This window comes from Haemorhous mexicanus, chromosome 19, assembly GCF_027477595.1.
Source record: "Haemorhous mexicanus isolate bHaeMex1 chromosome 19, bHaeMex1.pri, whole genome shotgun sequence".
NCBI classification, from domain to species: domain Eukaryota; kingdom Metazoa; phylum Chordata; class Aves; order Passeriformes; family Fringillidae; genus Haemorhous; species Haemorhous mexicanus.
Window position 1 is genome coordinate 2,039,936 of NC_082359.1, and position 269,867 is coordinate 2,309,802.

Genomic DNA, 269,867 nt, shown 5'->3' on the forward strand with positions numbered 1-269,867 from the left:
GACAGTAGGAGACAAGGAGCACAGAGCAAAGGTTATTATGGCCAGGTGCATCTTGGCACTCAGCTGAGAGCACCCTGTTATCCTCGGGGTACCCCTTACATACCTTTAATTACATCAGCCTGTTGCATATTCATAAACAATAATGCATAGTAAACTTTTCCCAAACTAGTTTATATATTCCAAGAACTGTTGAGCCTGGCTCCTCCTTGGATCCACCTTTTTGGAGCATGCACATTCCTTGGTTGTGGTTTTAAACTTTTTATCACCACCAGTTTTTGGGGTTTGCTCCTCACTGCCTTCAGAGGGTGAGTGCTAATGGCTGGAATATCAATAGCAGGGCCTTCATCCTGTGTTCACTGGGTGTTATCCCATCCCAGCAGGCATTTTAACACAAGCACGCTGATATCAGCTATTGCACTGAGCTTAATGAACACCAGGAATAAAAACTAAACCTTTATAACAAAGTTACTTTAGCACCACACATTTTAAAATTTGTGAAAAGCCAATATTATAATATGAATCCATAACACACAGATTCTGTCAATTTACCCTGTGTCCTTGGGGGAAATGCCACAGGGCTGGCTGTGTGCAATCCAGGGTGAATTCTGGAGCCTTGGCAACACAGCAAAGCAGTCCAGGCAGGAGCTGGGGGGCCTGGAAATGAGGAAGAAATTAGGAAGAAATGAGAAAGCAGCCAGGGCAATGAGGCAGAAACATGGACATGGCTTTTCCCATGGGAAAATGATCTTCCCATGTAAGGGAAAAGGGGCTTATTAAAAAAGAGATTTTTTACGTGGGCAGGGAGTGGCTCTGGCAGAGAGCTGGGTTAGGTGGGACAGGGGGCAGGAATTGTTCCCTGGGAGGGTGGGCAGGCCCTGGCACAGGGTGTTGGTACTCACTGATCCCCTTCAGGTATTCCTACCTATTGATGAGGTCCCCTCTGTGCACCCTTTTTAGGTACTGATATGTTAGAACCTTAACTGCTGAGAATTTGAGTTTTTCTCTGCTGACAGGCACTGACCCTCAGGAGAACACTGCATTTGACCTGAGGCCGTGGAGAAGGCTTCCAAAATGGAATGACAAAACTGAGATGATGGGTGTGGAGTTTAAATAGAAGTGTGTGGAAAACTTGAGAGTTTAAAGCTTTAGAATATAGTAATATATAAAAAATGTATGTATGTATGTGTATATATATATATATATGTATATATATAAAAAACAAGATAGAGGTTTTAGGGTGGAAGCTAGTCCTTCTTCTTTATCTTCTTTAAAACTTTAAGTAGTATTGCACAATTAGATTTAAAAGTCCACATTACACAGCACAGGTAATTAGTTCTTAAGTTAAAAATAAAAATAATTTAAGTGTCATTTCTTAATTAGACAGTTTATCCTTAAGAGACCTTATACACATTGGTAAGTCTCCTTCTGGTATAGTTTGAGATATTTTTACACATTGATAAGTTCCTTCTGTGCACCTTTTTTAGGTATTGATACACATTGATAAGGTCCCCTTTGGGCTCCCCCTTTCAGATATTGATACCCACTGATAAGGCCCTCCTTTTGGCACCCCCTTTTCCATATTGATGCATTTTGTAAGTCCCCTTTGGGCACCCCATTTTCACTATTGATACACAGTGAAGAGGCCCCTTTTTGGCACCCTTTTTTTGCTATTGATACACATTGATAGGGCTCCTTTTTGGAATCTCCTTTCTGATATTGATACACCTTGATAGATCCCCCCTGTGCACCCTCTTTTCAATATTGATACACATTGATGAGACCCCCCTTTCTGCCCCCCCCTTTCCAATATTGATACATTTTGGTAAGTCCCCTTTGGACACCCCCCTTCCGATATTGATACACCTTGATAGATCCCCCTGTGCACCCCATTTTTGATACTGACACACATAGAGGAGATCTCTTTTTGGCACTCCCCTTTCCAATACTGATCACACTGATGCAGTCCCTTTTTGGCACTCCATTTCCAATATTGATCACATTGATCCCTTTTGGCCCCCGTTCCCGATATTGATACACATTGATGAGGTCCCTTTTTGGCACTCCCTTTCTGATATTGATACACATTGATGAGGTCCCTTTTTGGCACTCCCTTTCTGATATTGATACACATTGATGAGGTCCCTTTTTGGCACTCCCTTTCTGATATTGATACACATTGATGAGGTCCCTTTTTGGCCCCCGTTTCTGATATCGATCACACTCATACAGTCCCTTTTTGGCACTCTGTTTCCAATATTGATACACATTGATGAGATCCCTTTTTGGTACCCTGTTTCTGATATTGATCATACTGATGTGGTCCCTTTTTGGCACTCCATTTCCAGTATTGACCACATTGATGAGGTCCGTTTTTGGCACCCCCTTTCCAATATTGATACAAATTATGAAATCCCTTTTTGACACCCCCTTTTCAATATTGATCCCGTTGATCCAGTCCCTTTTTGTCCCCCGTTTCCGATATTGATCACATCAACCTGGTCCCTTTTTGGCACTCCATCTCCAATATTGATCACATTGATTCCTTTCTGGCACTCCCTTTCCAATACTGATTACCCCAATGAGATCCCTTTTTTGCCACTCTTTTCCCAATACTGATCACACTGATTCGCTCCCTTTCTAGCCCCCGTTTCCAATACTGATCACACGGAGGAGATCCCTTTTTGGCACTCCGTTTCCAATACTGACCACCCCGATGCGATCCCTCTGTGCCCGCCGTTCCTTTCCCGCCCCCCGTGCCCGTCACTTGTCAGACGCTCCCTTGCCCGCTCTGCGCTCGGCGCCGCGGCCGCACTTGGCGGACGCTCCCCGGGCCGCCCCTCCCCGGAAGCGCCGGCGGCCCCGGAGCGCAGGTAAACAGCCAAGATGGCGGCGGAGGCCGCGGGCCCGGTGGGGCCCGGCGGCGGCGGCGGCGGCGGGACGGGCCTGACGGACCTGCCGGGCGAGCTGTTGGAGCTCATCCTCTGCTGTGACGTGCTGGGCGCCGCCGACATCGGCCGCGTGTCCTGCACCTGCCGCCGGCTGCGCGAGGCGTGCCAGCCCCGCGGCAAGGTGTGGCGGGAGCGCTTCCGCCTCAGGTGGGCAGCGCCGCTCGGCCCGGCCCGCCCGGGCTCGGACGGGAGGGAACGGGCACCGCCGGCGTCCCGCGGCACCGGGGATGGTCGGGCCGGCCTGGGAGGGTCGCGTGGGGCGGTGGAAGCGCCGCCGTCACCGCCCGGTCCCTTCGCGGCGAGCTCCGCCCGGGCCGGGTGAGCCTGCGGCGCTCCGGTGGCACCGTGCGGGCACCGGGCGCTGCGGGCGGGCGGGAGGGAGGCAGCTGTGAAGCCATCGTTCCACCCCGTGCCACGGGCAGAGGCTCCGAGCGCTGTGTCAGGCTGGTCCAGGTTTATCCAGCCTGGCCTGGAGCACCCGCGGGCATGGGGCAGCCACGGCCTCTCCGGGCGGGTGTGCTGCGCTGCTCCGAGGGTCGCGCAGGGCTGCTGCCCTCCCAGATCCCCTGGGCAGGGAGCCCGCCGAGCTCCCCCTTGGCCAGGCATCACTTTTGTGGCCCTTTCCACACCGGGGCCTGTGGATCCCCTGCACTGCCAGGGCCAGCCCAGGCTCTGGCAGTGGAATCGTGCACTGGGGTTGTGGATTGGCCTCCCTAAGCCCTCCAAAACTCCCAAAGCAGCAGCCAAGAGGCATCTCAGGACCCATGCTGGACAGCAGAGAGGTGTTTCTGCCTGAAGGTTTGGGGAGAGCTGTTCTCACAGATAGCCAGGTCCCTGGGGTGGGGTTTTGCTGCTGCCCTGTTTCCCCCAGGGGGCTGTGCTCGGTGGCACTGTGCATAGTTTGGCTGGGATGGAGGGTGGATGTGACACTGGTGGTCCTGTGCTGGTCTCAGCAGTCCTGAGGGCAGCTCCCCTCATTCCTGAGGCTGTCCAGGCTCATCTCTTACCTGCCTTTGTCTGTGCTGGCACAGGAAAAGTAGCAGAATTGCTTTCTCTCTCTGCCAGTTGGCTCCTGAAATTCAGCTCAGCCCAAAAGTGGGGATTGTTCCCTTTTCCCGCCTTTTCACAGGCGTAAAAAAGCTGCTGAGAAATTGCAGCTTCCCCACTGCACCAAGCCATGGCTCTGGAGCTGACTTTCAGCAGTTCAGTGGCTGCAATTCCTGCAAGTGTCAGCCTGGTTGGGATCCAGCAGCTGGAATGGGATGTGGTGGGTGATTGGCACACGTTTCTCTCCTCCTCTCTCCTTGATAATGGAATTTTTGGCAGGAGGCTTCACCCTGACCTTGCCATTCTGGCAGGATTCCATCACGGGCAATGGCACTTCCATCTTCCCAAAATTCCCACTGTCCTTCCAAGCCATGCAATTCTCCTTTTTCATCCCAAAATAAAGGACTGTGGTGGTTATTGTGAGGTGGCTGCACTTCAGCAGTAGCTGAAAGGCCAGGGTTTCATCAGGAGAGAGGTTGTTATGTAATGTGAGGTTATTTGACTTTATTTTGTGGAGACAAGTGCAGGGGAGTTTTATTATTAACCAGCAGTGAAATACCTCCCAGGTGTTGTTTGGACACTGGGAATAATTGTTATATAGGAGGAGTGATTTCAATATTTGGCAAATTAAGTATATATTTATATATATATATATAACCTAAAAAGAGGCTATGGCAAAGGAAAATTTTTGTATAAACAAGTAATAATGAACAGTATTTCAAAATGTGGAATAAATCCCCCAGCAAACTAAAGGAAACCCCTTTCTCTCAGTTTCGTTTCCAAAATATTTCCATCTGTGCTGATTCTTGTTCATGTTTCTCCCACAAGTGATCCTGGTGTCTTCACAGCAGCAGGAATTGCAGTGCTGGCACCTGTTTTATGGCACAAAGCTGTGTTGTGGCAGCACACACCCACTTTATTCAAAAAGGTGCTGCTAACAGCCCCCAAAGCATGCCCTGAAGTTGGATTTTCAGCTGAACCTTGAAATTCAGAATAAGCTGTGAAATGTGGGGTCTTTGAGTCTCAGTAAAGGAGGGGGTTTTTACAAGAAGGCTGTGAGGTGTTTTGTTGGTTTTTTTTTCCAAACAGTTATTTCTTGTCTCTTGTCAAACTGCAGAAGCATTTAGCTGTCACAATTTGACTTCAGGTTGTGTTTTCCTCCCGTAGATGTTGCCACCAGCAAGGGCAGTGGAGGGAGCTGTGTTTTTAATGAGCTCCCCGAGGTGGTAGGAAGAACACAGGACAGAGAATTCCCCTTCTGTTCAGTGCCAAGTTGGCTTCCTTCTTTGTGGTAAACTCTTTTAATTATAAAACTGAAGCATTCAGGATGTTTAGGTATTGAAATCCTGGCGTGGGAGCCTCTGAAGGCTTCAGGAGAGCTTGCTTTTAAATAATCATTAATGCACAGCTGCAGCTGGGGAGTTGTGCTTTGATGTCTGAGGTAATTTAATACAATTTAAAGCTGGGCAGGGTCTGGGCTCTGTCTCAGCTCCTCAAGTCATCCTGGAGGTTCTCAGGGAGGTGAAATATTAACGATGCTGTTGGTTTGTGTGTGTGTGCAGGTGGCCATCCCTGCTGAAGTACTACAGCCACAGTGACAGTGTCAGCTGGCTGGAGGAGTACAAGGCACGGCACAAGGCGGGGCTGGAGGCACAGAGGATTGTGGCCTCCTTCTCCAAAAGGTTCTTCTCAGAACATGTAAGTCCTGCTCTCCTTGTGGGTGTGTGCAGCAGCCCAGCCACTTATCCAATAGAATCATTAATAAAATCATTCATTGAATCATTAAGGTTGGAAAAGACCTCCAGGATCAAGTCCTGAACCCTGTCCCTAAGCACCACATCTTCACATTTTCTGAACCCCTCAAAGGACCTTTGGAAAGCCAGAGCTGACATTCCTGAATTCCCTCAGGAAAACAAATCTGGTCCCTCTGCAAGGAGAATCTGAGAGCAGCACAGTCCAGGTGTCTGTAGGGCTGCTTGTGTTGGTCTCACAGCTTTATCTGCAGGGCAGAAACCAGAGCTCAGAGACGCTGAGGTTTCTCACAGCACCCTGGGGTGCCATCTCAAGGACACAAAGAACATCATCATTATTGTTATTCCTTCAGAAATGTTGGGGCTTGCAAATGATGCAGCCACAAGAGCCCATGTTCTACCCTTGGTCTGCTGCCAGAAGGGTTTGGGCTGAGCCCAGCACTGCTCCTTGCACCAACCCAGCAGCAGCTGCTGCCAGGAGATTTTCCTTCCAAGGGTCCAGAAAACTGAACTCCTTCAAAGGACAGCAGTTGCACCACTTCCCTAAGCAGCTTGTTCCAATGCTTGACAACCCTTTCAATTAATCAGTTTTTCCTAATATCCACCCTAGACCTCCCCTGGAGCAGCTTGAGGCTGTTTTCTCAACACTGCCTGAGCATTCACATCACCAGGGTGTAGTCTTCTTTAAAAATCCTTAAACCACTCAAAAGTTGTTTATTCCTTAGAGGAGTTTTGCCTTTTTAAAAATGTATTTATTTAGTCTTTATTATTATTTTTATTAGGAAAAGGTTCTTCTTCCCCCAGAGGGTGCTGGCACTGCCCAGGCTCCCCAGGGAATGGGCACAGCCCTGAGGCTGCCAGAGCTCCAGGAGCCTTTGGACAGCATTCCCATGGATGTGGTGGGATTTTGGGATGTCTGTGCAGAGTCAGGAGTTGGACTGAATGATCCTTGTGGTAGCTTGGGGTATTCCATGATTCCATAATAATTCAGAGATTCACCTTCCTTGATTGTGATCAATTCTTTTTATTAGTTTCTTTTGCCCCTCTCTCCGCATCACCTCAACTGTGCACCCAGAGATTTTGTATTTCCTGACTTTGTGTAAAATGCTGAACCACAGCCAGAAGGGGAGAGAGTTCCAAATCCAGAGGTGTGTGGAGTGCAGCCCACCCTGGGATTGCAGTCAGCCCTGAAAGCTCTTTGCTTTGTGCTGGGAGTTCAGCCCTGGCTCTGGGAGTTCTGAAGGCCACGGGGTTTGTTGACACAAAGCACAGCTGCTGTTTCTCACTGCAGACCTTGTGCAAGGACGAGTTCAGAGAGCTGTCACAAGCCCTTTGAGTTCAGGAGCAAAGCACAACAGGGCCACTCAGTTGCAAAGTGTGTTTTGAAGTTCTCCAGCCAGCCATGGCCCTGAAATGCTTCTGTGTTCATTGGGGAAAATGTGGTGTCTCACACTGAGCTGCACCTGAGGCAGGAGTTACTTGGCTGTTTGCTTGGTAGCTGTGGATTTTGGCAAGCTGTACAGCTGGGTCAGCCTGGAATTCTGTGAAATCAATATAAATACTGCCTGGAACTCTGGCTGAATTCAAAATCCCACACAAGAGCCACCAAACAGCCCCCCTTTTATGGCTCCTGTGCAGAAGGAAGGCAGCAGGGCCAGGTGGGTGTTTGGTGTCTCCTGGCTGCTCTGTTCTGCAGCAGCCAGACATTTGTCCGTGGAGAACTGGCAGAGCATTAACTGGGAGAAGCAGCTCCTGGATTGCTCCTGTTTTGATCACATATGCAAAGACCATGGAGAGACCATTAAGCAATGCCCAAAGGCCTCATGATGAGAACCATCTCCTGTGGGGCCAGAAATTGCAGCTTGATTCCCTGCTCAGAGCTGAGAGGAGAAGGCTTTCAACCCATACATGAGCACGTATCCTGTAGTGAAAAGCTTGAAAGCCTATTTTGTTTTTGCCTGTTTTTTTAATACAGTTCAGCCAAAGTTTAAAAAGTAATTCTGAATTCTGGAAGAAAATAGCAGTTCTGAATATAGTTGCAGAAGTGGTTGTTGCAAAAAATAAAGGCTCCTGCCTCTTCATTCCTTCACCCAGGATGAATCTCCTGCACAGGGGGTTGTATGGAGGGGTTCAGTCAACCCCGAGCAGAACCTGATTCCACCTTAAAATCACTTGCAGCTTGTGCCCTCCCTGCATAAATGTGATTCTGCTGGTCCTGAACTCAGCATCACAGCCCTAAATGCTGCAGAATTGGGCTGAAATTGCTATAGAATGTTCCTGGGGTTCTCAATGGATTCATAAATCCATGAGTACGGACTGGGAGTATTTGGGGAGCGTGAGGTTTTTAAGATCTTCAATAAATTGGAAAAAAAGAGGACTAATTTGGTTTTGAGACTTTTTCTGAAGTTGTGGGAGAGCCTGTTGTGCTGTGCATGACTCCTTGTCTGCTTTGGCAGGTGCCCTGTGATGGATTCAGTGACATTGAGACTCTGGGGTGCCCCAGCCATTTCTTTGAGGATGAGCTGATGTGTATCCTCAACATGGAAGGAAGGTAAGAGAGGGTGAGAAATGGCAGGGATTTCCCTCTTTCATCAATTCAAGGAGAAAAACACCCTGGTTAATGCCTGACCTCAGCTTCTGCCCTTGGTCACTCATTAAACAACATCCCCAGGCTTGCTGAGGCCTGATTTCACAGCAGGCTGAGTATTTCCAGAGGAAACCATGGAAACCTTGTCCCACAAGAGGAGATCCTCTGGCTTTGTGGTGCTTTTTGTTGTTTATTTCCTTGCCAGCTCGTGGCATTTCTTGGGACATATCCCATGCACTCTCAGCTCTGCCTAAGCAGTTCCCATCCTCTTGTTCCTTTTGATTTAGGCCTGGATCAGTTTGCTGAACTGATTTGCAGGATTAGGCCAGAGCACCAGAGGGAAGCAGGAATCCTTCAGGAATGCCACCGTGAATCCCTGTGCCATGAAATTCCAGCTTTTTCTTTCCTATTCTGAGCTGGAGTAGGTTGGTCCAATTTTTGTCCCCAGAGAAGCAACTGAGTTGAATTCAGCCACTGCAAAATTTGCAGTTCTGTCAATTATTCAGGCAGGTGGTAAATAAAACTCCTGGGTTTTATCTGCCTGGGTAATCTAATCACCTTGATTAACATTGGCTAAGATGAGTATGTTTACTTGAAGGTTTTATTTGCTTTATTTGAAGGTTTTTCTGCTGGTACCACCTACCCAGGCTGGGTTTGGTGTGACACAAAGCTGTGATAAATGTCCTTAATGGGACCTAATAGCCTTGATTAGAGGGACTGTTAATAGGGCTTGAAAAAACCAACTGGAATGGCAATCATCTCATTTTTGCCTTTTCCCATCCGTTTTATTGCCTGCTCTATTTGAGCTGGTCCTGAGCATCTCTCATTTGACAACTGGTTAAAAAGCTTTTGAGGCTTTGCACTGGCCAAATGCCTCCCCATAAAGCAGAATTGATGCTAATTACACCCTGATTAAGCTGTAGTCAATGCCATTCAGGAGCATTAGGCTAAATCATCTCCCTGGAAGATATCCCAATAAAGCAGTTGTCCCTATTGAGGATCCCAGTTTATTGGAAGAAGATAAAATATTATGAGTTTTGGTTGTCCTGCTGTCCAGGAGGATGGAGAGGCTTTAGAAAGTGATGGGGCTTTGCTGTAAAAAGTTTTGGATTTGTGTCATCTACAGAGCAACTGTTGATCCCCTCCTGCCTTTTCAGAGCTACAGAGTTGGTTTTCCTCTGGGGAATTTTGTTTTTCTTCTGAATACTATTGGACTGACATTCATGTCCCTCATCAATCTATTTTTAATGCTGAGAGGATGCTTTAGGAGTGGCTCTGGAGAGATGCAGTCAGACAGAGGGTAATGTTTTATGAATAAAGTACAGGATTTTAATCAGATATTCCTGAGCTCCTTTAATTAGGATCTGTGTTGTTTCCCATGATAATGTATCTTCTCAAAAGGATGGATCGATGATGGGATGAAAATTGGAGATGATAGGAGCAATGTTTTGCAAGTTGTGTGGCTTCTTGTGATAAATTCATCTCAACATTCCTCTTTTGGCTTGACTTTCAGTGACAGTGCTTGTTGAGAGGAACAATAACCCAAACTGTAAACTTGTATTAAAATTTAAACCAAACCCCTCAAATACCTGTTAAGGAAAATGCTTCCTCTTGTGTTTAACTGTGCAGGAAAGGTCTCACCTGGAAGTACTATGCAAAGAAAATTCTCTATTTCCTACGGCAGCAGAACATCCTAAAGAACCTGAAGGAGTATCTGCAGCGCCCCACGGAGCGACAGTCCTTCCTGGAGGGTGAGTCCTTGGCAGAGAGCCCAGCCAGAGCCCCTGATGACAGCTCTCCATCCTGCTTTCACTTGCAGGGAGCCTGCCTTGCTTAGATTCCAACAAGCCCTTGGCTAATGACTCAGAGTTCAGGTTGGATTTTGGATGTGTCTGGAATCCTTCCCATCCCACAGCAGCATTGCATCAAAATGTCAGGGTGGCACCAGGTGCTGTCAGTGCTGTATGCTTGAAAAATCACCCCTGGAGAGCTGGGCTGAAGGCAGAAAATGGTAAAGCACTGCAATCTTGAGCAAGGTGCTGAGAAAATGAGCTGTAGCTCAGCATCCTCATTACTGACATTGCTGCTGTGGCCCCTGAGCTGATTCCCAGTCAGCTCCCTGCTCTCCCCCTTCCCAGGAGCTCCTCAGATAAGGGCAGGGAGCAAGCAGAGGGAATTGTTGTAGCCTGAGCACTGGGAGTGTCTCAAGAACTGAGTGCTGGACTTTGGTGGGGTACAAATCCAAGTCCAGTCACGTGGTGGGAGGGCACTTACACCTGCTGAGAAAGAAAAAGCTCTTTCTTCTGCTTCTTCTGCTCTTCATGGCCTCAGTCTGGTGCATTATTCTTCTTCTGTCTTCTGAATGGCTCAGAAGTTGCCAGGGGCTGTAGAAGTCCCTTCCTCTTGGAACACACTCCAAAATGTCCCTGAAAGAGGAAAAAAGAGGCTGTAACACCAAAGCTGGTTCTTGTTAATGCAGTAGACTTTGAAGAAGGGGCTGTTAGGGAAAGAAAGGAAAGCAAATTTGGCATTTTCTAGAAAAAACCAAATTAATCATGAGACTTAGTCACGTGGGTCACAAATATGTGTGGTTGGTCTGCTGTGAACATGCCTTTGAAGCACCAGCAGGAAGTGTTTTCAGAATTTCAGCACAGGGAACACTTTGGGAGGACAAGAAGGAGACACAGGGCTCTGCTGAATTCCTTGATTTACAGACCAGTCATGGACATGCTGACAAAGCCATGTGGGAGGCTGGAAGAGGTATGGTCCATGCAAAAGCCTTACAGCAGATTCCAGAGTTTGAACAAGAGGAGGCTTTGGAAAGAGCAGTGGTACCAGGGAGAAGGCTCTGTGAAAAGGAAATGTTTTCCTGCAGAGGCTGGGGCAGGAGGAACACGAAAGCTTGTTCTGTTCTGTGTTGTGTTAGGAAGATGGAGAGCAGGTGTGGAAGGGAAAGATGAATGTAGCAGATAAGGAAATGATGAACAAGGATGATATGGAGGATGTGACAGGGAGCAATCAGAACTGAGGCAGTTTGAGTGAAGCTGGGATTGTTTCAGGCTCTGAATAAAAATCTCTGTACGTTGGGAAGGTGTCAGGGGCTGCAGTGTGAGCACAGAGCTGATCAGGCCTGACCCAGCAGCATTCCTGCTCAAGGTCCAGATACCTTTCAGCATGGTGGAGAGGGCAATACTGAGTTCAGCTGGTAATTTCTCATGTCAGCTCAGTCTCTGCATTTTGTGTATCCAGGAGATGTCTGCAGGTTCAGACACAGAGCTCTGCTGTTCTGCTGCAACCGCTCGCTGCATGCCTGGAATGTAGAGCAGGCAAAACCAAGCAAAGAAAAAACTCAAGTCCTGTTTCTTATGCAGTTTGTTTTTTCCAGGTGCTGTTTTGATTGATCAGTACTGTAACCCCCTGTCAGACATCTGCCTGAAGAGTGTCCAGGCTCAGGTGGACGATATCACGGACAAAGTGCGCAAAGTGCTGCGGACCAAGAACCCCAGGCACCCCAGCTTGGCTTCCAAGGCAGGTACTGTACAGAAATGTGCCTTCCTGCAGAGCCTCCCTGCCCTTCTGCACAGCTGAAACTGCTGGGGAGTTGTGGCAGCTTAAAGAGCTGTTGTTTTCATCCCCTGGCAAACAAAATTGTGACATTTACTAAAGCCATCATTCAAGAAGCAGCTGTTCAATAGCCCAGGGTTCAGTCCATCTGATGCTGAAAGAATTGGGAGGGGAATTCTATTTTTTCCCATTTGTCTCTGGAATCTTACTAGTCCTGTTATCTACAGCTGTGAGCTGTGGGACTGGGAACCAACCTCTGTCCTGCCGATCTCAGAAAATCATCAGTAGAAAGGTGCATGTTTGTAATCTTCAGAGGTCAGGCAGCATCTTGTTCCTTGCTTTTATAAACACTGAGTAATTTCTTGCATCCAAGGAGAGACTGAGCCTGCCCATGTGAAGATTTCATTGCATAAAAGTTGAGTGCTCTTGTTTTCTCAGTCTTTATTTCACTGCATGTGTTTGCAGGAGAGGTTCTCATTCCAGAAGTGGAACTTCAGAGGCAGGTGCTTGATGCCATGAACTGTGTCCTGTATGAGCAGCTGAAGTACAAAGGAAATGAGCTGGATTACTACAATTCCCTGAATTCCTACATTCACCAGGTGTGTGTGTGTGTCAGGCAAAAACTGGGAGGCTGCAAGGCTTGAGACACTATTTATTTGAATGTAGCCAGACAAATAATTCTCTGTGAAAAACAACTCTTAAATAAATGTTATCCTTCAGTGCATATTCTGTCAAGTTGCATTTTCAGTTGTGAAATCAACCCTTGATATTTGTGTTTTTCTTAAATCCTGCCTGTGTTTTTGTCATGCTTTTCTCCCCCAGGTTTTGATCCGCAGGACAGGAATTCCCATCAGTTTGTCTGTGCTTTATTTAACAATTGCCAGGCAGCTGGGAGTCAAACTGGAGCCTGTCAACTTTCCCAGCCATTTCCTACTGCGATGGTGTCAGGGGAAAGAAGGGTGAGTGACCTGCTGAACTCTGAAATTGTGCCCACAGTGACAAAAACCAGAACATATTTACAGCTCCACACCTATGTGAGAGTGTTTAATTGTGTTCCATCTGCCTGTACAGAGGGAAAGATCAGATCTTTAGCAGGGTTTTCCTAGAACTCAGTTCTGCTGCTGCTGAATGGTAACAGATTTCCTGCTCTAGACCTAGAGGAGAATGTTTAATTATTTTCCCTCTAGAATTATAACCTATACAGAGGGAAAAGCCAGATGTTTAGGAAAGTTCTCTTAGAACTCAGCTGCTGCTGCTGAGTGATAATGAATTTCTTGCTCTAGACAATTCTCCTAGAGGAGAATGTTTAATTATTTTCCACATGGAATTAAAACCTATACAGAGGGAGAAACCAGATGTTTAGGAAAGTTTTCCTAGATTTCAGTTCTGCTGCTGCTGAATAATAACAGATTTCCTGAAGTAATAATACCCATGAGGTGATGTGAGAAACATGGAAAAGAGAGAAGGTACCAGGTAGTCTCTGTTTAGGAGGGAGCTAAGAAATGAAGATGTTTAGGAAAGATTTCCTAGAGCTCAGTTCTGCTGCTGCTGAATGGTAACAGATTTCCTGCTCTAGACTAGAGGAGAATGTTTAATTATTTTCCATCGGGAATTATAACCTATACAGAGGGGAAAAACAGATCTTTAGGAAAGATTTCCTAGAACTCTGCTGCTGCTGCTGAATAATAACAGATTTCCTGAAGTAATAATACCCATGAGGTGATGGAAAGGAGAGAAGGTACCAGGTAGTCTCTGTTTAGGAGGGAGCTGAGGAATGAAGGACACGGGCTGGAAGGGCTGAGGGAAGAACAGAAACAGCAAACCCTGCTTTACCACGAGACCCTGATCACAGTTTGGGCTCTCTGTTGCCTCCTCAGGAGCACAGATATTTTTGACTACACCTACATTGATGCCTTTGGGAAGGGGAAGCAGCTGACAGTGAAGGAGTGCGAGTACCTGATCGGGCACCACGTGACAGAGGAGTTCTATGGGGTGGTGACCTCCAAGGAGGTCCTGCAGCGCATGGTGGGGAACCTTCTGAACCTTGGCAAGAGGTGAGCTGAGGATCCATTCCCTGGGGACATTATCTGCATGTCCAATATTGCTGCTTCCAAAAGGTGTCACTCACCTCATGAGGTCCTGAAAATGTCACAAGGCATTTTAATCACCTGCATCTGAGGGGAAACAGAAATATTTAGTGAAACTAGTTCCTCTCAAGAAAATAGACAAGATGTTTTATTTTCTCTGTGAAAGGCTGATAGGAACTGTCCACCTTGAGAGCAGAGCCTTTTCCTGTCATGTGGTAGGCACAGCCCCCAAGTTCAAATGAGCATTTCCAGAGATCCTGTTGGTGTGTTGAACATCAAGTTTTGTTTCCAAATCCTCCTGATAATCCCTTTCCTGAGACAGATTTGCAGGAGTGGAAGGATTGTTGTAGGTGACAGGGGAACAAAAGGAAGTGGCTTGGAGAGGGAATTCTCCATGTGGGATTATCTGACCCAGGAGAAGAGCAGTGGGTGGGAGGGCAGAGTTCAGTGATCAGGTGTGGAGTGCTTTTCCTTGTAGCAGGCTGATGTGGTGGGTGACAATCCGTGCTGGAGTCACTGCTGTGAGCATGCTGTACCCGCAGCTCCATTCTGGGGACTCCCCCTGTCCCTGGGAGCTCTGGGGACAGGGTTGCAGAGCCTCACAGGTGAGTTTCCTTTCTGCTGGCAGAGAGAGCACTGACCAGTCCTACCAGCTCCTGAGAGACTCCTTGGACCTGTACCTGGCCATGTATCCAGACAATGTGCAGCACCTCATGCTCCAGGCCAGGTTATACTTCCACCTGGGAATCTGGCCAGAAAAGGTACCTGGGCACTCAGGGGAATGCTTTGGGGAAGGCTGAGCACTATTCACACTTGGGTTATTGATTTTTGGGCTGTGTCAGCCTGCATTACAGTCTGCCACGAGTTGTTTCTGTAATAAATGCAGTTGGAGGAGTTCTCACATTGCAGGGAATCAATTTTTGAAGCAGGGAGAGTGGATGATTCTTGGCTGCTTGTCCTGGGGAGACCTGGGAGCAGCTTTGAGTCATAATTTATGATTTACAGCTTGTCTTGCAACCAACACCGTGGACTGTGAGTTCTAAGAGCATCCTGTTTGCTCTGTGCCTAAATTGTGATAAAACTCCTGCTGGGCTCCTGGAAAGGGAGCAATTACCTTATCAGAAAACTTTAGGATATCTTTTCTAAACAAAACCAAAGCTGTGCTCCCAACTTTGGCCACACAGTCTGTGGCTCTTGTAAAAAAGCAGCTTGATATTCCAGTCCTTGGAATTCCTTTTCCTTCAGGGTAACAACTCCAGTCCTGTTATCTTGGGAGTGTGGGAAGGAAGGTGCTGAGATTTACAGGTTGTCTGGATCATCCAAGGCTTTCACTGAATCAGGGAAGCCTGATTCAGGGCCTGTAGCTCAAAAAAACCTGATTTTTTTAGTGTGTCACTGCAGCACAGAGGTTTTTCCTACTCAAAATTCCCTGTGCTGGTTCAGTGGAGCCTGTGCCAGTTCCATCTGTGAGGAATGGGAAGGAGACAGGAATATTGGCTGGACAGCTGAGCAGAAGCAAAGCTCTTCCCACCAAATCAACTGGAACAGGATGCTGGAGAAGCTCCCTCCTTCCCTTTGGAGAGCAAACTGTGCTAAGCTTGGCCTTCCTTTCTTATGGCAGCAAATTTTAGGGGCAGCACAGAAAAACCAGCACCAAAAAATTGTGTATGGGAGGGATTCAGTGAGCTGGATATAAATAGGGAGCACTGAAAGGTCTTCCTGCCCCTTCCTGGCACTCAGGGATGTGTTTGGAGAGCACCAGACTTGGATTTGCAGCCCCCCTGAGCACATAACCCAACCCCAGGGCTGAGTTTTACTGAGCTCTCTGCACCAGCTGCAGTGGAAATGAGCAAATTTGGATTTTTCAGGATTGTATCCAGTCGTTCCAGGCTGTCAGGCAGGATTGCAGCTAACCAGAGAGAATGCTGTGTCTGACAGGACACAATGTACCAGCTTTGACAGGGGCTGCCAGATTTATGGATGGGGAGGAAATCTAAAAAGTCCTGCCGAGCTACACTTAATGTTGCCCTAAATATTTGTAAATAACAGTAAATAAAACTCCCTAGAATCTCTGGCAGCTGTGGTTACTTCCATCCTTTAGGATTTTTTCAGGATTTTCACATCCTTCTTAATAGAATTAAAGTGGCCAAGAAGCCTGAGCTGTGCTTCTTCTCATGAATTACTCACCTGTCCTTTATTTAAATTGATTTTCCTCGATTTTTGGCTGCTGTTCATGCTGAACAGCCTGAGATTTCCATTCCTCTTCTGCTGCTGCTCTGAACTTAATGACCAAACCTATGATGAAGGAGACAATCCTTTTGCCAGGTGCCAAAGTGTGGCAGCTTTTGGGACGTGAGGTATTTGATGTTGAGACAGACACCTGTCTTTTCCCAACATGTTTACACAACAGGCTGGGGTTTTTTTCCTTGCTTTTTCCAAAAAATTTAAATTTCCTTTGCCTGCCTCTAACAAACTCAGCAACAGGTGCTCTGATGTTGTGCCAGAGGGTGTTGGGAGGCTGGAATTGTGGATGTGCAGACCTTGCTGCTCTGTGTTCTTCAGTCATCCTGAGACAAGCAGCTTTTCTGTCTTGTTCCTTGGGAAGGCATCATGGAGGTTATTTCCATTTCCTCCTGTGCTGCCCTTTTTGTTCCTCACAGACACGCTGAGAAACTCTTTTAAGTTAACATATTAGTTCTCAAGAGCACCAGCAGTCACCTGGAATCACTTCCCAGCAGCATTTTTGGGACATTGGGAACTGCATTCTCATGACCAGAAACTTTGAGAGGTGCTCTGTGGGCACTCAACAGGACGTGATGAACTCGTGGGGCTGAGTTTTGAGGAGCTGCTGAGCTCTCCAGTGCCTTTCCTGAAGCTGGGAGCTTTACAAAGAGAAAAGGAATAAGAACAGGCTGTGTGCAAGGCTGAACATGAAGCTGTGGCAGAGATCAGTGTGGAAGATGTTGTGGCAGATCTCAGGGCACTCACATGCAGCTGACTCCAGCAATACATCTGTACGTGTTAATGTCTGGGTCTGAAAAGACAGGTGTCTGCTAAGGTAGGCAGGAGCCTCCCCTAAAATGGAAAATGCAAACCCCCTCCCTCCAAATTGTTATAATTTTGAGATTTAGGGGGTCTCAGGTAAAGGTATGGGAGTAGGGATAATAGTTCTTTACTAGGAAAATTAAAAATACAAATGCAATAGTACAAAAAAACGAAAACAAACCACTGCCAGAGTGAGAACAGGCCCTGACCACCTGTGGGTCAGGGTGGTGGCACAGTCCCATCCCAGGGTGGCTCAGGGTGGTGGCACAGTCCCATCCCAGGGGGGCTCAGGGTGGTGGCACAGTCCCATCCCAGGGGGGCTCAGGGTGGTGGCACAGTCCCATCCCAGGGGGGCTCAGCCCTCCTGCAGTGCCAGCTGTGGTTCTGCTGGAGCAGGGATCCTGCACAAGGCAGGAGTTTTCCTCTGGAGCTCCAGGGCTGCTGGAGATGAGCCTGCTCTCCCTCTGGGAATGCAGGGCAGGAGAAAGCTGCTCCTCTGGGAATGCAGTGGGCAAAGGCTGCTGTGCTGTTCCCAGGGCAGATTGGATCCAGGTAGGAATGCTTGGCTCCTGCCCTGGGCAGAGCATCTCCCCATGGGATGATGGAATTTGATCAGCCCTGCAGGGACACTCAGTGGCCATGGAGAGCAGAGATCTCCTGGAGGGAGGATTGGCTGTGGGAGAGATAAAGCAAACTGCCCCATGGACAGCAGAGAACTGCCCCAGCTCTGACAGATGGGGATAGAGCACACAGCCCCAGCTACACCTTTCAACCTGAGACAGTTTATAAGTTGTGCTGCTGCAGTGACGTGTCCTGACCCTGTTTTTGCTGTGCTTTGGAAGGTCCTGGACATCCTGCAGCACATCCAGGCCCTGGACCCATCCCAGCATGGAGCTGTGGGGTACCTGGTGCAGCACACCCTGGAGCACATCGAGCGGCGCAAGGAGGAGCTGGGCCCCGAGGTCAAGCACCGCTCGGATGAGAAGCACAAGGAGGTTTGCTTCTCCATTGGGCTCATCATGAAACACAAGAGGTGAGCTTGGAGCCTTCCCCTGAGTCAGCTCTGTAGCAGCAGAGCAGAAGGGTTTGAGCTGACAGCAGTGAAATGTGGTTTAGTGCCAAGGAGGAGTGGGAAATGCCAGGCACGTGTGTCTGTCCCGTGCAGGAAAATGGGGGAGGCTCTGGGAGTGCCTGGAGAGAGCAAATGTTTGCACTGCAGAGAGCCTGACTTGTCTGAGTCATCCTCTGTCACACAGGTAACGTCCCCACAGCACAGAGCTCTCCAGGAAACAGCAGCAATCACTTAATGAGGGATGTGCCACAGAGTCAACTTCAGAATCAATTCTGATATTCCCAGGACAGTTTGTGGATGTTTCCCTGCGCTCTCATTCCCTGTTCCTGCCTGCACTGTGTTGCTTTGGCCACTCCTCTGCCTCCCCAAGACATCCAGATCATATCTGAGGGGCATCAGCAGTGACAGTTAAAACCTCTCAGAGTTAACCCCATGAATATTCTGTAAATAGTGATGGCTTTGTTCTCAGTGTTGGGGTTGCCACGTCTGTGTGATGAGCACAGAAGAAGTTGCACAGCCCAGCAGGGTGGTTGATCCTTCCTTATTTCTTCCTTCCTCTTCTGGCTGCTGACTTCCAGGCTCTTTGCCATTCTATTTTCTTGCTCACATTTGGTTTTGCTTTGTCTTCAGCTGTTTATTCCTGTCTGTTTATCCAGTTATTCAAAGTCACTTCCCTCCACCTCAAAATACAAACACAAAGTCTTTCTGAATTGTTTTTTTCTCCCTCTTGCTCCTCTCCTCCTTGTGCCAGCTCTCAGGAGGTTCCTATCCTGTTTGTGCTCTGTTAATCTTGAGGAAAAAGAGCTGGCTCTGGAGTTTCCACAGCCTTTGTGTGCAATTTCTTGACTCAGGTATGGCTACAACTGTGTGATTTATGGCTGGGATCCTGCCTGCATGATGGGCCACGAGTGGATCCGGAACATGAACGTGCACAGCCTCCCCCACGGCCCCCACCAGCCCTTCTACAACGTCCTGGTGGAGGATGGCTCCTGCAGATATGCTGCCCAAGGTGAGCAGGGACTCCTGTGGGGGCTCTGCCCACATCAGGACAGAGGGGTGCTTCATTGGTGAATTAGGTGTGGTTAACGAGGGTTGTAAAGGTGGAGATGGGAAGGAAATGATCCTGAGTCATGGCCTGCTCTGTTTGCTCTCCATGAAGTCAGCACTGCTGGGATGGCCATGAAGGCTCACTCTGGTGTGATCTCCTCTTGCCCCTGGAGTGTTTTGGACACTCTGATGGTGAGAACCTTGATTGCTGCTTTGAGAGAAATAATTCAGCTGCAGGCTGAAGGTCAGTCAGCAGCTCCTGACAGCTGTGCCTTGCACAGGACCTGGAAATGGGATTTAGTGAGGGCTTGCTGGTCAGGACACGGTTGTGGCCACTGTCACATGCCAGGATCCCAGGGGACACAGGTAACGTGGCTGTTAGTGCCACCTTTAACCAGAACAAAAATGAATGTCTCTTCACAAGTGCAGGGAGGTGTAGAAATCTCTTATGTCACATGTGCTTTATGCAACAAACCATAAGAGGAAACTCTTGTCTGGTGGTCAGAGTGTGTGGTTGGGATGCAGGAAGAACTGTTGAACTGAGCTTCTGAAGAAAATTACAAAAGAGAAGCACATCTGTGACTGTACATTGTAAAAATGTTGATTTGCCTCGTGTTTGTGTTCCCCTGTGACAGGGAGGTCCCATCCAGGCAGGGCAGCTGCACAGCCAGAGTGTGTTTGGCTAAGGGAAGATGTGGAAGCTGCTGGAGGGAAAATGCTGACCAAAATGCCCTTTCCCTTGGTGCTCCTCATGTTCTGTCCCCTGAATGTGACAAGAGGTGTGACAAGAGGTGGTTTTACAGGCAGGGACACTCCTCCCTCTGTAGATCTAAAGTGCAGGTGTTTCCCACTGTCCTGAGATTGGCTTTTTTATATTCAGAAGCCCAAAAAGATGAAGGGGCAAATCCTGATGGCTCAGATCAGGCAGGGCTTGGCCTCAGAGAGTCTTAAACCCAGAAAAGCTCATGTGCCATGGGTTGATATTAAAATGTGCATCTTGGTAATTACCTAATCAGGTAGTTGTCCCTAGTGCTGCTGGGGCTGAGTCATCACTTATCTTGTGTCTAATGATGTTTAAACAAACAGAAGCCTGTCTGGTCCCACAGTTCTTGCAGGGTAGGCTGGCACTGTTATCTCTGTGTAGGAGACACTGCTATCACTGCATCTCTGTGGCCTGCAAGAGTTCTGATACTGCTGGGGAAAAGTGAAGGGTTTGTTCTTGCTGCTATTGATATCCCTTCTAAAACATCCTCAGATCATTTGGGAAGGATTATTTCATATCCTCCTGACCTGACTCTCGGGAGGGAGGGAGAGATTTTACTGAAAGAATCCTAAACAAATCCTCATGTGGAGTTTAATTTAACCATCTCAGAAATAACCCCAAGCTTATTATAGATAAATGTACCTCAGTTTAAGGCCTTCCTGTAAATCTGTGGGTTGAGTGCAGCTAATTCCAGAACTCCTGTGTTGTTCAGGGAGTTTGGTACCTGTCCACTCTTGTCTGTGTTTTGTTTGCTTTGTGACAGCACAGGAGAGAGATCTGTGGCTGAAAACTGCTTGTCAGCACCTTTGGGAGGCTCCCACCTTGTGCTGAACTCGCCTGTGTCAGCCTGTTCCCATGCCAGCTGCTGTTCCATCCCTGCAGCTCTCCATCCCTGCAGCTCCATCCCTGCTGTTCCATCCCTGCAGCTCTCCATCCCTGCAGCTCCATCCCTGCAGCTTTCCATCCCTGCAGCTCCATCCCTGCAGCTCCTGAGCACAGCTCCCAGCTCAGCCATGCTGCTGCAGAGCACTCAGCAGTGCAAACTGTTTTTCCGCAGTGGTGCAGTATCCAGAAAGGTCCTTTGCAAGCCTCTAGGACTGCACCAGGCTGCTGAGGCATGGAAAGCTCTGGTGCTGCTGGCTGCACACCCTGGCATGCAGCAGCTTCAAAGAGCCTGCCTGGATTAATAGGAATTCTCTGTTCCCACTAATGAACTGGTTTCAGAGACAGATTATTCCTGAATGACGTTCTCTGCACCCCAGCTCGTTCCTGCCCAAAGTCAGTCTTTGATCCTGATGCAGCTTTTTTTTCCCTAGCTAATACTACCTGTTTTATCTGGCACTGTGCTGGAAAAAAATGACATCATTTGGGGAGTGCTGCAGGGCTCCAGCCTGTGGGATTTACTCCCAGTCCCTGCTCTGCACCAGCACTGCAGAGCAGAACAGCCCTTGGCTGGGGTCACCTTTGGGGTTCAGTGTTCAGGGGTCACCTTTGGGTTCAGTGTTGTTTAACTCTTGTGCCTAATCAGGTTATCTGGAGGAAAGGAGCTCCTGTGGGAAATATTAAAAGTGTCCTTAGGGATTTTCACTGGACTAGGGGAAGTTTGGATTTTGGGAGGTTTGTTTTGCTGTAGGCACATGCTGGGCTTTGGCATGATGGAAACAAAAGCTGCGGGAGGAAGCTCTTGGCTCCTCTGCCAGGATAGCCTTGTGCAGGTGGGCTCACCTTGGAGCATTTGAGGGGGATCTCTCCTAAAACAGATCCCCCCCAGGGCTGTGAGGGATTAGGGGAGCAGAGCTCAGTGCAGCAGCTTACAGCTGAGTCCTGTGACCAGCAGAGTGGGAGCAGCATCCTGCTCCTCCAGCCTCGTGCCAGGCAATCCAGGCATAAACCAGTTGCCGTATCCCTGGTCAGTGGGGCCATCAGGAGGTGAGGCTCTGTGGGCAGTCACACTGACCTGCTCTGCCCATTTTCCTGCACTAGGATATTTTTTTTCCTTTCAGGCGCCAGATTTGGTGTTTCTAGAAACACAAACAAGGCCTGAGAGAGGCGCAGGGTTCACTGCCCTGCAGCTGGCTGTTCTGTGCTGGTAACTGCTGCTTCCCTTCCCTGGCAGAGAACCTGGAGTACAACTCTGAGCCTCGGGAGATCCCTCACCCCGACATCGGCCGCTACTTCTCCGAGTTCACCGGCCTTCACTACCTGGCCAACACCGAGCTGGAGATTCGCTACCCCGAGGATCTGGAGCTCACCCGAGCCACGGTGCAGAAGATTTACAGCTCAGGCAAGGAGTGAGTGCCAAAGGCAGCCTGGGGACAGAAGCAGCTGGAGTGTAGCTTTACCCTCTCTGCAGAACTTGCGTGGGAAGCAAGTTTGGTGACAATCCTTTGGCTTAATGCATTGAAAACTGCACTGAACTTGGAAACTGGTGCTACAGCATCTTCCCATTGTCTGCCTGCTCATCCTGGCCCAAAGGCACACGGACACTTTGGGACTTGAGGCCCAGCAGGAGGATCTTGCAGGGACAGCTGTGCCAGGAGCGTTGTCCTTGGGAAGGATCTGCACATTCTGCTCCTTCTGTGGTGGCCTCAGAAGGTCAGCACAGCAAGATCCTGGTGTGGAACATGGAGGAATCCCCTCTTCCAGAGAAGGAAGTGGCTTGTCCTTGTTTGGCTGTGTCTGTCTGGTTTGGTTTGAGTGTGTATCCCATGCAGGCAATAGTTTTTAAAGTCTCTCACGTTTCGCTGTTGTCTTCTCCAGTCTGAATCTCTGGGTCAGGTATTGCTTCACCTCTGTAGTCTGATTGTTCCTAGAGCTACTGTTCCAATCCTGAATATCCTTCTGGGCCTGGCAATATCCTCAGGGGCCTGGGAAAGAGTTCCAGCCATGAAACCAGCAGCAGTGAGGCTGGTGAGCAGTGCTGACCCGGGGGCCAGGTGGCCACCTCGCCGACGGCAGAGACTCCGAAAGCAGAGGAGGAGCTCCTGGCCCTTTTCCATGCCTGCTGAACACACCCAGCCCGTGTCCTGACCTTGTTCTTCAGTCTGTCCATCATGTGTGTCAAAGGTGGGCACAGCCATGAGTGTTCCCAGAGGATTTGGAGCCTCGTGGTGATGTTTGGTGGGACCTTGAGTGACTTCGATGGACGCGGAGCTGCCGCTCGCTGCCATCTCCAATTTTTTTTTCCAATAGGTATTTATGCAATACATTGGAATGATGACTGGAACCTGGCCATCCCTGGAGTCAGCCAAAGCATTATGGAAGCAAGATGTTAATTCCTGCAGCTTGAGGCCTTCTTCCTTCTTGCCAAAAGAAAACTGATTCTAGGGGGGCACAGGCTTGGCTGCCTGCAAGGGAAGAGCTTTAGCAGCTCGAGGCACATGACTTTGAACCTTGACTGAAAGCCCAGACAGAACCACTGCAGAAGAGGTTTTCCTCTGGGCTCAGGGGCTGTGGGGTGCAGAGTGACACAGTGTTTGTGCATATCTTTGTGGTTTCTGAAGCAATGTGTGTAGAGTAGCTGCAGCTCGTGTCTCCTGTCACTGTCCACTTGCAACACAGTAATTCTCTCTGAGCTGACAATTAGGGCCCTGTAGAGGTAGGTGGATGCTCTTTAGTCTCTCATGCACTACAGGTATCTCCACATGGAATCACAGCCCTCCTCTCCAGCAATGCCTGCCCTGCATGTCACCTCCTGCAACCCTGAGCACTGGTTTGCTGTGGAAATAAATGCTGAGAGCCCAGCACTTTGGTGGTGGTGGTGGTCTGCAGGGGTCTGGGGCTCCAGGAGGAGCAGCTCCAGGAGAGAGTGAGGAATGCTGAGGGGGCTCTGCTCCTAGCAGAACTCTGTCTTTAAAGAGTCAGAATCCAGAATGGTTTGGGCTGGAAAGGACCTTAAAACTCCTCCTGTTCCATGGGCAGGGATACCTTCACTATCCCAGGTCTGTCCTGACAGGAACCTGGAGGGAGGGAGGAGTTCCCATGGTGAAGCAGGGTAGGGAATCCTCAGGCAAAAAAATCTGGAATTCCATCTCTTGTTCTTGAGGGTTGGAGTAGACCCCAAACCTCCAACCCACTGTGAAGGCAGATCCCAAAAGATTCCTGGCAGGGATGCAAGGTTGGGAGTGGGGCTGGTGAGTCCCAAGGTGGCTGAGAAGGGGCACAGCAGGGCTTGGGCTCCCCATTCCCAGCTGCCAGCAAGATCCCTGGGGTTTTGTGCTCCCTTCTGTTGCCACTGGGCCTCTCTCCAGTGCCCCCAGGGGATGACAGAGCTCCCAGGAGCCCTCAGCACGAGGAGCTGCCTGAGCTGCAGCTGTGCCATGAAGAGCACAGCAGCCAGCAGAAAGCACCCAGAGCTTCCCTGGGAACTGGCCAGTGCTTGCCAGCCCACCTGGACAGCTGCTGGGTGCTTCAGGGTCCCAGAGCAGCCAGCAGGGCCCTTTCTGTCCCTCCTGGGGCCACCCTGTGCTCACAGCCTGAGAGGAGCCTGGCCCAGGAGGAAGTGTGGGAGCTGCTGCTCACCACAGACTGGTGTGGCCTGCGGTGCAGAAGGGTTGGCTACTCAGGGCAGCCCTGGAACTAAATCCTCATCCCTCTGGCAGGAGTTTTTGGAGGAACTGTGACCTCAGGCAGCCCTGCCTGCTCTGGGGTCTGCCCACATCCACACCTGGGCTGTGGGTGTTGGGTCACCCAGAGCACCAACACAGCCTTGGAGGTGCCAAATTTGGAAAGATTGGGCTGAAAACTTGGAAAGATTGATTCAATGTGTTTTCCACACAACCTCAGCCCAGGGGCCAAGTCAGGTTTTGGGATTTGAGACAAACCCAAAGGGAATGGTGAGTTCCCCTGGTCTCCCATTAGGGATGGGTGTCCCCACTGCCTCCAGTGCTGCTTGCCCTGGGTGGAGTCTGGTCTTGGGGAGGAGAAACTCCCCTGTGAGCACCTCCTGCTGTGGGAGGCCTCAGCCCAGCATCCAGGGTGGTCAGGAGAGCTGGAACCCCCCAGGATACCTCTGTGTCCGTCCTGGAACAGCCTCTTGGAATGCACCTGGGTTCCCACAGGCTGCACATCCACAGCCCAGCAATGTGGGAACACCTCTGTGGGATGGTGGGGTGACATTTGGGGTTTGCCTGTGCCCCTCCCCTCCTGGCAGGGCAGGCACTGTCACCTTTTCCCCAAGGGGACAGCAGTGGATCCCAAAAGCTCCTTGTGTCTGTGGTGATGTCTGGGTCCATGTGTCCATGTTAAAGGTGGTGCTGATGCTGTCCATGGGGATTTGTCCTGTCCTGTCTTTGTGGAGCTCTCCCAGGAAGGTTTCTGTGGCTTTCTGGAGAAGGTGGAATTGCCTCCCCTCTCTCCCAGCAGGGGCAAAGCCAGGCCAGGTCTCTCCTGTGCAGTGCCACAGTCCTTGGGGGCAGGGGCTGAATTCCCTGAGTTCATGCCCTGCTCTCCCTTCCCTTCCCATGTCACAGCCACCCGTCCTGGGGACAGAACAGCCCTGGTGCTGCCATGTGAAAATCCAGGGGATGAAGGGAAAAATCCGGAATGGGGCAAGAGGAGCCTGGGAAGGGGCGGAAGGAAGGAGTGCTCTGTCTGAATGGTGAGGAAAGCCAGGGCTGGTTCCAGGCTTTGCCACTGGGTGCTGGCACTCAGGGGTGTTCAGGCAGTGCCACTCCTGGGCAGTGCCACTCCCGGGCAATGCCACTCCCGGGCAGTGCCATTCCCGGGCAGTGCCATTCCCGGGCAGTGCCACTCCCGGGCAGTGCCATCCCTGGCCAGTGCCATTCCCAGACACTCCTGGGGGCAGCAGCATCCCCGGGAAGTTTCTCCACCCTTGCAGGCCAAGCTCTGGGTGTGCTGCTGCTCCGGGCCAGGCTGAGGAGCTGCTGGTGCCCTCCAGCCGCCAAGGGACAGGGAGGGACAGCTCCTGGATCCTCTGGGGAAGCCCTTCCCACCCCTTTGGAGCCATCCTGGCACACAGAGACACTGAGAGCAGCCTGGCACAGCCGAGGGCAGGCACTGAGGCCTCTGGCAAACCACGGGGGCTTGTCTCCAGTCTTTGCAGGAAAACCAAGCCCCAGGAACGTCCAGACCAGCCAGCCCTGCCTGGGGCCAGGGAGAGCTGTGGGGGCAGGAGGATGAGGAGGAAAGGGCTGCTCTGGGCTGGAGAAGGGTCCCTGGGATCTCCTGGTCCCTTCCAGGCCACCTCCACCTGCACACCAGCTGGCTCCAGGTGCTCTCCTGACCCATTCTGGGCATCTCCAGGGATATCCCAGCTCTGAGGGCCCTGCCTGCCTCCCTGCTGGCTCTTCCCCCACGGGGGACACGGGGACTGTTGGCAGGGACAGAGTGCTGCATTTATTTCCCACCTCCTGCTCTCCTCCTCCCGCCTGGAAGTGCCTGGGCTGGGCAAAATTCCACATTGGATGGGAAACTGCTGGCCCAGGAATGGAGGGTGAGGAGCCCTGAGCGCCAGGGCCCCTGACACTGACAGCTGAGGTTGCAAGATGGGGACATCTCTCCTTTCTCCGTTTTTATTTATAAACAGGTATTTTCCTGGACAGCTGGAGGCTGGAAATGATTTCATTCCTTTCCTGTTTATATTTGGCTTTAAACAAATAAACAACACTGACTTGCTACCTACCGCCGGTGTGCTGTGCTGTTTGAGCTGCTCCCAAACCTCTGCCTGCACTCCTGGCACGGCTCTGCTCTTCCCTGTGCCCGTGCGAGGGTGACGTGTCCCTGCCAGTGCCAGTCTGGCAGCGGGAGATGGGCACAGAACCCCCGAGCTGCCGAAGCTGCCTCCTGGGAAGCGCCCCCGTCATGGGGCGGGGGTCACGTCTGGGTGTCCCCCTTTGTCCCTGCCCGCCCAGGGGGCACAGCCCGGGCAGTGCCAAGGCTGGGGCAGCTGGGGGTTCAGGTGGGAGCTGCCGCGGGGCGTCCGTGGGGAGACCCCGGCCCCGTTCCCGCACGGGGATACCCGGGGCAGCTCAGTGCCCTTCTCGGGGGGCGCAGCCGGGGGCTCCCGGTGCCAGCAGCCGCTGCCGGGGCTGTCCCCGCTCCCCGAGGGTCCCACCCCCGCGGCCCGGCGCTGCCTCTGGGCGGGGGCGCGCAGGGACCCGGGGCCGCCGCGCCGCCGCCGCCTCCCCGCCGCGCCCGCCCTTAAAAGCGGCGGCGGCTCCGGTGCAGCGCCCGCGGCGGCGCTCCCGGCACGGCCCGGGATGGGCTCCGCGCACTCCGTGCCCGCCGAGATGCGGGAGCTGGCGGACAGGACGGGCTGTGAGTACCGGGGACCCGCGGGCACGGCCCCAGCTCATCCCACCCCGCCCCGAGCCCCCGGCCCCGCCGCCGGAGGGGACACCGGGGTCCGGCCCCGCAGGGGACACATCACCCGCGGGGTGCGCGGGACGTGTCACCCGGGGAGGGGGGACTGTGCGGGCCGTGTCACCCGCGGGGGGTGCGGGAGGTGCCACCCGGCAAGGGAGGGAGGGCGCACGGGAAATGTCACCTGGGTGGCCGGGGGGCTGCGGGAGGTGACGCTCGAGCAGGGCAGGGGATGCAGGACGTGTCGTGTGACCCGCGGGGAGCATGCAGGGAATGTCACTCGGGAGGGCGCGGAGGTGTCACCTGGGCCGGGGGAGAGCAGGATGTGACACCGGGGGATGGGGCGGGGGAGGGGACAGGCGATAAGAGGGGAGGGTGTAGGACTGTCACCAGAGGGTGCCAGCATGTCACCCTGGCCGTGCAGCCGTGTCCCCGCTGCCACCAGCCCGCGAGCCAGGGCGTCGAGCGGCCACACGTGCGAGCCCCAGCCGGGCTGTGCCCAGCGCGCCACCGGGCAGGGCATTGTCCCCGCAGGGCTGCTCTGCCCCGGAGCCACCGGGCCGTGACACCCCGGGGCTGTTCCGGGGCTGCTTTGGGATCGAGGGACCAGCAGGGAAAGGGGCAGGGACACGGCCCAGGGGCAGGGAGGGACGGGGTGGCCGTGTCCGTCCTGGGAAGTGTCACCGCTCCAGGACGCGGCAGCTCCGGACGCGGGGATCGGGGAGCTCCCACCTGGATCCTCCAGCTCCGGCCCTGCTGAGCCGCTGCGGTGGAGGGAGGGCTGAGGAGGGGCTCTGCCCACGGCCAAAGGGTCTGTGGGGGCCGAGAGGGCCCGGTGACTGTCCCCAGTGCTGCTGCTGCTCCTGGGATCACATCTCCCTTCATCCTCTCCTCTCCTCTCCAGGGAGGGCTCAGCCCCCCACACCCCACTGAGCCCCCCGGGGCGGACTCGGGAGCTTGGGGAGCCCGAGGGGTGCCAGCCTGGCAGCCCAGGGTGGGAGGAGGATTTTGGGGAGCCCCCTGGCCCGGGGACCCTGCAGCAGCATCTCGGGAGCAGGCAGCACCTGCCGTGGGAGGCTCCTCCCCGGTGCCCCGCGGATCAGCGCCAGGGCAGGGTTTGCGAGGGCAACACCCAAAAATCTCATGAAAATCTCAGAGGAGGGAGGGCAGGGGGAGCCCACAACTCCAGGCCATGTCTGGGGTGCCCGTCCTGTGCTCCCCGCGGTATTCTCAGAGCTCCCCCTGGGCTGTGCTGCTGCCAAAAAGGGCATTTACAGCCTTGCTGCTGCACTCCGACCTCGCACAGGGCGCTGCAGCCGCCCTCGGAGGAGCAGGGACAGGGCAGAGCCACCCGGAGGTGCCCCAGGCTCATTCCTCTGCCTTCTCCCCCGTGGAGGGACACCCTGAGGGGCTGCTCGGGGCGCTTCCCCTCCCTCCCTCCCTCCCTCCGTGTGCTCCATCCCGGAGCTGCAGCAGCGTCTCCCCGGGGTGAAGTGGCTCTTCCCTGGACGCTGTGACCATCCCTGCAGCCAGGCTGGTCCCACAGGAGGCCTGAGCCCTCCCTGAGCCCCCCTAGAGCCCCTGAGCCCCCCCAGAGCCCCTTTCCCTTTGCTCAAGCAGCACAAACCACACAAGGCTGGGAGCAGCAAGGCTGGCTGGCTCCCTTTGGTTGAAATCCCATTTTTCCCCCATTAGCGGAGGCTGCCGTGCTTGGACACGGGCCTGCAGCATCAGGATGCTTCTCAGGGACACGAGCAGCCTCTGCTGCCCTTGAGCCAGCCCTTCCTCCAGCAAAGCTCTTGCCTTTTCTGCAGATTTTCCCTTTTTTTTCTGGAAAGCAGCCGAGCCCTGCCACCTTTAGAGGCCAGAGCGATGCTGGGAGAGCTGCCTGCCCTGAGAGGAGCACCTGGGATGGGGAAAGAGGCAGGAAAAGGCTCCCCCAGCCTCCCAGGGCCAGCCCAGCCATGAGCACCCAGCCACGGAGCCCAGTTCTTTGTGCTCTGGGTGCCTGGGACGTTTTTCTGAGAGATCAAAGCTGTTGGGTGTGCACCCAGCCCCAGAGGCTGAGGGCTCGGTGGCCCAGCTGCTCCCATGGTGACAGCGGTGGCGTCACAGCACGGGTCACAGGTCACTTCTGCAGGGCCAAAATTGGAAAGCAAAGTGCAGGGAAAGTTTCCATGGGACAGCAGCAGCCAGGAGGGACTGGGGGAGGAAACATCCAGTGGATGGATCTGTGGGGCCTGGGCATCACCTGTGAGCCAGGGGGCCAAGGGGGGGTAGAGGGGCTTTGAAGGGATCCTGCAGAGACCCAGGCAGGCTCAGGGCCCCCCTGGCCCAGCCCAGAGGGGCTCCCAGGCTGGCACAGAGGGCTCTGGAGGCCCAGCCCCGCTGATCAATGCAGCTGCTCTTTCCAGGCTGTGAAGCAGCAGTGGGGAAAGCAAAGGACATTATTTAAACATCATAAAAGGCAGCGAGGGAGGCAGCTCAGCCCAGCTCTGACCCTGCTGGCTTGCTGCAATTAACCCTTTGCAACCCCTTAAGGTGGTTTTATGTCTCTCCATGATGCCAGGAGTGGCTGATTTCCAGCTGCTGGGGCAGCCCTGCCCCGTGCCCAGCCCCAGCCAGGGCTGCAGGAGCCTGTGGGCCCAGCTGGTGCCCAGACAGACCCCCCAGCCCACAGAGACACAGCTCCAGAGCTTCCCTGGCTCCTGGGAATGGCTCCTGTCAATGTTTGCACAAGAGTCAGGCTCTAGGGGGTTAGAGCTTGGTTACAGCCCCTGCAGAACAGTGGGGGAGGATGAACTCACCTGTGCTGGGGGGTCAGGGCACTGGGGAGGTGCTGCTGAGCCCCAGCACTCGGGGGGCTCAAAGGGAGCTGCTGGTGCCCCCTTCCAGCCCTACCCTGGATCAGGGATGGGTTTGGGGCATCCCTGGGCAGTGCCCACCCCCGTGGTTTGTGGCTCACCCTGAGCAGTGGCAGCAGTTTCAAAGCCAGGAGTGGATTTTGGGGTCTGCTGTGCCCCCTCTGTGTCCTTTCCTCTTCCCTGGCTGCTGTCAGGATTTCTGATCCCAGAGTTATTTCCTGCAGCAGCCATGGCTGTGGACATGGAGGAACCTCCTGGCTCCAGGCAGAGCTGGGGCAGGGGGAGAGGAACAGCCTGGGCACAGCTCTGCCCACGGTGCCAACCCCAAAAACTGCCAATCCTGTTCCAGTGGGCTGGCACCAAGGATCCCGAGCTGGGGTGGGATCCCACTGTGCCATTCCCTGCCATGCTGGGCCAGGGAAGTCCCTGCAGACCGGGACAGGGAACAACCCAGCCCTTGGCACCGTGCTGGCAGCCAGCACCGGGCACAGGGACACAGAGGGACCCTGCAGGGTGGCACGGAGCCACCACGGGGAAATGGGGGTGGCACAGCCGTGCCCAGGACCCTGCCCCACTGCTGGGGGCGTGGGGGCAGGCACAGAGGGGTGTCCCAGGGGTCCCCCGGGGCTCAGCCCCTGTCACCTCTCTCCTTTCCCTGGCAGTCACATCTGAGCAGATCGAGCACCTGCACCGGCGCTTCAAGCAGCTGAGCCAGGACCAGCTGACCATCCGGTAGGGAATGCCAGCCCCGGGGCAATGCCAGCCCGGGAGGGGGCAATGCCAGCCTGGGGGGGGGCAATGCCAGCCTGGGGGGGGGCAATGCCAGCCTGGGGGGGGGCAATGCCAGCCCCGGGGCAATGCCAGCCTGGGAGGGGGCAATGCCAGCCCCGGGGCAATGCCAGCCTGGGGGGGGGCAATGCCAGCCTGGGTGGGGGGGGCAATGCTAGCCCGGGGCAATGCCAGCCCCGGGGCAATGCCAGCCTGGGGGGGGGCAATGCCAGCCTGGGGGGGGGCAATGCCAGCCCCGGGGCAATGCCAGCCCCAGGGCAATGCCAGCCTGGGGGGGGGGGCAATGCCAGCCCCGGGGCAATGCCAGCCTGGGGGGGGGCAATGCCAGCCTGGGGGGGGGGCAATGCCAGCCCCGGGGCAATGCCAGCCTGGGGGGGGGCAATGCCAGCCTGCGAGGGGGGCAATGCCAGCCTGGGGGGGGGCAATGCAAGCCTGGGGGGGGGGCAATGCCAGCCCCGGGGCAATGCCAGCCTGGGAGGGGGGGGCAATGCCAGCCCCGGGGCAATGCTAGCCCCACTGAAATCCCAGCCCCATTACAATTTCCATTCCATTGCAATCCCAGCCCTTCTGCAATTCCCATCTCATGGCAATTCCAGACCCTCTTAAATCCCAGCCCCATTGCAATCCCAGCCCCAGGGCAATCCCAGCCCCACTGCCATCCCAGCCCCACTTCAATCCCAGTCTCACTGCCAGGGCCACCCCAGCATCTCCCCCTTCCCTGGGCTGTCCCAAGGTGCTGGTCCAGGGCTGGGATTCTGAGTCCTTCCCTGAGCATCCCTGAGCCAGCTCCTGCAGCATGGCCCTGCAAATATCCCAAGGAAAAGCACACAATAACCCACTGGCCTGGGAGCAGGGGCACTCCTGACAAACATCTCACTATCCCCCAGCTTTAAAATCAGTTCTGGGGAGGGAAGGGGGGTTGCAGGTGCTCCTGTTCCTCTCCTCAGTGGCTGCACAGGGAATTGGGAGAGCTCCCAGCTCCCTCTGCTCCCCAGGATTATTTCTTGGCTCTTGGTTTGCTTTATAAACCCCAGAGATCAAAGCCCAGCACGGGCTCAGCATGAAGACGAGGGGAGGGAGGACAGCAGGATCTCCTTGGTGAGCCCTGCTTGAGGCCTTTTTCCTGGGAAAACTCCAAAATCCTCGGCAGGTGGAGCCATGCAAAGAGCCCCGGGGTCATGCCAAGAGCTTCCCCAAGACCCATCCTGGTGGGACAAAATCCCAGAGCACGGACCTGGGCTCAGTCTGATTGGAAGAAAAAAGGGTTTTTATCCAAAATCTCTTTATTTTTCCATGACTCTTTGGAAGGAAGGGTTGGGTCTCTCGGGGGCTCTCAGGTTTCCCCCTCCTCCCCACCTCCCTGACGCTCCGGGCTCTCTCTGTGCCCTTTGCAGCAAGGAGAACTTTGACAGCATTCCCGACCTGGAGTTCAACCCCATCCGGGGCAAAATCGTCCACGCCTTTTTTGACAAGCGGTGAGAGCCCCCGGCACGCAGGGAGGGAGGATTTATCCTCTGGAAATGGGCTGGGGCAGGGCAAGCACCTTCTCCCTAAAGGCCGGGGTGGAGCCGGGTGGGAAATGAGATGTTTAAGGTGAACGGCAGGGAAAAGCCAGTCCCAGGGCTTTGCTGGGGGGGTGGTGCTGGGGGCGGGGGCCGGGGGTTCCCCATTGTCGCTGTCCCTCTGGGAGCCCCTCGGGAGCCCCGGCCAGCCCCGGGTCGGCAGAGAGCAGGGGACACTCTCTGGTGCCCCCAGGGTGCTGAGGGCAGCCGGGCCGGTCGCCTTTGCAGCAGCAGAGACACCAGAGACATCGGCAGAGGATAAAAGGGCCGACTCTTAGCAGGGGTTAATCCAAGATTTATTTCAGGAGCTCCGGGGAGCCCTCACAACCTCAGGGGGCTCCTGCCGAGAGCCCCAGGAGAGGTGCCAAGGTTACATTTAAAGGGAGGTGGAAAGCCAAAGGAGATGGCATTTACTGACCAATGAGTGACCCTGAGGGATGGCTACTGGGGAATGGACATTTAGGACAGCGTATGGGGTGGCACTTGGGGGGCTGACCCCTGACCTCTGGCTAATCACTCGACATCCTGGACCGAAAGTTCTAGGGGGAGGGGATGGGATGCTGAGTGATTGACAGAGAGCCAGGGTGGGGATTTGGGGGTGATCTCAGCGAAGGAAAGGGATTACACAGGTGAAGGGAAGGGATACAATCTGCGATAAACCACTTGGGAAAGATACGGGGATACAAACCCAGAACTATTACAAAGTATTACAAAGTATAAAACCACACTGCAACACCCAATGACCGAGGGCTCGGCACCCCCAGGAACCTGCGGCAGGAGTCGGACGGGCTGGCAGAGGAGATCAACTTCGAGGACTTCCTGACCATCATGTCCTACTTCAGACCCATCGAGATGAACATGGACGAGGAGCAGCTCGACCGCTTCCGCAAGGAGAAGCTGAAATGTGAGACTGCCCCAGGGCCAGCCTGGGCTTGGGGCTGCTGGGAGGGGCTGCCCTGACCCTGCTGTCCCCTCCTGCTGGGAGGGGCTGCCCTGACCCTGCTGTCCCCTCCTGTCCCCTGCTGTCCCCCCAGTCCTGTTCCACATGTACGACTCGGACCACGATGGGAAGATCACGCTGCAGGAGTACAGAAATGTAAAGTTGGGTCCCCCCTGTCCCATCCCCCCCTGGCCAGGCCTGGCCTGAGCCTCTGCCTTGCAGGTGGTGGAGGAGCTGCTGTCAGGGAACCCCCACCTGGAGAAGGAGTCGGCTCGATCCATCGCCGACGGGGCCATGATGGAGGCAGCCAGCATCTGTGTGGGACAAATGGTGGGAGCCTCTGCTGGGAGCCTCTTCCTGCTCTGAGGGGCTCTGCTGGTGTCAAAACGGGGCTGGAAGGTGTCCCTGCTTCCCAGGACACTCCCCTGTGCCACAGCTGCTTTGGCTGGAGGTGTTTTTTGCAGGCAGCAGCTCCCAGGGTGATGTTTTCTCATGAGAGAGGGATCAGCAAACAGCATCCCACAGACCCCCGTCCCCACTGCCTATGGAAAGGGCTGCCCCTCGCAGCCGTGGGGGTTTGGGAACCACTTTGGGGCTGGCCATGGGATACAGGGCAGGAACCCCTGGGAGATGTGTCCCTCAGCCCCAGGGGACATCCCTGGGCCACCCCTCCCCTTCACCCCGGGGCAGCTGCGATGTTTCCTCTCACTGCGGCAGGGCCCGGACCAGGTGTACGAGGGCATCACCTTCGAGGACTTCCTTAAGGTCGGTGACACCCCCGTGTCCCCGGGAGGAGGGGCTGGGGCGGGACCAGGGACCGGGATGGGCGCAGCGGGGAGCGGGGTGTGCCCTGGCCCCTCAGCCCTGGCCCCTGGCAGATGTGGCAGGGCATCGACATCGAGACCAAGATGCACGTCCGCTTCCTCAACGTGGACACCATCGCCCACTGCTACTGAGAGGGCAGGAGGAGGAGGAGGAGGAGGAGGAGGAGGAGGAGGAAGAGCAGCCAGCAGCAGCTCCGTGTCCTGGCCCCCGGCTTCCGGCTCCGTGGCTCTGCCCCGCCCGGTTGCCCTCTAGAAACAGAGTCTAGAATCAGAATCTAGAATCTAAAATCAGAGGCTTTTATCTGTAATAAAAGATCTTTCTCTTTTTAGTCCTCGCTGGGAAACACTCTGTCTGTCCATCCATCCCTCCTGGAGCGTTTCCCTGAGCAGAAACCCTCCAGGAATCCTGGCTGCCCCATAAATCTGGGATTTCTCCTCTGCCAGGTGCTGCTGTGGGGAAGGAGCTGCCCAGCTTGGGCCGATCCCAGGCCGGGGGAGAGGCAGGGATGGGGATGCTGGGGGGCAGGAGGTGACAGCAGCACCCTCAGCACCTGCAGGGACAGCCGCGTGCCACCCTGCATCCTGCAGGGAGGGTGGAGGCAGTGACACAAGGAATATTCCCAGTTTAATCCCAAACCAGCACCCCCAGCAGGCAGCAGGGACACGGGGACGTGGGCTCCTGGCAACCAGGTGGCTTCTGCCCCCTCATGTTCCCGCTAGAGCACGGCTCGGGAGCCGGGGGGTGTTTACTGCCACTAATGACTGCAGGGCTCCAGGCGCGTTCCTGTCGCTAAGGCAGCCTGAGCTGGGCGGGGAGGGAGGCAGGGAAAAAAGGGCAAGGGCTGTTTTTAGAAAAGCGGGGGAAATTTATTTGTTTTATCAAATAAAACAGCTTCCCCTGGTGACAGGGGCCGGCGCTGGCAGCAGCACAGCATCAGGTGAGGGGCTGGGCAGCGATGGGTGCGGAGCCACCCGGCCCTGTGTCACCTCTCTGTCCCTCCCTGTGTCACTCCTGTGTCACCTCTCTGTCCCTGTGTCACCCCTCTGTCCCTCCCTATGTCACTCCTGTGTCACCCCTCTGTCCCTCCCTGTATCACTCCTGTGTCACCCCTCTGTCCCTGTGTCACCTCTCTGTCCCTCCCTGTGTCACCCCTGTGTCACCCCTCTGTCCCTGTGTCACTCCTGTGTCACCCCTCTGTCCCTGTGTCACCCCTCTGTCACTCCCTGTGTCACCCCTGTATCACCCATCCGTCCCTCCCTGTGTCACTCCTGTGTCACCCCTCTGTCCCTCCCTGTGTCACCCCTGTGTCACCCCTCTGTCCCTGTGTCACTCCTGTGTCACCCCTCTGTCCCTGTGTCACCCCTCTGTCCCTCCCTGTGTCACCCCTGTATCACCCATCCGTCCCTCCCTGTGTCACTCCTGTGTCACCCCTCTGTCCCTCCCTGTGTCACTCCTGTGTCCTGTGTCACCCCTCTGTCCCTCCCTGTGTCACCCCTGTATCACCTCTCTGTCCCTCCCTGTGTCACCCCTCTGTCCCTCCCTGTGTCACCCCTCTGTCCCTCCCTGTGTCACCCCTCTGTCCCTGTGTCACCTCTCTGTCCCTCCCTGTGTCACTCCTGTGTCACCCCTCTGTCCCTGTGTCACCCCTGTATCACCTCTCTGTCCCTCCCTGTGTCACTCCTGTGTCACCCCTCTGTCCCTGTGTCACCCCTCTGTCCCTCCCTGTGTCACCCCCCTGGCTCAGGGCAACACTTCCTCCTTTTCCTCATTATTGGGGTCTCTGCTCAGCACCCCCACACTGAGGGCTCATTTAGGGCTTCTGTCCCCTCCCAAGCCCCCGTGTCCATCCGGAGCCGCTGGAGCCGAGCCGGGAGCAGCTCCCGGAGCCGCCGGGGGAGGACAAGGACGGCGGTGCCCGGCAGTGCGGCAGGGGCTGCCCCGGGGATGGAGCCGATCCTGGGTCCCCCTGGGAATGTCCCCCCGGGAGTGTCCCCCTGGGAGTGTCCTGGGAGGGAGGGCAGGGTGGGGATGCAGCCCCCGGCTCTCCCGCAGGAGCCATTCGGGCCCTGCTGGGCTCCTGGTGCTGTCCCCCAGCCTGGGCTGCGTTTGCCGGGCACCGGGATTCCTCCTTGGGCCCCTCTGGGCACCCCCATGACCAACCACCACCTCCTCTTCTTCCTCCTCCTCTTCCTCCTCCCCCCACCCCCACCCCTCCCCCCCGTGCCGCACCCCCAGCGCTCCCTCCCCACCCCCAGCTCCTCCCCAAATCCCCAGGTTCCCGCAGCCAGCCCAGGCTCCTTTCCCTGTTTCCCACTGAAATTCCCGCCCCAGTCCCTGATCCAGCTGCAAGCCCCGCGCTCCCACCACGGCCCGGTGCCTGCAGGAGCCTTTTCTGCCCCAAATCCCCAGCCGGGACTGCAGGGGTTAAACCCGAGCTCAGGGTCCCCCTCCACCTCCACAGCCCGATTTCCTCGGAGGAATCATCCCCGAGGATCCCAGCAAGGCAGGGAGGTGGAGGCCAGGAGGAGTGAAGGGGATGGATGAGAGGATGACTATGATCCCTTGGGTTAATTAGCTGTAACTCCCCTGGGTTAATTAGCTGCCCCCGATATTCGAAGTGGCAAGGAAAGCGAGGGAGGCTGGGAATCAGAGGCAGGACCAACACAAAGAACTGCAGCGTTTTCCATTTGTGAAACACGCCAGTCACTTGTCTCTAAAATTTTAAAAGTTTAATAGCAATAAAATATTTAGAAAAATAGTAATATAATTAGAGTAATAAAAATTTGGACAATTAGGATTTAGGACAATAGGAGACAATAAAAGCAAAGAGTTACAGACAGTTTGGGTACCTCTTTCTGGGCAAAATAAGCCTGAAAAAGAACCCACATTAACAGAGGATTAACCCTTAAAAGCATCAGCCTGTTGCATATTCATACACCTCATCCATGATGCAGAAATTCCATTCAAACCCAGGATTCTGCCTGGGCAGTGTCAGCTTCTTCCTCTGAATCCTGACGGCTCTTCAGGGCTGAGCGAGGTGGGAACAATTTCGTTTCATCTGATAAAGGAGCAATAAATTCTCTTTCTCGGAAATATTCAGGTGTCCTGTGGCTGCCATCTCGCTGTCAGTCCTTTCTTTAAACAAATATCTCACATATATAGTTTCTACTTTAATATTTTTTTATAACTAAAACTATATTTAACACACTACTTAAGAAAATTAACACAGCATCACTTTCTAACATAGCACATATAATATTCATTTGAATATTTGCTAAAAGCCAATCATAAAATAAGCATTTTTCACACCTTTGCTTGTGTTGGGAATTCCCCGTGGGAAATGGGAGAGGGGAGAGCAGGAGGGAGGCAGGGCAGGGCAGGGAGAGGGAGGAGCAGGGATGGAGCTGCAGAGCCCCGGGCATGGGCAGGAGCATCGTGTTCCACCCAGCAGAGCCCAGCGAAACCGGGATAATCCTCCTGAAAATCACAGGGAAAGCCCCGGGAGAACCGGCAAGGGCAAAGTTACAGCCACAGCAAATCCTGCAAAGCCCAGAGCATCCACAAAGGAAAGTGGGTCTGTGGTGGGACCAGGAGGGGGCTCACACAGAGCTCTGTGCAGGCCCAGGGGGGACTGGGAATGTGGAACTGCCTTAAAACACTGGGAAACTCCAGGGAGCTGGGAAAGGCTGGGCAGCGTCAGAGAGCAGCAGCTCCTGGGGCTGGAGAGGGGAACTGAGAGACCCCAGAGCTGGAAATGGGGACTGAGAGACCCCAGAGCTGGAAATGGGGACTGAGTGACCCCAGAGCCAGAGAGGGAACTGAGTGACCCCAGAGCTGGAAATGGGGACTGAGTGACCCCAGAGCTGGAAATGGGGACTGAGTGACCCCAGAGCTGAGAGACCCCAGAGCTGAGTGACCCCAGAGCTGAGTGACCCCAGAGCTGAGTGACCCCTGGGCTGAGTGACCCCAGGATTGGAGAGGGGAGCCAAGTGGCCCCCAAACCAGAGATGGGCACTGAGTGACCCCAGCACTGCAGGGCAGGGACCCCGGGCAGGTGGGTGTTGGCACAGAGGGGACAGAGCCTGACCCATGTCCCCACCATGTCCCCCCATCCCTCAGCCACTCTGGAGCTTGGGAGGGGCAGCAGAGACCAACAAGGGGACACCTGGCCGGGAGGGGAGGGAAGAGCAGGAGCAGCTCAGAGCCCACAGCCACAGAGCCAGGGCAGGCACCTCCAGCTGATATTTCTGGGCTGAATTTTGAGGAGTTCCTCGTTCCTTTGAGTGGCTCTGGCTGAGGCAGGGCTGACAGAGGAAGCCCCCACCTGCAGCTCTGCCATGAACAGGAATTTGGCCCAGAGGCTGGAGGTCCACGTTCCTGGATGAAAATCTGCCACTGGCATAAATCCTGGCCTGGAACAGGCCCTTCCCCCCAGGTTTCTGCACAATCCACCAGGACCTCCTCTGCTCTGAGGCCTCCAACCCCTGCTGCCCCCCCTCCCCCCTGGCAGCAGGGGGGACCCAGCTCCAGGTACCCGGAGTTTCAGGGCATCCACAGAGGGTGGAAATGAGCAGGCAAATGTCACTGGAGGAGAAGAGGGGGCAGAGAGGATGTGAAACACACCAATCACTTGTCTCTAAAATTTTAAAAGTTTAATAGTAATAAAATGGTTAGAAAAATAGTAATATGATTAGAGTAATAAAAATTTGGACAATTAGGATTTAGGACAATAGGAGACAATAAAAACAAAGAGTTACAGACAGTTCGGGTACCTCTTTCTGGGCAAAATAAGCCTGAAAAAGAACCCACATTAACAGAGGATTAACCCTTAAAAGCATCAGCCTGTTGCATATTCATACACCTCATCCATGATGCAGAAATTCCATTCAAACCCAGGATTCTGTCTGGGCAGTGTCAGCTTCTTCCTCTGAATCCTGACGGCTCTTCAGGGCTGAGTGAGGTGGGAAGAACTCGATAAGAGAGCAATAAATTCTCTTTCTCTGAAAGAGTGAGGTGTCCTGTGGCTGCTGTCTCAGTGTGAGTCCTCTCTTTAAAAAAGCATCTTACATAGCATAGTTTCTATTTTAACATTATGTTATAACCTAAACTATATTTAACACACTTCTTAAGAAAACTAACACAGCATAACTTTCTAACATAGCACATATAATATTCATTTTAATATTTCCTAACAGCCAATCATAAAATACCCATTTTTCACAGAGGACATGAACAACTCCTGCACCAGGTCAGAGCACCCACACTCACCCCTCAGTGACAGCAGCTGGGACAGGGAGTGACAGGGGTGGGCAGGGCAGGAGAGCAGAGCTGGGTGCCAAAGGCCACAGCGTGGGGGACAAAGGGGGCTCAGACACCCCCAGAGCACCTCACAAAGCACCCCCTGCTCCTCCTGCCACCACTCCTCAGATCAGGAGAGGGATGGCAGCCCCTGAACCCCGGAGTGGCTCCTCCCTCACTGCCTGGGGACACCGGCAGAGGCAAAAAGCACTGTGGGGGGCTGGGCTGGTGGCTGGAGCAGGAGCAGAGCAGGGCAGTGGGGACTGTCCAGCAGGGCTCTGCAGCCCTGTCCTGCAGGATGGCGTGCCAGGCTCCCCTGGAGCTGCTCCCTGTGGCACACCCAGATCCCTGTGAGACACATACCCAGACCCTTGTGGCACACCCAGATCCCTGTGGCACACACACCAATCCCTGTGGCACACCCAGACCCCTGTGGCACACACACCAATCCCTGTGGCACACCCAGCTCCCTGTGGCACACCCAGATCTCTGTGAGACACATACCCAGACCCTTGTGGCACACACACAGATCCCTGTGGCACACACCAATCCCTGTGGCACACACACCAATCCCTGTGGCACACACACCAATCCCTGTGGCACACCCAGACCCCTGTGGCACACCCAGATCCCTGTGGCACACACACCAATCCCTGTGGCACACACACCAATCCCTGTGGCACACACCAATCCCTGTGGCACACCAATCCCTGTGGCACACCCAGATCCCTGTGGCACACCCAGGTCCCTGTGGCACACCCAGGTCCCTGTGGCACACACACCAATCCCTGTGGCACACACCAATCCCTGTGGCACACCCAGATCCCTGTGGCACACACACCAATCCCTGTGGCACACACACCAATCCCTGTGGCACACACCCAGATCCCTGTGGCACACACACCAATCCCTGTGGCACACATACCCAGACCCCTGTGGCACACCAATCCCTGTGGCACACACCCAGGTCCCTGTGGCACACTCAGATCCCTGTGGCACACCCAGGTCCCTGTGGCACACACACAGGTCCCTGTGGCACACCAATCCCTGTGGCACACCAATCCCTGTGGCACACACACCAATCCCTGTGGCACACCAATCCCTGTGGCACACACACCAATCCCTGTGGCACACCCAGACCCCTGTGGCACACCCCCAGGTCCCTGTGGCACACCAATCCCTGTGGCACACCCCCAGGTCCCTGTGGCACACCAATCCCTGTGGCACACCAATCCCTGTGGCACACACCCAGATCCCTGTGGCACACCAATCCCTGTGGCAAACCCAGATCCCTGTGGCACACCCCCAGGTCCCTGTGGCACACCCAGCTCCCTGTGATCCCACACTCCCTCTCAGCAGGGATCCCTCTCCAGGACACACTCTCCCCTTTCTAGCTGAGGATTGTTGCCCCCAGCAAGGGACACCAGGGCTCTCAAGGCTTTTCATGCCAAACCATTTCCTGCTGTGCCACCTTTGGGCTCTGCAGCTGTCCCTGAGCCCTGTCTGAGGGCCACCAGCCTGGCAGGTGGCACCAGTGTGAGCCTGGCTCCAGCCTGGCCTCTGCCAGCTCAGCCCACGCTGCTCCGTGTCCTGAGTGCAGCTCCTCCAGCCCTGAGCCCAGCCAGGGCAGATCTGCCCCTTCCCAGTGCCCACCCCTGAGCTGTGGGACGAGGCTGTGGCCCTTCCCTGCCACTCACTGCTGCCAGTGGGCTGGGAAGCTCCAGGGTGGCTTCTGTCCCCAGTGCAGCTGGAATGGTGACTCCATTCCTGCTCTTGAGATGAAGGCAGAGGCTCCATTTCAATGCCCCCCTTGATGCCTCAGGTCTTAGCCTTTATATTTTATATAAATATTTTATATTTATAGAAAATATTTTCTATTTTTCAAGTTCTGTGCTGCTTTAGTGTGTGGGTCTGGGTTTCATGTTAGGAGATGGTGAGCTCTGTGCACAGAGCAGGGAGACAAAACAATTCCTGCTCCAGCTGGGCACCAAGGACAAATGATCCAAATCTCAGCCCAGGAGCACAAACCCCGTGGGCTGGAGAGAGAAAAACAAGGGTGGGACTGGATGGGCTGGAGCTGGGCTGGGACAATGAACTGCAAGGTGCAAACGGAGCAGAGCTGATCCCAGGGAGAGACCCCGTGCCCGGCCGGGCATTTTGGGGCCATTTTGGTTCATCTTGGGGGCAGCCCTGGCTGGGCTCTGGTGCTGCCCCAGGTGCATCCATGGAGGAGATCCTTGGAATCAATCCCTGCTTTATCCTTCAGCTCTGTCCAGCCTCTGCTCCTGCTCAGCCTGACCCCAAAGCTCAGCAGCCTCCAGCCCTAAGGAGCCCCAGGGCAGCAGGACAGCAGCCCTTCCCAGAAAGTGCTGGGGACCTCTCCTACAGCCTGAGCCCCTCATCCAGCCAGCAGTGCGAGTCAAACACACCCCCTGTGCTGTGGGGCAACCCTCCTCGATTAACTGCGTTAATTAACAGCGAAAAGCCCAAAGGAGCACCCCCGGGGGAGCTGTGACTGTGCCCCTGGGGCTGCGGGGACACAGGGACACTGGAGCTGCTCAGCAAGGGAACAGCTGCCCGGGCAGCGCTGCAGTGCCCATCCCGGGACAGCCTGGCACGGGACAGCCTGGCACGGGCGGGGCAGGAGGAGAGGGAGCAGCAGGAACACGGGGCAGCACTCCGGGAAAAAGGCACGGCACAAACTTATCGGCTCCTTGCAGCAGCGGGAGGGAGGAGAACAAAGCTGCTCCCAGATAAGGAGGAGAGATAAGGGGAAGGGAGAACAATGAGCTGGGAGCTCTCCCTGCTCAGCACATCGCAGGGCTGGGGCAACCCCCAAAAGTCATCCTGCTACAGAAACCATGACTGATTTGTCAGGTTTCAGCTGAACTCTTGTCCAAAGTGTGCATCCATGACACCTCCTGCTCTTCCAGGAATGGAGGGAGGGAGCTGGCTTCCCAGAAGGGTAAAGAAATAAAAAGTAAAAGAAGACCAAAGCTTTAGGAAAGATTAAATTTATTGGTCAGACAGAATGGCTTTGCCCCTTGCACTTTTTGTGTATCTATCACATGGAAAAAGGTAACTCAAAACCTAAACGGTGATATTTTGGCCAAGGGGTCAAGGGAAAGCACCCCAAGCCCAAGGAGGAAAAGCAGTGAATTCCAGCTGTCCACAGGGCTCAGAGCCTGCCCAGGGGGAAGTGCCAGCCCAGCCCCTCTCCTGCAGGTCTGGGCACATTCCTCCACCCCTCCCTCACCTCACACTGATTCCATCAACCCAGGAAAAAAGGTGCAAGTTACAACTTAACCTCAATTTAAACAGAACTGACACAGCTCTGGTTTGCATCAGTAAGTTTACAAGGGCAAATCACAATAAAATCATTTCAAATCAGTAAAAAGATCCACGCAGGACTGGAGCTCTTGTTCCCCAAACTGGTTTTACCTGTCTGTCAGTGCTACCTGGGCTCAAGGTAAAGCCTCACTCCTCATTTCCACCTGAACAGCACCTCCTGCCCCCCACCTGCTGCTCCCCCACAGCTTTGGGGCTCAGCACCCAGGGAGGGCACTGGAGCCACTGATCCCCTCTGTTCCATGATCAATTCCCAGCTAGGAAGCAAGGACAGCCCTGAAAATGCTCCAGGTGCTGTGGAAGGACGTGATCCAGCCAAGAGCACACCTGCCAAGCTGAGCCAGCCCTTTGTCCAAGTGAACAGGGGTCAGCTCACCCTAAAAGGCTCAGGAACAAAATTCCACAGACAGCTGTACACATACAATTAGAAAACATCTGATCCAGGAGTTTAAAGAATTAAAAAAATAATTTCTTCTAAAATAACTTTGATGTGTGTGTGCCCTGCTGAGTTCCCAAGCATCCAGCCTGGCCCAGGGAACCTTTCCCTCCCTCTCTCCATCCCAATCCCTCCCCCAGCCACTGGAACCTTTGGTGCCTGGTGTTCCCAGGCACATCCCAATGCACTCCAAGGAAAACAAGAAGCAGCAGCTCAATACCAGGACAGACATTTCAAACATGTGGCTCAGCACATGCTTTTTCCAAGTCCTTGGTGATTTTTTTCCTTCTTGGGGTAGGAAAGAACTCCTCAGAGAGCTGCCACCCCTTCAGTGTCCCACTCTGGCTTCCTGAGCAGGATGGGCCCTGCATCTTTCCCACAAGCAGCAGGAATATTTCTGCTCACCCTGCAGTGCTCCTTTCCCTCCTGAGCCTCTCCACTCCCCCAGGCTGGACCTCAGCACATGTCCAGAGTGACACATTGCAGCAGGGTGCTCAGGGCAGCCCTGCCCTGCTTGGGTTCACATCCCAGGGCTTTCTGCAGCCCACACCAGCTCTAGGGTGCTCGTCCCACAGGGATTTTGCCTTGCCCTGGCTGGCCCAGAGCCGAGGAGGGCTCTAGATGCTGTCGTAGGGCACTGCCAGGCCGATGTTGTAGCTGTAACCTGACACCTCATCGTAGGAGGAGCGGCAGATGGGGAGGACGCTGTCCACGGCCAGCTGGTCCACGGAGAAATCGTAGGAATAAATCACCCCTCGGTACCTGTATGCAAAACAACCAGGACACGGCATCTCACCCCAGTGGGAAAGCAAAGAGAGGCAGGAACCACTTTACAAACCACGGGAATGGAAAGAGGAGATGCTGCAGGAGCTGGATAAAACCCCCATCCCCTGTGCTGAGCCCTTTGAACAAGGAAAGCTCCCTCCTGCCTCCTCCCAGGAACCCTCCCAGGCTGGTGAATCATTCCCCCAGCCCCGCAGAGACGTGACTGTCATCTGCTGAAACATCTCCGGGCTCTCCAGCACGGGGGAAGATAAACACATTGGTATTTGATAGTTCAATTAGCACTAACAGCCATTTGAGATGCAAATACCAAAACCCGCAGCTCAAATGCCAGTAGTTTTCCTTTAGGAGGAGACAGCATTACTAACACTTCGAGCATGGAGAGGGCAGCATTCCCTGCCTGGCTTCTATGGACTTTATGTTCCCCTGCTGAGGAAAAAAAAGCTTTTTTTTTGTGCTCAAGCAAATCAAGAGCCAATTCATTGCTTGTTTTATAAACGTTACCCTTAAACTTTTTTTAGTTTTATTCTTTTGCTGCTATACCCTCTCTGCAAGCGCTCTGGGTGATGACTCAGGTGCTCAGGGTGCTATTTAAGAACAAAGCACATTGCTGAGGGCTGGCTTCTCACTTTCGGTGCAAGCTGGGGTCGTCCTCGGTGATGCTGGAGCCTCGGGGGTTCTTCTCCTCGGGGATGTTGGCAGTGATCAGGCGCTGGGAATCGAACCACACGTGGCGCACTGGATGTCTGCAACACAACCCAGAGCTCGGCGTGAGCGGCACCTGCGCTGGGCTCCCAAACCCGAGCGCTGGGCAAGGACCGGCGCTGGAATAAACCCGGAGCGACGGAAATCAGCGCCCTCCCCGCGGCCAGGGGCGGGGAACCTGCACTCCCGGCTCCGCCAGCCTGGAGCACATCCCGCATCTTCTATCCCCATCTAGTGGGCTCTTCCCAGAACACACGAGGAGGCCAGGAATGCAGAGCAGCGCCTGGGAGGGAGGGATGGATGGATGGATGGATGGATGGATGGATGGATGGATGGATGGATGGATGGATGGATGGATGGATGGATGGATGGATGGATGGATGGATGGATGGATGGATGGATGGATGGATGGATGGATGGATGGATGGAGGCTGGGCTGGCTGCCCTAAGGACTGCAGCATTCCTGGGAAGGGCAGGAAACTTCCCAAAAAAAGGGGAAGGACACCCCCACACCCTGCACTGAGTTGGTTTAGAAATGCACGGTAAGGCACAATCTGAGAGCCATGGAGCGGGGAGGGACCCCCAGGGATCACTGATCCAGCCCCTGTCCCTGCCCAGACCCCCCAACAACCCCACCCTGGGCATCCCTGCAGTGCTGGCCAAAGGCTCCTGGAGCTCTGGCAGCCTCGGGGCCGTGCCCATTCCCTGGGGAGCCTGGGCAGTGCCAGCACCCTCTGGGGGAAGAACCTTTCCCTGATCCCAGCCTGACCTGCCCTGGCCCTGCTCCAGCCATGCCCTGGCTCCTGTCCCTGTCCCAGAGCAGAGATGGGAGCTGTCCCTGTTCCAGTCCCTGTCAGAGATGGGAGCTGTCCCTGTTCCTGTCCCAGAGCAGAGATGGGAGCTGTCCCTGTTCCTGTCCCAGTGCAGAGATGGGAGCTGTCCCTGTTCCAGTCCCTGTCAGAGATGGGAGCTGTCCCTGTCCCTGTCCCAGAGCAGAGATGGGAGCTGTCCCTGTTCCTGTCCCTGTCAGAGATGGGAGCTGTCCCTGTCCCTGTCCCAGAGCAGAGATGGGAGCTGTCCCTGTTCCCTGTCCCTGTAAGAGATGGGAGCTGTCCCTGTTCCAGTCCCTGTCAGAGATGGGAGCTGTCCCTGTCCCAGAGCAGAGATGGGAGCTGTCCCTGTCCCTGTCCCTGTCAGAGATGGGAGCTGTCCCTGTTCCTGTCCCTGTCAGAGATGGGAGCTGTCCCTGTCCCTGTCCCTGTCCCAGAGCAGAGATGGGAGCTGTCCCTGTTCCCTGTCCCTGTAAGAGATGGGAGCTGTCCCTGTTCCAGTCCCTGTCAGAGATGGGAGCTGTCCCTGTTCCTGTCCCAGAATAGAGATGGGAGCTGTCCCTGTCCCTGTCCCTGTCAGAGATGGGAGCTGTCCCTGTTCCTGTCCCTGTCAGAGATGGGAGCTGTCCCTGTTCCTGTCCCAGAGCAGAGATGGGAGCTGTCCCTGTTCCTGTCCCTGTCAGAGATGGGAGCTGTCCCTGTCCCTGTCCCAGAGCAGAGATGGGAGCTGTCCCTGTTCCTTTCCCTGTAAGAGATGGGAGCTGTCCCTGTTCCTGTCCCAGAGCAGAGATGGGAGCTGTCCCTGTCCCTGTCCCTGTCAGAGATGGGAGCTGTCCCTGTTCCTGTCCCTGTCAGAGATGGGAGCTGTCCCTGTTCCTGTCCCAGAGCAGAGATGGGAGCTGTCCCTGTTCCCTGTCCCTGTAAGAGATGGGAGCTGTCCCTGTTCCAGTCCCTGTCAGAGATGGGAGCTGTCCCTGTCCCTGTCCCAGAGCAGAGATGGGAGCTGTCCCTGTCCCTGTCCCTGTCAGAGATGGGAGCTGTCCCTGTTCCTGTCCCTGTCAGAGATGGGAGCTGTCCCTGTTCCTGTCCCAGAGCAGAGATGGGAGCTGTCCCTGTTCCTGTCCCTGTCAGAGATGGGAGCTGTCCCTGTCCCTGTCCCAGAGCAGAGATGGGAGCTGTCCCTGTTCCTGTCCCTGTCAGAGATGGGAGCTGTCCCTGTCCCTGTCCCAGAGCAGAGATGGGAGCTGTCCCTGTCCCTGTCCCTGTCAGAGATGGGAGCTGTCCCTGTTCCTGTTCCTGTAAGAGATGGGAGCTGTCCCTGTTCCTGTCCCTGTCAGAGATGGGAGCTGTCCCTGTTCCAGTCCCTGTCAGAGATGGGAGCTGTCCCTGTTCCTGTCCCAGAGCAGAGATGGGAGCTGTCCCTGTCCCTGTCCCTGTCAGAGATGGGAGCTGTCCCTGTTCCTGTAAGAGATGGGAGCTGTCCCTGTCCCTGTAAGAGATGGGAGCTGTCCCTGTTCCAGTCCCTGTCAGAGATGGGAGCTGTCCCTGTTCCTGTCCCAGAGCAGAGATGGGAGCTGTCCCTGTCCCAGAGCAGAGATGGGAGCTGTCCCTGTTCCTGTCCCTGTCAGAGATGGGAGCTGTCCCTGTCCCTGTCCCAGAGCAGAGATGGGAGCTGTCCCTGTCCCTGTCCCAGAGCAGAGATGGGAGCTGTCCCTGTTCCTGTCCCAGAGCAGAGATGGGAGCTGTCCCTGTTCCTGTCCCTGTCAGAGATGGGAGCTGTCCCTGTCCCTGTCCCTGTCAGAGATGGGAGCTGTCCCTGTTCCAGTCCCTGTAAGAGATGGGAGCTGTGCCTCAGGAGGAGCTGCAGCCCCTGGTGAGCTCTGAGCTCAGGCTCCTCTGCTCCAGCTGAACAATCCCAGTGCCCTCAGCTGCTCCTCCAGACCCTTCCCCATTCCCATGTCCCTCCTCTGGACACTCAAGTCAGGTCCTCACTCCTTCCCTCCCACTGGTGAATAAATGAGCCCAAACCCAGGACCAGCACTTTGTGTTCAAGCAGGAGTCACTGCTCTCCTCAGCTGAGCATGGCTCATCTCCACACCCCAAATGTGTCTCCTGTCACCTCCCTCAGCTCCTGCTCCTGTGTTCCATTCCTGGCAAGGATAACAGCACTCTCCTTACCTAGGAAAGCCTTTTGATTGAAGTGATCCCTTCTGATTGCTCTATAGATTAAACACTGTTTTCTACCTGCTTAATCTAATGGTTTCCCTTGGAGCACATCCCTGAGCTCAGCCCTGCCCTGCCCTGCTCCTGGGGCAGCACTAATGAACCTGCCAAGGAGACAATCAATGGAATATTGTCCTTAATGCATCAGCCACATCACAACAGGCTTTATCATCCCCAGGGTCAACACACAAAGTGATACCTGCTATTAATCAATGCCATCTCCAGCTTGAACTTCCCTGGCTGTAAATACCTCATCTAGCTCCTCTTTGGGCAAGATGCATTAAAACTAATAAAGAAAAAAACGAAATCAGGATTTATCCGTTCGTTTTATGGATATCACTCAGCTAAACCCTCAAGTCTTTATCCAGACAAAGCCTGGGAACTGTGCTTTGATCAGGAAATTTCACTTAGCTGTACAAAGTGTCAGCTCCAGGATGCTGATCTCTGCTTGTACTTTCAGTACTGTGCTCCCTGTGCTCAGTACAAACTGATATTTCAATATTTAAATGAGTTTAAATGCTTTGATCCTCACCATTACGGGAATGTGTGGATGAGGTGAACAGAAGGGATTGTGATGGATGCACTGGATGGGGACAGCCAGAACCAGCTCCTCTCCAAACAGCCAGTCCAGCATGTCACACTCAAGGTTCCACACCTAGAGCTTGGGGATGGGGCAGGGAGAAGCCACTGACTGAACTTCATGGAAAATCCAGGGGGAACAACTTCCCTGCTCCCCAACAGCAACTGGAACACTCAGCTAATGAGTAATAAGGCCATGACAGTGATGCCTCAGGTTTTAGCTTTTATATTTTTCAGACTCTGTGCTGATTTGGTGTGTAGTTCTGAGTTTTCACATTATGGGATGGTGAGCTCTGTGCACAGAGCAGGGAGACAAAACAATTCCTGCTCCAGCTGGGCACCAAGGACAAATGATCCAAATCTCAGCCCAGGAGCACAAACCCCGTGGGCTGGAGAGAGAAAAACAAGCAGGGTGGGACTGACTGGGCCAAAGCTGGGCTGGGACAATGAACTGCAAGGTGCAAATGGAGCAGAGCTGATCCCAGGGAGAGACCCTGTGAGAGGTCAGGGATTTTGTGACCATTTTGGTTCATCTTGGGTGCAGCCCTGGTTGGGCTCTGGTGCCGCCCAAGGTGGATCCATGGAGGAGATCCTTGGAATAAATCCCTGCTTTAGCTCTGTCTGGTCTCTGTTCTAGGCCAGGCACCAACAGCTCAAGAGCCCCTCAGAAACACACAGGGAGGAGACAACCCACGCCCAAACCACAGAGAACTCCCCCAGAACTCTCTCAGTGCCACATGCTCCTCCCAGCCCCGGCTCACCTGGCGTGCATCTCCCAGAGCTTGGTGGCCATGCGCTGGTCCCAGAGGCAGAGCAGCCCCTCCTCCCCTCCGCTGACCACCCTGCACTCGTCCATCCGCACGGCGCACACGCCCAGCTGGTGCCCCTGCAGGCAGCACACGGCCTCGCCCCGCCGCAGGTCGAACACCCTCACCCTGCAACGGGCACAAAGCGGGCACACGCCACGGCATTAATTCCAAACCCTCCACGTGGAACCGATCAAACATCCACCTGGTGTTGGGGACGATGAAACAGGAAAGCCTTACAAATATGATTGCCTGGCAAAAGATTTTGAGAATATGGAAACTGTAAGCGAGATTGAAATGAAAGCAAGCTTTGACATCCCTTAGTTACTGAACAACAGGAAAACAATGGTGTGGCCGGCTGAAGGTAATCCCCTTTTGATGAAACAATTCCCTCTGCAAGCAGGCAGGTCCAAGGGTCAGAGCAGACCCTGCCAGCTTGGCAGAATGGGTCTGAAGAGTAGTTTTTAGAGTTTAAAATGTAGCACAATATGGTAATGTAGTGATTCTTATAGGCTGTATGTAAATGCTATAGGATTTGTATGCTGTACTAGATTGGTTAGTGAGAATCAGATTATTCAACACAGAAGATGATATATTGTATTGCAACAGGAACTTTGTACTCATACTCTTGCTTTTGATCTTGCTCTCATACTCTTGCTTTTACTCTTGCTCTCTTGCTCTTACTTACTTTTCTATGCTCTTAGCTCTTGCCTTTTTACGTTATTACCCTCTCATCCTCTCTCTTCTCTCGGGCCTGCTCCAAGCTGCAGCTGGCAGCTCCCAGCAGGGCCCTGTACCCATACAGGGTACCTGTACCCCTGCACCCACACCCTTTGCAATAAACCCCAAGTTCCACGACCTGGCTTCAGAGATCTCTCGTCTCCGTCCGTCCCGACCGTGCTACCCCCAGTCTCGCCTACAGCCTGTTGGTAAGCAATGTGTAAGTCACACTCCAAAGCAGCAAACACAGGAGCAGCAATCAGATAATTATTATTTTCATTCCTCTCTGAGGCTTCTCAGCTTCCCAGGAGAAAATCCTGGGCAAAGAGGATTTTTCAGACAATAAAATATCATGGTGACAGTGGTGTCCCTCAAGGCTCTGTGCTGGGACCAATTCTGTTCAATATTTTTATTGACCACATGGATGAGGGGATCAAGTCTTTCATTAGTAATCTGCAGATGACACTGAGCTGGGAGTGTGTGTCCATCTGTTGGAAGGTAGGAGGGCTCTGCAGGGAGACCTGGAATGGTTGGAGGGATGGGCAGAGCCCAGTAAGATGAAGTTTAACAAGTCCAAGTGCCCAGTCCTGCATTTTGGCCACAATAACCCCCTGCAATGCTGTGGGCTGGGGACAGTGCCCAGGCACAAAGGGACCTGGGAGTGCTGGTGACAGCCAGCTGGACATGAGCCAGCAGTGTGCCCTGGTGGCCAAGAGGGCCAATGGCTCCTGGCCTGGATCAGGAATGGTGTGGCCAGCAGGACTAGGGAGGAGGTCATTCTTCCCCTGTACTCAGCACTGGTGAGGGCACACCTGGAGTGCTGTGCCCAGTTCTGGCCCCTCAGTTTGGAAGACTCCAGTGTGTCCAGAGGAGGCAACGAGGCTGGAGAGGGGCTGGGAACACAAACCCTGTGAGGAACCCCTGAGGGAGCTGGGGGTGCTCAGCCTGGAGAAAAGGACGCTCAGGGCTGCCCTCATCACTCTCTCTAACCCCCTGACAGGTGCCTGTGCTCAGCTGGGGCTGGGCTCTTTCTCCAGGCAGCACTGACAGAACCAGAGGACACAGCCTCAAGCTGCACCAAGGGAAATTCAGGCTGGATATTCAGAAAAAGTTTTTTATGGAAAGAGTGATAAAGTTCTGGCATGGCTGCCCAGGGAGGTGGTGGAGTCCCCATCCCTGGGTGTGTTTGACAAAGCCTGGGTGTGGCACTGGGTGCCAAGGTTTAGTTGGGGTGTTATGGCTGGGTTGGACTTGATGATCTTGAAGGTCTCTTCCAACCTGGTCATTCTGGGAATTCTGGGAATATTTATTACAGTGCTGGACACATGGGGAGTAACCTCCCAAAGCCATGTGCAAAGAGTCACAAACTCCTGCTCTCTATTTATCCAAGAGGTTTCACATATTCAGATGGTTTCCAGGACAGTTTCTACGATGTTTTTTACATAAACATTAGCTCCTGCCTGTCACCACTGAGTCAGAGATGACAGCAGTAGGATCAGATGGCAAAGTGGCAAAAAGCCTTGTTTATTTCATCCTCTCTTCTTTTATAACTTAGTTTGCTACAGGTGGATCTGACTGGTCATTTAATCAATACATTTCACATCACTGGCTAATTAACAAGACACCCACTTGTAAACAATCTTATGAGGAAAACAGAAAAATTGATTATTAGAAAAACACCACCTGCAGGTTGTTTTAATATCTGGCTATCATTGTTTATCTCCAGCTCCCTAAAGCTTCCCAGGCTGATCCTGGGAAAACTTATCTAGCTTCTCTGTCACCAGGCTGTCACATCCACACTCACCTCTTACTATAATTAGCTGAATGTCCATTATGGCTGTGCAATTGTCCTCTTTCATTTGGTCAGTGGGCTCCTGAAGAGGAAGTAAAACCTCTTCCTCATGCTAAACTCTTCACCTGTGTCAAGCTGGCAGGGCTCCTTGGCCTGCTGGTCACAATCCAAACCTCCTCCCATTCTCAGAAGCCAGTGGTATTTATGGTTTCTGCACTCTTACAATACTCCATATATCACCTGTTACTCCCAACCTCGTTTCAGTTATTCAATTAATCTCCTTGTTAAGCTCTATATGATCTTTTCTATCTACATTTCTAACTTAGAAATTCATTTAAGCTCTTAATTAAAATAAATCTGTTTTTCACTATCTTAGTTGCATTCCTAGCTCAACCCCTTGACTCATAAAGGCAGCTCTGGACATGCAGCCCTGGGCTCTCCTGGAAGGGGCTGATGGCTGCTGGGAGAGCCAGGCAGAGTCACTTGGAGAAGAGGTGCTAAGAGGCCCTTAAAGGAATTCTATCAAGGCTGTTGACATGGAAACTGAAAAGAAGAAAAGATAAACCAGGGGATCCTGCAGTTGGACATGGCTGGAAACAGCAGTGGAGAGCACTCAGTGCCAGTGAGCACTGTGTGGATTTGTTGTGGCCAATGAATAAATAAAACTTTCTGAGAAGGTCTAACAGACAGCATGCTGTTAGAATGAGCAGAGAGAAGCCTTCTGAAATGCATGGTGCTCTTCTCTGGGTTGTGACTGTCTCAACAGTGACAGGTTCTGACAGCACAAGGATTTGGGGTTATGGAAACACATCTGGGACAGCAGCAGTGCCACTGCTGCTCCACAGCTGGAAAACCAGTGAGGCACATCCTCCTCAGCACTGAATTTTCACCCTGACTTCTGTGATCAAAGATCTTCTTCAGGCAGATTTCTCCCACCACACAGGACCCCTCTGAGCCTCTGCAGGTTTTAGGACCTAAAGAGGGCTCTGGGGTCTCAGCACAGGAGGGACCTGGAGCTGCTGGAGTGAGACCAGAGGAGGCACTGGAGATGCTCCAGGGACTGGAGCCAGGCTGGGAGAGCTGGGGGTGCTCACCTGGAGAGGAGAAGGCTCCAGGGAGAGCTCAGAGCCCCTTGCAGGGCCTGAAGGGGCTCCAGGAGAGCTGGAGAGGGACTGGGGACAAGGGATGGAGGGACAGGACCCAGGGAATGGCTCCCACTGGCAGAGGGCAGGGATGGATGGGATATTGGGAATTAGGAATTGTTCCCTGGCAGGGTGGGCAGGCCCTGGCCCAGGGTGCCCAGAGCAGCTGTGGCTGCCCCTGGATCCCTGGCAGTGCCCAAGGCCAGGCTGGACACTGGGGCTGGGAGCAGCCAAGTGGGAGGTGGGACAGTGGGAGGTGTCCCTGCCCATGGCAGGGGTGGCACTGGATGGACTTTAAGGTCCCTCCCCAACCATTCCATGATTCTATGAGTTATGATATAAAATAAAAGTGAAATTTGGAGAAAGCTCCTCTCTCTGTGCCTCCCAAAATCATCAGCAATGCCATGAGGCACGACACACCCATTTTGGACACCCTGCCAACCCATCCCAGCCCTGGGACATGCCCACATCCACCGTGGACCAGGGGTGATATCATTACCAGGATCAAGGACAGGATTACTCCTGCAAAGATTCCAGAGGAGATTTTATGTGTGGCAATTCAAAAAAGACAGGGAATTACAGGTTCATACCTTGACTTAATCAGCAACATTCAAAGCAAGCACCTACCAACCAGGATCTGCTTTACTTCAAAAATGCAACTGACTGTGGCCAGTTTTTAGGTACATTTGATTTTTGGACATTACTGACCACCCAGACAAAGCTTTTTGAAGAGAAATAAACTGAAGACTCAGCCAGAAGCAGAACTACAGACAAAGACCTTAGGATTGCCACAAGGCCACAATACCAGTCAGAGCTGATGGTGTGAAGTTTTAAACCCAGCTCATATCACAAAGGAGTGAGGGGTTTGATCCTTATTTGTCAAGATTAAGAGATAAAGCAAAGTATATAAATAAACAAAAAAGCAGAAAACAGAAGGAAAGCAGAAACACTGATCTCAGGTTTGAGAAGAAGCCAGAGCAAGATCCTCCCAGCTGATGGCCATCAGGAACAAACCCATCAGGTACACATTAATCCCAAAAAAAGCCAAAACACACTTGTTCCAACACATTAACTGCACTTCATTCCATACCCCTGCTACGATCCTAATGGTGCTGCAAGTCCTTCCTCTCCCCTTCTCCAGCAGAGATTGCATCATCTGATTTTACAAATAACACATTTCAGGGACTGAGAGACAAGGCAGCAGAGCAGGCCAGAGCTCCAGCAGAGCAGCATCCATCTGACAGGGAGGAGAACACGCTGGAGAACGCTCTGTGTGCAACAGCCACAGCATGAGGGGCAAGGATTCCTCCAGCAGAGAGGAGCTCTGGCTCCAGCCTGGGACAGGATGAGGTGTTTGGAAGGGCTCACTCCTGGAGCTCTCCCCACTCTCCTGTGTGTGTTCTCCCAGCAAGCAAAGCTGCTCCTGGAAGCCGGGATCCGAGCGAGCCCTGCTTACCCCATGAGGAAGCACCCAGCTTCCAGGCAGGTGAAAATGCCTCTCCCATGCTGGCCCACCCCTGGGAGAAGCAGAGGCACACTCAGCTGCTCAGGTGTGCCTTAAGGAAGAAAAGGAACAATGTTTTGCCAATGCCACGTGCTGCTGTAGCACAGAGCTGGCCCAGCCCGTCCTGCCCGGACAGCTGGGCTCAGTGGGAGCGCTTCGGACTCATCCCAGCTCCAGGGGGGTGTTCTGGAGGCCAGGCCTGGCCCCTCCTGTCCCACTGCCTTGGGAGAGAGCTCCTGGCCTTCAGGAGAGCCTGGGACACGTTTGGATCCACACCTTTCTGGGTTTGCCATATGTTTGCTTTCCCAAGGCTCCTCTCCAGCCCAGCTCCCAGCAAGGCAAAGCAGGATCAGCACACGCTCCCTGCTGGGAGAGGAGGCCTCTTGCCAGAGCAAAGCACAGCTCAGGAATCAAATCAATCAGCAGTGCTTCAGCAGGAATTTCAGATGGAAAGGGAGATTGTACAGGTCCACCAAAACCATTTCGTGAGTGTTACTTTTCAAAATCGTGGTTTTGAGTAAAAGAAAGGCAGATCCAGGTGAAATTGGGAAATGGCTGTATTTAATTCAAGCAGTAACTGTTCCCTCTGGCCAGCAGCAGCCTGAGCTCCCATGGCAAGGTCCCTGCTTCACAAACTCACTCCATAATGTGGCCAAGGAGGTTCCAGCCTCGTTCCACCTGTGGATGCCCAGCACCTTCCTGCAGCACCACAGGAGGATGTGACCTCTGAGATGCTCTGCTCCTGCCCCTGGATGCCAACCTTATCTTCCCAACTGTTCATCCCTAACTCCTTGCTGTTCTAGTGACATCCAACCCCCTGAACTCAGCCAGGGCTAAAGCTGGAAACCCCTAAAGCTTTCTGGAGGGGAAGGGCACAGACACCCACTCTGCTATAAAGGGGAGGGATACCAGCTTCAGCTCCTCTCCTGCCATCGTGCAGGAGATCAAAACTGGAAGCAACTTTACCAGGGTGCTTTGGAAAATCAATTATCTGCTCTTAGAGGGAAAAAACCTCCCAGGGATTCAATTCCACTTGTCAAACTTCAGCTATTTCCTTTATCCTCCTTGCTGAGAAAGTGTGAGGCTTACTCACACTCCCTATTCTCCAGGAAGGGAAAAAAAAAAAAAAGCTGTTTGACAAAATAATCATTTTTGCAAGCTGCTGCACTGGCGGGACAGAGGTCTGGGATTTGGCAGAGGGAAGTGCCCGCCTTCCAATCTGATCCCAGCACCAGAGCAGAGCACCACCTGCAGCCTGGTGCCCAGTGTGGAAAGGAGGAGGGAAGGAAGCAGGAGCCATTAGAGACTGGCTCCTGGCCATCCCACATCTCCTTTGGTGCACTGGATCAGACCCCACAAACGACTCGCCAAAAAAAGGAAATCTAAAAATTGGACTCAAAGGGTCTTTTTAAGCACTTTAATCCTTTTGCACTGCCTGTTCCCAGAGCGGCCATTCCTGGCAGCAGACACTGAGCTGGGAAAATCCTACTCCCCAAGCCAAGGAGTTAAAGAGAAAGCTGCTAATCAGCTAAATAGAAGCTGGAATCTGTTCATATGAAAGTCTCTTTTTTCCCTCTGTCACCTGAGGGACATCACAGTGTTCCCAAAGACACTTTTGACATCATTTGGCAGCAGGGCCCATCTCATCCTCCGTGATTCATCCCTTAGGTTATTTTTTTAATATCAGAAAGTGAGCTCTTAAATGCCAAACTCATTTTGTGGGTGGCGGTGGGGAAGTGGAAGGGATTCCAAGTGGTCTCGCTGGGCTGTGCACCAACTGCCTCCACCAAATGGCTCAGAAAGCTCCTCTTCCCATGGAGCTTCCCAGACAAAGCACACTGACAGCCACTTCCAACTATTACCTAATAGTTTGTTCCTCAACTTCATGGAAACACGAGAGGAGAAAGCAATTCCAGCAGGGCCAGATGTAGGACAGGGAGCTGGAGATGGGCATCACTTACCTTCTGTCCTTGTTGCCTGCCACCAGCATGTTGGGGGGGCTGCTGTGGAGGTTGACACATGAGAAGTCACCCATGGAGTTGCCCACCTTGGTCACACACTGGTTTGTTTCCAGGTTGTAAAGGAGGATCTGGCAGAGAGGGAAAAAAACACCACATCAATTCAGCAGGAGCACCACGACAAAGTTTTGCTGCCCCACAAAGCAGAGCTGGGACCACCTGAGGGGCTCTGCAGGACTTGTTTCTTGATGTGTAAAACAGAACCAAGAGACAGATCTAGCCCTGTGAAGAAAGGCAATGCCCCCCTCAGAAATCAGGAATTCGGGTTTCCCAGTGGGATCCAGCAACAAGCAGGGATGCACCCCCAGAATGGCCAGGCACAGCTCTCAGGAAAACCACACAGGTGACATCTTTGGGGTCACAGGAAAAGCAAAGGGTTTCCTCATCAATTTTCGTGTTTGAGAGAGCAGTAAAAGCAAACAGCACCAGCCCTGAGCAGGTTTGGACAGATGGACAGTGAGAGGCAGATCCAGTCAAGTGCAGCAGGAACTGCAGGGCAGAGCTGAGCACAGCCCTGCTGAGAGCCTGGGTGGCCTCACACACACACACACACACACAGAGAAATGTCACATCTGAAGTGGCAGCTCAGATGGGAAAGGCAGAAAAACAACTCTGATTTGAGGCAGCATCTGAGATGATTCAAGCAGAGCCTGGATGAGAAGCACGAGTTGTTCCCCGTCCATTCCCACTCCTCTCCTCCATCAGTTTAATCACGTTTGCTGTCCTTCCTGTGGGGCCAGATCTGATCTGTCTGCTTGGGCCTCTCAATTTAGGAGAACAAATATTTTTAGAAACAGAAAAACGCACTGGTCAAAGCCCAGTGGAGCTCAGTGGTGCACCTGGCCTTATATAACTTCATAAACATGATTAAATTTCATGGTATTGCTTGTTGAAATGAAAAGAAACCTTGTGACCATGAGAAGAGCTAACGGTATTTAAAACACCAGAAAAACCCCACAGCTTCCATGGCAACATCAGCATGGCCATGTCAACATCACATCAATACTCTTTACTTCTAATTTGCTGATTATAGCCACGTGCAGCTCAATAAATATTGCACTATCTGGATGGATTATTTCAACATTTGCCAGAACAGCAGCACTGATGCTGCCTGGCCTTTTATTTCCTATCTGTGCCATTTCAGAGATCTGAAAGGTGAATTAAGAGAGCAGGAGAGGATCATTCTGTGATGGAGGCCTCTGGGCAACCAAAGTGAAGCTCTGAAGATCTCAAGGAACAAAGAGAGACAGAGGATTTGCAGGTTTCCTCCACCTGATATTCTCCCAGGCAAATTCAGCTCCCTACTAGGATCAACACATCCAACTTCCTTAGGTGTTCCTAAGATTTATAATCTCCCAATTAATTCTTTGTGAAGCTTTCTCAAAAAACATGGCATTTTTCATCCTTAAGACCCAAAAAACCAAAGCAAGGATGACCTTTGTTGGAAAACCTAGGACAAAAAAATTAAATTTAAGTAACAATTAATTTAAACTTCCACCCCAAGGAAAAAAGCTGCTACAAACTGCATGGCAAAGTTAGTGTTTGAGGAAAAAACCAGTTTACAGCCTGTTCTCACTTCAGCCCAGCTCCCAACTGCTCAGTAACCAAACCCACAGATAATGATGTTCTGGCAAAGGCACCTCGAAGGGTTCTCAGTGCAAAGGAAATTAATATCTGTGCCTGGCAACCCAAACTTCTCCTTGGAAAGTTTGGAACAAAAGACAAAGACAATAAACTGCTGAATTCAGCTTAAGAAAGAACTGACAGGGTCAGGAGCAATGCATTCCAGCTCCCAGTTGGGCCCTTCCCAGCTGGATGTTAAAACTCCAGAGGGGAGAGGGCCAAAAGCTGCTTTCTTAAAAGTCCCCTGGGGCTGATCCTTGCAGTGAACATCCATAAACTATTAATTTATCTAAATGACCAGAGCTCCCATCTCTGCTATAAACATAGGATACATACTTGAACATCCAGCCATGGCCATGGAAGGCTGGAATGAAAAATTGCACTGAAAGATTCCCATGTTACATTTGCTCTGCCTGCAGGCTCATGGCAAAGCTCACAGGTAACAGCAGCTGGAAAAAAAACTTATTTCTCCTCACATAACTTGAGGGTGGCCAGCAATTTAAAGTGGTTGCATCTAAGAATCTGTAAAAAAAAAAAGGGGTTCACACCCACAAAAATGGAAGAAAAGGTTATATCATCTTCTCCCACCCCCTTCAATTCCTTCTCATGCCCATCTCTATTCTTTCAAAAATTGTTTATTTAAACCACCAAGCTTGTTATTGATTTAAAATTTTATCATGCACAAATGTCTTTCTAACCAATCAGTCCCATCACTGGAAGAGTCTCTGATTTTCAGCATCCAGGTTCTGCTCATCTCAAAATTCAACCTGTCTGGAGCAGTTTCATGACCTGCAAATGAATTTCAAACCCTTATCCTGACCAATTGATAAGTAAAGAAGCTAAAAGCATTCAGAATGCTTAAGTCTGAATAATAATTTCCTGGAGACAGGGATTTAAGAGCACACTGATGACAATTCTGAAGTTGCTGGAACACCTCTGATGAGCTCTCCTGTAATATCCCAAGGCAAGAAGGATTTTCCTTACAAAGGCCAAGGAGAGAGAATGGAAATACCTGGTCAATGGGGATTGAAATAAGGGCCCTGTGTTAAAGGGCAGATAAAGCCTAAGATCTCTGGGAGGTTTATAATCCCATAATGCACACTGCAAAGGGATTACCCTTTTAAAGGTATTTATAATCCTATAATGGACACCCAAGCCCAGTGACCTAATAGGTACCGAACTGAGGGAAGTGAACCAAGAGCATTTGGGTGTGAAATGAAGAACCCTGGGATAACACACTAACGAGCAGCCCTGGCCCCTCTGGGACCTCAGGGAGGAAAAGCATTAAAGAGCCCGTGCAGGCAGCACTGGGATCCAACGCCCCAAATAAAACGTGTCACCTATTAACATTGGCCAAATGAAAAGTCCAAGCTGTTGGCCAAGAGCCAGGCAATCTCCCTGAATGCTTAATAATTCAACAAGCCAGGAATAGCCAGAGCACCTCCAGCATTCTGTTTAGTTAAAGACCACAGAGATTAGCAAACACATTATCCATCTCCGAGGCCATCCCTTCCCTGTTACAAGTCCCTTAACGACCTTTACCATCCCTCCCTCTCTCTCTCTCTCTTTAATAAGGCTGAGCAAATGGGACTTCATTTCAGCCCACTGCCACAGACTGGGAGTATTAATTATTCATGCTCATAGTCTCCCCTTTGTTAAGGCAGTGCATTAGACTAATTCCCCTCTTTGCTGGGTGACTTGGGCACAGCTCAGCCTGTGGCTGCTCCTCCGGGAACCCGGCAAACGCACCAGCCGGGCACAGGAAAAAAGGCAAAGTTACTGTTCTGCACAGAACTGCAGAGTGCTGGGGACAGGGAACTCTCTTTAAATGCTGTCCAAGAACTCATGAAAGATGCCTGAAATGAATTCCCAAAGAATTAAAGGCTCTGGAGCCAGAAGAGCTGAGCTGTGAGCTTTGTTACATCTCGCTGCTAAGTGAGGTCAAGCGTGGTCGATGCACTCTGCTTGAGACACTTCCAAGAAAAACCAAGGAACTGTAGGAAATGCTGCTGATGGAACTCTTCCATGCGTGGCCAAAACCCCAGCAGGTGTTTTGGGATGCTGTGTTGTTGGAGATGTCTTTTTTGGACAGAACATTAAAACAACAAATCCCTGAGCACTTGTTATCAAAGAGCCTGTGGTACTTTCAACAAGAGCTGGGGTGTCCATCCCACCGTCCTGGATGGCAGCCAGCACACGCCTGCTCTGGGAAGAGCTGCTTTCCCTTTCCCCTTCCCTTTCCCTTTCCCTTTCCCTTTCCCTTTCCCTTTCCCTTTCCCTTTCCCTTTCCCTTTCCCTTTCCCTTTCCCTTTCCCTTTCCCTTTCCCTTTCCCTTTCCCTTCCCCTTCCCCTTCCCCTTCCCCTTTTTTCCTTTCCCTTTCCCTTCCCAGCCCACAGGAACAGCGTGGGGCAGCTGGAGACCGAGCTGTGTCTCAGAACTGGGTGAATCCCTCTGTGTGTTGGTCCTTATTATTCTTATTCTCTGAATTTGGTTCTTATTTAGATGCAGTGTTGGAGGGAGGATCATAAATATCAGCAAAAAGCACATTGTAAAACCACACTCAAACCCTACATCCTTCTCCTCACTGAACAACACACAGGATCCATTACAGAAGCACTTTTTCAGAAAAACCATCAGGATTGAGGTTTCTGTCATTTCAAGTAAAATAAAACCATCCTGAGTTGCTCAGAGTGGCAGAGGATCAAGCAGCAAGCCTGAGAACAGAATTTACATTTATTTTCAGATTATATTTCTCCCCTTTGCTTCTGTCCAGCCCTCTGCCAATTGGAAAAAACACTGCCTGAATACACACAAATATTGCCAACGAAAAAGGGGCTGTGAAATTCCAAGTCCACCATAAACAAAAAGGGGTCTGGTTTCTGCTCAGGTCAAACCCATCCAATCCAGAGGGTACCTACAAAAGCAGGAATATGCATTTGTGGGGGAACCCATCAAATTAAACACAACATATGGCACGCACTGCTGCAAGTTTGGATTTTATATCTAAAGTGATGTAGAAAACAAGAATATTTTTAAAGTTTACAAGCCCCAGGGGTACAGTTTCCCTGTGCAAATGTATTGGATTGCCTACTGTAAATATGGCACATAACACTGCAACAACAACAAAAACAATCTGACTGTTAACAAATGCAAGGTCAGCACGCTGATACTTGTGCACACAGATAAGTGTTCTGGCTCCATAAATTTCAAGATGAGCTAAGATTTAAAAGGAGCAGCTGAAGGAGACAGACAGACAATCAGAGAAGAAGAAAAAGAGTAAATCAAACACAAAACAGCCAGTTAAAAAAATAAATAAATAAAAAAGCAGTTAATATCCATGAATAATGGATGTTTGATTTAAAAGCAGTTTACTCCAATATGATGTAATTTTTGACAATCAGCCAGAGAGACTATTTTTCAAGTTCTTGCCAGATATAAGTCATTGTGGGGAGCTGGGAACACAAGTGCTTCTCTGAGCATGTGGAAAATTGACTTTCATGCCATCCTAAAGGTGACTCTTCCTGGCAGACGCATGCGCTGGGCAATGCCTGAAAACCCAAGAGCAGCACAGCTCCCAGCAAATCCAGCAGGAACAGCAGCTCCCTGCTCCTCCCCATCCAACACCTGCTGCACAAGTCACACACAGAGCTAAAGACAAGTGCAGTTTGCTTTTCCCTTTGAAGTTTCCCCGTGCCTGGAGCTGCAGAGTGAGGCTTCAGGCTGGTGGCAAGGAGGGGAGCCAAGCTCTGCGCTGGCGCTGCCAACGCACCTGCAGCCCTGGGCACTGCCAGCCCCCGGGGCTCTGCCAGCCTGGGATGGGCTGGGATGTGGGCAGATGTCTGCTAGGACTGCAATGGGGTCACCAGGCTCCTTTGACTCGTGGCTGGAGCCTGGGCTAAGAGCTCCAGGGCCCGTGGGGAAGATGCTGTGTTTACCCACTGAACCACCCAGACACTCAAAAACCCCTCTAGGCCAGGGACAGGAGTTCCCTAACCTGAGGGAAACCTTCTCCCATGGAGAAGGGAGGCAAGGTGAACATTAGAAACTGAATTAAATCCCTTGGTTTCATCACCTGGATAGAATATTCCTGGCACATCCTAGCAGCTGTATTTTCCAAACCTGAGGCACCCACCTCAGCCACCGTGCCAATTTTGAGGCATTCACACTATAGCACAAACAGGGGGGGAAAAGCAGAATGTCCTTAATGTCAGCCAACAGAAAATGATTGATTTATTTATTATTTATTTAGTCTTTTATTTATTTCAACTTGCAAAATCATTCCTGGTCACTTAAGAGTGTTTGATCAAGAAATCATGCAAAATTTAGACAAGGAAAAGTTCTGGACTCTCTGCTGGTCTCTTTTTCTTGTAAGAGTTCAGTTCCTCACAGAGTTCTGCCTCTCTGACTGGTACCAAAGAGCTTATAAAGAAAAAGGTATTTAAAACACCTTTCAACACCTCCAAAGATCTGCTAACACCCTGCAGTCCTGCAGCTCCTCAGAGAGACACATTTGGGCAAGTTCCATCTGTTCAGACAGCAGCAAGCCCTGCCCTTCTACTGGTATGAAAACAGGAGTTCAGAAAGATGAATTTGTTGAAAATTGGGCTCTTTACAAGGGTCACAGAGGCCAACAGAAGTGAAAAACCCCACTTCTTTTAAACAAGAAACACTAAGATTAAACAAATGGAAGTCTTTGGAACTCCATGAGAACTGGAGAACACTCAACACCAGGAAAGAAAATGCAGCTTCTCAGTTAGGAGGATTTTAGTTAAAATAAGGTGTAAAAGCTCACATAAAGCAGCCATGAACTAAATATATCATCCAAAAATGACTGTAAAGTATAAACTCAATTTCAAGAAGCATTTACTGTCATCCAGAGCAGCTGTGGCTGCCCCTGCATCCCTGGAAATATCCAAGGGCAGGCTGGGAAGGGCTTGGAGCAGCCTGGGACAGTGGGAGGTGTCCCTGGCCATGGCAGGGGTGGCTCTGGGTGGGCTTTAAGGTCTCTTCCCACCCAACCCACTCAGGGATTCTATGATTTCAAATTTGTTTTCACTCACTATCACTGGTTAATTCCACTGGACACACATTTCCAAGCAGCTGAAGAATTCCATGGAAACACAAAATCCAGGAGCAAACCCAGGCAGTGTTTCACTGGCTGCTGAGAGGAGTCAGGTGAGCTTGAACACCTTTGCTCAAGCACAAGCCAATCAGCAGCTCCAGAGAGCTGCAAAAGCAGCAGCATGAACAAGCATCACCCAAGAGAGCTGATCTCAGCACATCCAGCTTCTGCCTCAGAGCTGGAAGCTGTAAAACCATCCCTTCCCTCCTCTCCTCCCCATCCACCAGCCCTGGAATCGAGTTCATGTTTGTACACAAAGCAACCAAACCCACACCTGAACTGTGCCTGACAACATCTGTAACAAAAATCCTCACCTGACCTGTGCCTGACAACATCTGTAACAAAAATCCTCACCTGACCTGTGCCTGACAACATCTGTAACAAAAATCCTCACCTGACCTGTGCCTGACAACATCTGTAACAAAAATCCTCACCTGACCTGTGCCTGACAACATCTGTAACAAAAATCCTCATACATGCTGTATGAAGTTTCTTTGGTAGAAAAACCCCCAAATGCTCCTTTGTTCATTATATCATATCCTCAAGAACTGCTGAAAATGTTAAAAATTTTGAACAGAATTTGGAATACAGGAGAAAGTTGTGGTTTAGGATTTTTCCTCTCATCTCAGGAGAACAAACACCTCTAAATTCACAGAAATAATCCACAAAGCTCACCTGAGCCATACCAGGAGACCAGACTTACCTGACAGCAGATTCAGGGAAGGTTATAAAGGCACCAGCTATGAGAAAAGCTCCAGAGTGCATCAGAAACCAGATGAACTCAAGCCTAACATTTATCCTGCTGCCTCCTTCTGAGGTTTAGATCCTGACTTGAAGAGGACCAAAGCCAATCTGTGGATTTGATCTCCCCCATGGTAAACCCAAAATCCCCACAGGTGAATGCCCAGCCTTGTTGTGCTGCAGCAGCTCTGTGACCATGGGGCTCCAGCTGCCTGACACAGGGGATGTGTCACTGGCCTGACATCACCCCTCAAGGAATGTCCCCTGGATGCCCTGGGAATAAGGATTTCCCCCATGGGTCATTATCTGGGCTATTTAATTAGCCCTAGACAAGCCTAGATGGGAACACAGATGCCAGAATTTGGACTTGAAGGGATTTCATGTTGAGTTAACAGAGCTCAAACAACAAAACCTTTCATAGCTTCACTTCAAAAAAGAGTTCCAGGAGCACTAAAGCAGAAGAACTCTCAAGAAAGAGCAGCATATTTGGGTTGTCTGGTGCTACTAAAGTGCAAGCTGAATTTCTCAGGGATGAAGCATTTCTGTTCTCCCCTCCCTCCTGCACGGGTGTCTCTCATCTGACAGGAGCCAAGTCTAGGCCACGGATTTGATGTTTTCCTCCTCTCCAACATAAAAGTTCCCACAAAATTTATGCCTCAGATCTCAGCTCTGCTGTCAAATGTGGCTAAAATTAGAAAATGATTAAAAAAAAAAAGAGAGAGGGAGGAAAAAGATGGTTTCCCTAAGTGTTTTGATCAGGAAGCAGGTTACTAGGCAGGGATTGCCAGAAGGAAAATAATAACCAGGAGGAAAACAAAGAAAACCCCGAACTGAGGAGGAACACAGGCAGCAGCCAGGGGGGCTGGACTCCTCCAGGATGGCATTTCCAGGCTGGGGAGCTCTCCCAAAGCCAGGCTGTCCCCGTGGGCCCAGAGTAATCAGCCACTGCAGAGTCCCTGCACGTCTGCGCGAGGCCGCTCGTTAGCAGAAGAGCCACCAGTAATTAATTTCCGGCGTGATGTCAGCTGGAGCAGCAGTGCCAAGGCAGTGTCCTTGTCACACCCCCTGGCTGTCTGGGCCCATCTCCCTGATTAGGATGCACCAGGCTTTATGCAATCTGCCAGCAAGAGCCAGGGAGCTCAGGACTAAAGGAGGAAAGATGTCCGGCCTTGCTGAGCGCCACTCGGGGCTGGGGAGGTTTCCTGTCAGGACCCAGGACATTCCTCTGGCTGCCCTGGGTGATCTGAGACCCTGGCACGGAGTCAAAACCACCTGTGCCTTTGATTTTAGCCCATGGAAACAATGACCAACTTTGTGTGAGGATTTACAAGCCACAAGGGTTGGAGTAGAATGACAGTGAATTTGTCACAGGTGAAAAAGTAGAATTTTGGGGATTTAGAATGGGGGGTCAAGAGGCAAGATGGAGGGATCTGGGTGTGTCCTGTTCTTCTTCTTCTCCTTCTTGTCCTCCATCTTCTGCTGTGATGGTGACACCTCTGGATGGGTTTAGAGCAGAGACAGGCTGTCTAACACAGGTGATAGGCACTGGGAAATTATTGTAAATAAAGCACAGGTAGTTCATAGTATAAAAAGGGACTGTGGGCAAGTTCTTAGTATAAAAAGGGACCCAAGGGCAGGGACTGTGCCACAACCCGACCTGCTGGACAGACCTCAGCAGGGCAGAGAAAGAATGTAACAGATAAGAGAAAATAAACAACATTGAGAAGCAGAACTGAGGAATCTCAATGGCTTCTGCGGGCACAGGGCTGGGAAAAAAGAGACTTTCTGGCACCTCAGGGTCATCTCAGCCACAGCAACCTGAGAGTTTCTCTGTACTTTACGAGGCACAAAAGTGATTACTGGGGTAATGCCCCCAAATGAGGCAATTTCACCTCCTGCCCTCCCACCTCTGGAGGGAAAAGAGCTGGGTTAGGACAGCAGAGGAATGAATAAAGACAGCACAGCTCACAGCAGCTCAGCCCTCCAGGTATTTATGGTGAACGGGGCTTTAAGGGGAATGAGATGCAGCTGGACACGTTTATCCCTTACAGAGGAAGCCCTACATGAAGCTTTCCCATTCCAGTCACTTGCCAAGGGAAACCCTGCATTTTTACACTCCAGACCACAGTGGTCAGCAGTGGGTGCTCCACTCCTGCTGCCTGAAGCCCCCTCCCTCCCTCACTGCTGACAGCCTCAGTGTAACACAAAAATGGAATGAAACCAGGGACTGGACAGGGAGGCAAGGTGCAGGAAAGGGACAGGAACTCTTCCCAAGGCATCTGGAAACACCAAAATCCCCTCACAGTTTGGCCAATACTCAAGAGCACAGCACAAAAAGCATCCCCTTCCTAAGGGTGCTTATTTGCCTGACACTGCTCAGGATCCCTCACCAGAGAGGCTGAGGGATGGTTTGGGGTTTTGGGCTGTTTGCTGGGGTTTTAGGTGGGATTTTTGAGATGAGTTCCCCCTGATGCCATTGATGCAGCACAGACTGAGCTGGGCCCTGCTGAGGAGCAGAGGGTGCAAGGGAACCCAGCTGGCTGAATGTCAGATTATGCTTTTTCCTGACCTAGAGATGGGGCAACTGAGAGGTGTTTGAAAAACTTCTATTTTTAGTCTCTTGTGAAGGGTGAGACAATACAGATATTATAATTTACACTACCACAATTAGAAGCTAATTATTTCTTAATTGCAAGATAGTATAAGTGGTTTTTGACTTATTAATTTTTACTACACTATGCTGTAAATGTCTTTAAACTAATCATCTAAAATTACTCTTCATAAATCTTACTACAATATATTTTTTCATATTTCTCTGAACTATCTATTCTTATTTATAAAACCCTCCTTTGAAACTTGTTTCTAGTTCTATTTCTCTCTCACAACATTTCTCTTATTTCATAATATTTCTAAGTCAATATTTCCTATCTCAAAGTTTACATACAGATATATACTATGTAAACCTTGTGTCAAACTTTAAAAATTCTCTACAAATTCATTTCCCACAGCTGAACAATAACCCCTCACTTCAGCCCACAGAAGAACACAAAGCAGCATCAGATTATTGCACTGAATTGTTTTCTCTCTGCTCTCAAAAGCTGGAGAGCAGGAAAAGAAGTCCTCAGCATGAACTCTTTCTCCCTTAATTACAAAGGTGTAAAAATCTTCTCAGAGAACCATGACAATACCTGGTTGGGCTCATTCAATAGCCAGCCAAAGGTTTTGATGCCAAAGGCTGCCTCGTGAGCAGCCACGTCGAGGCAGGTGACAGGCTGGCCATAGACTGAGTGCAGAATCCTGCCAGGAGCTTCTGCTTTCAGGAGATAGACAATGTCCTCTGCAGCTGCCACTGCCACTGGGCTCCCCGTCACATCTGGAACCAGATTAAGGAAGTTGACCTAAAAAGAGCAGACTTTTTATTTTATTTTTTATTTTAATTTATTCTAGTACAGTCAAAAATTCTTTTGCATCACTAGTGCCACATGCTGAACTGAACAAACTACTCATGTGTGTCCTGAATCTTCTCAGCTATGCATGAATTCCACACAAAGACCAAGCATCAAGCTTATTTCTGATCTGTAAGACAGACTTGGCTTGGGAGGGGGGATTAATCAGGAGTGGTTTAAATCCCTTCACACCCTTTAACTGCACAGCTTCCTCCTACAGGAGAGAGGCTGCAAGACTCAATTATTCCTACACACTTCCTTCCCCTTTCAAACAAATGCTGATACTCTGAGACAAAACAAAACTTCAGGAAACGAGTTTTAATTACAACTCTCAAAACTTCAGTGACAGAAGGTGCAACCTAGAGAAGCTGCATGAGTAGTTACAGCTTCACAAGTGACACTATTAGGCTGCCTGCAATATCCTGCCTCAGAATTAATCAGTTAGTGTGGATCTGGAATGAGACCTGGAGTTTCAGCTCCAATTCTATGCGAGAAAACTGATTTACAAAATGAGCCAGCTTAGTTTACTGTTGACAAAAAAAAATCCAAAAAAAAACCCCCCCAAATCAAACCAAGCCAACCTCCTGCACCATATGGACTTGTGTTCATTTTCACTCCTAGCTGAAGCCAGCAGTTCACCCTTGCTCTTCAGGGATGGAGGACTCACCCTGAACCTGCTCCAAAGTCAGAGCCTCGAGCTGGTACCGCCCTGATCTAGCTCAGCCTGCAAGACCTTTCTAAGAACCATCCCAACCTTACCAACAATAATTAGTGGATCAGGAGCTCCTGTAACGAAGCAGAGTAGCCTGGAGACTCACCAGTTTCTGGATTTCAAAGGTTCCTGGGGTTTGCCAGAACCCTCTGTCATCGGGGCTCTCCAGCCTGACCTGGAAGCCGGAGGCCGTGGCCACGGCGGCGCCGCCCGGGGCCAGCGCCAGCGCCTGGATGTGCTGGTTGTGCTGGAAGTGATGGATGGGCTCCTGGCCCAGCAGCAGGCTCCAAACACTGACAGTGCCTGCACGGGGGAAACGGGCACTGGGGTTAGCTCAGCCTCTGACACAACCTGCAACAAGCCTTTAAACAGCTGCAAATGGAACAAAGGAAGAGACGGGGGCAGGACGCCAGAACCTGAGGATGCCATGGTTCCTCCAGCCACGGGTGCACAGGAGAACTGATGTGCTCTGAAGCTGAAGGAGGGGATGTATAGATGGGATATGGGGCAGGTATTGTTCCCTAGGAAGGTGGGCAGGCCCTGCACAGGGTGCCCAGAGCAGCCGTGGCTGCCCCTGGATCCCTGGCAGTGCCCAAGGCCAGGCTGGACACTGGGGCTTGGAGCATCTGGGACAGTGGAAGGTGTCCCTGCCCATGACAGAGGTGAAATGGGATGTGCTTCAAGGTCCCTTCCAACCCAAACCCATCTGTGAGTCTTTGATTCCAGGCTGTATTGCTCTGTACCTTTTCCTAATTCCTGACTGTCCAACAACATTAGCAGCTACCTTGAGGAAGACTCTTTGACTTCTCTCACATTTCCATGTTTGGAGATCAGATGCAAACAGACACCTGAAATTTTGTTCTATTATAGAGAGGCCCTCAATCACCCCAAACCCAGTGAGGAAGAACCCACACTCCAATTTTAAGTCACTTTGCTGCATGGTTCACAGAATCACAGAATATCCTGGGCTGGAAGGGACCCACAAGGATCATCCAGCCCAGCTCCTGTCCCTGTCCAGACCCCCAACAACCCCACCCTGGCCATCCCTGGCAGTGCTGGCCAAAGGCTCCTGGAGCTCTGGCAGAGCCAGAGGCTGTCCCCACTGCCCTGGGGAGCCTGGGCAGTGCCAGCACCCTCTGGGGGAAGAACCTTTCCCTGATCTCCATCTAAATCTCCCATCACAGCCCCATTCCCTGGGTCCTGTCCCCAGTCACCATAGAGAAAAGCTAAAGAATGCAAATCCTAAAGATAAAGGAGTGTAAGTCAAAAGAAAACATATTTATAATTGCATTTTTGTCAGCCTGGCTCCCCAGTTCTCTATTTAAAAGCATCATAATGTGAGTAAGAGCAACCTGAGGCAATCAGGAGGGAACAGAAGGGAATTGGAGCCTTCTGGGCCACCTTTGCACTGAATTGAGAAGCAATCTTCCAGCGTGACAGGCAGGGCTGGAGAAGGCTCCCTTGCAGAGGAGCACGTTAATGATGAAATGATTAATGGCAGCTCTTCCTTCAGAAGGAGACATAAAAGCCCTGACAGACAGCTGTGGATGGGCACCACTGCCAGTTTGCAAACACTCCTCCCCAGTCCCAGAGGAGGTGAAGCAAGAGTGTGGTAATGAAACTGCACATAGTGAAATGGTAGCTAAATGAGTTTAAATTGATTTATGGTAGCTTTTGTAAAGATTATTTGGTATCTGGAAAGTGCTACCCATGTGAAATAATGCAGATAATCCTTAAGATCCCTGTCTAATGGCACTCCCACTGAATATTTATATTCCTCACCATGGGAATGAGTACCATAATGGGGACCATTTTTGTTTTATTAGGGATGAATATTTAAATTAATCTGCTATTTGCCTAAACAATTAGCTGCCTCTGTTTGTTTACACAAAGCCAAAACTGCAATTAGGCTTCCATCAGAGAGATCAGTCCCAACTAAAACTGTCCCGACGGAGCCGTAAGGGCTCGGAGCAGAACTTCCCAAAATGACTTCTTAGCATAATGGTAATTATGTTAATTGCTTGAAAGGTAAATAACTGCTGAACTCGGTTTGCAAAACAGACTGGTTGCACACAGCTTAAAACCAGTTAACAAATCCAAGTGGGCAGCACAGGCTGCATCCCCTGCAGCCAGGACAGGGCTGAGCTGGGGCTGCTCCTCCTCAGAGCAAAGGGATGGGGAGGTCTCACCTCCAGGAGAGATGATTCAGCCAGGAAAAACCCATCAGGGATAAAGTGGTATCAGACACAGGGAGTTAGAACTGGACTCTTGGGTCAGACCGTGGATTTGGCTGCCAGGCTCCTCCAAGCAGGAGGATTTTCAATTTTTGTTCAGTAGAAAACTGATCCAAATTAAAGACCAGGTTCGTGAAGGGGAAAAAGGGAGGCTGATTTGCTTTCAGTGGAGCCTTTTGTTTACACATCTCTGTGATGAACATTTCACTGGATTCAACAGTGCCTAAGTGGATGAAAGTTCTGGGAAAAAAAAAAAAATATTCTGACCACAGGAGCAAACTAAGAAACCCAGAGCTCAGGGTTCTGCTCTCTAAATTTGAGCAACAAGCCACTTATTATTATTATTATTATTATTATTATTATTATTATTATTACTACTACTACTACTACTATTACATCTCAAACATGACAAAATCTGTCCAAAATAAAAGATTTTAACCAGGCAAACACAGTGTGCAACATCTGATACATGATATGGGCAATATATTCCTGGTAATCTAAACAAAAAAGTGACTTGTAAGGTCACAAATTCACATGTGATGAAGGAGCACAAAGTAAAGAGTAACCTGGAGAGTTCAAAGAATAACCTGAATTGGAAGGGACCCACAAGGATCAGGACAGAAAGAAAACAGAAAGCAAACACTGCACTGGATTTATAAATAGATAAAGCTGCCACAAGGACTAAAAGTGCTGCTCAGAATATTCTGCATTTCACTGCAGAAACAACAAAAGGTATTTATGGGTGTGCAAGTCCTTGCAGCAGTCAATCACCTTTGGGTAAGAGCAAAAAATCCCACACCATTCCAGTTCAGGTTATTAGTGTGGCACTAAAAAAAATCAGGCTAAGATTTAGCAGTGCAGATGAGATCACTGCTCTCCACAGTCTGTCTTCCTGCCTCCAGCACTGCCCAGCACCTCATTTCCACAGCAATTCCTCTGCTGAGGTGAAGTTAAGGTTGCAGCCATATGTTATCTTTATTTTTTATAATATTGAAATCTTACCAAGTGTTAGAAGGTCACCAAATGAAAATTATCAGCAGCGGTTTCACAGCACGCTAAAATCTGCACCATAATTGTGATTATTCCACCTGAACTCTAACAATAACTCCCCAAAATCATTTAGAATTATGAGCAAGCTGGAAAGTCATCATGGCTCATGACAAGAAGTGCAAGAAGCTGCTGCTGGTGGTGCAATGCTGATATTCAATGTGACAATCACTGCAGCAGCCTCGTTTATCACTTTGCCCCAGACTGGACAGAAAATTCAACTCCCAACCCATAGAATTCTGAATGGTGACCTGCTGAAAGGGCCATTTATTGCCAGTCACTGCAGACTGGAAAGTACTTGGATAGAACATTGAGCAGGAGGCTGTTGTGCCTCAGAGTGCAGTGCTGATCCTGACTGAACTCAGATTTTGGGAGCATCACCAGCCCTGCACAGCTCTTGCTGTGTCAAAGGTGGGAGGCTGGAGGCTCCTCTCTCTCCACCAGCAGTGCTGGCAGCACAAAAGACATCCTGCAAAAGCAGCTGTTACATCTGTTTTCACACAGGTTTTTCTCTGCTATTACAGGCAATGCATTTGCTACAAAATTAAACAAACCCAAGTATCTTTTTTCCTTTAAAATCCCCTAATCCTCCGACAGGGCAAGGCAGCACAACCACAGAGCAAACAGTGTTAAATCTCATTGGTAAATATTACCCTGGCTGTGTCTGGCAGTGTCACAGAGCCTGTCTGAGCCCCTCCTGAGCTGGGCACAGCTGGCACTGCCCACCTGAGCTGCCTGCTCGGGGAGCTTGAGGTGGGAGGGCTGGATGTGGGTGTGGAGGATCCCAGCTCGGATCCTAAAGACCTTTTGCATCAGCTCTTGCACATTAAAACCAGCATTTGCTGTCAGCTGGTGGCTGCTGCCAGCTTTGGAGGAGTTAAAGCAACCTACATGTGCATTATCTGAAAAAAAAAATAAAAATATAGAACCCCAGAATTTTGTTTGTGCTGGAGCAGGGAATCCAAATGTGCTGATGGTTTACAAGCTCATTCCCTTCAGCTTCTAAACACAACAGCCTGGGAAGGCCAGGAGGTGCTGAATTCACATCATCTCCGTGGTGCTTGTCCTGCTTCAGAGCTGTGGTCTTGCCACCTTGATTTAAACAAAATAAAACTCTATTTCACCTTCTGAAAACCCTTGGACTTGATGATCCTTGTGGGTCCCTTCCAACTCAGGCTATTCTGTGATTCTCTGGCTCCATTCAGGTGGATTTTTCTGACTCCAAAGTGGGAACATGAATTTACTTCCTCATCATTTTCAGCTATATCATATCTCTATGATGTACAAGCAGTATAAGAAAAGCATGGGTGGAAATGAGCACCAGCCTGAAGTATCAAAACTTGTTGCTGTGAATTTTGAGTTTTTCCCAAAAACATTTCTAGTTGGAGGAGCCAATTTAACCTTAGTAGACACTTGAAGCTCATTAACCAATATTTTATATTTCATTTTCACTTCCAGCAGGTCCTGAGGGTACAGGGTCAGACCTCAGTGACAAGAGCCTTTCCCTCACACTACCATTACCACAGCAGTTCCCACCAAATGTTCCCAGATTTTACTGCCACCACCCTTCTTCCAGGGATTTCCACACACCACCATCCTGGACAGTCCCTCGGAGAAGGCACACACCCTGTTTCATTCCCAGTGTGGGGAATGGGATGACTGGGATGGGAAATCACACTCCACTCACCCAAACCAAGAGATCTGCACCCAGAGCCACCAATGGGAATAAACATCCCAGCCCCTGCTCCTGCACTTTTCTTCTGACATTTTTTCCTTCGCTCCAGCCAGCCTGGAATGCTCCTGCTCTCTTGGAGCACGTCCTGGCACTCAGGGAAAGGCACCTAACCCATCACTCTGCAAAGAGGGTACAGGAGGGACAACACCCCCAGGCAGCTTTAAGGGCACCAGAAAGGACAAGGGCTGCCAAAATTCCCCTCCTGGAGCCTGCAGCAGGCAGGAGCACCTCTGATCCCTGCAGCAGCCACCCTCCTTGCTTCCTCTGCAGCTTGGGAAGGCCACCAGCTCCTCACAGTGGGCTTGAGGGGGTACAAGCAGGGCAGCAGGGCCGTGCTCCCCACTGTGCCTGCAGCAGGGTGGCCGTGGCATTTAAAGGACAGCAGGAAAAAGTTCTGTTCTCCTGTTGCTGCACGTTGTTTGCCAGTCAAACCATGCAACTCCAGAGCGCAGGGGGGAGAGGGATGGCTGAAGCAGACTGCTGTTTCCCAAAAGCTGTGGCTGCCAGCCAAAGGCAGGCAAGCATGGAGCAGATGGAGTCCTGGCAATGCCTCTCCTGTCCCTGCATTAGCAGCATCTGCTCATTACCCAGAACCCTCGCCTGCTTTATCTAATGCTCCAGGAAAAGCATTTTGATTTGATTCATTTCAGTTCGGTAACGTGCAACACAATTAGTGGTAAAATCAAACTGGAGCACTGCCAGTGCTGACAATAGGAAACAAGGCAGAAGAAATATGAGGCCAGTGGGTTGGAATTCAAAAATCACAACTGTGGCTCGAGTTGCCAAGTCCCGTTGCCCCAGGTGTACATCCAGTGCCCCCACTGAGCGCTGGCACAGGCACAGGGAACTTCATTTGCTCCTCATCCATTCCTCCCTCCTCTCCCTGTCCCTGCAGCCCGAGGCTGGCACCATCAGGAACCTCCACCAGGAGCCACCATCCCATTTTCCTCCAGGGCCACCATGGAGTGACAACCCACTTTGGCCAGGGCATCCCAGGAGGACATCCCTGCCTCCTTGGTGTGCCTGGGAAGGAGGTGAGGAGCAGAGCAGGGCAGGCAGTGCCTGCCAGCCCTTCCCTGGGAGGGGCAGCCAGGGCCAGCACCACGGGAGCCCTGCGGGACCGGGAGCAGCCGATGGTGTCGGGGCCAGCCAGGGATTCGCCAGGGAAGTCTAGACTGCCTGACAGCACCACCTCCAACACGAGCAGATGGTTTCTCTGGGTTAGTCAAACTTACAAACAAAGAGGAAAGGGAGCTGGAAAAGTACAACAAAGAACAATCAAACACATTATCTTCAAAGGCGTCCGCTCCCTCCCCAAAATTTAAAATAACTCTCTCCAGCAAACTGTAAATATGTGCTTTCGGCTTGCAGTTAGTAAACACTGCTAAAATGGGTCTTTTTATTTCCCTATTCCCATAGAAACTAATCTATTCTGACCAAGGCTTCTCAAATCAGAGTAACTGCCATATCACAGAGCCTATTAAAATCCCTACCCAAAAGAATAAAAGACGCCGAGCTTTATGCAAACTAGTTCAGTCACAACACTGACAGCAAGGGATATGACAGGCAAAAAACCCAGACAAATTATTAGATTAGTCAGTGGGAAACTAGAAAACAAACAAAAGACCCTCTGCTAGTCATTGTTTGGAATCCTGGAAAAAAAGCCAGCACTTAAAACCTGTGTTATAATTTCCTATGACTCCAGTAAATAATATTAATAACACCAGATTTGCTGCTGTCAGAAAATGTTGCCTATTAACCCACAGAAAACCATCCTGACAAGATCCAAGCTAGAAAAACAGCTAAGGATGTTGAGAATCTTAAAACACATAAAGCATTTAATTTACTTCTAAAATAGAAGTATGGATTAGGGATTTTGTTTGCATTATCCACCTTCTGTTCTGTTTTCACCTGTAGACACACCAGGATCAAAGACAGGGTGTGTACAAAGCTCTGTAAACTTACAAACATTCTTTATTTATACCCAAGGAGACATTTTAAGTATCAAATTTTACATTTTAAAGATGATGGGAGTTGAGGTCTGCCCAAGCCCCTCAGTTTAGGATCCCAGTCGGCCAGGACTGTCCAAACCTGACTTTTTTAATTCCTGTTCCCACATCCAGAAGATGTTGGTCTCTGGCTCTTGTTGTCCATTACAGAAATCCTCTAAGGATATTTAAAACAATGCACACAACCAGGATTTTATGAAGGTTTCACTAAATATTAGGTGAAAGCTTTCATTTCTTTAAATCCAAGAATATAACAACAACCCAGCACTGCAAACCAGCACTTCAGTGCATCCACACACCACGCCAAGAGCGAGAGGGATGGGGATTAATCAGACATCCAAGTTTACCACCATCCCCATAACAAAGCTCCACAGCACCCCAAGGGAGTTTTGGCCAGAGGAGAAGGCTGGTGGAAGAATATTTAATATTTTTATAGCAAAACAAGTTATTTGTTTAAGATAGCTTGGCTGGACTACAGCCTGGCACTCAAGCTTTGTGCAGCAGCTCCAGTAGGAATTAAAGCTCAGTTTTAATGGGTGCTATGCTCCAATGCCTCCTAATGCATTTAGGGTTATTGGCCAACATTCTCACATAAAAGCAAGTGTGTGCGTGTGTGTGGATACACAGGATTACAGACACACAAAAAGCTGAGCACAGCTGCCTCATTTTTGTAAAGCTCTTTTGTTTTGGTTTTTTTTTTTTTTTTTTTTTTTTTTTTTTTTTGCTGTTGTTTTAATAGGGAGGAGAGTTGTGCTTGCTCACCGTCCTCGTGGGCAGCCACGGCCAGGGAGCTGTTGATCCTCACAAAGGAGACATGTGGCAGGGCCCCAGCCCCTCCAGGGCCTGGCACTGCTGCCAGCACAGGGGCTCTGTAGTCCCAGGTGCGGGTGTCCCACAGCTTCACCTCCCCTGAGCTGTACCTGTAAAACAAGGGCAGCCATCACCCCACCTGGGAAATGAATGGGAGAGAATTTTTACAGCTTGATTTTTACAGCACAGAGAGATAAGAATTGTTTTCTCTTCTTCTCGCTGTGCTTCTCCAGGAAAAAATCCTGGGAGAGAAAAGGATGTCTCTGTCTGTTCAGAGAATGTGAATGCCACAACACAGTATGGATCTGTATGCAAACTGTGCAGATAATCATAAAGAATTTGAAGGATTGTGTTGTATAAATTTATCTGACCATTCAGAGTCCATCCATAAACAACTTCAAAAATGAAATCATTTCATAAATCTAATTAAAACCGAGGAGAGATCATAGTTAGATAACTCGATTGATTAAAACAGATTGTTTAAAACATAGTTTTACACCTTAACTAAAAAAACTTTACAAAATAAGTTTATATGCATTGATTGTCACAGTGACAATGTTAGTGATAGTGCCTTGCACACTTCACTGTGCACAGCAAACTAAACAAAGCTATCAAAGAAGTTTTTCTGTTCAAGAGAGAGAGGGAAATATGGGAAATGGATTTGTAGAGAATTCTCAAAGCCTGACAGAAGGCCCACACAGTGTGCATCTGTATGCAAACCTTGAGATAAGAAATGCTGAGTTAGAAATGCCATGGGATGGGACAGACATTGTTGGGAGAGAAATGGAACTAGAAAAAGGTTTCGAAGGATGGGCTCACAAATAAGACTGGATACTTTGAAGAAACAGAACTATGAAAGATGCATTGTAGTGGGACCCATGAGGGGTAATTTAGGCTTATTTTCTTTAAGGCATTTACAGCATGGAGTGGCAAAAGCTGATAGACCGAGAAACTCTTACAGTGTATTGTAATTAGGAAATGGTTGGCTTCTGATTGGGATGGTGTGAATTATAACATCTGTATTGCCTCACCCTCCTCATGAGACTGAAAATGGAATAAAAGTTTTTAAAATGCCTCTAAGTTGCCCCATCTCTGGTTCAGAAAAGGGCATAATCCAACACCAACAACCCCACAGCACCTGCAAGGAGATGGCTGCAGCAGAAGGGAGGAAGGAACAAGGATGGGTTCAAACAGCTCCCAAACTGATCCTCCCCCAGCCCCCTGTGCACAAACCCATCAGCTTTGCCCATTTTAGTCCCATTTATTGAATGTGGCACCAAAGTCTACCAGGGCAGGTGGGTAAATTGAAATTGGAGCTACAAGGAATGGTGTGGCCAGCAGGAGCAGGGCAGTGATTCTGCCCCTGTGCCCAGCTCTGGTGAGGCTGCACCCTGAATGCTGTGTCCAGTGCCAGGGCCCTCAGTTTGGGAAGGACATTTAGGGACTGGGGTGTGTCCAGAGAAGGGAAACAAGGCTGGTGAAGGGCTTGGAACACAAGTCCTGTGAGGAACTGTGAGTGCTGTGAGCTCCTGAGGGAGCTGGGGATGTTTAGCACGGAAAAAAGAAGGGTCAGGGTGACCTTATCACTCTCTACAACCCCCTGAGAGGAAGCTGCAGCCAGGGAGGGTTGGTCTCTTCTCCCAAGCAACAACCAACAGAATGAGAGGACACAAGGTGAGCCAGGGAAGTTTAGGCTGAACATCAGAAAAGAATTCTTCACTGAAAGAGAGACTGGGCAATGGAACTGTCTGCCCAGGGAGGTGCTGTATCCTTGTCACAGCTTTTAATGAAGGGATGGGACCACAGGGATGGGCTAAGAAGGATTTATTGCTCAGATAAACATCAGTCCCAGAGGCCATGAGATTTTAGAGGAGCAAGCAATCAGCCATAGCTCAAAATGGTCACAAGTTCCTTGTTACAAGGCAATATGGAACTTTCTAACCCAATGAACAGATGACACAAGGTTTATTTTGCTTTTCTAACCTATCACCTTTACTTACTTCTAGTGCACTGTGGATACTTTTGTCCAACAGGTTTCTGTCTCACAGGCACACAGATGCTTCTGTAATAACTTCTAAACTCTCAGCTTATTCCACACAACCCCACCCCTACATTATAAACCCTTCACCACCTTATCAATGCAGTTTCTCACTTACTTAAGGCACATTCTTACAACTATAGAAACACAGGTTTATGATTCTTCTGCTTAATGTCTGTGTATTTTATTTTTACATCAATCCAAACTTTTTCTAAAGCTGCAGATCAAACTCTTCAGTGTCTGTGGAAGTTTCTGTTTCTCTGATTCCCACAGTGGTGGAATCGCTGTCCCCAGATGTGGCACTCAGTGCCATGGTTCAGCTGAGGAGGAGCTGGTGGGTCACAGACTGGACTTGATGTTCTCAAAGGACTTTTCCAACCCAGGTCATTCTGAGCCACACAACTGAGCCACCACAATCAGTATCCACTTTGCAACTAACACACAGGGAGAGCCAGGCTCAAGAGGAAAAAGGAAATCAGGAACAAGCCTAAATTATATCATGGCAAAAGTTCAAACTGGTTCTTTTCAGTCTTTCAAGATTTCTGGTTGTGTTAAACCAGAGCATTTATCTATGATCATACAAGCACCCACCCAACCTACTGCTCTTCATAGGAAGAAATTTCTTTTTATAGAAGAAATTTCTTGATTTCTCATCAACAGATCAATTTACCCACATCTCTGAAGATTAATTCATTGATTTGACTAAGTGTAGACTTAAGGCAATGGTTCATTGTTTGCAGCAGGCTCACTAAAATATCACCAAAACTGTAATTTAACATCAGCTTGTCAATGAGGAAATAAAGAAATAGAACTAAACTTTTCAGATAATATTGAATATATCTGAATGAAAGAAGGTTTTTACACAGTAAACGATGGATAAACTGCTCTGGGCCATCTATGACCACACTAGAGACTATTAAAGGGAAAAGAAAATCACAGAGAAGCTTCTACAACTGGCCAAAGACCACAGTTCTATAATTATTAAAGGCCAGTTTTGACAAAACTGTGATAATTAACACTGTCAGATGTCATGCTCTGGCATAGCTGACACTTGGATTCATTTGGGAAATCAAAGGTGCTTCCTGCTCTGTCACCTTTGTTGTTACATCCTGACTTTTGGGGGGAAAGTATCATGGAAAAGGGATTCTTACCAGCCTCAGAGGTCTGGAGGTTGGGAATCTGGTTGTACTTATGAGGAAAAAAACCAGTTAATTACAAGAAAAAGAAGGAAAGGAAGGTTTAGGAGATGTGGGAGTTGCACTCAGGTTTCCCAGTTCTCTGGGCAGTGCCATGCAGGGCTCCTGGTACTGGGAGCAGATCCCTCCCCATCTCCTGGTGAAAAGGCTCCAATTTACAGAAGGAATTAAAGTGCCCAGGGGGGTGGGGAAATCTGTCAGGCAGACAGAGATGCACATTAATTCCCTGCACTGATCAGGAAGAGGGGGAAGCCTGTCCTTGTCACCTGCCTCCTCTGCTGAGCCTTACAGGGGAGCACCCAGGGAAATGAGAACAGGGTGGGACACTTCTCCTTCTCCCTCCCTCTGCAAACGAGGCCCAAACCCCTCTGAATCTTGCTTTCATTTCCAATTTCCAGCACCACAATCTAAGAAGAACAGGCCAAGAAAGAAGCTTCCCCAAAGCAAAAAGTTTCACGTTGGATTGGACACGGAGTGCAGATCAGATCACAACAAATCTCCTCAGTTTGCAAAACTGGAAAGGGCTCATTTTGCTTCAAAGTCTGGGTATAAACCACAAGAGGACAGGTGATTGCACAGATCTGCTGCAGGCCCCTTCAACAAGAGGCACACAATGTTTTGGAAGCATTTTAATTTTGCAGTTTCCTCATGTTAGGGTTGGTTGGGGTCGTGTTTTTGAGCTTCTCCTCACTGCCAAGAGCAGCAGATTCCTCCCAAGGGAAGACAAAATTCTCTTGTCACTGAAAAGTGAGTTCCAAGGGAGACATAAAACACTGCTAGACTGGACAGAACTCAGTGGCAGAATATTTGTTTTCATCTCTAAATAAACAAGGAAGAACAGCATCTCCTCCTAGTGTAGGTCTCACACAGTCCAGGCTGGAGATGTACAAAGACTGAGAGAAGGAGAAAATGGCAGCAGAAGAGGAGAGACCCAGGGCTGGATAATTCTCAGGGCACACTGCATCTGGTTTCCCTACACAGCCTGGAACACACGGGATCCACCAAAAATAACAGTGCACTGACTGCAATCCTGGAATTGAAGAAACAACATCACAGGACCACAATAAATCCTTAAATTAATTTTATCTCAGAATTCAGTCGAGTCAAAATTTAGTTCAAACCATTCTTTGCTCACAAAGAACCACCTGAACCACCTCTGAGCCAAGCTCAAACTGGAGCAGCACCACCAAACACTTCTGGCCATTGATTTGAAATCAGTTTGATGATGAAATAAATTGTGATGTGTTTTTGCTGGGACCTGTTTGGCAGGGTCTGCACCAGCCCACCCTGCAGCCCCCTTCTCCTCCTCCTCCACTCCCTGGTGGATCAGCTCATGTTGGAGACTCCCACTCCTGTGCCATGGAACCACCCTGCTCTCCCAGCCCTTGCCAGGACCTGCAGGACACCAGAGTTTGTCCCAGAGGGCTCTGACACTGCCCAACAATCCCTGAGAGCATCCTGTGCTCCTCCAGTGACACAGACCAGGGAGACTCCACGTGCCAGAAGAACCCTGCAAGAGCCCACCACAGCTCCTCCATGGCTGTCCAGAAATCCCAGCAGTGCCAGCACAGAAGGAGTTCCTCAGGATGGTTCCCAAGGCTTCCTGTATCCCTCCTCCCCCATTTCTCACCATTCCCATCCTTCCCAGGGCAGTCCTCTCCAAGGATTGGGAAAGATGTCCCACAAGACCGTGGTGGGATCATGAGTGGAGCTGCAGGTCTGGGCAGGGAACCAGCCTGGGGAAATGGGAGATAGAAACCAGCTCCTCCACTGCCCATTTCCAGCGTGCACTGGGCCTGCACCAGGACTGCACTGGAAAAATTTCAAACACAGATGAATCCAATTCAGAAAGAAAAAAAGAAATTTAATGCTGCTGTAAAGAGCGCCACACTTTCAATTTGTAACCACAACAAAAGGCTTTTAAACTATTAAAGCACTGCCTCGCTGTAAAAAAAATAAAAAGGCTGCTTTATTGCAGATAATTGGCAAATCTGCCCTATCAACAGAGCTGGCTGGAGAGAGGAACACACTGCACTATTTCTAGATAATTTCAAGACTTCTATTCATTTCCCACCACAACTTTTACATTTTGCCCTGAAAATTTCATTTGGATCACTCAATGAAAAAACCCCAGATGCAAGTCCTGCCCAAGAACAAGCCCAGCACTCCAAACCCACTCAGGGACCAGATTTTCTACCAAGATGGCAATGAAATGCCCCCTTAGCTTCCTGCTGGAGTGAAATAACCCCCAAACCAACTCAAAACTCCCTTCCTGTTTAATACAGCAATGATCCCATCCTGTTTGCTCTGACACCAAGAGCATTCAGCTGCTTCTGCTTTCCCCTGATGGGTGGAATGAGCTGATGGCTGCAGTGCAAGTAAATCCTCCAACACCTAAAATCACCGAGCAGACCCAACAACCCAACCCCAAACCCTAAAACAACATCACAGACCTCACCTGCTTCATTTCATTCAGAAAGGCTGTCCAAAGTCTTGCTCTCCTGAGCACAACAGGGAGCAACAAGGAGCCCGTTGCTCACAAGGCCAATTTCCCCCTCTCCTGGTACCCCTTCCCTGATTCTTTCCACCACACCACACCTGGCTCCCAGCTCTCTCTACTCACAGACACATTTTTCCTTCTCTGACATTCCACAGAGCCTCTTCACCCAAATAACTCAGCTTTTTGATGGACTCACATTCCACTTTGCCCTTGTTCTTTGGAATATTTCAGTATAGACACAAGAGAAGCAGCAGCAGAGAAGAGACAAGCAGTATTTTTCTAAATATACTTCTTCCCAACAAGCCCATTCTGTAATTCTGGCCAGGTAGGGATCTAGCTGTAAAGAATAGCCTGGATGTTCAGCTTAAGCTTTACAAAGATGCATCAAAACCTTGCTAAAATGGAGCAACAATGGGTGGAATGCACATGGCATAGAAAAAGTAGGGGAAATTAAATTAATATACAATAAAAATACCTACTCACAAACCAAAAGCAATGTGACTATTTCTTAGTGGCAGTAATGAGATGGACATTTTGCTTGTGCTCTCCCAGATGAGTGAAAGCAGAAGGAGCTGGGGTTAAAAGCTGCTGCTGCCCCACGATGAATGTCTGGGAAGCAGGTGGTGGAGTGCAGAGCACATGTGGGAGGAAGCAGAGCTGGAGGCTGGCACAGCTCTAATGAAGTGGTGCTGAAGAGGCAGACGATTTCATAAGGAGAAAAACATCAGGAAACTGGTCAAAACACAGAATCTCATCTGAAAAAGCTCCACTGTGCTGGATAGCAATAGCCAGAACAAATTTGGGGAAGAGGAGGAGGGGGAGGCTGATCCCTCTCCAGAGCCCCAGATGTCTTTATGGTTGCCTAATGACAATTATACTCAACCAATTAAGACACTGCTATCACAGTTGCATTGTTAGTGAGGCTTTGGCCCTGAGTGTTGATGGCTGTCTAATTAGTGTTTGTGCAAAGTACAACTGCAACTAATATATAAACTGACAAATACACAAAAGAAAAACTGTTAACAGGAACATTTTCCAAACAGTCGAGACTGCACTCATTCAGTCCATGGCAGCAGCAAAGACAAACTGCTTTCCTTCATGGCTGGGGTACTGCTGGCACTGCAGAATTTCACTTCAAACCACAGGGTCAACAGGACCCTTGCTGGGTTTCTGTTCAGACAGGATGCTGGTGCCACTTTTGGTGCTGCCTTGAGCACACCCCTCCAGGACAAGGCTCGCTGCACCAAATTGGGCTGGTCACCAAAGACTTCTGAAAAAACCCACCAGAAACCAGTTCACATTTTCCATATTTTCTCTAAAGAATCTGTAGCAAGAAAAAGAAGGAGAAAGAACCCCCTTTGTTTCACAGTCAGGTCTGATTTCCAGAAGGCAAAGTCTGTTTGCTTTCCAGATACCTGCGGTGATCAACAAACCAAAAAAAAAAAAAAACCCAACAACTTTGTTTCAGGCAGTCAGTGACCATCTGTTAATACTCAAAAGATCCTATTATGAAGTCCTTACAATGTCAGTGCATTTTATTGAAGTCAGTAGGAATTTTGCTGCAGTAACAGTCTCTGTTTAAACGGATGCCTGTTGATAAGCAAGTAAAATAATGAGTATTTTGCATTGTCTTGCTCCAACAAGCACCTCAGAGCTTTCATCCTTATTCCACCAAAAGCAACTCTCCAGGCCTTCCTGTGTTTAATTAAGGTATCAGCCAGTGCCCCCCTCAGCAGGCTCAAGAATAAGGCCCAATTAAAGATGCAAACCCAAGCCCAAACACCTTCAAATTGGCTCAAATTGCTCCTGAGCTCCATCTTCTCTCCCAGGCTCAAGTGAGACAGTGACATCTCAATGTCCAATTTCAAAACACCTCCCCGTCAGAACCATGGCATGTTGGGAGGTACCTCAGTCACAATGAAAAACACTGGAATTCGAGGGATTCTAGCACCTTCTTTGTACCCCTCTGAAGTGAGGGATGAGTGATGGACTGCTCAGAAACATCTACCATAGGGTAAGGAGCCTCAAAGATTGGAAAAGGTAAAAGTTCCCAATTCTCCTTGCATTCTCATTCCCAGGTATTTGGGTGCACTGATTTTGCCATCTCTAACCAACAGGTAGCTTGGCTGAAGGATTCCTTAAGGAAAGGATTCAGGAAAAACTAACAGTAGCAGAAAAGAGCTGCTTCACATGGCAGAAAGGAATATAAATAGAACACAATGGCCAAAAATAAAACACAAATGGAACAGGGAAGAGAAAAATTTCTATTACATAGCAGAAAGCTACACCCTAAAACACAAGGAAAAACAGATGGGGGTAAACCAAAACCAGAGTCTGAAACAATCCTAATGCTGGTAGAAGAATGCAGAGTAGAAAATTAATCTCCCTGATTTCATCCAAATGTACTTTTGGGTTGCTTGATATATGAGTGCAGCCATGAAAAATGTGACTAATGTGTCCCAAAATGGATTTGGAAGCACTTTCAGATTTAGCACATAGGAAATCCATTCTGAGCATCCTCATGATCAGTTCCCAAATTCTTCTGCTGGAATCCAACTTTCCAATTTACCAACCCACGCCCATCTGTGGACCCCTCACAAATATGGAGCTGCAGAGAGCTGCTACCTTCATTTTTAGGGCTTTATTTAGGAAATTATCCCTCAAGAAAGTGGGTTAAGCTGCTGGAGTGTGTAGTTCTGCAGCTTAGCACTGTTATCTGTAACAAAATTAACATTTCACCATCCTCACTGCTTCTGCCTCACCTTCTATATTAAGTGCATGCAAATGTCATACCAAGGGAACAGAAACAAGCCAAAGGGTTGTACTGTAAGGAAAACATTTTAATGAACATTTATAAAAGCAGCAATTACAAAAAGCCACACTGTTTCTAGTCATTTGATTTTTAAGGCCAAAAATCTCCCACCCCCTAGCTCAAGGTTCCAGTGGCTTGCATCAGCCCAGGCCCATTAATTAAAGCAGCTGCTCTACCAAGGAAACAAATTACTGTGGGTTCAGGAGAAAAAATTATATTTTCCGTAAGAATTCAGGAGGCATCATGATGCAATGTGGGAAGGCACTGCTCCATCAGCCTTATCATGTCACAAAGGACAAAGCACAGATAAAACAGTGGCTCCAGTTGCAGACAGAGGTGAGAAAACACCACTGGAGGATGCTGGAAATTGATCTGTTTGCACTGGAAGGAACACAAACTGCAACAGGCTGCAAGCAGCAGAGAGGAGGGGCTTCACCTGAGCTCCAGGCTCTGGTGGGGACAGCCCAAAGAGTAAAAATGAAATCTTCAAGAAGTGTAGTAGAAAGAAGGATGGGTTTGTCTGGCCTTAGTAGAAAATCGGGATTTACAAGCTCAAAACGACTGCCTGTGCCTGAGAACACAGAAGGCATCACTGAGCACATCCCTGCAGCAGCAGAACCCAAGGTAAACCAAGAGCTCCAGGTAGGCTGGGAGCTCCTCAGCTTCCACAGAGTCAGATGAGGCTTCATAGGCAGCTGGAGTGAAAAAACCCCAAACCAACTCAAAACTCCCTGTTTAATACAGCAGTGATCCCATCCTGTCTGCCCTGACACCACGAGCATTCAGCTGCTGCTGATGGCTGCAGTGCAGGTCAATCCTCCAGCACCTGATCCCACTGAGCACAGCCAACAACCCACCCCCACTCTGGGTTTCACCTGAAAGGCGTTTTTCAGGAGCTGGCAGAAAAGGCAGCCTGGCTGTCACTAACACACCCTTAGCTAAGCCCCGTGCTCATCTGTCACCTGAGCCCTGTGAACTCAGGATGTCATTCCCCCGCTCAGGGTGGAAAGAGGAGCCCCGACACTGCTCCTTAACAATGATGAGAGTGAGTGAAGAGAGCACAAAAGGTCCGGGGAAGGTTGAAGAAAAAAGCAATTATTTTCACCTTCTGCTTTGTTTGACATCTTGGCTCGCAGTCACGGGGAGGGAGAAACTATGAAAGTTGTGGCATCACAGAAGTGAAATTTAGGCAATTAAACAAGGCAGGGGTTTATTCAGGCTGATGGAAGTCTTCAGTTTGTTAACTTTGATTCATTTTCATTACTAATTAATATTTTGGTTTCCTCAGGTCTGTACACTGAATTAAGATGCAAGAGCTAATAATAAATACCTTGAGAATAACCCACAAGCCCTATAGCAAAAAATCCAAATTAGATGAGAGTTGACATGAAGTTTTAAAAAGTGCAGGAAAGCTTTTTCAAGCCTTTCGGGCTAGTTTCACACATCATTATGGAACTAAAGAGAGTGGCAAGCCCAGCTTCTAAAAAGTCATTTGCAGGTCACCTTTGAGCAGGAGCAAAGTGGAATGGAAGGTGATGGAAGAGAACAAAGGAACTCGCCATAAAGGAACAGCTACTTTGTGGAAATGTTGCTCAGAATGAGTTAAAGTGAAAGGCCCAAATTGTTTGTGAGTGCTCCCAGAATGAGGACAACTGTATAAAATCATGTCAGCATGAGAAATAAATGTCCAGATTCCCCTAACAAACCACACAGGATATTTAGGAAGTTCTTCCTTAGCTTCCCATGGACTTTATCAAGCATCAGGTGGGGAAACACCACCTGTGCCAGGTGTGCCCCACCCTGAAAAGGGAGGAAATGTGAATCTCTTGGTTTATCAAGGCTATCAGCAGGTGAATCTCACCAGTCTTAACTCCTCAAATCTCAAGGAAAGCAGGGAGTACTTGTGGGGGGAGGAGGAAAACATCTGAAATTAAAATATCAAGAGAAGCCAGGGCTGATTTCCCAGTCTGTAAAAGGTGCAGGGACTCCTCACAGCATCTGCTAAATCAGTTTGTGGCCAAGCTCTTCACTACCAGGCCACCACTCAGTCATGGAAAACTTAATAAAAAAGAAAGAAAAAGATGATACGTTCTGGGTCTGGGAAGGATGCTCTGGCTCTGGACCTCTTTTGTTTACTTATTTTCAGAGCCACCACCAGCAGCAGTGAAGCCACAGTGCTTTTTCTGCAAGCATTAAAAAATTAACACATCCCCCTCAAAGCCTGCCTGGTGTGGTTTTAGGGGTGAGCTGTGAGGTAAGATGGGCACCAGCAGCACAAGGCAAGCTCACCCCCGGGCTCAAGAACAGCCACAGGTGACTATTTCAGAGCCAGCTGGGAGCAACAGGCTCAGAATGTGCCATGGGCACATCACACCATGGGATCCTCTGGAATGACAAGGTCAAACAAGGATCACTCTGTGCAGGAGGACCCAACCTCTGAAAAAAAGGTAGCAAAAGAAAAAAAGGTAGCAAAAAAGTAGCAATTTTACTGTCTGAACAAGCATTTGCTTAAAAAAAAACCCATTTAAATCCAGATTTTAGTGAGAGAAAGCGAAGCAATCCAGGCATTCTGCACAGTAAATGACAGCATCAGGCACAGGGAGCCTCATCACCAGCAGGAATTTCTAAAAGCCAAGCAAGCAGCTATATAATTGCTTTAAGTAATCTCTGACTGAGGGCTGAAACTCCATTGGAATGGGGGATGAGGGAGAGAACATCATCCCTTTAGAGAAGATCCTTCGAGACGGGTAACTGTAGAAAGGCTGGCAAATACAGCATTGATTGGGAGTGAGGTAACCACAAACACCACCGGCTCAAATGAAAAGGGAGTCAGGGGCTGACCCAGAAAACAAGCCTGGTAACCACCGGGATGAAATTTTAATGACAAACACAAGAAGCTCTGCGTGCAGGCCAGATTGAATTATCTGATGTCAGGCAGCACAAAGGGGAGCTGCTCGCTGCCACCTCCGCTCCCAGCTCAGGTTGCACTCAATCAATCCTTGATATTCTGCCATCTCCTGGCCTCAGCCTGGCCAGCAGCCTGGGGACGAGGGGAGAGTGCATGGAGTAGGAGCATTTCTCTGGGTATTTCTGTGCCTTTGCTTCTTTCACAGATTAATAAAGAGCTGCTCCTGAAGCAGCTCAAACTGTGCCTCTATAAATCACAGCTGCTGGTTTAAGTCACTCTGCCCACAACCTGTATAAATTCCCTTTCAAAAACGTTAAAAAGCTCTACAGCAACTAAAATAAAAATTATTCTGCTTTGCAGCAGGGTTTGAAGCAGGACAGTGAAGATGACAAGATCATGCCCAGCACAGCACAGGTTCAAATCAATCAGTGACTCCAGGCTTGCTCCAAGATTCCCAAACACACCAACCCCAGCATTGCTGCTCTCTCCAACCAGAACTCCTCTCAGCCCAACTAGAACTTCATCTGGCTGCTGCCAGAAAAAGAGTTAAAGATGTTTCTATAAATACATCGGCGACAAAAGGATTGCTAAGGAGAATCTCCATCTTTATTGGATCAGGGAGAAACAGTGACAAAAGATGAGGAAAAGGCTGAAGGAATTAAGGCCCTGTCCTCAGGGTACCCAGGCTGGAAACCAGGGGCAGGGAGCAGAATGAAGGCCCATGATCCAAGGGGAAATGGTTGGCATCCTTCTGCAGCATGTGGGACCCACCCCAGGGTGCTGAGGGAGGGGGGCAGAGCTCACCCCAACACTCCCCCCCTTTCCCAGCAGGGAGCCCACGGGCCCTCCTTGCCCAGGGGACTGAGCTCAGCAATTGTGATGCCCATCCAGGAGCTGGGCTGGAAGGAGGATCCAGGGAAATGCTGCCCTGTCAGCCTGACCTCAGTGCCAGGCAAAGCTCTGGAACAGAACATCAGCAGAGCCAAGTGCTGGTCCTACCCTGAGCCACCACCACCCCAGGGACTGCTGGAGGCCTGGGCAGGAGTGGCTGCACTGGGTGGACAAAGCCCTGGGGGTGCTGGTGACAGCAGCTGGTCACCAGGCCAGGTGTGCCCAGGTGTGCAAGAGGGCCAAGGGCACTCAGGCTGTCCCAGGGCAAAGCACTGGGCACTCCTGGGACACCTCCAATCCTCTGTCTAGGTCTGGGCCCCTCAGGACAAAAAGGACCTGGAGGGGCTGGAGCACCAGGAGAGGCTGAGGGATCAAAAAACCTGCTAAAAACTGAGCAGCCCTCAGCAGAAATAGAAAATATTGGGAATAGAAAATATTCTGGATAGAAAATCCTTGGGAAATGCCCCACAGTTCTGGATTAGCAGCACCAGGCCTTGCAAACTCACACACTGTAATCACTGATTATTCCCATGCAAAGCTGAGCACACAAGTGTTTGTGAAACAGGAGAGAGAATCATTAAATGTAACAGATAATTGATATTTATACTGAGAGGAGAATTGACTTTGTAAACCTCAGCTATTAAATTACTTCTTCAGCACTGAAGGAACACAACAGTTTGCTATTGATCACCAGATTCATTACAGCTTTATGACAAATTTGAAAGCACAATGCCATTAAGTTCAATTTTATAAGCTGGGAGAGACAGGGGAGGGTTATGGTTGGATTTAAAAAATAAAAACACAGCAAACAACAAAATCCCAACAAATTCCTTGACATCCCAAATACTTACCAAATGCACATAAAGTATTTCTCTGCACAATTTGCTGATGCCCTCTGAAGTTTTAGTTATAAATTGAAGTTTGATATTTACCATTACCAAATTATCAGACAAAGCAGAGTGAAGGACAAGCAGTAAACAGCAAGGGACATAACATAATTTTTGAGTTCCAATACTCTAAACTCTTCATTTACTAGCCAGCTAAATTCAAACAGCTGAATTCTAATTTCCTCACATTGTTTTATCAAACACATGCTCACAGCTTCATAAAGAGATAATTCATTTTTCAGAGAAATTCCTGGAAAGTCATTTAAGTGAACACCATTTTTTTTAAAGGATACACACATCCAGATTTCCCTCACTGGTCTCTTACCTGCTGTCCCATTTTCAGGAACCTGAATTATTTAATTGTATCACACCCCTGATGTAAATTCACCAAGAGAATCAGGAGATCTGGAGGAACTGGAGAACCAACATGAAAAGAGTGTCTGCAACTGTCAGAACCCAACTCCTCTAACACACCAAGCCAAAATATGGACTACTGGAGTTTAATATGCAGGATTCATAACCTTTCTTTATTAATACTTCTGAAATGTAATTTAATCTGCACAACTCCTATCTCCTGCACGTTTGATAGAAACACAAGGGAGAAAATGAAGGAAAAGAAGAGCTGGAGGTTTTGGCAGCAGCATGGACACAACTGGGTTTGCTGTCTGAAAGTTCAGAATCCTGCTCTCAGCTGTCCAAGAGCATTCAAAAGGATTTCCATGAATTAGAGTTTTCCAGGGATCCTTCTTATAACCAGTCTGTGAATTTTGAAGTATTTTAGAAGAAGTTTTTTCAGTCCCACAATATTAACATGAAGTGCTACCATTAAACACTGAACTCTGGTATGTCAAGGACAATGTAATAATTTTATTTATATCATAGTTTTTATTTACTCAAGTCATTTCTGGAGGGTTACTAATTACTGAACCTGTAAAATTCAAACAGAACACAGGAAAGCCTCACATTTCCTGGGAGAATCACAATCTTCTAAAAATTTGTGAGACTTTTAAATTGTATTAAAGAGTATAAACCACATGAATAGGTAACAATAAAGCAAGGTCCAGAAAACTTCTATATCAGGAAAAGAGAAGTTTGAGTTTATCTATTCTGAGTGGGTTATTTTCCTCCCAGGTTGTCTTTTAAGTAAGAATGGAAAAAAGTAACAGTCCTTCTAAAGTTATTTTTGTGCTGTGACAAGATTCCCCCTTTTAAATGTTTTTTCATAAAAATCTCTTAATCACAAGGGGTTTTTTTCAGTAGATGTGTAAAATGTTTAATACATTCTGGGTGTTTCCACAGCAAAACAATAGATGGAGTTCATCAGAAAGCACCTGAGTTTTTACAGGGACTACTTGTACATGAGGTAACTTTTGAATAGTTCCATAAAAATTTGAACTGCTGAGGTAAATTGTAGATAAACATCCTCATCAGTCACTAAAGGACAGCCTGAGGAACTGCAGCTGAATCCATTCTTCTGCTTCAAACAGATGCTGCTTTTGAATTTATTAAAAGAAGCACCTGAGATTTCAGATGAAGGCGGAGTAAGCCCTACACAGCCTGGTAAAGATGGAGTGGGCATTACACAGCCTGGTAGAGTGAAGGGAGTCTTACACAGCCTGGTAAGGATAGAGCAAGCTTTACACACTGTGTTAAAGGTGGAGTGGGCATTACACACTCTGGTGAAGATAAAATATGCATTACACACTCTACAGAAGGTAGAATGGATGTTACACAGCCTGGTAAAGGTAGAGTGGGAATTACACACACTCTAAAAGATGGAGTGGGAATTACACACTCTGGTAAACATGGAGTGAACATTACACACTCCATAAAGGTGGAGTGGGAATTGCACACTCTGGTAAGGATGGAGTAGGCACTACACACTGTTGCAGGTGCAATGGACATTACACATTCTCTAATACACAGAGTGAACATTACACACTCTATAGAGGATGGAGTGGGCATTACACACTCTATGGAAGGTGCAGTGGGCAGTGCAGACCCTGGCACAGCCACAGTGGGCAGGGCACACTCAGTGGGAGCTGCAGTGGGCAGTGCAGACCCTGGCACAGCTGCAGTGGGCAGTGCAGACCCTGTGGGAGCTGCAGTGGGCAGTGCACACTCTGTGGGAGCTGCAGTGGGCAGTGCAGACCCTGGCACAGCCGCAGTGGGCAGTGCACACTCTGTGGAAGCTGCAGTGGGCAGTGCACACTCTGTGGGAGCTGCAGTGGGCAGAGCACACTCTGTGGGAGGCACAATGGGCAGTGCACACTCTGTGGAAGCTGCAGTGGGCAGTGCAGACCCTGTGGAAGCTGCAGTGGGCAGTGCAGACCCTGGCACAGCCGCAGTGGGCAGTGCAGACCCTGTGGGAGCTGCAGTGGGCAGTGCAGACCCTGTGGGAGCTGCAGTGGGCAGTGCAGACCCTGTGGGAGCTGCAGTGGGCAGTGCAGACCCTGTGGGAGCTGCAGTGGGCAGTGCAGACCCCGGCACAGCCGCAGTGGGCAGTGCCAGCCCCGTGCTCACCCTGCCATGACCACGCCGTCGCAGCAGTGGACGTCGCACAGGACGCGGCCGGGCTCGTAGTGCAGCTGGCTGACGGCACCCACGCGGTTCTGCAGAGAGACACAGGCTTGGTGTTCCCACTCCTTCAGCCACCAAAACCTGCTGCTGGCAAACTCCCAGCTTTGCAACTGCTGCTGAGAGAAGACACATTTACCCCACAACCCCCCACCCCAGCAGCTTTCAACTGGGAAAGAGGAGCTGCAGAACACAACACCGACTCTCCGCTCCCACTTGCTCTAAGCAGGTTCCCATTTTTCCCCATTCCAATTTTCCCCCAATTCCTTAATTTCCCTCTCACCTTCCAGTTGGTTTTCAGCATGTGCTCTCTGGCCCTGCAGTTTTTGAGGGCGAGTTTCCAGCAGGAATGGTCAGAGATGCTCATGTCCAACAGGTATCCCTCCTCCTGGCACAGCCGGTACCACAACACTTCGTCTTCTGCAAGGATTTTCCACGTCCTGCTGACCTAGAAATCAATGTTTATATATGAATCTCTCATAAATGGATAAGGAAAAATGAGATTTAATGTGAAATATTAAATAGTATCTGAAATATAGAGATATAAATTAATACAGGCTTGTACTAAGATGAAAGTCTTACTTTAACAAATGTATTTGTTCAGTCTTTATACACTTGAGTGTATAAAAATCCCAGACTTTTAACAAAAGGCTTGTTTTCTGTGGTTTATTCAGGAAATAACTGAGTTTATACTCCACTAAAACTCCACATAACATAGACACCAGTTTAGTGGCCACACTGTCAACCTGAAATATCACTGACTGGAAAATTTTGACAGGAAAAGCAGCAAGAAAACAATTAAGAGAGAATTGTGAGCTTAGAGCAAAAATATGAATATATTTTCATATTTGTAGCTAAGAAACCCTCTCAGATCACAGCACCATATCTCTGAAGTCCCACTGACAATGCCTGATTAGGGGTATGACATTAGTGATTTATAACCTATTGTATTACAGTATGCATAAATAGGAATGAATTATTAAGTTTTTCAAGCAGCCTCAAGTTGCTGCCCATTCCAGAGAGAACAGCTTCATCACAATCAATTGTGGGCTCAGAATTAAAGATTCAAGAGGTAAGAGCCAACTTAAGTAGCTTTTTTTTTCCTCTGTAATCCTTAATTTAAAAAAACAGACGTAGCCAATGAAAGCCACCGACTGGTGAAAGCAGCAATCAATTGTGCTCTGGTTCTAAAAAGATTAAAAGAACCTTCTGAGACTGACATCATTTTTAGTAAGTTACAATTAAGCATCTAATGCTCATTTCAGCCCCCAGATTATGCCAAGAATCCAAGACACAAACTCCCCCAGGACCGTCTCTTTCTATTTATTTGCCATTTTTTCCATAGTGACACACACACAAAATGTTTAATATGATGAAAGAAGGGGTGATCTGAGTAACCTGCCAGTGTTTTTAAGGTTTGAGACCTACAGAGAAAAGCAGTGCTCAAATAGGAATATTCAAAAGCAGCAAAATGAACATTCTGGATCACCCAGAGACCTGAGTGCAAACTGGCAGAGGGAGACAATCCCCATCCATCCTCTGACAAAGGAAACAACCTGCACAGGGCAAGAATAATGCCCTGAAATGACAGAACCAGCACTGAGGCTTCTCCAGCAACACACAGCACCCTGGAATCAAAGTGCTGAGTGCTCCTGTCCCTAGAGGGACACACTCAGCAACTTCAAAAGCACAAAAAGAGGCAATCCCAAATCCAAACCATCAAGAATTTGCTCTCAATTTGATTTGAAAGTAGGATAAATATCTGTGTTATTGCTCCAAGAACACAAAAAAAAAAAAAAACAAAACCCAAAGCAGCTTTCTGCTGACACACCAAAAGAGCAGCTGTGGTGCAGGAGTGGAGCTCCCCAGGCAGAACCTCTGCCCCCTCCCCAAACAGCAGCACATTTTCCTGACAGGGACAGGCTGAGCACACGCACAGGGAAGCACAGCCAAACCAGGCCAGCTTTTGCCTTGCTTTCCAAAAGAAAAATCAAAAATAAACACACACCTTTCAGCCTGCCAAAACAGACAATATTGCACAGACCTTTCAAGTTTCAAGGTCTTAAAAGCATTTTATAAAGACAGTAAAACAAAAGAAAAGGGGGAGAGCTACATAAAATTTCAACTGCCTTTTCAACTTTCAGGGGGAATAAAGATCCTATCCTATCCTGATTTTTTTTCAATCAAATTACAGCGAACCCTGCTGCTTTACAAGCCTGAATTTCCAAAGGGTCCCTAACCCAGCCTTTTCTTACAGCCCCAAACTCACATGCCAATCCCTTGTAAAACCCCACTGAGCGAGGCTCAGCTGCACGAAATCACTAATAAAGAGTCTCAAGCATTTCACTTTACAGCACCACTGTGAGCTGCAGCATTAAAACCAGCCATTGGCTTCAAATCAGCTTCATTAGATCTGCTTGACTTGGAGTTTCAGGTGAGGCCCAAAAGCCAGGGCATTATGGCTTTATTTACATGCACCCAAAAGCTGGGTGCTGGAGAGGAGCTGAGATGTGCAAAGCTCTTGTTAAAACTGTTTCCAAATCTAAACTGCACAGAAACTCCAGCAAGGATCAATGACAACATCTTACAGACTTGTTTATAGATTTGGAGTCCTGAATTTAATTTTGTCTTCAGTGTTCCTATTATCTTTTTACAACTGTTCTCAGCAAAGAAAGTTTGGGTTCCCCTGAGCTCCACAGAGGGACAGTTTTATATTTTATAGTTCAGCAAGTAATAATGTTCTGAAGGACTTCAAAAGCTTTTGCTGACACAGGCTTTGCTATTTGGTTTTGCCTCTGGGGGATATTTTTCCCCCTAAAAAACCCCACCTCTTCCATCAAATCCAAAATTTCTTCTAATCCCATCTAAATCAACTGGCCCAAATCCTAATGAAGGTTTATTCATCCCTCTGCATCTGATAATGGTTTTTATTTCACTAGGTTTATTTTCTTCCCCAGACACACAAAGGCAGAGTCAAGGCTCATTTGCTGGGACCAGGGGCCTCAATTAGAACTAGCTGGACTTTGAGCTCAGTACAAAAAACAGTGCCAAGTGTTTAATCCAAAGCCATTCTGATGGAAACTGCTCATCTTTTCTGCTCACAGCCCTGAGCACAAAATGGTTTGGCCTGGAAGGGACCTTAAAGACCACCCAGTGCCACCCCTGCCATGGCCAGGGACACCTTCCACTGTCCCAGGCTGCTCCAAGCCCTGTCCAGCCTGGCCTGGGACACTGCCAGGGATCCAGGGGCAGCCACAGCTGCTCTGGGAGTTCCACTCCAGCCTCTCCCCACCCTCCCAGGGAACAATTCCTAATTCCCAATCTCCCATCCATCCCTGCCCTCTGGCAGTGGGAGCAATTCCCTGGGCCCTGTCCCTCCATGCCTTGTCCCCAGTCCCTCTCCAGCTCTCCTGGAGCCCCTTTAGACCCTGGAAGGGGCTCTGAGCTCTCCCTGGAGCCTTTTCTTCTCCAGCTCTCCCAGCCTGGCTCCAGAGCAGAGGGGCTCCAGTCCTTGGAGCATCTCCTCCCCTGGTCTCACTCCAGCAGCTCAAAGTTCCTCCTGGTGTTGGAGACCCCACAGCTAGGGGCAGCTCTGCAGGTGGGGTCTCACCTGAGTGGGGCAGAGGGGCAGAATCCCCCCCTCCTCTCCTGCTGCCCCTGCCTGGGGCACAGCCCAGGGCAGGGATATCCTTATCCATCCATTTCTCTGCACTCTCTGGGAATCACAAGGAGGATGGATGATGGCTTTTACCCATAAACAACCTTGATACAAAACCATGCTCAAAAAACCACATTCAATTTTCCTTTTGTAAATGTACAAACATTAAAGCCTCAACAGTTTGACAATCCCAGAAGCCCTGGAGGCAAGCAGCTGAAATTCTTGATTTATGCACAACAATTCATTCCTAAATTCCTAGAAACACTCTCCCTTGCCCTAGATACATACACAATTCCTGTGTTGGTAAACACTTCTAAACCTTCTCTAAGATGAAAACCTAACAGGTCAAGGGAATTTCCCACTGATCTGTTCAGAAACAAAACTGCCAAAATTCAGTGCTGCTGAATTCAAACACATCCCCTCATCACCAAGCTGAACCATAAAGGCCATGGGTAAAATAAATGTATTTACAGTATCAGCCCTAAATCACACAAGGGCATTCCAGCTGGTCACATTTGTGGTGTCCTAAGGGATTGTTTTTCTTTCCCTCCACACCCTGACCAAGAGGAAGGAGTGACTGCCCCTAAACCTGCTCTCAGTCACAGGAGAGTCACTCATGCTACAGATATTTCTGCCAATGGTCAGAACACAATCAGAAAGTGCTCACAGGGCAGAATTCTGCCTTACCCTGGCCTCCTCTGTGCCACATGAAGCCCTGGATACTTTTCTCCTTGAATTCCAAACGTGGGCTATCAACAGGGACTGGTCTGGTGGATGCTACTGCATGTCACCCCCCTACTGCAGACCCAGCAGAGCTCAGGCACTGAGGACACTTATTTACAGACTTCTGCACTTCCAGTGCCACACTGACAGGTTGTGGTTTACACTACTAATGCCAAAAATCAAAGAAAAGCTGTGGGGGAGCGAGGGAGAGGGAAATATCAAGGTGAAATGAACGTTCTCCAGACAGTCTGTGGTGTGATTAAATCTCAGAGAGGCTCTGCAGTCAGGCTCCTTTCCTGTTAGCTGGTTACCAATTTGGCATAAAGAACTAAGCAAACAGGTTTTCTCCAAAGGCACTCACATGGATCATGATGCCAATTCCACCAACTGGCCTAATTTCACTGAAATCCCAAGGCACCTTAATAAAAAAAACCTTTCTAGGATAACACCATAAAGCAGCAGGGTTTTCCATGGAACAGAAGAGGGCTTCCCCCCCCTTCAAAAACAAAAGCACCAGGAGAAAAATGAAAATGCTATTTATTTTTATGGCTCTGCTTTTTATTTGAACAGTTAAATAGAAGCCAGCTCTGCACTGGATATTCAACTGATTGGGAAAGCCCTGTGAAACACTGGGCACTTGCTCAGCTACCTGTCAGCTGCCACAAAGGAACACTGACTTGGGAACAGGAGAATGAGAAATGTGGAACACTGTCTCTGTTCAAACACATCTTAAGAGAACAGGTTCAAGCTAAAAAGCAAAGTGGAGAGAAATCCAGTGCAGCCCTAAGCACAGGGAAAAGGAGCAGCCTTACAGCAGCCAATCTTTTTACTATGCCATGAGGTAAAGTGATCATGCCTAAGGAGGGGGGAAAAAAGAGTGAAAGAATAACCTAAAACTAATCCACTTCAAAAATGCAACCCTGCTCCATGTCATGGGCTGTGGCCTTTACTGATGGCATATCTCAACTCCAAGGGACAGAAACCTGAGCACATCTGAAAGCTTCCCTTCCTGGACAGCACCAAAAAATAATTCTAGAGAATTCTTCCCTCTGCAAGAGCAGCCCTGCACAAGGAATTCATTTTCTTTAAACAGTCCCTGTCCCTAAAAGGCATTAGCAACTCAAAGATTCAAGCAACAACCACCTGTAGCTATTTAACACTACAACATGCTCATACTGAATATTAAAAGCCCAATTTCCTTTCAAAGTCTGGGCCATTTGCAGAATATTTGAGTTTAGTTTACCATCCTCAACAGACCCTGTCACTTCTCAGTTTTCACACATTAAGATTTTTCTCTTCCACACAAACCATGCTCTAGACTGTAACAGAGAGAATGGTTTGGGTTGGATTTTGTGAGGTGGCAAGATGTGCTCTGTATGTAAGAGTTAATGACCACCAGCCTGGCACCCTAAACAGAGACCACAGGAGAAGCTGGAATGATATCTCCAATATTCTGCCTGATTTCACAGGATAATCAGCACTTTGCTTTGAAGACTCATTCAGAGAGGAGGTTCATCGTTCAGTGGGTGAAGGCAATAAAGAGGCCCAACAGTGTGGGCTGAATAACCCTGAGCAGAATGAGGTGAGAGTGAGCCTTTCAGTAAAGTTCTGGAAGAGACAGGCAGTTTACAACTACACGTAAATTATGGACCATGCCTGAGTAGAGACTGCTGAAAGCATTATCTGAAAGTATCAGAAAAGAAGAATACAAACCCCTTGCAGGGCTGGGGAGAGGAAATCAGGGTCATTTAAGAATTTAGCCTCACATGGAAATACTACAGACAAAAATTTACTACTCCAATGTCTGTGGTTCAATCCCTTGCTGGAAATTGGGAGGAGCAGCTCTTGCCATGCCCTTAGCACTGCCAAGTGCTGAGTCCTAAACACTGCAAGACACTCACCTGAACCAAAAACGCTTCAGAGCACTCACTCCAATCGAAATATCTTTGCACTATTTATTTTCAATTTTAAGGCTTCGCTGCTGCCCAAGCCACAGATGTTTTATTTAACTCTGCTCAAGTGCAGCTGTAAATCCAGCTCATGTACCATTACATTTCCAATATCCAGCTTTGGAACTGTCTCCTGTGAGTGAAAGCACAACCAGCTGAGTTCCTTGGGCTACCACCCCACTTGCCTACATCGAGGTGCCTGCTTTTGCACTATTTCTGCCAGTTTTCAGTGCTATCAGAGCAGCAAACTGCCAGCAGCACTCACCTGAGCACACCTTCCCAGCTCAGCCTTGCCCAGGTACTGGAATATCTTCAGTGCCAGCTCGTAAGGCAGCTGCATGTCGAAAAAAGGAACCTCATTGATTTCATTCTGGGAAGGGAAAAGGAGAAAATAATTGGTGAGGCTGGTTTAACACACAGCTGGACAGCAGGAGAAGTTACCACGGTGAGGAGAAGGAATGGTGTGGCCTCAGGGCCACCACAGCTCCATGAAAACATCAGTTTTTTTGCCCCTCCCTTCTTTCATGGCTCTTTAAAGGGCAGACAAAGGAAGGACACAAGTTCTAGTAAAACAGTTTCCCTAAAGTGCCAAAACCACCCAATAAATGATCACTTTGAAGGTATATGCCCATTATTCATTTCACCAGCAAGATTTCAATCCCATATGATGGAAAAATGAACAAATACTTTAAATAAAACTGAATGGAGATGATGTTGGTTTCTTTCATTACTAATATAAAAATGTTATTTTAATATGAAATGTTCCTTCTTTTACTAATTGAGCATGTCAACCAAAAATTTGAAGCCAAATCCATCAATTTAAGCTAACAGCTAAATGCAGCACATAGATTTTTCCTAGAAGTATTCTGTTTGGTTTAATTACATAATTATTACATCTTCTTTCTGCAGTTTTCACAACAAGACTTATCTTCACTGTTATCCTGTCTAGATATTCAAAATTCTTAAACTCTATAATAGAGAAAGAGTTTAATCAGCTGATTCTGACTATTTCTATGTCACCAGTTTTGCTCTGCAGTGTTTTCCCTGGTTTCTGTCCCTCCACAGGTGCTCCTGATCATTGTCCATCAATCCTCATGCACAAAATCAGCTGCTCAGTTAAAACCCACCTCCACTGTTTGCCTTCAGAAGCTCGGGATCATCTCCTGTCTCTTGGAACTTCTCTAACCCTGGTACCTTTGTAGGTCTCTCCTACAGCTTCTCATTCAAATCTGGGCCATTTGCAGGACCAAAGGAGAACAGAAGGGATATTCTGGGTTTATTTAAAGCAGTTACTCAGGGAAATCCCAATATAACGTGGTGGTGTGGTTTTTAAAGCAAGGGACACACTCAGGACAAGACATTCTAACACAGGCAAGTGTTTAGACAACACAAACACCGGCAATGCTCCCACCAGGTCTTTTTAGCAACAAAACATCACTTCACGCACACTGGAACCTCCCACTTGATCTAAAGTTACTTACAGCAGGAGCTGCAGCCAGCCCTGCTGCTGCCCGCCCTCCTCATCCCCAATTTCCCTGCACAAGCAGCTCCTTCTCCCTGCCCCGTGCTGGGGCCGCCGGCTCCGTTCCCCGCCGCGGATCCGCAGGATTTGTTTTGCTCTGGTGTGCTGTAAATCCCACCCGTCTCCAGCGGGGACACCCAAGGAAAACACAAAGGGAAGCTCTCCGCGGCCACATGCGGGCAGGCTCCGAGCTGGCCAGATGTGATCCCGGGAGCGCTCCGGAGCCACGGGCTGCCCGAACAAACCAGAGGAGCAAGGATTGTTAGCTCCGGCCTGATGAGCTCAGGCACGGCACCACCACGGGCGAGCTCCTTCCAAACTGGGCTTGACTCGTGTCCAAGCAGCAGATCCTGGGCTGGCTGGGTGCGCACAGGGGTCTCACTGCGAGGAGTGAGGGCTGCAGGCACAGCAGCGCTCACACAAGGCTCAACACCCACGGAGGAAAGGAGGGGAAAAGAGCAAAAAACACCTGCACGGGCTTTTTATAAACTGAGCTGCAAGAGGATTTATACCCTGCTTTTCTTTTTCCTGCTTTGGTGCTGCAAAGGGTCCAAGTTTAAATGAAGAGTAGCTGTAGAAGAGACCTACAAAGAAGCAAAGGAAAAGGGGTTAGGAAGTGCCAAGAGGGAGGGGATGATCCTGATTTAGGATCTGTCTGAGGTTCTGGAGGCACAGCACAAACTCCTACTGATCCCATTCTAATGAAATCCTAATGTTAGGGGCAGAGCCAGGTCTTCTCACACCCCAAAAATTCCTGCAGCTTGTCCTCAGCACAAGGAAGCAGGGATGTTAAGTCAGCACCAGTCTGTCTAAAAGTCTACTGGAATGAGTCCAAAACTCAAATACAACCAGCCCCTCTGAGACAGATTCGGGCTCCTGTGTGCTAATGGAGCACTAATTCTGTAAAATGGATTAATTTGTGCCTTGCAGACAGAAATTTAATCTGTTCCTTTTAATTTTTTTAAGCAAAGAGTAATTAGTCATAGGGAGGTTAGTGAGAACCAAGAAAATTGGCTTCCCCCTTAGTTTTCCTATACTGTAAATAACATCTCTATGGCATTTAGAGGATTTACCAAAATAACTTTTATCTGGTTCAGAACTGTATTTAAGACTATTTCCAAATTAACTCCTTTATTTAAAGAATTAAAGCTTGTTTTCTTACTACGCTGCTGTGTCACAAGGCAGGATATCCTTAATTACTGTGCTCACATCAAATACCTGAGTAAACAACAAAAACCTTAAGAGAAAAAAGATATTATTTCATAGAGTCACGGCATATGTCGAGTTGGAAGGGACCCTCGAGGATCACAGAGCCCAACTCCTAGCCCCGCACAAGACACCCCAACCATCCCACCCCGTGCCATTACACAGGACAAGCAGATTATGAAGGGTTAAAACTTTATAAAAGGATGTACATTGAGAAGCTGAGGTTATAAACAAGCACGCAGGAACACCAATTCAACGTCCGCTCTGCTCGCCGCCTCCCAGCGGCCCCTCAGCCGAGCCCCTCTCCGTGCTCCGGTACCGGCCCCACTCCGACCCCGCCTGGGGCCCGGCCCGTCCCCGCCACAGCCCCCAGCCGCCCCCGGCCCCGCGGAGCCCTACCAGGTCTCGGATCAGCTGCCCCAGCAGATCGTCCCCATCTCCGGGTTCCCCATCCGCGGGTTCCCCGGCGGGCCGGGCGGGCGCCGGGCTGAGGCGGGCCGGGGCGCTGCCGGCCAGCAGCCCGCGGGCCAGCGCCAGGTACCCGGGCTCGGCCGGGGGCTCCCGCGGGCTCTCTCCCGGCCCCTCCGGTGGCTCCTGAGGGGGCTCCTCCCGCCGCGGCCGCTTCGCGCCCCCGGCCCGCTCCTCCCGCCGCCGGGGCCGCTCCCGCTCCGCCGGCACCGCGGCCATGGCGGCGGAGCCGGCCCGGCGCGGCACGGAAACCGCGCCCCGCGCCCGCGCGTTCCGCCGCCACAAGGTTCCGCCGCCGCCGGGACCGGGGCCGGTGCCCGGGAATAGAGCCGGTCTTGGGACCGGGGCCGTCGTTTTGTGGTCCCCACACGAGGGCGGTGATGGCGGCCTGAGGGCCCGGCCTGGCTCTGGACAGCTGCGGGCGGCCGAGCGAGGCCGCGGCGATGGCAGGGTCGGTTTGGGCTGCGGGCGCCGCTGGGAGCCCTCAGCCCCTTCACAGCCATGGCCGAGGACAGGGCAGGGTCCCGCTGGGAGCCCTCGGCCCCCTCACAGCCATGGCCGAGGACAGGACAGGGTCCCGCTGGGAGCCCTCAGCCCCTTCACAGCCATGGCCGAGGACAGGGCAGGGTCCCGCTGGGAGCCCTCGGCCCCTTCACAGCCATGGCCGGGGACAGGGCAGGGTCCCGCTGGGAGCCCTCGGCCCCCTCACAGCCATGGCCGGGGACAGGGACAGGACAGGGCAGGGTCCCGCTGGGAGCCCTCGGCCCCCTCACAGCCATGGCCGGGGACAGGGACAGGACAGGGCAGGGTCCCGCTGGGAGCCCTCGGCCCCCTCACAGCCATGGCCGGGGACAGGGCAGGGTCCCGCTGGGAGCCCTCGGCCCCTTCACAGCCATGGCCGAGGACAGGGCAGGGTCCCGCTGGGAGCCCTCAGCCCCTTCACAGCCATGGCCGGGGACAGGGCAGGGTCCCGCTGGGAGCCCTCGGCCCCCTCACAGCCATGGCCGGGGACAGGGACAGGACAGGGCAGGACAGGGCAGGGTCCCGCTGGGAGCCCTCGGGGCTCCCGCTGGGAGCCATGGCCGGGGATGGGGACAGGGACAGGGACAGGGCAGGGCAGAGCAGGGTCCCGCTGGGCACCCAGAGCCCCGCTGGGAGCCCTCGGCCCCCTCACAGCCGTGGCCGGTCCCAGGGGTGAAGCTTTCCCACGGGAGGGTTGCTGCCCATGGACGTGGCCGCTCTGAGTGACCGATGTGCCTCTCTGAGGCCATTTTTTCCCTTCTCTTGGCCATGTCTGAAGTCGAGCAGGTGGGCAGGGATGGCCCCACCGCTGCTGTGCCCACCACACCTGCTGGGAAGGTGTTTTGCTGCTTGAATCACACCCACCTCCTGTGGCCACCATAGCCCAAGAGCTGCCACTTCGATGGCGTTTTGGGGAGGACACGAAGTTGACTCAATTCCTCTCCCCTATCAACACACCTTGATGCTCTAAGGCTGTGTTCAAATGATGCTGAACCACAGCTGCAAAGCTTCTGCACTTCAGCCAGTCCAGCTGCCCAGGGAAGCAGAGAGGCCATGAGTACTCAAGTCTTCAGAACGATTCCTGAGGAGCCCTCAAGGAAGCAGAGCAGGTAAGTGATGTGTTGGTGTCAGTCAAACAGCCGGTCCTTCTAGAACAGACTGTAAAACACGGCCCATGCTGTCAGCAGCAGCTGGTGCAGTTACCCCCACCCTGGGGTCCACCTCTTCCTTCCTCACCAACCACTTGCTGGTTTCTCTCCTTCCAGCTTGCCTGTGTTGTTTATAAAACCCAGCTTACTGAACATGAACAGGTGTCTAGGAAGAACCCAAACTACCTCATTTGGGGGAGGAACTCCTGTATGTAGAAACCCTGCAACAGAAGGGTGAAGGCTGAGCCCCCAGCGTGGGCAGCAGGAAAGGAGGGGGGGATTCTGCCTCTCTGCCCCGCTCAGGTGAGACCCCATCTGCAGAGCTGCCCCTGGCTGTGGGGTCTCCAACATCAGGAGGGACCTGGAGCTGCTGGAATGAGACCAGAGGAGGAGATGCTCCAAGAGCTAGGGGTGCTCACCTGGAGAGGAGGAGGCTCCAGGGAGAGCTCAGAGCCCCTTCCAGGGTCTAAAGGGGCTCCAGGAGAGCTGGAGAGGAACTGGGGACAAGGGATGGAGGGACAGGACACAGGGAATGGCTCCCACTGCCAGAGGCAGGGATAGATGGGATCTTGGGAATTAGGAATTGTTCCCTGGGAGGGTGGGCAGGCCCTGGCACAGGGTGCCCAGAGCAGCTGTGGCTGCCCCTGGATCCCTGGCAGTGTCCAAGGCCAGGTTGGATGGGGCTGGGAGCAGCCTGGGACAGTGGAAGGTGTCCCTGCCCATGGCAGAGGGTGGAATGGCATGAAGTTTAATATCCTTTGCAGCCCAAACCATTCTGTGATTCTGTGACTTGTTTTCCCCTACAACACAATCATTTGCAGGAACTTAGAGGAGGGGTCTCCCTGGGATGCACATGCTGGTGAGCCCTGCCAGTGGTGGGATTGCAGCCCAGGAGCTGCCCCTGCAGCAGGACGTGGGGCTGCTCCAGGGAGGGTGCATGGGCTGGGATGATTTGCCAGGAGGTTTGCAGCAGCTTCTCTGCAAAGCGGGGGGGGGAACGGGTCCAGTTTGGGGTGATTGCTGGCCCAGAGGGTCCATCCCAGGGCTGGTGTGTGCAGGGAGCCCTGCCCGGGGGTGCCAGCCCTGCTCCCGTGCCCTGGCAGCCGGGGAGGCCCCGTGGGCCCCGGGTCAGTGCCGGGGGCTGCGCGCTCCTGCCTCGGCCACCCGAAATGTGATCCGAATCCGTAATGCTGTGGGTGATGAAATCGGCTCCAGCTCTGTGTAATCCCCTCACTGCCCCCCTGCATCTCCTCGCTGTCCCCTCCTCCAGCCCACAGGCATCCGCAGCCTCGCGCTGTCTCTCTATCCCCACGCCATCCCCTCTGTCCCACGGTCCTCTCTATCCCCACATTGTCCCCATACTGTCCCCTCTATCCCCAGTGTCCCCATACTGTCCCCTCTTTCCCCAGTGTCCCCTCTATACCCACAGTGTCCCCTCCATCCCCATGCTATCCCACACTGTCCCACCTTCCTCACACTCCCCCTTTATCCCCAAACTGTCCCTCTGTCCCCATGCTGTCCCCTCTATTCCACACTGTCCTCTCTATCCCCAAATTGCTCCTCCATCCCCACGCTGACCCCTCTGTCCCACCTTCTCCACTGCCCTCTCTATGCCACATTGTCCCCTCCATTCCCACACTATCCCCCCATTCCTGCACTGTCCCATCAAACTCCCACCCTGTATACCAGAATCTTCCACCACACAAGCACTGCTCCCTCCACTCCCAGCTCCATACTGTCATTCCATCCCCAGTGTCCCTGCATCCCCGTGCTGTCCCCTCCATCCCAACACCATCCATCCATCCATCCATCCATCCATCCATCCATCCATCCATCCATCCATCCATCCATCCATCCATTCATTCCCATGCTGTCCCACCGAACTCCCACCCATCCCTCGATACCAGAATGTCCCAGCACACAAGCTCTGTTCCCCCCAGTCCCCGCCACGTCCTCCTATCCCCACACCATCACCTGCATCCCTGTGCCGTCCCTCCCATCCCTCCGCCGTCCCACCGCACTCCCACACCACCGCTGGACACCAGACCGTCCCACCACCCCACCGCTGTCCCCCTGCCCCCCACCCCCGCGCCGTCTCCCGGCTCCCCCCTCTCCGCCCGCGGCCGAGCACCGCCCCGCGGGGGATGATGTAACCCCCCGTCCCCCCCGTGTCCCGCCCGCGTCCCGCCCGCCGCACACTCGGCGGGCTCGGCGGCGAGCGGACGCAGCCATGTGCCCGTGCGCGCTGCGCGGCCCCCCCGCGCCCTGCAGCCCCTGCGGCCCCGGCCGCGCCGCCCGGCCCGAGGCCGCCGCCCGCCGGGTCGCCGCCCGCCTGCGCCGCCTGGGCGATGAGCTGGAGCAGCGGCGCAAGGCGCGGGGCCGCGGCCCCTCGGCCGCCCGCCGCCTGGCCGCCGTGGCGGGGCTGCTCTGCGCGCTCACGCCCGCGGCCGCGCTGGCCTGGCTGATCCGCAGGAGGAGCCTCTAGGGAGAGGGGCGCTGGACGGAGCGGGGAGCAGGCGGGACGCGCAACAGGTGGGCGCGGGACGGGGCGGCCGGCGGGGCTCGGCTCGGGACGGGAGCGGGCGCGGGGGCTCGGCTCGGTCCGGCCCGGCGGAGCGCGCTGTCCGCGGTACCCGCGCCTGCCGGGCTGCGGGGGCTGACCGCGGCGGCGCACCGAGCCGCGGACTGCTCGTGCTGCCGGGTCGCACCGATCGCTCTCCTTTTCCTACCCTTCTTCCTCTCCCCTCTCTCTTCCTCTCCTTGGACTGCCTGTGCCAGGTCACACCGACCTGTCCCTCTCACCTCTCCCCCCGTCCCCTCCATCCCCGCTTTCCCTCTGTCCTCTCCCCTTTTCTCAGCACTCCTCAAACGCCCCCTTTCCCCTTCCCCAAACTTTTCACGGCTTCCATCCCCGTGGCTCCCCTCCGCCCGCGCCACCCGTGCTCCTGTGGGGCAGTTTGAGCTCCATGCCTGGCAGCGGCAAGGGGCAGCTCAGGGGGAGCCGAGCAGGTCCCGTGTCGCGCCGGCTGCCGGTCCCGAGAGCTGGAGGGTGCCCCGCACATCCGTGCCTGCCAAACCTCCAGCCCTTTTTTGGATGGAGGAACTTTCCCTGTGTCCTGTCATTCCCTGGTGGGCTTTAGAGCCACGGGTGCTGGGGGCACCCATCTCTAAGGTCACTGGGTGGTGGAATGTCCCCACTGGACTTTCCAGTGGGGCACCTGGGACATTGGCTCTATGTTTCGGATAATGTTTTGCCCAGTGTTGGGGGTTCTCCCCGAGGGGGGTCCCAAGCCACTGGCCAGGAAAAGCACCCAAGCCCAGTTACTGCTGGTTCTGTGCTCCAGAGCCACTGAGCAAACGAGCAGCAGGGCATCAGGACATCCCTGTTCCTGTATCCTTCGTTGTTGTCACCCTGGTGACAGCTCCGGGGCTTGTGGGGACAGCTCTGCACCCTCAGCCCTGGGAGCACTCAGGGATACTGAGCATATGTGGGGTCACCTCAGGGATTTTGGGTGCTCTGTAGTGTTCTTTGGGTCGTGGACAGACCTTTGTCGCCGCAGACCTAAGGAGCACGGGGCTCCTCTTTCGGGTGCTGTAAATTGCATCATAAACACCCCCCAGTGTCTGTCTGTGTTCAGGGAACAATTTCAGTGCATGTCTAACTTTCAGTGTGCACTGGTATCCCACCAGCTTGGATAGGGCAGTGTGGAAGGAAAGTCAGGTTATCAGAGAGTTTAAAAATGAGGTTTTCCAGCAGGTCTGTGTGTTTGCACTGTGTGTGTGCACTCTGTGGGGGGGCATTGTTGTCATGCATCAGAGCCACAACTGCTGTGTCTGGCGGGAGGCTCTGCTGGTCACCTTTGGAAAGCTTTCTTTGAAACAAAAACAGAGAACTCTGGGCTTTTGGTGAGTTGAAGCCTCAATTTCTATAAAAGCAGGCACTGGATGGTGCCTCAGAGGTGGTGTCAGTGGTGTGGGACTGTGGTCAGGAGCAGAGCAAACACATCTCTCCCTCCCCGTCAGTTTGTGGCAAGTTTGGTTCCAGTGTTTGGAAGCAAACCCACCCGTCTGCCTTGCTGGCCTCTCTGAGCACAAACAGAGCTGAAATCCAAGGGGGAACGGCAGTGATCTCCCTTATCTAATGTCTCAAATGTCCATTTCTTTCTGACAAGCCAGGGAAATTCCTCCCTGCCCAGTCTGGGACTCCGTCCCAAGCAGAGAAGGTGGCAGGTGAGCCGGGCTGGCAGAGGGAGCCTGTCAGCTGGCCCCAGTGATCCGTGCACACGCTCAGCCCAGACTTGCTGGCAATCCCACGAGGCCAAAGCTGTTTGGAGTATTAATTTTTGTGAAGGTTTATTGGGCAGACGCTATTCTTTTCCCCCCAATCTCTTCTGCTGTTGATCCTGGAGTGCTCACTTCCATTTCTGCCCACCAGTTGCTTATACATGGCTTTGATGAGAGGCTGAGGAAAAGCCAAGCATTATCCCGGCGCCTCCGAGGCGAATTCCATGGGCAGCACCGTCCTGCCCATGGCTTCAAAGGCTGCCACAGACAGTGTTGAGCTGCCTCCAAATGCTCCTGGACACAAATACACATGTAAGGCTGAAAAGGAGCTCCTGGTGTGTGATGGGAAGCGGTTTCAGGGATAAAGGCACAGATGAACAGGCTGGTGACACTCCTGGCTGTCCCTGTGTGCAACCTGTCCCACTCCTGCCACGCTTCTAAGGCACAAGTGACCAAGCTGCAGATGAAAATACAGTGCAAGCCCAGAATAATTAACTGTGTCATCTGCACCTCAGTTCCTTGGTTATTCTGGCCCTTAATAATCTTTTCATCCTGAGCAGTAATTTGCTTTCACCAGTGGAGGTTTCTGACAGTCTGCAGTGTCTCGGAGCCCCAGTGACAGTGCAGTGAGCTGGGTTAGCCTTGGAGATGAGGTAAGACAGTGTTTGATTACCTCAGCAGAGTATTTCTGAACAAAACAGGCATGTTTCTGCCATCCTCAGAGAACTCTGCAGTGACAATAACATTGTCCTGCAACAAGCTGGGAAGTCCAGCCTCTAACCACTTGTGATCTTTGGATTTCATGGAAAGCCTGGTAAGAGGAGAGTAACTTGTACAGTTAATGAGTGCCCTGCAGAGTCAGTCTTTGTCTCATGATCTGGTGGTTGCAGAAGGAATGGAGAAAAGAGGAAAAGGCCAGTTTCAGCTTGGGTTATTCCTCGAGTTCCCCTCCTGCTTTTTCAAGAGGCAGCAGCGTTGGCTGCTGTGAGCCTTCTGAGGCAGGAGGTTGGTGCTTGTTCCCTGAGCTCCGTGTGGCTTCACAGAGCAGCACAGCCCAGGGGATGATCCCGTGCTCCAGGGAACCCCTCCTGCTCCCACAGCCCTGGCTGATGGCAGTGGGAGCAGGATTAGGGCCGCTGTGTGTGACCAGCTTGCATCTGCGGACCCTGCTTGGGATTTGGGGATGGATGCTTTGCAACTGGTAGCTTTGTAATATGTAATCTGACATCACCTTGAAACATCCAACCAGGGCATGAAGTATAGTTGTCAGGTGCCAGTTTGGCATACAATGTCACTTGTATTTCGCTCTGTTAGTTCAGGAGTGGCAGTGTATTAAAATCAAACCCTGCTTGTCCCTGCCAGCTCCACCAGCCTGGTTCCGTGCCCACTGTGTTGCCAGGAATTCCCCCCACTGTTTGCTGCGAGGTTCATGCAGAGCCACTCTGTCCAAAGTCTCAGTGCAGTTAATTATCTGTATTAAAACTGGGTTGATAAGATTTCTGGAGGTGTCCCACTGAGCTGTGCAGGAGAGCAGAGCAAACGAAGGACCAGAGGCAGTGGAGATGCAGAGAGCTGGTTCTGCACCAGGACAAACATCCAGCCTCGTCCACCCCGTCTGTGTCCCTCACACAAAGAGGCAGGCTCTGTTGTTTATCCTCCTGGATCAGGAAAAAGCCAGCCCTTCCCAGTGGCAAGCATCCTGCTCAAAAAAGCCAAAGGTCCCTGCCACCCTCGGCCCAGCCTCACAGTTAAATTGAAGGAAGAAAACCTTCAACATTAATTCTCCCGACAAACATCAGAGTTTGCACAAACAAACAGCAGCCCGGCAATGGCTCATTCCAAGAGCAGACTGAGGCCAAGCAGGACAGTCTTTGTGGGAGGACTGGAGCCCAAATGTATTTTTTACTGTCTGGGTTCCCTGCTCTTCCTCTACGAAGATCTCCCGGACACACCGTTCTTCCCAGTTCCTCCCTAGCACTCCTGAACCCCCTCCTAATTGTTTTTTGGTCTTCCAAGTTGCCCTTGCACCTCCCGCGGAGATGCTAATGAAGTGTGAGTGTACGCGGATGGGGCTGCTTGGGAATTTGACAGGGCTCGTGCCCAGCCCTTGTTCCCTCATTAAGCTGCTGCTGCGCGGGGACGGCAGCGACTGTGCCTCGTTTAGTCCCTGCCTCCAGCGTGCCCTCAGCGATCCAAGCCCTTGGATATATTTTTCCCTTTCAATATATCAATAACTGTTATTTTGTTTATTAGCAGTGGGACGTGTGCCAAGCGAGTGGCCCCTGTAATCCCTTTAAATGGAGCAGTTCCATGCTGACACAGTAGCCGTGAGCAGAACTCCTTTTTCCAGCAGCTGCTGGAGCCGGGAGCTCAAACTCTGCTCTGGCTTCCTGCAGGTGCTGCACAAAGGTGGCTTCTCCTCCCCTCCCTGAATAAAAATCAGTCAGAGAAGTGCTAAGAGACACTGGACCCCCTACCTGAGTCGTTTCATGCCCATCCCGCTCAGCATCCATAAGAAAAGCAGCTTGTTTTTTTTGTAAAGCTATGGGTTAAGGCTGGAGAATTCCAGATAATCGGGAAGTGGAGCTGCCTGTGTGTGCTAAAGCACCTGGATGTGGTGAGGCTGGCTGAGGTGGTTTTGTAACCAAAACCATTTGTTGTCTCATAACCTTATTGCTTCCTTTGTGCAATGGTTGAGAGCAACTTTCTGAGCAAAATCTGTCTCTCCCTAAATGCCCAGGCACAGAGGGATACATCACCAAAGGGAATGCCAGTTCCCATGAAGAAATTTCAGAGGAAGTGAATTTTTCCTTATCATTCCCATCCATGTTTCCAATAGACACTGCACTTTTCATATAGGCACTCAGCCATAATTCCTTTTATTTTATAAGGAAATGAAAATGTTGATAGTTGTGGACAGTTTTCCCTAAAGTTTCAGCCTTTTAAGAATGGCACATAAAATAATCAATTTTTCAGCAGTTCTACAGAAGGGATATGCTGGTTCTCTTTCCAACTCACTATCCACCCCAGTACAAATGGGATGTAGTTTGGCTTTCCCCAGCCTTTTTCAGACCCAAAGTACCAAATTGTGCTCTGTCTGCTGAGTGCCTATTGTGGGAAATTTGGAGTAACTCCACTGGAGTCAATTGGGTTGCCCTGGATTTACGGTGCTATAAATGAGATCAGAATTGGCTCAAAGTATATTCCATTAATGAGTCAGATACTGGCAATGCAGCCAATATGCACCCAGAAATGGCTTTAACACAGCCTAGGATATTCAGAATTGGTTTATTGAGAGATGGGCTCAGGGCCAGAATTCTGGGGTTCTCTTTTATTCTTTCCATGAAATTCACCTTCCTGCAGAAGGCCAGCACGAGGCTGATGCAAAACTTAAGAGCCATTTAAGCCCTTAGAATGGGGCTTGTGAGGTGCATAAACATTGTGCTGAGCTCTTTGCCTGCCCTGGAGCAGATTTATCGCTTGGAGTTCAAGATGTTCTAGGATTTATCAACTTTTACAGGTTTTTATAGATTTTCTATATGTTAAGTGACACAGAGAGACAGTTTGTAAAATACAGTGACACCACGGATGATCTGTTGCCAGCCATGGGTGGCACAGCAGGACAAGGGTTCAGAGCTTGGCAGTTGGAAGTGCTGCTACAGGAGAAATAATAAATAAGGATTAAATGGTTTTGCTGTGGAGGAAATCCTTTAACCAACTCCTGAAGTCTTTATTCCAGTGTAACTTGAGTAAATATCTCACCTCTTGGAGTGGAGGCAGGCACGTCCTCCTGCTTTGTACAGTGCCACGCTCACAGCCCAGCTGTGCCCTGCTCTGGGCAATTCTGGCATTTGTGTGGGGAGTGAGGTACCCAGATCCCCTCCTGGTGATGTTTCCCAGGTCTGGAGAATCCTGTGGAGCTGTGTGCCTGTCCCTGAGCACACAGGGAAGCAGGAAGGCTGAGCAGGGTGCACTCCAAGCCCTGGGCTATCCCTGGAGCTCTGCATTGACTCCCTGTGCCCAGCTGCTGGTTTTGTGTAGCTGTGTTTGTCCCTCCCCACACAGCAAACACCTCTCCTATTTACCTTCTGCAGAAAGAGCCAAGCAGCTCTGCTAAAGCACTTTGGGACACTCCAGTACTGCCAGAGGGCAGGTGGGATGTGGAAGATGTAGCCTGGAGGTGCAGCAGCCCTGGGATGGGGCTGGCTGACAGCCTTGGCCACAGCCAGACTGCAAATGTGCTTCACCTCTGGAGGGTTCATCCCGGCCTTCCTCCTTCCTGCCATTCCCACTGGTGCCTCAGATTCCCTAAAAGCAGAAAGCAGGGCTGGGAATGAGGGAAGGAGAGGCTGCAGTTGCCACATCCTGTGGGCAGCTGGCAGGAGCTGGGATAAAGCAGACGTGGTTCAGGCTCCTGCCGAGGAACAGAGACATTCCAGGTGGCCGGGACAAGGAAAGGTCACAGCCCCAAGGCTGTGTGTGCCCGGGGGGGATTGCTGTGCTGTCCTGGAGTCAGGAGTTGGACTGGTGATCCCTGTGGGTCCCTTCCCACTGGGGATACTCTGTGGTTCTGCTCAGAGTCCGTGCCAGCACCACAATTCACCTCTGTCCCTGGAGGCTCAGCCCGTCCCAAGGCTGTCTCCTGCTACCTTCCCGCTGGCATGAGCAGGGCAGGACAGCGGGAAGGGGAGGGATTCCGGAGTAAGGCAGCTCAGGATCTGCCCGGGAGCTGCTGGCCAGCCCTCATTAGCTGTGACTTCATTGCTGCTGCAGTTGCACCGTCAGCGACTCCCCCCTCTCCCGGCGGTGAAATCATCTCATCCCGGCGGCCGGCGGAGGTTTCTCCGTGCGGGTTTTTCTAGGATCTCTCATTGTCACCACCTGCCAACGGGACACCCGTGGCATCTACCCCAGCCAGGGCTGCTATCAACAAACCGGGGGACAAACGCTGGGAAATGGGAATTTCATCACAGATGCCCCTTGGGCACCTCTCCTGCTAATTTGCACTTAGATGGGTGCCTTTCTCTGAGCACTTCATTAATTAAGGCTCGCAGCCCACCTGTGAGGCAAGGAAGTTATTAGTGCCCTCATTTTCCAGCAGAACTGAAAGCAGTGGTTTGCCCAAGGCCACAAATCTAATCAGCGGCAGAGGCAGGGATGAGTGAGTTCTTGCAGTCTCCTGTGATATCAGTGCACCCCACTGCCTACCTGGAACAAATTTAATGGCTTCCCTAAAAGTTCACGTTTTTGTTAACATGATGTAAATGAAGATGGAGCGCCCAAAAGGAGCCTTGCAAGGGGGAGAGCTCCCAAAGATCTGCAGTACCCAGGGCCAAAGGCATCATCTCCTGTCTGAGCCACAGACCCTCCTCCCCACAAACTCCACACTTCTTCTTGTCCATAAATTTAGTAGGAGGGTTCAAGCATAAATTTAAAAGAAGCTTTTATTGTACCCCGTGCATCAACATAATTAACACCCACTCCCATTCTTTTGCTTTCTTAGGCTGGAACAAACCCTGTGCCCTTGGAGAAAATTGTTTCCCCTTTTCCTCCAGGGAATCCAGAGCCTGAGCAGCAGCTGTGAAGAGTGGAGAGAAAGAAAGAAGTGGGAGATGCTGGAAGTGCTTTGGGTGACATGAGAAGGAGGATTTGCCCGGAAGGAGCTGTTCAAGGGCCCAGCAGCAAACCAGAGACACAAAACCTGCTTATATATAGAAGAATGTAACCCCTGTGTATGCAGACGTGGACGCGTGCATGCCTTGTCGAGAGCGTAAGCGACATTCCCCGTAGATCGCTGCTGTGAGCAGCCCTGCTCCTGCAGGCCGAGCCTTGGCACTGCTGCTGGCCCTGCTGGACACCACCCACTGCCCTGCTGGCCCATTTCTGCAGCAGGATGAGGAGGAGTCTCTACAGCCAGATTTGTAATCCTGAGAATTCCAAACGTGCTGCATGGCGGGCACGGCCCAGGCGTGGCGGGGAGCGGGCGCGGAGCAGCTCGCACAGCAGTTTGTGTGTGTAAATATTCATGCTCTGGCACCAGGGGAGAGCAGCTTTCCTATGACTTTAGTTTCTCTGGTGCTACGTTTAATATTTGTCTGGGGCTAAACTGCCTCTCTGTGGTGCTACAGTTTCCCCAAGAGGATGTTCTGAAACGTGGGACAAGGAAAGATCTATTTTGGTTATTGATATTTATACACAAGATAGCAAAAAATAAGACTTGTTGAGAAGGTGCTATTTTTTTTCTTTCTTTCAATCTCTGCAGAAACTAAGACAAAACAAATAATCTACCCCAGAACTTTATAAAACTCCTTTTCTTTGGAGCAGTTCTTTTTCTTTTTGACAGTGTGGAGCTTGGGAAGCAGCAGGCACTGAGGTGGAAAGGACACAGGGCCCTTTCCACTGCAGTGTGCACATCAAAGTCTGCTAGAGCAGCACTTTCTGCAGCTCCAGAGCTGGGAATTCTCCTGCATGGTGATTTATTCAGTCCCACATCCTGTGAACCAGGGAAGAGAACTCTTATCCAGACTGATCACTAGAGCAGGGGATAACAGGAGAGCTTGGCCTTAGAACTCAAAGGGCTTTTTTCAGTCTAGTACTGAGCACTTTTTTCCTTGCAGCCAAAACTACCTGTCAGATTTCGGGTACCTTCCACACACAGCAACCTGTGCACACTTTTTTAGAAACATTTTTCCTACCTTCAGATATTTGCACCAGAAAATTGACCCTGCCGTGGCAGGGAGGGCATTTTCAAAGGCATGAAGGAATGTTAGAACCCGATTTCTGAAGGAAATTTGGCTCCTTGTCTTTTAAAAATACTTCCCACCCCTCCCCCAGCCCAGGAAGAAGCCGAGTGGCCTCTGTGTCCAGTGAGACCCTGCATTTTCCACTGCTGCAGGAGAAATGTTTCTAAGCAATCTGAAAGCTAAATCTCCCTTTATCAAATATTCACTGCAGTGTTTTGAGCCCCTGCACACTTTTCCTGGCTGATATTGATCCGAGTCCATTCCCAAACAGCAGCAAGTGCTCTGCTGGAAGAGCAGATGGCTCCTAGTGAAGAGCCTTGCCCTGCCTTGGTGATGTGCAGTGTTGGGAGGGATGGTGTAGCTCCGTGTAGTTTGTCTGTCCATACCCTTGGGGTGGTCTCAGATCCACAGGGACCAGTGAAAGGTTTTCCTGCCATTTCTGGCCTGATGCTCAGTAATCCTCAGCATCCTGAACCCCTTCCCAGCTCAGTCTCCTACAGAAACAAAAGGAAGAGCCTTTCTAACAAAAGGAGGAGCCTCAGCTGATTCCAGCAGTGCTGGGCAGAGCCTTAAAAATACCAATTTCTGGAAACCCCTGGAATGTGGGAGTGAAATTGTGCCTGTGGAATTGCACAATCCCACTTGAACAGGAGCCATGGATGTGACACTTGGCCGTAGGGCACAGCCTCTGCAGCTCTGCCCTGCACATCCTCCCCAGCCTGGGACAGGCCCAGAGCTGGGTCACACCCTCAGAGGCTCTCCCACGGATTCCTCACCTTTATCAGCTCTGAATGTAACAAACTTCTCACCTGGAATAGGCATTATTCCATTTTCCCTGTGCACACAGCTGGCACTGCCTTGGCTCTCTGCTGCCCTGGCTGTTGGGGGCTGCAGCCTTCAGGCTGCTCCCAGTGTTTCAATTCCCTTGGCACAGCACAGGCTAGGAAAAGGAAAGGAAGTTCTGTCCTCCCCTCCTCGGGAGAGCCCCCAAATCTGTGATCAGCCCCAGGGCAGGGATTGGCTGATCTCCCTCAGTCCCAACCCTTGGTAGACAGGCTTGTCTGTGAAAATTCCCAAACCTCAGAGCTCCCGGGAGATTGCTCTCCTTAGGGGCTCCAAACAGTCAGCAAAAAATGTAAACAGACTTTTCCTGCCCAGCCTGGAACAGCCACATGGATGGTGCTTCCCAAGTGGAAACCAGAGCAGGTCTGGTACCCCAAATCCTGCCTTGTTCCTGGTTTGCTTCACTTTCGTAGTTCCAAACTGGATGTTTCACATGAACTGAGGGTGAAGTTTTGGAGTTTGTAGCCAGAATTCCCTGTACAGAACTGGAATTCCTTGTTGAGGGGATGGATTTGTCAAAGCCTTACATTTTGTGGTGTAATTGCTATCCTTGAACGCCTCCATTTTTTGACAAGGAGTGTTTTTATCCTTTCTGCAAGATCTGCTTTTCCCCTGGTTGGTGTTTGCACGGAAAGGGAAGGGTGCTGTGAGCTCCCTGGAAATTCCCAGTTCCCTCCTGTGGGCAGGAAACCGGCACAGTTCCCCTCTGGCCCTTTTGTTTTCTCTCAGCAGCCGAGCAGTCCCGGGGTTGGGTCAGCTGGGAGGGCGGGGAGGGCTCTCCGGTGGAGGAACAGAGCCCTCTCGGGTTGCAGAGCTCGCTTATGAGCTCATGGTCTGCGCAGAGCACGGCTGCGAGGGAGCTCTGCATGAATCTTTAAAGCAGTTCTCTGCCAAGGCAGCTCCCAGCACAACCTGGAGTTCCATATTCCGAGGTAAAAGAGCAGCCTGGTGTGGCCTGCTGCCACCTGCTCAACTGCTCCTCTGGCCTGGGTTACCCCAGGGCAGGGCTTGGCCCAGGAGCTCCACATTCCTTCCTCTTCTCCTGCAGAATTCTTCCCAGCAGGTAAAAAAGCTGAAATGGGCCCAGGCCTCCTGTCCCACAGCTTGGTGTGCCCAGGAGGGGCAGCACCCAGAGCAGGGAGCTGGCAGTGCCCAGGGGGGAATCCCATCCTGCTCCTGCTTCAGAGCAGGGAGGCAGGAATTCCTCTGAGCCAAGCCCCTTGCTAAAGCAGTTCCCTTAAATCCTCCTTAAACACTTCTTGAGTCAGCTTCATCTGATTTGTGAGTCTGTTTTGTTCCTATATCACAGTGAAAGTTAAAAAGGTCTCTTAAGCCCTCAGCATGAGCAGAAGCAGGTCCTGCTGTTGAAATCCATGACAAACTGAACTGGTTAAACTGGTGCAGTGTCTGTCCACAGCCAGCCTGGAAGGAGGCATTCCCAGCTGGAAAACTGCACTGCCCCGTGAGAAATGGTCCCAGTGAGGACAGAACAGCCCGTAATACTCAATTTTCCTACCCAACATCAGTCCCTGATCTCAACAGGAGCCTGGTGTGTATAGAACAGACTGCCTGGGGCTCCACACTGAATCCTGGACACACATTGTCCATGTCCAACCCTCCTGGCTGTATCCCAGCTCCCCAGCAGGTGCACACCTTCCCCTGGAGCCAGACTGCTCCCAGCAAATTTGATTTTCAATCCAGGCTTCAAACTCAGCCTCGTTCTTGTGTAACTTTGCTGTGTGTGAGCTGAACTTTCTATCTCATCACAACAGTGAGGAGACTCTGGCCATGCCAATTCCAGATCCAAGGGCTGAGGGAATTGTGAATACCATGGGAACTGGGCTTCCCCAGGACCAGCCAGTCTGAGAAGGGGAGAGGGATCCTCACCTGCTGCTCCTGCCTTGGGTCTTTACACCACAAAATACAAATCTTTTTTTTTTTTTCCCAAATATTTATTTGAGTACAGGAGTGAATTTTGATTCAGTGTCCACTCTGAGGGAATTAATGAAGTGCTTGAATTTCCCAAGGTTTTTAATATTTACAGAAAGTGACTTTGGAGCTTGATAAATATTCACTGAAAGCATCTGAGGATTAAATGGCCATTATCAGTTACACCATTATCACTTACACCTTTATTAGTTACTCCAGCAGCAGTTACAGGTGGCAGCAAGCAGAGCAAACCCAGCTGCAGTGGGATTTCGTTCCCTGGGTTTTTACAGCATCCCTTTTCCAGTCATTCACCACAGTTTATCACAAAACCCTCCCACCCTCCTCAGTCCTGAGGCCTCTGGGAATTCCCCAGTCTCTGCCAGGGGCACTGCCTAGGGAATGGCAGGCAGGCAATGCCCAATTCCTGGCATTTTGCTGATCCAGAACCATTGGGATGAAACTCCAGCAGGGTCACTGTGCAGGTTTCCCCTCACCAAAGCAAGGGCAGGGCCTGTGCTCGGAGTTCCTGGAGCTCCAGGAGGCTCCTGATCCTGGCTGGATGGGGCTTCTCTCTTTTGTAAAAGGAATTTCATATGCTGAGACTCTTTGTACATATTTATAAGGAATTTATTAAAAAAAAAAAGAAAAATAACTGTTCAATGGCAAAAAAAGGCTCCGGGTTTTATTTCCTCTCTCCAAGGAATTTCCTTCCACAGCCTTCCCTGTTTTCCCATGGAAATCAACAGGTTCCCAGCAGCTGTCATTGGAACTGAAGTTCCCCCTGGATGTTTTCTTGTCCAAGTGTCATGTTCTAGGAGAAGGTAGGACCATCCTCCCAAAAAAAAACCACCCCAAAACTTTAGGAGTGCAAACCGACACGTTCCCTTTGATTTCCTGCCTTACTACCAATAAAAACTGAATTTGGAAGCAGTGTATCCCACACTTTCTGTAGAGCTGGGCTCCTACTGAGCTTTTCCTACATTCCTCCAAACACATTTTCCAGGAGCATTTAGGGAAAAAAATCAGAATGAGAGGCAGCTTTTTAAACAGTTTGAAAGCAGAAACAGCAAGCCTGGGGTTCACTGACACTGCAGTGACACTGGGGCCTTTCAGAAACTCCCTGCCCATGGAATCACTGATTTCCCTTTTCCTGGTCAATATTCCAGGCTATCACACATTTTTTATGCCCAATGAAAACCTTGCTCCCTGCTATTCTGAACTCTCTCCCATCCCAAAGATAGGGGAGCAATGGGATTCCTTGGCTCAGTCCTCCACTTTCATAGGGTCCATTAGACAAGAATTTGACATCACTTTGGTTTGGAAATCAAAGCTTTTCCTGCTCTGCTTCCCTGGACCTCCCAAGCCAGGTTTGGACTCTGCCCAGCTCAGGCTCTGCTCTCACCACTCCTCCTCAGCCACACTGAGCTCATTTCCAAAGAAATGTGGAGCTTTACTCCTGTTCCCATCAGCTCCTGTTTGCTTTCATTCCTCCCTGTGGAGTTTCCATCAGCACAGCCAGAACCTCCCTCCCTCAGGAGCCTCTTCCTGCTGATGGCTCAGGTGGGGCTGTCACCTTCAGCCATTTCCATGGCAACGAGCTGGGGGATGCTGCTGCTCCTAGGGGTGGGAGCAGAGGTGGTTTGGGGACAGGGAAAGCTCCAGAACAAACAGCAGCTCCCTCTGAGGGCTTGTGCTCCTGGAGAACCTCAGCAGAGAGCTCAGCCACAGGGATGGGGTTAATTCCTGTTCATTCCTGCCAGCATCTGCTTCCTCAGGAGCTCCTGCTGAAGCTCAAGGCTTGGTTTTCCCTGCTGGAGGAGCCAGGCAGGTCCTGGCTGAGGAGCACAGGGCAGGGACACTGAGTTTGGGAGATGTTCTTAGACAGGTGCTGGATTTCCATCCAGACAAACCCAACTCAACTTCATCCTCCCTCTGCTCTCCCCAGAGACTGGGAAATCAGAAAGTCTCACCATGAAAATGAAAGAGGAAGAACATTTCCAGGGAAGGGAGGTGTCACTTCCAGCTTCACTGGCAGGGTCCTTCCCAAGCTCCCTGTGGTTTTCCTAAGGTGACAGCACGTGCCACTTGTGGAATCAACTGGAAAAACAGCAGCTGGGAAATGACATTTCTGCAAGTGCAGCTGTGGACACAAGGTTGTGAAGCACTGCTTGGGAAGAGTTCCCAGAGAGAGGCTCTGTGTAATTCTATGAAGTGATGGACTCAGGGATGCAGGGCCAGGGGATGTGGAGCTCCTCAGCCAGAGCACAGCTTTGTTCAGCACAGGCACTCACAGCTCCCCTGCCCTGGACACGCACTGTTTGTCCACACTGAAAGGAAAACAGGAAACATCCCAAACACTTTACAGCCCTGTAAGCACCAGAAACACCCTGGAGTTTACCACAACATAACCCACACCTCCCCTGCCTTCCAGGGTGAAGTCTGTGCCCAGTCACAATTGTTCTGTTGGCTCAGGGCTGGAAGAAGGACTGACAACAGAACTGAGCAGGGATCCTGGAACTGCCCTGCTCCGTGCCTGGTGAGCTGCCCTGATGTCAGTGCACCTGCAGGAGGGCACAGGTGCCCTGCTGGCTGTCAGTACACCTGCAGGTGGGCAGAGGTGGTGCCATCCTTCCAGCAGCGCAGCGTCTCCACGGTGACCGAGCGGCACAGGGGACACGTCTTCTCCCGGTCGAACCACAGGCACAGGCACTCCTCACAGAACACGTGCTGGGGACACAGGGACTGTCACAGCACTGCCACAGGGACTGTCACCACGTCTCACACTGCAAATGGGGCTGTGGGTTCTATCCCCATCTGTCAGAGCTGGGGCAGTTCTCTGCTCTGAGTGTCCCTGCATGGCTGATCCAATCCCACCATCCCATGGGGAGATGCTCTGCCCAGGGGAGGAGCCAAGCATTCCTACCTGGATCCAATCTGACCTGGGAACAGCACAGCAGCCTTTGCCCACTGCATTCCCAGAGGAGCAGCTTTCTGCTGCCCTGCATTCCCAGAGGGAGAGCAGGCCCATCTCCAGCAGCCCTGGAGCTGCAGAGGAAAACTCCTGCCTTGTGCAGGATCCCTGCTCCAGCAGAACCACAGCTGGCACTGCAGGAGGGCTGAGCCCCCCTGGGATGGGACTGTGCCACCACCCTGAGCCCCCCTGGGATGGGACTGTGCCACCACCCTGAGCCCCCCTGGGATGGGACTGTGCCACCAGCCTGAGCCCCCCTGGGATGGGACTGTGCCCCCACCCTGACCAACAGGGTGCCAGCTCCTGTTCTCACTCTGGCAGGGTTGTTTTTTTTGTTTATTCTATTGCATTTGTATTTTTAATTTTCATACTTCCATATCTTTGCCTGAGAGCCCCTAATTTCAAAATTATACCAATTCAGGCAGAGGGGGTTTCCATTGTCCATTTCAGGGGAGGCTCCTGCCCTCCTTAGCAGACACCTGGCTGCTCAAACCAAGACACACCACCATCAGGGAGGCAGCTGGTGCAGGTGGCACTCACAGGGTGTGGGAAATAAACCCCAGTTGGCCAAAACTCTGGTTTCTAATAACAGCACTAGAAAGAAACATTCCAGAGGCCTGCAGCACCTGGGCTGAGAGGGTTTTCTGCTACCATATTTCCCTCCTCAGCTCCCTAAGTCATCTAAGTCCTTACTGAGCTCCCATAACCTCTCTCTTCCCCCTGCTCCTTGCATTTGCTTTATGCGCAGTCCCAGTTTCCCCTTTTCAGTAAATGTCAGTTTTCATCCCTGATCTCCTCCTCTGGTTTCTCACTGGCCCCTCCCCAGGTTCCTCCCAGCAGACACCATCCAGTGCCAGACTGGGAGAGCAGGAAAAGGGCAAGGAGGGAGCACGAGGAGCTGTGAGAAGCTGGGACCTCCTCCACACATGAGGAGTCAGCAGAAATGTCTCTCCTCAAATCCCAGCTCTGCCAAGCAGACCCAAAAGCAGCTCCTCAGGGGCTGCCAGCTTGGAAACATCTGCACAGATGTTCACAGCAAGGCTAAGAGGCACCTTTGGTGCACAGGACAGCTTTAATTTGATAACCCTGTTATCAAAAGGGAGTTTTAATCTACCCAGGCCTCTCAAGGGGCAGGTAAAGCTCTGCTCACTGCAGCCCCAGGGTCTGCACTGCCCATTGCAGCCCCTGCCCCACAAGGCTGTGCCCACCCCACAGCCACAGTCCCCCACCAGCTGCCACAACCCAGGGCAATAAACACCCACCAGGAGCTGGATCAGGAGCCAGCAGAGGCCTGCAGGGGTTCCCAGGCTGGCTGGGCCTCTCCCCACTGCAGGAGCTCACTGAGGGAATGGCAGCAGGGGAGTCTGGGGGTCTCACCTGGCACAGAAGGATCAGAGGTTCCCTGAACTCTGCCTGGCAGATGGCACAGATGTCTCCTGCCTCGCTGCACTGCTGGCTCGTGGCACGGACTCCATAGGTCTGCCAGGGACAGGGGGGGAAAACAAACCAAACCAACCCCAGGTCAAAGGACTGGAAGGGTGAATGTGCACAAAGATTGCTTTTCACCCCCAGATTCCCCACAGGGACAGCAGTGTGGGCAAGGGGGAATCTCTGCTCCCTGTCTGCCTTTCCCCTGCAGCTGACTCCATCTTTTAGGGCTCCACTCGTGCAGCAAGGATAATGGAATTTAATGAGCTCAACAGGGAGCTGAGAGGATTAATTCAGCATCATTTGCAGGGGTGTTTAGATGGAAGGAGGGATTATTATTATTATTATTATTATTAGCAAGCAGGAGACAATGGAAGAAAGAGAAGCAGCAGGAGCACCCACAGGCTGCCCACTTCCCCTTGAATACAGGGAAAGGAAATGTTGCTTCTCCCACTGTAACAGATTTAGGGCAAACAGAAACCTGCTGAGGGAAAATGACCAGCCCAAGCCCAGGGAATAACCAAGATAAGCTCTAACAAACTTTGATGAGGTTCTTTTCCTCTACAGCCTTTGATTTTACCCTTTTAAAATGGAAGTGACTGCAGCAGGTGTAAATCAGCCCTGTGGAATGCAGTGCCTGGGGTAATTCCTGTGCCCTGCAGGGTCTCCTTCAATGCCACTGCACATCAGGCACCACAAAGTCCTTGCCACACTCTGCCCTATAAAGTTTTGTCAGCTCCAGGAACAACCTCCCAGCACAGCTGGGGCAGGGCAGATGTCACAAAAGGTCCCTGACATCCCTGACAGGAGCCCCCATGGGCTAACATTGTTTTATTCCGTGGTCCTGGGCAATTTTTAATTTTATCATTCAGCAGGAACAAGGTTCCACTCTGGGACTGCTCCTCCACATTTAGTTCCTTACCTGGGGGGTGCAAAGGACCTTCAGTGCCTTCCTGACACTTCCCACACGGCCACAGATGTCAAAAGACTGCAAGAAACACATCCCATTTCAGACAAATGTCACAAAACCTCTCTGTGTCTGTGTGTGAGTCCAGAAACTCAGCAAACATTCTCCAAATGGATACTCAGAGGGGAAAAAGTAACAATGGTGCCAAAAAAGATTTCATGGTGATCATGAAATATGTAATAAATGGGAATTGACAGTGGGGAAGGGTGGCCAGAAAAGCTCTGGGAGCAGCTGACTGCAAAGTGGGGACTTCACAGGACACAGAGAGGGGCTGGGGACAATTGTCCACCCCACTATGGAAAGGGAAGGGAAAAGAAAAAGGAGAGGGAGAAGGAGAGGGAGAAGGAGAGGGAGAAGGAGAGGAGAAAATTCAAATAGCCTGAAAACCTAAGCCAGTCCATCTTTTTCTCCTCCCTGCCTGCAGGCAGAGCACAGGGAAAGCTCACTGAACTAAAGAAGACGTGAGTAAGTGACAGTGCGAGGAGCAGCTGGGGCTGGTGGCACAGCAGGAGCTGCTGGCTGTCACCTGAGGCTGTGGGGCTGCAGCTGCAGAGCTGGAGCAGCAGTGCAGAGGCACAGAGAGGAGCTGGCTTTCTGCTGCTGAAGTGTTTTGGTGAGTGATGAGTGGGCTCACTGCAGGGAATGCCAATGAGCTCATCCTGCAATGCAAGGGGAAGCAAATGCAGCACCAAGGATGCTTCCAGGCAGTACTCACAGGGCTCAGGGCTCCTTCCAGTAATGCTTCCACCCAGCAGCCACCACCTGCCTCAGACATCCCATCTCCTGGGGATGGGAGTCAGCCCTTTCTTTCCCAGTGCAATTCCCAGTTTTTCCTGCTTGCTTTGCTTACAGCATGACTCCAATGCCTTTGCTCTGATGTCTCCCCTCTCCCAGCCCATATTCCCTCCTCCTTTCTTTCCCTCTGGAGCTCCCTGCACCCCCAAAAGCTGTCTCTTTCAGAGGGCAAACACCCTTTTCTCACCCATTTCTTGTTGTAGCAGCCATCACTTCACAGCTGGGTCACACACAGGGAGTGCTGCTGCTCAGGACAGGTAAAAAATCCAAGCTTGGTGCTGTGTGTATGAACAGCTGGGATTTCTCCACCAAAGCAGAGGCTCCTGGCTCCACAGGGCACACAGAGGCACCAGCACAGCTCCCAGCAGCCTCCTGGAAGTGCTCCTGCCCTTTGTGCAGGGAAGGGGACACAGCCCCAGCCCAGCCCTGGAATTTTGCCAGGAGCACAGGAGCTCTCAGTGCCAAATTGGCTTCTGTGGTTTTTCTAATGTGGTTTGTGGCTTTGCTAATGTGGACTCCTCTGGGGATGTTTTCAGTGTCTCAGGCAAGGAGCTGGACCTGCAGCCCTGGGGACTGGGACTGGGATGGGCACAGCCAGGGCTCTGTGCCCTGCACTGGCAGAGGAGCTCCCCCTTCCCTTCCACCTCCAGGCAAAGGCTTGGTGGGCACAGGGCTGACCCTGACCTGGACACAAACTTCCCAAAATAAAGCTGCTTCTCCAACCTAGATCACCCCAACACTCCCTATAAAGGCTTCACAGGACAGGAACATCAAATTAACCCCTAAGGAGCTGCTCCCACCTGTGCCAGGCCCTGAGGAGCCTCAGCTGGGCTCTCCTCCCACAGCCCCTGGGCCCAGCAGCTCCAGTTCAGCTCAGCCCTGGAGGTCTCAGCTCATGGCTGAGTGTCTCAGGCTGAAAATGCAAGATTTAGCTGGGGCTGTGTGCTCTATCCCCATCTGTCAGAGCTGGGGCAGTTCTCTGCTGTTCATGGGGCAGTTTGCTTTGTCTCTCCCACAGCCAATCCTCCCTCCAGGAGATCTCTGCTCTCCATGGCCACTGAGTGTCCCTGCATGGCTGATCAAATTCCATCATCCCAGGGGGAGATGCTCTGCCCAGGGGAGGAGCCAAGCATTCCTACCTGGATCCAATCTGCCCTGGGAACAGCACAGCAGCCTTTGCCCACTGCATTCCCAGAGGAGCAGCTTTCTCCTGCCCTGCATTCCCAGAGGGAGAGCAGGCCCATCTCCAGCAGCCCTGGAGCTGCAGAGGAAAACTCCTGCCTTGTGCAGGATCCCTGCTCCAGCAGAACCACAGCTGGCACTGCAGGAGGGCTGAGCCCCCCTGGGATGGGACTGTGCCACCACCCTGAGCCCCCCTGGGATGGGACTGTGCCACCACCCTGAGCCCCCCTGGGATGGGACTGTGCCACCACCCTGACCCACAGGGGGCCAGCTCCTGTTCTCACTCTGGCAGGGTTGTTTTGTATTACTGCATTTTTATTTTATTTTTATTTTTCCCTACTAAAGAACTGTTATTCCTACTCCCATATCTTTGCCTGAGGGCCCTTTAATTTCAAATCTTTAATAATTCAGACAGAGGGGGTTTCCATTCTTCTGCCCTCCTTAGCAGACACCAGTCTGTTCAAGCCATACACTGAGCTTTGAGCTGGGCTCTGAAGGTGCTGTGTCCAGGTGAGCTGTGCCTTGCTCCAGGTCGCCCTGCTCTGCCCCCCCAGCAGCTGGGGGAACTCCTCATCCTCCCCCTGAGCCTGCCTCACTGCTGGGCTCTGCCCTGCAGCTCCTGGGCTCTCTCTGCCCCTGGCTGGGGAGGCCCTTTCCTGCCAGCTGTGCTTTTGAGCTTGGCTCCCCTTGATCCAAGGAGCAGAATTCCCCAGCAGCACCCTCCCCCTCTGAGGGCTTCTCCAGGAGCAAGAAATGCCACCTGGAACTGCACCCCTTTTCCAGGGGTTGAGCTACTTTTGCAAGCAGGGGACAGGAAAGATCACTTGAAACCTGTTCTTGTCCACCTGTGCTCTGCAGGGAGGGGTGGATACTGCAGTGGGCCCAGGCAATGACACCTCTGAAAGGGCCACCAGACCCCCCCCCCAGCACAGGGAGAGGAGCAGGAAGGGGCTGGGGCTGGAGGGGTGTGCAGGGAGCTGCTCCTGACCTGGCACTGCTTGCTCTGCTCCTGGCTGGGGCTCAGGCCTGCTGTGACCACATCACCTCACTGGCCATGGCCTCCCCTGCCTGATTTGCTCACAAGAACTGTAAAGCCCTGGACAGGAGGGGCTGCAGGATCCTGTTCCTGCACAATGCTCTGTAATCCAGCACTGCTCTGCTCCTCTCAGCTGTTTCCAGCTTGGATCTATTCTCTGTTCTTCATTTTCAGGCTGCTCCTGCAGAGCCACAGGCACAGACAGGGATCTGGGATGGAGCAAGCCTGGCCCTTCTCAGAGGGGTGAACATCTGGTTTAACAGAGTTTGCTTCAGCTACTGCCCTGCCCCTGGGCAGGGTTTAACACACACCACTAGAAATGCAATTATTTCTACACCTGGGACTCCTCTGACTAAACCACACCCACTCATTTACATTTGTACCAACTCTGTGCTCCTATTTTTGAGGAAACCTGAACTGCTCCTGTCCATCACTTGTGTCAGCCAGAGCAGGGCCTGGAATGGGACCTGTTTTATGCAGGCAGGACTTGGCTGCTGCTTTCCCTCCCTGCTGCACTCAGAGCTGTGAGTGGCAGAGGAATCTTAGAGACAGCCAGGAGTGCCTGCAGCCTGTTCTGTGTGACACCTGGAGGTGTGCAGCCAGCCAGCACTGCTCCCCCAGGACCAGCTCCCCTTCTCCTGCAGCCTCTGCAGAGAGGGATTAGCAGAGCAGCAATGACTTCATGAGTCTGATGCAACCCTGGGAGCAGGCTCAGATCCTCCCCCAGCCCAGCAGTGCCCACATGCTTCGGCAGCTGAAGCAGGAGGTGCTCCTGGGCAGGGACAGCCACAAGCCAAAGGAGCATTTGTCCCTCCAGCTGTGCTGCTCCCAGGGGAATGCTGAGGAGGTGCTGCTCACCTTGCAGAGGCTGTACATGATGATGAGGATGCCACCCAGGAAGTAGCTGCTGGATGGATCATCCCCCATGATGTATTTGTACCACAGCTGGATGGGCACCAGGGAGCGGAACAGCTGGCTCAGCTCCTCAATAATCAGATAAAACTTTCCCTGCAAGACAACCAGGCAAGTGAGACAGGATTATTATCAGGAAGTCAAGAGAAGAACATTTAATTTGTGCAGGGCTGGTGTTCACTGATCACTGCACTGTTAAATAGTGCAGAGACCACACTCATGAGATGCAGCTTTCTCTGCAGCCCCTCAGCTCTGTGCCCAGAAAGGATGAATATCCCCTCATCCCTCCAGGGCTCAGCACAACACAAGCTGAACCAATCACTAAAATATTCAATTGTTTTTTTACTGTCAACTTAAAATTTGAAATCAATGAAATCTGCCATGCAGCATTTTGGAATTAAAAACTTTAGAGCAGGTTATGGATGGGCAATAAATTGTGTGTCTGGAAAATGCTGCAGAAAAACAAAGGTTAATATGGGATTGATTTGATGTAAATTGTAGGTATTATTATTAGTGAGAAAAGGAAAGCAAGCTTATCTCTGACCTTACACCCCCTCTGAAGGTACAGGGATTAAATGTAAAGTGACCCCAGTCTTCCTGACAACTTTTTAGGTAATCCCAAAGAATCAAATTAATTATGTCTGACAGCATCCTTCCCCTCCCCCTCAGGTGGGTGCTGGCTCTTGGGCAGTGCACAGGTACAAAAACTGGGGCTGGAAATTAAACCCTCAGGGCATTTAACACTCAAAGAGACCAAACCTTCCTGAACACCTCAAGGAAGGAAAGGCAGGGAGGGGGAAGTGTGCTGCTTGAAATGCTTCTCTCTCAAAAGAGACTCAAAGAATGGGCAACATCCTTTGTCCACCTTCACCGAAGCCTGAGTAAGTGTCCAATTTAGGGCCACCCCCAGCTTGTTTTGTCCCACGCTGTTTACAGGGACAGCTGGTGGCAAAGGAGCCCAGAAGGATGCTTAATCTGACACGACATTATCTGGGCTGAAAGATTTGGGTTTGTCCTGTCAAAATCCTTTTATCTGCTAAGCTCCTGGAGAAGGGGAAATTCCCCTGGAATTTTGCTGTGTTGTCCCAGTTAGCTCTGTCATCAGTGATGTCATCGCAGGCCAATCGCTAATTGCTGAGGTGGGGATGGGGATTGAGTCCTCGCAGCCGGGCTGGCAGCAGCCAGCGCCCTTCCCCGGGGGCTGCGATGAGATCACTGGCAGGCCATCCTGCTGCTCCCGACAATCCAATCCTCCCCGCAGCTCTGCTCATGAGCTCATGTCCCCCGGGACGCGAGTGAGGTCACACCAGCGGCTGCTATCGGACCCGGCTGCTTCCCTGCCCTCCCCATCCCCCCTCCAGCCCCATCCCCATTCTATCCCCATCCTATTCCCATCCCCATCCTATCTCCATCCCCATTCCCCTTCCATCCCCTCCCCATCCCAATCCCCCATCCCCATCCCCACCCCCCTCCAGCCCTATCCCATCCCCTCTCCATCCCCATTCTATCTCTATCCTCATTCCCACCGTATCCCTTCCCCTTCCCCTTCCCCATCCCCATCCCCCCTCCATGCCCACCCCATCCCCTCCCCGCACAACCCCGGGCAGCAGCCGCAGCACTCCGGGCTCGGGACCGCCCCCATTTATTCAATTAGCGCTCAGGCCTCCCCAGCCCGCGGCTGCGATGCAATCATGGTTTATTTTGGGCGTTGCTGGGGCAGAAATGACAACGCTGTCACCGTGTCCCTCCACAGGGCTCTGATGAAAGCTCCCAGCAAGATAAAGCAGCAAATTTTGCTTTCTGCTCTCATCCCTCCCACCCTCCGTCCCTGCTGCTGGCTGGGACAGGTCACTGCTTGCTGTCCCATTGCATCAGCCAGAGCTGCTGCATCCTGCATCCTGCTGCATCCCAGCTGGAACTCTGCTCCAACACAACCTCTGAGCACCAAAAGCCCCGAGTGCACATCTGTGAGCAAAGCTGGGCACAGCCCCAGGGCACAGCCAGGCTCTGGAGGTGGCAGTGGCAGCAAGTGACAAACTTCAGCATCCAACCACAACTTCTGCACCCTCCCCAGAGCTGCCAGAACTCCCTTATCTCCAGTTTCCAGTGGTAACTGCAGGGTAGCAGGATTTTTTAGCAGCTAGAAGTTTGGTGACAGCCCCCCAAGAGTGAAGTGATGTTTTAAGGGATGCATCCCTCCCTGCAGCTCCTTAGCAGCACCCACCTGACCATCAGTGTTGGTAGGTTTACAGTGATTCCAGCAGGGCAGCTGAGCATCACTTGAAGAGAACTAAAAACTTCAGGCATCTCAGTGCACCACAGCAGCCCCTTTTTGCAACTAGCAAAAGTGCCAGGAAATCAGAAATAATTCTACAAAGGGCTGATGCAGAAGTGAGGCCCTCCTTCTGAGCCAGAAGCTTGGAAAATGAGGATTGTTCCCGACAGTATCAGCAGTAAAATGCAGATTTCTGACAGCAGCAACTTACTGCAGACAGCACCCATCAGTGGGAAGCACACTCAACTCACCAGTCTGCCACTGCTCAGCTCTGTTATCTCTTGGCTATCTAGGTTACATTTTTCAAAGTAAAATCTTTGTCTCAGCTGTATTTTGCCTGAAAAAATTCTCCTAAAATACATCAATACATCAGCTTTTTTTTTTATTTCCTTCAAGATTAGAACTGTGTGTTATATGAAGAACAAACATAATTATTTCTCCTGTGCATCTGATTTGGTACTGCAGCTTGAAATAAGGCAAGGTCTGTCTCTGCCAGGTGAGTTTTCCTATGTCACAAAAATCCCTGTAAATCTGGGAATTTTCTCTGGAACACAGAGAGACTGAAGAGCTCTCTAAGATCAGCAGAATCTTTCTGGTGCAGGACTGGACAGTGTGGGAGCTGAACTGCAGACATTAAACGGGATATGACTTGGAATTATGGCTCCTGATGAGGGTGGGGGCAGGGACCAGCAGAAAGGCTCTGCTCCCATCAAGGGTTAATTAAGCCTGCCCAAGAAGTGAGGAGGGCAGTGCTGGCCCTGCTTCCTCTGAGGGAGCTGCTGCTGCTGCTATCAAACACTTCATTAGCACACGTGGGGAAGGGCTGTGCTGGGATCTAATTTTAGCAGCTCTGCTGATGAGCCTCAGATACCACATGGTGAAATTTTGATTCCTTTTTTTCAGAGCTCAGTTAAAAACACAACACAATGACTGGGGTATAACCCCCCCACTTTTCTGAACCTCCTTCACCACACAGAAATACCATTTCTATACTTCAAACCAAGCAGTTCTTTTGAAAGAGGGGAATTCAGCATTTTCCCACAACTGCACTTTCCCTCCTGTCCATGCAGAGTTTCAGGCTGTACTGCACTGACAGTTTTTGCATGGAATTTCTGGGTATTTTGTTACATCCTCACTACCTGATGGCAGATCTGCATCTTATCCTTTCCTGCCATTTGAGCCCTGCCCAGAGGAGCACATTCCTGGAATTTCTTCAGTCCCTTTCCAACATCAGCACTACAGAAAACACTTTTAAACCCCTTTATTTTCATGCTGCTGGCTGCCCTCAGGGACAGCTTTTCTGTGCATTTTCTAAATGAGAACCTGAGACACACAAAGACAAAGGTCAAGGCAAGGTTGTTCTGGTGTCCAAGCTGAGGGGCTGGGATTAGACTTTTCACAAAGCACTTCATTTTCTAGATCACATTACCATTAAAAGCTGAACCCCTGACTTCAGTTTGCAGCTCTACCTGACTTCTCTAGACTCACACAGGAATTACTTGGCAAAGTAAAGGACAGGATTTAATTCTCCAGTGTAGCAACTCAACTTGAACTTGTAGAATATTCCTCTTTGTTTCCTGTGAACTTTCCAGTTGCTGCAACAGCTTCTTTCAATCCCTCACCTTCATCCTTGGGGCATGGTGATGGAGGGGAGAAGTCTCACAGAAAAATAACATGGAACAGTGCAATTAAAAACTGAACCCCAAGCTGGACACAGCACAGGGGGCAGGCTGCAGCAGCAGAGGCAATGTTACCTCCCCCAGGGCCTGTGTGCAGCTCCTCTGCCATAAGCTGTGCCTCAGTGTGCCTCCCACCAGGCACAGAGAGGCACAGCAAGGACTGCCACGGTGCAATCAGAGTGGGGCAGGCAGCAGAAGTGAGAGAAGTTGCAATGAGGCAACTGCAAGGTGTGATTAGCACTCGAGGGAAGCTCCAAGTCTCACTTGCTCTGCTGCCAGCAGCAGCATTAGGGCATATTCTGAAACATGCTTGAAAAAGCTTTGGAGTCCTGCTGGCAATTTGGATCATAGGAGAGCAGGCTCTGCTGAGATTCCAGGTCATGGTGCCAACAGATCAAGTGCTGGGTAGGAGCAGCAAAACAGAGAAAATTCCCAGATTTACACAGCAAACAGCAGCGTGGCATGGAGGATGCTGGTGAAAATCCATGCAGGACTAATGAGGAGTAATGTCAAGGTGGGACTAGGGGGGAATTTGAGAATTTTAGTTACTGCACAATGCTTCTGAAAATCACATCTTTTGTATCTTAAAGTGGAAAGTTAAACTGGGAAAGCACTGAAGAGCAATGATTTTTTAAAAGTTCAGTAGCAGAGACTTGCAAAGCAAGTTTAGGGCAGGGGCAGAGGAGTCCCCACTCCTCAGTACCTGTTCTTGTGCTTCAATTAGTTTTTTAATTTTGTAAATAATGAATCCCACATTTCTGACTCTGAGACAGCACATCAATCCCAGCTGCAGCAGGGAAAAGTCCTTGCACAAGATCCTGGAGTTCCTGTGGCTCAAGAGGAGCCAAGCTCAGGCTGCTCCATGAAGAGTGACTCTGTTTGTGAGTGAGCTCCCCCAAAGAGAGGGGATGAGAGGATGGGCTGTCACCTGCCTGGGAACACCTCTTCAGCCACAAGAAATTCCACATTGCACAGACAAGGACCAGGAACACCTCTGCCTGGGTATTTTTTATTCAACATTATCTATGAGCCAGCTCCCAGTGAGTTTTTTATTTCTTCTGTATTCTTAGAGGACTCAAATACACCAAGAGACTTTTTCTCTCCCTTAGGACAAAAAAAAAAAAGGTGCAGTTCAGAAGGAAGATGAAAATTAATGTGCCAGGTTCCCTGGCAGAGCTGCGTCCATCTAGGACAGGAAATAGGATGTGCACCTGAAGAAGGTTTTTGGTCCCAGGTCCAAGTGCAGAATTTGCAATTGCTGCCAAATCCAGGCCAAGTTTTCTCTGACCAGACTTGATGAGATGGTACTTTAAAAATAAAAAGCACTAATGAAACAATTAACTGGAAAAAACCACCAAGCAAGTATGTTCAAAGCTGCAGTGAGGGTTCAATGTCACTGCTCTCCTTCTGCATTTTCACTCTCCTGGAAATGCAGTCCCCTGTAACTTGGCTCTGCACTGACCATGCACAGAAAATCCTCATTTAGGGCCTTTCTGATGTATTAAAATGTCCATGGTATCTCTGTCCCCTGCAGGGATAGGGACACAGATGCAAGAACTTGGAGTAGCAGTTTCTTACAGTCCTGTTTGGTTTGATTTCCTTTCTCCCTCCCCTCATGTTTCACTCACTTCTCCAGCTCAGACTGCTGACAACAACATGAGGAGGGGATGGGAGGCTTGCAGGCACCTGGGATTTCCTAAGTAAAATCTCTGGCAAGTGTGTCTTTTTATTATTTATTTCCTGATTTTGAATTCCACCCCCCTCAAGCTGTCATTCCTTAGCAGTGAAAATGAAAAGCTGCCCTTGATGTGTGCACAACAATGGAAGCCTCTGCAGGCCACATGGCTCCTGCAGTTTAATTTACTTTAATTCATTTTATATTGAACCAAATGATCTTATTTGCCTTTTTTAATGGAGAGCCTTCAGCCAAGCCCTCCCTTCCACAGGAATGATGAGCTCAGCTGTTACTGAAACCTGTCCCCAGCTCAGGGTCCCTGTCACAGCCTGGGGGCAGGGAGGGACACCTCCAGCACGGGTGGGATCCTCTGGAAACTCCCCAGAGCTCTGGGATCAGTCTGATGCTGGGGTTACCTTCCTCCTCCTGCTTTTCTCTCCAATCCACAAGCTCTTCTTTCCCTGCATTCCAGCTGGGCTGGAGTCTCACAGCCTCTCCTGGTGCCTCTGTTTTCCAGGTTGGTTTGGAACTTGGGAGAGTCTGGGGTTATTTTGTCAGAATTTCAGTCTCCCCTCATTCTTTGGAGGAGCTGCTCTGAATTTCTGAGTTACTCAGGCTTGGGGAACTCTGGTTGGTTGTACCCTCACAATAAAGCAGCTCTCATGCTTCACACCTCAAGTATGTGATGAGTTTTGCCCACTGTGCAAAGACAAACCTTTTCTGCCCCTCAATTTTAGTTCACTTTCTCTCAGTTAAAGCACAAACTGATGCTACAAACCACAAAAGTTTCCAACAAAAATTGTCCTTCCTGTGATGGGTCCCACTAGGGAAACATGACCCAGGTACTCTGGATGGGGGGAACTGAGTGTTCTGACCCAGATTTTTCATGTGTTTACTTTCAAAATGAAAAGATGCATCCAACTGATGAAAGCAGAGTTTAGAGCTATTCACTGCTGTCACTGATGGGATCATCTGTTCACTGATGGAACAAAGTAATGTACAGCTGACACTAAACTGTAAGCACAATTGGAAAGAAGGATTATATTCCAAATTCATCTTGACAGACTGGAGAAATGGTCTGGAAAACAAGGAGGGAATGAAGACAGTCCAGAAGAGAATAACAAGATCTGGAATCAACAATCTCTGAGAAAAGACCCAAAAAATTGTTGGGAGCTCAGTCTACAGACAAGAGTGAGGGGAGATATAGAGACTGATAAATAAAAGCAAAACCCACACAGTATTCAGAGAAAACCAGGATCCCAAGGAACAGCAGAAAAAGCCAGACTAGCTTTGCAAGTGCCTTTGAACTTCCAAACTGAGGAAAATCCAAAGAGCCAGCTCAGAGGCTCCTGAGTGCAGGATGATTAAAGTTCCCCACATCCCATCCAAGGGCAAGCTTTAGGATCTATTGCTGACTGCCAGCAGCTGAGGATTAAATCCCTGGGTGCTGAACTCCAGCCCTGAGTGCAGCAATCTCCACCTCAGGCTCTCTACCAGGGGAGCAAGAGGCTGAGTGGTTAAATTGGCACAAAACTTTCTCACTATGCAGAAATACCCACCTTGAAAAAATCGAGCTCTGCTGAGTTAAATTCATATTCCTCCAGCAGGCTGTTACTATTAAATGACAACTACCCAGAAGTTCATAAACTCCAAGCTGGGCTTCAGGCAGAAATACTGCTTGGAGGACATTGGGAGGAAGAGAATAACTTTGTATCTGGCAAGCATTCAGAGAAAAAAACTTGATAAAAATTTTGGTCAAAGTTAATGCGCACAAATTGCACCAGAAGAGTTCAAAGTGAGCAAAAGGTTCCATTTAAATCCTCACCTGTGCAGGCCAGGGGTCAGCAGGCTTAGGGCAGGAGCTCAGCTATGTGATCACCAATTACCATTTCCACGGTGTCCTGTGGCTCTCCTGCAGCCCTCCCATCCCAGTTTGATCTTGCTCAGTTTGTTACATCTCCTCCTTGGCTGGGTTAAAGGCTGCAGAATGGGGGAGAGAACCCCCAAACCAAACCCAGATCTGGTGGTGGGTGCCAGCAGTGCCAGGGGACAGCGAGACCACTCCCAACATCCTCAGACAAAAAGGGGCTTAAAAAAAGGGAGACACATTGCTCTCCAGAAAAAGGTATTAAAAATGAAGCATCTGTGCTCTGAGTCATTACAGGCCCTTGACAGATGTGATCCTACCAGCCTCTCACTGGAGCTGCAAATAAAGACCCCTTCCCTTTCTTCTCTCCAGACAAGGATTAATGAGTACTTGGGATGGCTCTCAGACAAGCAAGCAAAGGCTGTGAACCTTTTCCAACACTGCCATTTATCTTGGGAGGACTATTCACATCACTTCTCCCTCCCTCCCCAGCCTGGATTATGCTCTGACCCAGCACATTAATCTCCCAAAATATAATAATAATAATAGAAGGGGGGGGGGGGAAAAGCTGGACAATTGCCAGAATTAAATTAATAACCATCTCAGATAGCCCTGCTGTGCAGGAACAAACTGCTCAACTCCCCTGCCACCCATGTCATTTCTAAGTAAAACTATTCCCAGTTTAGATACCCCCTGAAGTGCCCTGCCTGAGACTTTCAGCAATTACTGCTGGTACCTGGCATCTGCAGAGTGCCTTCCATCCCAGCAGCTGCCAGAGGTTCTTTTCTGAATGCAAATAATACACATTGCTACAGCTGCCCCTGGAATGGGGACACTGCTGAGTGGAGGGAGATGTAAAATAAAAACACATCAAAAGGTGTTTTGAATGAGAGAGAGAAACTTTTACAAGTTAGGCTTAGTCTACATGTGGTTTCATAAACATTTAAATATGTGAAGCATTTAATTAATTTTCTTTCTTCCATGGTTAGAACTGGTGCTGCCTTTTGTGACTTCAGTTTAACCCAGTTACTTCTTTGACCCAAGTGGGAAGCCAAAGAGAGAAATATTTGCAATTTCTTCCCAGATAATGAAGAGGTTCCTACTTCAGAAATAAGAATTTACAGAGATTACTCAGAAAACAAGACTTGAAGTCAATGAGAAAAGCAGTTATCTGGCTGCTAGCACTGACCCCTCCTCAGGCACTGCTCACCTCACCTCCCTGGACTGGAATCACTGCTGGTAGTACCAAACCCTTGCTCAGGTCTGTGATGGCTCAAAAAGCACCCCTCAATCCCAGGTGACTTTCTGCCAAAGATTTAGCAACAGATTTTAATGTTTTTATTCTTCCATCCATATTTGGCCCTAGCACAGGGTGCCCAGAGCAGCTGTGGCTGCCCCTGGATCCCTGGCAGTGTCCCAGGCCAGGCTGGACAGGACTTGGAGCAGCCTGGGACAGTGGGAGGTGTCCCTGCCATGGCAGGGGTGGCTCTGGGTGGGATTTAAGGTCCCTTCCCTCCCAAACCATTCCCTGATTCTCTGACTCCATGCTGCAAAAGTGTGGTGAAGGTATCAGACTGTCAAAGACAAAGGTCTGTGCCCCAAGAAGAGTCTCCTACCTTTGACTTGACAGCGAGGATGATCTTGGGCAGGGCCACCACGAGGCATTTCAGGGCAATGGTGAGGTACTTCAGCACAAAGTCTGCAATGCCCACAATCCACATCAGGTCAAAGAAGTCCAGCCTGTCCAGGTTGGGTTTCAGGAATATTAGGCTGAAAGAGACACCAAAGCTCAAATACCACTGAGGAGAAGGTTGCTCAAGCTCCTTGTAGCCACTGCTGGCTGGAGAGAGCCCAGCAAGTGCCCTGAACTTCAGGGAAGTTCTCAAGGGCAAGAGGAGGAAGACACACAAATCAGCTCTGGGCTTCCTCTGGGACTCCTGACTCTGCTCTTGCTCACTTCTACAGGGGTCAGCAGGTTTGCCCAGTGTCACAAAACAGAGCCCAGGCACCCACAAAGTCTGTTTGGAAGCCAGCAGTGTCCACAACTGCCTTTCCCACTGCCTGGGGGGCTGACAGTGCCCTCAGTGCACACTGTGAGATCTGGGTGTCACAGCTTGTCCTGGCAAGTCCTGCTCAGAACAGTCCTGCTTCCCTGGCCAAGGGAGCACCCCCACAGCCCCTGGGGCTGCTCTGTCACAGGGGAACAGTCCCCAAACCTACTGGGCACATCAAACAAAGGGGTGACACAGGAAACCCTGCACCAGCAGGGCAGAAAGGTGAGAACTTCACACGTGTCCTGCTCTGACAGTGCCACTGCCTGAAGCACAACAAGGGCTGGGCTCTGTTAATACTCTTACCTGAACCAAAGATCCAAAAATTAATGCCCCTTACATAATGTCATTGACTGGGCTGAACATTTGCTGTTTGAAAAAGTGGAGTCTGGGACAGCTGAATTTCACCCAGCAATGGGCAGCAGCTGCTGGCCTGAGCAATAATGAGAACTAGACCCTAGTCAGGCTGAAAAAACAGGATTCACCTTCAGGGTATTTACCTGCTAAGGCCTCGTGGTAGAAAGCAAAAACTTCATAGGAAAAAAAACAAACAAAAGGAAAAAAAAAGCAAAAAAAAAAGCAAAGTAAAGTAACCAACCCAAAACAAAAAGCCTGAACATGAAATTAAAATACTCACAACACTGGCACAGCACAACAGGTAAAATTACACCCTAAAAACAGAAACAGAATCAGAGACTTTACTACTATTCATGCACTAGAAACAAGAAAAAAAATCAAGAAGTGAAAAATGAAAGAAAGAAACAGAACTGAAGCAGACATTTCTAATTTGACAAGCCTGGCTTGTGAATAGCCCCAGGTCTGGCAAGCAAGAGATACACCAGCCTGAGCCTGACAGCACTGCAGCACTCACAGGAACAGGGCTTCTCCTGGAGCTGGGGCCCAGCCTGCCCAGTGGTAATAAAGCACACTCTAAACTGGCTGTAAGATGGCCCCAAATTGTTTAAATCCCTTTATTTTAGATGATTAAGCCTTTATTTTGAACTGGTCTTATTCATGTTTTTAACCTTGGCCACCTTCTCAGAGACACCCTGTCACCCTGTGTGCAAACATTTCACTTCCAGACCTTTCTGCCATTCCTGTTCCTCCTTTTCCACTCCCTCCCACAAGCTCCATCCAGACAATCCCATGGCTTGGCCTCTCCCCTTCAGCCCCACATTCAAACCCTCTCAGCTCACCCCCTTTCTCTGCCTCCTACCTGTGATTATTCCTGTCTGCTTTATATTAAGTTGGGATTCAAACCCATGAGCAGAACCCTTTCTGTATTTGAGAACTAACTCAGTCAGGATTTGAAAGGCAAGGCCATTTTGATTACCTCAGATCCAAGTGCCCTGAGAACACTGGGGTAAAAAACTGCTATTTCATCTCCTGTCCTGCACTCCAGTCTGGACAGACTGAAGAGGAAAATCAGTTCCTCATCTGCCTCTGACCCCTGCCCTTGATGTTCAGCTGCAGTGCTCACAATGGGAATTCAGAGGGCATTTTTGGAAAGGATCCACTCTGCTTTGAAACCATCACACCCTGACCCAGCCATCTGCTTATGTCCTTTATCCTTGACAGGAGCATAATCCATGCTAAGGTGACACACACAGATCCTTTTCCTGCACTGGAAGGTATCACCAAGATGAAGCAAAGACAGCAGATCCTTTAGGGGCACACAGTTCCTCCCACAGTGTGGGGGAGAAGTGGGCTTCCCTCTTTTCCCCCCTGGCAATGATCACCTGCTCCCAGCCTGTGCAATGCAGATTTTGCTCACCTGTTGTAGAGCTGCTGAGAGCTGAATGTGTAAAGCAAGTACAGGGTGTTTCCAGTGAGGAAGGCCAGGATCCAGAAGACAACCAGCACTGATCTCTTCTCCTGAGCAAGGGAAAAAAAGGAGCAGAGTTACTGCAGCTCAGAGTCTCAAGACTTGAGCTGAGCCTTCAACTGCTGAAAAACCCAACCCAGGGGATGCAGATATGTAACAAAGTGCTCAGTAATTAGTTATTTACACAGGATTAAGAAGTAGTCTGCAAGGTAAAGACATCTATAAACACAAGCAGAAATGCCTCTCACTCCTGTAACCTTTTCAATGGAAATGAATTGAAATAAGCTGGTGAAAATGACAGAATTACTTGCAGAATGCATCTTCAAAGCTGGGATCTTTCTTGGGACACCTAAAATCTCCTGTTAGTTAAAATGCAGATTTAAAAAAGTCCATTCCACTTGTTGTCCTAAATTCTGAGCTGTCACCTGGCTGGAGTGACAATTCATGATGTTTTATAGGGGTGTTTTATAAAAAGACCCAAAGTCATCAGTGGAAGGCTCAGCTAAATCAAATACACCCCACCACCACATGCATCACATCTGGGTGTTATCCTAAAGCATGGGGGTTCTGGAACATTCCTTTTTGACTGAACAAATAATTAAAGATCAAAAGAAGTGGAAATTTTGCATTTCAACATATATGGAATGGTACAGACAAGCTGGATGGCAGAAGACACTGTCCTGGGTCTTGGCCCTCGGTAACTTTGGGGAGTAAATTTTACTCCTGAGAGAAAAACACCCACCATTTTTCTTGTGAGCTGATTTATTAAGAAAGGAGGTCTCTGTAGCTGTTCAGCAGCCAGGCCTGCTGTGCTGAGATTTAAAGCAGGCAGATCAAGGGGCACACTGCTGGAAGGGCAGAGGTGCAGAGTGCAAGGCAGCAGCAATCTGTTACTGGGCTGTGCCACTGATCTGCTCACTCAGTGCTGGATCTCACTGATTCCACTGCTGCTGGCAGAGACAGGCATGCACTTGTGCCACCCATTTTGTAATCTGGACAACAAAGCAATTCTAGCTTTGTGCTTTTAGTGCTGTTGAATTGTTCTCCTGACACAGAAGATCAGGAGACCTGAAAAGATCTGCTGGTTTCTTTACATTTTAAGCATATTAATGCCCAGAGCATTATAAAGCTACTAGCAAGCAATACAAAATCTTCCAGCTGAACATCTCAAAGTATTATCTAAATGCTAATAAGCTCCATCTCATCATTAAGAAGTCAAATAGGCTTCAGCCATCTCTGCTGTACATGATGGGAAAGCCAAGGTGCAGAGAAGTGCTGGAACAGGCACAGCCAGGCAGAGGGAAATGCAGATGACAACATCCCTGACCTGTCCTTTTTGTTTTACTCCGCCACATTTCACAAAAAAGCAGGACAGAGACTTTGGGAGAGCATCAGTGGGGAGAGGCAGGAAGGAGAAGACAGATCTGTGCACATATAAATGCATTCAGCCCTACACTGCAATCAAAGGTTTGTCACAGATGCCATTTTGTGCATGGAAAATTATGTTTGCTGGGAACAGAAACGTTGGAATCCAAAATGCAGGGAATTCTCAGAACTTTGGGCCTGTTAGCCAAAGCTTAGAATTAAACACAGGATTTGTTTTGAGACCTTGGAAAAGGCTTCCAAACTGAGGTGCTAGAAGTGAGAATGTGGATTTATAGTTTGAAGCAGCGACACGTTAAGTGGAGGAAAGTTTGGAGTTTTATAGTTTAAGACATAGAAAAAATAAAAGTAGTTACAAAGGTAAACAAGGAGTTTAGAATGTAGTACTGTAGGTCTGTGTGTCATAACATGATCAGCTAAGAAAGCTTACACTGTAGCATGACTCCATAAGATGAAAGTCCATAAGGACTGAGTCAAAAACATAAATATCCTTGTTAGCAGTGTTTTATTAGTCAATAAATCCTTAAAAGGTCTTGTGACCTTCTGAACCACCTTCTGACCTTCACACATCCTGTAAAGACGTGAGCTGAACTCAGCCTTCCTATTTATGCAGAAAATAAGAAAATAAATGGCATCATCTCAAAAAACCTCAGAGGTCCTGTCTCTAACTCATTCAAAACTCCTTGAAAAATCCCCATACAGAAAAAAGCAAAATGCCAGACTCACCTTCAGTGCCACCTGCTCTCGGAGTGTGGAGTTGGCGTAGGCAAAGGTGCTGGCCATGCCAATGCACACAGCAATTCCTGCAGGGAAAAGCTCGGTCAGGGACAAACTGCTGATGCTGTTCGACTTGATTTCACACCCACCACCCTCCCTGTGAGACAGGAGCCTCCCAACCCTTCTGTGCCACACAGAAAGCTTTGCTGTCACCAGGGTAAGCTCTCCCCATCCCTCCTAGAGAGAGCTCTGAGGGAGAAGCCTTGGTAACAGCCTGAGGAATGTCAGGGAGAAATCAGGGAAAGGAACAGCACTGGTCAGGACAGGAAAGAGTTGGATCTGACCCAGATGAACACAGCTTGGACTGAAAGCAGGGGGAATTTATCACATGCATTATCAAATGCATTTGAGTATGTTCCCTTCATGCCAGACTGCATCTGGACACTGAAACGTGCATAAATGTATCAGATATCACAGCCTGATAAAGTTTCCCAACCACCCTCTAATCACAGCTCAAAAAGGATGGATACATCAGATATCAGAGCCTGATAAAGTTTCCCAACCACCCTCTAATCACAGCTCAAAAAGGATGGATACATCAGATATCCGAGCCTGATAAAGTTTCCCAACCACCCTCTAATCACAGCTCAAAAAGGATGGATACATCAGATATCAGAGCCTGATAAAGTTTCCCAACAACCCTCTAATCACAGCTCAAAAAGGATGGATGCACCAGGCATCACACCCTCTAACCACAGCCCAAAAAGCTCCGACAAACGCTCACCAAGCTTGTGCTGGAAACAAACTTTAGCCAGGAGGATCAGGATGAAGGGAAGCCCCTTCTGCAGCCACCCGACGACAGCCTTGAGCTCCGAGAGAGCCGGGGCCGGCGTTCCGGCCGGCTCCTCGGCGCCCTCCTCGCCGTGCCCGTGCCGCTCGCCGCCGGCCATGTGCAGCAGCGAGGAGCCGCGGTGGTGCCCGTGCTGGAAGGGATGCGCCGGGGCCCGGTGGTGGAACGGGGCCCCCTCGGCCCGGCCGGCGCCCTCGTCCCTCGGGGCTGGCATCTGGATGAAGACCTCTCCCCCTCCGGGGGCCGAGCCCAGCACCAGCCCCGCCGGGAAGGGCGCGGCGGCGATGGAGGCCGCGGGGATGCCGGCCAGCCCCGAGAAGAGCTGCTGAGGGGAGGCGGCCTCGGCCTTGAGGCTCTCGAACACGCCGCTCTCGTCCACGCTGGCCTCCGAGCTCAGCGTCTGGCTCCGGCTCCTGCAGCGGGCACAGACCCCGGGATTCAGTCAAAGAAGGGTACAGACCCCAGGGATTCAGTCAAAAAAGGGTACAGACCCCAGGGATTCAGTCAAAACAAGGCACAGACAAAACGGGGTACAGACTCAGGGATTCAGCCAAACCAGGTATACAGACCACACGGATTCAGCCAAAATGGGGCACAGAACCAGGGATTCAGCTAAAACGGGGCACAGACCCCAAGGATTCGGCCAAAACGGGGCACAGACCCCAGGGATTCAGCCAAAATGGGATACAGACCCAGGGATTCAGCCAAAATGGGGCACAGACCCCAAGGATTCAGCCAAAACGGGGCACAGACCCCAGGATTCAGCCAAAACGGGGCATAGACCCCAGGGATTCAGTCAAAACGGGGCACAGACCCCAGGGATTCAGCCAAAATGGGGCACAGACCCCAGGGATTCAGCCAAAATGGGGTACAGACCCCAGGGATTCAGCCAAAATGGGGTACAGACCCAGGGATTCAGCCAAAATGGGTGCACAGACCCCAAGGATTCAGCCAAAAAGGGTTCACAGACCCCAAGGATTCAGCTAAAACGGGGCACAGACCCCAGGGATTCAGTCAAAACGGGGCACAGACCCCAGGGATTCAGCCAAAATGGGGTACAGACCCAGGGATTCAGTCAAAATGGGTGCACAGACCCCAAGGATTCAGCCAAAATGGGGCACAGACCCCAAGGATTCAGCCAAAACGGGGAACAGACCCCAGGATTCAGCCAAAATGGGTCCACAGACCCCAAGGATTCAGACAAAACGGGGCACAGACCCCAAGGATTCAGCCAAAACGGGGCACAGACCCCAGGGATTCAGCTAAAACGGGGCACAGACCCCAGGGATTCAGTCAAAATGGGGTACAGACCCCAGGGATTCAGCCAAAATGGGGTACAGACCCTGGGATTCAGCCAAAATGGGGCACAGAACCAGGGATTCAGCCAAAATGGGTGCACAGACCCCAGGGATTCAGCTAAAACGGGGCACAGACCCCAGGGATTCAGTCAAAATGGGGCACAGACCCAGGGATTCAGCCAAAATGGGATACAGACCCCAGGGATTCAGCCAAAATAGGTGCACAGACCCCAAGGATTCAGCCAAAACGGGGCACAGACCCAGGGATTCAGCCAAAATGGGGTACAGACCCAGGGATTCAGCCAAAATGGGGCACAGACCCCAGGGATTCAGCCAAAACGGGGAACAGACCCCAGGATTCAGCCAAAACAGGGCACAGACCCAGGGATTCAGCCAAAATGGGGTACAGACCCAGGGATTCAGCCAAAATGGGGTACAGACCCAGGGATTCAGCCAAAATGGGATACAGACCCAGAGATTCAGCCAAAATGGGTGCACAGACCCAGGGATTCAGCCAAAATGGGGCACAGACCCAGGGATTCAGCCAAAATGGGGCACAGACCCCAGGGATTCAGCCAAAATGGGGCACAGACCCCAGGGATTCAGTCAAAATGGGTGCACAGACCCAGGGATTCAGCCAAAAAGGGTGCACAGACCCCAAGGATTCAGCCAAAATGGGGCACAGACCCCAGGGATTCAGCCAAAATGGGGCACAGAACCAGGGATTCAGCCAAAATGGGGTACAGACCCCAGGGATTCAGCCAAAATAGGTGCACAGACCCAGGGATTCAGCCAAAATGGGTGCACAGACCCAGGGATTCAGCCAAATTGGGATACAGACCCCAGGGATTCAGCCAAAACGGGACACAGAACCAGGTGCTGGTTCAGCCCAGCCCTCAGTGCAGTGATTCCTCACACTCTCTGTTGTTGGTTAGGGGTTTATGTACAAATGCTGAATGGGATGGGGCTGCTGGGGAATGGTCTCAAGCTGTTTGTTTTGCTGCATCAGTCTCATTACAAGGTTAGGACAATGGGAAGATGCCACAGCTCATGTTCTCGGCAGTAGCCAAAGAACTCAGTGTTACAACTCACTTAAAAGTGTTTTGACCAATCACACAAAGCAGAAGCACATTGACAGTAGCTCCATCCAACCACTACAAGCACACACACTTTGGTTAAACAATGCCTGCTTATTTCAAATACAATACCTGCTTGTAAACATGAAAACACAATGCACAGAGCTCCATTATTAAGCTGAGAACTCCCTAATATCTCGCTAGATAAACTTTTCTGCTGCTTAGGGAGTTATTCTAGACAAGCATTAATACACAGACCATTGTCCTTACTTTCTACATCTCATACAACTTTTCTGCTGACAAATCGTATGGCAGCTGCTTAGCTCTAATCACAGCTCTGCTGCCTCTGAGGCCTGCCTTCTGCAGCTCTCCCAAACCCCTCTGATTTTAAGGATGCCCACTCAGAACACCAAGGTCTCCATATGCTTTTATGTATTTTCTGTCAAGAAGTCACAGCTGCACAACTGGAGGCCAGTAACCAGACCAGAGAGCCTCTCCAGACCTGACCAGAACACATCAGCTCCCTCAAACACTCTGCTTGCTTTTGGAAAAAACAAAGAAATAATACATCCAATACCAAATCCAGCATCTTCTATAATGATTTGGGTACTTAAAGAAAAACATACAAAACCTCATGGAACCTGATGCAGCACCACCAAGTCCAGTCATACTATAAACAAACAAACTAACCAGGCTAACTCAAAGCAATGACCTACCCCCAAAATCCTCTGTCTTTATTTTGGGACAATCACCACCTGCCCCCTGATGAATTGCACCAGAAGAGACAGAGTCACCAGGGGAAGAGAAGCACTGAGAGCTGCTTTGTATGTCCCTGATCTGACACAAAAGCGTGTTGGAATACAGCCAGATTCCAAAAAGAAAATTTAAATACCTTTATCGTGACATCAAAAGACAACAGGGATTTTTTTTCTTCACTAGAAGTCAATACAAGGAAAGTTTAGGTGACAGGGAGCAATGCAGGTAACAAGAATATGATCACCAGGCAGTAAATACCTGACAGACAGCAAACACTTCTCTAAGCTGCAAAAGCAGAGTAAACAATAAACAAACCCCAGCAAGAGGCAAAGCCCACAAGCAAGGCGAGGTGCAGAGCTTTGGTCTCTCCTGATTTGAATCCTGGGAGATCTCTAACTTTAGGAACAGCAGTTACAAGCTGAGACAGCACACCCAGGGCCCTCAACCCTCTCTCCCCCATGTGTTCCAAAGCCTCCCCAGGGCACAGAGCTCTGCCTTTCACCCCACTCTGGGGACACCCTCAAACCTCTCTGGCCAAACCTTCCCACTAAGCAAACTCCTAATAAGGCTTTTTGTGGCTGCACCCCATTCCCACTGCATCTCCACAGGCTCCTGCAGGGATCAAGTCAACAAGACATTGCACTCCTCGTTCTGGTCCAAAATATTCATCAGCCAGGCCTTTAAATTCACACCTAACATTGGAACTCAGGGTGGTACACACAGCTTAGGGCTGGGAATGTAACAAACAGCCTGGGAGGAACCCAGGGCTACAAATACACAACTATCCAAACTATTAAAACACACAACTATTCCAAACTATCCTTTGGAATAATATTGCCAGGATACACAAGTGTGCTTTCAGCAGGAAGGAATTAATCTGTGACATATTTATAAACAAACAAGGTTTGTTTGGTGAAATTGTGTGGCTGCTGAAGTTAACAGAAGACCTGCGGCAACAGCATTTCCTTCTACAGTTAGAAAAACTTCAGCCTCTGTTCCTGTCTATGTATTTACCCTGTTAAAAATCAGAAGCATCATGCAGGAAAAAACCTGAAGATGGCTTTCTTTCCACCTGAAATTAAGAATGGTACCATGCTAGCAACGGCCATGACATAAGGCTTCAACTCTAACTGCAAAACCACTATAGAAAATAAAATATTTACTAATGACCTTTCACTTATACTCTCAGCTCAAACAGAGCAATGAAATTTGTTGGTTCCATCTCTGTCTTGAAGTAATTAGATTAGTTTCTTCTTTAGGAATAAAATTAAAAAAGTCATACTCTAACTCTGGGAAAGCACCAGGGAATATTTAGTACCAGAACAACAACAGTGGCAAGGCTCCCTTGCTGATAATTACAGAAACAAATTAGAGGTATTCTAAATACTCACATACATGAAGATAGATACAGACTCTGGGAAGTTGCAAAGGGTCACCCAAACTCTTCATAAAACACTAAGGCAGAGTAGCTGGGAGCTTCAGACCAGCAGACTTTTTAAACACCTCAGTCAGAGAAGTGTGAATGGTTCCTGTTCACACAGGTCCATCCTTGCACACTGACAGTGCTCAGGGTTCCATGAATCCATCCCTCCTCCAGAGCTCCACAGTCCTGCCCATGCTCAGCCAGCTGTCTGCCAGCTGGGCCATCCTGGGTCACCCTGAAACACTGTGGCTGGCAGCAATCAGTGAGTGACAGCAAGGAGAAAAGTAAACTTGTCTCTAGAATCCCCAGACTCGAGCAGAGAGGCCGGCCACACCACACACACAGGAATTTGACTTTCTCAATTTTGAGCTTTCAACTTCTAAAACACCCCTTATGTCACATTAAGCCTTTTCCTGACCCAGAGATGGGGCAACTGAGAGGAGTTTTTAAAACTTTTATTCTATTTTCAGTCTCATGAGAAGGGTGAGACAATACAGATGTTATAATTCACACCATCCCAATCAGAAGCCAACCATTTCCTAATTACAATACACTGTAAGCGTTTCTTGGCCTAACAGCTTTTGCCACAAGAAAAATGTGAAGAATGTGTCTGGGTCAGAAAAAGGCTTAATCTGACAGCCCTACTCTTCATCCAGAACCCTCCTTTTGGGAGAGGAGCCTGGAGGGAAGGAGAAGGGGAAGGATTTACCTTTCAGGAGGCACGCTGTCCGTGTTGCTGCTGTGCCGCCTCTGCATTTTCCTCAAAACCCTAAAACACAGCACGCTCAACATGAACCCTGTGGCTCAGCAAATCCCAGAGTGGCTACTGGCACAGGCTCTGGGGGCAGAGGGCAGTGGGACCCGCTCAGCTGGGGACATGGCTGGCAGCAATCATTTGCTTCTGTGACACAGCACCTGGAGCTCCCATTTGTTTCTCAGCATCCTTGAAGGGACGGCTTTGAATGGCAAATGGGGGCACACAGGTGTCCAGGCTGGGCAGGAGTCAGTCAGGTCCCCTCCTGCAGGAAGTGGCAGTCACCAGGAGGGATGGCATGTCCTGGCAAGGGACATGGGGACACCTAACAGTGGCTCCCGAGGTGACACGTGATTCAACAGCCTCTGGGGAAATGAGATCCCATCTTGCTTTTCTGCAGGAACTTGCTCTGCAAGGCAAAACTGAGAGAGAAGAAGAAAATGTGTAAACATTTTAAATGAAAAAAATACTATTAGCTCATGGCAATATTCTTTTAAACAAGCAACTCATTCATCTACAGAACTCATCTACAGAAATACCATTTGCAAAGTCTGGACAATAGGCCCAGAGTAAAATAGCTACTTAATAAAATGTACAGACTAAGATCTAAATACTCTTGAATTTAAAAGGTTATAACATTATTCATAACACATGTCAATGTATACATAGGTGTGCAGCCCATATGTAAAGGCACAGTGGCTCTGGGAAGGTTTGCCAGCTGTCTCAAAGCACAGTACCTGGAGAAAAGCTTTATCCAGAGCTGAAAGGTGCCACTGTGGCACAGACGGAAGCTCAGGAGCGTGCAGACATTCACAGATGGAGCACCTCAGACAGTCCAGCACAGTCCAGATTTCAAACTCAGCCCAGGTCCTTCCAGGCAGTGACCGTCAGCACCTGGCCCTGGTGCTCACACAGGGACACCTGGAGGAAGCACACACAGAGAGCAATTTTCAGCAGAGCACAAAGAGTTTTACCTCTGCACGTCCCTGGGAAAGGCAGAGAGGTGCCGGAAGCTTCGGTGCTTCAAGCCCTGCCCATGGGCATGGCCCAGCAAAGCTGTTTTCCTGTGGGATTGGCACCTGCAGCCCAGCTGCCCACACTGGCACTCCCTGGGAGCGCTCCCAGAGCTGTGCTCTGCCTTCACCGTGTGCACACACACCTCTGTGTGTGTGTGTGTGTCTGTAATAATACAGACATAAATGTAATTATATATACATGCCCTTGCATCACAGACCATATGGCCCATATATTGGCCCACAATATATACTTTACATATCCATCTATACATACACATATGTACAAATGCATGTGTGTATACATATATACATGTATGTGTATGCACATCTATATACACATATATAGATGTATAGATAATGATCTGTTAATGCATACCTACATAGCCATCTATTAACAATCCTATACATATATACATGCATATAGACATATATATACAGACATATCTATTAATACAGTTCTATATATACATACATACATAGTATACATATCTAGATATACATACATATCTATGTATAGGTATAGATACATGTATATACACTTATATACAGACATATTTATTAATACAGTTCTATATATACATACATATACACATCTATATATAGACACACATACACATTGTATACATATATATGTATACTTATACATATATAAATATCTATTAATAAGTTTCTATACCTATACATACATATATACATCTCTCTATATAGACATAAACATGGTATACATCTATAGATTTATACCTATATACATTTATATAGATGTATATACATATATATACAGATATATCTATTAGTACCACTCTATACATATACATACATATACACACATATATATATACACACACATATATACATAGTATACATATATAGGTATGCATACGTGTATATACATCTATAGATATATACACAGTATACATATACAGATATACATACATATACATATATATATGTATAGGTACACATACATATACATATAGAAATATCTATTAATACGGTTCTATACCTATACATACATCTATATCTATGCATACATATATACATGGTATACATCTATAGATATATACATATATACACACAGATACATATATACACATCTATACATACACACACACTTATATATATATGTATGTATGTATATAAATTAAAACCATACAACTCTATGCGTACACACCTATATACATGCACACATAATCCAGGCCTTTTTTCCGGTTAGGTGGGGGATGGAGGTTCCCGCTGGAATCCGTGGCGCGGTGCCCCGTACCCAGCGGCTCGGCCCGGTGCCGGTGGTGCCGGTGGTGCCGGTGGTGCCGGTGGTGCCGGTGGTGCCGGTGGTGCCGGTGGTGCCGCCCCGCGCACGCCCCGCCGCCGTTTCCGGCCGCCCCGCCCCGCCCGCCGGCGGAAGCGCTGGGGCCGCGCCGGGGCCGCCCGGGGCTCGCTGCGCGCCCGCCGGTGATGCCGGCCCCGGGCCCGCGCTGCCCCTCGCCCGGCCATGGTGCCCTGCGGGGCCGTGCTCTGGCGGAGGCTGCTCAGGAAGCGCTGGGTCCTCGGCGTCGTTTTCGGGCTCTCGCTCGTGTACTTCATCAGCAGCACCTTCAAGCAGGTCAGTGCCGGCCGGGCCCCGCACGCTGCGGGCTGGGTTCGAACATCCCGTATGGCACGGGGACTCTCGTTCTCCAGGTGCTGTCACCGCACCCTGGGTAATGCTGCCGTAAGAATGACGTTATAAATATTTAATGGATGCAAGAGTTTAAAATAGGAATGCCTGATTCTGTGTTTGGCAGCAATAGCGGTTTGAACCAAAACTGGGAAAAGAAAGTCTCCACTGGGTTTGCTGGGTGATGTTGTTGTGTCTCTTGGGAGTGGTGATTCCACTGGCAAAGGGCTCATGAAAGATATATATATTCAGCTGTGGTTATTTAATATAAAATATACTACTTTTGTGGTTGTAGTGACTGAATTCAACTGTGTTAGCTGATCCATGGTGAACTGGAATACCCTGACTTTACTGGACTGTGTGTCTTCCTGTTGAAGTATGAAGTTAAATACTGCAAGTAGTAAATTGTTTGCACGGTTGATGCTGGAGTTTCCTGTTCTGGGGTTTACAAGTACTAGGATCTTTAATCCTGGGAGAGGCACATGGATTGAAGAGGCAGGAGGATCTAGTGTGTTTGGTTGCATTCCTGTTTTTCCTTGCAGGAAGAGAGGATGGTGAGAGATCGGACTCTCCTCCAAGTACAGGAGCATGAGCAGCCCATCATGTGGAAGGTGAAGTTCAGCTCGGGGAACAGCAGTCAGCTGAGCAACCAGTGCAGGAACTCTGTGCAGGGGAAGCTCCTCATTACAGATGAACTGGGTATAGTTGATATTTAGTTGAATTTATTCTGCATATGGCAGTGCTGAATGCTGCTTTGCCTGTCTGACTGCTGATGGCACTTTAATAAAGAACAGCTGCTCTTTATTAAGGCATTTTCACTCAGCCCTTGGCCTGTTCTCCTCTGATGCCTGAATTTCACTGTGGCTGCAGGTGCTGCTGCTTTGGTTGTGTGCACACCAGACTCAGGCCCAGGGCTGTGTGAATGTGACTGTGACCACCTAAAAGAATTCCAGTTACCTTTGCACAGACCCCAGGCATTGAGTCCTGCTCAGTTTGCTGTGGTTGCTTGCAGGGCTCTTTGTGTCTCCCTGCAGAGTGCTGCTGCTGTCAGGGGGGTTAGGGAGAGCAACTGAGGAAACCTTGGCCTTGTATGGAGGCAGCTCAAGGCTGGTGTAATTAGTGCTCAGCCACAGTTAATGAGCTTGTCTGACCCTTGTAAACCCAAGGTTATTAACCACTTGTTTTAAGCAGTAGAAGTTAGTGACTCTTCCCTGCCCTGCACCCTGCTTGTTGCTTGGACCTGGATCTTTCTTGGCCACAAATCAAGGCTAGAGAGAACCCACCACATCTTTTGTGATTTGCATCAATGTTAAATTTGGCACTGCCTGACTTAGACTTAGTGCCAGTTCATAAGACCTCTAAAAATTACAGATCTCACAATCTAACACTGTGATAGTACCATTTCTATATATATTCTAATATGGTGTATATTCTGTAATATACACCATATTTCTATACTGATAAAGATTCCTCTCAGCAATGAATATTACACTGTCCTGCATGGCCAAATCTAAGTCTCTTCATACTGAACTGTAAGAGAATTATCCAGACACAGATCTGTTGCAAAAACGCTTGTCATGGTTTTTTTCCCAATATAATCAATGCCAATCCCATTTCCCCTTTCACAACAAGGAACTGTGCCCAAAAAAAGTCAGAACTGAAATAATCTGCATTTAAATACTCATGGTAATACTCATGGTGTATATAGAGCACATATTAGAGTAGGATATGATAGCTGTGCAGGTAACACCAGGCTGTTTGAAACACTGCTCTCCATCTCAAAGAGTGGCTGCACAGGACTGAGGGGCATCATGATCTGCTAAATGACAAACAAACCTGCTCTTAAGGGTTGTGATTCTTACTGCAGATTTTCGTAGAACGTACAGGGGGGTGTGCCTTGCCAGTTGTCACTCCTGTTGCTGTTTTCCAGGCTACATCTGTGAGAGGAAGGACCTGCTGGTGAATGGCTGCTGCAATGTGCACGTGCCCAGCACCAAGCTGTACAGCTGTGACAGCTGCCTGCCCAACGGCTGCTGCAGCATCTACGAGTTCTGTGTGTCCTGCTGCCTGCAGCCCAGCAAGGTGATGGATCTCCTCCTGCTTTCCAGGTGTTCTCGGCTGCTGGGGTCCCTCTGTGGCTAAAAGGGCTTCTTTGTGAGGAGCTTTTCCCTTAGAGGGACAGTTCCTTTTCTTGGAATGATGAGGGAAGCCTCCAAGGAGCATATGGCAAGCTATAAGTAAAGCTTTAACAAACCTCATCCTTCCCACCTTTGGGAGGAAATACTGGGAGTCTGGAAAAGTGTTTCAGCTTCAGGGAAATGATTGCAGAAGATATACTTCAGCCACTATTAGTTTTGTAATTGGCATTTCCCCTTTTTCTGTGAGCTCCTTTTCCTGCTGCTGGGGTTCTGAGGCATTAGCCTTTCAGTGCTTGCTAGAAATCCTAAGTGGAGTTGCGTACTATTCCTCTGATACCTGAGCTTTGTGGGCTGGGGTGGGCTTTGATTACTCCTTGCTGAAGCAGAGTGTTTCTGATTTTTGCCTTCTCTTTGCTGACCACTTCAGCAACATCTCCTGGAGCGGTTCTTGAACCGGGCGGCGATCGCGTTCCAGAACCTCTTCATGGCAGTGGAAGATCACTTTGAGCTGTGTCTGGCCAAGTGTAGGACTTCATCACAGGTGAGGCCCAAAAAGTGCCCTTGAGAAATGGGGCTCCATGCTGTGAATGGCTGGTGTGCCATGTTTGTATTTTCATAAAAGCTGAAGCTCTGGCTGAGGCAGAGCACTTGAATTTAGAGCAGGATGAGTTGCACATTCTCTGTAGAAAAGAGGGGCTTAACCAAAAAGAGACTGAGTTCAGCAACCAGTGAAGTTCTCATATGAGTTCTGGGGAAGATCTCATTAGGATGAAGACAGTGAGAGGTGTTTCCAGTAGCCTCAGAATGCTCTTTATTTTAAGGAACAGCTGGAGACTCACCCTGTGCTGACAATCACCTGCATCAACTCGAAAACTGTGTTGTAATTTCTTTGCTTATTAAGGACAGAGGTGAACTTCTGTTACCCATGTGATTTTAGTAGAAGTTTTGCTCTAAGCAAGCAGTGGCCCTTTTAGAAAGTGCTGTTGGCCATGTCCTGCAGGTTCAGTATTTCAGGTAGCAATAGGGATGGACTGCAAGCAAAGGATAGAGTTCCAAATGTCTCCAAAGTTACTGGGATTTTTTACCCATAAAATCTGAACTCTATCTTTTGTCCAGAAAAATGCACACATCTCAAGTTGCAAACTTTATTGTGCTCTGCTTGCTTAGAACATTTGATGATACTGGCTAAACAGATCTAATTTTTTTTTAATGAACTGTTTCCACCTACTTGGGTGCTCTCTTGAGAGATTGAAAATGAGATTCTGGTTCAACATTGCAGTGCTGTAATACATCAGCTGGATCTTGTGTGCTGGCAGTGCAGAGTTCTTTGATCCAAAGACACTCTGATGTGTAGAACAATTTGGGATTTTTTTTTTTTTGCCTGTGCATAAACACTGTGGGTTTTGTCCCTCAGTGAAAGGATACCTTGTTTCACTGTGTGTAAGTTGTTAAAGCTTCTCCTCCTTTCCTGGCAGAGTGTGCAGCATGAGAACACCTACAGAGACCCAGTTGCCAAATACTGCTATGGGGAGTACCCCCCAGAGCTCCTGCCTGTCTGAGAGCTGCAGATCTGAGCAGCAGGAAGAAGGAACTGGAGCCTTGAATCCAAAAGGACCAGACAGCAGTTGTTGCTTTACCAAAGCCTCAGTGTAAAAAGCTTGCCTTGTGTGTGGGAGCAAACCCAGAGGTGAAGAGAGGAAGTAAGGAACTTTTGGGACTGAATCTTGCTTTTTTCCATTTATTGTGCACTTGCTTTGGAGTGCTGGTACTGTGCTGCTGTGCCAGTGCATTCGTTGAATACTTCCTCTGAATTTCAGGAATCATGGAGTCAATCTAGGCTATAGAACATCATGGGGACAATATCTAACGTGGCTTTGCAGCCGTAAATGGAGGTTCAGTTGTGTCTCTGCAGTCCAGAGACTTCCCAGGGTGACAGAAGTAACTGGAGGGCTTTTCCTTTCAGAGGGCAAAGCATGCCCACTGTGCTTCTCTCTCTGGAGCCCTTCTTGGCATGCATGGTGTACACTACATATGTAATTATCAATTATTTATTCATTTTATATGGGTCACTGGCTGAAAGTATGGATGCTTTGCACAGCTGGTTGTGGATGCCTTTCAGTCCCTGCTTTGCTGTGTCAGCTAGAAGGGATATTTTAGATCCTGACTAAAGTTGGTAGGGTTTTTTTTCCCTCCTTAGTCTAAAGGAATTGTATTGGGATTTGTCACTATAGTCCTTATGTTCCTCTTAGTGAGTTTAACCATTCAGAACTCCAATGGAGTTGTTCTGCCACAGTCCCATAGCACAAGAGAAGAGCAGGGATCTGCCTAGGATGGGATGTTTATTGTCTCTAAACACTTTCCTTGTTACTCTGCAGCAGTTTCCTCAAAGAGGAGTCCAGTCTTGTGAGCAGCTCTCTGCTCTCCACTTGCTGACAGGGAGCAGGGAAGATTTGTTTGCTTGAACTTGTTCAGGCCTTGGTATTTCAAATTCACTCCTGGTTGTGCAGGAGGCCAAAGGGTGGAGCTGAGCTCTCCCCACCACCTTTCCCAGAGCTGCCTGTGCCTTTCCAGCCTGCTCCAGTGAAGGAGGCAGGATGGCTCTGCCAGCCTTTTCCACCTCTCAGGCAGATCCTGAAATGTTTTACATCTGCATCTCAGGCAGCAAACAGCAGCTTCCTTTTAGCCCTTGGAACCCCCTTGCACAAAATTCGAGCTGATCTTCACCTTTGACCAACAAGTTAAACAGGACTCAGTTAAGAAGACGAGAATTCATTATCCCATGCTTGCTTTACACAATCCAGTGCCCAGCTCCTGCCACTGTACTCAGGCAATGGGGAAAGGAAGACAGCAACCTACGGCCGGGAGTTCAGGATAAAAGGAGGCTGCGTCCATCCTTTTATCTCGACAGAGACCCCGCGGGGTTATGGTGTAGTGGACTCTCTCCCTTTATTCGAATAAAGTTGCAGGACTCCTCTGTCTCCTTTGTGGATTTTTCACAGCGCGGCTTTTCGCACGTGCTGAGCACACGACCAGGGCAGGAGCCCGACCGGACCGCCGCGGGCCCTGACGCGAACTGAGGTAACCCGGAAGTGACGCGCCTGATTTTGTGTCCCCCTGAGCCAATGGTACCGCAGGCCATCCCTCACGTGACATCAGTGCCCGCCCCTGGGCCCCAACTCCCGCCGCCGGGCGCGCGCCGAGCTGAGCATGCGCAGTGCGGCCATCCCGGCATTTCCCCAATTCTGTGGGAAAACCCTTCATCCTTCTGTAAGAAAACGTCCCCACAAAGTCCCAGCGGGAGCACGCGTGTCCCTGTCCCCTCAGGAGCTGTGCTGTGGGACCAGGGGCTGCTCCGGGGGTGGGTGAGGGCTCTCCCCGGCCCAGAGACCCCGCCAGGCCCGCAGCCCCTCCTGCCTGCCCTGATTGCCCAGGGACTCGCCACACGAGCCGCGGGGTGAGGATCAGCCTTTATTACCTTCATTACCTTTAATTAAACTCTGCGGAAGCCCCAGCCAGGTGGAAGCCGCCTTGTGCCAGGTGCTGGAAGAGCCCGGGACAGCCAGGCCGCTGCCCAGTCCCCCAGCCTCCCGCTCTGCGGCCGTGCCCGGCTGTCTGATGCCCCGTGAGGGACGCTTGGGGACAAAGAGGGGTGGCTGCACTTCCCAGCACGAGGCCTGCTCAAGCATGCAAGGATGGATTTTAACCATCTCTCCCAGGGCTGCCGCTCTCCCTGCTGGCAGAGGGTGGCCAAGGGAAGCAGGGAAAGCTTCGGGTGCCGTCTCTAGAGCCACCTGAGGGCGGGGGACAGGGCGCAGTAATAGGTGCCGTTGTCGTCCTGGCAGGCGGCTGCGATGGTGAGGATGCAGGCGTTGCTGGCCAGGTCTTTGGTGGCCGAGAAGCGGTCGGGAGTCTTGGCAGGCTTGTGCTTGTCTCTCTCAGAGTTGTAATAGAGCAGGTAGGTGAGGGAGTGCCCCGGGCGCTGCTGGTACCAGGAGATGCCGAAGTGGCTGATGTTGTACTGCGGGCTCAGCGTGCAGAAGAGCCGAGCGCTCTGCCCGGGCTGCACGAACACGGAGTGCGGCTGGCTCAGCACGGGCTGAGCCCTGGCAGCTGCACATACCAGGGATGCAGTCAGTGATGGGCTGAGCCGTGTCCCCCATCACCCTCTGCCCCAAGATGTCCACAAAACATTACCCACCCACCCTGCTCATCGCATCACAAGCCGTGGAGCAAAACGCCCTACTCAAACCACCCCCCCTTGGAGAGCCCAGGCCTGCCCTCCACCCTGCAGTGCCCCAGGCAGAGCTGACTGACACCCTTACCTGTGCCCAGCATCCCCAGCAGGAGCAGGACTGTGAATCCCAGGGCCATGGCAGGAGGCAGAGGAAGGGAGGCTGTTTCAGAGCAGCTCTGGGGTGCTGCACAAAGCCCGGGTGCTGTGCCGTGGCCACTGGTGGGGTGTATGTAAATGACACGGGGGGCTCAGGGACTCTGCTCCCTGGGGCTGCTCGCTCTGCTGCAGCTGGGCTTCAGGAAGGGGGTGAGAGCCACCCACCTTCACCCCAGCCCATTTCCTTCAGCTGCACCAGCACACCCACAGCTCACCCTGGGCACTGGGGTGGCATCACTGACCATCTCTTTGCTGATGGGACGAACAGAGAGGTTTCCCTGCAGTCCCACACTCAGGCCCTCTGCTGCCAGGCATGCAGGAGGCCAGGAGCCTGAGCCACACCGTGCCAAGGATGCCCTGGGGAGGCAGCAGGCTGGGGGCCACCAGGGAGAAGGGAACTGTCCCATCACAGAAGCAACAGAAGGAAAGCTGCTGCTGCCTTCATGCAGCTCCCTCACGGTGACAGGAATGACTGGGCAGGGTCTCAGCATAACTTGCAGCAGGGGCTGGGAGCTGCTGAGGGTGCTGCCTCTTGGCCAGGGCCACCTCAGGAGCAGCAGCCACAGGCAGCCCTGGTGGGTGGGTGGCTGCTGAGGCCAGCGGGCAGGAGGCGTGTCCCCAGGGAGCTGGGGCAGAGCTGGCTGCAGCACAGCTGCTGCGGAAGGACAGCAGACTGTCACAGCAACGGCCACCAGCTCAGAGGGCGTGAAGCCACTCCCACCTGTGACACCTGTCACGGGGCCACTGTGTCACATGGCCACCAGCCCAGGCTGTCCCCAGCCGTGAGGGCAGCGGGCACTTCTCATGTGCCAGAGCCGCCGGGCAACTCCTGCCCTCCCCAGGCAGGCTCAGCCCCTGCCTGTGCCACCTCATCACCACCCGGGGACAGCCACTCCCTCCCTCTGCAGCACCCACAGAGGCCCTGAGCCAAAGACGTTTGCAAGTTTGTCCCTGCAGTTATCAGCAGTTTGTGTTTGATGAGCTCTTGCAGGTACGAGCACCCTGCAGGTACAGCTCCAGCTGCTGCCCACCAGCACTCCCCACATGCTGCAGAGTGGTGGCAAGATGAACACAAGTCTCCCTGCACACGTCTGGGGAGGAGTGTCACACACACACACCTTGTCCCAAGCTCTGAGCAGGTCAAGTCCATGGATTAGGCTGACTGTGAAATGAAACCTGGCAAGACAGAGAAAAATCAACTCCCCATGCCAAGAGGGGCATTCCAGAGAAAGGGAATTTGTCCTCAGAGCAGTGAGCACTGGATAATGCAGCACATCAGTGTTGCTACTGGTTCCCACCATTCCAGCCTCCTCATCTGCTGAGCAGCCCAGGGACATTATTCCATCCACGTTTTCCACAGGAAAAGGGGATGAAGCTACAGGGCCCTGACTGCAGGGACACTTGCACAGCAACATTTGGGCACCAAACAGAAGATGCAGGCAGCACATGAACATGTCCACCATGGGGCTGCAAAACCCCAGTGCCTCCTGCTCCAGAGCAGGACCAGCACAGGCAGGTCCTCAGGGGGATTTCTCCAGTGGCATCCAGCCATGTCACACAGCAGGCCAGGCTGGCCTTGCAGCAGTGCTGGGCTCAGTTAGGAGCAGGGTGATCAGATGTGGCACCACCACAACCCAGATGAGCTGCAGGACAAATGGGGGGGACGGGAAACACCACGAGGCTACAAAAAGTTGGAAATTCAGAGCATCTGGGACCACATGGAGCAGGCTGCTGTTCAGTTAGCTCAGCCCTTGCTCTGCCTCCCCTCTCCCCCCGCAGGTCGCTCGAGAATCTGCATTCACTGTTGCTGGGCAATCTGGCTACTGAAACCACAACAGCGTCAGTGGGGATGGAGCCTCTGTGTCCGGGGCGCTGCAGCAGCTCCCAGCGCTGCCGGCAGGGAGGGACACGGCAGCACCATGTTCGCCACGGTGAGATTCGGAGGTAGGTGGGGGCAGCCGGGCACCTGGGCCACCCTTGTCACCCCCACGAGGGGCAGGGAGGGACACAGCACCTGGTGCTCAGCAATGCCCAGTGCTGAGGGAACAGGCAGGAGAGCTCTGCCAGGCACAGCAGCATCCTGCACTTCACTGCTTTTCAAAAAGGGAAATCTATTACCCCTACACTCCAAATCATGGAGGGAAACCACTCCAGCAGAGCTGAGTTAAGCACAGGGAGGGAGGCTGGAGGTGAGGAGGAGCTCCCAGCCTGGCAGCTCTGGGAAAGCACCGGAGGGGACCCTGCTTATCTAGACACAACCAGAAGAGCCATGGGGCACAAGTGCCAGCTGCTAGCAGAGCTCCTCTGTTCTGGGCTGTGTGGGAAGGGTTCCCTGGCTCTCAGTGTCAGAGAGCAGGCATTTGTGAGGAGGAATGAGCAGCCCCTGTCCTGACCTTACCCAGCTGGCTGATAGCCTTGGCCTTACCCCAGAAGCCATCAGACACACACAGTCCTAAGCCTTTGCTCCCTCTGCTATTTGAATTGGATTCCCAGCTCTGACTACTGACGTGTGTCAGCCCTGGGGGATTTCTCAATTGTGACAAACTCGGTCAGAGTTCATGGCCAAAATATCCCCGGGTGACTCAGCCACAAGCTCCAGCTCTTTCCCCTTGTGACTGGGACCAGCTCGTAGGAGGGCACTGGCAAGGACCAGAGCTCACTGCTTTTTCCTACTTATGCTTGGTGAAACAAAGTTGGGGGACAGAGACACTTCATCAATCAGAACCATTCTCCCCAAATGAAAGTGCTCATCTTCTCCTCTTGCCCTGGAGCAGTCTCAGCACCCAGTGCCAGCAGCCATGGCTGTAATGCAGCTGCTCAAGGCCCTGCTGGTGCCATGTGGGGGTCCTGCCTTTGCTGACCACAGTGGGCACCTCTGAGCCACCTCCTGTGCCCATGTGGTCCCTGGGTTTGGGGTGACCACGCTGCTATCTCAGGTCTCATTCCCTATTTGCAGCCAACTGCCAAGAGATGGTGAACCTGCTCTGCTGCATCCAGACCCTCACAGGCCACCTGAAGTGGAAGTGTCAGTGCAGACCCGAAGGTAGGAGTGCTCTGGGCTGTGGTCACCAAGGGACTGCCACTCACCCACAGAGGAACAGGACAGGGTAACAAATGGGTCACATGGGAGTCACAGAACATCCCAAAACACAGGGAAAGGCACAGCAAACCTCCCACTCCCCAGATCTCAACAGATTCTGTTCTAAGTGTAACTTACCAAGGAAAATGCCTCTAAACCCCTCAGGCTCACGTGGGCCCCACAGGGGCAGCCTGGGCTTCCTTCACCACATCTCTCTCTCCAGACTGCATTGATCTCATGGATGAAAAGGGCACCCTGATGAACCTGAGCAAAGTGGAAGATCCTGCATCTGAATATGCCAGCAAACACCTGCAGGGAAGGCAGCGCTACATCCTCGTCAGAGCTGTCCGTGAGTTCCTGTGCAGCCAGCCCCGCTCAGGGGCAGCTCTGGGGAGGGCTCTGCTCAGCAGCCACTTGGACACAGCCCAGAAACTCTGAGGAGGGAGAAGCCAGCTCAGATGAACAGCTAGAGCTGAGCCTTTGTTTGTCCAAGGGCTGCTCCAGGGGAGAAGGAACTCTTCCTGGGCAGAACCACCTGCCCCAGTTACAAGCCTTGAGTTTACAACCAGGAGAGACTAATCCATTTCTCTCATTCTGCTGCCAGGAGAAGAAAACTCTGAAGCCATCTGCTATGAATCCTTGCTTGAGGACCTGGGGAAACACTACCCTGACCTCCCAGGTAAGAGCCAGGCACCCACCTCACCTCCACAGAGGAGTCAGGGGTGCTGGCATGTCTCCTGTTCCCAGCTCAGCCCTTGTACAGCACCTGTGGGACTCCCCTCTGATCCCTGTGCTCCTTCAGGGCTCCTGTAGGCAGTGGCTGCATTCAGGCACCAAGGGAGGGGACAAGCAGGGCTGCTGGGCAGGACCCCTCCCAGTTAGGAGTGAGACCTCACACCAGGCAGAGCCCTGCCCAGCTTGTCCCCCTGGCAAAGGGGCTCATCTCCTTGGAACAAATGGGGGGGAATCCCTCAAGTGTCTCTCCCAGGCTGTAGTCTCATAGGCTGGCAGTGCCTTGCTCAACGGGTAATGGGCAACTGACCAACACAGCAGGAACACAAAACTCTGGAAGGGCTTGGTCACTCCACAGATCGTCTGCAGCAGCTCTCAGGAAAGACTGAGAGGACAGAGCAGAGGAAGAAGGGCTCCTTGCAGAGGGCTCAGCCTCACACCAGCACCCGAGCCAGGAGCAGGACCACCTTACAGAGCAAGAGGAGCTTGGAACACAAGAGCAACCCTAAATGAGGAACAGACCCATCACTGGTCACCAGGCAGCCTCCACCAGGACCCCAACACCTGCCCAGGTTCTTATTCCAGCACAGCAGAGTCCCCTGTAGTGAGCCCCTTGGGATCCCCTGCCCCCCCAGAGCTTCACACATCCCAAACTGCACCCGGACAAACCCACCATCACAGCCAGGCACTGGCACCATCCTCCTGCTTCAGGGCTCTCATGCTCCCCTGGCATGGCCTGCATCCCCAGGGACAAGAACCTGCACCTCCTTCCCACCCAGCTGCACTCCTGTTACTGCTGGGCCTGCTTCCCACTGCAGCACTCTGGAGTGGCCCTGCAGGGACTGCCCACTGCCATCTCCAGGAGAAGCTGCTCCAGAGACAGCCACAACTGCAGAGGCAGCACTTTGCCAAGCTGGGTCAAAGGCAGAACACACCTCCTGCAGGTGCTGCTGCTAGTTCTCCTTAACAGCTTCTCCTCCCAGAGCAGCACACCAACAGTCTAATACACTTATTTCTTAAAGGGAGTTAAACACTTTGGAGTGGTTCCTCCCTGCTCTCACAGGACAGCCCAGCACACGGAGCACCTGGGCTTTTTATCTCTCTGATCGACTTTCTCCCTTGGCTGTGTCTAAGGAGAACACCAGACACCCCTGGCAAGGCCAGGCACAGCTCAGGATATCTCTACCAAGAACTTAAGACTGTGACATTTAGAAGGGGCAGGACTTTCAACATCAGCCTCCAGTACCTGCTAACAGCATTTACCACCTAGATTTGGATTTCCTCACAGATCCCAGCAAGGGGCTGAGAACTTGTCCTTCATTCAACAGTCACAGATCAAAAGGTTAAAAGACTCATTCTGGCATGAAAACTGCATCAGTTAAACACCTGAAAGTCTCCTGGCTTCACTGCTGTGCCACTGAAACTCCAGCTGAAACCTCAGACTTCCCTCTTAGACCAACGTGAGGAACGGGCTGTCCCTGCTGGAGGCCAGTCCATGGGCAGCAGTCACGAGGCTGTGCTGACAAGGTGACTGGAAGAGCAAAGCAGCCCCAGACTTCACCTGATGCCAGTGACCTTGAGAGCATTGCATAACCTGCTAAAGCCTCAAAGTCAGATCAGCCAACTGCACCCAGGTCCCACAGCCAGACAGGTCACACTCAGCTCTGAGGGCAGGACAGGCACTCAGGAAGAGGATATCTATAGAAAAGTAACTTGTCACTGAAAATCCCGTGGGACACGTGTTGGCTTAGCTCCCTGCAGCCTCTCCTCTGCCTGGAGGGCAGCCAGGGTCTGGATCCCCTTGTGCCAAGTCACACAGGCCCAGTCCTTGCTAGGCTGCACCCCCTGCTTGCAGGAAGCACACACTTGTGCCTTGTCCTTTGGCTGACAATGTTTACACTTTGGTAGCTTGATTTTAGCTTGAGAATTAAATGAAGAACATGCACAGGTGATAGGTCCAAATAAATTCTTTTATTTCTCTGTAATAAATACACTGCTATTTGAACACTGAAGAGCCTTGGGTCCAACCATTCCTTTCCTTCCCTACTAGTTCAGAAGTGAATTACCACTAGAATACTCCTGGCTGGTCAGTCTGCTCCCTCCAGCTCGCTCCCTGTCTGTCCTGCCACTCCCTGGGGAGAGCAGGGCTCTACAACACGATCCTCTTTCCTACGAGGGGGCAAATTCTTCACAGCAGAGAAGAAACACCTACAGGGAGAAAGCAGAAGGTCAGCATTAGGAACACGTTCCAGCAGCTGGAGTTAAAGCTCTCACCCGGTGTAACCAGATCATGACCTAACTACTAACAACAACTTGTACCAAATGCAGCAGGAATCACAGAGTCAGCCAGGGAGAGCAGCAGGCTGCCCACGGCAGCAAGAGTGGATCCTCTAAGAAGGTACCTACAGCCTCCCAGCCTTCACAGAGACATGGCCAAAATCATTCCTCCTTCCCTTTCCAGCTACCTTCCTGCCTAAAGATGCAACTACTTCCTACTAAAGCCCTAAAGGGCGCCGTATCCCCAAAAAATCGCTTCTGCAACCCTCTAAGCCTCGGAGGCGCTGTGCTGGCAGCAGCTCCCTGCTGCAGGGCCGGGGCACACTCACCGTTGCTGTACTTGCACTGCTTCAGAGCCTCGTTGAAGCCCTCGCACAGGGTCAGGTCTCGCTGGTTGGTGGCGCATTCCAGGAACTGCTTCATCTCATAGTGGCACGGTCCGTACGGCGACTGCGGCAGCACGGCCCGGGGCTCCTGTGGCCACGGGCCCGGTCAGGCCGGGCGGGGGCAACGGCGCCTGTTCCAGCGCGCTCCCGTCCGTCTGTCCGTCCGTCCCTCCCTCCCGCCCGGCCCCGCTCCCCTCTCCCGCCGTCCCCTCCCGCCCAAGGACGGCCCAAGGGCACTGCCCGGCTCCGCTCGCACCTGGGCGGGCGCCGCCGCCTTGGCGGGCTCGGAGGAGCCGCCGCTGAAGACGCCGGTGATGGCGCTGCCCACGACGTGTCCCACGGCGGAACCCACGGCCACGCCGGCCGCCGTGCTCGCCATCTGCGCCATCAGCCCGGGCTGCGCAGGCTGCGCCGCGGGCGCCGGGGCCGCTGGGGCCGGGCTGCGGAGAGAAGGGAGTCATGAGGGGCGGCACAGGGCGTTGTGGCAAGGTGCGCCCCGGTGTGCCGTGCTGGGGCGGGCCGGGCCGGGCCGGGGTACCTGGCGGGCGCGGGGTGCGCGGCGGGCCGGGACACGCTCCTGCTGCCGCGCGCCATGGCTGTGTGCGCGCCCCGCCCCGCGCCCGACTTTACCTGGCCCGCGCCGCCACGTGACGCAGCGCGCACGCGCAAACGGCGGCCGGAGCCAGGCCACGCCCCGCTGGGGGAAGGCGCTGCTCCCGCAGGGCGCATGCGCAGTAAGCACGGGGAAGCCCCGCGCACCTCCCGCCGGCCCCCGGCAGAGGGCGCGCGAGACCCGTGCAGGCCCGGGAGCGGGAACCGGTGACGGGATGGGTCACGGGATCAATAATGGAACCGGTCACGGCATTGATCACGGGATCAATAATGGAACCGGTGACGGGATCGGTCATGGACCCGATCACGGGATCGATCATGGAACCGGTCACAGTATGTGGATGCTATGGGACAGAGAGAGAGAAACGGCAAGCGTTTCTCACAGCGGCTTGTGAGAAGTTTTAAGGAGTTCAAAAGATGTGATAACCTATTGACTATAAACGATTTGCAAGTAGTGTTTTTTTACTTTATTTTTCTGTTCCTCTCAAGGGCAGTGCGTGAGAAAGGTGTTTTCTTGTTAGTTAGCCAATAGAATAGAATCTATGGTACCACGCTATAAAAACCGCGCGGTTCTTTTGAATGAAGCCTTCTTTGCTACGATCCTGCCTCTCGCCTGCTCCTGCCGCGACCCCGGCGCAAGAGTGACAACGGCATTGATCGCGGGATCGGTCATGGAACCGGTGACGGGATCGATCATGGGACCGGTCACGGCATTGATCACGGGATCGGTCATGGAACCAGTCAAGGGATCAATCACGGGATTAATAATAGAACCGGTCACGGATCGATCACGGGACCAATCATGGAACAAATCACGGGATCGATCACGGAACCGGTGACGGGATCGGTCACCGAAGCACCGAGACACGCAAAGACCGAAACAAGCCCCGAGTGCCGGCGCTCAGCCAAGGCCCCCCGTGCCCGCTGTCCCCAGCCAGCCCCGCGCGGTTTCTGAGCACCCCCAGCCGGTGACCCCAGCGCTGCCCTGGGTGCTGCCCCCGCGCCGGGGCTGGGCAGCCCTTCAGGGCAGAAATCTGTCCCTGACGTCCAAGGCAAACATTCCCGAAACAGCTTGCGGCCGTTTGTCCTGTGCTACCTGCGGGAACAGAACGATCCCCCCCCCTCCATGCTCGGCCCGGGAGCGCAGGGACGGCGGCCCCGGGACGGCGCTACAGGGCGGGACACGGCAGAACTCCCGGTGCCGGGCTTTGCGGAGGTTCGGAGTGCTCCTGCCAGGTGTGGGCAGGCCGGCAGAGCGAGAAGGGGCTTGTAATGGGCAACGAACGCGGCCGCTGTGGAGGAGAGGCGGGTAATGAGGGAATGTGAGCGCTCCGCAATTGGGGCAGGGAAAGGAGGCTGCCAGGGAGGAGGGAAGGGAGGAATGATGCGGTCTAAACCATTGACCAGCAGAACAATTTTTGCAGCAGCCCTCTGGATACAAACCAGGAGATCAAGGAATGCTGTGCAAGGCGTGGACATTGTTGGGCAGTAGGAATCCATGAAAAGATGATGATGAGCCCTCAAGTCATGAAGAGACAGGCTGGACGACGCCAGCTTTACCTCTAGACCAATTTCCTGACAATCATCTCTTCCCTGGCACCCCCACTCGTCTCCAGGGCCTCTGTGGGTCTCCTCAGTGTCTCCCTGGAACGGGCCTTGTTGCCACCTCTATCTTTGGGTGTTCCTTTGCCCAATGGAGAGAAAGAAATTTCCAAAATTGAGAAGGATCCAGAAGATGTCCAGGAAAAAAAGAAAAATCCCAGCTGTGTCGTCTCTAGGGCTGCGTTCGTACATTCAGCAAGTTGTGAAAAGCAGCTCTTTGGGCTGGTTCATTGACTGGCAGGAATTAGAGAGCTCAGGCACTGCAGGGATGGCAATTAGCTGCTGTGGAAGTGTTTTTGTAGAGTCAAATTTCCAGCACGAGGGGAAGAGAAAAGCGTTTGTAAAGCAAGCCGCCCCTCGGCGCGGGAGCCGGGCGGGCAGGGGGAGCTGCAGCTCCTGAGGAAGGAAAGGGTCGTTCTCAAACAAACACCACTGCGAGGGGAACACCCCCAAATCCTTCCCGCCGCAGTGCCGGGGGCTCTCCTGCCCCGGGAGCTGTGCAGTGCTGCTCTCAGCTGGAGCAGCGGCATTTTACACCCAGCGTTTCCCTGCCTGTCTTCTCCCACCGACAGAGGGGGCGAGCAGCTGGAAAAGCTGGAATGGGACTGGAAAGCCCCCGCCTCAGCAGCACCTGCACTGTTCCCTTTTCCCAGGTCCCGGGGAAGTGTGGCTCCCTTCCTTGAAGGGAAGAGTGTGGCCCGTCCCGAGGAGCCATGAGAGCAAACAGAGGTGGGAGAGACAGGACGGAGAAAGGGCAGGAGGGGAGATGAGGGTGGGTGAGCTCAGGGAGCCCCTGGCTGTGAGGAGCCCCAGCTCTGCAGCTGAGCTCGGCCGTGCTGCCAGCTGAGCCATCGGTGTGTGGGGCTGGGCTCCTGCCCCGCAGGCTCCTTCCCTTCCCTGCCTGCTCGCTCCTGGCAGCTCCAGGGGCTCGGATGTGCAGGAGGGAGGAGAGGATGGACTCGCAGGGGCACAGGGAGTGCCAGAGCCCCAGCCGTAAGAAATCAACATTCATTAGTTCCAGCAGGCTCCGAAGAACTTGCTGAAGGAGCCCGGGCTTCAAGCTGAGCGCGCCCCTCTCAGCCGTGTCTGGGGGACCCTTTGATTTGGTTAATGAGACACAAAGTTTTTCTGTGCAGTGGGAGGCCGGCTCTGTGCTGAGGAGTGCAGCTAGCCCGGCTTTACTAATGAGATAATTTGGTGTGGCTGGCGGCGAGGCTGTGTACACAGCTCCGCCCGCGCTCCCCGCCGCAGCGGCCTCGCACGGCAGGCGCAGTTACGGTGTCAGGTCTCCCTGCCCAGGAGCCGTCCTCCCGCTGCAGGAGGGCCTCGTTTACATCGAAATACCCTCGCAACAATTTTCACTGTTAGACTGGCCAAACTTCCAAATTCCGCTATTTTTCACCCTAAATTTGATCTTTGATTCAATGAAGTGGCTTCATTTTGCCTCTCTCTTTTCCCCTACTCCGGGTCTCTCCTTACACCGTTCAGCTGTTAGGGCTTGCCTACACTTGAAGGTTGCCTCTGGATTTAAGGACATATAAATCTGAAAGACAATTCTTGAATACATCTGGAAGGATTTACTCAAAATCAGTAATTTCTGAATAACTTGGTGCCCTGGCTCCCAGTTCACCCTCCTGTTAGCAGCAGGAGCAGGTAAGGCAAGGTTGGTAAAAGGCTCGTCTGTGTTTTTTCGACTGCTTTCTCTCCATTGCTCTAAAAGGAACTTACAACCTCCCCCTCCGGAGTCTGCCGCACTTAAATCCTCGCTCTGTCACAGCTGAAAAGTGGTACAAAGGGATCTAGGAATTCCCCAAGCCTTTGGCTCTCCAGGGCTTGTTTCACAGGTAAGGAATGCAGCGCCGGCCTCCCTCCCCGCGTCTCCCGCCTGTCTGCCCCTGCCGCGGGCACGGCTCGGGCTGGCCGTGCCAGGCTGTCCTCGCAGGGGCTGCTCAGGGCACGGGGACACCCCCGGTGCCCCGGTGCTGCGGGAGCCTGGCCTCGCCTCGCTGCGGCACAGCCCGGCCGGTCCGAGCCGCCCGCGGGGAGCGGGCCGGGGGCGCCGCCGGAGCCCCCCGAGCTGCGGCTGGCCTGGAGAGCCCTCGCTAGAGCGTGCAGGGGCAGATCTGGGCACTGCTCCGCCTCTACCTGAGCTGCAGCTATTGAGGTTAGCAGCAAATTGCGCGGCCTCATGGCTCGGGGATCTGGGCAAACTATTCAAAGCAGGAGAAAGTGTCTGATGGGTTCGCCAATGTTTTTGTTTGTGGACAACCCCCCAAAAAGACAGAAGTGAACCCTCCAGTTCTTACCAATGTGTTTGCTACTCAAAATTACTCCATGAGTCATTTGTGACTGAGTGTATGCCGTCAGTGGGTTTCTCATGTCCTCCTTTTATTTTGTTCTTTGAGCTCTAGCTAGTCCTCATTTGCTTGTGCCGAGTGGCTGATTTCAGTCCCCAGGTTCACACAGCAGAGCACTCAGCTCAGAAGGAAATACACAAGAACTACCTTTTTGTCCTATACAGTTTTTAGCAAGTAGAGTTGCAGCCTACAAATAATAATTTAAAAACGAACAAAAACCACCCAAACAAACAAACAAAAAACCATCAAAAACCTAAACAAACAAACAAAAAAACCCCGGCAAGTTGCTACCACTAAACAGAAGTCACAGAGTTTTCATGAGCAAATGGCATATTTCCTACGGGCCTGCCTCACCACCGCTCCCCAGGGATAAGAAAAAAACAGTGTCACAGGCAGGTGATGTTCCCTGGTGGCACTCAGCCCTGTGTCACCCCGGGTGCCCCTCCCCACACCCCATCTTCCTGTCTGCACCCTTGCTCCGCTACTCTTTAGCCCAAGTGCGCTGCCCGAAAGCCGCGTGTGTGACTGCGGGAGCTGCAGATGGCCCGGCGGGGCTGCGAGGGGAGGGAGGCAGCGCCCAGAGCCCGTCTCAGCTTTCAAGTCCCGTGCTCCAGGATCTACATGCCATTTCTTGGATGTGGTTTGCCCCCAGGGCAATCTCAACAGCTGTGAAGTTTCAACAGATGAACGATGTAGTTTTCAATAAATTTCACCAAGCAGAGGAAAGGATTTTAACTCGTTCATGCTAGCCCACTTTTGGTCTGAAGGCTCTTCTGGACCCGAATCCATTCAGGTCAGGAGTGTTTCCTGTTTGAGCCCAGGCACAGCTGAGCTACACTGAGGGATTTTCCCCATCAGAAGAGGCTTCTCTCAGCCATGCCTGTGGTTCCTGGGAAGTACAGGCACACCCCTGCCTCTACCTGTGCCACTTGAACCCAGTCTGGTGGAGGAAGGTACCAAACGTGGATGCCCTCAGCTCCTGGTGGGGAAAGCAGAGGCAGCAGAAGGACAATTTTCCAAATCTCCTTGTAGTAACTGCATCTTGGAAGTTCCATTTCCTTTGCACTCTCTCATCCAGAAGTGGGGCTTGTGCTGCTGGAGTCATGTTCTCATCCCAGCTGAAGGCTGATGCCATTCATTGTAACTGAAAGAGGGGCTTTTGTGTTCCCAAATTCTTCAGTCAGAGAAGTCAAGAAATTCCAGAACACGTCAGGTGTCTCCTCAGATCACGAGGACAATTACTGTGAATTCACCTGCTGTACACAGGATGAGACAGCAAGCCTGAGTCCTGAGGTGAAAAGCCAGCACAGGGTTTTGGTGCATGTCTGGGGGGTCTGAGCAGTGGGGCTGTGACCTTTGCTGCCTCTCCTCTGGCTGGGATCTGTCAGGAGTCCAAAGCAGAGAGCTCACACCCTTGCAGGAGCTGTCAGTGCTGAGTGAGCCCTGGAGGGTCTCACACCTCCTCAGGCTCCCTGCTTCCCCTGGCCCGGCCTCACCTTCAGTGTCCAGGCCCAGGGCTGAGCATTTCCCCCTCACCCAAATGAGTGCCCAGAGGCCACTCCCTCCTGCTCCTGCACAGCTGCTCCCTGGCCAGGCTGGGCCCCTTCTCTCTTCAGACAGACAGACAGCAAACCTCTCCAGGAGCTGCCCCTGTGGTTCCCCACAGCTCTGGAGGGCACTGATGGAGTTTCCCTGTAGTGAAACAACACAGGACCAGCTACTGCTCGAGGATGGGTCTGTGTGAGGCAGGGTGCCCATGACCTTCAGGAAGCTCTTAGCACCAACCCAGGAACAGCTACTGCTCTGAGCCAGAATGTGGCAGTGACTGCCTCCCCACCTCTCCCCCTTCCCAAGCAAAGACACAGTTCATATGGCACCCCAAGAGATCTTGTGGGTTCTGCAGCCTCCACACAGCAGTGCAGACACCTGTGATTTGGGGTGTTTTGTCCCAGCTCTCCAAAATGTTTCATGAGTTTTAGTCACCACATTGCTCTCCCTGTCCTACTGAGGCTCCCCAGCCATCAGCTTCCAACAGAAAATTATAAGACAGAAACTAAATATCAGATCCCGTTTCTCCTTTCTAAAAGAAGCCAGTGGTATCTCCTTTTCACATGGAAAGTCAATAACCCTGTAAATGCACAGGGCAGCCTGGTTGTGCACTCTGATTTCTCATGATTTCTGCTGAAATGCTTTCAGGTGGCATCTCTGCCAGAGTCATCCGTGGGCTCCTCCACAGGAACACTGCAGACATCCTCTGTAGGAGCAGCCTGACCTTTTGAAAAGTCGGTGACCTGAGCAAACCCCTCAGCTCTCTGGAAAGGCTGGGCACTGTGGGTGCTGTGCTGGATTCATTCCCAGCCTTGGGCAAGCTCTCCTGGTGCTCTTTTCAGATGGTTCTTCAGAGGGGTCTCTGGGTGCTCCCCTGGATCTGAGGCTGCCACAGGGAGTTTGTGACAATTCGGTCTCAGAGTTCAGCATTTGCAGCTCAAGAGAAAGTGGGGAAACACTTGGGGAACTGATCTCTGCCACTGTCCCACCAATTTATTCCAGTGACATTTGCCAGTGGCAGTGCAGTGTGTGTCATGCAGAGCATCCAGGGCAGTGTGGAATGGCAGGAGATGGCATCACTGCTGTGCACAGTTACTGCTGCAGAGGCACTTTGCATCCCAGAGGGAGCCAGGAGTGCATCACACCAATAAAATCCACATTTCTGTGGTCTCTCTTCGTGGGTATCTCCTCTGGGCTGAATTTTCTTGCTCTCCTGTCTTTTTTCCCCCTGGCTCACATCCCCACTGCCTTCACATGGATTTATTCAGGCAGAGCCCCGTGTCTGGCTGGTTCTGCTCACTCAGCACCAAGCAGCCCATGAGTGCAGCTCCCATCCTGCCGAGGTGTGGGGAGCCCTCTCTCCTTGCTGCTGCTGGCCCTGCCTTGCCGAGCCAGCCTGCACATCCCGGGGACAGACACCTCTCCCCTGCCGCAGCGAGCCTGCCCCAGGGCACGATGCCAGAGCAACGTGGAGGGGCAGGAGGGTCCCAGCGCTGTGCCGAGAGGAGCTGGGGGAGCGGGACTGCTCCAGGGAGGGGAGTTCAGCAGCTGAGGAGGGGGGAGAGGGAGCTGAGGGGCTTGGCAGCTCTGAGCAGAAACGTGCGTGAAGAAAAGCCTCGACCCAACCCTGAATTCCACAGCTCGACTCCAGGGACAGGGAGAGGGAGAGGACAGGACGGGACAATTCCAGCAGCCCTGCGACTTGTTCATAAAAGCCTCATCTCCCCAGCCCTGCCTGCCTCCTCCCCCATCGCCTCCACAGCTCACGCTGGGTTTTATTAACGCAGTTCCCCTCAGGCTAGAGGGAATCACGTCCCAGGAGACATTCCAGTCTCAGATCAGCTTCGGAGGGGATCAGAGGGAGCCAAGGGTGGGGGGCGTTTCACCGGGCCGTTCCGTTCACGGGGAGCTGGCAGGTCGGGAGCGCTGCAAGACGGCACTAGCAGGCTCCTTATCAGAGCCCGAGCAGCCGCGGGCTGCAGCCGAGCTCTGCCCGGCCCTGTGTCCCAGCCCCTCGTGCTGTGCCCGGCTCTGTGTCCCAGCCCCTCGTGCTCTGCCCAGCTCTGTGTCCCAGCCCCTCGTGCTCTGCCCAGCTCTGTGTCCCAGCCCCTCGTGCTCTGCCCAGCTCTGTGTCCCAGCCCCTCGTGCTGTGCCTGGCTCATTGTCCCAGCCCCTCGTGCTGTGCCCTGCTCTGTGTCCCAGCCCCTCGTGCTGTGCCCTGCTCTGTGTCCCAGCTCCTTGTGCTGTGTCCGGCTCTGTGTCCCAGCCCCTCGTGCTGTGTCCAAGGCTCTGTGTCCCAGCCCCTCGTGCTGTGCCTGGCTCTGTGTCCCAGCTCCTCGTGCTGTGTCCAGCTCTGTGTCCCAGCTCCTCGTGCTGTGCCCGGCTCTGTGTCCCAGCCCCTCGTGCTGTGCCTGGCTCTGTGTCCCAGCCCCTCGTGCTGTGTCCAGCTCTGTGTCCCAGCCCCTCGTGCTGTGTCCAGCTCTGTGTCCCAGCTCCTTGTGCTGTGTCCAGCTCTGTGTCCCAGCCCCTCGTGCTGTGCCTGGCTCTGTGTCCCAGCTCCTCATGTTGTGCCCAAGGCTCTGTGTCCCAGCCCCTCGTGCTGTGCCCAGCTCTGTGTCCCAGCTCCTCGTGCTGTGTCCAAGGCTCTGTGTCCCAGCTCCTCGTGCTGTGTCCAAGGCTCTGTGTCCCAGCTCCTCGTGCTGTGTTCAGCTCTGTGTCCCAGCTCCTCGTGCTGTGCCCAGCTCTGTGTCCCAGCCCCTCGTGCTGTGCCCTGCTCTGTGTCCCAGCTCCTCGTGCTGTGTCCAGCTCTGTGTCCCAGCCCCTCGTGCTGTGTCCAGCTCTGTGTCCCAGCCCCTCGTGCTGTGCCTGGCTCTGTGTCCCAGCCCCTCGTGCTGTGTCCAGCTCTGTGTCCCAGCCCCTCGTGCTGTGTCCAGCTCTGTGTCCCAGCTCCTTGTGCTGTGTCCAAGGCTCTGTGTCCCAGCCCCTCGTGCTGTGCCTGGCTCTGTGTCCCAGCCCCTCGTGCTGTGTCCAGCTCTGTGTCCCAGCTCCTCGTGCTGTGCCCAGCTCTGTGTCCCAGCCCCTCGTGCTGTGCCTGGCTCTGTGTCCCAGCCCCTCGTGCTGTGTCCAAGGCTCTGTGTCCCAGCCCCTCGTGCTGTGCCTGGCTCTGTGTCCCAGCCCCTCGTGCTGTGCCCGGGCCGCCGGGGCCTCAGCAGCAGCTCCTCGCCGGCTCCTCGCCACCACAGCCCCTGCAGCTGCCCGAGCAGTGATTCCCCTGGCCAGGAATGGGAGCTGGCTCCCCGGCGTCTGGCTCCCCAGGTGAATTGCGGTGTGCCCTGAGCCTACGCCAGGAAAATGCCAGCAGATGAAACTGCATCTCAGGCCAAGAGACACGAAGATGGATGTGTTTTCCTCGCCAGGCTTATCTCACAGGCAGCTCTTCCCAGCCGAGCCCGGCTGTGTTTGTGTGCGCTCGGCTCCTGGCACGGGGCAGGGATGATCAGACACAAACACTGCGGTTGGTGAGCTCCCCGAGCTCGGCCCTGCCCTGCCCGCACTGCGGCACCGAGCTGCTCCTGGGGCAAAGCCAGCGCTGGGCCCGGGGCTGGGGCTGGGGCTGGCCCAGGGGATGAGTCCAGAGCTGAGCCCAGGGCTGGGGCCAGGGCTGAGACCAGAGCTGAGACCAGAGCTGAGCCCGGCGCTAGGGCTGGGGCTGGGCCCAGGGGATGAGTCCAGAGCTGAGCCTGGGGCTGGCCCAGGGGATCTGTCCAGAGCTGAGCCTGGGGCTGGGGCTGGGTCCAGGAGCTGAATCCAGGGCTGAGCCCAGGGCCAGGTCCGGGGCTGCTGCAGAAGGGAGAGGAAGAGCTGGAGGACCCTACAGCTGCTTGGCCACCATGTGAGATGCACTGTGAGCTGCCCTGCTCTGTGAGCTGCCCTGCTCTGTGAGCTGCCCTGCTCTGTGAGCTGCCCTGCAGTGTGAGCTGCCCTGAAGTGTGAGCTGCCCTGCAATGTGAGCTGCCCTGCTCTGTGAGCTGCCCTGCTCTGTGAGCTGCCCTGCACTGTCAGCTGCACAGGGGACAGGCTGTTGCTGTCTCTGTGCTCCCCCAGGGGCCCCTTCCCAGCCTGGAGCCGTGAGGAGTGCAGTGCACCCCTGCAAGGTGAGGAGCAGCACGCTCCTGCCACCATGTCCCTTGTTCCGAGGTCAGGGGAGCGGCAGTGCCTGCCCAGCAGCCCTGCAGGCAGTCACAGCCCTGCCCCACACGTGCCCCTTGGCTTCATAAGGGCACTGCATCAAGCTGATCCCAAAAACGTCTGACTCTGCTCTGCTGGGTTCAACCCAGAATTAAAGTCAAAGAAAGGGGAGGGCAAAAGAAAATAGATGTAGAATAAATAGTAGGGAATCAAGCAAGGCTTTCTTCACAGTGAGACTGACCTAGCTAAGTTGAAGTCTGGAAAACTTTGGTGTTTTCAAGGTTCACTGTTTGGACCCAGGACAGTCTGCACAACTCCAGCATTTCCATTTGAAAGATTTTTAAAAAACCCAAAAGAGACTTGAAGCAAAGCACTTTGCTGACTAACATACATTTTATTTTACATATTACTTTACCTTTCCATTTGTGAGTTCAGGCCCAAAGGCCAAGTTCCCACTCCACAACCTCTTCTTGCCCACTCCCCATGCCCATGTCTCGGGCTGCCAGCAGAGGAGGAGAACTGGGTAATTCAATCATGTTGACGTGGGCAGTTCACTGCACATGATCCCCAGCCTTGTTTGCACCCACCACCACCTGTACAAATACCCACCTTGGCTGCCCAGGAGAAAAACAAGGTGCCAGGGCCAGAGAAAAGGGGAATCCCAAAAGCAAGAGGGGAGAACAGAGACTTGCCTGATGGGGACATGTCCTCATTTGTCACCCACTGAGCAGTGATGCTGGAGACATCAGTTCATGAGGTTATCTCCTACAGAGACAGCAGGAAAGACATCAGAGAAATCAAAGGGTTTTGGCTCCTGGAGCCTCTTCCAGCAGCTCAGGGAAATGCCCAGGGGGCGTAAAGCTCCGCCCTGACTTTGCAGGGGACCTCAAGCCAGGTCCCCAGGCACACAGAATACAGCTGTGAAAGTCACACCAGGGAGGTGACAGGAAACAAAGGACTTCAGACAGACAGGCTTAATCCATTTAAATTCAGTTTCTCTCTCAGTTCCCTCCCCTTTCCCCTTGGCTCTCATCAGAAGCTCTTCCCCCACCTCCCCTCAGCCCCAAGTGCCTCACAGCAGTATCACACCCAAGTGGCCCACGGGCTGAGGGAGTTATTTCACCTCTTTGCTGCTCACAAAGAATCAAACCTGCTGTTCTCTTCCTCTGGCACAGCCCCTTTCCCCCTAACACCTACTGGGTGTAGAGTGAGGTTATCCCCAGCTGCTGGTTCCTGCTGAGACTCACATTACGATGCTGCTTTGCCTGCCCAGGTGTTCACAAGGCTCTCCTTGTTGGGAAGCCCCAGGGGAGTGGGAGAAGAGCTGATGCTTGTGGTCAGAAGGACTTGGAAAACTCCTGACAGCTCTGCCGCTTGCTGGGGCTGGAAGGCCCTGAACAGGTGCTGAGCAAGAAGAGCTCCATGTGGGGATGCTAAATCAGCAACATCGGGGACCAGCGGGACCTCTCAGCCATGAGAACTTCCACCGAGCTCCTGCAGCCATCCTGAGAAGCCCAGCCTGGCAGGAGCTGCAGAAAGCAAGCAGACAGTGAGATGTCAGAGTGGGAGATGTCAGACTGTCAGTGCTCTGGCCTGGGGTGGGAGCCCTGTGCTCATCTGGCAGCAGCCTCTGTGCATCCATGGGGCTGCATGGACAGGACAGACAGTGGCTGAGAGAGCTCCCAGCTCAGGAACACAACAAGAAGGAATTCTGCAGGCTGCACACGGGGCACAGGAGTCCCCAGAACACCCAGCAGCCTTTTTCCTGCTGCTGAACATCTACTGGCTTGGCTGGGAAATATCTGTGATCCCAAACACAACATGCACTCTCTTTTGTGCTAAGTGCCTTGGCAGGAGCCAGCAGTTCTCACACAGAGTTCCATCTCTGCAAGGACCAAGTTTCCCAGAACACCCCCTTTAAAATCTCCCTTCATTAAGAAGAGCCAAGCTGCCTGTTGCTGCCTCACAGGCTGCTCCCATGCCTCTCCCTGCTTCCCCAGGGCTCCACTGCCATGGGCTGGACAGCACTGAGCTCCCAGAGATACCAGCACTAAAAGAAAAGACACTAAAGAAAAGAGAGACAAAGGCAGGAAAGCTTTTTTCACTGGGACCCAGCTGTCTGGCTCAGAGAAAGGCGAGAAACAAGGGTCTGCTCTGCATTCCTGGGGCACAGCCAGAATAAGAGCAGAAGGGTAAATTCCACAGTGCAACGTGGTTTTCCCTGCTCCCCTGTCCCCTTTACAAATAAGGCCTGGGGGATATGCTGAGCACGGTGCTCCAGTGCAGGGACATCTTGCTAACAGCCTGTGAGTTAAACACTGCAGCACCTTCCACAGCCAGCCAAGGCCAGGCTCTTTCTTCTCACATCTGCTCACCGTACCCAGGATTTACATCATCAGTATGGTTCCCATAAAACTAAACATGAACAACTGATCACAGACAAATAAAGCAGTAATAGAGCCCGGGATGTCAGGAAGCCTTACTCACTCCCTGCACACCAGCCCAGGCAGCTGGAGATCAAAGTTCTCTTATTTGCAATACATTTCTTGAAACAATTTTCAGCTAAACTCAGTCTGCTGAGAGGATGCTGACACAATCCAGGGCTTCTCCCGGAGAAACAGGAACCAAGAAACCAGATCTGTGCCTTGCTGCCTCCATCTCCAGTTGGCTGAGCAGATGGAGAAGGCTCTGGCATCTCCAAAATGAGGAGTTGCTCCCTTCCTTCCCCTCCCTCAGCATCCCTGCTCGGGAAAGCCTTCTTGCTAAGGGGGAGTGAAAAAAGTGAGCAAAGCAGAGCCCTGCAGAGGCAGAGCAGGGGTTCAAACACACTAAAATACTGCTGTGAGCTGCTCCCCACGGGGACTGGAGTGGTCTCGACGGGCATTAAGAGGATGGGTTTTAGTGCTTGGTGCCCTTAGGCAGGAGAGGTGAGAGACACCTTTAAAGGGGCCCGTTTAAAGGCACCCCAAGGCAGGGAGGACCCGGAGGCCGGGGGCCGGTGCCGGGCAGGCGTGGGAGGGGGGTCCCGCCCCGCTCCGCCCCCAGGGGGTGGCGGGGCGGAGCAGACGGGACGGGCGGGACCCCCCTCCCGCGATGCCGCCGGGCCGTGTCCCCCCGGCCCGTGCAGCCGCGGCTCGGGGAGAACAAAAGGCAGGAGCGGGAGGAGGCGCGAGGAGGAGGGCAGGCGGCCACGGTGGGGGGATAAAAGGCTCAGCGAGGACCCCCCCTCCTCCTCCTCTGCCCCATGTCCGAGCCCGCTCCGCCGCCCGGCATGGCCCGCCCGCCGCTGCCCGCCGCCGCCGCCTTGCTGGCCGCCGCTCTGCTGCACTGCGCGCCCGCCGCGCCCGCCCGCCGACACAAGCCGGTGAGTCGGGACCGCCCGGTGCCTCCCTCCGTGTCCCCCCGTCGCTCTCCGATGCTGTCCCGAGGGCGGTATCTCCCCGGCAGATCCTCCAATGAACGGGATGAGCCGTCTTCCCCCCGCCGCTCCGTCCATCCCCGAGCCGCGCTCGGGATGCCGGCACGGGCAGCGCTGCCGGGAATCACCGGCCGCGGGACGGTGCCCCTGTCCCGGCCGTGCCTCCCGCTCCGCGGGCTCCTGCTGGCTTCTTGGGGAGTTTTCACAGCCGCGTTCCCGAGGGAAAACGGGGACGGAGACAAGGAGAGCTTAGGAGAGGACGCGGCATCCCCCGTGCTTCAGAGGCAGCAGAGCCCCCGCTGCTGCTCGAACACCGCCTGCGCGCTGCGCTGGCAGCTCCGAGAAGTTACGGGGAGACGAGACTGAAGGGATGAATCAAAGGCAGGCAGGAGAGGAGCAGCAGGGCTCTTTCTTCCTGCAGATGCCTGCCCGATCCCAGCACCTGGGACGGAGCTGCGAGCAGCAGGGACTGCGGCTGCCGGAGAGGAGCAGCGGCGTGCGAGGGATTTGGGGGACGGGAGAGGACAGAGAGCTCCTTGTGCTGGGAATGTGTGCGTGTGTAATCGCGTTGTTATAGACATGCGCTTCGCTGCTGGGCCGTGAAATAATAACAGAGCAAATGCCCGGTAGCAGCCCAAGGGGATTAGTTCAGGTTCTGTCGATGGTTTTATTATCAGCTCTGTCATCTGAGCACTTTCTAACTTGGCTGCTAAATCTGCTGTGGGCCGGGACTTGGCACGGAGCAGCCTCGGCCCCCAAAGTGCTCGCATTCCTCCGAACGAAATGTCACCGCGCTTGGCCCAGCTCTGCCGGGAAGGTGAGGCCAGGCGCTCGCTGGTGGCATCCCGCACTCCAGGAGTGACGCTGCTCTGCGGGCTTCAGGCCCGTCCGAGAGCAGCAGGGGGTGGGCTGGGAGGGCAGAGCTCCACCCGCATAAAGCTGGAGGCTGCTGGCTCCCGTGGGACACGGGCTGGGCTGGCAGGTGCCTCGTGCTCTGCCCTGTGCAAGCTGGGAAGCTGCTGCTTCTGGAAGAACCTGCACAGCCCCTGGTCCTGGTCTGGCTGCCAGCAAGGGCCTGTGTGGGGTCCTGGGGGAAGGGAGAGCCAGCCTGGGTTTCATCCTCTGAGCTCGAGCCCAGCCCAGCTGCCCATGTCACCGCTCATGTCCTTGTGCCAGCACCCCCAGCTGCTGACTGCCTGCAGAGGTTGCAGGGGCTCAGCTGACTTGGCCAGTGCCCCTTGAGGTGGTTTGTGCACCAAACTGCTGAAGAGCACAGAGTTAGTGCAGGGGTCCAGGGCTGCTCAGACTCCTGGTCCATCAAATCCACTGCTACGCTCCAGAAGGTCCCCCCAGGTGGCATTCTGCCAACAGAGAGGTGATTTCTTCCTCATCCTAGACTCGTGCTCTGCTCTGTGAGTGCTAATCCTTCCCTCCTGGCTGGAGTAGCTCCAGGTGATGCTCCTGCAGGTCTGTTTGTTCAGGAATGCCTTGTGCTCGTGTGTTGGACCAGCCACGTGGGGCTTGGGCTTTCAGACTGATGTGTTTGACTCAGCCTTTGCAGAGATGGTGGCTGCATTGGTTGGGTTGGAGATGGCCAGGTGATCCCCTAGCCTTTCAAACAGCAGTTCTGTCACCCCAAACAGCTGCTCTTCTGGCTTCCTCATCTGCCATCAAGGCTCCTGAAGGTTATTCTGCTGCCTCTGAGGTGCAGCCAGTTTTACACGATGGAGGTGGCAGCAGTGCTCCTGCTGCCCTCCCGGGGAGCACGAGGGTGCAGGACGGCTGAGGTGGCGCTGCCAGGCCGACAGAGGCCTCGGCCACCCTCTGCCCTCTCTCACAGAGAGCTGTGCCACGCCATCACGTGCTCCCTGCTCTGACTGCTCCGAGCCTGCTGCACAAAGGGATGTTTCCCTCCTGTCTGACAGCAGCTAATTTCCTGTCTGGGCACCTTTTGCTGTCAGGTGATGAATGAGAAAGGAGCCAAGGGGCTGAGCCGGGAAAAGAGATTCACACTCCAATGAGACAGAGCACAGGAGCTCCTCGGGCTGTGCCAGTACGGGGGTGGGCAAGGAGAGCCCGGGTGCAGGAGTGTGCTGCACCCGGCTGTTTGTGGCTGTTTGTGGCTGTTTGTCACAACGGCAGCAGCTGAGAGGGGAGGGAATGCAGGGCTGAGATTCACTTTAAAGCCGGGCTACAGGGCAAGTTGCAGAAGGACTTGTGTTCTTTGAGCAAACCCTGTAGAGCTCCTTCACCGTTATATTAATGCCTAAAGAAAGAAAGAGAAAACTGAGAGGAGAATAAAGGCTGGGTCTGGTGTCCACTGTAAAACTTGAGAACAAAAGACCTGCAGTCCTCGGGCTGTGCACGCGCAGACACTGAATTCCTGCCCTGCCTCCGGCTCCCTTGGGAAATCAAAGCCCTGCGTTTGCTGGGAAGGTCTCTCTCGGTGGAGAAGTGGTGGGCACCCTCCCAGCTACCAACATAACCCCTCAGGGTGCTGCAGCTGTCCCCCTGAGCGCAGCAGGCTCCCCTCTGGAAGCAGGGCACTGCCTTCCCCACAGCCCCTGCCTGCCTCGCTCCGGGCTCAGGCGGCTCCCGCAGGAAGGGTTTGATTTGCACTCCTTGGTTTGGCTATTTAAAAACTGCAGTCAGGGCTGGGGTAATTTTAGGCATGTTTATCATCTGCTCTGGGAGAGACTCGGCACATGTAAGTAGTTATTCTCCAGCGGGTTTGTTGTGTTTGTGCTTCACAGGCAGCACACACACCCACCCTGCAGAGTGGCAGGGCTTGGGGTGCAGCTGGCAAAGCCCATCGGGGAGGGAGGGGAGAGGGAGAGGAAGGGAGAGGAGAGGGAGAGGAGCAGTCTGGGGAGGATCCCCCTCTCCAGGTTATGTTGCACTTGCTTCCCACACACTTATCCTGCCCTGGCACTTGTGGGGCTCTGCAGAAGAAGGGATGCACTGTGTAGGAGTTGTTTGAAAAGAATTTTTAGTGGAAAGTGGTCCTGTAGAGATGCTGGATATCTTTTCCCTGCTTTTCCCTGCTTTTCCCTGCTTTTCCCTGCTTTTCCCTGCTTTTCCCTGCTTTTCCCTGCTTTTCCCTGCTTTTCCCTGCTTTTCCCTACTTTTCCCTACTTTTCCCTACTTTTCCCTACTTTTCCCTACTTTTCCCTACTTTTCCCTACTTTTCCCTACTTTTCCCTACTTTTCCCTTCTTACTTTTTTCCCTACTTTTCCCTTCTTACTTTTTTCCCTACTTTTCCCTTCTTACTTTTTTCCCTACTTTTCCCTTCTTACTTTTTTCCCTACTTTTCCCTTCTTACTTTTTTCCCTACTTTTCCCTTCTTACTTTTTTCCCTACTTTTCCCTTCTTACTTTTTTCCCTACTTTTCCCTTCTTACTTTTTTTCCTACTTTTTTTCTTACAAGTAGCTCTTTCCTACTAATCTCAAATACGTGTACAGGTAGATAAAGGGTTTGTGGGTGTTCTTGCACTGGGGATGGCTCGGCCAAAAGCAAATGGGAGCACAGCTGAGTCTGCACATAGCTGCCCAGCAAAATGAAAAGCAGAGCCCTTCAGGGGTTCACTAAGACCACAGACAGGTTTTTAGATGTTCACTGAGATCCTGGTGCAGATAGAGGAGTCCCAAAAAGGACAGGCAGGTGACCTGACCAGACTTCCTCCTCTTGGTGGATTTGGGCAGGAGAGAGGCACTGGTAGCTCATGGCTCCCCTTAGCTTGGGTGTAAGTGCACAATGAACAAAACATCTCAACACCCTTCCTCCCCTGCCAGGAGTGTGCCACATCCTAGAGCAGTTTCTTCGTTTCAAGGGGAATTCTAGGTCATCAGATTAAGGGCTCTTGAAACCTTTTGCTATGTCAGCATCCTGGGGCTTGTTTGCTCTGTAAGTACTCCTGTCTCTGGCCAACTGTTCTTGGGTGACACCAGCAGCTTGGTTGTGGTGTTGTTGATGGAATAGTCTCACAAACCATCACGTAATTAAAATGTCTGATTATAAAAATAGTCCTGCAGTGTTTATTCATTTGATTTCTCTTGTTACACCAAAGCCTGCTTCTTCTCATTCTGTCTGTGGCCATAAACATTTGCAGTCCATAATGTTTCATGTTCCACTTTGCTTAGGAAAAATAAACATTTTCATTTTTTCATTGCCAACAACAACTGCCACCAAGTAATCCGGAAACAAGCTGTCAGGGCCCAGGAGGTAGTGCTGGATGGTGCCAGGGTGTGGGAAGTGAGGGGAGAGGAAAATCCAACAGGGTGTGCACAGCAGGCACTGCAGCAGCTCCTGTTTGGCCCCAGCCTTTGTGCTCTCCCTGTCTGCAGTGGGACCAGGCTGCAGCCAGCATGGAGGAGTCCTGGAGCTGAAGTATTTTGTGTGAGCAAAGAATTCATGGAGGGGTTGGGAGACCTTGTCCTGGGGAGGCAGGATCAATAAATCTGGTGGGTTTGCCTGGGCATTGTTCCCTAACAGTGCCTTGACCAGGAGCACGTTTAGCTCAGGGTTAGACCAGACCACACTCACGTTTCTGCCATGAAATTCCACCTGCAGCATCAGCCCCTTCCCAGCCCAGGCTGCCCCTGGAACACAGCCTGACTGAAATGAAGCTGGTTCCAGTTTTACCATTAACCATCAGCTGTAGCTGCACTTTCAAATCCAACCCCTGCAAATCCATGCTGGGCTGAGGCAGGCTGCACAAAAAGCTGTCTCTGCATCAGGAGAACAATGCTGATCTCAGGCAGGAGCATTGCTGTTCAGGGGGTGCAGAGCCCTGGGGGGGCATGGCCACTCCACAGTGAGCAAAAATGGGGTGGGAGAACTGCAAGAGAAAGCATCTCTGCTGTCCTTCCCTGCTGAAATAAGGGCAGGAGTGCTCTGAGGTGCTTGTAGGGAGAAGGGGGATAATGCTGCCAGCCAGAGGCAGCAAACACCAGGGCCTTGGAAATGCTCTGAGTAACAAAAGGAGGAAGCAGAAACAGAAGCAATGGAAAAGCAGGAGCAGAAGGGACAGGGAAATGGTGACAAAGTCCATGAGCTCATTCTCCAAGTGAAGGGAAAGCAGCCCCAGGGAGGGGGGAAGCACCCAAGACTGATGGATTCAGGCTGTGACTTGTCCAGTCACTCCTGTCTGACAGGGAGAGGGGTCTCCTTTCATGTCCACGCCACAGGAGCAGCCAGGAGCCCAGGTGCTTGGGTACACAAAGAGGACACAAGTTTAAGTTCAGGCAGGCAGAGGAGGATGGAGCCAGGCACAGGAGAGCCGTGGGTTTGTCAGCCCCAGGCACCAGCCCCACCCCTGTGCTCGTTCAGGCTGATGCTCCACTGCCCCTGTGCTGCTGCAGCTGCTCCCGGGGGCTCTGCAGGGTGAGTGCTGCCCAGCACGAGGAGGTTATAGATGCTCCTGGCTCCTTGGGGTGGCTGGAACACTTCCTGGGAAGCTTGGCTAGTGTTCATCTGGCTCCAGCAGACCCAGAGGTGATGGCTGCTGTATCACAGCACTTGAAGGCTGATAAAGCTGTAAGGAACTGAGTGGGCAGCCTGTACCTCCGCTGTGGTTTCTGCTGTCCCCTGGGATCTGTCCTTCCCCTCCTGCTCCCCCTCAGCCTTTCAGTCATGAGGCTGCAGGAAGAGGCACTTTCTTTGTGAGGAGCTGTGACCTGCCTGCAGCACAGCCCTCCTTGGTACAGCTTTGCTCCTCTGCTGTCCTCACAGCCTTCAGCCTTTGGTTTCAGGCCTGGGATCCTCTCTGTGCTTGTGCTGTGTTCACATTTCCTGACCAGCCTCTATTGCAAAGCCCTGGCCTCTTCCTTGACTCCAAGGCAGCTGTTCCCATGCCCAGCTGAGGGCTGTGCAGGGAGGGGCACTGCAAGTGGCTGCACACACTCAGCCAGAGGCTCAGATCTGTTTTCCACTCTGCTGGGACAAACCCTGGGATTTTCCTTTGCTTTTGTGTTCAGGAATCCCCTCCCCTCTGCTGGTGGGATGGCACCAGTGGGGATGCCCTGATGGGTACCCAGCAGCCAGTGCCCTCCTCTCCTTCCCCTCCCAGCTCTGCAGCAGCCTGGGCAGCAGCAGGGCCCTGAGTGAACCCTGAGCAATCAGCCAGGGTGTGGTAGCACAGCCCAGGGAACAAAGCAGGTCTCTCCACGAGAGGGAGGGCTCAGCACTGGCTGGGAAGGATGCAACCTTAAGCAAGTGGACACGGTATCTAATCCCTGGGAAGTGCCTGCAGCAAGGTGTGTCCAGCCAAGGAAGCCACGATCTCCAGCCTGGGTGTCCCCTGAGCATTGTTTGGCAAGTGGTTTGTGCCTGTCCCATTTCCCCTTGCCTGCAGTGGCATTTTCCAGCCCTTTCCTGCCATGGTGCTGGTGTCGGTGCTGTGACGACAGGGACAGAGTCACTGTTTGTCCAGGGGCACACACAGAGCACCAGGGCAGGTCCTGCCTCCTGCCCCACCCAGAGCCACCCACAGGAGCTCGCTGTGCCCCTTCCAGGACTGGGTCTGCAAAGGGCAGGAGGAGCAGGGAGGGTCCTGGTGTTGCAAAGTGGGGTTTGGAAGGCTGGGATTCATAACAGTGCCTTGAGCTAACCAAAGGGGGAGAGAAAAGCTGCCTCTGCTCTGCCTCTGAACATGGGATTCCTTGGGGCAAGAAGGAAACAGGCAGCTTCTCCTCTCTGCTCCTGGTCAGAGCAGAGAGATAACCTCCAGTTCATGGCAGTGGCCCCAGCCTGTAAAGAAACTGGCTTTCCCAGGAGGGGAATGTGCAGAGCATCACCAGGGCAAAAACCAGGGGAAAGGCATCCGGGTCAGCCACAGCCCACCCACCCACCTGAGCACTCCTCCAGGGTTTCCCAGTGCTCCTAGGCCCTGTGCTACCTGGCCTTGGAAAGCCAGATGCATTCATCACCCCAAGTTGTCAGCTGCCAGGACCTGGCAGTAGGTGCACCCAGGAGCAAGGGGCTGAGCAGCCCTGCAGGCTGTGCCCTGGTGACACAAAGCCATCGTGTGCTTCGGTGTCATCGGGGCTGACAGCAAGATGTTGGCCAGAACATGAACTTTGTCAGCTTCTGCTGCCAGCTGTCCTTTGCAGCAGTAGCTGCCAGCCCAGGCAGGGTGCCAGGTGGCTCTCAGAGAGCTCCCCTTAGAAGACAGGTACCTCCAGCCTGGCAGGGCTCCAGTCTCAGCAGGAGCAGCCTGGTGCAGGCTCCCCGGGACAGCCCAGCCCGTGCTCCTCCTCCCCCGAGCCCTGAATGGATGCTCAGAGCACGGCCGGGGGCTTGGGCAGCTCCTGCTGTTCAGGATATGAAAAGGATTTCTCTCTTTGCTGGTGCAGTTCCTGTAGTGTGTGAGAGTGCACTGGGACACCAGGGTTGCATCAATGGCTCTGAGCACAGGCTGGCAGGTGCCCAGCCACCAAGGGTGTCTGTCTGTCTGTCTGTCTGTCTGTCTGTCTGTCTGTCTGGGGAGGACCAGCCAGCAGGCCGGAGCGCTGACAGACACACCATAAGTGCAGCTTGTGTGCCCTGCCTGGCTCCCCTGTCCATCTGTGCCTGGCTCAGGGGCATGGGGCTGGAGCTCAGTGGTGGAATTAATGCCAAGGCCTTCACACTTCATTCCAGCCCGCGTGAATGGGCCCATTGTGGGAGCAGAGGGTGGCAGCATGTGGATTACAGGCATCATGGCAGTGCTGGCACTGTGCCATCCTGACCCCGTGTCGCTGGCAGGGCAGCCTGGAAGAAGGCAGCTCTTTGCAGGGGAAGAAAGAGCTGCCTAAAGCCCAGGTCCTCCCTCTGGAGCCCCGTGGGACAGAGCCTGCCTGTCCAGTTAGAGAAGCACCACTGCTGCATCTCAGCTTCTCCCTGCTCAAGCACCTTTCATTTGCTGCATAAAATCAGGCAAAACCCCCCTGTGTTTGGCCCTCTGCAGCACAGTGATGTGGACCAAGCACCTCTCACCCCACATGCCTCACAGCAGCTTGGAGGTGACACCTGGGCTGTGTTTCATGGCAGCAGCATGGGAAACACGTGGAAGTCAGCTAATTAGCATTAATTTATGTTGTCAAGAGAAACCTTGCTTTTCCAGCTAAGTGTGGGAGAGCCCAGGAGATGTTATCCTGAGCAGAATCAGAGGTACAGGGAGGCCAGGGGACACGGTGCAGTCCTTCCCTCAGCAGTGATGGAGGCGGCAGGGACAGTCTCTGCTGCTCTCTGTGCCGTCCCCCCACATCCTTGTGTCCTGCTCTGCCATGCTGAGACCTGCCCACGGTGCCAGGGCAGCAAGAGGACACCACGGAAGTGACAACAAGGAGCACAGCTGCCGTGCTGGGGACTGAAGACTTCCTCTCATTAATGTCACCTCTACCCGGGGCCAGGAGGGAATAAAGGATGTAGGGCAAAGGGGGAGAATTTATTCCCCAGTGATTTGTTTTATACTTGAAGGGTCTGGTTCTCATCCACAGCCTGCAAAAGTATTTCCTGCCGGCCAGCTGCCAAGGAAATGTGGACCAAAAATAACGGAGTGCTTAGTGGGTGCCACGGCATGACACAGTGCCCCCCAGGTGTGAGCCAGCCTCAGAGCAGGGAGCACGGCATGTTTGTGGGGAGCAGGCTGTGTCCTACCGGTGGGGAAACAGCCCTGGCAGAAGTGCAACCCACTGCTCAGGACTGCTGCGGGCGGCTGTCCACCCCTCTGCAGCAGCCAGCGTCTCCACGGACACTGAGGTCGTGCTTGTGCTTTTGCCTTTCAGGACATGTCTCGAAAGCATCACACCTGGAAGGAGCAGGCTCCTTGGCTGGCTGCCCTGGTGAACGCCGTGGGCACGGGCGTGCCTGCCAAGGGCTTCCCCGCGGCTGCAGCCGGGCCCGCGGCCGGCTGGAACCCGCCCCGCTGCGGCGTGCCCGACCCGCCCGCGCTGCCGGGAGCCCAGGGCGGCCGGAACCGCCAGAAGCGCTTCGTGCTCTCCGGGGGCCGCTGGGACAAGACCAACCTCACCTACAAGTAAGGGACACTGCGATGGCAGCCAGGCGGGTGTGGCAGCCAGGCGGGTGTGACACTCAGGCAGGTTCACTTCTCCCTGCCCAAACTCTCAGTCTGGTATCCCTGGATCTGTGATGTGACCGTGAGAGGCACAGGAGCCAGGGGAGCCACACGCTGAACCATGGCAGGCTTGTCCCCAGCACCCCCTCATCCCCTCCTGAGCACACTCTCAAACACAGCTGCCCTCCTGTTGTGCACAGCCATTGCCTCAGCCCTGGGCAGTGCCACACCAGCACCCCTGGGCACAAAGGGTCACTGTCCTCACAGGTCACTGTCCTCACAGGTCATTGCCCTCACACGTGCTGAGCTGAGCCCCCATCACCAGTGCTGTCCTGCTGTGCCTCTGCCCCCACAGCCACCCCGCGGGGGGCTCACCTCACAGTTTATTTTAAAGAGATCTTTTCATTCAGCTGTTTTTGATGGTCCCATAAACACCACTTCAGCGTAAAGTTCTGCCCAAATCACCCCACACATTCTCAGTTGTGAATCTGCCCAACAGACTGGAGGGAGGGTTGGGCTCCCTCTGCAGCTGCCCTCAGGGCTATGAGTGGAGAAGTGAGCACAGTCATATGGACCCTGACAGCCTGTAAATCATCTTGCGCTTAATCCAATACAGGACACTGTTCCTCACACCATCAGGAGGCTGCAGATAACAGAAGGGCTTATGCCTTTTTTTTTCTTTTTGGTCAGTAGTGTTAGAGAAAGAAACACAGCAGAGATTTACATACAGCAACACCGTTAATGGAAGGGAAAGGCTTCCCTCTGTGGCAGACCTTTCTGTCTGCTCTTGTTATTGGAGGAAGTGGGAGCAACTCCTCAGTGAACCCAAGTTTCTAGGAGCAAAAAATGCAGTCATTTAGGAGAAGGAATCACATCATACCAGTCTCGGGAATCTTTGTGGTGGTGGCCTTACAGGGGATAGACCTGGGAGGTGCTGTGGCATTTCAGAGCAACACAGAATCTGCAAAACTCTCCAGGGAACTCACCTCTGACACACCAGCCAGAGGGTTCCAACACTGGTGGGATTTATCTGCTGCACAGGTTGCTTGGTAGAGGGTGCTGAAGCAGTGCATGTATGGGCTGGAGACGTTCTGGTGCTGGGAATGGTGGCCCTGGTGATGCTGGTTGTAGAGCTGTGTCCATGGGACAGCAGCTGATGCTCTCCTCATCCAGCGTCTGTTGACTTCCAGAATTATCAGGTTCCCATGGCAACTTGTAAAAGCTAAAGTGAGAAGGACCATAGAGGAAGCTTTGAAAGTCTGGAGTGATGTGACCCCGCTGACCTTCACCGAGGTGCAGGAGGGACGGGCTGACATCGTCATCGACTTCACCAGGTGGGCACGGCGGGCAGCACACCCTGCCCTGCCAGAGGAGCAGGGCTGGAACCAGAGCAGTGACCTGCCAGCACACAACTCAGGCACTTGGATGGAGGCTCATATTTCTGCTTTCAGACACTTGGGATCATTTTAGTTTTGTCAGTCCCGGGCTGCTCGGTGTGAGTGCAGCTGTTCCATGCAGCACCATTACTGGTCATTCATTAATTTTCCTGGTACATTTACGTTTCTCTGCCCACAGGCTGTTTTCTTAAGAGTTTGTTTTGATTTCCCATCTTCAGGTCCTCCATCCTGTCCCTTGACTGAAGGATGAAACTGTCTGCCCAAAGACAAATATAGTTTCTTGGTTAGAGGAATCTTGGCTCCTGGCCTGAAATTCCCTTTTGGCAAGATACTCACTGGGGCAAAGACTTCCCTGAGTGTTTGTACAGAGCTAATGAGGGCAGTGGAGGCTGTCCAAGCAGTGATGTGATTTCCATGCTGTGTGTTTGTCTCCCTCAGCTCTCTCAAGCAGCCACATCTCTCATGGGTTTCCTTCATTACTCATCAGTGGCTTGGCCTGAGTGAGGACCTGAGAGTTTGGCTGGGTTTGCTGCCAGCTGCCCCTCCACAGCTCCCCACCACCCAGAAATATCAACTCAATCTTGGCTTAGGCTGTCACCTCCTTAGTTCTTGAGGCTCCACAGTCAGCTCTGGGCTGGAAGCTGGAGAGGGGAGGGGGAGAAACATCCCTGAGAAAACATACAAACTCCCCAGAGCTTGGCGTGACTGAGATCTGCTTCCTCAGTGCTTGGTGTGATCAAGCTGCTTCCTCAGGGCTCTGAAGCAGAATTTGGCTTGTGGCAATTGGAATGGCTCTGAGCAGTTGATCTAGACCGGTGGGATGAACTTAGGATGAGAATGAGAGCTGCTGTCCCCTCTCAGTGCCTCCCACCTTTGGCTATGTGATGCTGGGGCTCCATGACCTTTGTCTGAGGGGAAATGTGTCTTCCCTCCAGGTACTGGCACGGGGACAACCTGCCCTTTGATGGGCCTGGAGGGATCCTGGCACACGCGTTCTTCCCCAAGACACACCGGGAAGGAGACGTGCACTTTGACTATGACGAGACCTGGACCATTGGGAACAACCTGGGTATGGCACTGTTCCAAGGGCAGCTCTGGCTGCTTGTCAGTGAGCTTGGAAATGATTCCCTGTGCTGTGAACAGGGTCCCTGTAAAACTGAGAGGGAATAACTGTTTTTGTGGTGAGCATTGCCATCTCTCTCCAGTTAGAAGCCTGCTGTTAGCACTCAGGTCCAGGACCCCAGCTTCCCCATGGACTCCTGTGTGGGGCAGCAAGGCATGGCTCTTCTGCCCAGCCATGTGCTCTGCCACTGGGGAATTGCACCCAGCATTGGCAGGAGTCATTAGAAATGAAATGAGGAAAGCATGAAGGAAAACTGAGGCTGGAGCTCCCTGTGACTGTTGTCTTCCAAAGAACTGCCTCAGTCCCAGGCCCTGCACACATTGTTCACCATCTGCCCTCAAACAAGTCCATAAAGGGAAACCATCCAGGCTCCAGCTCTGTCCCCGTGGCCTGGGAATGCTCTGACCATAAACAACACCACATCCAGTCAAGACTCTTTTTGCTAAGAATAGATCCAAGCTGGTAGCTCTCTGCTTGGGCACTCAGGGTCTGGTGTCACAGTAACTCATGAGACACTGCAGTACTGCCTGGGACCATCTGGAGCAGTGCCCAGAGCATCAGTTTCTGGAAGACTCACCAAAATTAACCCAGGTCAGCTCCTCCTCCTCCTTCCCAGTTTATCTACATGGACAAAGAAATCATCACAAAGCCCAAGCTAACCCCAGGCCTCTCTGGGGAGTCCCAGAAATGTTGGCCATGCCAGTGGGCACCCCCAAAGCCCGTGGGATGCCACTAAGATGTCAGTGCCAGCTGCAGGCCAGTTTGAGTGTGTGGGGCACAGCACTGCTGCGTCTCCAGCCCTTCTCTTGCTGGCCCAAAACAAGAATCACAAGCACAGGACCTCTTTGCAGAGGGGTTTCTGCTCCTGGGGCAGGGGTGGGCTCTGTTGGTTTTCACCCTCTGTTGTTGAAGAATTTCCTGCATTTTCCCATAAAACAGTGTTGGGGTCAAAACAGGAACCAAAAGTGGACACCAGTTCCCATCAGAATCCAGCTCTATTCCATGGCATTCCCCCCTTCTCTCCCCCTCCCATATCATCCACAAATAACTGTTGCAAAAGCTCTTTAGAGCGAATTGCCATTTAACGTGCTGAAAAGAGCTTTAGGATATAAACGTGGGTAAATCCTTGACTCAGCTCTCAGTGAGACAGGGAAATCCTTGGCCTCATTTTACTGATGGGAAAGCACAAGTGTCCCCTGGGGTCACTCCAGGGCCATGCAGGAAGCAGGGCCCACGTGGAGGACCATCCATGAGGGACACAGGGATGCTGTCCAGCACAGCTCCTTCAGCTGTCCTGTTGTGCACCTCCCCTGCAGAATCTGACAGCACAGCTCATCTGCCAACACTGGAAAGCAGCAAGTGAGGAGCCTGCCAAGCTAAACAGAAGTGTCTGAAAGTTTGTAATAAATCACTGGCATGGAAATCCCACTCTCTCAGCTGACCTAGATGTGTTGGTTTAATCAGGTCAGTGCTGTGCAGATTCATGGCTTCCAGGTAAAGCAGGCCAGTGGAGGAAGACAGGGCTCACCTTCTCCTCCACCCTTCCCAGGGGTTCCTCCCCACTGCATTCTCCTTGCTCCTGGTGCTGAGAAGTGACCAGGGAATTCTCCCCTGGAGCCAGCAGGGAAATCCTGCTTGGAGCACCAAGGCTGGCTGACCCACATCCCTGTTGCTCTCATCACTTGGGCTGTAGCTGGGAGGATTTCTGGCTGAAGGCAAGTGAATTAATATGCTGGGACATAGTGAAATTTACCAGCTTTAAAAAGGACCCTTTGGAAGCTAAACAAAACCTGCCAAACAATACAAGTTTGTGTACCGAAATCCCCGTTTCCTCCCTCCTTTTGTAGATGTTCCAAGGTCATGTATTCCTAAAACATGGTCTCCCATAAATCTGTTTAAGTCTGGCGACGAATTCTCAGGCCTTGACATTAGATAATATTTTATGGATTTATTTCTAAATGACACCTTCTTGACACAGCCCCCAGACAAGCAATAAATGAGCTCCCTCTGCTGTCTGTGACAGAGGCCTTTGGCAAGTGTTAATTCCAGAGTTCTCTGACCGACACCCGGATCTTCCACAGCGGGTGTGATCTAACTGGGACTCGCTGAACTTCAGCTCTAGCCAACAACTGCTTCAGACTGGGTGGACAAACACCAGCCTGACCACACCACCTCCTACACATCCTTCTCTCTGCAAATTTCTCCTTTCCAAAAGTGCATGGAAAATCCTTGTCTTCCTGGTAGCTGAGGAGGTGGCAAGGGCCTCTGACAACAGGATTGCAGATGACCAACATGTCCAGGTTAATATCCAAGTGTATGAATTGGCTCATGGTGCTTCTGAACCAGTGAACTCCTTTACTATGCCCTTTTAAAAAAAACCAGAAAACCCACAAACACATTTTTGATCTACACAGAAGATATCTGGGAACAGCACAGTTGGAGGTAGATTTCTCTGTCCTTTTTTTGGACTCCTACAACACATGTCAGTGTCTGGTAACTGGTAGGAACAGGCCCAGGAGGCCAAAGCATGTGGGTAGACAAAAGTGTATTCCATCTTTTCCCTTTGTAGGCACTGACCTCCTGCAAGTGGCTGCCCATGAGTTTGGCCACGTGCTGGGCCTGCAGCACACGGCTGTCTCCAAGTCCCTGATGTCCCCTTTCTACATCTTCCGCTACCCCCTGAGCCTGAGTGAGGATGACAAGCAAGGTATCCAGTACCTGTATGGGAAACCCTCACTGGATCCTGATCCAACCCCAACCCAGCCAGCAGAGCTGCCCCAGCCAGACCTCGAAACAAACGAGATCACCAACGTGGAGGTGAGTGCAGGGCTGCTCTGTGCCCTTCCCTGACACCCCGGCTGGGGCTGCCCTGGGCGGTGTCTGCCTCATCCACCAGCACCGCTGAGCCCAGCCCAGCCCCCACGGCTGCACCGGGATGTGCAGGGAGGGGATCTCCGGGCAGCACGGGCCCAACCCGAGCAGCACAGCTGCCTGGACGCAGTGCCTTCCCCTGGGGGCTCTGGGGGCAGCCCTGACCCGCTGTGCCTCGGCAGGCCCTGCAGCCCGACGCCTGCCTCACGGCCTTCGAGGCCGCCGCCACCATCCGCGGGGAGCTGTTCTTCTTCAGCTCGCGCTACGTCTGGCGGCTCCGCGCCGGGAGGCTGCAGGACGGCTACCCAGCCCTGGCCTCCCGCCACTGGCAGGGCATCCCCAGCTCCGTCGATGCCACCTTCGAGGACCCTCTGGGCAACATCTGGTTTTTCCAAGGTAAGAGCTGGACTGTGATCAGATGGCTCAGAAATCTCAATTACTTAGGGGTAGTCACGACCCAGCAGGTTCCTGAGACAATAAATCTGGAAATCCTCAGAAGTTCAGCAATCCTTGTTATTTGTTTCCTTAACAATTTAAACTTTTCATCAGGTATTGAGGACTGAGAACAAGAGTTCGCTTTTGTTTTAAACATGGCCACAATATCCTATTCTCCTTCCCTGGGACACAAACAATTGAAATTTGCCTCTGCCCTGGCAGAGGAGAAGGAAGGAAACATTTGCTCTATCTCTCCAGCTGTCATGGAAAGCACTGTGCCAGAAGTGGACCCCAGCAGTACCCTGGTTGTGCCTGTGTCCCCAGGGCCCTGCTCAGGGTGGGGACAGCATTTTCTCCGTTCCTCAGACACCTGGATGTGGAACTTCCTATTACCCCATGGCTTTATGAGCCTACAGGGAGCCTGGATGCAGAGCCAGGCAACCTCCAGCAACCAGAAAGATTAGGAATGAAAACAGCTCCTGGCTATCTCTGGGGTTCAAGGCCAGCAACAAACCCTGTTTCAGCCCCATGTTTTCTTTAATGCTCTTCCCAAGGGGAGGTCTAATAGCAGGGATGCAGAATGACCTGGGAACTCACTGTGGGTGTGCACACCTCGTCTGCACTCCATGAGACTGAGTACCAAAATCACATCAGCAGCTCTGCAGGCAGAGCTCCTGCATGAACACATTTCTGAGCACCTGACCTGCACACAAGGGCTTACAGTGCTAAAATTGGCAGGCTCCTACGGTGAGTTAAAATGAGATAAGGAGAAAGTATTACATGCCCTAGGCTAATTACAGAGATTACCATTTTAATCTAATCTGGAACTCTGCTTCCAGTCTCTATATCGACTTGGCAAATTCTGGTTTCTGCAGCTTGCTCCTTTCCAGCCACATGCCCCCTTTGTGCCTGTGCATGCCCACATGTTTTCCAGGTGCTGAGATTGCAGGGCAGAGGCTGGTCCCTCCAGCCAAGTCCTTTATAACTTCTACAAATAAAGAAAAATGCAGCTGAAATGGACCTTCCTGTCCCCCACCAACACCCACCATGCTGGACAGAGGTGGGATGCCAATGCATTGACAGCATTTTGGACACACAACAGCGGCAGCATCCATTACACTTGGTGGTGTTTTTGCCTCTCAGGCACAGCTTCTCTTGGGAGCTCTGCCAAGGCACCAGCTCCAGTTGCACAGATCACTGCCAAATTATCAGAGTTTTTGACCCCTTGTTTCCCTTTTCTGTCTCCTCAATAGATTCCCAGTACTGGATTTATGATGGTGAGAGACGGGTGTCTGGTCCCACCCCAATCGTGGAGCTGGGCCTCCCTGCATCCCCAGTGCAGGCAGCTCTGGTGTGGGGGGCTGAGAAGAACAAGATCTACATCTTCAGTGGAGGCAACTACTGGCGCTTCAACCCCCAGAGGCGCCAGGTGGACAACATCTACCCGCGGGCCATGGCCGACTGGCGCGGCGTCCCGCCCGAGATCGACGCCGCCTTCCAGGATGAGCTGGGTCAGTGCAGCAGCAGCACTGCTCTGGCTCACAGCACTGCAGAGTTACACACGTGCTAGTGGATGTTGCCCAGCCATAACACATCCCATACAGGGTAGAGGGGCAGTTCCCTTCAGCTGGGAGAGAACTGAGAAGTCGTTTCATTGCCATTAATTGCAGTAATTGATATGTAAGTGTATGATAGAGAGAAGTCAAATATCTGAGCGAGGAATGGTCACAGAGTCCTGCTCACCTCTCACTGCTCCTGGCAAAGGAAGCGATCAGAAGACAACAGAAACACTGCCCACACTTCCACCCGGGGAGCTGAACAAAGAACAGGCTGCTTTTGGTATTGACCTGTCCTCCCCAGTGTGCCCCATGCTGGGAACAGTGCCACAGAAACACTGGGGACAGCCAGAGTGCTTGGGATGCCAGGTGTGGTGAGTGCCTCTTTCCTCTCGAAGGATGAAGTGAAACAAATCTCCACTGCTTCCAGAACCTAAATTCCAGGGCAGCTTGCCCACAGAACAGATGCTCTGAGCAGGTCTTCACAAGTTGCCTGTCCCTGTCCTAGAAATCCCCTGTCCTCACAGGGCTGGGTCACTACAAGCATGCAGCATATTAAACCCACCAGGAAAATAAAATAAAATCCATCCTGTGTACTGTCCAAAAAGTAAAACCAAAGTTTTCATCTAAACTAAAACAGTGTGAAAGAAAAGTGAATGCCACAAGCCTGGGTTCAAGTAAAATCTCCTGCCTCTTCCAGCTCCCTTTCAGTACTGCATGTGTTGCAGAGTGTCAGCTGAACAAAATGCTGGCAAAGAGCTCTGAGCTACGTGAATGCTGCCTCTTCTAAACCTTCCTCTCTCACCCACAGGTTTTGCCTATTTCCTGAGAGGCCGAGACTATTGGAAGTTTGACCCGGTCCAGGTGAAAGTGCTGGAGGGCTACCCACGCCAGATCAGCCAGGACTTCTTCAGCTGCACACCCTCCTCCAACTCCTTCAGATGAGGGGGGTGCCTGTGTCCTCCACGCTCCCCTGTCGTCTCCCTTTACCTTCAGCAGCCGCAGAGGGTTCCCTCTGCCATTCCTGGCTTCCTTCCAGGCTCAGCATCTGACACAACAGGTGTCTGTCACAAGTGACAGAGTTTGCTCCTCTCCAGTTCCAGCAGCCCCAGCTTCAGTTGCTATCAATGTAAAAACAGCTGCCATGTTCTTTACAGACGAGGGAGGCCACTCTCTTCTAGCAATAGCATCCCAAAAGCCACCAGGCCAGCCTGGAATGGGATCATGCTCTCATAATTAATCTGAACCCATCCTGTAGAACTGATCCAATGGCATTTCCTATGTTTACATAACTCATTACGGCAGCCCTTCGCTGCTGCAGACGCTGGCCAAGGAGAAATGACCCCCGAGCCCGGGGCATTGAAGGACACCGGCCCTACCTGCAGAGGAGGAGGACAGCGACGTGCGGCTGCTGCCAGAGCCACTCCGCCGGGGCAGCCGTGCGGACTGCCAGGGCCCTGCCGCAGCCCTAGCCCGGCTTGCCGTTGTATCCCTAGTATGCGTTAGGATTTTGTACCGATGTCTATATAGACAAGGGGCCCCTTCCCTCGCTCCCTCCCCGGTGCTGGGTGCCAGTGCTGGACACTGCCCCGCGCTCCTCCCGCCGCGGTTCCCATCCCGGGATGCTCAGATGCACTGATCGCTCTCGAACCGCCGTTCCCGGCCCGGGCTGGCACCGCACACCCGCCGTGCCTGCCCAGCCTCAGGCCAAACACCCCGGGCTGCGAACGGCCTCTTCCCCTTCCACCTCCCAGCCGAGTCCGGGTGCGCGGCTAGCGGCACGGCGCTGGGCATGTGCCGTGCGGCGGCGGGCCCAGCGCAGCCCGCTCCGTGTGTATTTATGTTCCGCCCCGCCACAATAAAATCCGCCTCTTTTCTACATCCTGCCGCGCCGGCCGTGCCTCCTTCGCCCCGCCCGCCGCATGCGCGCAGCGGGCCCGCACTAGGCCGCGCTCCGCCCGCCGCCGCCGCCGGGCCGCGCTCCGCTCTCCGGGCGCCGCCGCCCCCCGCCCGCCGCCGCGATGATGATGATGGCGCTGAGCAAGACCTTCGGGCAGAAGCCCGTCAAGTTCCAGCTGGAGGAGGACGGCGAGTTCTACATGATCGGCTCCGAGGTGCGGCCCGGGCGGGAGCCGGGCCTGGGCCGGGCCGGGGGACGCGGGGGCTGGGCCGGGCCGGGCCGGGGGATGCGGGAGGCTGCGCTCAGGGCGGGCGAGGGGCGGCGGAGAGCCCTGGCGTGGGGGGAGCGACCTTCCGGCCCCGCGGGTCCCTTCTGCCCCGGTGGGCGCTGCCCGAGGGCCTCAGCCGTGCTGGGGCGTCGGGAGGGACCAGTGCTCCCATAAGGGCTGCCCCTGGGAGCCGCACGGGAACGTGGGGAGCGGATCCTCCCCGATCGCAGCCTGAGGCCCCGCTCCCGATCACCGAGGAGAATTTCTGTACACAGTTGTTGAGGGGTTCAGGTTATTTCACGTGCGGCGAGGCAACGAATCGCTCACCCGGGCCTTTGGGCTCAGGAACAGCACCAAAATCAGGCAGTGCAGCTCCTTTTGCCTTGTGCACAGCCCGGTCAGCAAACACCGGCGGGCAGAGTTTCAGCACCCCAGAGTCTGTGCTGGCACTGCGTTGTCCCGTGCGGAGAGGGCGTTGAGCCTCCCTGACAAAGAGCCTTATTCAAGCAAGAAACACTGGCCCTTTAGCACCAGGGAAACAGCTGAAAACAGGAAAAAATGTTACAGCCCCCAGCTTGATGCAGAAAAGGGACTATTAGCTAAGTTTAACTGCCAGCTCTGTAGGTCGAGCAGGGACTGAACACCCCTCGCTCTCTCATGTGAAATTTAGAGGTTGAAAACAAACTGTACCTGCAGTCAGCTGAACTGTGAGATTGCCATACCAGGTACATGGTGAAGGAAAAGGGTTGTGTTTTTTAGCTACCATTAATTTCTGTCTGTTGATGAGCACTGTAGACTGAAAGATAAATCTAAGACCAAAAAAGAGTCTTCTCAAACAAGGAATAAAAACCTTGTTGTGTGGCAGTCTGCCAGTGTCCTGGCAGTCTAAGAATTTGATTTCAGAGTCTAGAAATAATTGTGTTGTTCAGCAAGGCCTGCTGTAGCTTTCAGCACAGGTGAGGATCTTATGCCAGGAGCAACAGAACTGCTTTATAGATGGTAAGTAAATCTGAAGGGGGACTATTGGCAGCAATCACATTTTTGATGTTCAAAGGGTTTAAAACAAAATACAAGTCTCTGGGCATTTGCTGTAGTCAGATAATGTCTACATGATGGGGAGGTTCAAAGTAAAAATAATGTGTCAGAGAGCTGGGTGTCTGGTTAAGTTTAATTCCAGCTGAGCCTTGCACATTGATGTGGAAACTGAAGTAAAGAAGGGGTGGGTTGTTCAAAAATACATGCAAATGAATGGAGTGTTTTCCTATTAAATTTCCTGTTATCAGTGGATGGGAGTTTTTCTGGATCTAGTGAAGTAAGAGCACCAGTGAAATAAGTGCTGGTCAAAATTTTGTTTTCTGTGTTGCCAGAAAAATCGTGGTGCTATTTGATGCCAAACGCAGCACAGAATCCCAACACAAACACCCAACTGAGAGGTCCTTCTTATCAATAAAAAGAGCTGAATTTCTTCCAGCTTCTGCTAAAACTCTCCTGAGTGGAATAAAGGCCACATCTGCACTTCTCTTCTTGCAGGTGGGGAACTACTTGCGCATGTTTCGGGGCTCCCTGTACAAGAGGTACCCGTCGCTCTGGAGGCGCCTGGCCACCGTGGAGGAAAGGAAGAAGATTGTGGCCTCCTCACATGGTGAGAAGATGAGTAGACATTCCCAGTAATCTTTATTGAAAAATTTTGCCTTGAAAAACTGCAATTCAGAAGCTTGTGCGCCTTGAGGTGTGTGTGAATCACTTCAGATTGCCCCAGTGATGGAGCACCCTGCAACGGTGGCACTGGTGGCTCCTTGGCTCAGCCTGGCAACAAATAGCACCTGATCAAAAAGCATTCTGAAATGGAAACATCCATCATGGAATTTCTGGGGTTGGCTACATTCATCCCAAAGCAAAAGCCACACCTCCAAATCTGTATCATATTTCAGAAGAGATTTCTTGTAGACTAAGAAGGGCATCTTTGTCTCTCTCAGCAAATAGGCAGGAGTGTTGCAAGGATGCCCCATTGAAGATGTGCATCTTTGCTTAACTTTGCTTCTTGCAGGGACTGGATGTTTGTGCCTGCCAGAATTTGTGGTGTGTTGCTGATGTGACTGCTACAGGGAGAATATTGATATTGTTTTTGTTGAGGGACTAATAGAAGGCAGTTAAATTTCTTAGCAGTATGACTTCTTGTATGTTTTGTAGACTAAAGCGTAATAAAAAGAATAATTTACTCTGGGCTAATGTCTCTTTCCTCCAAATATCCTGCTGACCTCTTGCTTTCTTTTTTCCCCCAACAGAAAATCAGCGGTCTCACAGTCCCCGAAGATGTAAGTCTCATCTCTGTGTTATTCTTAGCTGTGCTAGAGGAAGAATGTCCACTGTGACCTTTGGTGCTATTGCAATAATATTAATGTCTAATCCTCTTCCTCTGATCTCTGTCTGTGGTCGCCCGAATTGTGCCTCCCAGTCCCATGCCTAACTCTCCTTTCTCAGAACATTAGCAGGACTCTCCAATGCAGATGGTCTCTGTCATTCAGCAAGAGCTGTCCTGAGCTCTCTCCCCCTTCCCCAAGTCTTTAACAGCTTTTCTATCAATCCTTGCATCACTATTTCCGACCTTTAAGTCTGCTGAGTGTTGATTGTTTTCTGGGCCTTGTAAATATCTACAAGAAGATGAAGCCCAAAGGACACTTGTATCTCTGTGCTAGTCCCTCCTGCAGTGACAGGGAGGGTTTGTCACTATGTAGCCTGTTGATGCTACAGTGCTATGTTGCCCTTTTCCCTGTTAATTATTGTCATCTTTCCTGGTAATAGATCATGGCTACACAACATTAGCCACTAGCGTGACGCTGCTAAAGGCCTCTGAAGTGGAAGAGATCTTGGATGGAAACGATGAGAAGTACAAGGCAGTGTCTATCAGCACAGAACCTCCTACCTACCTCAGGTAACCAGTGTTGGTGAGGCCAGGCTCAGAATGGAGCTGCCTGGAAGGGGTCAGCTGGGGAAGGAAGCACGAGGAGTTCCATAAGCCCAGGCTGTTGTGCAGGGCTTGTTTGCCAGTCTGCATTCAGTATTTGCAGTGCTGGGCAAATGGGGATCTCCAGAGCGTAAGGATTGGGTTACTGCCCACATAAAACAGGAAGAAAAATCTAAGTGTTTGTTGATACAACTTCTTTTGCAATTACTGCGTTCCATCTGTAACAGATGTCTTACAAAATGCTCTCTGCACATACTGCCTTTTGGAGACCTTGCATTTCTCAGCAGTCCTTTTGTAAAGTATAGACAGAAAATCCAAATATGAATCTAGTATTTATGAAGGTGCACCTGGATTTATATCTGATGGATATTTGTGAGCTGGAGAAAGGCCCTCTGAGAGGCTGGTGTGGAACATTCCTGGTGGAACAGTAATGTTGATGGTCCCAGAATAAAACAGCAGGAACTCGTAATAGCACTTAAAGTTTAAAATGACACCATTCCTTAAGTAGCAGCAGTGGTGCTGAGGGCCTGCAGGTTAACATCCAGTCTCCTTCAGAGAACAGAAGGCAAAGAGGAACAACCAGTGGGTGCCAACCCTGCCCAACAGCTCTCATCACCTGGACGCCGTGCCGTGCTCAACAACCATCAACAGGAACCGCATGGGCAGGGATAAGAAGAGAACATTCCCTCTGTGGTAAGACAGCTTCTTGCTTCTGGAAAGTGGGAATAGCTACCAAAATGACGTGCTGCCAGGGTAGTACAGATGAGTTCATGCAATGTTGTGATTCATCCCCACCTGACAAAAGACCTACAGGTCGTTAACTTGGAGGTTCTTGGTTAAATTGTGTGTCCTGAGGCTCTGTGTTACAGTAGCCATCCATGGCTCAGAGTGGAGGCTTTCCTTTTGTCAGGAAAATGGTTCATTCTTTTCCTGGTGAGTTCCTTCTACTTCCTGCTGATTGCTGAGTTGTCATTTGAGAAGCCTGCAGACCCTCTTTGTGAAGGACAGGCTGCTTCTCGCTGACATGTACCAATAACTTTGATCTAGTTTGTTTAGTGAAAAATGCTGCTGAAGCTCATGACTAATGTTTTTTCCACTATAAAACTTAAGGCAAGTTAGATAAATCTAATCCTAGAAAGCTTCTTTGTTTTATTTGCAGGAGTGTGTTATGATAGATGTAATGAAAGGTGATAAACTGATATTAGTTGCCACAGCCCTGTAAGCTTGCCTTGAGAAGTCTGTCTATAGACATATCAGGGAGTTGGAGTGTGGGGATTGCTTCCAACAAATGTTGCCTTCCCTCTATGGATGCCAGATGTGTCATGTGCTCATTGCATATACCATGTTGTTGCTCTCCACTTTAGCTTTGATGACCATGACCCAGCAGTGATCCATGAGAATGCATCCCAGCCAGAGGTTCTGGTTCCAATCAGGCTCGATATGGAAATTGATGGGCAGAAACTCCGAGATGCATTTACGTGGAACATGAATGGTACGTAGCAAGGAGAGTTTCCTGAGGCTGGAGAGATAAAGCTGTGTCCATCACCAAATGTCCTAGCCCCATACAAAGCTTTAAAGCTCTCTCACTCTGGACTGTATTCAGTGCTTGCATCTCTTAGCAAATGCTCTGCCACTTCCATGGGTTGCACTCATTCCTGGAGACATGTAGTCTGAAGAGTTTAACTGGCAGATTTTCCTGAGCCAGTTCATCAGCTCAGTGGTCTGAGAGTACTCTGTTAGCTGAGGTTAGTGGCTGTGGTTTCTGTGGCCACACTGTCTGGATACCATGGAGCAGGTAAAGAAGGCTGTAAGTCCCTGTATCAGTGTGTCTGCCCTTACAGACCTGGCACAAAACACCCTTTTAAAAGCAAAAGGTGTAATGCTTTTGGGATTCCCTTTGTCACCTCGCCCTGTGAGACTTTGTGCGTTCTGTAAGTGGCAGATATTAATTTCTAAGGAAGTTTACAGTGTTCATTCTTGTTCTGTAACAGAAAAACTGATGACCCCAGAAATGTTCTCTGAGATTCTTTGTGATGACCTGGATTTGAATCCTCTGACCTTTGTCCCTGCTATTGCATCTGCCATCCGACAGCAGATCGAGTCGTACCCGACTGACAGCATCCTGGAGGATCAGTCAGACCAACGAGTTATTATTAAGGTAACACAGGAAGGCAGCAGGATGAGAGCTGAACCATTTGTGTTTCTCCAGTTATGTTATGGGGGACTAAGAGTACAAAAGTTTCCCTCAGAACAAGGAAGCTTTTCATTCCAGTCCTCCAACCAGATTGTCCTTTGTATTGGGAACAGAACTAAGGTGGTAGATGATTAAACATCCGTGTGCTCAGCCTCTGAGGTGGTGAAATAGTTCAGTTAAAGCATTGCCACCTTCCTTTGAAAGGGCTTGGTGGGCAGTGCTGAGTTGTCTTCATGCTACTGAAATGATGAATTCAGTTAAGGAGCTCTGCAGATGAACTAGGAGTTACTACTGCTCTGTTCTCTTCAGCCTCTGCCTCATCAGTTCAATCACCTTGGACAAACCTTTGTGAAAGTGGAAACAAATAACCTGTGTCTTTCCTTTTCTCCAGCTGAACATCCATGTAGGAAACATCTCCCTGGTAGACCAGTTTGAGTGGGACATGTCAGAGAAGGAGAATTCACCAGAGAAGTTTGCCTTGAAGCTGTGCTCAGAGCTTGGCCTGGGTGGGGAGTTTGTCACGACTATTGCCTACAGCATCCGGGGACAGCTGAGCTGGCACCAGAAGACCTATGCCTTCAGGTACTGAACTACCACCTCCTTGTCTGGCTCTGGGGGGTCTTTGTACTTCATGGGCATTTGCATCAATGCATCTTCAAACAGCTGAGCTGATTAGGAAGGTTTTGTTTGAAATTAGTCTTTATGGCTTGTATCCATTCTGTCCATCTTAACAACTTTTTGTGCTTGTGCCTAAATATCTTTTCCTGATGGGTCTAATACATTTCAGGACCAAATATTGATGAAATGTCAGCTTCTGTTGACAGAATTAATTAACAGGGATAGTCCCTCTTCTAATGTAAGGTCTTGATGAGCCCCAGATACATTTTTTGTTTTGTTGTCTTTGCTAACTTGGGCCATCCATTGTTTCAAGCTTTGGTTGTTTGAACTTGGACTGATGAAAACTGTACCTCTCTACGCAGACTGATGTCAGAGGTGGGTTGATCATAGGCCTTTCTCACAGATGGAATGCAGCATTGTCAGGTTTCATTAGTCAGCCTTGTAATTTGTCTCCTAAATGGCTTCCAGTTGTGCTGTGCAGCGTTCTGTGGTGAGTTCCTGCACTGATGTTATCCACGGCACAGTGCTGAGTCTGCAGCTGTAACAGTCCTTTAATGTACACTCTGAGGTTTGGTGACCTCGGGTCATGGTGACAGTCAGGGAAGTTTAAGAGTTCAGCAGATGCTGTATTTGCAGAGGAGGGAATGGTACTGTTGACACCAGTTTTGTAGGGGTCAATTCAAAGAAGCAGCCCAGGGAAATGTTCCCAGCCCTGCCCCACCTCAGGCAGAGGACAGGGAGTAGTTGGAGTGGGAGTAAGCAAAGAGAAGCTGGAGAGTGTGGGGAAGCTGGCTGCTGCCATGAGCTCTGCTCCTTCTTCCTGCTCCATCCAAAGGGTTCTTGTCTGGTCAGCCTTCAGCCCTGATCTGCTCTGGCCTAGTTGCTCTTGCACTGGTCTCACTCTGCTTCCTCTGGGTACAGTTTTTATCCTGCCAGTATTTCACAGCAACTGCCTGGTTCTAAAGTGATCCCCAGAGTGATTCATATTAGAAAATGGAAAGGGACCTTTTAGCATATGTGAATTTAACTCTGAATTAAATTGTTAAAATGCGTGCCCATCCTGCTGATGTCCCTTGGAAGGTGGGAGGTGCCTTCTACCTTTCCCTCCACAACCTTGGACTGATACTTGCAGTTTTGGCTTAGGACTACATCCAGCCACAGCAACAAAGCAGTGGGGTGGGCATCCCTGAGAAGTGATGGGAAGTTGCAGGGTGGTAGGTGAGAACCTGACACATGTTGTGCTGCAGCACTGTCTGCATTGTGACGTGTCTGTCCCTCCTGCCTGAGCTTCTCCATGTACTGCAGATATCCAAGAAAGTAATCTATGAATGTGTTGACTCTTGGGAGTGGGGTTCATTTCTCCCTTTGCTTCTGCTCAGTCACTGGAACTTGCAGCAAGTGAGCTTTTAGTCAGTACTGCCCAGGCTCGTGTTAATGCCAGTTTCACTGTTGTCTCTAAATACATATGTTGGGCCATGGTACCAAGGCTGCTTCCTTTTAGGGGTAGTTCAGACAGGCAGATTTCAGGCCTTCTTTATACTGTGGCAGTATTGCAAGAGGGAGAACAAAAAACTAAGAAAGGAACCCCACCAGAACAAAGTACATAGACATGAGCTGTTCAGAGAGAAAAAACCACCTAATTGAAACCTCCTTTATTTTTGTCATAGTACAAACATGTCCTCCTCTTCCCTTTTTTCTTCTAGCAAAGGAGTACTTTTGAAACCTTACAGTGATTAATAATATTTGGGTTCTGTGGTTGGTTAGTTCCTGAATTTCCAAACCACAGGAGTGGTGGTTGCTCCAGAATCATTCCACTGATGTAAGGAAAGGGTCTGCTTTAGATGTATCAAAAGAACTTTAATATCTCAAGGGATTGGGGATTTTGAGAAATCATGTGCCTCTTAATCATCTGAGGGAGAGGTGAAACTGTCTTTTAGTTGATGAAAGCCAGGGCACTTTTTTCAGCTGGGCTGCTCTGTGCAAAACAAGGAGAGCCTGAAGTGCAGCGGCAGGGCAGGACTGGAGGCACACAGGTGGCTGCTGCCTGTGGGATTTTCAGGGGCAGTGTGTGCTGTGATGTTCTCTCCTGTGTGCTGAGTGTTTCTGCTGGCAGCACACAGCACCTCACAGCCAGTTTTGCCTTTGAGACCTGAGTGATGGCACAGGTTCTCCCACTCACCAAACCTTCGTGCCTGAGGAGTCACCTTTCCAAAAATGACATCTCCCTGCTTCCTTGGTGTGCCCCTGACACTGCCTGAGGCCAGGAGCCTGAGCAGAGGCAGTGCCTTGCTCTTCTGGAATCCCTGCAGCTGACAGTGCCTTTCAGCCATTCTTGGCAGCAGCACTTTCCTCCTCATCAGGAAAAACAATGGAGGGGGAGCTGTCTTAGTGTAGAGGTTGGGCGATGAGGAAGGGTTTTACAGTTTTTCTCTGATTCTTTGCTAAAGAAATGTGGTATCTCAGTTGCCTTGGAGTTAGGTTGTGCATGAGTCCAGCTTTCCATCCCCTGTTTAGTTCAGTGGATGCTCAGTGTTAGGCATAGTGAGGCAGAGATCATGCTATCACTAACAAAACCCCAGTTAATATCTAATTTTGCCTGGAATGTGTGACATTCTAGGACTAAGATAAAATTCCTGGGTTTAAGTGTTGTTTAGTGGATGGCAGCAGTACTGGAAGTAGATTTGATTAAAGCTTCCTCCCTGGATCAGATACCAAAGGCCCTGGATTATTTTTTCATGGTAGAATTACTTTGAAGACTTGTTATTTTAGATTATTAGCTTTGATGCAGATGTTGTGTGTTCCCATGATGATTAGCATTTGAGTCCTTTCCTGAGGGAGTGAGAGGGCTGAAATCCTGTGTAGGGGTGCACGTCCCTGGGGAGGGGGCCGGATGTGTGTGCACACCTGTCCCAGGGCTCCTCTCACACACACCCTTGTGCAGCTCAGGCTGAGCCACTTTGGAGAATTCAGAGCAAACATTTACATTCCGAGGCTCCTCTATATTTATGCTGGGCTTCCGGCTCCACTGTCAATATTTGGGAAGCTACTCTTGGTCAATTCCTGTTGACTTTTACTGAAAAGCAGCTAGTGAAGCAGTAAATATTTTGTGCATGTGATAATACAGCTGGTCAGGGCAGAGGAGTCTCTGAGGAACAGATCTTGTGATTTGGGGCACAGCCTGGTGTTTTGTTGCTTTTCAGCCACAGCAGGTCCTAAAAGACTGCACTTTCCAGTGTCAGGCTCCCAAGAAAGGCAGATTTTTGCCAGGGAAGAGCTGTCAGGAGTGTGCTAGGCAAACTACAGCTAGGAAGTGAGAGCTGCAGAACAGCCAGGCTGGACAGGGAGTCCTGGGAACAGTCCCAGCTCCTGGCCTGCCCTGGGAGAAGCACTCCCAGGACTGATGGACTGGGAGGAGCTGTGCCTTTTGGGGTTTAACCCTGCCAGCCAGGGATGTGACAGCCTGTGTGGGAAGAAATTGCAGGTCCAGCACAAATCCCTCTCCAGTGGTGGCTGGAGATGGGTGTAGCTGCTTTCCCAGGAACTTCAGGTTCCACAAGGGTGTAACCAGGGGCTTGTGGTGAACTCCAGAGAACCAGATTGTACTAAGCAAAGAAGGAATGCTGAAGCCTGAGACACTGTAAATGATGCTCTGTTGTCCCTGTGCTTGTCCCTGGGCTGGTGGCCCAGGGGGTGCTCTGGGCCCACTGATGGGTGTTGCTTTGTTGCCCTGTGCCCTGCCCTGCAGCGAGAACCCTTTGCCCACCGTGGAGATCGCAATTCGCAACACGGGGGACGCTGACCAGTGGTGCCCTCTCCTGGAAACCCTCACAGACGCTGAGATGGAGAAGAAGATCAGAGACCAGGACAGAAACACAAGGTACTGCCACTGCTTTGGACAGTTCTCTTGGCCTGTCCCTTGGACAGGAGCTCCAAGCTTTGATGCTTGTCTTTCCCTCCTGAGAGCTAACTGGCAGGATGTCAGCCTTGCTCACAACAGAAGCTTTAGCTTCAGGGTATTCAGCTGTCATCACCTTCCTCCTCAAACATTGAAATGTCTGCTCTACCATTTCCTGCTTGCAGGAAGTTTCTTTTTTTTTTAACCCATTTTTTTCTTGGGCTCTTTGGTTGTCCAGGGGAGTTGTTGGTATAGGAAGGCATGAATCAAACATACTGGAATTTCATGCACTGTCATGCTCCCTAGAATCCTGCCACAAAGTTTCCTTTTATGTAGTGTAAAGTTCAATTTGATGTAGCAATGGGCAAGCTCCCAGCTCTAGCCTGAGTGATGCCAACCTGTTGGCCAGCACGGGGAGCACTGTGTGGTTCCAGGAGAAGCTCTGCCCACCAGAGACCTGCAAAGTGATGTTAGACAAGAGGTTGAGAGCTTGCATCTACTTGATGAAGTTCTTCCTGGCAGATATGAAGGAATGGCTAATATCTCTCCAAAAGATACATTGTGGAAACAGTAAATATACTGGCTCAGCTCTTTCCCAGGATGTTTTTTAAACTGCTGATTAACAGTAGCACAGTCGTTTTGTGTATCAGCTGTGGCTGACTGAAGAGTTTACAGTAGCAATCTGTTCAATGCAAGTTAATGAGAACAAGTGCCCTAGCAGCTGTTAGTCAAAATAGTGTCCTTGCCTTATCACCAGGGGCACTTTGAGGTGACTGGGGAGTTCTGTCTAGGAATAAACCTGTCTACAAAGCTGTGCAGCCTCCCCAGAAACATTGGTTTTGGTCAGACCTCCCGTGTCTGTAACATGCACTTACTGTACCTCTCTCTCTCCCTCAGGCGCATGAGACGTTTGGCCAATACTGCTCCAGCCTGGTAACCTTCCTGTTGTGACACTGGTGCTCTTCCTACAGACTTTATCCCTATTCCTCTCCCCAGTGGATCTAGAATTGGCAGGGGTCTTTCTGTCTCTGAAGGGGACACACATTCCACTTGCCACGAGTTCCCAGTACTGCTGACTTCTGCCCCCCTCCACCCCAGTGCCACGTCCCAGGAGCGCTGAGTGAGCAGCGTGACCCAGCTGGGACCTGTGGCAGGTGTTGGAGCCCTTACATACCTGTGTGTGGACAGTGTAAAGATTCTTTTGTATAGGTGCAATGCGCACTCCTAGGACAACTTTTTAAATAAAAGGAATGCATACAGCCTAGGCTGAGTTCAGTCAGTTTGCATGAACAGTGAATGTCACCATGTCTTGTGCTCTTCTGGTAACTGAGGGTAACAGGGCCTGATACTAATGCTTTTGGGTACAGTGCTGAACACTCACATGCATTCACTTTTCCTGGGTGCTTTACTTCAAAGGGTACAATAGCACAGAACCTCTTGGTGCAGGGCAAAGTGAGGAGGAGATTTAGAACTAGAAGCAGCAAACAATTCTCTAATGATTGGTCTGTAACCTGACTTGGCACAGTCTGTAATGACCTTGGGGAGGTGTTCAGCTGGTTTACTCAACAAGGTAAAACAGTTTAACTGAAATCACAGACTTAAGAGTTATTTCTGTCAGATGTCAGCCTGGTGTGTGGTCAACCCTGTTTTTTGTGAAGACTGCATCTGGAAAACTGCACAGTCTCTGCTCTGATACAGCAGGTAAAGCCTCCAGTCACTGAGACTGAAGCTTCTCTGCAGCCAGTGCCTTTGCTGTGGTCACTGTCAGCACACAACACTGCCAGCTGCACTGCACAGAGCACTCAAAGCAACGTGGGTGTCGTGAATGCCCTTAGCACTGCAGTGTCAGGATTTGCAACCCAAGAAACAACCTGTCTTTCTCTAAGGAGTTTAAAACCAAAATTCATTGAAGCGAGATTTAAAGAAGAATCCAGGCTTGCTTACAAACTAATTGGAATCCATCTTGCTGTTAAGGTACCCCATCTCTGTGATAGAGTTCCTACCATTCACTGCCAGAACTGATGAGTCTTGCAAGCAAGGCAGATTTTGCTGGCAGCCTGACAGTTATGTTCAGGCCTTTATCATAAAGCCATAAGTTTTATGATCCTTGCTGATCCACCCACCCTGCTAGCACAGTCAAAAAACACTTTCTGGTCTTAATTTGTCATGTTTAGACTTGAGTAATAACAGAGACAGTTCTGATTCCTGGGTGGGAGGGAACTTTTTCCAGATGTTAGTCTGCAGAAACTGAAAGCTTGCAATTTAGTAATAATATTATTCAGTCTTATCCTAGGCTCCTGTGCCAGAGTGGTACTCCATGCATTACTTTGTATTAGAGAGGTTGAAAGGTTATTTGAGCAAGGAAGACAAACCCTGGAATTGCTGCTGCATCTTAGCCTCCCATGTAAAGCATGTTTTGGCTCATGGACATAAAAACTCTGAGCCTTCTTGAGAACACTTGAGCCTTCCTTTGTTATATGACTGGGGACTTCTGCCAGCAGCCTCTTCAGGGAATTTGACCAAAATACATGTGAAGCTGCTGTAGCCTTAACAGCTTTCTTAATTGCTGTGAAGTTTGTGATTACTAATCCTCAAGTTCACAATGAGGTGCAGGCACACAAGGACTGCAGCACTCTCTGCTTCTCCAGGCCAGAGAGGTTGTTCAAATTGTTCCTCAAAGCAGCAGGGACAAAGCAGGACAGTGAAGGGACCGAGTCCAGAAAGATGGGAACTTTTTCCAGCTTTCTTTATGTAGCATTAGGACTACTGGGGAGCAGCCAGGAGCAGCTTTCTTGCTCTGCAATCACAATTCCTTGGGTTGATCTGGTACCCCACCTAAAAGCATAGCCCAACTGTTACATTTTAAAGCCCCATCTGAGGCAATTTAAACCAGAACATCTGAAGACCTCAAAGACAAACTCCTTCTAGGGACTGAAACCCCAGCTCTGTTATCATTCCCCTTAGTGCCACTGTATCTTCAGAACAAATTACCACCTGTACAGGCCTCTCAGCCTCTTTGAGAGGGAAGCATAAGTGCAGCAAGAGTTTGTTCAAATCAGGTCTGATTTTTGATAAAGTGTTTTATTGGAAGACCACAGGGGAGGGGGAGTAGCTGTGTGGGGGTTTGTGTGTGTGCTCAAGCAGATGCTGGTTACTCCCATTTCATAGTTTGGTGGTGGTTTGCAGGTCTGAGCAGCCAGCACTGTTAGGAGTGAGCTGCTGTAAGATACAATGTGTGCAGGCTCCTTTGAGGTTGGGTACAAGCAGTGGGTACTGTTAGCAAGAGTGATCAGATCCATTTCATACAGGTGTCAGGGTAGGGATGAGCTTGTTTCATTTTCCCCTGAAAGTCAGATGTTTAAGTTTCAGAACTAAAAAATTCAACAAGAGTGGAATTACACTGCAGGTGCAGACAGTTTTTATTGCCAGTGTGAAGTGCTGCTTCCAGCCACTGCCTGGATTAAGTGTCCAGCTCAGTCCCTTGTCCTTTCCCAGGCACCCCTTTATCCAATTAGACATCCCCCACACTCCTTCTCATGCTCTGCACCCCTGCTGAGAGAAGAGGGAAAGGACATCTTCCAGCCTTGCCCACCAGAAAAGAAAATCCCAAACCTAGCAGTTTTGAGCAAATTCCTGCTGAATTGCTGCCTCTGCCCCTGGCAGAAATGGACACACAATTGAAAAATAAAGACTTTAATGTAAAGACTCTTTGGAAACAACCACCAGAAAAGGAGTGGGGGACATACAGGGAAGAAAGAGGCTGAGCTGCATTCTACCATGGTACAGAACTACTTCATTGAAAGCCCACAAAGAGGTCTCACAAGAGTGAGGGCCAGGTGCCCCTTTATACAGAGGGCAAGAGTGACCTGGCACACAGCAAGTCATTGACAGCAGAAGGAGGAACTGGATTAACACCCCATTTGATACTTATTCCACACCGGGGAACTGAGGAGCCAGCACAGCTTCAGCTCTGTCCCTAGAACACCTCTGTAAGCATTCAGGAGTTCTTGTGTGCAAAGCTCTGTGGATCCACTTTGTACAAGGGGAAGATGGGTCACCCACACACACAGCGACACACGACACATCGGAATGGCAACTGCTGTTATTCCAGTAGGATCTCTGGGCCACAGCCAAGTCCAGCCAGGAGGGAGGAGTCTGGCCACATGAAGAAGTCCCCCATGCTACTGTGGATGCTGCTGCTCGTTCTGGTCTTGGTCTCTAGGCAGGTGTTCTGGACGATCCTCAGGGAGAGGGTTGTAATTGGGATCCTCTTCAGGTGTGTCAAAAACCATCTTCCTGGCAAGGGACATGGCCATCCAGCAGGCAGGCAGGTTAGGAAAGTGAGCTGAGGATGCCAAACCCCCAGCCCTCCTAGGAACACCCTGGCCCTCTGTGGGGCTTGGCTGTCAGCCACAGCCACCAGCCCATTGCACCATCACCAACCACAGTGATGGCAGTGCCTCCTTCCTTGATCACCAGGTCAGAGTTGATTGTCAGTGCAAAAAGCAAAACATATTCTGCTTTCTTAAACTATGAAAATACATCAGAAAAAATCCTGCCTTCATCGAGCATTTCCAGAAGCAGTAAGCAGACTCTAGTTCCACTAGCAAAGCTGAAGGTAGCAGCAGCTGCTGCATGGGCCCTGTACAGGTGCATATAATGTGCAAATAATGCAGCAATCCATGACCTGTGGAGCTGAGGTGCTGGCAGCAGACAGTTGCCTCTTACGGTCAAGGTTTGCTCTGGAAGTGATTGGGTTGGGAAAGCCCAAAGTAAAACCCAGAAAGAATCAACTTTACTTACAGAAAGCTCGGGGTTAACAGCAACTTCTTTCCTCCAGGCTGATTGGGGAAAACATCTTCCAAGAAATAATAGATATGACCCACTGCAATCCCTGGGGAGAGATGCCACCAAGGTCAGGCAAAACAGCAACTCCTTTGCCAGCTGAACCAAAGCTGCTGGGCCAAACATAAGAATCCCTCCAGCTGTGTGCTCACATCCAGCTCCCTCCAGAGCCAGGGATGCTGCAGGCTGCTGTGATCAGCACTCAGGGAGCCCATTAGCCTGAGGGCAGCATCACACACCCAGGAGACCACACACAGCAGTGTCAGAGCTCACCATACCCAGCTTCTACCACCATAGACATACACACCAAAGAGCAGGTCACAAGCAAAAGCCCAGGCCAGAGCCCAGCCACCCAGAAATCCAGGCAGCTCACTTAGAAAACTCAACATCTCGGGCCAGGTGGAACCAAGAGAAGGTGCCAGTGTCCCAGTAGCACCTCTGAGGACTGCCCACTGAGGCTGCAAGGTGTCCTTGTTGCCATCACCCACCAGCTCTGACTTACCCAGCAGATCAATGATGATGGAGTTGCCCAGGAGCAGAGAGAACCCCATCAGGACCCAGGGCAGGAAGGGGGCTTGGAAGTTGAGAAGCCCAAAAAAGTTCATGCGGATGTAAGGGTTCCTGCGACTCCACACGTACACCAGCATGATGGTGAAAGCCTGGCCCAGGAAAAACAGGCTGGCAAAGAGTCCAAACAGCTGGGAACTACCGAGTCAAGGAAAAACCTCTCCACCCTGGGCACACCTCCAGGCAGCACAGCGTGCTTTGGGACAGGAAACCCAAAGCAGAGACAGCTGATCACAGCATTCCCAGACTTTGCCCATGTCACCGAGCCTTTCCTGGCTGAGATATACTGACCACCACTGTCCCCACACATATCTTCCTCCATGCCACCCCAGAACAAGACACTCTGGAGTGCACACGCAGGTTGCTCACTCCTTAAGCTGATGTCTACAACCACCAGAGACCAGAGAGCTCTACAGTCACCTTTGCAAAATGAACCTCAACATGACCTTCAAAGAAGGGCTTTCCCATTCTTACAGCACTTGGAACAGTGGCATATCTTAACAACTAGCTCACATTCAGTATTTGCCTTCTACAGAAGAAGTTCAGCAGTGAAATGGCTCTTGGAATTCACAGTCCTCTTCTTCAGAGCACAAGGAGACAGAAAAAGGCAAAATTTTCCAGTGCCCTTGTGTATTTGGACTCCAAATCCACCTCTGGCAAAGCACGTGGCTGCTGCAGCCACCTGGATTCTAATGGCTCACACAGCTTCATGCAGAGCTCCATGGGGACAGCAGTGCTCTGAGCCATAAGACAGCAGAAGATATTCAGAGAAGGTGTATGCTTGGGAGGGAAATAAATTTCACCATCAGATTACTGTGTTGTGAAAAGAACTTAAGAACTGTGTGATGGTACCTCCAGGTACTGACAGGCTGCAAGCTCTGGGCTCACACATGCTGAGTATGTGGGAACCCACTCCTTGTCCTCATGGCTCCATGTTCTTGCCCCTGTCCTGAGCCAGCCTCATGCAGTCACAGCCATGCTGCACTCACCAGAGCTCAGGCAGTGGCCCTGGCACAGCTGGACAGTTCTTGCAGCAGAACACGTGGCCTCCTTTCGGGCTGAGCCTCCCGAGCACTCTGCCACGTGTCCTTCAGGGATGAGGCAGCCCGACCCCTTGCCAGGGGTTTCAGCACTTCTGCAGAAGCAGCACAACCACAGGCAGCTTTCTCTCCTCCAAGCACACTGGGTGGCAAAGATGAGGAGCACAAGCTGTGCCATACATCCCCTGCAGCACCTGCTCAGCAGAGCTCTCCCAGCTCTCGGAGCACAAGCCTGGCAGGCCTGGGGCACCAAGAAGGTTCATGAAGCAGCTGTGCTGCTCAGCAGGCAGGCACCTGCTCCACAGCACACCTGGACACAGAAGTAGCAGGCAAGCCCTATGCTGTCCACAGCACCTCAGACACACCAAGGAGCCTCAGCCAGCTCAAAAGGATACTGTCATGAGAAACCCTCCAAAGAGGAACATGAAGACAAAGTCAGCCGTCCTTCCACGGAAGGAGCCTTCTTCCAGCATGCGGCAGTACCTGTACCTGAGGGCAGGAGAGAAGGGAGGGTTGCAGTAAAGGAAATTAACAGCTGGCCACCCTGTGCCCACAGCAGGGCTGCCCAGGAACAAGCTGCTGCAAGCTCAGCCCAGGGCAGAACAGTGCAAACTTCACCTCACCCCACTGACCCCATGGACAGAGGCACCTGCTGTGCTTCAGCCAGAGCTCACCCCAGGAATGGGCACTGCTCTCCAGCAAGAGCCACAGCAGCAGCACTGCCAGCTTCCCTTGAGGCAGGGTCTGTCCTGCAGCAAGCACAGATGGAGGGGCAGGAGGGGCTTCAATTCAAAAGAGCAAGGGAAGAACCCACAGCCCGAGAGTGCTGCCAAGGCAAACCATGCTGGAGAGGAAGATGGATGGGGGGAGCTGCATCTAAGCCAAAATGGGAGCAGAGAACTTCACTGAGACCAAAGGATACAGAAATATCATGTTGAAAAAGAAACTGAATCCCAGGGGGCCAAAAAAGAGGAAGTTGGTGATCAGCCTCCATATCTGAAAGAGAAGAGAGAGGAGAGAGAAAAGGAGGTGGACAGAGGTCTCTCCTCATCACGTGTAGAACAGCCCATCACACTGTCCACCGGGAATGAATGCTCAGTCAGGCACCTGTCCCTTCAGAACTACCCCAGGACACCAAACAGCTGCTCCACCCTTTGGTGGGACCTCCTCACACGGTTACCCTGACACATCAGAGTGTCTCACCTTTCCAGGTATGGAAAAGAAGATTTCTCTATTTTTCTAGAGAAGACAAACAGCCACAATTCAGCACCCGGAGCCAAATTAATTACTTTTCATGCCTCTCTACAATAAAGCCCTCTCCAACCAGCCCGACAGCAGCAGCCACACACGGTGTAACAGAGGGGGAAGAGATGGGGTTTGAGTCAAGGAAAAGCCAAGGTGGTGTGTGGCAGGGAAAGGCTGGAAGGAGTTCTCCCCAGGCAGGTGACAAGAAGGGACGCTGTGTGGCTGACCCGGCTCGCAGCGCTCAGGGAAGGCTGGAGCGGTGGGACAGGAGCCCCTGGGGATGACACAGCAGTGCCCGGTCACCCCACGGAGCTGGACACCCAGGGCCCCCTCTGTCACAGCCACCCCTCGCTGGAAGGGGCACAGCGAGCCCCAAAGCCCGAGCGAGGCCTCACCTGGAACTTCCTGAAGATGAGGTCTGGGTTGAAGTACAGCTGGAAGGGGGTGATGAACTCCAGCTGCTGTGGGAGACAGGCAGAGCAGCTGCCATCACCCGCTGCCCTCGGCCAGCCCCGGCTCCCGCCCCGCGGCCCCCCGCCCCCCGGCGCGGCCCCCGCTCACCACGGCGGCGGTGGTGAGCACGCAGGCGGTGGTGTAGGCGCGGGTCACGGCTGGCATGCCCAGGTACTCCTGCGCGAAGCCCTGGTACGCCATGGCCGCGCCGTTCTGCCCGCCCGACGCGGCGCCTTTAACGCCCCCCCCCCTGCGCCGCCGCACGCCCCGCCCCCGCGGGGAGCGTCCGGCCAATCCCCGCGCGACAGGCGGCGAGCGTCAGCCAATGCGAGCGCGCCTCATGGCCCCGACCCGCGGCCGCCGCCAACCCGGAGCGGCCCCGCCCCGCGGCCGCGGCAGCGGCGGGCGCGGGCAGGATACGGGCGGGGCGCGGGCGGGGCGCGGGCGGGGCACGGGCGGGCGCGGGCAGGATACGGGCGGGGCACGGGCGGGGCGCGGGCGGCTGAGGGGCGGAGCACGGCGGAGTGCCCGGGCTTAGGCGGTACGGCAGGCGCGGGGTTGTGCCCCGGGTCTTGGGACAGTGACACTGACCTGCCCGGCTGGGGAAGCGTCCGCCCGGTTCCTGCCGCGGCTGAGAGAGCCGCGGTGCGCTCAGCGGCGGCCCCGCAGTGTCCCCGAGAGCCGGGGGCCCTCTGCGCAGTGTTCCCTCGCTGGCTCGGAGGGAGAGGAGCCCGCTGGGAGAAGGGCGGCGGTGCCGCTATCCCAGCCCGGTGTGTTGCCGCTTGCTTGGGTGATCAGAAGGGTCTTGTATTCACAAAGGCACGAAGGGCTTTGGGTTTTCAGTGATTCCTGCCGGAACCTCTCCTGCAGTGAGAGGATGCTCCTGATGGAGCAGTGAGGCGCTTCTCCAAGCTGCGTGAGATCGCACCGGGCTGTCAAGGTCGCTGGAAGAAACCAAGAGATGTGTGGTGCCGCCGGGTGCTGAGGGGACCCGGGGAACGGCAGCAGCGCTGCACTCGGCCCTCAGGAGGGAGCAGGGTCTGTGCTGGGCCCTCAGGAGGAGCAGGGTCTGTGCTGGGCCCTCAGGAGGAGCAGGGCCTGTGCTGTACCCTCGGGAGGGAGCAGGGTCTGTGCTGGGCCCTCGGGAGGAGCAGGGTCTGTGCTGGGCCCTCAGGAGGGAGCAGGGTCTGTGCTGGGCCCTCAGGAGGAGCAGGGTCTGTGCTGGGCCCTCAGGAGGAGCAGGGCCTGTGCTGTGCCCTCGGGAGGAGCAGGGCCTGTGCTGTGCCCTCGGGAGGAGCAGGGTCTGTGCTGGGCCCTCGGGAGGAGCAGGGCCTGTGCTGTGCCCTCAGGAGGAGCAGGGTCTGTGCTGGGCCCTCAGGAGGAGCAGGGCCTGTGCTGTGCCCTCGGGAGGAGCAGGGTCTGTGCTCGGCCCTCGGGAGGAGCAGGGTCTGTGCTGGGCCCTCGGGAGGAGCAGGGCCTGTGCTGTGCCCTCGGGAGGAGCAGGGTCTGTGCTCGGCCCTCGGGAGGAGCAGGGTCTGTGCTGGGCCCTCGGGAGGAGCAGGGTCTGTGCTGGGCCCTCAGGAGGAGCAGGGTCTGTGCTGGGCCCTCAGGAGGAGCAGGGTCTGTGCTGGGCCCTCAGGAGGGAGCAGGGTCTGTGCTGGGCCCTCGGGAGGAGCAGGGCCTGTGCTGGGCCCTCGGGAGGAGCAGGGCCTGTGCTGGGCCCTCGGGAGGAGCAGGGCCTGTGCTGGGCCCTCGGGAGGAGCAGGGCCTGTGCTGTGCCCTCAGGAGCAGGTTCTGTGCTGTGCCCTCAGGAGGGAGCAGGGCCTGTGCTCGGCCCTCGGGAGGAACAGGGCCTGTGCTGTGCCCTCAGGAGCAGGTTCTGTGCTGTGCCCTCAGGAGCAGGGTCTGTGCTGGGCCCTCAGGAGAAGCAGGGTCTGTGCTCGGCCCTCAGGAGAAGCAGGGTCTGTGCTCTGCCCTCAGAAGAAAGCAGAACCTGTCGTTGCCTGTGTGTTCCATGCAGACAGTGCTCCCGAGAACCGGAGCTGATACACATCTCCAGAAACTCAGCATACTTCACTCTCCTGCTGATTGTGCTTCCCAGACCTGTCTGCCCTGCGCAGCACTGGGGTGTAATGTTACAGCAACCCTGGATTCAGATGAGGAAGGGGCCTGGTGTTGGGTTTGTGCTGGAGAGGGTTAAGCTGTCATCAGAGCCTTAATGAGCCCTGAGATTTCCTTTTAAACCCTCAGTTAATGGGAAATGAATTTACCGAGGGGGTAGGGAGTTTTTGTGTCCTCCACCACCTCCATCCTGACTGCCCTTTGATGAAACACAAAACCCAGATGGAAGATGATGGGACGCGAGGTTAAAGCAACATAATGGGGGAGAGAGAGGGGAGAAGACGAGAGCAGTGGGGTCTGTCAGACCAGAGAATGGGCTCCTGAGTGTTCTGGGCACTGCGGTGCTGAGACCAGCTCTGATGGGGCTGGGGGAGAAGGAGGAGCTGCATTAGGGATGCTGGGGATGGAGCTGAGTGAGGAACTTGCACCCCAAACTGCAGCACTCACCCCACTGACCCCAATGTCAATAGGCTTGGCTGTGTGGGCACAGGGCTTTTGATGGGAGCTGGGATGGATGTGAGAGCTCTGACAGTTGAGAAGAGCTGAGCTTGCAGGGAAGTTCATCGGGCCAGGAGCTCTGCAAAGGGCTGCCCTTATTCATGTGGCTGTTTCAGCCCAAATGCTGCACTGCTGCAGCTCAGCCCTCCAGCATACCACAGAGCTCCCAACCCAGCAGGGTGGGCAACTGACTTGAAGAACTGGGAGTCAATAAATGGATAATAAATGAAATAAATTACTAAGTGTTCTGTTCCTTTGGATGGGGAGTTAGAGGTTTCCTATCTGCTCTTGGTGCTTGGGGACACCAGCTGAAGCTGAATTCTAGCACCATGATTCCTGCCTCTTCCTTATTTGAACCAAGGCTGGGCGATGAATATTGGGAGTCTCTCTGCTGCAAGGAGGCCCTCACTAGCTCTACAGAGATGGGAATCCAAATAATCAGTCCCATTCACTCTTTGTGAAAGACTATGTGCAAATTAGACATTGCATAAAATCTAAAAAAAAGGTAATAATCAGTTTCTCAATTTTTTTCTCTTATTTTCCAGCCAAAACTGGAGAACTCCACTTGTCCAGGCTCCTACTTAAGGCATCTTTTCTAAGGTTTATGGGGGAAGAGGGAGAAGTGATGAAATGCATTGGGAAGCTCAGCAGCTCCCACTGGGAGAGGCCAAACAAATCTCAGTGTCACCCTGAGTTCCCAGGCTGCTTTCTGCCCATGATCTCAGGCCCTTCGGAGCTCAGCCAAGCTGACTTCATGCACTACAGTGCACCCAGGGCAGCTTTAGTCTTTATTACAACCCGTGTCACGTTTTATGGGTTTTTGGAGTTATGGCCAGGCACATATGTGGGTTCACACTCACCCCTTCACAGTGATGCTGACATGTGGCCTTTTATAAAATCATGAAATCTAACTAAAAACTGAAAAAAAAACCCAAAGCCAAACTCTTTGTCTCAGCTGCAAGAAGGTAAGAGGGACTCCCAGAAAAACACTGCCCAGGAGATTTTTCACTGATTTCCTCCTGCCTTGTCCTGCCCTGCCTGGGGACTCCAAGCAGATGTAGCACAGTGATGTGTCATTTCTTCCTGCCATCTGCTGGGCTCCCCTTCCTCTTGGGATCAGCTCAATATTGCTATCAATGTGCAGCATCACCTTCAAAACCCAAGATGGCAGAAACTCAAAGTTTCCACACAAATATGTGTGATGCCCAGGCTTCAGTCCATTTTGGACAGGCTTTGAAACAGGTTTCTGTCTGCATGCTCTTGGAGCAGCCAGAGGACCTAATTAGAAGGACTCACAACTGTAACCTTTGCACAAGTCCTTCAAAGGAAGAACTGAAACACGATGGTATCTCTTTGCCAGACAATATTTACCCATTGTGCATCTGCAGGCCCAGTAATAGTAACCTGCAGCATAAATTCAACAGCTTCCCATCTCAGTTTCTGCAGAGTTAGAAAACAGAGAAAATGCTATTAACTCTCCCCATGAGTTAAACAGCACATAAACCTCAAGAAGGCACATGAGCAAAGATAAATGGGCTGTTGCAGCGGTCATCTCTTTTGTTTGTAGTAAATTATGGTGTGTAATTCATGTTTCCTGTCCATAAATACCAGAGGAACTTGAAGACATGGAATCCATTCTAATTCGGTAAAGACAAAAACAACTCCTTTTGAGCCCATCTGGAACTCGTTTTTATCATAATTGTTTTGGGCTCAGTAACGAGTTCAAGATCTGACTGCCGTCTCTAATTGTTTCAAGGATAAACAGCTGCTTTGTTTAAAGGCAGCAGCTCCCACTTTGCCCAGCGCAGCAGTCCCGGGCTCGCAGGATGAAAGGAGCTGTGCCGTGTCAGCACAGGCCCTAACGAGCACTGGCGCCCTTGGCAGGGTGCTCACCCCGCCCGCAGCTGATGGGGCAGGAAAACAGCCCCAGGCACGCACTTGTGAGCGTCCAGCTGCTGCCGTGTGCCCTCTGCTCTTCCACATCATTGGCATTTTGTTTGTAACTTCATCTGATGATGTTTTGAAGGTGTCCTGCTGTGATGAGTCGTGCCTGGCCCGGTGACACCCAGGCATCTCCTCCAGCTGGGCTGTCGGGTACTCAGGCACAGCATTCACTCCCTGGCCACATAACCCCAAGCCCCTTGCTTGGGTAAAGCTCCATCCCCTGCCCACAGTCCCCAATCTTTCCTTCATCTGAAAGCAGAGACAGCCCACAGCCGCTGTGAGAGACTCCCCGTGCCAGGGTACGAGACCATGGTGTGTCTCAGAGCCGTCGTGTTCAAGGTCTCACCCACAGTGCTCCCCAGGACGTGCCATGCCTGAGAGCCCCGGCAGCCTTGGTGTAGAAGAGTCTCTACGTGCCTGATGCCCTGGCACTAGGAACAAGTGAGGCACACCAGCCAGGAGGATCTTTCTGGGAGGTTATTTCAGCCCCCAAACTCAGTCCTTGGTGGCATGGACAAGAGGTGCAAGAGCTCCATGAACCCGCTGTGCATAGATAAGCTGTGTAATCATAACTGTCGAGGCACTTGAAATGTTTACTTTTCCATGTGTAATAGCCAGATATAAATTTTTCCTCCTTCATTAAAGGATTTCTTGTTCCAAATCAGCTAACACTGGAGTGTGATGGTAAAGTCAGGAGAAAGTGAATCATACAGAATTGGATGGATTTTTAAGTTTGTTTGTTTGTTAGAAAGAAACTAAAGATAGCAGCACTTAGACATCAGCCCTCCAAGGACATGTGGTTCACACAGGGTTTGCTGTAAATCACAGTTAATATTATTTTTATTTCCTATGGTTTTTAGTTCAAAAATACAGCTTTGTGTCTGGCATGAGAAAGATCTCATTTAAATCCCCTTGAGCAGAGCCTCATCACATATCCAAATAAAGCACCTCTTCCAAAACAGCCTCTGATCATGAGTTGAAGACATCAAACAGGAAAATGTCTGTCTCTTTGCACAGTTATTTTTCTTCAGTGTTTAATAATTCTTGTTAAATTTTTCTGCCTTGTGATCTGTCCCCTACACCACAGGTCACCTCCCACAGCTGTCAGTAGAGAATATCCTTCAGGGGCCTTTATTTTGTAACATCCATTTCATAAGCACTGTGGCCAAATCAACAAATCAAAAAAATAATGCTTGTGTCTTATAAAAAGAGGTCTGTGCTCAGCTCACAATAGCAAGTGAGTGTTCTGTCAGCTGTAGGAGACCCCTACAAGGAGTCAGAAAAGGTATTTGTACTTGGGTTTTCACCAGAGGCAGGACTATGTGTGCCAGTCCAGCTGCCTCTCAATGAGCCAGGGCACAGCTCTGATGAAAAGCTCTGTCTGAAGGAACAGTTAAATAAGAATGCAGGATGAGCCTGACACTCCGACACTGCTGACACATTTTCCTCTCTTCTGACAGGAACATTCAGCAGCACTCAATGTCTTCTGGTAGAGTCTAAATGCTCTTCTCTGACACACAGAGATTTCTGACAAAACAGAGGTTTTGTTCAGGCCAGGACTTTGTTCCTTCTGGCCTTGAGGTCGCTCAATTTCAGCTAACTGCCTGTATCAGTGTCTGATACAGAGATGGAAGGAAAATAAATAGCCACAGCATGACCTACAGCTCAAAATGGACTGGAAAAAAGGTATTTCCACTATTTTTAGTATTTTGGGTTTTCTCAGTTTTCCCAGAGAAGACCTAGTGCTTATCAGCTGGATGAACAGGCAGACTGCTGGTCCAACACATAGAACATACAGCTGCTCTTCTGACATCCAAAAATCCCAGCTAGCAAGGGAGAGCAGCAAGTTCTCTTGGCTGTCTCAACCCTTGTGTCCTCAGAGGACTCAGCTCCCATGGATCTCCACTGCTCTGGAAAGGGTCCCAGTGACTCTGTGTGGTAGCAGAAACTCTGTCAGCACTGGGTCCCTGCCCTGAGAAACCTCTGTGATGAAGCTCATTTCCTGAAGTTCTTATACAGTGCCTTGAATTACATAAATTGTGGGGGGTTTATAAAGAACATTAGTGAACTGCTGGAGCTGAGAATAGTGGTGTCACAGCAGGGCACTCATTTCCTACAAAGAAAAATCCACTTCAGCAACGAAATAAACACAAACATTATTTTCACCATGAAATCAGCAAACCTGCTGCATGTTTCTTGAGAAAGCTGCTTGTTTGCAGATCTTATTATTTGTCTTTGTATTGTGAGTGAGTTCTGCAAGAGTCAGGACAAGCAAACAGAGGCATTTTGTATCTTAAAGTGATGGTCCTTGCAGGAAAGTGAGAAAAGAGTGCAGAAATAGCCAGGCTAGAGCTTGGGAAAGTCAGCAAGCAGCCAGGGAGCCACTCCAGATCTCTTCTGCAATTTACAGGGTAGCGTTTGTAGGGAGAATTCATCCTGTAGATCCAAGCCTCACAGATGGAAATGAGGCCCCTTCTCTCCCCTTGAAGTTGGTCCAGATGATTCTGGTGTAAAAACACACTGAAACATTGGAACCTCTCAGTTCGTGACAGATCAAAGAGCATGTGTTGATGGCCTATCCTAATGGCAGGATTAGCACTTATTCCTGCAGTCAGATAACTGCAGGCAAACCCTGCCATCACATCCTCCACATAACTCCTCTCCCATGCACATGGCATCATATTTCACCCTGGTTATGCCAGGTTTGAGTTCAGTGAAAGAGTATTTGAAGGAAGAGGGTGGTGGGTCCCCCAGTACTGCTGGAAAGCTGCCGGGTTTATGTGAAGGCTTCCAGCACCAGGAGTTTGAGTAACTGCAGAGCAGTGGTTGTACCCTGGTGACAGACCCTGACCCTGGAGATTCCTCGTCTACAACTGCAACTCTGAAGCTCTGACAACAAGGATGGAACATTGGGAAAGCTGGGGTTTTTTTAAGGTGCAGCAAAAAGCCAGTTAGAAACACAACCAGTGTGAACATCTCTCAGCACCAAAGCACAAGTAATATAGATGCTGTGCAGATGAAAAAAATCTATCCCTTCACTCCTCATCAAGGCAGCTGTTGCTAGAAAAGATAGAGGACAACTTCCTGGAGCTCCCAGCTAGCCAGCTGCACACAGATCTCACCACAGCAACATCCAGTTTATGCCCCCTCTGGAACAGGGAGGCTCGTGGACAGCCTGTGCCACAATCCCCAGCATGTCACCACCCACCCACAGGACTTCCCTCCCCTCTGGCAGCTGGCACAAGCTCAGAGCAGACAGCAGGAGGGAACAAGAGCTTTCCTTTTTGGATGAATTACTGTTCTCGGTATATGCTGCCTAAACTCTCCATCAGTGCCTGTTGAGTGGTACAGTCACGTCTGTTCCCCAGGTATTGTTTGGGGAGCTGCTGGAGCATTCATCCAACCCCTACCACAGGCCACAGGCAGCACGGTGCTGGCATGTTGCATTCAGAGCCTAATACAGCAAATTCTGTACTTCTCCTGCCACTTAGTGGCTGCAGCTGATGCAGCACCACACCCCTGGCTACACATTCACCAGAGAATACCTCTGTGATGTGGAACAGGCTCATACTTCTGTTCAAGTGCACTAAAACCTGAACAGGGACAAAGAGGCATTTAAAAACATTTCATTTATTTCAAACTCTCTGAAACCTGTCAGGGCCCTCACAAATCTCACACTGCAGGATGAAAGGATGTTAGAAGGATGATTACTCCTGAAGACCAGATACTTTGTGAAGCAGCAGCTTTAATGTTACTGCTGGCAGTGCAATGTGCCTCCATCTCCATCTCTAGGATTCATAAGGATTCACCATTTCCCACTATCGAATGCAGAGCACCCCCAAGGTCTGGGAATGACTGGCACCTGACTCCATTGATTCAGAAGGCTGAACAATTGCTTTATTAAACTATACTTTATTACATTATACTGTACTATATTACAGAGATACTATACTACATAGAATATTAAAGAATACTAAAGAAAACCCGTGACTGTGTCCTAACAGCCAGGGCACAGCTTTGAGTGATTGGCCAAGGAAACAAAACAATCCTCAGCAGAATCCAATTGACAAACCCCTTTAGGTAAACAATCTTCCTTACACATTCCACATGTGCAAAACAGGAGCAGCAGGTAGAGATAAGAATGGTTTTCTCTTCTTCTCTCTGTGCTTCTCCAGGAAAAATCCTGTGAGAGAGAGAATTATGTCTCTCTCATTTCAGAGAATGTGAATGCCACACCCCACTGCCAGGGAGTGCCTTTCCATTCTGTAGAAAGAAGCAAGGCTGTCACTGCTGTCTGCTGTGCCTGACAGGAGCTCCAGGTGTGGCTGTCTGCTCTGTGCCAGGCTGTGGAGAGGGAGCAGGAGCACAGCCTTGTGTGCCTTCGTGCACAGCCTTTCCAGCAGCAGCTGCACTGCCTATCTGTCACCAGGACATAGACAGGAGCACAGGAAAAGGCCTTGGATAACCAGGGCTGAAAGGCTCAGGCTTCATTCATTCCTGTCACTGATGGCACCAAGGGAAATAGTCTGGTTTGTCTTTCAGATCCTAGATTGTGTTCCAGGACAAATACAATCAGGAAAACAAAAATGGTAGCACCTCTGCTTTGATCACACTCAATCAGAGAAGTGATAGTGGTAGCTGTGCCAGATGCTCTGAGAAGGAATTGAGGTTGTAAACCACACTGGCCTTCAAGAGGGTTTAGACAGATCTGGATCTTGGAGAGTCATTTCCCTGGACTGGCATGGACTTTCAACAAAATGAATTGAACCGTCATGCTAATGAACGTGCAGCCCAGTTTTGGGAATGTAAATCAGCTGGCAAAACACCTGCCAAATCAAGTGTCTTATCCTAACGTAATGGGTGACTAAATACACATTCCTATGCTGGAGATTTAAATAATCCTTCAGAGCACCGTGAGAGTACCAGAGCCTTTGGCAGACAGAGGAAAACCTACGAAGGAGGATGAACAAGCTGCAGAGACTGGTAAAACATCTATTTTACTATTCTCATTGACAGATTGTTTTTTTAATTTGAATTTTTATAAGGCTGTATAAGTACTGTCAGGTTTGCATAGAATTATTTTTCCAGTTCATGACAGTCCTTGGGATAAAGCTGACAGAGTAAAGGCTCTCCTGGCAGCTGCACACCACCACAGTGGCTGGAAAAGCACTGCAGGAGCCGGGCGTTACGGAAGGCTTGGGAAGGTCACTCTGCAAATACAGCTCAGCTCTGAGCACACAGCTGGCCCCTGAAGGGAGAAACAACCCTTCTGCTTCAGCTCATGGTCACCAGAGAGCTCTGTGACACACGACTTGATAGGGATGTACTCTATGGTGAAAGCAGGGAAATGAGCAGAAGGAGTGGTATATTCCTAGACATTGAAAATGAAAAAGAAATGTGCTGTTGTAGGGAGAGGAAATTCACCTGGAGAATGAGGATAATGAGGAATAGCAGAGATATGAGGTGCCCAATCCTTAGCTCAGTTCTCAGTAACAGGACAGGGAAGTGGTGTAGGGATGGAAAGTGCAAGCAAAATGTATCTGCTGCTAGCTGGGACAGGAGAGCTCAGGCTTGGAATAGTCTGGCTTTATTTCTGTCCTGGAGGACATTCTGCAGGCTTGGAATAGTCTGGCTTTATTTCTGTCCTGGAGGACATTCTGTCTCGGGCTGGTATGGCAGTTATTTAGAAGAGAACACTTTGAGGAAAGGGGAAAAAATCCAAGATTATTTGAATTTGTGGTTTTAGAGCTATTGTGAGACTAAAGCAAAATTTCCTTTTCTTTGGTGGATGGCTCTGTAAGAAGAAACTGAGCAGGTAAAGCAGAAAGAGGTCCTCAGCTTTGGGTTATTTAAGTTCTCAGGGTCACTGGGTTCATATTCATGTAGCAAAACACAATCTGGCCTGAGGTGCCCTGCACTGACTGGCACACAGCCAAGCCTGAGCAGGGGCTCTTTGTGTGACACTAGAGCTTTCCCAGTGGGAGGGGTTTTTCAGCAGGGGCTGGCAAAGGCCATCCTGGCCTTTGTGCAGAACATTGTGCAGGAGGTGTCAGGCTAAAGGCCGGGGCACAGCATGCTCAGAGTGGGCTTGAGATGTGGAACAGAGCTCCCAGTCCCAAGGCTCCCTCAGGGCACATCTTGCCTGCCACAGGATTTCCCTTACAGATGGGGAAACCAAAGGCACAGGCACAAAACAGTGGAGAAAAGCTGTCTGGTTCTGCTGTCAGCCTGCCAGTGAGCTGTCCGCTGCAGAGCTGGGCCAGCCAGGACAGCTTGTTCTGCACCCTTCAAAAAGGCAGGAGCTCTGACTTTTATACCAGCACTGATCCTGTGGTGCCACACAAGGCAGCCCCTTCCCCTGCCCTGCTTCCCAAGGCTCAGCAGTGCTGGCCCTGGGCAATGAGAGCAAGTGGCAGAACTCGTGCAGGAATGTCCCCAAGGAGACCTGGACATGGCACGGGAACCCACGGCTGCCACATGTTTCACCTGTCTCCTAATGCTGAATGCACAATTACAGACTGCTAAACACTGTCTGCTCTGTACAACAAGTGCAGCATCACAGGAGAGACACTCTAATCTAAAATATGTGTTATTATCTGAAGGGATAGAAATACCAGCACACCAAGGAATCCCAAATGCACTGGGCACCCGTGGCCATGGGAAAATCCCCCAGCTCAAAGCCTCAATGTATTTTGAGTCAGTTTATTCTGTACAAGGAAGCCATCCACTGTCTGCCCCTTTCCTTCAGCTCCAGAACAAGATCCTGATCCTGACAATATGTGCTGCTGGGATTGGAGGCACCTTCCAGTATGGTTACAACATCTCCATCATCAATGCCCCAGCCTCAGTAAGTACTGCTGCTCTGACAGACCCTGGGAGCAGGGGGGTGCCACTGGAAATCTGCAGGCTGCTGCTGAGGGACAAAAGCAAGGATGTGTTGTTCCCTCTGTGTAATTCACGTCCAGAGCACAGAACTTGGTTGTCAAAAGCCACCCTTGAGCAGGACCTAGTGTCACAAGAGTTTATTCAAAAGCTTTGTGTCAACTGCTTTAGCAAAATCGAATTCTAGAATATTCCAGCCTGCATCATTTGAAGTTGGTTTTTGCCCTTAGATTGAAAGTGAGACCCATGAAACCAATTTTTAAATTATCAAAAATAACCACAGAGATATAAACCAACTGCAACTTTTCAACAGCAACAGTTTTGTAACCTAAACAATTTGCTAAAACACATCTAAGAACTGGAGGAGATTGGAAGCATAACCACAGGATAAATAGCTTAAATAGCTATATTAATAAGAGAGCATTTCTCTGTGTCCCTCCCCTCCCTGGTGGCTCTGCAGCTCTGTCCTCTCTCTCAGTACATCCAGGGGTTCATGAACACGACCTGGCTGGAGCGCATGGGCGTTCCCCTGGAGAGCAACAAGGTGCTGCTGCTCTGGTCCTTCACTGTCTCTGCCTACCCTCTGGGAGGCCTCACTGGGGCCATGGCTGCTGGTCCCATGGCCATCATGCTGGGCAGGTAAGAGGTGCTGGAGTTTAATTTCAACTTTGCAGCTTCCCTTAGTCCAAGAGGAATTAGGATCCCTACAGCAAAATACCCACTGTGGTTAAAAATAATGAATATCTCAAAACTGTTGGGGAACTGTTTTTTCCCCACATTACCTTCTCATCACATTCCAGCCCAGCTGAGGGGCTACAAGGATTTCAGTTCAGCTCCTTACCACAGGACCCATCTACATAATCTCTGTCATTTTTGTGCCCAGTTTTCTGCCATGCTTTTAAATGGGAAATCAAAATGGATGATATAATAATGACATGATATCATAATGGATGGTATCATAATGATAATGGATCAGACTAAGGATTGCTCTTCAAAGTAAACTGTGGGAATGACACTAGAAAAACAGGGTGCTTACAAAGAGCAGTGGCTGCATCCCAGCTCCTCATGTCACACAGGTTGTGTATCCACAGTTTGGTCTGAAATATTTCAGGAAGTATTCATCAAATCTCCACAGTGGGATTTTTTTCCTCTGTGCTTGAGTTTCTGAAAAGTATCTGTCTTACCTCATGCATCTTTCATACACAGCTCTATCCCCAGCTCTCTTCAAAAAAAAAACCAAAAAAACAAAACAAAAAAAAAAAACCAAAAAAAAAACAAACCCAAAAAACAAAACCAAACCAACCAGTGTTGCCTACATAAGCTACATAATCTAATGGGAAATTAGATTTTGCCTCCCTGTCTCCTGACCCCAAGATTTTCCTTGAACTGTTATCTCTTTGGTTTGCTCCTCTTATATGATGAAGGAGACCCCATTATGGTTTGAGATCCCATGACTTACTAGTTTCATGGTTATGAAGACCTGGAAGGATATGGCTTCCTTAATCCATTACATGTTTGAGATTTCACCCTGTACTACTTTGGAATAAAATCATATTCCATCATAAATAAGAGAAACAAAGACTGACTGGTAAGGCAGTGAGCAGGGACTAGAGAGAATTTCTGGCAATAATAACAGTAAGGGTCAATAGAGCTCTCTTTTTCCCCCTGGTTTTCAGCAGAAATTTCTCCTGGGATACATGAAAACTTTCTGACAAAGTTTCACAACAATTACACTATTACATGAAAAAAAGCCTGTTTCAACAAATTAGCACTTTGAGACCAAACTGCACATGGCTTGCTGAGGGAATATTGCTCTCCATTCCAATGGGAACTGTGTGTGAGCACAAGAGCCCTGGGGCTGGGGGAGAACCTGGTGGTGGCCTCAGAGAGCCTGAAGGCAGCACTGCAGGGACACCCTGAGGTGGCCCAGGGACACCTCCTGCAGGGCTGGATTCACCAGGAGGTTCTGTGGTGGGGCTGCAGCCCCTCTGCAGCTGCCACAGGAAGGGGTGTCACTCTAGGACACAAAATAACACCATGCACACACTGCTGTTCTCAAGGGGGAAAAGGAACTTTATTATCTGACTCTAACATGTATAGATTTCCAAAATTGACAGTGGATTGGATGGTGAAAGTGCCACCTCTCCAGTGACACTGGACAAACCAACAGTCCATCGAATTTCTCTTCTTTCATAAAGGAATGCAAAACAATAAGTTATTTACAGAAAGAGTGAGAAAGTTCATTACAAGAATGTAAACATCAGAAGGTTTAGAAAATCTTAAAAATCAAGGTGACAAAGGGGTTTATGCCAGAGCTGATCCTGCCACACATGTGCTCACAACTGCCTTTTCTCTTGGAAGGAAGATGTCCCTGCTGCTGAACAATGGCTTTGTGATCATAGCTGCAGCCTTGTCTGGGTGCAGCCGAATGGCCAAGTCCTTTGAAATGATCATGCTCAGCAGATTTTTTACTGGCGTGAATGCAGGTATGGAACAGCAGGAATGTAGAAGGATGAAGGTGGTAACAATCAGAAGAAATTTAAGTAGGAATGATCCAGGATATTAAAGCAATTAATCCTTTAGGCTGGACAGACACATGTAGGTGAATTAAATTGTATATACAGATTTTGTACTTTGTTTCTAAGGGCTTTCTTTTAAAGCATGCACAGGCGGGGTGGGGGTTGTGTATTGCATATAAGCATCTCTGCACAGGGGAGATTCGAGCTGAAAATGGATCCCTATCTGCTTGTAAGAATGTCAGTCAGTCACCAGCACAAGCAACAACACAAAGGCTTTTGTAGGAGTTCATCCCAGGACATGATCAATATAAGGGACTTCAAATATGACATTCCTCTCAAAAGGGGCAAGTCGAGGGAAACATGGAATATAACCTTGGATTTGTGCTGAAAAGACCACAGGGCTGAGGCCCTGACAGGTTTCAGTTTCATTATCCCCTGCTACTGAGGAATATTGAAATGTGTGTTTAGTTAGACAAGGACAGGGGTGAAATTGAAGGTTTGGGTGAATAACAAGCACTGGTAAATTAGTTATCACATGGTCTGCAGCAGAAGAGTGCAGCTGGCAGCCTCGAGAGGTGCCTGTCTGCATTTATTCTCCTCTCCTCTGCCCACAAGCTGAGGTCAGCCCTTGTCTGCCCTGCCCAGGTGTGAGCATGAACATTCAGCCCATGTACCTGGCAGAGAGTGCCCCAAAGAAGCTCAGAGGAGCTGTGGCCTTGACCTCTGCATCGTTTACAGCCCTAGGGCTGGTGCTGGGGCAGATTGTTGGACTCAGGTAAGGTAAAGCAAGCAGCTCACCCATTAAATCCCTCCTTTCCTTCCTTTCCTCCCTATTTGCCAGGTTGTAAAAATCCTGGGTAAATTTGGTTTGTTTGTTTTTCTCCAGGGAGCTCCTAGGAGGGGAGGAGAGCTGGCCATTCCTTTTAGCAAGCAATGTGGTTCCTGCCCTGATCCAGCTTACAGCTCTGCCTTGGTTCCCTGAAAGTCCCAGATATCTCTTGATTGACCGTGGAGACAAAGAATCCTGCATCTCTGGTGAGTTTAGGGTGACTGCTAGCTCATGGGAACATGTGAGACTTGGGCCCCAGCATTTTTGGAATGTTGTCACATATTTTACATGTAGGAAGATTCATACCAAGTAGTAAATATTATCACTTCCTCCTTTCAAACTAAAGAACATTCTATAATCTTAAACAGATTTGATCTATTGAGGTAATTGAAAGGCATCTTCCTACAATAGGCTTACTTGCTACAGTAATAGGGTCAAAAGGTAAGACTTGTGTTCACAGTGGCAAATGTTTTGTAACTATGAAGTGAAATAAATGCTGGTTGAGGAGCTCAGGATCAAATCTGAAGCCAATTCATATTAAAGGATTTAGTTAGATTTGTGGCATACAAATCCTCATGTGCAGAGTGGCTGCAGTTATTTTTGTGGGAAATGTGTGCTGTGTACAAGAACATCTTAATTGCCTGCATTCCCCAGGGAAGGCACTTGAGATCTGAGTCAGAAGCATGGCTGCTAAAATGGCACTGTTGGGAAATACTCAGTTGTCAAACAATGGTGAGGGATCTGCACTCCCTTTCCCCCAAATCTTTCAAGTGGCTGCACCACAGCTGATGAACTCTGTGAAGGTCACAGCATGGTCACAGGCTCTGTCCTGCAGCTTTCTGCAGCCCTCCCCTGCTGCTCGATCCCTCACCCTGCAGAGCAGCCAGCTGAAGAGAAAGCCCAGGAGTAAGAGGTTCCCTTGTCCTTGCAGCGCTGCAGAAGCTCAGAGGCACCAGTGACCTGAGTGCAGAGCTGGAAGAGATGCTGGCAGAGCAGGCTGCAGTGAAAGGCCAGAGAGCAAAGAACCCCTGGGAGCTGTTCCAGAGCCCAGGCCTGCGCTGGCAGCTGGTGAGCATCGTGGTGCTGAGCAGCGCCATGCAGCTCTGCGGCAACGACTCGGTGAGCAGCCTGTGGGTCCTGGGAGCTCTTGGGCTCAGCATTCTGGCAGCAGGAGAGGAATGAATAGTGTCTCTCTGCCTCTGGAGATCTTCACGTGTCAGGTGTTTGGTTCCCAAAATACACCTGTGTATTATGGGAGGATTCAGAAGGATGCTGTCAAAATAGCCTCTATGGTCACTCTGCATGATCCTTCAGGAAAAACAGTGGGATGTATTTTCAGATGTCTTCTCTTACTGCTTTCTCCTTTCTTCTCTTCACAGATGTATTTTTATGCAGCTTATGTGTTCCAAGAGGCTGGAATTCCTGAGGACAAAATCCCCTATGTTGTAATTGGCACAGGAAGCTGTGAGCTGATCACATCTGTCACTTGTGTGAGACTCTCAGTGCACTCTGCTGACTGCAGCCTCTGCTGGCAGGGAGGAGGCTGTTAATGACAAACTTGGGGTTTACATTGCTTTTCATGCCAAGGAAGCCCTTTAGGCACAGGAGCCAGGCTGGCTGTCAGCACCCCCAGCCAGATGGGTTAGTGCAGAGGTGTTTGGTCAGACATTGCACTGCCATCACTCTCTGAAATCTCTAACAAGTGTAACTCTCTTGCTGTGTGTTCATATGGATGGTGGCAGAGTTCAGGTGCAACTGGGACATTCTCATCTCCCCTGAGCACCCTTCTTGCCTGACTCCTGCCACCAGAAGTTTCTTTTGAGGTTTTGTTTTGCTACGAAGCAGACAACATCCTGAAAGTTATTGTAGAGCAAACTGGGCATGGAGTATTGAAAGGTAAAGAGGAAAGAGGCAGGGACTACAAGCCCAGGTTAAATCTCTTGCTTTATTTCCCTGTGCCACTCTGTGCAGAACATGATTATAGACTACGCTGGTCGGAGGCCGCTGCTGCTGGGGGGATACATCTTCATGGCAGGCTGGGCCATTGTCTTCATGGTCGCTCTGAGCCAGCAGGTAACAAACTTCCCTGAATAACTGAAGTGCAATGGAGTTGGGCTTTGCCTTTTATATGACTGGGGTGTTCAGTGGTGGCAAATAAGTGCCCTCACTGGTTTTCCATTGGTCTCTGTGGCTGTAGACTCAGATTAGCTGGATGCCTTATCTCAGCATGGCCTGCATTTTCGCCTATATCCTGAGCTTTGGAATCGGACCAGGTCAGTTCCCTCAGTGTTTTCAGTGAAACTTTTGGGTACTGCAGGGGTTTGGAGATGTGTGCAGGCATCTTATAGAAACTCTCAGACCCTCTGTAGCTGCAGCATACTCCAAGGAATGAGGCAGTTTCTGCAGGAGCTGTTTGGCTGTGTCACAGGGGTTTGGTGCCCCTGGTCAGTCAGGGCTGTGCAGGGCCAGGCTGTGCCTGTTTCTCTCTGTGTCATATTCCGCCTCAGTCATCCTGGCTATTAGGCCAAGGCACTTGGAAGTGATTCTTGGCTTAAATAGATGACAAGCTTTTGATTTGCTGCCCAGTCCATTAGGTCTGTAAACCAGAATTTCTAATGCTTTACTTTAATCCTAGAAATTGTTGGCTATGCCATCTTTATTATTATTTTCTTGCAGATACAATTTCCACATCTATCTGTTAGCCTACTGATGTGCCCTTCTGTGGCAGAATACACCAGTTTCTGGGGGTGGGCAATACACAGGATGTTGTGGGTTTTTGCACGGTGAATATAGAGATGTGAAACTCTGTTTGCTCACATGAGTTTGAAGGAAGGCAGGTAAGAATAGAACCAAGCTGCCCGTGTCACGTGCCACACAAGCTGGCAATAATTTCTTGTCCCAGTCCCTACAGTGCCATGGAGTTAAATTAATTATAAGCCTTTCTCACCGTTGGGTCCTGGGAAGAATAATGTGGATTACAAAATCTTTCCTGGCAGTTCATTCTAACATGAGAAAGTCTGAATAATTACCCAGACCCTTAATGTTTAACCTAAAAATTCACCTCTTACACTTCACATTGGGTTTTCTTGTTAAGCTGTGTTCTCTTGTTTTTAATGCAATGTCAACAACATTATTAACTTCCTTGCCATTTCTTTTTCCAGCTGGTGTAACAGGAGTTCTGCCCACAGAGGTTTTTGATCAAATGTCCCGACCAGCTGCTTACATGATCTGTGGCTCCCTGCTCTGGTTCAACCTGTTTCTGGTGGGAACAGCCTTTCCATTCATTGTGGTGCGTTCCCAAGGCAAAGCAGCTCTCAGTGCTCTGTGCAAGAGAGAGGCTCTGGTAGTGACCAGGAAAAGAGAATATTGCAAACAGCAAGATAGCACTTCTTTGAAAAGTATCTCTATGAGGACAGTGGCCAGAACTCCTTTAAACCAAATTTCCTCTGTGTTCCCTATGGTGATTTCTGATTTGAGGTAGGGAGTGGAATCATTTGAGGGATGGATGATCAATAGTCCTCATCTGTACTCAGTTGAGAACAGCTGGAACTGAAGATGGGATGTAATTTCCCTTTGCCAGACCCCAGCACTGTTCCTTAAGATGATTCCTGAAGCAAAAGGGAGCAGAACTCCACAACATACATTCCTGTCTTATTTCCTACTGAGGGCTCACATGCTATAAAATTATATATAGGGAGAAAGACAGAAAAAGACATTTTAAAATACTGTTCTTGCTATGTCAAATTTCCCAGTCTATGCTGGGGAGCTGTTGCATCCAGGCATGTGAGGCCCTTACCAGGATTCACAGAAATAGTCCCTGGGTGATTTTAGACCATGCAGAAGAGGGATTAGTGGCCTTTTTGTCATCATACAGAATGTCACCAACACTGTCTTGTTTTTTCCTCCTCCTCAGAAAAGTCTAGCACATTTCTGCTACATCCCATTCCTTGTGGTCTGTGTCTGCACTGCCCTCTACGTTTGGTTTTTCCTTCCTGAGACAAAGGGAAAATCCTTCCTGGAAATCTCAGAGGAGTTCAGGAAACGGAACTTCAAAACTAAGACCCGTGGAGGTTTCTATAAAGGCCCTGAGGAGATCAAAACCACCCCATTGTAGCAGAAGAAAGGAAGATGGTATCTGGGAGGATTCTGCAGTGAATTCAGCAGTGGCTATGTGCCCTTGCAGGGAGACTAAGAGAGAAGTTAGGGACAATATATTACTCTTAGGTTCTTAAGTTCACCTTGAAAACATACACTTGAACTGATAAATCCAAGCAAATGTTCAATAATCTGTTCTCAGCTATTAGTACTGAGTAACACATGCATATTTTAGAATCCATATCAGAGAGTGACAGAGTGATGCCTTTTTCTCTTTTCATCATACAACACCGTGTAATGCTTTAGAAAATTTCTTCAGAATTTCTCCAAACAGTAACTTCCATGTCAGGAGTCCTTCTTTCCTTGCCCCTGAATCTGGGCTTTCTAACACAGAAATTAATGCGATTAAATTCTGGTTTCAGACACCAGATGAAATTTTCAGTACCTTGTCTTGGTGCTCCCGTTGTTTCTGTTATTAAGTGATTTCAAATAGACCCCTACTTGTTAAGCAATAGTGAGCAGTTAATTATTTTCAGCTATAAAAACATGTGACAGATGGATTAGAAAGAAAGCTTCTAGTACTTGCTAAGTGGCTTATTATACAACAGACTTTTGGGCATTGTTTTGCAGACTATTTATTCTGGACTGGTTTTCTTCATGGCTTGTTTGTTGTCTTCCAGTCCTACATTGTAAAGCACAAGTAATTCTCTGGTTCAGTTTGTTCTGCTCCCATGGACGCTGCTGGTGCATCTTGTAGGGTTCTGCACCTATGCTGATGTTAAACATGGTGAGGAGCTGGCATGGCAGCAGCTTCTTTTGGATGTGCATCTCTAGGTCACACCACAATGTTCTCTGCAGCTCTCTCCATAGAGCACATTGGCCAAGACCCAGATGTGAGACTGAATCTTTCCAGATAACCTGATACAGAACAGGCCACACTCCTCACTGAACATGGCCTTTCACAGGCACTGGCCTGACTGTTAAGTTTCTCCCAGTTTCTTCTCAAATAATCTCATAAGTCTCAAGCCACCTCTCTCAAGTCTCATAAGCCACCTCTTTTCTTTTGACTTTGAAAGGCACAGCCCTGCTCATGTTTACAACGAAGAAGAACACATACATTTTCAAAATAAGTTGGTAAAGTTTCTTTCAGTGTATTTTAAAACTACATTTTAAAGAAAAATGCAGCATTTTTGAATAAAAAGACTGTAAACATTTCTGGAGTGTATTACTGTCATGCTGGGCATGAGTGGAGCAGCAGATCTATTTCTCAGAAGAGGAGTCTGTGCAGAACTCTTTCACTACCCAAAGTTTATAACGTATGGAAAATAAACTTTTTTTCCTTTGTGATTGATGCTATTTTAGAAGTCATTAATAAATAGACACGGGCAAGAGCAGCTACCTCTGCTCTAGGAAAACACTGATTTTGAGATAAGACAATCAAGAGCAGGACTCCATAGAAGTGGGAACTGAAGAGGTACTTTTCATTACTATAGTTTGGAGAGAGCAGTGAGGAGCTGATGGAAAGAGTGAAAAACAAAGAGCAAAATGTGCCACTACTGTAATGATGGTGGCAATATATTCTGTAATTCCTTTGGTGAGGACCAGAGGAAGGGCAAGAGACAGAAGTGAAGCAAAGAGTGAAGAAGGGATGTGGATCAGTGGGGAGCATGCAGGGTAGGAAGCAGGGATGGACTGAGGAGATTGCCTGGGCAGAGGGAGAGGCCTGGAGCACACAGGTCAGAGAAGAGAGAAGTCCTCCAGTGTCCAGAGGTCCTCACCTTGGCCACTTCTGTGGCTACTCCTATGAGCCAGGACTGTGCCTTTTCCCAGAGCCCTGCAAGGACAGAGGCCATCTGCACCTGGCAGTATGAAACAGGCTTGGCCAGAAATGATGCACATTTACACATTGACTTGACTTCCTGATTTTTAGAGGCACTCCTGTGAGTACATGTGGCAGAAAACAGTAATTCCAACTTCCAGCATTTTTTTCTGACTGTGGCCTGAAATCAGGGGTCTATAAACTGATTATGCAAACACAAACAGTGGTTACATTTCAGTTGGTCTGAGTTGTTAAATTTTAATTGAAGCATTTAACAAGTTGGTTAATTGATACTGAATTAAAACACCTTCAGCTGAGAAATCTATGACACTTGTTCACATTTTCTACTATGAAGTGTTAGGCAAAACCACATCCTGAAAAATGATCCTCAGAGACTCACAGCTGATATTGCTGTTTGCAAATCAAATAATTGTGCACTGTTGGATTGTTTAATAACCATCAACACTAGGGAAATCTAGTACTGCTGCTGTTCTCAAACACTGCTCCTCTGTACAAGCCAGCTCTCACTTGCAACCAGCTGGTGTTGGGGTTCTTCCAAAGACACACAGCATCCCAGCCCGGGGAACCACCAAGGGCAGCCACTCACCAGGAGAGGGAATTCCCCCCTAAGCTGTTTGAATAATGTATAAAAGCCTTTTAACAGAACCATCTTGGACACCGTCCTTCAAAAATTATGGATAAAACTAAAGATTTTACAGTCAGGATTTCAAACTGCAACTAAACTTTCTTAGCATCTGCCATATATTCTAGGGATACAGATGTGAACTTTCAGCCAATGACCATTACTCCTGAAGAGTCAATTGATCAGTCAGCTGATAACTCAACAGCTGGGTGCACAGGCACTGTCTGTCGTGGCCAAGTAGGGCTTCAAAAGGCTTTTCTGGATTGAGGCTCAAGGCAGCAGCCAGGAACTTTTCCTTTGGATGTGATAACTGATTATCCAGCCTATGACTCAGGGAGTCCAAGCCAGCCCACTCCAGTTTGCACCAGTCCGTGGACTTTGACTCCCATCAGTGCTTTCCTCCTTGTCCTTTACTCATCTCCCACGGCTGCTCCTGTCCCCAGCTGCTGCCAGAGCACACCCAGAGCCCTGGCAGGAGCACACAGCTCCCCGGCTCTCCTCAGCAGGAGCACACAGCTCCCCGGCTCTCCTCAGCAGGGGCACACAGCTCCCCGGCTCTCAGCAGGGGCACACAGCTCCCCAGCTCTCCTCACCAGGGGCACACAGCTCCCCGGCTCTCAGCAGGAGCACACAGCTCCCCGGCTCTCCTCAGCAGGAGCACACAGCTCCCCAGCTCTCCTCAGCAGGGGCACACAGCTCCCCAGCTCTCAGCAGGGGCACACAGCTCCCCGGCTCTCCTCAGCAGGGGCACACAGCTCCCCGGCTCTCAGCAGGAGCACACAGCTCCCCAGCTCTCCTCAGCAGGGGCACACAGCTCCCCAGCTCTCAGCAGGAGCACACAGCTCCCCAGCTCTCCTCAGCAGGGGCACACAGCTCCCCAGCTCTCCTCAGCAGGGGCACACAGCTCCCCGGCTCTCAGCAGGGGCACACAGCTCCCCGGCTCTCAGCAGGGGCACACAGCTCCCCGGCTCTCAGCAGGAGCACACAGCTCCCCAGCTCTCAGCAGGGGCACACAGCTCCCCAGCTCTCCTCAGCAGGGGCACACAGCTCCCCAGCTCTCCTCAGCAGGGGCACACAGCTCCCCGGCTCTCCTCAGCAGGGGCACACAGCTCCCCGGCTCTCCTCAGCAGGGGCACACAGCTCCCCAGCTCTCAGCAGGAGCACACAGCTCCCCGGCTCTCAGCAGGGGCACACAGCTCCCCGGCTCTCCTCAGCAGGGGCACACAGCTCCCCGGCTCTCCTCAGCAGGGGCACACAGCTCCCCGGCTCTCCTCAGCAGGGGCACACAGCTCCCCGGCTCTCCTCAGCAGGGGCACACAGCTCCCCAGCTCTCAGCAGGAGCACACAGCTCCCCGGCTCTCAGCAGGGGCACACAGCTCCCCAGCTCTCCTCAGCAGGGGCACACAGCTCCCCAGCTCTCCTCAGCAGGAGCACACAGCTCCCCAGCTCTCCTCAGCGGGAGCACACAGCTCCCCGGCTCTCCTCAGCAGGAGCACACAGCTCCCCGGCTCTCAGCAGGGGCACACAGCTCCCCGGCTCTCCTCAGCAGGAGCACACAGCTCCCCGGCTCTCCTCAGCAGGGACACACAGCTCCCCAGCTCTCCTTAGCTGCATCAGTGACCAACACAAGGAGACACAGCAAGAATTTCATAAAAACCCAAGGGAGCGTTAACACTGTGAAAGGACAAAATTGTTGCAATTAGGTGGAAAAAACATTGAGAAAGGCTCCTTAAAATCAAGCCTTCTCTCCTGGAATCAGTGGCTGGTCTTGTCAAAGGCAGCATTTTGCAAGTTTCCATGTGAAAGCAATCCTGTTGTGAGCAATTTGTTAACATAAAAATCTATTCCTGTCTGAAAAAAATAACTTGCACCTGCATAAACTGTTTTTTACACCGTTAGATAGAAAAATGAAAACTGCCTTTCACAAACAACTCTCCCTGCTGGTAGATATCAAGAGTTTAAGTGACCAATCAATACAGAATAACAACTTTTTATAAACCTATAAAGATATTGGCAAGAAAACTACTATCCAACTGGAGTCCCACACGAGGTCTGTAAACTGTATAAAAGAGGAGTTCTGTGAATAAAGAATGGCCTTTTTCCACCATGAAGAAAATGGAGTCTCAGGTGATTTATTCCCATACAAAATGATATGTTGAAATATTAACTCAGGCTCCTCTTTCTCTGTATAAAAAGGAGCTTTTTCCACAGTAGCCAAAGAAAGAATCAGGAAAGACCTAGACTGCCAGTGGGGGTGACTAGCTTTGCATGCAAGCAGTGTGAAGAGGTTTGATGCCCAATCAAGCAATGACATTCCTCTGATTAGAAACTGGCTTGTAAATGCTGGGCAGTGATCGTTTGAATATGAAATATTCCAGGCACAGAGGTGCAGCATCACTCTCCTGTTGCTGGCCAGAATGTCCCCACTAACAGGGAGCAGTGGCAGTGGGAGGGGTGGAGGTGCATGTATTGCAGTCCTACACCTCCTATCAGAGAGTTCTAAGAAAAGGTGAATAAACTATGAATTCAGTCTCCAAATGTTTATCTAGTCTCAGCCAAGTCACTGAGCAAAATATTCATTTAGGTGAGATAGATAACAAGTAGGAAAGGAGGAGGAGAAAGGACAAATAGATGGAATTGTTCACAAAATACTTTTGCACATTGCACTATGCTCCCACAACTATGACAGTGCAGATTAAGATAGCCAAAGCTGAAGGCTGAAGCACTGAAGTGTGTAACTGGATTCTGGGAGGCATCTGTGAGCTTTCCTTCTACTCAGCATTCTCACTGCCCTGTGCTTCAGTAGCTGTGGTTTCCTACTGCTCCTTGGTCTTGGGGGAGGCAGGTGTGTGGCATTGCTGAGATTGTTAGAGCTCCCAAGGAAAGTACAGCATGTTTGGAGGCATGTCTGGATAGCTGCACCTGTTTGTTTGTTGGTTTTATTTCTTGCAAGAAAATGAGCTGCAACCTTTTTCTCCTGGCTTTTGTCCTGGGCATGACTGGAACCTTCCACTATGGATTGCAGGTCTCCATAATCAATTCTCCTGCTGAGGTAAGCATGGAGAGCTCCAAGAGTGAGCTACCAGTATTCCACTGTTCTCAGGCATTCATGCCCCTATTTGCAATGGCTAACTTTTTACTTGTGCTTTCAAAAATTAGACTTATCATGGTTTATTCATTCTAAGAGTAGCTGCTACTGCTCTTGTGTTTTGTGAGGTTTGAACTTCTGTCTGATGGGACAGAACCGGGAAAGGGAAGGGTGAATAATATCCATAAAGTCAGCTATTTTCCCCCTATTGAGTGGAATTGCTCCCAGGGCATTCTCCTCTCTCCATCACTCAGGGAGTCCCTGGTACTGTGTGCTTGACCACCCACACTATTTCCAAGTGGCTGTAAGGTGAAATAGGACAGGGAAGGACTGTAGCTCTAGAGCTGAGGTCAGCACCCCTACCTGCAGCTGGAAAAGGAAAACTGGGGATGATGTTTGTCATCCTGGATGGTACCAAGGACACTGAGCTCATACTATCACCAGAGATGAGTGGGAATGGCAGGAAAAGATCAGGGAGAGAAAAAAATCAGGGTTTATCACAGAAACAGAAGACCAGCCTACTATTCACTTACTGGCACTCACAGTTGATCTTTAATATTGATATCTTTATTCATTGGATCTCATTGCTAAAACATCAGCTCCAGGGATGGTAACGGCAAAATTCCCACTGGGGCTAAGATTTCAGCCAAAGTTATTGATAGAAATGTAAGCAGGTAAGAGAATTTTAAAAGCAGCACAATTATGCAAAAACATGTTGACTGAGTCCATTGTTGGTTTTTTTTTTTTTCTTTTAAAGTACATCCAGAGTTTCATCCATGAGACCTGGCTGAAGAGATATGGCTCCTCTCCCAGTGCAGAGATGATCACTTTGATGTGGTCCCTCATTGTGTCCATCTACAGCATTGGTGGGCTCCTGGGCTCCTGCTGTGCTGGGTTCTTGTGTGTCCGCTTTGGAAGGTAGGCAGAGTGCTTACACCAGCGCTGCTGTTTGCAGCCACTACTGCAGACAGATAAACTGTGTCTCAGGAGAAACACTGCTGGGAATGGGGCATTGGGAGCAGCCCAGGCTTCCAATTAAAGACCAGTATAGTGAAGGAACAGAATGGAAAATCTGCCAGTGATCACAAGGAAAATCATACCTTCTCCCTTATGAAGTCCAAAACAAATCTAGACCAGGGAAGTCATACAGGAAGTACATGCATTTTAAAGAGAATTTCAGAGATAACCACTCACAAAGCTTGTTCTCCAGTGTAGATATTGACTATAGAGGCATCAAAACCTTCAACTAACTGATCAGTCTGTGACAAGTTTCCCCATTGCCATTTCCCATTTACTTCAGCTGATCTCAGAAGCCAGCACTAAGTCTGTAACCATGGTACAGTTCATGCCACTCCTGTCAGGCTGTGAGTGAGGCAAGGGCAGTACCCATGCTCACGTTTATTTGCATGAATTCCAGGAAGAAGGCCATGCTGCTTTCCAACATCCCTGCTCTGCTGGGTGCAGCTCTGATGGGACTCAGCCGGCTGTGTGGATCTTTTGAGATGATCATTGCTGGAAGGTTATTTTCTGGAGTCTGTGGAGGTAAATTGCCATTCCTGCCTGTGGTATGAAAGACTGGGAAGAGCAGTGGCTGAGGGTCACAAGGACTCACCAGCCTGAGTAAACAGAGCACAGATTTTTCACTACATTCTGCAGAGAACATGATAGCTGAGTGCATTTTTAACTAAATAAGAAACCACAAACCTAATTACATTAGTAATGTATGACATCTCCGTTTCCCTTTCTTGTATCTTTACTGCCAACTTGTGAAAAAGCCAAAACATACAATATTTCAGGGAAGCATGCTCACTTGATAGAGAACTGGCCTCTGCTGCTCCTGATGCTTTTCACTGTGGCTGATGCTGCCCTCCCCATTACAGACAAGGGAATGGTTTTCAAGCAATTCAGTTAGAATTTTCAATTCTAATTCCCAGATGCCTCAGAAGGTTACATTCTGCCAGTGCTTTTGATCTCTGAGCAGTTGGATAAAGATAATACTAATCAGAAAAAAAAAATTGAGAGGATAAAAATTAATTAAGTCACTGAGCAAATAGAATGTACAGCATTTGCCAACTTGGTGGTTTCAAGGAGAAAATAAAGCACATAGCCACTGAAAAATGTCATCTAAGACTAGAGGGAGAAATCACAGCCCTGTCTGTATAAGGGGCTGTAGGAAATAATGTAAGGGAAGGCCAGCCTGCTGAAGGACGGATTTCTCACAGGCCCAGACTTACAAAGTGAAATATTTAGCAAAGGCTCAAGGGCAGGGTATGAGGCACATGCTTCGTGTCAGGCAGCCACATCCTCAGCACAGATAAAAGTAAATCTGAGAGCCAACCCTATAGGCACTGTCCAAAGGGGTCTCCTCCAAAACACCAGACCTGTGAGGGTTTGCATGGCCCTAACAGTGCTTTGTCCCTGCAGGTCTAACTCAGAATGTCCATATCATGTATGCTGGGGAATGTGCCCCACGGAAGCTCCGTGGGCTGATTGCCATAACAGCTTCCACCTTCTCTGCTCTTGGAAAATTTGTAGGATTTGCTCTGGGTCTCAGGTAAGAGAGTCTGAAACATATTCAATTTCTTCTGTTATTAAAATACATGTGTATATCAATGCACACCCGTGCCCAGGGGCTGCTATTTGGGGCAGTCAGTACCAGTCTGGTAACTCAGGGATCTTGTAATGATGCTAATGGAGCCTATTTGGATCAGAAGCAGAGGGATCAGCCCCTGCAGGTTTTCCTTCAGCGCTTGTGCTGGGACTGTCAGTCCCTGTGAGCCCTCAGGACGCAGGAGGACAGGGGTGGCCCTTGCTGTGCCCTGCACTGAGCAGCAGGAGCCCTCGGGACGCAGGAGGACACGGGTGGCCCTTGCTGTGCCCTGCACTGAGCAGCAGGAGCCCTCAGGACACAGGAGGACACGGGTGGCCCTTGCTGTGCCCTGCACTGAGCAGCAGGAGCCCTCGGGACGCAGGAGGACACGGGTGGCCCTTGCTGTGCCCTGCACTGAGCAGCAGGAGCCCTCAGGACACAGGAGGACACGGGTGGCCCTTGCTGTGCCCTGCACTGAGCAGCAGGAGCCCTCGGGACGCAGGAGGACACGGGTGGCCCTTGCTGTGCCCTGCACTGAGCAGCAGGAGCCGGCACCGCGCAGCTCCTGGGCTGCAGGTGAGGCCCCTCTGCACTCCCTGCCGGAGACTGCCAGCAGGGCTGGGGTGAGCTGTGACTGTGTGTGCCTCTGCTCAAATGGCCAGCACTCACCGTGCCTCAGCCCCTCTCACCCTGCTGCTTTTGTTCCAGAGAAGTTCTTGGAGTGGAGGCTCTCTGGCCCATTCTGCTGGCAGCCAATGCAGTCCCCGTGCTTGTTCAGCTTCTCACCCTCCCCTTCTTCCCAGACTCTCCCCGCTACCTGCTCATTGACCGCAAGGACAAGGAGGGATGCATCAAAGGTCAGGAAATGGGCCGTAAAGCATTCATTTCAGGAAAAAGGGGAAATACTGTAAAGCCCCAGGTGAGCCTGGAAGAAAGGTCCAGGTAGGAAAATGACTCTTGGTGTTTTGGCTCTGAAAGTACCTTCAGCTTAAATGAAAGTCAGCCTCTTCTGTTTGTGTCACATTCACATTCTCTGAAAAAATCCCTTTGCCCAGGATTTTTCTCCTGGGAAGCTGAGAAGCCTCAGAGAAAAAAAAAAAAAAAATTCTTATCTCATTTGCTTCTACTGTGTGGTGCTCATGTGGAATGTGTTTGGAGATTGTTCACCCACAGGTGATTGTTTCATTGGATTCTGCTGTGAGTTGTTTTCATTCGTTGGCCAACCAGGGCCAAGCTGTGTCAGGGCACTGGAAAGAGTCACAAGTTTTCATTATTATCTTTTTAGCATTCAGTAAGTGTCCTTTCTGTATTCTTTAGTATAGTATAGTATCCTTTAATATCATGTAGTATCATAAAATAATGAATTAGCCTTCTGAGAACATGGAGTCAGATTCATCATTCCTTCCTTTGTCTGAGGGGAACACAAATACAATTTGTTTGGATATTAGTGCTCTCTTGGCACTAGAATTTCTCTACGCTCTGCCAGGGTCCTTCAAGGGCGGTGATCACACAGAGCTTGTATTTCCAGCAATGCAGATTCTGCCCTGAGCAGTCAGAGTACAGATACAGTATCTTCTCTGGGTGAGAAAGAGAGGCTCTGCACTGTCATTCTGTACCTGTGAGCATTCCAGTTCTTCAGTAACCCAAACAGCAGCTACTGACAGCAACTGAGCAACAGCCACTGTGGGTATTTGTGGCATTCACATTCTCTGAAAAAATTCCTTCACCCAGGATTTTTCTCCTGAGAAGCCTCAGAGGAAAAGAAAACAAGTGTTATCTCATTTGCTTCTCCTGTGTTTTGCTCATGTAAAATGTGTTTGGAGATTGTTTACCCACAGGTGATTGTTCCATTGCATTCTGCTGTGAGTTGTTTTGGCTCATTGCCCAATCAGGGCCAAGCTGTGTTGAGACTCTGGAAAGAGTCACGAGTTTTCATTATTATCTTTTTAGCATTCAGTAAGTATCCTTTCTGTATTTTTTAGTATAGTATAGTATAGTATAGTATTCTTTAATATAATATGATATTATAAAGTAATAAATTAGCCTTCTGAGAACATGAAGTCAGATGCATCATTCCTGCCTTCGTCAGGGCATTCCCTGCAAATACAATAGGTATTTAACTATCAAAAGATAGAACTCCTTGGATGTAAACTTATTTTTTATATGTAGGAGTAATTTTATCTTGTCTGTGTTTTGGAGTGTGCACTAGAACTGCACCTTTAGCAGGAAGGTGTTCAGGGAAGGCTTGGCAAGAATGTAAGTGTGACTTACATGCAAAGACTGTCAGCAGCTATTGGCCAAAGGTGAGTATCAGAAATTAAAGCAACCCCGAAGAAGGGAGAAATGATGAGGAGGACTCTATGGATATTAGAAGGTTAATTATTTACTCTATTATACTATATTATAAATAGTGCTATATTTGTATTACTTATAATAATACTATTACAAATAATACTATATTATAAATATACACTATTTATTATTCTGTATTACATTACATCTAAACTGAAACTGCACAAGTACTACATCAACAGAACATCGTGACTAACAGTTGGCAGTCTTGACACACACGTGGATTTAATTGGTTAATGAATTAAAACACTTACACTAGAATCTAATGACCAGTTCTCTTTAGGTAAACAATTTTCTACAATGCATTCTACTTGTTCTAAAACACAGCAGCAGTAAATGAGGTAAGAATTGTTTTTTCTTTCTCTGAGGTTCAGAGAATGTGAATCCTAGAAAATCTTTGGGAAGTTGTGCCTTGCTTTTCTCTGTGAAGAGAAATGTGGCCACAGGTGAGGTCATGTTAAGATTTATGGGTAAAACCAGACAGTAATGATGTGGACCTGTGTCACACCTGAGCCCAGATCTCTAGGAAGTTCATTCAAGAAAAGAGCATGAAGTTCTAATAAGATACTCTGCAAAGCAGGAAATAATCTTCTGGACTCATGTCTGTGCTGGTGAGCTTGGTCACCTCTCCTCCTCTCCTTCCAGCTGTGAAGCAGCTCTGGGGGGATGGGGACCATCTGGCTGAAATCAATGACATGATGTCAGAGCAGAGAGCCATCGGTGGCGAGAAGGCGAAGAGCGTTTGGGACCTGCTGCGGGACAGAGCCGTGCGCTGGCAGCTCATCACTCTGCTCCTCGTGGTCTCCTGCATCCAGCTCCTCGGGGCCAACGTGGTACGTGCAGGGCTTTGCTCTGCCCCTGCAAGGAGGGCAGGCTCCTCAGCAAAAGTAACCTCTGCAAGGGGCTGGGAGTGACTGCAGCGCTGCCCTAAGGAGGGATCTGTTGGTACTGTTTGTTACAATCTTTCCCCCTGGAAGTTTGGGACCTGGGATAAATCCAGAGCTGTGTTTTAGCAAGTGTTTTCTGAAGGTATTTCTATGGATTACCCTGTTAGGATAAGACGGTTTTCTGTTTTGTAAAGGTCTGCTTAGTTATTTTCTGTCCAAAAAGACAGACGACAGTAGTATAAACATGGCCACGTGCACAGCTTTCACAAATTTCTGTTCTTTCCAGGTTTACTCTTATGCATACAGTATCTTTACAAAGGCTGGAATCCCCCCTGCTCAAACCCACTATGTGTCCCTGGGGATTGGGACCACTGAGATCCTCTCCACAGTTCTGTGTGTAAGTGGCATCTCAGCTGAATTTTGTTCTGCTGTAATACATTGCTCAATTTGATCTTTAGAAATACTGTAAATGAAGCTTCAGGAATCAAATTTTTGCAACAAATCAGCCATGGAACTGGTCAGATAAAGTCCTCTCCCCACACCCTGCAAACACGGACATTTCTACTGAGCATCTGGAAAGAGCTGAGAGTCTCTCTGTCAAAATCACAACCCACTCTGGGCCAGACTTGGGGGTCCCAGTTCCCCCCTGGAGGAAGGGCAGATGTCATGTGTCAGTAGGACCCAGGGCTGTAGGAATCACAGCAGTGTTGTTATGAATTGAAGCAAACTCCAATAAGCTTAGTCCAATTGGAATTTATTCATTACAGCAAGCAAGGCATAAGCAAAATCAGCGCTGGGCGACAGGGGAGCCTCCGCTCGCCAAGGACTGCCGCACCCACTGTTCGATACAGTCTAACTTTTATACTGTATCTCTTCTCCTTGGGGTCGTGTCCAGAAAGTTCTCTGCCCATGTGTCTTCTTGGTGCTAAGGGGTCCTCCTCTGCTGGGAGTCGTCTGATGAAGGCTGCTAGTCTTCCTCGGTCGTCCTCTGGTCGACTTCTCCTTATTTAGTGGTCATGCCTAAAATTCTAGAACTTATGGTTTATTGAGCAAGCATTTATTAAACAAGAATATTTTAAGCAAGCATTTATTAAGCAAGAATATACTTGTGATTGTATGCGGTTTTGGTTACACGTGGTTTTAGGTCTAAGTGTTTTATTCCCTCTATCTTTAGCCCTTTAGTGAACAGAACATGAACAAAACGCACCAGGTTCCACCACAGTGGGAGCATTCCCACTCTGCTCTCCTGCCTGGCTCTCCTTTGCCTGCAGGACAGCAGCTCTGACCTCCTCTGCCCAGACAGTGCTCCCTGCACCTTCCAGCTCCTGGTGCTGCTCAGGCTCCCCAGATGGGGCCAGTGAAGGCAGAGGTGGAGCAGCTCTCAGGCTGCCCTCAGGCTGTCCCTGGGAGCTGGCAGATCTCCTCCTGCTTGCAGGGCTTCCTCATTGAGCGTGCAGGGAGGAAGACACTGCTGTGGAAGAACTACGCCGTGATGGCCTTGGCTCTAGGGCTCCTCACAGTCACACTCGCACTGCAGGTAAGACCCCTCTGATGCATTACAGCTGTGCACATGTTTTCTTGTATGACAGATCTTATGACTATTTCCATCCCCACAAATCACTTTTTAGCAGGCAGAAATATTTTTGGGGCTAACCATCATATTCATAGAGGTCAGTTCCCAGCCATGTGCATGGGATTGAAGACAGTAGCTTTACACAACCAAGATCACTGCCAAGGCTATCTCATGACATTTCTGAAAGTAGAGGAAATGGATCTATGTTAAACGTTGACATACTTAGTAGTAGTGATGAGCATTTGTAATGGAGCTAGATAAATAAAATTTTATTTTCTGATTTTATTTGCTTTTCATTTCCTACCACAGGACTCCTATTTCTGGGTACCATACTGCTCTGTTGCACTTGTCTTTATTTTCATCATGAGCTTTGGCATTGGGCCAGGTTGGTATTTTTTACTGGAATGGTTTCATCTATTCTGCAGCCTTCAGGAGAGATCCCAGCACAGCTGTTCCACCATAGGCATGAATCCCTACTTCTGATTCAGTAGAGGTATTGATATTTCCCTCCATACTATGGTAGGAGGTAAAATTCATTTCCTATTGCATTCCTACATGCCTTTTCACTGAAGAGCCAAGCACCACTTCAGACACTTCCAGGCCACTTAAAGCCATGAACTTATGCAGCAAAATGAAGTATGAGGTACGAAATCATCTTGCAAAATTTCTAAGCTTCCTTCTTTCTTCAATATTTTTTCCAGGTGGAGTCGTATGCCCCTTGATCACAGAAATATTTATTCAGTCATACAGACCAGCTGCTTATGTTTTTAATGGTGTTATAAACTGGATCCAACTCTTCATCCTTGGGCTTGTGTTCCCTTTCATTGTGGTAAGCAACACTTCATGCAACAGAGCCCAAATTATTTGCAGTTCTGATGGCCTCTTCCATTTTAACCAGATGTTTACTGGAAGTGTAGCAAACCCACAAAATACTTCTAACTCTACACAAGTTAGAGTGACATAGGCATCACAGATGCAGTGACAGAGGCAGTGACACTGTCAGATGTCATTTGAAGCAGGATTTATATCCATTAAGTCTCTGACCAACTTCTTTTAGTAAATACAAACCCAGAAACTCTATATCATAAGAGCAAGAAATCAAGATAAATGTATATGAGCACATTTTTTCTCTTTGTTTTCCTGTAGGAAGGTCTTGGCAATTTCTGTTTCATCATTTTCCTGACATACTCTTTGTGCATGGCTATTTTTGTACTCCTGGTGCTGCCAGAGACCAAAGGAAAGACCATGCTGCAGGTCAAGGAGGAGTTCAACCGCCTGAACTACCGTGGGAAGAAGGGGCAGGCAGCCCTGGAGCAGAGTAACTGCTCAGTGGTGACTGTTACTAGGCTTTAAGAACAAACCCTCCACTTCATATTTTGCTCTTTTATTACTGTAGTGTCCAGAAGTCTCACTAAACAAGAGAGAAACTATAGATCCACCAAAAAATCACCTTCAGTACAGGGTGCAGCATGAACTTGGTGGTTCTCTCCAGCTCCTGAAATATGAGCTGAATTGATTCCTCTGCAGAAAAAAATTAAACACGGTTTGTAGAGAAAATAAGATCTTTGTCAGTCCCTCCAAGCTTGCAGTTATAAACTGAAAACACAGGATCTGCTATTTTCTTGGCAAAACCAGGACTCCACAGTTGGCAGAAGTGACTCTGGAAGGTCCAGAGGTCCAGAAAACTTGCAAAGACAGAGCTTTGACACTGAAATAATCTGCTCCTACCAACAAGTCAGTGCTGATGAGCTTCCCCAGAGAAGAAGCTTCAGTTCACAGGAAAATAAGTGTTTAGCTGTTTAATCCAGTGAAAGAAGAGTGCCTTGCCCAGCAGCAGGCAGAATCAATATGCAATATTCCCCCATGTTTACAATCTTGGAGATTCTTCTGTTGGGAAAAACAGGGATATGTCAGCACTGAAAGAAAGCAATGAGCAAAGAAAGCAGAGGAGAGGAAGTCATGAGGGGGCAAATTCAGAGTGTAGATTCTCCTCCTACATTGACAATGACTGTGCAGTGTCTCTCCAGCCTGGAGTTTCAGTGGGATTGAGGCCTGAGAGGGACTGGTACTGATGAGACAGAGAAGAGGGAATTTAACCCAAATGTGTGACTGTTTGTTCTCTTTCCAGGTCTTTGAACATTTCCCATTTTCATTATAAAACCTGGTAAAAATGGCTTCACATCTGTGTTCATTGCTATATGACATGACAGTTTTTTGTCTTCTTCATACTTTACAGTTTTCTGATAAGGCAATAAAAAGCAGTGACTAGGGAAACACATCCTTCTGATTGTGCCTGGATTGATTTTCATTGAATGAAGAGGCAGGGACAGAGGAGGCCCCACCTTCTGGGGTGGTGTTGTTGGGCTCAAGGAGTGCTGTGTCTGTCTTGTTCTGGAGATGAGATCTTCAATACCAACTGATGCAGATGCTGCATGAGAACTCTTGCAAAAGGATCTGAATATTGAGCAGCAGTTTCTTTCACAGCCCTAAAGCTCCCCTGCTATTTTATCTTCACATTTTCCTCCAGCAGTATTTGTGGCAGTGCCAAAAGCTAATGCCAGGAGCAGAGAACTTTCCTAACACAGCCATCCCTCCCAGGGCACTCATCACACTACCAAAAACCTAGATAAAGTTTATTGTTTCAAGGCTTGAGATCACTGATTGCACAGTGCCACTTTAATAACCAGCATACATTCCTTCTTGTGGTCAAAAATGCAGGGGGAAAAAAGAAGCATTGGAGGTGTTTTGAAAAGAAAATATTAGGTCATTGATTATTTTAAAGGTCCTTATTTGGCTTGGTCCTTTCTCAAACTTACTGGTTCCCAATGAGGAAGTTTTTACTGTCTTACAAGACATTAAAAACTCATTTCCTTATGCATGTCTTTCTACAGCATGATTGTGTTCAACCTGCCTTACTTATCCCCTGCTACTGAAGGCTGTCCACAAGAGGGGAAATGTGGTAAATCATTAACACTGCCATAAACTGTCATGGATTGGGAATAAAGGTTGAAGAAGTACTTGTGAATCTGCAGTTCCAGGATCCAGGATGGATCTAGGGTCACACAAGTGCTACACAGGGCATCTCTGAAAACAAAATCCCTCCAAGTCCAGGGTACTGGGTGAGCTCTATACTGGGTCTGGAAAAAGCACAGCTCGTGTAGTGTTCAAGTCCTAGGTGAAGGGATGCATCTTGTCCTCTTCTTTAGGAAAAGAAATAAAACCTCTACCTGCACTTAAGGCTTGCTTTTTTATCTCCACCTGCATTTAAGGCTTGCTTTTTTACCTCCACTTGCATTTAAGGCTTGCTTTTTTACCTCCACTTGCATTTAAGGCTTGCTTTTTTACCTCCACCTGCATTTAAGGCTTGCTTTTTTACCTCCACTTGCATTTAAGGCTTGCTTTTTTACCTCCACTTGCATTTAAGGCTTGCTTTTTTACCTCCACCTACATTTAAGGCTTGCTTTTTTACCTCTACCTGCATTTAAGGCTTGCTTTTTTCCATCGTACAGCACTGAACAATGGTGTGAGGCCAGATGAAAATGAGACAGCAGTAGGAGTGTTCTAGAGGGACACAGACAACAGGAGGAAGAGGAACAGGGCTCTGCAGGGACTGTTTGATAACTAGCTGTTAAAAACTGGTCACAGACAGTGTTTAGAGACCTCTCCAGGAAGGTCCAGAGCTGCCATGTGTGCCCTTCCTTCCATCCTCAGCTCAAAGAAAAATCTTCCTTTCCCCTCTAGGTCCTCCAGGCTCATCAGCTCCTTGCCCACTGAGATGTGGCATTGTGCCCTGGCACACAGTGGGTCAATTCCACCAATACAGAGCGGCCTCTGAGTGGTTCTGGAAAAACTCTGAGCCTCTGTAAAGAACTGGGTGTTAGCAAGGACACAAAATGCCAATATTCCAATAATTCATTTCCTGCCTCTGGGAAATTGTTCAAGCAATTGTAACTCTTCCAGCAGGCAAGAAGAGGCACTAGGGCTGAGCTACAATTCTAAAGGCCTTTTGTAGACTGGAGGGGAGGAAAACCTGCCCAAGCTGCTTTTCAGAGAGGTGAAGAAGGACCCTGAAGGGAAGCTGGTGGCACTGTCTGACTCCTCACACAACAGAACACTCAGGGGTTGTAGCAGTGTGAGTAAGGGCCAGTGCTCCCAATTCAAGAAGGATAAACATTGACCAATGTTGTAATCAGCTTGTCATATCTGGGTCTTAGAATAATTAAACCAGCAAGAAGTGGCCCTGGCCAGTGTCAGGGGAGGACACAATTTGCTAAAAGCCACACAGTTAGAATTTAACTTCTGTGCTGTGATCCCAAAGCCTTACAACCTCAGTGTGGAGCCCATCTCTCTCATCTGGCAGACTTGACAAGGGCTCTCAGAGCAGGCAGGGTTTCAAAGGGAAATGGCTGGGTTCCTCTCAGACCTGGTGAGTATCCAAATTCTTGTGTTCTAGCCCTGGTCACTAACAGCAGCATGGTCTAAGATTGCAGCAAAGCGAATCCTTCTTGTAATAAAAATGAGCAACAGAGCTTGGGACAGCACTGGTTGAGCAATGACTGACTAAATGGCATCTGCAGAAAATACATTAGCAATGCAAAACAGTGAGAGGTTTAAAAGAGGACCTGGGAAACCAGGAAAGATGGGAATTTGGGGGTAGATAGAGAACACAATATCAGTGAAAAATGCAAAACAGAAAAAACTTCCCCACTCTACTGCTCTGTGCTCTCAAGGACAATTGAGGATACTCATGGGTTTAAAATGTGACCTGACTAAATGCCTGAAAACATTAGTGCTTGTGAGAAATGCTCTGAAATTCAGTGTACTTCATGGAAACACAGCATTTCCAATGGAAGTCATTCAGATAGGGCCTCTAAAAATGTCATTTCATAAAGGGTTGATAAAAGTGAAATGTAAAAAAAAAAGTTTTGAGAGGACAGACTTGAGTCATCTCTGGAAAATGGTGAACACTGTCCCGGTGAGGAGGCAAAGATGAAAGCAAAAAGGAATTCAAGGAAGCTGTAGCTTCTTTCTAGGACAAAGGTAAAAACAAATGATCTCAACAAGGCTTTTATGAATTTTGTTTTCTGTGGTTAGCAGAGCTAACAGAATTAGAGAATGCATCTTTTCAGATTGCTAGTAGCCAGGAGAGGAACATAGAAGAATGTGCAGATGTGGATTTTAATTATTTAACAAATTAATTTTGCTTGGTTATTGTGAAACTCAAGATGGGTTTTTGCATGTTAAAGGTTTCTTAGTCATGGAACTGTGAAGATGTAAGGTGCTGTAAATCATCTCATGGTCTGAAAGGCCTGCTGGTATCAGGAGGTTAGGATGTGTTCCCTTCTCTCTGCAGGTTCAATACCGGAGGCTGCTGCTAATGATTGTGGTGCTGGGAATTGGTGGAACTCACCTGTCTGGGTTCCAAATGTCTGTCATCAATTACACTTCTCCGGTAGGCAGAGCTGGAGAAAAGAAAATCCCATCTCTAACTGTTAATCATGGTCCTGGGCCTTGCACTTTGCAGATGCTTTACAAAACAAAAGCTTTTATTCCCAGCTGCTTCCAATGCTGTCAAAGTGTGCATGACTGCAAGGTCTGTGCTCCAAAGACAACTTCCCACTGAATTTTGTGGAAACAACATATTGAGATATCTCCTTAAAGTTTATGCCATGGAGAAAAAAAACCTCCAAAATAGCTGATGGAGTCAGCCTTCAGCTCAGCCCTTTTCTCTTTATATCCATTACTGGCCACAAGAACATTTGCACTTTACTATAATGAATATAAGGTCCTGATTTTTGGTGTAGGAGAGGTAGGATTCAACACACTAAAGAGCATAATTAATTTTTGAAAGATTCTTGTACACTATTAGGCTGTATGAGAGGAAATATCAATCCTTATTTGCAAACAAATGTCCTATAATCACACTTTTAGTCACAACAATTAATCTAATTTTTTAAAATTGTAAACATTATGAAGAACATTATGATTAGTGCCTTGATGGAATGAAAATCTCTTTTTTGTCCCAGTACATTCAGAAGTTTATCAATGAAACTTGGCTGGAGCGATATGGTTCTGTGCTGCCTCAGGAGACCCTGATGCTGCTGTGGTCCCTCATTGTGTCTGTGTACTGCATGGGTGGCGTGATAGGCTGTCTGTGCAGTGGCTACCTGACTGCAAAACTTGGAAAGTAAGTACATTTCCCAGCACCTTGCTACCCAGGGCTGTAACAGGGGAAGCTAATAAATATTAGTCAACTAAAAGAAGGGATACCAGAATTTCACTGCCCCCTGCTGCTGCAGAATTTACCTAGCATGCAAAACGAAACCAGGGTGCATTGGAAAGACAAGAAGAGGCAGATATCTCTGATTCCCTTGTCACAGCTTTTGTTGACATACAATTCCCATCGTTTTGCTGGCATTTTACCCTGCAGGAGTTTCCTTCAGCCTCGTGGTTTGCTCCCACAATGAGTAAGAGGAATCTAGCTTCTCCCTTTCCACTCCTCTGCAAAGACATCATGCATTTTTATAACCAGATTGGGTTGTCCTATAAGCAATGGGTTTAAACATGGCCATGGCTTCGGTCTGTAAATCCAGAGGAGAAGAGTCAAACATCAGTCAGGGAAGACAAAGTAAAGCATGGGTCACAGCCAGGTTTTGCTCACTGTTGCAGGAAGAAAAGTCTGCTGCTCAACGACGTGGTGCTGATAGCAGCAGCGCTGCTCACAGGCTCCAGCAGGAGAGCCAAGGCCTTTGAGCTGATCCTGGCTGGGCGCTTCCTCGAGGGCATTGCTGCTGGTAGGACTCCCCACTTTAATGGTAGTGGGACTTCTTTGGGGTGGGTACAGACATCTTCCTGCTGGCAGTACCCAGGAATGTGCTGGAACCCAGTGGAACGAGGAACAGACTGGGACAAGGGAACATGAGCTGTCCTTTGCCTTCAAGAGCTCTTGTAGAGAGATCTGGTGGATTAGCTAAACGTCCTGACTGAGGTAAAAGGTACATTTTCAGCCCATTATTGCAGAGGATATATGGAAAAAGGTTCAGAAGAGAGAGGAGAGAGCTGAAAGGGAACTGAAAAGGGACCCTGTCTCTTTCTTTCCACAGCTTTAGCACTCTCCTGTCTTCTCCCTTTAGGAGTACATATGAATGCCCATGTTCAGTATGCTGGAGAGATCTCACCCAAGAAGCTGCGTGGATTTATGAACGTGACCTCCACAGTGTTTCTTGCACTAGGAAAAACTCTAGCAAGAATTCTTGGATTAAGGTGCCTGTGCTACTCCCTCTCTGCCTGTTTTATATTTATTTTTCCTCTATATAGCAGGGAAGTGGTGTTCTCCCAGTCCTAGAATCAGACATGCACCAAGGGTGGGGTTTCATTTTGCTTAACTACAGCAGTCAAAGAGGAGGCATCTACCCCATACAAGTCACTGAGGGTTCCATGGTCATTCCCTGGGGACAGAAAGGCCTTTCTCTTGGGAAAGGAAGACTCAGTCTCTGGACGTGCAGTTAATAAGAAAAGATTGTATGTAAATACTCTTAGTAAACATTGTGAGATCTAAAAGTTTTGCTAATTTCTTGATAACTTCATGCAGAGTTGCAGTGTTGGTTCAGAGAGCTGTTGTGGGAATATTTTCACTGTCAGAAATGAAAAGTCCAGTAAAAATGTCAGTCTGGCAGAAGAAATAAAGTATTAGTCTATTTTCCTGTCACTAACTGAAACATCATCTATTTCAGTTGAACTTTTCAATGACTGTATGTATTTTATATCTCTTTAGCTAGCCTCGAATTTAGAAAATACCTATTTAGTTAAAAACTGTAATTTTACTGGACTATAAATAGATTCTAACATGCTTTCATAGAGAACTTTTAGGGACTGAAGACATGTGGAACGTGCTATTGTCCTTCTCTGGGCTCGTGGCATTGATTCAACTGATCTTTTTGCCATTCTTTCCTGAGTCCCCGCCCTATCTCTTGCTGCAAAAAGGAGACAAAGCTGGTTGCTTGAAAGGTAAATTAAAACTTTAGATCCTTAGTTTGTTAAACATTACTCCTGGGAAAGTGAAGCTAACAGCAGGAATTGGCTTTTCTATTAGCCAGCCACAGATTTCTTGATAATTGCATGATTAAAGTCCTCCAGACCAAGCAGAGTCATCAGAGACATTTAAGATCTGCCCCTAACTGCTACAGCATTTTCCAGGGAAGTTTCACCATGCTCCAGTAAGTGATGTTCCTTCCAGTCCTTTGCTCAGTAACTGAAAAATCAAAGCATGAACTCAAGTGCAAATGTTTAGTGTCATTAAAAATTGAAAAACACATAACAATGAGTGGATTAAATATGGAGGAGTATACTTCATTCTGTCTCTTCTGTAGCCATGAAGCAACTCTGGGGAGAAGGGAATTATCAAACAGAATTTGATGACTTGATGAAGGAAAAGACTATAACAAAAGGCACCAAAATCATGAATGTCCTAGAGGTGCTGAGAGAAGGATCTGTGCACCCACAGCTGTGCACCATGCTCTTCCTTTTGCTGAGCCTGCAGCTCTGTGGCCTCAGTGCAGTTGAGTATGCCCTATTTCTATGCTTGGATCTGCTGTTAAGTCTCCAAATGACCACAATGCCAGCTTGTCCCTTTCCTCTGGGTCTGCATTATTCCTCCTCACACAGAGCCCACTGCCTGACACCTGGGGTATCATCCCCAGGACTGCTCAGACCTTTCAGGGAGCTTCTCAGGTGGGAGTACAAGAACTCGAACTCAGCCCAAGTTCCTGCAAGGGCACTGTGCCTTCATTCCCCTGGTGGTACAGCCAAGGAATCTGTAGAGGAAAGGGTTACAAGCATCCTAAGCTACAGCAACCCAGCACCTCTTTCTGTGACATCTGCAATAGCAGATGGCCAGCTATTGCCATCCAGTTTCATTTCATTTGGAAAGGACATTTATCCATGAAGCAGCATCCTTTCAGCAGTTTCCACATAAAGCTGGCTGAGCCCAGTGCAGCCCAAGCTGGCACTCATTCCCCTCATGTTATCACTTGTCTGGGGGTCTCTCCATGAGCCCTGGGTCAGCCTGTGCTGGAGGTGGTTCATTCCAGCTGCCAGCAATGGAATTCCCTCTGCCCTCTGCTGGCAGGGAAATGGTGCCCATTCCTTCAAGGATGCTGGAGAGGAGCAGCTTCTGTTTAGCAGCTGGAAAAGATCAGAATTAACTGTTTGCTTGACAATGTCTGGTGTGCTAAGACTGAGATTTGCTTTTCTTTCTCTTGTCCTGTCCCTTTCCTTTTCCTTTTGCCAAAACACCTTTTCCCATGTTTTTCAGGCAATATGATCCTTTCAAATACTTTTTTTTTTTTTTTACTTTTTTCCCCTCTCACAAATCCATTTCCTTGATTGCCATTAGCCTTTTGATTTCTCACATCTGGAGCAGTTATGTTACCTCTGCTAAGGCCCAATAATATATTGCTGGTTTTGCAGTGAGGACATATCTAGTTCTAAGTGATCCTGGATAAGCACATATCACATCTATTAACTGTGCTTTATTTTTCTTATTTCCAGATCACCTTTTACACGTCAGAAATTTTTGAAACAGCCAACCTGCAGGAAAGCATAATCCCATATGTATCTCTAGGAGTTTCATTCTCTGAACTAATCTCTATAATATTCTGTGTAAGTCAGAGCTTCCTGGGGTTTTAAGAATTAAAGTATTCTTCCTTGAAGCAAAAGAATCTTTTTTTTATGAACCAAAGAAATTTTCTGTGGTGCTGCATAAATCTGTACAGTGGTTGTTACCATCCACTGCAAATTTTGTCCTAACTTTCATGTGTTTCATCCCATCTTCATTCATCTTAATTTCTTATAAAAATCCCTTCTGAGGTGTCATTCAAACATAAATATGTGTACTCATTTCCACATATTTGTGTATAGCTGTACATCCAAATGGAGCTGTACCATGCTTCCATCAATTACAGTGTTTAGGAAGTAGCTGCAATGCTGGGCAGTGATGGTAATTCATGGTATTAGAGAGTGAAGAAGGAATTCAATAAAATAACAAAGTTGGTACCAATAAGATTTGTGTTCTCTGAAGTAAAAAGAGCTCAAGGGGAATGCTTGATTTGTTGGATGGCTCACAGCAGGGTTTTGCCATGCTTCCAGTGATAGGCAATATTTGTTTCTGTTCCTCAGAGCTCCATCATCGATCGCTGTGGGCGCCGCGTGCTCCTGTGTGGGGGTTATTTGCTGATGGCACTGATCCTGGTGTTGCTTGAAATAAGCCTTCTGCTGAGTGTAAGCAAATGTCTCTGCAGGAGTGGACCTGCATCAGAACTCTCTGTGCAGGACAGCAGCCTTTGCTCTCATGTCCAAGCCAGCAGGTCAGAATGTCTTCTAAATACAAGCTCACCTCTGTAGATGTGACACCACCAGCTGCTTCTGGTTCAGTAAGAAAAGATAAGCAGGTCTAGAGAGCATCTATTATACAGCTCAGCATCGTGGGCTTCTTCAAAACATTGCTGCTCCTGAGCTTGGATCAGCTGTGTTACAGCTGTAAAATTGATTTTTGTTCTCCTCCCTCCCTTTGTCTAGGATCAGTTCCTCTGGCTGAGGTACTGCAGTGTTATTCTCATCTTTCTGTTCATCATTGCTTATGGACTAGGACCAGGTGAGCACCACAATAAAAGCCTGGATCACAGGGATAAGCACAGACCATGAATGTATAGCAGTAGAACTAGAATGTGTGAGTATATCTTTGAAAATCAACAGCTTAGCTGAGATTGAGATTGAGGGAATCTCAATTTTTGATTAATTAATTACCCAAGAAACAATTTCTTTAACAAATCACTCCCAGATCAATCAGGACCTTTTTTCTCTCACTGGATTACAGGTTCAAACCAAATAAATTCTTGTTAATGAGTTCATGAAGACTGATTTTGCAGTGTGAATACTGTTCAGTGCACACAGGTTCAGATGGCTGATCTCTGCCAAAGAGCAGAGGTAGACTTTTCTAAAATACCAGAGTTTTCTCAACTTATCTGTAGAATCCTGCTCTGTGAAAGACTGACAGCTGACAGCATGCATAATCTGCCTCTTAGCACTGCTCTGTCCTTCCTTTTCCTCTCTTAATATCACCCTTAGTCACCTACATCAGGAACACCAGACCCAAACTTGCAGCTCTCTGGTAGAACCTCACTCACTTAAGAGCAGGATTTACTCTGGAAGTTCTCTGACTAAACACTGCCAGTAGTTACTAAAGTCTCCAAATTCAAATGTCAGCCTTTAGTGTGGTAAGGGTTGTACCTGACAGCCATGAATTTCTTGAAAACACGACAGAATTCCCACAGTAGCAGGGCTGAGGTATTTTCTATGGGAAATGGTCAATTAAAACACTGTTTCTATAATTTTTATGTTGGTTTTTTTTTCCCTCAGCTGGAGCTGTTGTGGCTGTCATGAATGAAATCTTCACCCTGTCAACAAGGGCCTCTGCTTTTGTGATTGGTGGAATCATCATTTGGCTGGGCCTCACCTTCACTGGAATGGTTTTCCCCTTTGCTGTAGTATGTAATTGGATTCAAATCTTCTCTTTGACTCTGTCAATTAAATCTGGATTCCTAGGCTGATCTGGACAGGGAGTAGAAATGGCTTGTAGATGATCAAAACTGTGAATCCCTTGTTGCTATGGCATATGGAGGCCATTTTTATAAAACATTTCCCAGTACTTCAGAAACCACTTGCTGCCCCAAGAACAGACTGAAAAGAGAAATAAATATTGTTTCTGTAAAATGAGCCTATTTCACAGGAACAAATCAACAAGTTTCAAGAATCTATAGGTGCAAGTGTTGCCAAGGAAATCACTCACCTTGTTCTATTTTTTATCTCCAGATGCTTCTCGGTCCTTTTTGCTTCCTCATCTTTGTTGCTGTCCTGGTCATTTCAGTGGTTCTCATCTACCTGTTCCTCCCAGAAACAAAAGGGAAGTCAACTTCAGAAATCACAGAAAAATTCAAAAGCTGCCAGTTTAAGAGGAAACGTCATCAGGCTGTGGAGAAGGATGCTGCTGAAGAAAAGACATTTTGCACCAGGCTCTGATAAGCCACCAAAAGTAATTTCCACTGTTCTGGCATAACACAATTGTATTTCAAGTTTTTCTCCGTTGCTATCATTTTAAAGCAGCAAGATTTGTGTCTATGTTTTTTACTTGATAAGAAAGTTCTGCTCAGGATTAAGAGCAGGGTGAAGATAGGATTAAACATAGCCATAGTTCTTGCACACAATTTTCATGCCATTTCTTTATGTTATCACACTGTAGAGGACTTAGTGTTGGTTGTGAACGCTGCACATGAAGAAATGCCAGGTAGAATGAAAATGCCAGGTAGAATGAAAATGCCAGGTAGAATGAAAATGCCAGGTAGAATACACATGCCAGGTAGAATAACACCTATTTCCTTGAGCTGCCATCAAGTGACTGCATGTCCTGATTGTCTCTGTGACTGTCAGGGATCCCTGATCCCCAGGCATTTGGGACAGAAGAACTCTCACTTGTATCCTCTGGAGCAGCCTGGCTGCACTCCCCATGCAGATCAGTTGTAGCAAAATCAGGAGGAAGTTCTTGTAGTATGTTCTGGTGCCTCAAGGATGGCACAAGGGGTAACAGATACACACAGTGCTGAGAGCTGGAAGAAAAGAGCCCTGGAGAGAGACAGTCAGTAAGATTTTGAGAGAGTAGATAGCTTGAAAATTCAGCCCATTTTATGAAAAGTAACTGCTCAAAAAAAGGGAGAAGTTGTGATATCCAGTGTCTGCTGCCTGTGTGCTGCTCTAGGGCACCCTGCACTTTGCTGCTGCACACCACACACAATCCTACACTTCAGTGCTGTGCTCCTCAGCACCCCTGCACTGTGCTGCTCCAGGGCTGCCAGTCCTGCTGGCCACTACAGCATCCAATCTCTCCCCTCCCCAAACTCTTCTACCTTTGTATAGGATGATCAATTATTTTTCCTTTTTCTGCCATGATTACAAATGGTGTTTCATGCCATAAGTATGACCATAAGTCCTTTCCTTCTGTAGTTTACCCATTCTTATTTATTATCGTTGTGCTGAGGTCTGAATTAGTGTTGAGTTTTAGGGAGTTTTCTATTTAAAAATTTCAAATTGCTTGCTTCTCAAGGAATAACCACAGAAGAAGCTCTGATATTAAAGTGTCAATGTGTGTTCCAGCAATTGAAACCCGATTTAGATTTTAGATTCAGTCCCTGTTTCAAAACAGAGCACTCATGATAGTGAATGTTTCCATTCAGAGGGCCCTCTCCTGTTGAGGGACTGAAATATTTAATCCACCCATTTGAAGCATTGTCCAATTGCTACAAAAAACAATAAATCAACAGAAATCATAGGAAGTAAACATTAACCTCAGCCTCAGAGTAGGATGGTTATTTAAGCTGAAGGTGCAGAAGAGGCATGGGAGAAAACATTTCCTCAGTCTGACAGAACTCACTCTGCCTGGGATCAGCCACACTTCTGGTGTAGATGAACAAGCTCCTTCCAGAAGTGGTGAGTACTGTTAGCATTAACTTTCAGAAGAACTGAGAGGTTCTTTTGCAATTGCCATTCCTAAAGATAAAGCATTACATATTTAGCAAACTTTTTTCAAAATAATAGGATAGGCAGGGAATAATCCTTTAAAATTAGAGCTAACATTTAAAATTTAAAAAATCAAAAGACACAGACTTAATGTTCTGGACTAAATCATCATGGAAACTTTGAAGGAAGTTCCAGCTGGTTAGAAAAACTAATTTTAAAAAAATTAGAAATGAAATTCCTGTACTTCTTAGATGGTGAGGTATTTCTGTACCATTTTTATCTTCTTGCTTCCATGTCCAAGTATGATACTGTCAGGCTGCTCTCCTAGCTGGTAGCCTGATAATGTTATGAAATGATACATTTGAAAATAATGGTTTGTGAGTGGTTTAGTTAGTTAATGTGAAGAAGAGCAGCAAAACTGAAAATCCAGAACCTTTGGCTGGCTGATCTTTTCTTGCATTTATGCTTTGCATGTCCTGCTGGGATGGTTTAAGCATCATCAAACAAGCCAATATCCAGAAATGCAGGGGCTACCATGTCACAGCTTCTTCTGTGATGAGCTTGAGCTGCCCCTTGCATGTTCAGTACCAGTGCTTGGCTGTAATGTTCCTTGTGTTGGGAACTGGTGGATCCCTCACAAGTCCCTTTCAAACTTCTATGAACAAATCCTCCTCCATGACAAGAAAAGCAGATACAGCATCTTCAGGAGCCATTGGTGGTGGGTTCATAAAGGATGCTTCCCAAATCAAATTGCAGTTTTTTTCCATTGACTTTTCATTCCCAGGATAAGAGCTTGCCTATGGCTGCCTCTGAGCAGGCTGCTGAGGTAACAAACTCAGCAGTGTCTCCACTCAGCAGATGTTGCTGCCATGCCCTCTTCCCTATGCCCTCTCTGACAGTGCAGCTTGCAGCTCCCCTAGCAGTGTTAGCCAGGGGAATTTCCAATGCCTGTGTCTCCTGTGAGAGATGAGGACAGCATGAGGCCAGATGGATTACAAATGTAACATTTATCTTCTTCCATGCTGCTCTTTCCTGGCCTGCCCAGGTTCCAGAGTGAAATGCAATTGCAGGTGGCAGTACCTCTGACCTGTGCTGAGCAGACATTAAAGCCACAGAGTTGCTAACTCAATAGACAGATGGAGAAATACCCCTTGGGATCAGTGCTCACCATTGGCACTGGACCAGATCAGTGGTGTGCTCTTCTGCAGTGACCTCCACTTTCATGTCTCAGTTCCTTCTCTCTGATTTCACTCTTTGCTGGTCCTTTTGCAGGAGCTGCTCTCAGTAGAAGCAAGCTGGAGCACTGCAGAGGGCCTGTTCATCCCTGTCACACAGCACCAAGGCTGGTTTAAAAAGCTGCCTTGGATCCCTCTGTCCCTTCTGGTGATGTGGCTGCCTCTGATTCAGCTCCAGTGTCTCCTGCAAGAAGCCAGGTTGCTTTGCTGGGCTCCTCCTCTGCTTCATGGCCTTTCCATCTCCAGCATTCATCCTCCCAAACCACGCCAAGCCAAAGTGCCAGACCTCACTCTCCCTGCTCTCCCAAGTGCTCACTGTTGCTGCACCTCTTGCAGTTACTGATAAACCAGAGAAGTGATGATTAACCTGCCAATATTAATGTTTGTGAGCTGTTTTAATCCTAGCCCAAGGCCTTTCTCTTATACATCTGCAAGAGACATCTCCAATTCTTTTGACTACTCACCCTCCCTAGCTTGCCTTAAAGAAAGAAGAAAATTTTAACTATTTTATTTCAATTGCTGTTTCACACCTAAAGACTGGAGTGTATCATGTCACAGTAACCAAACAAACTGGATTTCATGAAGTTAAACTCTGCTTTCATTGTCATCATTTTGTCATCATGTTCAAAATGCTGTAAAAGGAGGACCAAAAATATATAATAAAATTTTCTTTCTCTGATTTATTTCCAGGAAAACCTCATCTCTTTCTTCTTCCTTATCTTTGCTGAGACCCTCATCAGCTTAACATTTTCATCTTCCTCTTCAGTCCAGAGACAAAGGAAAACTTTTTTATGAAAATAATGATGAATTTGGCATGTTAGATTTTAGGAGACCTCATTCCTTTACTGGAAACACTTCCCTTGAGGAAGTACCACCTACACCAACTGATCAGCAGAAAGACAATATATTAGCTCATAAAAGACCTTGATGCTTGCAGACTGCAAAACAAAGGCAAATCATTGTGTTCTATTGTGGGAAAATATACCAATATTTTTTCACAGACACAAATGGAGTCTTCACTAATGAGAGTCACTGTCATATCACCTTGAAAATGTGAGAGCAGTCAACAATCAACAAGTCAATGTAGCATAAAATATGTGCTATGTTAAACTCTTAGATTTCACTAAGAAAGTGTTTTGTACCTCAACATCTTTAGTTCCAGTCCACATGATTTTGTTATTCAGAATTTTGGCTTGAGTTTTGGATTGTAAGAAACCCAAATCAAATCTGAAAGAAACCACTGAGTTTCTCTAGGTGTGAAATGAAACTGCAGATGGCTTCAGTCATCCACAATGACTCCAGTGTGCCTCAGGCTGGTTAGAGCCAAGCCTCAGTTTCAGCTCTTTACCCAAAACTGTTTGTCTGACACCTCATGGAGGTGGGTTTCATGTGTTTGTCCATTTCACAGCAAGCATTTCTTACAGTTTTATATAAAAATAATAATTACATGATCTCCTTAATTCAATAATTATTCTTTAAACATGAAATCCTGCACAACTTCCAGTGTAGCAGCTTTTTCAAGAATATAGGTGACATTTCCAACAGAAATGGTCAATTTCATTGATTTCTCAAAAATCCAAGAAGTAAGCTCCTAGAATTAAATTCTCCTAAAATTGCTAAGAAGGTGAAATAGCACCATGGCTCAGAATCACCAGAAATCCCTCAAAATGTGAGAGACATTTCACTGTGAGCTGGTGGGATTTGCTGCTATTTGAGGTCCTCAGTAAGGATTTTCAAGGGGTGAATCCTGACATAGCCTCCCTACACCTCACTACAATTTGAGAAAAATACCTCATGGAAAGGAAACACTGACATATTGAAACAATAGCCAAGAGATATGCAAGGAATTACAGTGTCAGTGCTCAGGAGAAAATACAAAAAAATGCCAAATCATTCTAAACACTGCTGCCAGCCAGTTTAAACAGCATTTGCTATGCAGTTCTACAGACAATACTTGGAGTTACACAAGTAACCAAGGTTTTAATATTAACATGCACTTTTTTCTCATTTATTTAGACTCACAGGATTTGCAGTGAACCCCTCTGTAAATAATTACACTCTGTGTTTTATAAACTGATTTTACAAGTCCTGAGGGTGAGCTTGAGCATTTCCTGAGGGCCTCAGTATAGTCCCACTGCCCCATCTGCCCCCACCAGGACAGTGCCCTGGCATGAGGAGAATGAGCAAAGGCTTTGAAAGCAAGAAGAGCACAGGGCATCAGCCACACAGGAAAGCTCCAGGCAAATCAAGCTCTTTTTGCCAGGGCTGGCTCCAGTGGAAGCTGCATAGAGCTGCAGTTGGAGCTTCACCCATGAGAAAGGAGCCTCTGGGAATCAAAGGTGATTTTTCACTGCCTGCAACACTGATTTTGGAGCCATTCTGTGTCAAAGCTGAAACCTGAGGGAGGGAGATCCTGGTGGTCCTATCCCAATTTGTTAGGGCATATTTATCTTTTCTGACAACTTTCATGAGTCTTAGCCTCTTACTGCTTTTTCACCACACCTGGTCAACAAACATCCCCATAATTAGCAAACAACAAATACCCTTCCTCAGCACAGTCTAACTGATTCATAAGGCCAGAACAGCAAAATTAGGCTCTGTAAATTGCCTCTTTATCTTCTAATTATCATATTTACTTTGTCAAAGAATTACCTATTTTACTTATTAATAAATAACAGTAGCTAAACCTTGTACCAGCTGCTTTTTGTTTCCTGCAGACTATGGCAGATATACACACTAGTCCATACCATAGAAGTAAAGCATTTTACTGTTCCTGGAAAACTGTTTGGATTGTTTTGCCTGAACTCTTCTTGTTTCCCTTCCCAAAGCCCTCACTGGTCCCCAGATGCTAATTTTCTCTGCTTTGAAACTTTCCCCCTGGAGACTGGAATAGATGTAATTATTTCCTGAAATACTTAATCTGGCAGTGTTAACTTTGGCCAGTTGAAGTAAATATAAGTGAGTGAAGATGAAATAGTAAAAATTTAACTCTGATCCCTGAAGCCAAATGCCCAGTGCTGTAGCAGCAGGCAGGAGACAGAGAGACACAAGCCTGTGATGACAAAGACACACCACGAGCTGGACAGCCAGCCCTCAGGCAGAGATGACTGGTTTCCTTTCAAACCTGGTAAGTACTTGGTGGGGTATTTACATCTGGGACATCTTTGTGTGCTACTGGGGCTTCAAAGAAAACAAAACTGGTGTCTTGGTAAGAACAAGGCTCCTGTTTACTGCAAGCATCTTGGAAGTGGTTCTGCCCACTATTTTGAGGTATTGCAGCACTTCATATGCTCTGCCATCCATCTTTACCATATTGTTATCAATATGTTCATGTGTCTTAAGTGTTTTCCTGGACTGGAAAATATTTGCTTCTCTAGAAACATAATTTGCTTTGTTAACCTGGTAAAAAAAAAGTGCTTTTCAAAATACATCTAATTATTTAGTGCAAGACATGGCAGCAAAGGTTTTGAGAGGCAGGGAACAGGACTGGATCTAGAAGCCATGGTGCCTTGACAAGGATGTTTGTGGAAGCTGCCCTTCCTTGAGCTGGATGTAGGGAAATCACAGGAGGATGTACATCCCACACCTGCAAGCAGAGGGAACATTGCTACCTGAAAATCCCCTGGACAAATGAGATGTTTCTGGAGAATGCAAGACAGATTTTGAGAACAGCCTGATGTGGGTACAGCCTTAAGAAGATTTTGTTCTACCTCTGCAGGTTCAGTACCAGGGGCTCTTTCGGATGATCACTGTCCTGGGCATTGGTGGCACATTCCAAATTGGCTTTCAAATTTCCACCATCACCTACATGTCTCAGGTAGGCAAAGCTGCACCTGGCACTGTGCTTGATGAGAGCCCTGGGTATCCACTGCTGCCTGAGGCTGCTGCTCTGGCATTCAGAAAGGGTTGGATCACAGTTCTCCTCTCATTTCCTATTTGTTATGCTATGCTGTCATGAGGAGCAGGGCATGTCAAAGTGCTGCAAACAGAAGAAAAGAGAGATCTGCAAGTTGTTCATAGAAGTGCTCCTCAGAAGACACACACTAACTAGGGTGGCATTTGTCTCCCCTAGAATCTTACAGCACATGTGCCTTCTTCAGTGGTTTCAGCTGATATTTTTATAGTTATCCATCCTCGCAGAAAAATAGAACAAGTGAGCCATGCTCTAGGAAAAGTCTGCTTCTCTCCACTGATCACAGGAAAAACTTCCATTAAGGGCACTGAAGTCTAGAGGGAAGACATCATTATTTTGTAGACATCACCTTAGTGGAAAAGCATTATTTTCTGGCTTCAGAGCACTAAGTTCTGAGTGAAAAAGTCTTCAGGAATTGCACTGAACAGGCTCTGTGCAATGTGGCATTCTTGGCAGGTATGTGAGAGAAAACCCATCACTCATTTGCAGGACTTGTAGTACTGTTTACACTGTCCTTTAGTACCAGTCCATGCCTTGCTTCCTCAGATTTCAAGGATAAAAATCCCAAAGATTGAGCTTTAATGGCAGAATGAGCATAGCACACTCTATTATACTATGTCTGATAGCTAATACACACTTTTAAACCCATGTGAAATAGTAACTTCAGCTGAAGTGACAAAATTATTTTGGAAATATGGTCAAATACCTGCACTGCTGTCACAGGCATTGTTAATTGTGACAATGTTCACAGGGGTCCCAGGATGAGGCAAGAGACGAGAAAGTTGACTCCATGTTTCAGAAGGCTTGATTTATAATTTTATGATCTATATTATTAAAAACTATACTAAAATAATAGAAGAAAGGGGTTTGGCAGAAGGCTTAGCTAAGAATAGAAAAGGAACCAATAACAAAGGTTTGTCTCTGACCGAGACAGTCTGGACAGCTGGACTGTGATTGGCCATTAATTAGAAACAACCAAATGAGACCAATCACAGACCCACCTGTTGCATTCCACAGCAGCAGATAAGAATGGTTTACAGTTTGCTCCTGAGGCCTCTCAGCAACTCAGCAGGAAAAAATCCTAAGGAAAGGGATTTTCATAAAACGTGTAGGTGACAGTTAATGATTTTATTTTTTGTGTCTCAGCATGTTAAGGCTTTCATTAATGAGACGTGGCTGGAGCGCTATGGCCATCCCATCCAGCAGGATAACCTCCTGTTCCTGTGGTCCTTCACTGTGTCCATCTTTGGCATAGGAGGTCTCTTGGGCTCCTCGGGAAGCAGATACCTCACTGTCAAATTTGGCAAGTATGTATGTTCAAAGACAGGGTGTCACTTGAATCTTAGCTTTAGGAAATGGTGGTTGGGGTTCTAAATGAGACAGGCTTTTAGACTCAGTGCTGGCTGCAGCACAGCCAGCTGAGCTGTGGTGGCAGCTGGTTCTCCTGCCTCCTGCCCATGTCCTGTGCTGCCAGCCTGTCACACCAGGCACAGCTCCTCAGGCTGGGTCAGTCTCAGCAATGGGGAAAGGCAGCTCCTGGCTGAAGTCAGAATGGGCTCTGGAAAGTGCTGCTCAAAGCACAGGAGCACTGAGATCCCTGTTGGTGCTGCAATAACGTGTTTCACAGTGCATGTCCACGTGCAGCAAAGCTGTCAGAGTTTTCTGTGCTACCCTCCCAAACTCCCAGGTGCAGCCACGTGCCAAGGCACACCATGAGTCCAAAGCACCCAGTGCTTATTGTGTCTGGACCACACATGTGTAATTTCAAAAAACCATCAAGACAACTTCAGCCAAGCCTTCCTGCATGGCATTAAGTGCCATTTCCTTTCTGAGCCAGAAAAAAATCTTCTCATTTTCTTGCACTTACAGAAGGAAATGTCTCTTGTGCAACAATGTGCTGATGATAGTGGCAGCATCTATCATGGGCTGCAGTAAAATATCCCAGTCCTTTGAGATGATTCTAATTGGACGCTTCATGTGTGGACTAAGTGCAGGTGAGTGACTTCTCCTACAGATCAGCTGAATCTCACAACATTTTCCATATTTTTTCAAAGTAAATAATAAGCCTCCACTAAGAAAACAAAATGTTGAAGTCACTGATCTTTTGTAAGAAGATTTTCTATAATGCTCTGCAATAAAGAGCGTAATTATTATCAATTTCACTGATGCCAAATGAAATTCAGCTTTGCCAAGTGTATGAATATTCAGAGATGTCAGAAATGTCTGGATACTTCATGAAACAAGGGATTTTCTGAAGGAAAAATATGTATAATGTTTTCTTAAATTTAGCTAGAAGTACTGAAATTATACAGTTTAAAGCTAGTATTTTCACAAGGAGGAGTATTCCAAGTAGTAAGTCCTGGAGGTTAATACAAAGATCTGGGCTTAATAAAGCAAAAGCACTCCTGGCAATTAAACTACAGGCAGTAAAACATCTTGTGCTGCTATCAATATTTTTTTGTATTTTTCCCTACACAGAACTTGCCTCTCTATTGTTTGCATATTCACAGGGATGACTCTTTTAACTTTTTAAAGAGTTAACTTAGAAGTTAATGCCTATTTTTCCAATAACCAGATATTGTACATGGCTTCTCTGACAAAGAGATGTGTTAAAGAGCTATGGTTGTAATTTGAGAATAGCTTACCAACAGGGGCCTTGCTGTGTTCTAGAACCTATATCATGCCCATTCAAAAACCTGATTTTTGTTCAAGAGACTGCAATCAAGAGATTGCTTTGCCATTCCATACAGCCAAGAGAAGAACATGTTGCATTTGAAACAGATAAAAGGGGCTGTGACCACCATATCAGGAAAAAGCTTCTGTTCCCAGACTAGTATTTTGCACGTCTGAGTTAATAAATAAAACTGAAAACATCAACTCTGCCTGAAATCATAAAAATTCTTACTGGATAGTAGAAAAATACTCATGTCTCCACCTAAATCACATACAAATCAACATTGACTCTGGCACTATATATGATAATTTGCCATGAGTCTACCATACAACTGTTCAAAAGCATTATGTCAGAAAAGGTTGAGATTATGTGGGTTAACTACAAGCATATTAAATACTGCAAAAAAGTGTTTAATCATTCAGCACTTGAATACTCTGTGTTCTTTAAAACATGCTAAGGCTCACAGGAGAGCTTATGATGAGGCTACACCTACACTTCAAAGGGAAAACTGTACTTTTCTTAAGATCAGGGAACTGCACTCTGCAAAGAGGACCAATACTTTTGTAGAAAGAGTTAAAAAAATCCAGTACTGAAAGTCTCAGATGTGAGTTGAGGTATGTGCCAGAGACACTTGTATTCTGCCATACTTAATTATTCACATCCAGTGGATATAACTGGATTTCCAATGGTAATGTCATTTTTCTTCTCTCCCATAATTCCCTCTTCACCTCAAGGTCTTTGTGTTCCTCTACATCACCAATATGTTGGAGAAATTTCCCCTAGGAAGCTCCGTGGATTTGCAAACTCTACTTCCTCCTTCTTTTGGACATTGGGAAAAGCCATAGGGCAAATTTCAGGACAAAGGTATGATGCAATTGAGTACCCACACAATTAATTTCTGGATCCCTTCCACCTTTTGCTCCTCCCTCTGCTTTTCCATCCCTTCCCTTCTCTCCTCAAAGCTGATGCAGTGAACTCTAACACACATTTTCTCCCTGCCAGGGAGCTGCTGGGCAGCCAGTCACTGTGGCCCCTGCTGATGGCCTCCTGTGGCCTCCCAGCACTGGTCCAGCTGGTCACACTTCCCTTCTTCCCAGAGTCCCCAGCCTATCTCCTCATGCAGAAAGGAGACCAGGAAGGCTGCAAAAAAGGTAACTGAGGGCTTCAGGTTCCTGTTCCTCACTCGACTTAGAATCATTTTGTGATGTTTGCTTTCCCCATATGAAAAGAAATAAATAGAACAAAGTTTCTTCCTGCTCATTTCCCACATGGCTCTGTGAACACCTACTGAGTCCATTACTGGTGTAGTCCCCACACAGAGCACAAAACCACTTTCCTCTTCAGCTCTGTGTTACAAAACCTTTCACATTTGTCTGACACCACCTGCACTGTCAGTCTAATCACTGTCAGATTAATGCTAAATAATAAATGAAAAATAGCTGTTGGCACTGCAGGGCTCCACTGGGCTCCCCTTAGCTGTGGGTATTGGCTGTGTACCCTGCTCACACCCTGAGAGAAGGAGGAAGGCAGAACAGTGGCCCCATGGGCAGGGAGGGAGCCCCTGTGCACCCCACTAGGTCCCTCTGTCCCACTGAGCAGGAGGGGATCAGGGCTCTGGAACACCCTGCAAGACACCTCTGCCTCTCAGCACAGCCCCAGCCCAGCACACTGGGCTGCCAGACACTTGACTCACTGCTCAGAAACCTTCTGAGGGAATGAACAGAGATGAATTAACATGGCAGGTCTCGCTCTCCTTCTCCACAGCCATAAGGCAGCTTTGGGGTGAAGGCCAACACCAAGCAGAGATTGATGACATCATGAAAGAGAAAGCAACAATGAAAAACACCAAGATCTTGAGTGTCCTGGAACTAGTGAAAGACCCAGCTTTCCGTTGGCAGCTGTACATGACAGTTACTCTGACCACCACAATGCAGCTCTGTGGCATCAATGCAGTTGAGTGCGTTTCCCCCTAAAGTCCCAAGATACCACAGCTCACAGGAGCTCCCTCCATTTTTCTCAGGCTTCTCAGCCCAAACCTTGCTGTCTGCCAGCCCTTCTAGAGGACAGCAGCAGCCACAGAGCTGGGCTGGGCTGTCTGTGTGACATCCCTCTGGCCAGCTCTTGGTCCTTGCTGGAGTTCCCTGCCTCTGTAGTTAGGCTCACTGAGCAGCCACCTTTGGGAGCCATTGCAGAGCTCCAGAGCTCACTCTTAGAAATGAGCCCACTCTCTACTGGCCAAATCTGTAGTTTTATGTGACTGCTCACTGCAACTGCTGCTATTTGTCCCCTGGCTCCTAGCACCCTGAGATGTTGGGATGGCAGGCTGCTCACTCTGCCCTTAAAGCCAACAGCAAGCATGCTCCCTGTTCTGCAGCTTCTGCAGCTCTGCTCTTCCTCACAGCACTGCTTTTCTGGAGTCCTTCTAGAGTCACAGCTTTGCATGACCCTCCTACCTCTAACACCCTGCTGCAGCTGCATTTGTAAAGGAAATACACAGCTGAATCTAACACAGCTTAAACTGGAATCTTTATCACCTCAGCATATCTCCAAACACTAGCAGAGATACTTGAAATGATGTTTGGTTTAACCCCTCATGACTCCATAACCCACGCTCTTCTTTCTTGGGAATATCCTACAGTGATGGTTTTGGATGGGCACTGAAAACAAGATATACCTGGCTGTTTCTGAAAGCACCTAAATCAGGAGTCTGCAAACCTAATTGCATTGTAGTAGCTGCAGATCCAATTGTCCCAGCATTTTATCTTTTATCAAATTCATTAATGAATGAATTATATAATCTTTTATAATATTTTTGTCTGCTGATAGAGTGAATGCTACCAAAGAGAGTACAGAATTCCAGCTCACTCCAAAGCTGAGCTGCATGCTCCCTGATTAGCAGCTCATGTCTAGGGCAGTGTCACACAAGTTAGGATAAGAAATCAATTATTTTCTTCTCTTATTGTTTGATTTTTTTTTCCAGATTTATTTTTATACTTTTGAAGTCCTCCAGGCAGCTGGCTTTGATGAAAATATGGCCTCCTACATGACCCTCTCTATTGGACTCTCTGAACTCGTAGCTGCTGTAGTCTGTGTAAGTCCCATGACCAGGGGAGTGGGGCACACTTTGCTCTCCAGCAGACACTGATGTGATTTCTGTCCTTCAGAGCTCCATCATTGAGAGGCTGGGCAGGAAAGTGCTCCTACGAGGGGGCTACTGGATCATGGGTTCCCTGCTAGCTGCTCTCACTGTGACTCTGTCCCTGCAGGTAAGGAAATTCTGCTCACAGCAGATTGTCCTTCTATTTCTGATCTAAAGCTCACTGGCAGGACCACACTACTGAGAAAGGAAAGTGAGGCTCAGATCAAGCTTGTCTATGTGTAGGGTTAAACTCTCTCTTAGCCAGCAGTCTCTTGTACTCCTGCCTTCCTTTCAACGTGATCCCATGACCTTAGCAAGGAGCACAAAAACCACTGGGAGGCTGGTTCCTGACTTCATCAGACTGCAAGCACCAAACAGCAGCCAGCACAGACCACAAGGCAGTTGTAGGAAAATGGCCCTTTCTGTTCATGCTGTTTTTAACAAGTAACAGCAAAACCCCAGACCTTTGGCATCAGTTAATTTGAAACTGAACTTTGCTGCAGATAATTGTGGGAAGGCACTCTCTGTTCACAGACTGGAGACCAGTTCACCTCTCAAACAGTGACACCTCTGTGTCATTGCTGTACCTTTTTCAGAAGCAAATCACCCGTGTTACCAGTACTCATCCAGAGCTACTCTGTAGATACACTGCAAAACTGACCTGGAAGCAAGGTGGCAGCAGACTTCTGGTTTTGTTTCATTCATGAAAGCTCTCAAACATAGGAGAGAGAAATCTTGTTTTCCTAAAGCATCGAGTCTCATTTCTCCTTAAATAAGATCTATAAAAATTGCTTTTCAGTACCAGTTTTTAAATCCATAACTTAACAGAAGTTAAGAAAGATGTGATTTGTCTTCTCATATCCCTAAGGATCAGAGGAAGCATTATGAGGTCAAAAATAAAGGACAGGGGGCAAAAGAACTCTTCAGACTTCATTTAATGGAAGCCTCCCCAGATTTGCAGGTGCTCTGCACTGGCAGACCTGTCTGCTCACCTAACAAAGATCTCAGCTGCTCCACCCACAGAGTAAAGCTCTCACAGCTCTCAATGCCCACACACTGAATATTTCTTTTTTGAGGTGACAGTGTTGGAAAAGCAGGAGCATTCCTCACCTAGGGCTGTTAACAGTTTTTAACCAGAAGTTTGTTATGGCTTTTTCCCCAGGACTGGTACTTCTGGATGCCATACTGCAGCCTTGCTCTCATTATCCTGTTTACAGTTGTCTTTGCTGTTGGGCCAGGTAAGTTCTCAATCAAAAAGGAAATAGAGGAATTGAGTCATGTGAGCTTATTGATAGGGTTAGGAAAATACTGCCTTATATTGCAGAATATTTATCATAAGTAAATTCATTTCACATTATCTTGCAGTCATTTAGACATTGTGTCCATTATTCATTGGACATAAAATTAAATATCATCACATTTGAGTTTTGCTAAAAAGAGGAAAGGAGCACACTGGAAAATTACAGCAAAAATAGAGCAAAAGCAGATGGGTAAAAGATTTTTTTAAATGCTAGGGGGAAAAAAAAGAAAAAAAGAAAAGCAAGAGTTCTTTTAAATTCAGTGTTGTATAATGTTATGTCTTATCCCCATAGGCAGCAGTGCAGAAGACCTACTTTGGAATATTTTTTTTCCTAGCATTTATTGCCTGCTACTCATTAAATTTTATTTTATAAAGGCTAATAATTTTTTAAATATTTGCCTTCCCATATGGCAGGGTTGAATTCTTTTCCTAACTCAAAACACTTGAAATCCTGTGACTTCAAAACATAACTGAAATGCCCAGGAAGTAAATCTGGGAAGATCACTCATTGGTAGTCTAGCAGAATCACACTGAAAATTCATTTTATCAACAGTAATTGTCATTCCATCCTGACACATCTTCTTTCATGAGATGGTGTCAGGCTTTTTCAAGTGTCAACTACTTAATTCTTGGATGTCCCCAAAAATTTATTTATTTTACCACTTTCATAAACTGATGCCTAGCAGTTTATTAAATTTATTTGAGTATTTTACCACTTTCAGAAACTGATGCCTAGCAGTCTATTAAATTTATTTATTTTACCACTTTCATA

The 269,867-nt window shown here is 50.3% G+C and overlaps 15 protein-coding genes and 1 long non-coding RNA gene across 23 annotated transcripts in view; 11 read left to right on the forward strand and 5 right to left on the reverse strand.

Moving 5' to 3' along the window:
- Positions 1 to 2,877: 2,877 nt before the first annotated feature.
- Positions 2,878 to 23,657, forward strand: FBXO21 (F-box protein 21). The gene is made up of 12 exons (XM_059863095.1): positions 2,878 to 3,095; positions 5,558 to 5,693; positions 8,203 to 8,297; positions 9,963 to 10,084; positions 11,719 to 11,865; positions 12,363 to 12,496; positions 12,720 to 12,856; positions 13,775 to 13,951; positions 14,613 to 14,745; positions 17,872 to 18,062; positions 18,953 to 19,110; positions 22,028 to 23,657. Exons 1-12 carry the CDS (start codon positions 2,884 to 2,886, stop codon positions 22,204 to 22,206), a joined length of 1,821 nt encoding a protein of 606 aa, XP_059719078.1. The 5' UTR covers positions 2,878 to 2,883; the 3' UTR covers positions 22,207 to 23,657.
- Positions 23,658 to 26,638: 2,981 nt separating this feature from the next.
- Positions 26,639 to 34,542, forward strand: TESC (tescalcin). Of its 2 annotated transcripts, none has more exons than XM_059863096.1 (8): positions 26,639 to 26,830; positions 30,761 to 30,830; positions 32,282 to 32,362; positions 33,214 to 33,353; positions 33,484 to 33,545; positions 33,612 to 33,719; positions 34,107 to 34,154; positions 34,268 to 34,542. In XM_059863096.1, exons 1-8 carry the CDS (start codon positions 26,680 to 26,682, stop codon positions 34,343 to 34,345), a joined length of 738 nt encoding a protein of 245 aa, XP_059719079.1. In that variant the 5' UTR covers positions 26,639 to 26,679; the 3' UTR covers positions 34,346 to 34,542. The 2 variants fall into 2 exon arrangements, with proteins under 2 accessions (XP_059719079.1, XP_059719080.1); XM_059863097.1 differs by lacking the exon at positions 26,639 to 26,830 and adding an exon at positions 27,032 to 27,189.
- A 7,968-nt stretch (positions 34,543 to 42,510) lies between these two features.
- Positions 42,511 to 101,453, reverse strand: FBXW8 (F-box and WD repeat domain containing 8). Of its 2 annotated transcripts, XM_059863174.1 has the most exons (12): positions 101,145 to 101,453; positions 100,052 to 100,123; positions 98,283 to 98,387; positions 91,971 to 92,135; positions 91,634 to 91,722; positions 75,831 to 75,988; positions 68,150 to 68,346; positions 67,074 to 67,283; positions 56,342 to 56,469; positions 49,178 to 49,351; positions 44,709 to 44,825; positions 42,511 to 44,058 (listed from the first exon to the last, which is right to left on the reverse strand). In XM_059863174.1, the coding sequence occupies exons 1-12, from the start codon at positions 101,430 to 101,432 to the stop codon at positions 43,914 to 43,916; spliced, it is 1,848 nt and encodes a 615-aa protein (XP_059719157.1). In that variant the 5' UTR covers positions 101,433 to 101,453; the 3' UTR covers positions 42,511 to 43,913. The 2 variants fall into 2 exon arrangements, with proteins under 2 accessions (XP_059719157.1, XP_059719158.1); XM_059863175.1 differs by lacking the exon at positions 100,052 to 100,123.
- Positions 101,454 to 105,272: 3,819 nt separating this feature from the next.
- Positions 105,273 to 113,394, forward strand: LOC132336366 (uncharacterized). Its single transcript, XR_009488860.1, has 2 exons — positions 105,273 to 105,415; positions 112,671 to 113,394. It is a non-coding gene; the product is annotated as an uncharacterized LOC132336366 (long non-coding RNA).
- Positions 113,395 to 119,125: 5,731 nt separating this feature from the next.
- RNFT2 (ring finger protein, transmembrane 2) lies at positions 119,126 to 147,985 on the reverse strand. 4 transcript variants are annotated; one of them, XM_059863774.1, is made up of 12 exons: positions 147,790 to 147,983; positions 146,340 to 146,523; positions 145,764 to 146,024; positions 145,558 to 145,617; positions 140,230 to 140,708; positions 139,455 to 139,531; positions 137,295 to 137,395; positions 135,086 to 135,239; positions 125,920 to 126,069; positions 122,004 to 122,069; positions 121,031 to 121,132; positions 119,126 to 119,409 (listed from the first exon to the last, which is right to left on the reverse strand). In XM_059863774.1, exons 4-12 carry the CDS (start codon positions 145,602 to 145,604, stop codon positions 119,275 to 119,277), a joined length of 1,311 nt encoding a protein of 436 aa, XP_059719757.1. In that variant the 5' UTR covers positions 145,605 to 145,617; positions 145,764 to 146,024; positions 146,340 to 146,523; positions 147,790 to 147,983; the 3' UTR covers positions 119,126 to 119,274. The 4 variants fall into 4 exon arrangements, with proteins under 4 accessions (XP_059719757.1, XP_059719755.1, XP_059719756.1 ...); XM_059863772.1 differs by having other exon boundaries at positions 145,558 to 146,024; XM_059863773.1 differs by having other exon boundaries at positions 145,558 to 146,024; positions 147,786 to 147,983.
- Positions 147,986 to 148,023: 38 nt separating this feature from the next.
- On the forward strand, positions 148,024 to 153,388 carry SPRING1 (SREBF pathway regulator in golgi 1). Its single transcript, XM_059863777.1, has 5 exons — positions 148,024 to 148,218; positions 148,815 to 148,971; positions 150,203 to 150,354; positions 150,838 to 150,951; positions 151,886 to 153,388. Exons 1-5 carry the CDS (start codon positions 148,108 to 148,110, stop codon positions 151,967 to 151,969), a joined length of 618 nt encoding a protein of 205 aa, XP_059719760.1. The 5' UTR covers positions 148,024 to 148,107; the 3' UTR covers positions 151,970 to 153,388.
- A 477-nt stretch (positions 153,389 to 153,865) lies between these two features.
- On the reverse strand, positions 153,866 to 158,146 carry VPREB3 (V-set pre-B cell surrogate light chain 3). Of its 2 annotated transcripts, XM_059863781.1 has the most exons (3): positions 158,018 to 158,146; positions 154,733 to 154,860; positions 153,866 to 154,520 (listed from the first exon to the last, which is right to left on the reverse strand). In XM_059863781.1, exons 2-3 carry the CDS (start codon positions 154,779 to 154,781, stop codon positions 154,192 to 154,194), a joined length of 378 nt encoding a protein of 125 aa, XP_059719764.1. In that variant the 5' UTR covers positions 154,782 to 154,860; positions 158,018 to 158,146; the 3' UTR covers positions 153,866 to 154,191. The 2 variants fall into 2 exon arrangements, with proteins under 2 accessions (XP_059719764.1, XP_059719763.1); XM_059863780.1 differs by lacking the exon at positions 158,018 to 158,146 and having other exon boundaries at positions 154,733 to 155,458.
- C19H22orf15 (chromosome 19 C22orf15 homolog) lies at positions 156,464 to 160,623 on the forward strand. Its single transcript, XM_059863776.1, has 5 exons — positions 156,464 to 156,744; positions 157,757 to 157,843; positions 158,103 to 158,228; positions 158,484 to 158,558; positions 158,970 to 160,623. The coding sequence occupies exons 1-5, from the start codon at positions 156,519 to 156,521 to the stop codon at positions 159,122 to 159,124; spliced, it is 669 nt and encodes a 222-aa protein (XP_059719759.1). The 5' UTR covers positions 156,464 to 156,518; the 3' UTR covers positions 159,125 to 160,623.
- CHCHD10 (coiled-coil-helix-coiled-coil-helix domain containing 10) lies at positions 160,563 to 161,903 on the reverse strand. Its single transcript, XM_059863779.1, has 4 exons — positions 161,813 to 161,903; positions 161,531 to 161,714; positions 161,218 to 161,362; positions 160,563 to 160,819 (listed from the first exon to the last, which is right to left on the reverse strand). The coding sequence occupies exons 1-4, from the start codon at positions 161,866 to 161,868 to the stop codon at positions 160,800 to 160,802; spliced, it is 405 nt and encodes a 134-aa protein (XP_059719762.1). The 5' UTR covers positions 161,869 to 161,903; the 3' UTR covers positions 160,563 to 160,799.
- A 12,934-nt stretch (positions 161,904 to 174,837) lies between these two features.
- MMP11 (matrix metallopeptidase 11) lies at positions 174,838 to 193,319 on the forward strand. The gene is made up of 8 exons (XM_059863703.1): positions 174,838 to 174,945; positions 183,767 to 184,017; positions 185,247 to 185,390; positions 186,389 to 186,522; positions 189,146 to 189,393; positions 189,630 to 189,843; positions 191,136 to 191,393; positions 192,250 to 193,319. The coding sequence occupies exons 1-8, from the start codon at positions 174,853 to 174,855 to the stop codon at positions 192,381 to 192,383; spliced, it is 1,476 nt and encodes a 491-aa protein (XP_059719686.1). The 5' UTR covers positions 174,838 to 174,852; the 3' UTR covers positions 192,384 to 193,319.
- Positions 193,320 to 193,394: 75 nt separating this feature from the next.
- SMARCB1 (SWI/SNF related, matrix associated, actin dependent regulator of chromatin, subfamily b, member 1) lies at positions 193,395 to 204,537 on the forward strand. The gene is made up of 10 exons (XM_059863941.1): positions 193,395 to 193,552; positions 195,137 to 195,248; positions 195,892 to 195,921; positions 196,409 to 196,538; positions 197,127 to 197,264; positions 197,936 to 198,063; positions 198,563 to 198,729; positions 199,157 to 199,347; positions 203,129 to 203,260; positions 204,176 to 204,537. The coding sequence occupies exons 1-10, from the start codon at positions 193,460 to 193,462 to the stop codon at positions 204,213 to 204,215; spliced, it is 1,161 nt and encodes a 386-aa protein (XP_059719924.1). The 5' UTR covers positions 193,395 to 193,459; the 3' UTR covers positions 204,216 to 204,537.
- Positions 204,538 to 206,955: 2,418 nt separating this feature from the next.
- On the reverse strand, positions 206,956 to 211,694 carry DERL3 (derlin 3). 2 transcript variants are annotated; one of them, XM_059863942.1, is made up of 7 exons: positions 211,537 to 211,694; positions 211,371 to 211,436; positions 210,653 to 210,726; positions 210,126 to 210,219; positions 208,626 to 208,821; positions 208,082 to 208,172; positions 206,956 to 207,574 (listed from the first exon to the last, which is right to left on the reverse strand). In XM_059863942.1, the coding sequence occupies exons 1-7, from the start codon at positions 211,627 to 211,629 to the stop codon at positions 207,460 to 207,462; spliced, it is 729 nt and encodes a 242-aa protein (XP_059719925.1). In that variant the 5' UTR covers positions 211,630 to 211,694; the 3' UTR covers positions 206,956 to 207,459. The 2 variants fall into 2 exon arrangements, with proteins under 2 accessions (XP_059719925.1, XP_059719926.1); XM_059863943.1 differs by having other exon boundaries at positions 211,371 to 211,433; positions 211,537 to 211,676.
- A 9,259-nt stretch (positions 211,695 to 220,953) lies between these two features.
- SLC2A11 (solute carrier family 2 member 11) lies at positions 220,954 to 231,462 on the forward strand. Its single transcript, XM_059863626.1, has 12 exons — positions 220,954 to 220,974; positions 222,740 to 222,838; positions 223,352 to 223,512; positions 225,235 to 225,359; positions 226,038 to 226,167; positions 226,279 to 226,427; positions 227,153 to 227,340; positions 227,601 to 227,711; positions 228,193 to 228,294; positions 228,419 to 228,494; positions 229,383 to 229,510; positions 230,135 to 231,462. The coding sequence occupies exons 1-12, from the start codon at positions 220,954 to 220,956 to the stop codon at positions 230,333 to 230,335; spliced, it is 1,491 nt and encodes a 496-aa protein (XP_059719609.1). The 3' UTR covers positions 230,336 to 231,462.
- A 4,272-nt stretch (positions 231,463 to 235,734) lies between these two features.
- On the forward strand, positions 235,735 to 244,621 carry LOC132336295 (solute carrier family 2, facilitated glucose transporter member 11-like). The gene is made up of 11 exons (XM_059863630.1): positions 235,735 to 235,830; positions 236,624 to 236,784; positions 237,284 to 237,408; positions 238,291 to 238,420; positions 239,165 to 239,313; positions 241,454 to 241,641; positions 241,982 to 242,092; positions 243,131 to 243,232; positions 243,578 to 243,653; positions 243,970 to 244,097; positions 244,415 to 244,621. The coding sequence occupies exons 1-11, from the start codon at positions 235,735 to 235,737 to the stop codon at positions 244,619 to 244,621; spliced, it is 1,473 nt and encodes a 490-aa protein (XP_059719613.1).
- Positions 244,622 to 247,588: 2,967 nt separating this feature from the next.
- Positions 247,589 to 255,343, forward strand: LOC132336296 (solute carrier family 2, facilitated glucose transporter member 11-like). The gene is made up of 12 exons (XM_059863631.1): positions 247,589 to 247,694; positions 248,622 to 248,720; positions 249,295 to 249,455; positions 249,938 to 250,062; positions 250,402 to 250,531; positions 251,127 to 251,275; positions 251,638 to 251,825; positions 252,818 to 252,928; positions 253,445 to 253,546; positions 253,844 to 253,919; positions 254,684 to 254,811; positions 255,137 to 255,343. The coding sequence occupies exons 1-12, from the start codon at positions 247,671 to 247,673 to the stop codon at positions 255,341 to 255,343; spliced, it is 1,500 nt and encodes a 499-aa protein (XP_059719614.1). The 5' UTR covers positions 247,589 to 247,670.
- A 5,829-nt stretch (positions 255,344 to 261,172) lies between these two features.
- The window catches only part of LOC132336294 (solute carrier family 2, facilitated glucose transporter member 11-like), an 11,087-nt gene continuing 2,392 nt past the window's right edge, over positions 261,173 to 269,867 (forward strand). Inside the window, exons 1-10 of the mRNA XM_059863629.1 lie at positions 261,173 to 261,196; positions 261,788 to 261,886; positions 263,129 to 263,289; positions 263,852 to 263,976; positions 265,391 to 265,520; positions 265,659 to 265,807; positions 266,421 to 266,608; positions 267,637 to 267,747; positions 267,821 to 267,922; positions 268,958 to 269,033. Of these exons, the coding sequence (XP_059719612.1) occupies positions 261,173 to 261,196; positions 261,788 to 261,886; positions 263,129 to 263,289; positions 263,852 to 263,976; positions 265,391 to 265,520; positions 265,659 to 265,807; positions 266,421 to 266,608; positions 267,637 to 267,747; positions 267,821 to 267,922; positions 268,958 to 269,033 (1,165 nt within the window). The remainder of the gene's footprint in view (positions 261,197 to 261,787; positions 261,887 to 263,128; positions 263,290 to 263,851; positions 263,977 to 265,390; positions 265,521 to 265,658; positions 265,808 to 266,420; positions 266,609 to 267,636; positions 267,748 to 267,820; positions 267,923 to 268,957; positions 269,034 to 269,867) is intronic.

What these genes read in the sequence shown, in the direction of transcription:
- FBXO21 (XM_059863095.1), top strand. Translation starts at nt 2,884, where the DNA reads ATGGCGGCGGAGGCCGCGGGCCCGGTGGGGCCCGGCGGCGGCGGCGGC. An exon ending in TGAATTCCTACATTCACCAG is followed by an intron (nt 12,497 to 12,719) that starts GTGTGTGTGTGT and finishes TTTCTCCCCCAG; the next exon opens with GTTTTGATCCGCAGGACAGG. An exon ending in TGGTGTCAGGGGAAAGAAGG is followed by an intron (nt 12,857 to 13,774) that starts GTGAGTGACCTG and finishes TTGCCTCCTCAG; the next exon opens with GAGCACAGATATTTTTGACT.
- TESC (XM_059863096.1), top strand. Translation starts at nt 26,680, where the DNA reads ATGGGCACAGAACCCCCGAGCTGCCGAAGCTGCCTCCTGGGAAGCGCC. An exon ending in CCGCAAGGAGAAGCTGAAAT is followed by an intron (nt 33,354 to 33,483) that starts GTGAGACTGCCC and finishes CTGTCCCCCCAG; the next exon opens with TCCTGTTCCACATGTACGAC. An exon ending in CCTTCGAGGACTTCCTTAAG is followed by an intron (nt 34,155 to 34,267) that starts GTCGGTGACACC and finishes GGCCCCTGGCAG; the next exon opens with ATGTGGCAGGGCATCGACAT.
- FBXW8 (XM_059863174.1), bottom strand. Translation starts at nt 101,432, where the DNA reads ATGGCCGCGGTGCCGGCGGAGCGGGAGCGGCCCCGGCGGCGGGAGGAG. An exon ending in TGCTGAAAACCAACTGGAAG is followed by an intron (nt 91,723 to 91,970) that starts GTGAGAGGGAAA and finishes GTCTCTCTGCAG; the next exon opens with AACCGCGTGGGTGCCGTCAG. An exon ending in CCTTTGAAATCCAGAAACTG is followed by an intron (nt 67,284 to 68,149) that starts GTGAGTCTCCAG and finishes TGCTCTTTTTAG; the next exon opens with GTCAACTTCCTTAATCTGGT.
- RNFT2 (XM_059863772.1), bottom strand. Translation starts at nt 145,640, where the DNA reads ATGTTGAGCGTGCTGTGTTTTAGGGTTTTGAGGAAAATGCAGAGGCGG. An exon ending in GACAGCGTGCCTCCTGAAAG is followed by an intron (nt 140,709 to 145,557) that starts GTAAATCCTTCC and finishes TGCCCGCTGCAG; the next exon opens with GAGCCGGAGCCAGACGCTGA. An exon ending in TTGTTTCCAGCACAAGCTTG is followed by an intron (nt 139,532 to 140,229) that starts GTGAGCGTTTGT and finishes TTTTCCCTGCAG; the next exon opens with GAATTGCTGTGTGCATTGGC.
- SPRING1 (XM_059863777.1), top strand. Translation starts at nt 148,108, where the DNA reads ATGGTGCCCTGCGGGGCCGTGCTCTGGCGGAGGCTGCTCAGGAAGCGC. An exon ending in TCAGCAGCACCTTCAAGCAG is followed by an intron (nt 148,219 to 148,814) that starts GTCAGTGCCGGC and finishes TTTTCCTTGCAG; the next exon opens with GAAGAGAGGATGGTGAGAGA. An exon ending in CCTCATTACAGATGAACTGG is followed by an intron (nt 148,972 to 150,202) that starts GTATAGTTGATA and finishes GCTGTTTTCCAG; the next exon opens with GCTACATCTGTGAGAGGAAG.
- VPREB3 (XM_059863781.1), bottom strand. Translation starts at nt 154,781, where the DNA reads ATGGCCCTGGGATTCACAGTCCTGCTCCTGCTGGGGATGCTGGGCACA. An exon ending in GCTGGGGATGCTGGGCACAG is followed by an intron (nt 154,521 to 154,732) that starts GTAAGGGTGTCA and finishes TGGTATGTGCAG; the next exon opens with CTGCCAGGGCTCAGCCCGTG.
- C19H22orf15 (XM_059863776.1), top strand. Translation starts at nt 156,519, where the DNA reads ATGGAGCAGGCTGCTGTTCAGTTAGCTCAGCCCTTGCTCTGCCTCCCC. An exon ending in GTGTCAGTGCAGACCCGAAG is followed by an intron (nt 157,844 to 158,102) that starts GTAGGAGTGCTC and finishes CTCTCTCTCCAG; the next exon opens with ACTGCATTGATCTCATGGAT. An exon ending in CATCCTCGTCAGAGCTGTCC is followed by an intron (nt 158,229 to 158,483) that starts GTGAGTTCCTGT and finishes TTCTGCTGCCAG; the next exon opens with GAGAAGAAAACTCTGAAGCC.
- CHCHD10 (XM_059863779.1), bottom strand. Translation starts at nt 161,868, where the DNA reads ATGGCGCGCGGCAGCAGGAGCGTGTCCCGGCCCGCCGCGCACCCCGCG. An exon ending in GCGCACCCCGCGCCCGCCAG is followed by an intron (nt 161,715 to 161,812) that starts GTACCCCGGCCC and finishes TTCTCTCCGCAG; the next exon opens with CCCGGCCCCAGCGGCCCCGG. An exon ending in AGGCGGCGGCGCCCGCCCAG is followed by an intron (nt 161,363 to 161,530) that starts GTGCGAGCGGAG and finishes CCGTGGCCACAG; the next exon opens with GAGCCCCGGGCCGTGCTGCC.
- MMP11 (XM_059863703.1), top strand. Translation starts at nt 174,853, where the DNA reads ATGGCCCGCCCGCCGCTGCCCGCCGCCGCCGCCTTGCTGGCCGCCGCT. An exon ending in CCGCCCGCCGACACAAGCCG is followed by an intron (nt 174,946 to 183,766) that starts GTGAGTCGGGAC and finishes TTTGCCTTTCAG; the next exon opens with GACATGTCTCGAAAGCATCA. An exon ending in ATCGTCATCGACTTCACCAG is followed by an intron (nt 185,391 to 186,388) that starts GTGGGCACGGCG and finishes TCTTCCCTCCAG; the next exon opens with GTACTGGCACGGGGACAACC.
- SMARCB1 (XM_059863941.1), top strand. Translation starts at nt 193,460, where the DNA reads ATGATGATGATGGCGCTGAGCAAGACCTTCGGGCAGAAGCCCGTCAAG. An exon ending in TCTACATGATCGGCTCCGAG is followed by an intron (nt 193,553 to 195,136) that starts GTGCGGCCCGGG and finishes CTCTTCTTGCAG; the next exon opens with GTGGGGAACTACTTGCGCAT. An exon ending in GACCAGGACAGAAACACAAG is followed by an intron (nt 203,261 to 204,175) that starts GTACTGCCACTG and finishes TCTCTCCCTCAG; the next exon opens with GCGCATGAGACGTTTGGCCA.
- DERL3 (XM_059863942.1), bottom strand. Translation starts at nt 211,629, where the DNA reads ATGGCGTACCAGGGCTTCGCGCAGGAGTACCTGGGCATGCCAGCCGTG. An exon ending in TGCTCACCACCGCCGCCGTG is followed by an intron (nt 211,437 to 211,536) that starts GTGAGCGGGGGC and finishes TGTCTCCCACAG; the next exon opens with CAGCTGGAGTTCATCACCCC. An exon ending in TTGGAGGGTTTCTCATGACA is followed by an intron (nt 208,822 to 210,125) that starts GTATCCTTTTGA and finishes GGTAGTTCCCAG; the next exon opens with CTGTTTGGACTCTTTGCCAG.
- SLC2A11 (XM_059863626.1), top strand. Translation starts at nt 220,954, where the DNA reads ATGAACAAGCTGCAGAGACTG. An exon ending in CAAAGAATCCTGCATCTCTG is followed by an intron (nt 226,428 to 227,152) that starts GTGAGTTTAGGG and finishes TTGTCCTTGCAG; the next exon opens with CGCTGCAGAAGCTCAGAGGC. An exon ending in TGGTCGCTCTGAGCCAGCAG is followed by an intron (nt 228,295 to 228,418) that starts GTAACAAACTTC and finishes CTGTGGCTGTAG; the next exon opens with ACTCAGATTAGCTGGATGCC.
- LOC132336295 (XM_059863630.1), top strand. Translation starts at nt 235,735, where the DNA reads ATGAGCTGCAACCTTTTTCTCCTGGCTTTTGTCCTGGGCATGACTGGA. An exon ending in GGATTTGCTCTGGGTCTCAG is followed by an intron (nt 238,421 to 239,164) that starts GTAAGAGAGTCT and finishes CTTTTGTTCCAG; the next exon opens with AGAAGTTCTTGGAGTGGAGG. An exon ending in TCCTCTCCACAGTTCTGTGT is followed by an intron (nt 242,093 to 243,130) that starts GTAAGTGGCATC and finishes TCCTGCTTGCAG; the next exon opens with GGCTTCCTCATTGAGCGTGC.
- LOC132336296 (XM_059863631.1), top strand. Translation starts at nt 247,671, where the DNA reads ATGGCTGGGTTCCTCTCAGACCTG. An exon ending in CTGGGTTCCTCTCAGACCTG is followed by an intron (nt 247,695 to 248,621) that starts GTGAGTATCCAA and finishes TTCTCTCTGCAG; the next exon opens with GTTCAATACCGGAGGCTGCT. An exon ending in TGCTTATGGACTAGGACCAG is followed by an intron (nt 253,920 to 254,683) that starts GTGAGCACCACA and finishes TTTTTCCCTCAG; the next exon opens with CTGGAGCTGTTGTGGCTGTC.